This window comes from Leuciscus leuciscus (genome assembly GCF_965113295.1).
Source record: "Leuciscus leuciscus genome assembly, chromosome: 2".
Classification (NCBI taxonomy): domain Eukaryota; kingdom Metazoa; phylum Chordata; class Actinopteri; order Cypriniformes; family Leuciscidae; genus Leuciscus; species Leuciscus leuciscus.
Genome location: NC_138726.1, coordinates 37,417,694 through 37,706,051, shown reverse-complemented (window position 1 = coordinate 37,706,051; position 288,358 = coordinate 37,417,694). Strand labels below are relative to the sequence as shown.

At 40.2% G+C, this 288,358-nt stretch overlaps 6 protein-coding genes across 15 annotated transcripts; 4 read left to right on the top strand and 2 right to left on the bottom strand.

The window, feature by feature from the left end:
- The first annotated feature begins 88,279 nt into the window (after positions 1–88,279).
- zdhhc1 (zDHHC palmitoyltransferase 1) lies at positions 88,280–109,297 on the top strand. 4 transcript variants are annotated; one of them, XM_082161158.1, is made up of 11 exons: positions 88,280–88,876; positions 89,278–89,522; positions 89,706–89,881; positions 90,837–90,938; positions 92,235–92,362; positions 92,564–92,671; positions 93,847–93,968; positions 96,734–96,825; positions 102,302–102,416; positions 102,574–102,676; positions 106,929–109,297. In XM_082161158.1, the coding sequence occupies exons 2-11, from the start codon at positions 89,304–89,306 to the stop codon at positions 107,474–107,476; spliced, it is 1,713 nt and encodes a 570-aa protein (XP_082017284.1). In that variant the 5' UTR covers positions 88,280–88,876; positions 89,278–89,303; the 3' UTR covers positions 107,477–109,297. The 4 variants fall into 4 exon arrangements, with proteins under 4 accessions (XP_082017284.1, XP_082017283.1, XP_082017281.1 ...); XM_082161157.1 differs by having other exon boundaries at positions 92,516–92,671; positions 96,737–96,825; XM_082161155.1 differs by having other exon boundaries at positions 92,516–92,671.
- An 8,678-nt stretch (positions 109,298–117,975) lies between these two features.
- On the top strand, positions 117,976–124,752 carry tppp3 (tubulin polymerization-promoting protein family member 3). 2 transcript variants are annotated; one of them, XM_082158092.1, is made up of 4 exons: positions 117,976–118,130; positions 121,605–121,802; positions 122,159–122,312; positions 123,588–124,752. In XM_082158092.1, exons 2-4 carry the CDS (start codon positions 121,615–121,617, stop codon positions 123,777–123,779), a joined length of 534 nt encoding a protein of 177 aa, XP_082014218.1. In that variant the 5' UTR covers positions 117,976–118,130; positions 121,605–121,614; the 3' UTR covers positions 123,780–124,752. The 2 variants fall into 2 exon arrangements, with proteins under 2 accessions (XP_082014218.1, XP_082014217.1); XM_082158091.1 differs by having other exon boundaries at positions 117,981–118,130; positions 121,602–121,802.
- A 3,445-nt stretch (positions 124,753–128,197) lies between these two features.
- On the top strand, positions 128,198–141,674 carry amfrb (autocrine motility factor receptor b). 2 transcript variants are annotated; one of them, XM_082157109.1, is made up of 12 exons: positions 128,198–128,579; positions 134,605–134,697; positions 134,863–135,027; positions 135,445–135,597; positions 135,732–135,772; positions 139,496–139,628; positions 139,781–139,914; positions 140,195–140,305; positions 140,506–140,696; positions 141,006–141,094; positions 141,186–141,215; positions 141,312–141,674. In XM_082157109.1, the coding sequence occupies exons 1-12, from the start codon at positions 128,340–128,342 to the stop codon at positions 141,315–141,317; spliced, it is 1,386 nt and encodes a 461-aa protein (XP_082013235.1). In that variant the 5' UTR covers positions 128,198–128,339; the 3' UTR covers positions 141,318–141,674. The 2 variants fall into 2 exon arrangements, with proteins under 2 accessions (XP_082013235.1, XP_082013234.1); XM_082157108.1 differs by having other exon boundaries at positions 141,186–141,674.
- A 4,009-nt stretch (positions 141,675–145,683) lies between these two features.
- Positions 145,684–180,396, top strand: dpep2 (dipeptidase 2). Its single transcript, XM_082161170.1, has 11 exons — positions 145,684–145,891; positions 146,868–147,016; positions 162,081–162,207; positions 163,236–163,365; positions 165,318–165,459; positions 165,668–165,737; positions 166,487–166,663; positions 168,111–168,195; positions 168,283–168,358; positions 168,731–168,866; positions 179,008–180,396. The coding sequence occupies exons 1-11, from the start codon at positions 145,856–145,858 to the stop codon at positions 179,194–179,196; spliced, it is 1,317 nt and encodes a 438-aa protein (XP_082017296.1). The 5' UTR covers positions 145,684–145,855; the 3' UTR covers positions 179,197–180,396.
- slc12a4 (solute carrier family 12 member 4) lies at positions 180,091–211,414 on the bottom strand. 3 transcript variants are annotated; one of them, XM_082161131.1, is made up of 24 exons: positions 211,150–211,414; positions 198,132–198,229; positions 197,841–197,972; positions 197,597–197,743; positions 195,895–195,949; positions 195,671–195,801; positions 195,214–195,455; positions 194,888–195,102; positions 194,547–194,711; positions 193,643–193,741; positions 193,413–193,470; positions 193,149–193,323; positions 192,666–192,784; positions 191,673–191,771; positions 191,296–191,415; positions 191,078–191,182; positions 190,433–190,601; positions 189,845–190,040; positions 189,574–189,743; positions 188,771–188,902; positions 188,568–188,675; positions 186,481–186,668; positions 186,006–186,139; positions 180,091–181,384 (listed from the first exon to the last, which is right to left on the bottom strand). In XM_082161131.1, exons 1-24 carry the CDS (start codon positions 211,286–211,288, stop codon positions 181,293–181,295), a joined length of 3,288 nt encoding a protein of 1,095 aa, XP_082017257.1. In that variant the 5' UTR covers positions 211,289–211,414; the 3' UTR covers positions 180,091–181,292. The 3 variants fall into 3 exon arrangements, with proteins under 3 accessions (XP_082017257.1, XP_082017255.1, XP_082017256.1); XM_082161129.1 differs by having other exon boundaries at positions 195,671–195,949; XM_082161130.1 differs by lacking the exon at positions 211,150–211,414 and adding an exon at positions 199,595–199,797 and having other exon boundaries at positions 195,671–195,949.
- Positions 211,415–261,648: 50,234 nt separating this feature from the next.
- slc6a2 (solute carrier family 6 member 2) lies at positions 261,649–283,209 on the bottom strand. 3 transcript variants are annotated; one of them, XM_082161152.1, is made up of 15 exons: positions 282,784–283,209; positions 282,024–282,509; positions 280,455–280,586; positions 279,855–280,092; positions 272,823–272,961; positions 272,511–272,645; positions 272,277–272,380; positions 267,898–268,022; positions 267,587–267,699; positions 267,196–267,324; positions 266,624–266,723; positions 265,225–265,325; positions 264,576–264,743; positions 263,800–263,871; positions 261,649–263,663 (listed from the first exon to the last, which is right to left on the bottom strand). In XM_082161152.1, the coding sequence occupies exons 2-15, from the start codon at positions 282,319–282,321 to the stop codon at positions 263,640–263,642; spliced, it is 1,878 nt and encodes a 625-aa protein (XP_082017278.1). In that variant the 5' UTR covers positions 282,322–282,509; positions 282,784–283,209; the 3' UTR covers positions 261,649–263,639. The 3 variants fall into 3 exon arrangements, with proteins under 3 accessions (XP_082017278.1, XP_082017280.1, XP_082017279.1); XM_082161154.1 differs by lacking the exon at positions 282,784–283,209 and adding an exon at positions 282,705–282,722; XM_082161153.1 differs by lacking the exon at positions 282,784–283,209 and having other exon boundaries at positions 282,024–282,593.
- Between the last annotated feature and the right edge of the window lie 5,149 nt (positions 283,210–288,358).

Below are 288,358 nucleotides of genomic sequence, written 5' to 3'. Positions count from 1 at the left end.
ATGCTTTCCCTAGTGCACAAAAAAGGGTATTAATTCCACCTTCATAATCTAATGTTTGACCTAACAATAACCCCAAAATCATTTATCTGTTGTCTTTATATCATGTTAATCCTCGAGTCCAGCGAACAGTACCATGGAACAAAACTAAACACAAAGATATTTTAATACAGCAATGACAGACAAACCTGGTTCCTCAATCAACAGTAATTTGCAATGTAGGTGAAAATACAGATTAATCTCTTGAAAATCTTGTCTACTACATGCAAATAGTTTTGCCCTAGTCAAGACCTGCCAGTTCTGATTAAATAGATAAGAGCTATTTTTGGGACTATTTCTCAGAGTTTAACTGGAAACACAAGCCGTGCACTCTTATCTCAAACAAACCTGGAAAAGTCCTTTCAGTTTTAAAGTGTCTAATATATCCATTCTTGGCACAGACAAACTGGTCTCCCTCACGAGTCCTGCCAAGACAGAGAGATTAAAAGGGCTGCAAGGGGAGGGTGCGGCATACATGTGAAAACAGCCATGGATGACGGATTTGGTTTTTGTACCTTTTAAGCAGAACACCAAACCCCCTTTAACCCAAAAACAACAGTACATGAAGAATGGTATTATGGAAAGTGTTGAGATGAAGTTGTTTAAGGTTAGTTTTGGAGTGAATAATTTGATTTATTGATTTACCTATGTGCGACTCCTTCAACTCAACTTGTTCAAGAAGCCCAAATGAACTTCAAAGCATATAAGGCACAATTCACTCTTGCTGTATATTACTCACTGTATTGTTGTGAAATAGAGAAAATAAGGTGCCCATTAATACTGCATTGATCGTGCTTTGGCTAATTGATCTTGCTGCCGTGTGGTTTGCGTCTGTAAGCTGCTCTGCATAGCTTTCCGTTTTGAATCTCTATTTACTATCATTCCTTGTTGTTTATATCGCTAAATATATTGTACTCATCAACCAGATATATGATATTATCTAATTTTGTCTGTCACATTGATCTGACTTCGCTATCTTTAATCTAAATCATTATCGCTCGCAAAATGCGCTAGCTTTCTGCTAGCCTGTTAATCTGCCATCAGTGTTTGCCATCTTTTTTTTCTCTCACGCGCTCGTGCCTTTTCGAGTCCATCAAACAACTGTGGTGAGTAGGATCAGTCAACAAACACGGTGAGTAATGTCTTCCCCTGTTATTGTCTCTTGCACTTCATGTCACATGTATAGTATAGCCTTCTCTGTCAGCTCCGAGGGCTTTTCATGTGATAAATGTAGGGAGATAGTCAGGCTGACGGAGAAGATTTCAGAACTAGAGACACGCATCCAAACTTTAATCAAGGATAGTAAGAGTGCAAAAGCCTTTAGATACTGCTTTGGATGCGACTAGCTTAGTGAACTCTGTACATTGTTCGGTTCCGGCTGTAGAGCCCGTGCAGCAGGGCAATTGGGTGACCGTGAGACGCTGTAGTCGTGGGACAAAACACCGCTCTTCCGTTCAGATAACAACATTAAACAGGTTCTCTCCACTCAGTGAAGCACCCACTGAGAATCCTGTTGAAAGTGTCCTAGTTATTGGCGATTCTATTACACGGAATGTGAAAATAGAGCCACCAGCCACCATAGTAACATGTTTGCCGGGAGCCAGACCACCTGACATCAAAGCAAATTCAAAAGTGCTGGCTAATGTTAATCGTAAATTCTCTAAGATTATTATTCACGTCGGCACTAATGATGTTCGACTTCGCCAGTCGGAGATCACTAAAATTTGTGCTTTGGGTGCTCGAGCCCCTGCCCTATTTAAAAATGAATCAAAAGTGCCCTTCTCAAATATCAATGATAATATTGTGGTCAATAAGACAAAATGCATTTGATTATAATTAACATGACAATGTGTATAAAACTAAAGCAGCCTAAATTCACGTTTATTTTTATGTTTCTGTCAGTCTGAGGTGTCGTTGCTATGGGTTAATAAAAGGGTATAAATTGCATCAAGTTGCGTGTGTATTGCTTCGGTCTTGACTGAAGAGGTCAGTCTCCGTTTACGAGGGAGTAGTGTGTGTGGACGGCAGGTGTAACCGTAGCAAAAGTTATGTGTTTTAAAAAGAAAATGCACTAGTGTAAACGTAGGTATCCCCCAGTCTGCTCGGGAACCGATGCTCTCGAGCCAATTATGGTTCTTTCAGTGAGTTATGGCTTGACGATTTTTCAACCAAACAATTTTTATTTTTTTTTTTATAATAAAAGGTAGTGTGTCGATTTAATAAAAAATCCACATATCACATATTTAAAAATATTACATAATTCATTGAAGCCTGTTTGTCATGTATAATACACCAATCGTCATCTGGCACAACAAGTTAAAATTTCATTGGACAATGTGAAGTGGAGCTGTTCTTTTCCGGTCATTTATAAATAAATCGCTTGAAAATTACATGGACAGACGAATTTACATTTATGAAGCAATCTGAATCTGCGTCGTTAAACTAATTAATGTTAATGGACTACAAAGCACTGCACAAAACCAGCACCAAAAGTAGCATTAATGGTAAGTATAGTATTCAAGTCACTTGTATTTAGTCTATATTGATACACTGTTTGCCATTTGATGAAACTATCATAGTTTGTTAAATGAAGCCCAGGCCTACAGGCCTATTATGTGAAGTGTAGGCTGACAACAACACGTGAAATGGTGACTTTATTATTTTAATTTTTTTTTAAAATTTTGCAGCAATAGTATAATAGCACAGTAACGTTACTACTGGTCGAAAAATTTTAACACACATTACTATCTTTTTTTAAAGAAGTCCCTTATCCACATCAAGCCTGCATTTATTTGATAAAAAATACACAAAAAAAACCCCACACAAAAAAACAATTTAAAATGGTTTTCTTTTTTAATACTTTTTTAATATAATTTATTTCTGTGATGCAAAGCATATATATATATATATATATATATATATATGAAGAGTTCAGATGCAAAAGCCTCTAAGGGCGCTTTCACACTAGCACTTTTGGTGCGCACTCGGGTTCGAATGACGTCAGAGTTCGGTTCGTTTGGATGATGTGAACGCTGTTTTCCGAACTCGGGTGCGCACCCGCGAACCGTACTCGAGTCCGCTTAAAAAGGTGGTCTGGGGTACGGTTCATGTGAACTCGGGTACGGTTCGCTGCTAATATGAACGCAATTGTACCAATTCGCAATCGAACTCGGGTTCGGAACAGGCAATCGAACCAAGTGTGAAAGCACCCTATGTGTCATCTGAAATGTTCTTCTAGAATGATCATTTTTATCAAGCTCGTATATTTAAGTTCAGTAGTTTCATTTAAATGACAATTAATTGGTCATTTTCATTGCTATTTAAGTGAAATTACTGAACTTAAATATATAAGCTTGATAAAAATGATCATTCAAGAAGAAAATTTCAGATGGCACTTAGAGGCTTTTGCATCTGAACTCTTTATATATATATATATATATATATATATATATATATAGTGAGGAAAATAAGTATTTGAACACCCTGCTATTTTGCAAGTTCTCCCACTTGGAAATCATGGAGTGGTCTGAAATTGTCATCGTAGGTGCATGTCCACTGTGAGAGACATAATTAAAAAAAAAATAATCCAGAAATCACAATATATGATTTTTTAACTATTTATTTGTATGATACAGCTGCAAATAAGTATTTGAACACCTGTCTATCAGCTAGAATTCTGACCCTCAAAGACCTGTTAGTCTGCCTTTAAAATGTCCACCTCCACTCCATTTATTATCCTAAATTAGATGCACCTGTTTGAGGTCGTTAGCTGCATAAAGACACCTGTCCACCCCATACAATCCAACTACTAACATGGCCAAGACCAAAGAGCTGTCCAAAGACACTAGAGACAAAATTGTACACCTCCACAAGGCTGGAAAGGGCTACGGGGAAATTGCCAAGCAGCTTGGTGAAAAAAGGTCCACTGTTGGAGCAATCATTAGAAAATGGAAGAAGCTAAACATGACTGTCAATCTCCCTCGGACTGGGACTCCATGCAAGATCTCACCTCGTGGGGTCTCAATGATCCTAAGAAAGGTGAGAAATCAGCCCAGAACTACACGGGAGGAGCTGGTCAATGACCTGAAAAGAGCTGGAACCACCGTTTCCAAGGTTACTGTTGGTAATACACTAAGACTTTTCATGGTTTGAAATCATGCATGGCACGGAAGGTTCCCCTGCTTAAACCAGCACATGTCAAGGCCCGTCTTAAGTTTGCCAATGACCATTTGGATGATACAGAGGAGTCATGGGCAGGGCCTGAAATTAACACCCGACCACACGCCAAATGCGGGTGAATTCTGCAATTGGCGGGTAACACTGTCAATCTACCTGCCACATTGGCAGGTAGCCACTGATAATCGACCCTTCGCGGGGAGTTTGATTGACAGGCGATCTGGCCAATCATAATCCGCCTTTTTTTGTCCGACAAAGCAGTCAGGAGCAGGAGAGTTCAACGTTGGAGGATTTGAACTTGAAAAAACGGAGTGTACTGAGTAGGCCTACTGACATCTTTCCGCAGTTAAAACTAACTACATTCCTTCTTCTGTTCATTCATGTTTATTTGATGCTATAAATTAACTAGAAGGAAGAGATGATCGGTTCACGAGCAGCTTTAACTGAGGCACCACAGCGATCTGTCAAGACACATTACAGAGCCTCAAAATGGAATTCTTTAAAAATTACCAAATTTTAACGTTGAGACTTTGTTTAATATCAAAAGTAACCTGGACTGTCTTGTCTGTCAGCGTGTTGTCAGTGTCCGCTCTGCTGCGCTATGTGTTTTTCATTGCGTGAGATCATGGTTTGGCGTGAGCGCGGTGTAGCTTGTCGGACATAGCAACAGTAACTAAAGGGGCCGGGTCTTTGCAAAGGTTTTTTTTTTTTAATCTAGACTAAAAACGCATCTCTTTTACCTGACATTCATATAGAACATAATACATTTCTATTATTCAAATCAGTTAAATGATTAGTAGGCTGCATAGATAAGGTCAGCCAGAACTGGGGACACTTCCTATAACACCCAATGTACTCGTGACATCATAAGAATAATGGCATCTACACTAATGTTAGTCTTTCTGTTTATTTCGAGGTTTACTGAAGTCAGCCGGATCTGGGCCATATCCAGATCAGATGGTGGACCTTCACCTGGACCCATCCATGACACATCCCTAAGGTGCCAGCCTCATCAGCCCTGTGAAGGCGTCATCGACACAACAGCCATCAGCACTGATCCTCAACAAATTCGTCTCCATACCGGCTTGATGACTCTGACTTCCAACCAGATGGAACTGGATAAATATTCTGAATGTTCTGATCCAATCTGACTTCTGACCTGTAATGCTGCCTGAATCATAATCATACACTGCTCACTCGTTGGCCAGAGGAGAACTGAGCGACGGAGCCTGGTTTCTCCCAAGGTTTTTTTCTCCATTCTGTCACCTGATGGAGTTTTGGTTCCTTGCCACTGTTGCCTTGGCTTTTGGCTTGCTTAGTTGGGGACATTATTATTTATAGTTATTACAAACCCGAACCCGACCTGAACCCGAGGCTATTCATTAAACATTATCCCGAACCCGGGTTGTGATCAGGTCAGGTTCGGGTTTGTAACTAAGAAAAACTATATAGGCTATACATATATATAGTTTACGTGCCGTGTGCTTGCCTGCTTGCTGTGTTGTGACCAAAAGAGCACACGGGGAGCAGAACTCTACCCCAGACATCAGCAAGTCAGCCGGTATTCAAGATGTCCATCTCTCAATCTGCACTTCCAAGTGTTCATCCGTCTGGCACTTCAGACCTTCTCAAGCCAGCCGCCCTTCCAGATGTTCACAACCAGCCAATCCTCCTGATGTTCTCAAGCCAGCCTCCCTTCCAGGCGTTAGTCTAATCAGCTCGAATGTGGTGATCTTCTGCTCTGCCCTGGGAGTCTTCAGTTCTGCCCTGCATCCTGGACCGTCTACTGGGGATTCTATTAAGGCTCATCCTGTCCGCTTCTCTGCCCTGGCTTCTTCCTCCTTTCACTCCCTGGTTGGACTTATTTTGGCAGCGAGGTCACCAGCCCAGTCACCACAGCACTACATCTCCCAGCATCCCTCCTGGCTCCAACCTGCACACACTCAATCATATCATCATTCACCCAGCAGCAGCACCACATTGAAGCACGCCATCCACACTCTCACAGTGTCTGGTCTCGTCACTCTCTATCTTGTGTATAGACTTACCTATCTGCCTACCTGCCTTGTGGGTACTTACCTTTTGCGATCATCATCCTCTTCCTTGTATTGTCAATCCTCACTCATCCATACCTGCTAAGGACAAAGAGACTTTACATTACCAGCTAAGTGGTGACTCTGTGACTTTCACTGATACTGTTGGCTTACCTGGTTTATTCCTGGTGTTTGCACGTTTCAATAAAGAACTTATATCTTTGAATCAGCTGTCTCCTCTTCTGGTTGTGACAGGAATATACTGTATATACCATATTGATATAAAAATACAAAGAGAAAGAAAATACTATTCAAATGAATGTGATAAATGAGTTAGGTCAAAAGTAATCAAAAAGTAGTCAGATTATATTAACTTAAAGTGCCCCTGTTATGCTATTTTAAAGGTTCCTAATTTTTTTTTGGAGGACTTCCTCAGTCCTCAGCGATTGTACACACTGTAAAGACAATGACGTATATTTTACCATATCAATCCGAGCGAGAGTCCAATGATGAAACATTGGAAAAACTATTTATTCAACCCAAACCTCCATCACAAGGATGACTTGAGCAGGACATTTCTCAGTGATAGCCAAAAAATACTGAGTTAAAGCAAATATTAAAAAGATCCCCATTCTCAAAATCGGGGGGTCATGATTTAAATACACGGCTCCACGTTACATTACATTTGAAAAAAAAAGAGAAAAAAAAGTCACAAATCTTCAACTCACAGATCATTGCAATCACACACACTTTAGCTGAAGCTTGACACATGGTGTAACTAGAATCAGATGTTAGTCCATTACCCAAGATCCTTACATCTGTCTAATATTAACCTTCACTTAAATCCAAAACTGTCCGTTTGAACACATTGATAGATAGATAGATAGATAGATAGATAGATAGATAGATAGATAGATAGATACATACACACACACACACACACACACACACACACACACACACACACACACACACACACGCGCATACAAAGCTGTGATAGAATTAAGGTTACGTTATATTTATTGAAATTTGTCTTCGGCTCAAAAATACAACCACTGCATCACATAAAATGTGATGCTGATGACTAATGCTGATGACACACAGCTCTTCCTCTCCTTTCAACCAGATGATCCCACAGTAGCTGCACGGGTCTCAAGCTGTCTGGCGGACATCTCCACATGGATGAAGGAACATCACCTGCAGCTCAACCTGGCAAAGACTGAGCTTCTCGTCCTCCCTGCCAATCCATCTCTACAGCACGACTTCACCATCCAGCTAGAGTCATCATTAATCACCCCATCAAGATCGGTCAGAAATCTTGGAGTAACGTTTGATGACCAGCTGACCTTCACAGATCACATTTCAAAGACAGCTCGATCATGCAGGTTTGCACTGCACAACATCAGGAAGATCAGGCCTTTCCTAACTGAGCATGCAACACAACTTATCGTCCAGGGCCTGGTCATCTCTAGGCTTGACTACTGCAATGCCCTTCTGGCTGGACTCCCAGCATGTGCGACCAAACCCCTACAGATGATCCAGAATGCTGCAGCTCGTCTTGTCTTCAACGAGCCCAAGAGGGCCCACGTCACTCCTCTGTTCATCTCTCTGCACTGGCTACCTCTAGCTGCTCGCATCAAGTTCAAGGCACTGACGCTTGCTTACAGAACTATCACAGGCTCAGCTCCCTCCTACTTTCACTCACTCCTACGAGTCTACATCCCTACCAGACACCTACGATCGGTCAACGAGCGACGTCTCGTGGTTCCATCACAGAAAGCCACAAAATCACTTTCCAGAACATTCTCATTCCAATGCTGGTGGAACGCTCTCCCCACCCTCATCCGGAATGCAGAATCCCTGACAACATTCAAAAAACAGCTGAAAACCAATCTCTTCCGTGAGCACTTAACCTTATAAAAAAATAAATAAATAAAAAAAAACACCACACATCGAAACACCACTTATCAGGCTTATGCTACTCTGAATAATACCTGAACTTCGTATTTTGAGCACTTCCTGCGTTGTTGTTGCTCTTGCCTCTTTATGATGACTCGCTGAATTTAGTCCTAATTTGTAAGTCGCCTTGGATAAAGGCGTCTGCTAAATGACTAAATGTAAATAAAACATATAGTAAAATAACAAAATAACACAACACAATAACACAATTACACATAAATTAGAAAGATAAAAAGGACAACGAAAAAAAAGGAGCGAAATATGTCACAATCACAAATGCATATGCCATAATTCACAACTATAAATCCAAGAACATAAACCTAAAAAAATATATATATATATATATATATATATATATATATTTTATTTTTTTTTGTGTTATTAATTGCAGAAGGAATGAACAAATTCTTAAACTGGTTTAATCTACAACTTGCCATTCGCAATCTCCTACCCAATGGCAACATTTCAAACTCACAGTTGTGTGTGTTGTATCATACAGAATATTACGCCAGGCCTGGCCTCGCTCGATAGGCTGCTGCAGTTGCCGCAGAGCAGCCAATAGGCGCGCGAGCTGTCTCGCCTATGTCTGCATTGCTGCTGCAACGCGTTTTGCATTATTACAAAATTAAGGATAATTTTTGGCTTCAATATCTCGCGGAAAAGGATTTTCCCCTAGCGTAAGATATCTTACGCAGTACGAGAGACCTCTCGTAAGAGAACTACAGGGTTATGATCTCCAATTGACTTTGGATCGAATATCATCTCCTCAGTTTTCTTCACATTCACAATTAGGTGCTGTGCATCACATCAGTCTACAAACTACAAACAAGATGTCTTGATCTTTATAAGCTAATGATTTGATGTTTTGATTGGTGTGTGCAGATGAACTTGTGATCATTCAATAACCACACAAACACAATGTTAAGTCAAAGTACTTGCTGTTCCTTCCCCAACATTTCCCATTATCCCCTTAGTATTTGGTTGCATTTTCCTCCCTTGCTTCTACTGTCAAATTCTAATTTAAGCTGAAACTGGACTGGTAAGGTTTCATTTGTTTCTATGAAACACCAGGTTGTTGTCACGGCTCTCAGGGTGGAGGAAGAAGGAGATGGACTCGAGGATGAGGAATTACGAGGTTTTAATTCTCAATAGAGCAGATACAATCAAAAAGAGAGCGTGTGCTCAGACAAAAATAACCATAACAATAAACATTGACCGACACAGAACAAGGCAAAACTCAGGGCTAAATACAAGGGAGAACAGATCAGGAAAACAAGACACAGCTGACGAAACTAACGAGGGCAGAACAGGTGATACAAATGAACTCATTAAACTGACCGGGAAAACCAGGACTAAGGGCGTTTTTCCACTGGGTTCGTTTGCTGCGGTCCGAACCCGAGTGCGCTAGTTCCCGGCGCCCCCCGCAGCATTGGTCTGGTTTCACACTCAATTAGTTGTATCGAACCCAGGTGCGTTTGCAGTGATCTTATGTCATCGCAAACGCACACGGAAAATGCATGGATAATACAACTCGACTGAGCATAGCTGTAATTTGTCTGTTTTTTTGGTGCTATTATGCACAACATAGTGAGAGACATCACCCCTTCAGTGTCACACAACGTTCCCCTGCCACTCATGTTTGTCGTGTGTGAGGAAACAATGATATCGACAGTGATACGCATGCGCGGGATACTATACTTCCTGAACAAGCGCGCACCCGAGTCCGTGTTGCTTGCACATTAACGCGAACCGCGCCACGGTTCGGGAGCAACCGAGCTCAGACCACCTCCTCCAGGTAGTCTCGGGTTCGGTACTCTAGTGCGCACCCGGGTCCGATGACAGCGTTCACATTAGCGATTTTTCATGCAAACCGTGCCCCGGTCCGCACTAAACTGCCAGTGTGAAAACGCCCTTAATCAAAATCCAACAGCAGACAGGGGAAAACAGATCACAGAAAACTGATAACACAGAAACAGACTCAAAACCAGAACTCAGAACACATAACATGTAACAGTTGTTACTGGCTTTAAATTACACTGAAAGAACAAACTTCAAATGCTCAAACAGCATGGAACCACATGTTTCTAATCGTGGATGGAAATGGCAGTTGAGCATATAGGTTCGTAATTACTGTATGTTTATTATTGCTGTTATACCGCTAAAGGCTTGTTCTCTGCAGCAGTCACAGGTGGCAATTTTAAATGAAGGTGATCCTATACACAGAACCAGATACCTACTGTAGCCTATGCCACTTTTAATTAAGTTTACAAGAAACAATTACGCAAACCTCAGCAAGATCTGGCTTGGCGGGATTCCTAATCAAACATACCTGTTCAAAAGTGTTTGTTAAAGCTGTCCAGATCCCCTTTTTAAATGCATTTAAAAAAACAAACAATAATTGATATGTTAACATGAGGCCATGATGCTAATGTGCTTCTTGCCAGCACACATTTTTATGTTTATGAGTGAAGAGGAGGCCATCTGTGATATATTATTCTGGAAACTGGGATAATGCAACAAACAATGTCGGGAAACATAGATGAAAGAACCCAAGTACGGTTTTATTGCAAAATAAAAAGGTGATTCCCCTGGCGACAGCAGACCCAACACCAGTAGAGGCTCCTGGCTGTAAATTTAGATAGGGCAAATTCTGGGTCTTGGGGCTAGTTTATGATAAACATTTTGTAAGCTTTATATTCTAATTGCTGAACACATCAGTCACAGAAATTCCCAACGCTCTCACGACCAATTCGTACAAGTGAGTAAAAGGTGGCGAATTCGTACGACCTCACTCGTACGAATTCATGCGATTTGTCTAAACCCCAGTGATGGGTAGGTTTAGGGGCGGGGTCAGGGGTCATTCGTACGAATTCATACAAATTGGGCAACTCGTAAAATATGTACGATTTCGCAAAAAATAGCCACCTCGTAAAATTCGTACGAATTGGTTGGAATTCCAGTGAGAAAAACAAATGTCTATTCTTAGGACAAACATAATACAAAGTCAACAAGAACTACTGTATAAAGGCTATTCACATGAGTATGTTTAATCTGAAGGATTTATACTTTCATTAATTTGATATGCTACTCCACACAGGAAGAACAGACATGCCAACTAGTTACTGACCTGATGCACATAGCTGAAGCGGACTGATATCGTCTTGGTCTGGAGAGAGGTTTAAGTGAGGTAACATGAAAAAAAGCAGGGCAGTTTGAAATCGGTCCCAATGGCTCTCAATTAGAGCACGCTGCAGATTAATTTTTCACTACAGATTTATATCGGAAATGTGTGGGGCACGGGAGGGCTCTGAGACCGGCTACTCTGCTTAAGTCAAGTCAAGTCAAGTTTATTTGTATAGCGCTTTTCACAATACAGATTGTATCAAAGCAGCTTCACAGTATTAAATTAAAATAATACAACAAAGTTTGTTTCAACAGGAATTTATTGATTGATAAAATTAAATTAAATATCCCCAAAATATCCCCAACTGAGCAAGCCAAAGGCAACAGTGGCAAGGAACCGAAAAACTCCATCAAGTGACCTAATGGTGTCCTAAAACTCCATCAGATGACCTAATGGAGAAAAAAAAACCTTGGGAGAACCCAGGCTCAGTTGGGGGCCAGTTCTCCTCTGGCATTTATGAGCTAGAGGCCGGATTGTAGTTTGAACTATATGATTATATGAATGCCTGGCTGAAGAAATGCGACTTTAATCTAGTTTTAAACTGGGAGAGCGAGTCTGAGCAACGAACAGTATCAGGAAGACTATTCCAGAGTTTTGGAGCCAAATGTGAAAATGCTCTCCCTCCTTTGGTGGTTCCTGATATCCTAGGTATGACCAAAAGCCTTGAATTTAGTGATCTTAAAGAGTGCGATGGATTATAGGGCGATAGAAGATCCGTTAAATAGACTGGAGCCAAGCCGTTTAGGGCTTTATAAGTCAGTAGCAATACCTTGTAATTAATACGGAACTTTATAGGTAACCAATGCAGTGATGATAAAATCGGTGTTATATGATCATATTTTCTTGATCTCGTAAGAACTCTAGCGGCGGCATTTTGGGCTAACTGTAGTTTGTTTATTGAGGATGCAGGACAACCAGCTAATAAAGCATTACAGTAATCCAGTCTCGAGGTCATGAATGCATGAACTAACTTTTCTGCATCAGAAACTGATAGCATATTACGTAGCTTAGCAATGTTTCTAAGGTGGAAAAAGGCTGTTTTTGTAACATATGAAATATGATTTTCAAAAGACAGGTTGCAATCGAGTATAACACCCAGGTCTTTTACTGTAGAGGATAAAGTAACAGGACATCCTATGATGTTAAAGTTGTATTGTGCGAGGTTTTGTGGGCGGTTTTTTGAACCGATAAGAATTACCTCTGTCTTGTCTGGATTTAATAAAAGAAAATTACGCGTCATCCAATCTTTTATATCTTTAACACACTCTGTCAATTTGGAAAATTTAGCGGTTTCATCCGGCCGTGATGAAATATATATTTGAGTGTCATCAGCATAACAATGGAAACTAATTCCATGTTTCCTTATAATATTTCCAAGTGGCATCATATATATTGAGAATAACAGAGGGCCTAACACAGGTCCCTGCGGCACTCCATAGTTTACTGGAGTTATGATCGATTTTTCTCCATTTAAATAGACAAAATGGTAGCGGTCAGATAGGTATGATTTGAACCAGCTTAATGCTTGTCCTTGAACACCAGTATAATTTTGTAGTCGATCTAAGAGTAATGTGTGATCTATAGTATCGAACGCAGCACTAAGATCAAGTAAAACTAGTATTGAGATACAGCCTTGGTCAGAAGCTAAAAGTAAATCATTTGTGATTTTAACGAGCGCAGTTTCAGTGCTATGATGCGGTCTGAATCCAGACTGAAACTTTTCATAGATATCATTTTGTCGCAAGAAAGAGCCCAGTTGAGCGGACACCACTTTTTCTAATATTTTAGACATAAATGGAAGATTTGAAATGGGTCTATAATTTGCTAGATTATTATGATCTAATTGTGGTTTCTTAATGAGAGGTTTTACAACTGCCAGTTTAAATGTTCTTGGAACATGACCTAAAGATAAAGACGAGTTAATAATATTGAGGAGAGGCTCTTCCACTACAGGTAACACTTCTTTCAGTAGTTTAGTTGGTCTAGGATCTAATAAACATGTTGTTGTTTTAGATGAAGTGATACGTTTATTTAACTCTTTTTGTTCTATAGTTGTAAAGCACTGTAATTGTTCTTGCGGGGTGATAATTGAAGCTGAATTATAAGGCGCGATTGAAGATTGAACGTTTACAATTGTGGTTCTGATGCTTTCTATTTTCTCAGTGAAGAAGTTCATGAAATCATTACTACTGAACTGTAACGGGATATTTTGTTCGGGTGACGTCTGTTTATTTGTTAGTCTAGCCACGGTGTTAAATAAAAACCTTGGATTGTTTTGGTTGTTTTCTATTAGTTTGCGGAGGTGCTCAGCCCTGGCCGCTTTTAGGGCCTTTTTATAACGTGACATACTGTCTTTCCACGCGATTCTAAAGACCTCTAAATTAGTTTGTTTCCATTTACGCTCTAAGTACCGGTTTCTCTCTTTAAAACATGCGTAGTATTGTTGTACCATGGTGCTTTATTTTTCTCTCTGACCTTTTTTAATTTAATAGGTGCAACCACATCCAATGTTCTAGAGAGAATGGTGCTCATAGTGCTAGTTAGTTCTTCTAGTTCATCTGTTTGTTTGGGTTCAGGCAGCAGCTGAGACAGATTAGATAAGCAATTTGAGAAATTATCTATGGTGGATGGGAGGATTGTTCTGCCTGGTTGATAACGCGACGCCGCATGACATATTACAGCAGTACGTAATATGCAAGTTACCATGTAGTGATCAGTGACATCATCACTTTGTGGAATGATATCTATATCGGTTGGATCGGTTCCATGTGATATAATTAAATCGAGTGTATGATTAAGACGATGAGTTGGTCCGGTGACGTTTTGCTTGACCCCAAATTAATTTAATAAATCTGTAAACGCAGCCCCTAACGCATCATTTGGATTATCTACGTGTATGTTAAAATCTCCAACAATTAATGCTTTATTGACATTGACTAATAGGTCTGAGAGAAAATCTGCAAACTCTTTTAGGAAATCAGCGTAAGGCCCTGGCGGTCTATATACGATAGCCAAGGCTAGAGATAATAGGGATGTTTTTCTAACATCTAAGAGCGTAACATTTAGTACAAGTACTTCAAATGAAATAAACTTATAACCCGTTTTCTGAGTAACATTGAGAATATCTCTATAGATGGTTGCAACACCGCCGCCACGACCAATCAGACGGGGCTCATGCTTATAACAGTATCCAGGAGGAGTAGACTCATTAATACCGAAATAATCATTTGGTTTAAGCCAGGTTTCAGTAAGGCAAAGTACATCGAAGCTATTATCTGTGACTATTTCATTTACAATAACTGCCTTAGGTGTGAGTGATCTAATGTTTAGAAGACCTAGCTTTAGAAATAGTTTTTGTTTACTAATAGCAACATTTTCTGTTTTAATAACAATTAGATTTTTCGTAGATCCAGCAGTAGATTTATTATTTGATCTCACTAAACGAGGAATAGACACGGTTTCTATGCAATGTTCTACACTAGTATTTATATCAGTTAAATTGGTGCAGCAGAGACTATGATTTGACCGCATCGATCAGATTCCTGAAGTCTTTTTTCAGAATCTCCGTCTGGCGCAGCCTGATGTCGTTCACTCCCGCGTGCAGGACCACAGTTCCGACGCGCTCGTCACCGTTCAGGATCTCGGGAACGCGAGCAGCGATTTCAGAAACACGAGCACCAGGAAAGCAGTGACTGTGCACCTTACTTTTACCTAACGTAGCGTGTACGTGCCGAACGATGGAATCGCCGATGATCACAGCATCGCATTCTGTTTCGCGAAGAGGGGAGAAGCGGTTTTGTGTGGATAACTCGAAAACCGGGAGGGTCGGAGAAAGTCTTGGTCTAAACCTGACTCGCGTCTTCCGCTGCGGAACCACCCAGGCTTCGTGGTGGCGTGTTGGAGCCGGAGTGAACGAAACCATGGCTGATCGCGACCGATGCTGAGGAACGCACGGAGTAGACGCGGTCGGAGTCAGCGGGTTAGTAACGTTAAACACTGATTTGTGTGCATCGGCGCGTGATGTTTCAAGAGCCAAACACCGGTCTCTCAGCTCGGCCTGTCTCAATAAAAGGTCGTGGATCTGTTTCTCAACAGCTTCCAGCTCAGACTGCAGTGCGTGCAGCTCAAATGTGTCCTCACCTGCACCAAAAGGTAGACTACTTACATCTGATATATTCGCCATTTTAACAGATGGACAGTGAGTTAGCAACGAAGCTACCAGTGATGCTATCAATATTAATACTAATTTATGACTGAAGTCTTGGTTATAATCCGTTTTTTTTTTTGTGGTAGGGGTGTAGAGTAGACGCACGATAGGCGAAAAAAAAATGTTTGTTTGTAAATGAGTGTGGAGAAGACGCGTTCAGCCGTGATCCACGGACGTAACATTTAAGAGTATGCAGCGTTGGATCACTAATAGGCTTGAGACGCGTCTGCTCAACAGTCCGCGTTGTAACTATGAGGTTTGAGCAGTAACGTTAGTGCTTCTCAGCGAGGAAAAGTAGAAAATGTTCGTTGTAAGTGCTTAGTTGCTTAGTATCATGATTTATGCCCGCCGAATCCATGCGCAAAATTTTAATATATCCTTAATAGACCAGCAAATGTAGGAACAATATTGAATGATAAGGTTCTTTGGCGCGTGTCTCATCCGTAGCTCGTATTCAGAGGGTAGCGGACAATGCATTTCCTGCCCGGAGGCAGGGGTGCAGCTGACCCCCAAAATTGGTATGGAAACTATTCTGCCGGGATGGGGCCTACCCCCAAAGAATTGTAAAAGGGAACATACCCACCAGTAGTGTATCTTGCGGTTCCTAAAAAGAAAAATTTTATTTAGTTAAACATAAAATGAGCATGACAAAACGTAAATCACGGAACCAGGATAAAGGTCATAGAGGCCACATAGAGACAAGGCCGCTGTGGGCCATATAGAGACGAGGCCACCGTGGGCAAACAAGGCCACCGTTGGCCACATAGAGACAAGGCCACAGAGGGCCACATGGAGACAAGAGACACATCGTCTCTATGTGGCCCACGGTGGCCTTGTCTCTATGTGGTCCACGGTGGCCTTGGCCCACATAGAGACATAGAGATGAGTGCTTAAGAAAAAGAGTAAAGAATTTTGGTGAGAAGCGTAAATCTGAAAAAGAAAGACTGCGAGCGGGATCGAAATGTTTAGATTCTGAAGTAAATTTCCCCTGGACGCATGAAGCCATAAAACGCTGATAAAAACACGGCTTCTAGCAGAATATTAATATAAAAGGAAAATAGACCATTGCGGACGGAGGTGATTAATCTTTGCAATATAGACAATGTGATTGTCAGGCGTTTGTCTGGGGGTTTACTAGAGGATTTGGCCATGCCTTTAAGTAGTAAGCGAACAGAAGGTACGGTGAAAGGGCTTGGATAATTAGGATTAAAATACCTTGCATAAAATTGGATGTGTAACGATTCTACTCAATTCTAGCTCAAAAATATTAAAACCACTGAAATTCAAAACCTAGGCTCTAGGAGGAAGTATTTGTGAGTCACAACAACAACAACACTTAAATCAGATTTAAACAACTGCACAGTTTTATTGCACAATATCTTATAGAATACGAAAGTGCAATTTTGTTAAGTAAAAGGAAATTACAATTCAACAATAGTAAATAACCAAAATAAACCATGGGCCCATAAAAGAAAACTAGGAAAAGAAAATTGTCTTTCCTTTAGTATCTACCCGGGTAGTATAAATGATCAAAAGTTCTTATCTGATCCTTTTGCAGGTTCACTCAGGGAAAAGTTCAATAACTGAAGATCCTTAAAGTCCCAGAAACGATAGAACATAGAAAACGTCACTGGCTCGCGATATTTCTTCTCCGGAGTTTCACTGGCTCGCCATCTTTGATCCAATAACCTTGTGGCGTCGAAAACCACAGGGAACGGGAAAGAAAAAACAACAATCTGCACATACATATTGTAATCAGTTTCAAGCAATAAACTCTTACAACATTATGAGACTTCATTTTAACAGATTTGAATCTATTCAAATCATTTTCACTCTGTTATACCATGAATAATGTTCATAGGATATTCTTTTCTCCCTGTATTAACATATACAGGTCAGTGTCATCTAAAACTTAATTTTTACATGTGCAATGTCTCATAAACTCAGTTTCTTGCATAAATACTAATGAATAAAGCAGTTTAAACATGTATTTCGCGATATTTTATCAGTTTAACTAAGCAGGAAGCACTTACTAAAATAATTGAATGACGCAATTCCACATCACATATACACAGTATCGGCATTTACAACACACATTCAATAAAATAACACATCACAACATCATTGAAAATCACTCTGATTGGTTTTAAGAGTAAATCTACTAATGATGATCCCATCAACACTGAAATAATATAGAAATGCCTAAAACTGTAACCCACCAGAGTTCGTGACTAGGAAGGAAAATGAATGAAAATGAAGAACTCTGTTTCCTCAGAGCATATCATGCATCACGTAGCCTTTTTAAATACAACGTAAATTAGATTAATTCAACAGAAAAACACAATATTTTGTGAAATACTCAACAGAAATAACCTTTTCCACAGGAGAATTCGAAGCAATCTCATAACATGGTCTCTGTTTCTCTCAAGACTGCTCATCTGCGTACCTACAGGCCGCATCCAAAACCACGTCCACCACTTACGTTAACCCTTTCTTGGTACTTTGGGTGGGTTACAGATGTCTGCGAGGAATCTACGATTGGAAGACATTTTTTTATTACGATTTTCGTAATTATAGACCAGGAAGGAACAAACGGTTGAGATCAGTATGGGAAATAGAGGAATTTGAAAAGAAAAACAGAACATAATAAACGAGGACCAAGCAGAAGTATAAGCATTAAGAGTGGAAGGATCCACTCCTTTGGATATGTACTGTATAGCTGAATTGAGCAGATCGATGTACAGGGTGATGGATCTGGGTTGGCTGAAGAGCAAAAACGAAACCGTGAAAGAGCGTCAGCTATGGCATTGCATTGGCCGGGAATATGCGCGGCCTTAATTATAAAATTAAAGACGACTGATTGCCTGATTAAACATCTCAGGAATGGCATGATCGCCTGGAAAGAGGATCTGCCTTTGTTAATGATGGCAACCGTGGCTTTGTTATCACAAAACAGCAAAATACGTTTTCGCGACCACGTCAAACCCCAAAAGGCGCTAGCGACCGCTATAGGATAAATTTTGTGAAACACGGACGAAACGAAGCCTGAAGCAGGCTTGGGAAATTAATTTGGCCATTTTTCGGTGAACCATTGCCCTTGAAGGAATCCCCCGAAGCCGATATAAGGGGCTGTGTCAGTGAAAAGTTGTAATTCTACAGATGATTTGAAAACATCATTGTAGAAAAAAGAAATGCCATTGCACGTACTGTATTTAGCAAGCAGTTCCAAAATCTGAAATTGGACATGCACCCTTCATCAAGCTGAATCGGATCGCTTAAATTAGGCACAGAGTGAGCCAGTGTTAACAGGCGAGAGATAAAAGCCCTGCCTTGAGGAATGATACTCATAGCGAAATTAAGGTGACAGAGCAGAGAGAGCATATCACGTTTAGATTCGACGCGTAAAGAGAAATGGCTATATAAAGGACCTGATTCTTTGCAGCGTTTCGTTTGGACGGGATGCTTGCATGTTGGCCGAGTCTAGTAAAATGCCTAAGAATTCTAGCGAAGTAGAGGGACCCAGGATTTTCTCTTCGGAGAGGGGAACACCGATGTCGCTGAAGAGGGAAAATCAATCAGTAAAAATCATCGAGCAAATCAGATGGATCCAGCATAATGCTTTGGAAAGGCAATTAAAAATATGCGGACTGCTTCTGCACCCGAACGTGAGCCTCACTGCAAAGTAGAATTTTGAGTTCCATTTAACACCGAAAAGTGGCCAATCTGAGGGGTGTATTGGCATAATCTTGAAAGCGTCTGTAATGTCAGCTTTAGCTAACCAGGCACCTTGGCCAGCTAACTTAATTATGGCTTAGAAAAAGAGGCTAAGGAAATGCATTCGTTAACGCTTGCTGTGATGTTTGAATGTAGAGAAGACGTCAAAAATGAGACCTTTTTTTTTACCAGAATATTTACGGGTTGCGACGCCGAGGGAATTAATGCGATAAGGAGAGAAAGGAGGAGAAGCAAAAGGGCCAATGAGATATGCTTTATATACTTCTTTTTCTATCAAGGCTGAAACCACATCTGGCTCTGATAGGGCTGATTGCAATTTTTTTGCAACATAGGAAGTAGTGAGATGGGAAAGAATGCCCACCTGAAACCCTTGAGACAGGCTGGTGAATAAGTAATTGATGAAGGACGGATCGGGGTGAGAAGAAAGGTAGCATGAAAGAACTGAAACATTAATCTGGGTTGAGGGGTGTCTATTCAGAATTTTTTCTGAGTTGGGGCCTTCCCTCGGGTTGCAAGTCTGTACCGGCGTGGGCAGACTGATTTCGAGTGTGGATCCTTGCAAAAGCCACAAATATGAGCAAATTTACATCGTGAACAAGAACAAACTGATTCGTTGAAATTATTACACAGAGAAACACCGTTAATTTTGGAAACAGGACGACCTCTGGCGTCGAAAATGGGTCTTGGGTCTTAAACCTAATGGGTCTTAAAACTAACGTTAGCTGGACAATAACTTTATTCTTGAGTTGCTGTAAAAAACAATCTCTGTTACTTTAATTTCCTATTATCAATGTAAAGCCGCTTTGGAACAATCTAAATTGTTAAAAGTGCTATATAAATGAAGATGACTTGACTTGACTTGACTCTTACGTTTTCAGCACCAAGAACAGCAGGTGGATCCTGGCTAGCGAATGCTTTAGGGCAGAACGATGCCGAGTGTCCATGAGCACTACATATAACACAAGCCAGGGTTTTTTGACCACCAAAATGACGGACAAGCAGTTCGGTGTTAGTAACTGACTAGTCTAATCTTGAAATGAAGAGTGAGATGATGGAGGCTGATTTTGCTGAGAATGATTTGTGATATTCGTAAAATAAAGTGCCCCCGTATCTTTGATTAAAGTCCACCATCATTGCTAAAAAGAGATCTAACTCTTCCCTTCGGTCTGTAAAAACTTGACACAGAATGTCTCTGTAAATGCTGAAAGCAATTACAAACTCGGGAAAAGAGAGGTTACGTTGCAATCTGGAATCGGATGTTTTGAGGAAAACTGCCACGTTGCCAGAGTCCACCATTTTCCTGTTGGTTGCAGGCGAAGGAAGCGGTAAAGTAGCCAAGTTCATGTCCTTGATATTATTCTTAGATAAGGAGACACCGTAGCAGGTTAGGAGTGGCGAAGGATTTTTCCAACTTCGCCATTTTTGACTCTAAACCTTTGACAGATCCTGCGAGGCTTTGGTCTACCTGGAGTAGTTGTGAATTAACATCACCGAATCCGGAGATGTCCGGAGGAGATGATACCCGTGCAGGCTACGTGGATCTTTTGGTTGGACGAGGTGAAGAAGACTTAGCAGTCCTTTTCCTGCCGGCTTGATTGGTCTGGCCTGAATTCGCTGTAGTTTGCGGGGTGGTAGGCCTATCTGTAGTAGCGGGAGGTGTTTTGGGCCAGGAGAAGCAGATCTTCTCTAGATAATCCTTGGCTGATAGGTATACCAGCAGCCTCGAGTGTTGATATTTTTTTCTGAAGACCACTGAGCCCATAGGGAATGACTGGATGCGAGTGCTACGTCGCACAGTGAGAGGAGATGGTGGGACGAAATCGTTGTCAGAGTCTGAGTAGTCACAAACAGCGTATCTATCCTGTGACATTTTGGTTGCAACTGAGCGCTAGCAAGTGAATGTTTGCATCATCATCTGCGAACTCAAACATGTGTAAGTACCGACCTTTTATACTCCCAGTCTTAGATAATGATTGATTAGACCAAGGGCCCTATTTTAACGATCTGAAACGCAAGTAACTTTGTGGGCGGGTCTTGGGCGCTGTTGCTATTATACCGGCGGGATAAATTACTCTTGCGCCCGACGCAAATCTAAAATGGGTTGGTCTGAAGTAGGTTCATTATTCATAGGTGTGGTTTGGGCGTAACGTGAAATAAACCAATCAGAGCGACACCTCACATTCCCTTTAAGAGCAGGCACGCTTGTTCCATGGCGGATTGATGTTATAACGGCGGATTTGCCAGGCGCGCGCCAGGAGCGGTTCACAGCCGAGGAGACCGTCAGGGCCGTAAAACACAGAGAAGTGACATTGGGGATGGAGAAACACACCCAAATTAGCTTCGGTTAAACAGGTGTATAATAATTTGGGTAAATGTGTAAGCTAGATTTATGCCTATTTTTTCCACATCTTAATGGACACAACAATGATTTCCCTCATGTGTTAATATTTTTCCTTGTAATAATGTATGGTTTTCTAAAAATGAGAACTGCTGCGTCTGTGTGTAGATGAGATAATCAAAGTGTATGCGCGTTGGCGTTGTGCACACGCTACATTGGTTATGGCCAAGCGTGCGCCCTTAAAATAGCATATGAATAACATGAGCAACGTGCCACTGACTTTAGACAAGGTTTTTCCTGGTCAGTGGCGGAATTGTTTTCTAAACCTGCAAAATACGTTTGCGCCGGAACACGCCTCCTCTTTGCGCTGAACCGCCCCCGGGAGCGCAAATGCATTTGCTAGTTTACCGACGTGTGTCTGTGGAGGGAAAAGACCGCTGTGCGCAGGTGCAAAATAGGAATGATACATGCGTCGGTGTACAAAGTCAATTGCGCTGGGTGCAAGATAGGGCCCCAAATATGTAATGGGTGACGTAACATTTGAGTCTTCCTGGCAGAACTTTACGCTGAAGCTTTAATTTCTCCAAACCTATTCCACTTCCACTTTCCTCTCAGTATCTGTTCATATTAGTATAAATTAACATAAAATAAAAATGATAAAAAAAAAAAAAACTGAGTGAAATAAATAGCAGTCTGTGTGTAAATGCAGAAAAAGCTGTTTGTCATTTCATGTCAGAGGGAGTAAAAATAAATAAATAAAATAAAATAATATATTTATATATAATTTATTTATTTATTATTATATACTGTATAATATAATATATATATATATATATAGAGAGAGAGAGAGAGAGAGAGAGAGAGAGAGAGATGAAAAAGAAAAGAAAAAATACTTCTGATTCCATGTTGTGCTCAAAAACGAATGTAAAAAAATAATTTAAAAATCTCAGTATAAGCCTTTTTACATTTTTAAGGATTCTCATAAGTGGAAGTCCTCATAGTTGAGTAAACTTAACAGGATATTACTAATATTACTGTAACGATATTATCTCAAAGGGGAAATATTAATAATAATCCATAATTACCAATTATGATTAATTATTCATATTTGGGTCAGTTAATTAGATTAACTTTGAGGTAAGCTAAATTAATATTACAATCAATTAATCAGTTCCAACGAACTCTTTGATTATTCGTTTACTCTAAGAAAAGTGTATCTTTCGTGGTCACTGAAAAATTATTATTCCTTAGCATGTACAGCACATAGAGCATGTAACAAGATCAAGATCGTAAAAGGGACTTTGTATGCAAGCAGAGAATCAGAAACCAAATGCGTAATTGTGCACAAGTTTTATTATCTAAATCACAAACATAACTAAACTAAACAAACAAACACACATAAGCCCCTTTCACACAGAGATTCCGGAAAATACACGGATAAAGTGACCCGGGATTTGACCCGGGTTCGTTTGATTTTGGTTCATTCACACTGCCAGTGATTTTCCGGCATCAGAGAGTGCGTTCACACACAACCCGTAAAAATGCCGTAAAGACACGTGACATCGATGTGACTTGTAATCTCAGCAGCGTCTTAAGTTTGCTTATGAGCTGCGATCTCTCTCTCGAGAAACCACGCTTGTGCATTTTTTTCTCTGATTCGATCATAAAATTGCGCTTTACGTACCGTTTCACAGCTGGCGAACGATCCCGTGCTTCAGCGTCATCACTACGACACGCCATTATTACGGCTTTTGTTCACACAGCGCGCGTTCCGGGACTGAACACGGCAATGTTACTAGGTCCCCAACACGGCATCGATCCCGGCATAAATCCCGGGTCGAGTTTGCGTTCACACAGAAGGCGCTCAGGCAATTTGCCGGGTTCAAAGCGCCGTGTGAAAGGGGCTACACATACATTCATCCACACATATATGCATAGGTAAAGTGGTGAGTGTTATGGAACCGGAAGCAGGTAATAGAACTATGGAAAAGATCTATTTCAGTATGAAAAGAACCATCAGCTGATCATTTTCAGAGCACCTCATTAAATTGATACTTGTATGGATACAATTCTTGAAGTGGTCGAAAATGTAGTCCGTTGGTGGGTCCGTGAGGGTCAAAAGTCATGGTGCAAGTTGCCATTGTGTGGTTCCGACGCTGTTATGGGTCGGAGCTTGCATGGTGGCTTCGAGCACATGGCTGTGGTGAGTCGAAGCCTGCTGTCCTGGCCTGCTGAGTGCACGCTGGACGGTGCAGCCTCCTGAAGTGCCGAGAAGGCAAGGAGTTCATCGTTGGACGGTGCAGTGATGGTAGGTTTGCAGTTTTGCAGTCTCCCTTTTTGGAGCATGAAAGCAGGGCAGGCGTTGCTCAGGCCTGTTGGATTACGACGCTGTCTCAAGCCCTCTTTTCTGTTCATTAATACTCAGATAGATATAACAAATCCACACTGAATTCAAAGAGAAGGTGATGTACATCAAAGCGTGAGTCATCAAATGAGGATTAATTAGATAGGAGACATGATACAGGTAAGGTTACATTGACCGTTGGTTGTATAATAAAATACATACCATGGTGTATACCTAATAAGACACAAAACATCACAATCATTCACACAGTTTCTGGGATGCACGTTTATTTCTAGATCAGTTCGTTTCTGATTAATGCAGCGAAGTCTGCATGGAAGATTGTTTCTGTCTCCCCATTGTCTCTCTCTTGCACATGCGGCCAAATTCTTTTTGATCGTAAAACTCTCTGTGTTTCCTGTAACAAGACACCGTCCTGCCAGTGTGTTAGCTTCACTTGGGATGTTAGCTTTTGGTGAAAGTTTCACAGTGAGTTTGCTGGATTATTCATTAAATAAATGAATTGTGTTTGTCCGATTGGTCCAGACGCTACATTACGTTCCCATTTTCTCTAGTAGCTAAAGATAAATTAAAAAAATTAAATCTACAATATAGTTTCCATGACTTTCCAAAAGAACAAAATATTGAAAGCTATAAATGTAAATAGTTAAGTACAAAAAAAACTTACAGTTATTAGCATCGTAAATCAAGCTAAATCTAAGTACTTCAAGTACTGCTCCCTTAAAGCTACTATGTTACCATTTATTTTGAAGCAATGCACATTATATGCTGTTTACACATATCATTAATGAGTTAACGCTTGATCTGCTCACAATACATTATTTAACACACCATATTGTACATTTGATTTTTAGATATATATAATCAAATGTACAATATGATCCCTTTAACAAAAACTTAGACTCATGGCTGAGAGATGCTCAATATTCAGACAGCTTGTAAATATGCCACACACTGTATACATTACTATACATTTTCACCACACTCTCCACAGAGAAAAAAAATATATCTTCAGTTATCCTCAGCAATAACAGCCTTGTGTCTGCCCATTAAACTCAATGACTCAGTAAACCAGACTATTATGCTGGCGTAAGAAATACTTTTGTCATTGCCCAATGTAGTCACAAATTTAAAGCAGGCTCTTGACTGCCAGTGGTTTCTTTAAAGGCTAAAAAAAAAAAAAAAAACAGCTACACCATCAAACAGTGGGAAATAATCTAATTTAGATCTTACATAAGAAATCAAACAAATGCAAATTTTGTGGTGTTGTATTGGGTAACTTAACTGCTCTTACTCAAGCAAAGAAAAAATACTTCTGATTCCATGTTGTGCTCAAAAACGTATGCAAAAAAATAAAAATATCTCAGTATAAGCCTTTTTACATTTTTAAGGATTCTCATAAGTGGAAGTCATCATAGTTTGGTAAACTTAACAGGATTCTACTAATATTACATTCCCATTTTCTCTAGTGGGAATTATTTTTTATTAAAAAAATAAAAATCTGCAATATAATTTCCATGACTTTCCAAAAGAACAAAATATGGAAAGATATAAATGTAAATAGTTAAGTAAAAAAAAACTAAAAAACTTAGATTTAGCTTGATTTACGATGTTAATAACTGTAGAAGTACATCATTACATACAGTGAAAAGGGTTCAAGTACTGCTCCCTGTCACACCTTTTATTTTGAAGAAATGTGCATTAATATGCTGTTTGCACATATCATTAATGAGTTAACGCTTGATCTGCTCACAATACATTATTTAACACGCCTCTGTAAAATTCTACGACCGAATAAACACAAACATGAGTTGGGAATGACCTTTTTAACCATAAGTGCGGAAAGTAACATTATGTTTTTTTTTAATCAGGTTTTGAAGAAGGAAAAAAATTAAATCAAAGTTCACGAGTTCACACTTACATACAATTAGAGGGAGTAAAAGTTTAAAGCGTATTTGGCGTGCTGTCCGGGGGGAGGGCTCCAAGCTTGGAGTTCGGCCCGAACCCAGAGTACTCACACAAAAGACCAGGTTTGAGTTTTGCTTTGTGGTACATGATCTAGGGAATATCTCTATGTTCAAAAGGCACAAAAGCAGCACCTAGAGCCCTCACATTAGAATCATAAGAACTAGACAGCAATTAGAGGTCTTTAGAATCGCGTGGAAAGACAGTATGTCACGTTATAAAAAGGCCTAAAAGCGGCCAGGGCTGAGCACCTCCGCAAACTAATAGAAAACAACCAAACAATCCAAGGTTTTTATTTAACACCGTGGCTAGACTAACAAATAAACAGACGTCACCCGAACAAAATATCCCGTTACAGTTCAGTAGTAATGATTTCATGAACTTCTTCACTGAGAAAATAGAAAGCATCAGAACCACAATTGTAAACGTTCAATCTTTAATTGTGCCTTATAATTCAGCTTCAATTATCACCCCGCAAGAACAATTACAGTGCTTTACAACTATAGAACAAAAAGAGTTAAATAAACTTATCACTTCATCTAAAACAACAACATGTTTATTAGATCCTAGACCAACTAAACTACTGAAAGAAGTGTTACCTGTAGTGGAAAAGCCTCTCCTCAATATTATTAACTCGTCTTTATCTTTAGGTCATGTTCCAAGAACATTTAAACTGGCAGTTATAAAACCTCTCATTAAGAAACCACAATTAGATCATAATAATCTAGCAAATTATAGATCCATTTCAAATCTTCCATTTATGTCTAAAATATTCGAAAAAGTGGTGTCCGCTCAACTGGGCTCTTTCTTGCAACAAAAGGATATCTATGAAAAGTTTCAGTCTGGATTCAGACCGCATCATAGCACTGAAACTGTGCTCGTTAAAATCACAAATGATTTACTTTTAGCTTCTGACCAAGGCTGTATCTCAATACTAGTTTTACTTGATCTTAGTGCTGCGTTCGATACTATAGATCATACATTACTCTTAGATCGACTACAAAATTATACTGGTGTTCAAGGACAAGCACTAGGCTGGTTCAAATCATACCTATCTGGTCAGATACCATTTTGTCTATTTAAATGGAGAAAAATCGATCATAACTCCAGTAAACTATGGAGTGCCGCAGGGATCTGTATTAGGCCCTCTGTTATTTTCCATATATATGATGCCACTTGGAAATATTATAAGGAAACATGAAATTAGTTTCCATTGTTATGCTGATGACACTCAAATATATATTTCATCACGGCCGGATGAAAACGCTAAATTTTCCAAATTGACAGAGTGTGTTAAAGATATAAAAGATTGGATGACGCGTAATTTTCTTTTATTAAATCCAGACAAGACAGAGGAAATACTTATCGGTTCACAAAACCGCCCACAAAACCTCGCACAATACAACTTTAACATCATAGGATGTCCTGTTACTTTATCCTCTACAGTTAAAGACCTGGGTGTTATACCCGATTGCAACCTGTCTTATGAAAATCATATTTCATATGTTACAAAAACAGCCTTTTTCCACCTTAGAAACATTGCTAAGCTACATAATATGCTATCAGTTTCTGATGCAGAAAAGTTAGTTCATGCATTCATGACCTCGAGACTGGATTACTGTAATGCTTTATTAGCTGGTTGTCCTGCATCCTCAATAAACAAGCTACAGTTAGTCCAAAATGCCGCCGCTAGAGTTCTTACGAGATCAAGAAAATATGATCATATAACACCGATTTTATCATCACTGCATTGGTTACCTATAAAGTTCCGTATTAATTACAAGGTATTGCTACTGACTTATAAAGCCCTAAACGGCTTAGCTCCAGTCTATTTAACGGATCTTCTATCGCCCTATAATCCATCGCGCTCTTTAAGATCACTAAATTAGTCGCAACAGAGTCAGCTTCTGATAGCTCGAAGCAAGTCGTTCTCAGGAGCGCAGGAAGTGTGGCCAAGGGACACAGCACGAGTTCCCTCGAAAGGGAACGTCTCGGGTTACGACTGTAACCCTTGTTCCCTGAGAAGGGAACGAGACGCTGTGTCCCTTGGCCACACTTCCTGCGCTCCTGAGAACGACTTGCTTCGAGCTATCAGAAGCTGACTCTGTTGCGATCCGGCGTCCTTTTATAGCTTACACATCACTGTCACATGCGACGTCACGAGTGACGTAATGATGCAACACCAATCGAGATTGGACTAGTTCCATACAGGCTTCAGACGCATCACGCTGAAGGCGTTCCCCAATGTGTCGATTCTTGAGAATCGACACATTGGGGAATGAAATGCACACTGCGCCACACTGACTAGTACCCACCCTGGTGTGAAGCAATCTGCCACACTCAAGACGAGATAACTTGTGAACCCGGTGTAGAGGGCAGATCCAGACTTTAATGTTTTATGAAGGTGTGTGGGGAGGCCCAGCCGGTGGCACCACAGACCTCTAGTTGAGTGGGCTCTTATCAGGAGAGGTGAAGGCAAATTGTGCGCCTCGTAAGCTGAAGAAATGGTCTCTACTGTCCATCTGCTAATAGTTTGTTTAGAGGCAAGGGAACCCTTCTTAGGTGACCCAAAACACACAAGCAGCTGGTCCGACTTCCTCCAGCCCGAGGACCTGTGTCATCTGTGTATCTCAGGCCCCCCTGTCAGTCGTCGACGTAATTGAGAATACGAATGCCCTGAAGTCTCAGTGGAGCTAGAGAAGCATCCATGCATTTCGTGAAGGTGCGAGGTGACAATGCTAGGCCGAATGGAAGAACTGAAAGCGAAAATAGGACACAAAGAAGCGAAAGCGAAAGCCCAGAAAGCGAAAGCCCAGAAAGCGAAAGCCCAGAAAGCGAAAGCTGGGCATCGAGAAGGAAGGCCCTGTCCTTCTCCCCAATGCCGACAGGTTCAGCCACAGGTGTCTCTCCGTAGCTACTAATGCTGCCATAGAGCGGCCGATGGCACTGGCCGTCTCCTTAGTAGCATGGAGAGACAAGTCAACTGCTCTACGAAGTTCAGTAATATCATCGAGGGCGACCTCCCTGCTGTCATCCACCTCTTTGAGGAGGTCGGCCTGTTATGCCTGCAATAACCCCATTGTATGCAGGCATGCACCAGCCCGACCCGCCGCCATATATGCAGTTCATCGAGTTTGCTTTTTCTGGCCACTTCCTGCTTTTCTGATGGCCATTCGATATTTAATTTGGCCACTGCCCTGGTCACAACCTCCAGCAGCTCCTCGAAGGTAGGAGAAAGAGGTGGCGAATCCTCTCCTGCCTCGATGCCCAAAATATCTAACTCCTCAGAGCCAGATAGTTCAAGCATCGGGTCCTCGTCCTGGGCGGAAGAAGCAACAGAGCGGGCTTCCGACTCCTGAACGGGACCGATGGAGCTGGCTACTGATTGTTGAGAAAGGGCCGAAGCCGTCTCAACATCATCCACCAGCTCCATTTGCGAGCCCCATGTGTGGAGACGCAGCACCGCCTCGGGAGACTCAAAGTAAATGTACTTTGTTACTACCCACATCTGCCGCTATGTCCTTAAATCGCATATGAATAAAGCTGAAATACAGTGCATTCTTTCCTTTATGTCAACAGATCAACTTCTGAACTGGAGTCATTTCACAATCACATACTTATTTATGCAAGCAAGCGCTTCTGTTTCTCCCCTCACTGTACTGTAAAGTTTTCTCAACATTGAATCACACATAATGTAATCTGTAAAGACCACCCATTGGCTCAACGACGGAAATCCAACCGTATGGGCGAAGGGATGTCTTTTCAGCACTCCAGTGAAGTTCACTTAATTGATTAGAATTTTGTTTCAATATTACTTTAGCTCTATGCTTAATCTGACTCCAATTGCAAATGATAATCAAATTTAGATTGTGTATCTTATTAGAAAATAATCATAAATATTGATTATGACTTAATTTAGATATTTAATTATTCTGAGTATCCATATTTTCAATTATTCTTTCATTAAGGGACCCGATGCCGCACAGAGTCACACGCCCCGGGTTTTCGTGGATCTCACGGACACAAACTTGTCAGTTCTGAAATAGTCAGAGGATGCAAGGTTTGCTAATACCTCTTAAGTCGGTTGCCTACAGCTCACTCGTACAAAAAAGTGTAGTTTTATTTTAGCCACTTCCATACAACTTGCCAAATCAGTGATAGACAGAAATCATAAGGTCTTCAGATGACGTGCCTACTGCTCCGTTCATACATGCGCCTTTAGTTTGACCTACCCTAACTAAGATTTGCGGTAGCACCAGCCTCCTCATAATCTACTAAAATAATGATTTCAGAATACTTAAGAATAAATCAAAATGTAACATTTATTTGTCAGGTAAAAATGTATCATGCCAATTACACAAGTAAATGATTAAAAGCCAATTCAGAAATAATAAATACATGACATAAATTACTCAAAGATGACTCTAAAAGTATAGCAATGCATTCCTGACAGAGACACACAGTGGTGTGTGAGTGTTTTCCAATGGGAAAACACTGAAACAGCACTGTATCGGGGGTTTTCCTGGTTACAGGTTCCCCCAGACTGCTCTGTCACCTACCCTTAAACACCCAGACCAGAACAAAGGGGTTATACCAATACCCCAGGGGGTAGCACCTGGTTTTGGGGGAGAGGGGAGATATCTTGAAGAGACATCACCCAAAGAGGAGAACAGGTCTCCTGAGTTCATGACTGCAATGAAACTAAGACCATTTTACCAATCACAATTTCAGACATTTAAAATGATACCAAACATGAAAAGGAAAAACAATAGATTTTCAAGATACCTCATATGTGATATATAGGCATTTTCAGTGAACTTTTGGTGACTTGAGGAGGGAGAGGGGGGATGCATATATAAACAAGGAGGTAAGTTTGGACAAGACAATGTCCTGTGCTCTTTCTTTGTGATCTTCTGTCCAGGTTGCGTTTTATTGCTTTATTGCAGGGTGAGTTTTGTCTTAGCAGGAAAATCAGTTCTTACAAATCCAATAACGTTGTCTCTAGTCGCTCGCTTCTGGTCTGTTTGCGTTCATGTGTTTTGGAGGAGCCTTGGCTTTGGATGGCGATTTGCAGGGAGGGTGGAATCGTATGCTTTCAATGCTAGCAGGCTAAAGTTAGCATTTCCCAGATCACCTATTGCACCTTTAAAATCGGTATCGTATTTTCCGGTATCGGTTCGCCTAAAAAATGCATGTGGAGAAACATTTTCAGTGTTCTCAAATAATGGTCAAGATACAAGGTCTGTATCATCCTGACATGAACCTTTAAAACATCAAAAGAAAAATTCACTGTGCAATTCTTGGATGTAGTTCAATACTCCTCAATTCCCTAGGAGCATATCATTCTCACCCATATGATTTTCTCTCAGGTTATGCATCAACAACGATCTGTTCTATTCATAACATCCTCTCTAATGTCAGATATAATCTAAGGTAAATTCCAAGACTTACCCAAATGGCATCCTGTATTCCCATAAGCCCTTGTGTGTGTGTGTGTGTGTGTGTGTGTGTGTGTGTGTGTGTGTGTGTGTGTGTGTGTGTGTGTGTGTGTGTGTGGGTGCGTGGGTGTGTGTGTGTGTCCTCGATTTCCCCAGGTCAGGCTCTCACGCTGAAACAAATATGAACCACAGCTGGTTTGTCACACAGTTGAGAATTTTGAGAGATTAAGTAAAGCCTGTGAGGCCAACAATTCAAATTCAACAGTATCTAGACTAGTTGTTTAAATTACATTTTGAAAAATGAAAATGTGTTGCTTGTTGTTTCTAAAGGATCCGGTAACGCTTTAGATTACAGCCCGGAAAGTACTGCGTAATTAAAATGAAAGTAGAGTGTAACTTTCGGTAATTACAGTGTACCTATAAAGTACATACGTGTAAGTATAGGGGAACAATACGTAAAGTCTTGGGAATAAAGGTGTAACAACCAGGAAAATACTGCGTAATTAAAACGAAATTACAGTGTAACTTTCGGTAATTACAGTGTACCTATAAAGTACTTAAGTGTAAGTATAGGGGAATAATATGTAAAGTTTTTTGAATAATTGGGTAACAACCAGGAAAATAACAAATTATTTAGGCAAATTATTTAGACTGTAAGTATTCCATGTAGTTACAGGGTAAGTATAACATTGCGGGCTGTAAATTAAAGTGGTGCTTCTTACCCTCTTGTTTCATGTAATTACAGGGTAAGTATGACATTGCGGGCTGTAAATTAAAGTGGTGCTTCTTACCCTCTTGTTTCATGTAGTTACAGGGTAAGTACAATAAAAACACATGTACACACATACAATCTGATATCACTCTGAAAACTTTATTTGAAAAACAACTTATTTCAAAACGGATTTACAGCACTTTGTTTCTCTTGCTTGGTTTCCTCCTCCTCTTGTTCCTCTTCTTCTTTTTATTTCTTTCCACTGATGAATCTTAAGAAGGAATCCCATGGCATGTCTCTTGCTATTCTGTATTATGTGTTAAAAGAAAATACAGTACAGAAATGTCCTCCCCATTTACTCATCTTTTACCCTCATGTCATCTGAGATGTATACAAATTTCCTTCTTCAGATTAACATAAACAAAAGTTTTTAGAAAAATAAATAATCTCTGTAAATGCATATAATGCAAGCTCATGTGTTCCTAAAAGTTGTTCCTAAAACAGCACATACAACAATAACTACAGTAATCCATACGACCCCAATGGATGAATCAATGTCTTCTGAAGTGAAACGATAAGCGTTTGTAAGAAAAATACCAAATATAAAAAAAAATTAAACTGTAGACTATCGCTTCCGACCAACTGTCACCTGCGCGTTCATGAGAGGGTTGAGTAAGTTTACGCTTGAAAATGTAAAGCTTGACGTAAGTGCACCGAAAAACCGAATGTCGAATTATTATTATTTTTTTTATGTTTTTATTATTGCTCACAACAAAATACAAACAATAACAAATAATACTAATGAAAAACAAACCATGCAGAAGAACAGAGACACCAGTTCTCGCGCGAGTTTCACATCAAACTCGAATGCAATGAACGCTTAAAGCTTCACCAAACGCGAAGCCATTCAAGCCGACTCTCATGCACTCGCTGGTGACAGTTGGTCGGTAGCGAAAAGATGAGTAAATTATGAGAACATTTCTGGGTGTACTGTATTTTCTTTTAATACATAATACAGAATAGAAAAATACTCCTTCTTATGATTAGGCAAATCAGTGGAACGATAGAAAAAGAAGAGGAGGACCAAGAGGAGGAGGAAGCCATGCAAGAGAAACAAAAAAGGACAAAACATGCTACTTTCTGTCAGGACTTTAGTATTTGAAATGAAAAGTTGATTTAAAAAAAATAATAAAGAATAAGAAGTGTAATATGTTGTAAATCTGTTTTGAAATAAGTTGTTTTTCAAATAAAGGTTTTCCAAGTGATGTCAGATTGTGTGTGTGTAGGCCTGCATGTGTTTTTATTGTACTTACCCTGTAACTACATGAAACAAGAGGGTAAGATGCACCACTTTAATTTACAGCCCGCAATGTCATACTTACCCTGTAACTACATGAAACAAGAGGGTAAGAAGCACCACTTTAATTTACAGCCCGCAATGTCATACTTACCCTGTAACTACATGAAACAAGAGGGTAAGAAGCACCACTTTAATTTACAGCCCGCAATGTTATACTTACCCTGTAACTACATGGAATACTTACAGTCTAAATAATTTGCCTAAATAATTTGTTATTTTCCTGGTTGTTACCCCTTTATTCCCAAAACTTTACATATTATTCCCCTATACTTACACTTATGTACTTTATAGGTACACTGTAATTACCAAAAGCTACACTGTAATTTCATTTTAATTACGCAGTATTTTCCTGGTTGTTACACCTTTATTCACAAGACTTTACGTATTGTTCCCCTATACTTACACGTAAGTACTTTATAGGTACACTGTAATTACCGAAAGTTACACTGTACTTTCATTTTAATTACGCAGTACTTTCCGGGCTGTAATCTAAAGCGTTACCAAGGATCCTGGTTAGAGTTTCAGAGTTTTTAGACCATAACATCAGGGACTAATGAAATAAATAATACTCAAACACTGTGAACTGTTGGACATTGTTTGTGGCCCTATTAGATTTTTTTAAAAACAAAAGCAATTGCAATCTTTGTGGATCCCTAATGTGATTTGTGATTCTTGTTAAATGTGTTTAAATGCATTTTGAATTGATGGTTTACCCAAAAATTATAATTCTTTCCTCTGTCCAACGGTTCTCTGTTCACAAATCAAAACAATGTTTTGTCCAAAAATAATGATTAATTCTCAATTCAGATTTTGTTATTCATATGGTCTAATTACTCTAGCATATACCTTTCATACAGAACACTTATTTAATGCCTGAAATACAGGACAATTCTGTATTATATGGAACTGGGGTTGTAGATATTTTTATGGCATGATTACAGTCTCAGAAAATATCACCATATTAAACAATAAATTATTATTATTATTGTATTCTTGTTATATTAATTCAGAGTATGAAGGGACACAAAATACCAGGCCACTCTAATATGCAAAACACCATGCTCAATGACAAAGGGTCGTACATTTTCCCACCGAAAGTTTAAGTTTCCATTGGCTCACTGATATGAATGAATGAATGAATGAATGAATGAATGAATGAATGAATGAGGCATTTATATAGCGCTTTCATATGTACTACTGTACACCCAAAGCGCTTTACAATCATATCAGGGGATCTCTCCCCAACTACCACCAGGTAATGATTAATTCATTACCAGATATGAAGGTAAAAGAGTAGCAAAACTTGAGAGCACGTAGATGTGAATTTGAGAACTTGTACAATAAATATTCGTACTTGTACGTGAACATTTACTTTCACAGCTCCATTGTGAAAACCTGTAAAATAAGAATCTGAAGTTGAATGTTGAAATTTGCCTTTGCAGACACTAGTTACAAACCTGTATTCTGAATTTGAAGCTGCAGACAAGTAGTCACAAATGTGTAAAATGCCATTCACAGAAATACAATGACAGACACAACCTTTTTATATATATTTGCATTTAATCTTACATTCACATTCGCAGTACAACCTCAATTAGGCATTTGCAACTTCTCAAATCTGTCACTGCAATTTCCAATTTCGCGCCTTGACTTTTGTTACTCTATTCTCAATATATTAGGTGCAAAACTAACTTGTGCACTTGCAACTCAGTGACGGCAAAAGAGAAAGGGGGGCGGGAGCGGGGGTGTTCAAAGGAGCCGTTCTATTGGCTGGCGCCTAGCCAACGAAATGGGACTTCTGTTGTACACGATGATGTCACGAAACCCGCTTCCTTGGAGACGCTCTGAAACTCTAAAATGGCTTAATGCATTAGACTGATATTAAAATAAATAAATGATATTATCAAAGTCAGTAAACACCATACTAATAATGCATACTACAGAAAAGCAGATGAGCACAGAATATGATAAAAGAAAGCAAATTTGTGTTCAGTGCAAATAAACTAGCTGCCTGTGTTTTATTAATAATGTATAACGAATTGTGTGTTTTTTTATTTTTATAACTGTTGATCCATTATGCCTCATTAAGCGTTTTCTTGGTTTTCTATGGGAGGAAAATGCTTAACGTACAATTAAATGCGTTGCGTTCATATTCTGTGCTGATTGCTTTTCTGTAACTTATGCTTTATTTGTATGGTGTTTCCTGAGTTTGGTCTTTTAATACCACCGTTTATTCTGTGCTCATCTGCTTTTCTGTAGTATGCATTATTAGTATGGTGTTTACCGAGTTTGATAATATTATTTATTTATTTTAATATCAGTCTAATGCATTAAGCCATGTTAGAGTTTCAGAGCGTCCCCCAGGACGCGGGTTTCGTGACATCATCGCGTACAATAGAAGTCCCATTTCATTGGCTAGGCGCCAACCAATAAAGCGGCTCCTTTCAACATCCCCCGCTCCCGCCCCCTTTTCTCTCTCGCCGCCACTGAGTTGCAAATGCACAAGTTAGTTTTGCACCTAATATATCGCGAAAAGAGTAGGAAAAGTCAAGGCACGAAATTTGAAATTGCAGTGACAGATTTGAGAAGTTGCAAGTGCCTAATTGAGGTTGTACTGCGAATGTGAATGTAAGATTAAATGCAAATATATATTACAAGTTTGTGTCTGTCATTGTATTTCTGTGAATGGCATTTTACTCATTTGTGACTACTTGTCTGCAGCTTCAAATTCAGAATACAGGTTTGTGACTATTGTTGTGCGAGTGTAAATTTCAACATTCAACTTCAGATTTTTATTTTACAGGTTTTCACATTGGAGCTGTGAGTGTAAATGTTCACGTACAAGTATACGAATATTTATTGTACAAGTTCTCAAATTCACATCTACGTGCTCTCGAGTTTTGCTACTCTTTTATCTTCATACACAGACCCCCTGGAGGAGTGACCCCCACATAAGTTAAAGGCCACTGTTCCAGTGACATCTCTCTTTTCCTCTTATCTCTTGTGTTCGTATTTGGGTTGCTGTTCGTGTGAAAAGCCACGTGACCTTTGTCCTGGGTCTCAAGTTTCAACCATTGTAACTTCCTCGACCATAACAGAGTCAAACTAACATCACAAGTTCATCATCATTTCTTCGTTCAACGCAGAAAAAATTGATTGAAACCTCAACACCATCGACTTACTGAGGCATCAAGACTTTCTCCTGAGACAGCATCCGTACACCCGTTCAATGGCTAAGGCATTGCAAGTATCGTACTGTAGCAATGTTCGTTGTTATGGGAAGAAGGAGGCGGGAACCAGCGAACATTCAACAACTTTTATAAATAAATAAATAAACAAATACAAAAACAAAAGTAAAGGCAGCTGCCACATATAATAAAACAGAAACAAAACACAACGTAAAATCCAGGCCTGGCCTCTCTCATCCTTCACTGTCGTTGCTCCTCCTTTTATGCTTCCGCTCCTCCGTAAGAGACACGAGACCGGTGTGTCACGCAGGTATCGCTCATTGTCAATCACACCACCGGCCTCACGCCCCTCAGTCTCGTCCTGCTCGCCACATACCCCCATCGCTCCTCGCAGGCCTCGCAGGGGGTACTCACAAGACTGCTCTACTCCCCCCCTCTTCCGGGGGGGGCAGTCACGGAGGCCGCAGCACCTGGGGGTAAGGACAGATGAGGTGAGAGAAAAGGAGACGGAAGCATGAGGAGCGAGAGAGGGGAGAGAGGAAAAAAATTCTTAGTCTGGTTCCCCGGAAAAACACTGCTGCTCGGTCCTCAACTACGGTGCGATGCGATGGGGGACGGCTCAACGCTTCTCCGCCTCCTGGCGGACGGCTATGGCTCCTCTCGTTAAGGAAGTTCTCAGCCCCCATCATGGCTGACGGCAGCAGGCTCCAGTCCACGGCGAACGGGAGCGGCGACTCTGCTCCCTCTCGGACGTCAGCCACCCCTCCTCAACCCAGGAGCACGGCAGTGAGCTCTCCGCCCCACCTGCTGTTCAAACGCTCCAATACCACAGCCTCGGGCAGCCATTGGCGGTCACTGCTCCTTTGCTGTCCGACCTCCTCAGCACAGTGATGCCCCCTCAGCAGCGAGCATGCTCTGTCAGGGCATGTCCCACCTTCCTCCCGGGCTTCGGCACCAATATTCGTTGTTATGGGAAGAAGGAGGCAGGAACCAGCGAACATTCTATAACTTTAATAAATAAATAAATAAACAAATACAAAAATTAAAGGCAGCAGTCCCTCACAGATGACTGCTGCCACATATAATAAAACAGAAACAAAACACAACGTAAAATCCAGGCCTGGCCTCTCTCGTCCTTCACTGTCGTCGCTCCTCCTTTTATGCTTCCGCTCCTCCGTGAGCGATACGAGACCGGTGCGTCTCGCAGGTGTCGCTCATTATCAATCACACCACCAGCCTCGCGCCATTCTCTCATGGCCCTTTGGCCTCGTCCTGCTTGCCTCACGTACATTTAAATAACTAAACAGAGGTTTAGTATAAGCTGCAGACCCTTTGTTAAATAGGTGCTTTAAACTAAGAAACTGATGGTTCTGTTCAGATAGTTAAATGACTCTTTTCCATAGCTTAATTTTCTGTTTCTGCTTCCAGATTCATTAACTTTCTCTTTCCATTTTACTCATGTATGGGGGATTGTGTGTATCTGTTTATTTAGATTAGTTATGTGTTTGTGATAGAGTTAAATAAAACTTTTGTGCACATTTCACACAAGATTCTCATCCCTGCTTGTAAATCAACATCCCTTTAATGATGCAATCACAGCTACATGCTAAGAAAGAGTTATTTTTCTATGGCCACGAAAAAAAAACCTTTCTGAGAGTTGATAGACAATCAATACTCAGTGTTGATGAACAGGATGAACAGATGAATTGATGGTAATATTAATTCAGCTTCATTAAGTTAATTAACTTATCCAAATATTTATAATTAATTGTAAAAAGTTATAATTAATTATTCATATTTCCCTTTTGGGATAATTTGATACAGTTTATTCAAATTTCAATAATCAAAAACATGCCTAATTAAATGTAATAATTGATTATGGATTAGATTAGCAACTTATTTTTGCCATTAATAATTTATTAGGTTTTTATTTTATTTTAAGAATTGTGGTTAGGGTTAGTTTCGGACAGTTCCGCTCGGACAGTTCCATGTGTGATTTCAACATATAGCCTACTGTTGCTATTTCGGGGTCTATAACAGGAATAAAAGCTGTTTCTTGAAAATGGCTTAAGACTCAGCAGCTCTGGTTGAGTTAGGCAGGTCATTCCACCAGCAGGGAACAGTCCTTGTAAAGGTCTGTGAAAGTGTTTTTGTGCGTCTTTGTGATGGCACCACAAGGTGCCGTTCATTAGCAGTACGCAATATTCTGGATGGCACATAGGTCTGGAGTTATGAGTTTTGGTATAGGTGTGCCGAGCAAGTGGTAGTTCTTTAGGCAAACATCAGTGTCTTGAATTTGATGCGAGCGAGCAGAGTTGTGACATTAACTCTCTTCGACTCATTATAGATCACTCTTCCTGCAGAATTCTGGATCAGTTGCAGAGGTCTGACAGTGCATGCTGGAAGGCCTTCCAAGAGAGCATTACAATGGTCCAGTCTGGATAGAACAAGAGCTTGGGCAAGGAGTTGTGTAGCATGCTCTGATAGGAAGGGCCTGATCCTCCTAATGTTGTATAAGGCAAATCTGCAGGACCGGGTAGTTCTATCAATGTGGTCTGTGAAGTTCAACTGATCATCAATCACAACTCCAAGGTTTCTGGCTGGCCTGGATTGAGTTGACGAACCTAGCTGAATGGAGAAGTTGTGATGGAGTGTTGGGTTGGCTGGAACCACAAGCAGCTCTGTCTTCGCAAGGTTAAGTTGAAGGTGGTGGTCCTTCATCCAGGAAGAAATGTCTGTCAGGCAGGCTGAAATGCGAGCAGCTACCTTAGGATCCTCTGGTTGGAATGAGAGCTAGAGTTGTGTGTCATCAGCATAGCAGTGATAGGAAAAAACATGTTTCTGAATGACAGATCCAAGTGATGACATGTAGATGGAGAAGAGAAGTTGTCCAAGTACTGAGACCCATTCCTATATTTTGCCTGGGGCCCCCAAATCACTAAATGATTCTGGATGGCACATAGCAGATTCAACTTCTCCTGATCCAACATCCGAATAGGAGGAGGACAGAAGGCCTGCAACACGATATATCTTGCCACACTAGTGGGGACCTTGGGAACATAACCTGGTCTAGGGTGAAGGAAGGCCTTTATCATGCCAGGTGCAAATTCCAAACACGAAGGGGAAACCAACAGAGCTTGCAAGTCTACTATTCTTTTTAGAGATGTGATGGCCAGAAGAAACAAAGCTTTTAAGGTCATAAACTTTTCTGGAACCTCCTCAATAGACTCAAATGAAGCAGCCGAAAGGCCCTATAAAACCACGGCCAAATCCCAGGCCGGTATCCTTGTGTGAGTTGCAGACCTCAGCCTCAAAGCACCATGGAGGAAACGAGATACCAATGGGTCTTTCCCCAAAGACACATCACCTAAAGGAGTGTGGTAAGCAGCTATGGCTGCCACATACACCTTTAAAGTGGAGGGGGATAACCCTACAGAGAACCGCTCCTGCAGGAATTCCAGCACTGTACCAACTGGGCAGTTAACTGGCTCCAGCTGACGATTCCCACACCATGAAGTTAATACTCTTCACTTCAAGGCATAAAGGCAATACTCTCCAATTAAAGGCTCAAGAGGCAATGCTCTGTTTTTTGCTGTGCCAATTTGAGGAGCTGGTTTCCAGCTGGGGTTGCTCCTGCCCAGCAGCCCCTAAAACCTGAGAGAGGTGAGGAAAGAATAGCTCTGGACATCTCCTTACTAGGCTGGAGAGACAGATCTGTGGCCTGACGCATTTCTCGAACTGCATCGGGATTAGCTCCCTCGCCCTCATCCAGATCTTTTCGCAGGTCGGCCTGCAGTATCCCCATAGTGTGCAGACATGCACCAGCCTGACCTGCAGCCGTATAGAAATTGAAATTGAATAAAGTAATCAAATGTAAAATAACACTGCATAGTCTTCACTGTATAAAATAAATATAGATTAATCATTATTAAAGTTACAAATGATATTCAGTCAAGAGCAGTGGGTGATTTTATCTTTGTCTTTTGTTGTTAGATTAACATGTGTCCAAAATACAGTTACACACGCATTTTCTTTCCCAACTGCTTATGTTCACTTAAGACATCCGTTTCACAAGGATACTTGCCTATACAGGCAGTTTGACATCATTTTGTGTGAATTTGTCCGTTCAAACCCAAGAAGACATGAAAGAGAACTATATTTAATAGGCTATTCATACGCTGTCTGAGGGGCAGCTTTCTGGATGCACGCTTCAGATGTTTGCATACAGAAAACTTCTTGAAATCGTCATGTGAATACTGTAACACCTTCGTGTAATAATGTAGGGAGCAACTCGTTATAGATTACATAAATCATGTAACAGTTCATGTTTTTACTTGCACATACAATTTACTTTTAATCCAAATGATGCATGTGTGCTGTGAACGATCGGCAATCAGAATCATGCAACAGAAGTGTGCGCGCTCTCTCTCTCTTTACAGTCATTTAACGTAATTTTAATGAGTACGAGTAAGAGCGCAGTATCGGGCCCGAGTATGTCTGATTTTCTGTTACAGAAGCTGAATAAGAAACATGTTGGGAGAAGAGAGATAAAAAGAATGGGTCACAGAAATAAAAACAACACGGAACAGAGAGTGCAGAGCATGGTGGTGAAGGACGGCTGATCATTGTGGTTATGTTGCTGTATGGTGGCACTCGTGACAGCAGGCTCAGAATGTGCCCAGCAGGACACGAAGGCAGTCGCGCACTGATAAACATCCAGGGACACTTACAAAACCACCATTGTTCCTGTGCCTGCCTGAACTTTGTCAGCTTGACAAACATTTTATGACATGCACATCAGAGTGAAGATAGGGCCAAAACAGAAAAAGATTATGCAAGGTCTCCATTTAATTCTCATTCTGAATTATGGTCCCTGAGAATGAGAGATAAAAGCCTGGCTTGATGTTTTAAGGCACTGTCTGTCATGCAGTGCTGACTGTTGGTGCATTAAGCATGTTCCTCATGCAGTTATAATTTGCTGTGACTTGGATTTCACAGTAAACATTCTGTACAGAACTTCTAATTGAATGCTTATTTGATCATTGGTTAAATTGCCAAAAACTTTGATTCCCGACAAAACACTGTGCCCACACAATGTCCACATTTGTCTAGTTTACCCTAGCTTGCCCTACTTTTCTTTACAGAACACATTTTTCCCAGGCCTCAGTAATGTTGTCAAAACAGACCTGTTGTCCTACTTGATATCCTGCTGTCAACATGCAAGCAATATTTCAGAATTCTCTCCCAGTGGAGCATGCTCATCTTGTCTCTGATATGACTATCAGTGGAAGTCTGAGGCTATATCAGATGTCAAAGTGCACAAGTAAATATAAAAAGAGAAACCGAAACTGATTGTAGACTGTTCTACAAGACATGATGACAATACTTTATAATATAATCTTCCAGGTGGGGATCAGCATTTTGAAAAACTTCAAACATGTTGGAATGAAATGGTTACGGTTTGCTGCATTACGGTTTCATATTTTAATTATTATTAAAATCACTTTTGATTACCACAATTTGAAATACTGTTGATTAATACTGTCCAGCATTAAGCAAAGTTAGCAACAGTCTCATGCAGGTGCAGCATGCAACATATAAGTTTTGTTTTGTGTGAAAACATCGTGGAACGGAAGGCAGTGAGAGGTTTTACAACTTCAACAGAATTTACAACTGAATGCTGAGGGAAATTGATAACTGTTGGTCACTGCAGTAATTTGGAAATGTGATATTCCAAATGAATGATTAATTTTGTTTTAATTCAAGAATAACCCAACGAAATGTTTAAGTAGTTATAGGGCCCTATTTTAACGTCGAAGCGCATGGTCTAAAGCGCACGGCGCAAGTTCACTTAGGGCATGTCCGAATCCATTTTTGCTAGTTTAACGATTGGAAAAATGGTCTAAAAGGGTAGTCCCTGTTCTCATAATGAGTAATGGGTGTGTTTTGGGATTTACGTGCGTTAAACCAAACAGTCTCATCTCCCATTCCCTTTAAATGCCAGTTGCGCTCGCGCCATGGCAGATTCGCTATTTACATGACGGAATTTGATAGTTGAAACAGAACTGCTCGTGCGCGAGGTAAAAGTGCGCAAGCAGACCATCTACGGGACAAGCCGGATTCCACCATATCATTATGTACACCATAATAATCTTTTACATTGTAATCCTTTTATTTTAAATATTTGGCATGTTTGTGTGCTGCTGTGCGTCCCTGTGTGTTTAATAAGTAGAGTGTACGCGCATTGTGGACCTGCCTATAGGTGCACATTACTAACACGCTCATTAAATAACAAAAAAAAAAATAGTATTCTAGTATTTTTGGGCTACGGTTAGACGTCTATTAAATTTTCACTGACAGCCCAAATTTTGCCTTGTTTTAGCCTAGACGTCAGTGTTACAAGTTTCAAATTTGTTTTCTTTTTACCTCCAGTCATCCACCATCATACTAATGTAATAATGTGAATCATAAACACTCTTTGGCTGTAAATGAATATTTAAATGACTTTAGAGTCAAAACTTGAATCATCATACACATAGGGAAAACTGTTCAACTTAAGATACATTTTTAAACACAGACCAGACACCTAACTGCTTCTGTATAACTTTAGGAATAACTCCCGTTTAATTTTTAAAAAAACATACCCCTCTTCTCATTTATAGCCTGTCAGGATACCTTAAAAACCCGAAATAAAGCATTACCAGAGTGTGAGGACACCAGCACACAGATTCACACATACAACCACAATACACACCTGTTATGCAGCCGCTAGCGCCATTGTTTACAAAACCCGTTTCCCGTGGTTATAAATGTGGCTCTTTAACTCAGCTTCACACATCAAAAATTCCATAACCAACTCATCAGTTTCAATGCACCACATACACTTCAGGAGGAAACTCAAACTTGTCATTTTTACAGAGTACCAACCTACAAAATGACATTGGTATTCAGGGACAGGCATTAAGGTGGTTTAGATTGTACCTACCATACCGCTACCATTTTGTCTATTTAAATGGGGAAAAATCTAAGATAACGCCAGTGAATTATGGAGAGTCGCAAGGATCTGTCTTAGGCCCTCTATTTTCAATATAAGCTGCCTGCCACTTGGTATTATTATAAGAAAACATGGAGTTTCCACTGCTATGCCGATGATACTCAGTTATATATTTCATCACAACCAAATTAATTCTCTAAATTATTCAAGTTGAGTTAATATTAAATAAAATAAAATATTGGATGACCTATCATTTTCTTCTATTAAATGCAGCTAAAACTGAGGTATTACTTATTGGACCAAAAACCTGTACACAGAAGCTATTAGAATACAATTTGCATTTAGAAGGATGTACTGTTACTTCATCCTCTACAGTTAAAGACCTGGGTCTTATATTTGACACTGTAGACTTGGAATAAAGCCTTTTCCCCGTTATTATTTGATTCACAGGACCGGACACCAGTTATCTTGCCAAGAAAAATCTTTATTCTTATATGTCAGGAGAGAAACTCTGAGAAGATGTTTTATTCATGCCAGGTCTATGCGTTTCCGTGTTTCTCTGCTGTAGTACAGTAAGATTGAGCTTAAATACACAAATGAGCGACTTTCAACTTCCTTTTAAGGTAGAAAAAAACATTGTTTAAAGATGGAATGTACAGTATATGCTAATGGTACAATCCACTTTCCACCTTTAGAAACTATTTCTCAGTGTATATTAGTGGTATACAAATGGTACATTTGCATCAGTTGAAACATTCATTTTCTTGCAAAGAGCATACCAACTGTACACATTTGAAGTATCATCATCATTGGAACTCTCTGCTAAGTGAACATTGCATTTTACACATACCTTTAAGCAGAATACATAATCCTCCCAGCCACCCTCCTTGTGTCTAAAATATGTTCCTTAAACACGTGTCCATGCAATCTATAGTCTAACTCGTGCATTTTAAACTTCATAAGATAATAATACTAATAAAGAATAATAATACAGATACATAATATTAAATAATTAAATTATATTCAAAGATGAAATTTTAGTCTTCAGACACCAACTTGTCTTTCAAAAATCATATTTCATGTTACAAAAACAGCCTTCTACCACCTCAGAAACATTGCTAAGCTCCGGAACATGCTATCAGTTTCTGATGCAGAAAAATTTGGAAAAGGAGGGAGAGCATTTTCGCATTTGGCTCCTAAACTCTGGTATTGCCTACCTGATTTGGGGCTATGACTCACTCTCCCAGTTTAAATCTAGATTAAAGACAACATCTCTTTAGCCAAGCATTCACAATGCATGTCATAACCTTGTACTCCATTTACATTGGATCAAATGCACATGATTATCTGCTTAATGTTATGAATCAGAATCAGAATCAGAATCAGAATCAGAAAGAGCTTTATTGCCAAGTGTGCTTGCACCCACAAGGAATTTTTCTTGGTACTGAAGCTTCCAGTGCACATATACAAATACAAATACAACAAGAAACATAGTAATACAAATTCTAAGAATAAAATATATAAAAAAAATAAAAAATAAAAATAGTATAGAAAGTCAAAAAAGGGGTCACAGTTGGGTTTAGTCTGAATAAACATTTACAGATTATGAACATATTTACAGTATGTTGAGTAATATGAATTATAATATAAATATCACCTGAGTTAGAGAATATTACACTAGACAGTGGGAGTCTAGTGCATGTTACAGATTATGAACATATTTACAGTATTTTGAGTAGTATGAATAATATAAATATAAATATCACCTGACTTAGAGAATAGAATATTGCACTAGACAGTGGGAGTATTGCACTTACAGGCATATGCATTGGGGGGCATGTTAAGTGTTCAGAAGGGAAATGGCCTGTGGAAAGAAACTGTTCCTGTGCCTGGATGTTCTTGTGGCCAGTGATCTGTGTCGCCGTCCTGACGGTAACAGTTCAAACAGGGGGTGTCCAGGGTGAGTGGAGTCTGTGATGATTTTACCTGCTCTCTTCCTCACTCTGGAAGAGTACAGGTCCTGGGGGGTTGGCAAGGGGGCACCAATAATCCTCTCTGCAGTCCGGACTGTCCGTTGTAGTCTCCTGATGTCCGATTTGGTAGCTGAACCAAACCAGACAGTGATGGAAGTGCTTAAAACAGACTCAATGACAGCTGAGTAGAACTGGATCAGCAGCTCCTGTGGCAGATTGAACTTCTTCAGCTGGCGAAGGAAGTACAGTCTCTGCTGGGCCTTTTTCACAATGGAGTCAATGTGATTTGCCCACTTCAGGTCCTGAGAGATGGTAGAGCCCAGGAACCTGAATGACTCCACTGCTTCCACAGTGCTGTTCATGATGGTAAGAGGGGGGAGTGCTGGGGATTTTCTCCTGAAATCCACAATCATCTCCACTGTTTTGAGCGTGTTCAGCTCAAGGTTGTTATAGCTGCACCAGACAGCCAGCTGTTCAACCCCCAGTCTGTAAGCAGACTCGTCACCATTTTGGATGAGACCGATGACGGTGGTGTCGTCTGCAAATTTCAGGAGCTTGACAGAGGGGTCTTTAGAAGTGCAGTCATTAGTGTACAGGGAGAAGAGCAGTGGGGAGAGAACGCACCCTTGGGGGGCGCCAGTGCTGATGGTGAGGGTCCTGGATGTGAGCTTCCCCAGTCTCACTCGCTGCTGCCGGTCCGTCAGGAAGCTGGAGATCCACTGACAGATTGAGGATGGCATGGAGAGCTGAGTCAGTTTGGCTGTGAGAAGATCAGGGATGATGGTATTGAAGGCCGAACTGAAGTCCACAAATAAGATCCGTGCATAAGTCCCAGGTCTGTCAAGATGTTGCAGGATATAGTGCAGTCCCATGTTGACTGCATCATCCACAGACCTGTTTGCTCTGTAAGCAAACTGAAAGGGATCCAGCAGGGGTCCAGTGATGTCCTTCAGATAGGCCAGCACCAGTCTTTCAAACGACTTCATGACCACAGACGTGAGAGCGACAGGTCTGTAGTCATTAAGTCCAGTGATTTTAGTTTTTTTGGGAACCGGAATGATAGTGGAGCGTTTGAAGCAGCAGGGAACTTCACACTGCTCCAATGATCTGTTGAAGATCTGCGTGAAGACTGGGGCCAGTTGGTCAGCGCAGGCTTTTAGACAAGCAGATGAGATGCCGTCTGGGCCTGAAGCTTTCCTAGTCTTCTGTTTTTTGAAGACTCGGCTCACGTCCTCCACACAGACCTTAAGCTCAGGTTGGATGGCAGAAGGGGGGAGGAGAGGGGTTGCAGGAGGTGATGGTGGATGTGTGAAGTGCACATCAGAGCGGGTGTGAGGTGTGAGTCTGGGCTTCTCAAACCTGCAATAAAATGCATTGAGAGTGTCGGCCAGTTGTTGATTCTCCACAGATGGGGGGGATGGTGATTTGTAGTTGGTGATGTTCCTCAGGCCTCTCCAGACTGATGCCGGGTCGTTGGCTGAAAACTGGGTTTTCAGCTTTTCAGAGTAGCTTCTTTTAGCAACTCTGATCTCCTTTGTCAGTCTGTTTCTGGCCTGGTTATACAAGATTTTATCCCCACTTCTGTAAGCATCCTCTTTGGCATGACGAAGCTGTTTGAGTTTCCCAGTAAACCATGGTTTATCATTAGTGAATGATAAGAATGTCCTGGTAGGAATGCATGTATCCTCACAGAAACTGATATATGATGTTACAGTATCTGTGAGCTCATCCAGATCGGTGGCTGCAGCTTCAAAAACAGTCCAATCAGTGCAATCGAAGCAGGCCTGTAGATCCTGCTCTGCTTCATTGGTCCATCTTTTTACAGTCCTTATTACAGGTTTAGCTGATTTCAGTTTCTGCCTGTAGGTCGGTATAAGATGAACCAAACAGTGATCAGAGAGCCCCAAAGCTGCCCGTGGGACGGAGTGATACGCATTCTTTATCGTGGTGTAACAGTGGTCCAATATATTACTGTCTCTGGTAGGACATGTAACATGCTGTCTGTATTTTGGCAGTTCACGGGAGAGATTTGCTTTGTTAAAATCCCCAAGAATGATTAAAAGAGAGTCTGGGTACCTTTGTTCCATTTCAGCTATATGTTCAGCCAGCTGTTGTATCGCCGCGCTCACACACGCGTCTGGAGGAATGTAAACATTCGCGAGAATGAATGAGGAAAACTCCCGTGGCGAGTAGAAAGGTTTACAGTTCATGAAATGCACCTCTAAGTTAGGAGAGCACATCTTCTTCAGTGTTGTTACATCTGAACACCAACTTTCGTTAATGTAGAAACACAATCCACCACCTCTCGTTTTCCCCGTTAGTTCCGCGATGCGATCCGCTCGGAACAGCTGAAAGCCCGGCAGATGTAGTGCGTTGTCCGGTATGGCTTCACTCAGCCAGGTTTCAGTGAAGCACAGAGCAGCGGAGTTTAAAAAATCCTTGTTAGTGCGGGTGAGGAGAAGAAGTTCGTCCATTTTGTTAGGAAGAGATCGGAGATTTGCAAGATGAATACTAGGGAGTGCAGTGCGGAGGCCGCGCTCGCGGAGTTTCACCAGCGCGCCAGCGCGCTTCCCGCGTTTGCGTCTGACCGCGCGTTTGAACAACACCGCTGCCCCTCCGACGAGAATGTCCAGTAAAACGTCTGAGTAATCAAAATCTGTAGAAAAGTTGTCTGGTGTGTGTTTCCTAATGTCCAGTAGTTCGTCTTTGGTGAAACTGATAGGAAAAGAATGACTAAACGCAGAACAAACCAACAAAAACAACACAATAACTGGAGAGCTCCACACCGAGGCAGCCATCCGCGGCGCCATCTTGTTCAAAACCTGCAGCTACGCTAGTTATTTTCCATTTTCCATCCTAAGGCAACTAGAGAGATTATCTCTAGTTTGGATCCAGCCTCTTATGAAGAGTTCAGATGCCCAAAACCTGTTAACAGATGACTCCAACTCCTGCAAGGACTTCAGATGAAGCAAACTCTGAATCAACATGCACCAATGCTAAATTTTCTATATATTGTGATAATTTGTTAACAACATGTATTCATTACTTCAATGAGCTCATTGTTTTCTGCCTTTAATACATTGTTAGCTAACGGCACGATTTGTAAATACTAGGGATGGCGAAAACTAAAAAATTTATTGACCGACCACGGAGCCTCATTAGCCGGTTGAAACCGGTTAACCGATTAGTTTAAAATATGCTACGCTATTTGAAATAACAGCCATTTCGAGCCGCGCCTGCAATTTCGCAACTCTGTCGCATCTCTCTGCCGCTCTGCCGCTCTGCCTCCCGCTCACACACACTCACGTCACTTTTTTAAAATCCCCTACAGCGCGAAACATGAGTCCCGCAAACGCGGCGCCGAGGAGCTTGTATGTAATCGGAGGACAAATGGCTCCTTAGTTTCGAAATGGTTTGGGTACAAGGTGATCGCTTTGAAAATAAAGGCGTTTGTCTAGCGTTAGAAGCTCATTTGAAACTTTTTTTACTTTTCTTTGCACGCTTCATCCTGTCGTCTGCCCTGGCTCTAACCTCGAGTGTTTTAGCCTGTAGCCTTTACTTTTCGCAAACCTTGTAAGCGCGAACCCAAACACTGTGACCTCGTGCCAAGTGTTTTTATTGGTTTATTAAGTACAAACAGGCGAGTTATGAAAAATTGAGTGTGAGGGATTTGTTTACTTCACACAAAAAGATCTTGGAATGAGATGGCTGGAACTGTAGTAGCGTTTAGTCCATTGTCTATAATAGCCTAATTTAGAGATCACTTTTCTTTTTTTTTTAACCGACTACCCACAACTTTGGTCAGTTAACGTTGATACGGTCAAACATCGGTCAAACGGTCATCGGTTAACATCCCTAGTAAATACATTTCTGAAATGCATAACTCAGACACAGTCACCTCTGATAGCAGATCACTCTAAATTGTAATGTAGACACATGGATTTTATGTAAAAGTGCTTTCAAACGATATTTCTTGTGAAAAGCTCTATACAAACAATGTAAATGGATTTGAATTTAATATATATTTGTATTTTTTTTTATTCAGTATCATTAAAATTATTGAATTTAATTAAAAAGTCTAATAATAGGCTAATGCTATTATACAAAAATTCCCTGGTGCAAAAAAAAGAAAGAAAAGCTAAGTATACTTGCAGCCAGACTAATTTAGTACACTTTAAGTGTGTTGATTAGTTAACTTGAAGTGTGCTATTTTGGAACAACTATTTTCTTTTACTAATTATATTTTAGTTATTGTAGTGTATTTAGTGTACTTTTGTGTGCTAAATTGAAACAACTTCAAGTGTAGTATACTTTAAGTATATACCTGTGTAGGGACTAATTACATGCTTGATAAGTGATATTAAAGTGTACTTTGTTTGTGTTACAAGTACATTACAAATCCGTTACGATTGTCTTTTAAACATACAAGCAATATACCATAAGTATATACTGCTCAGTAAAACCTTTGGCTTATTCAAAATACTACAAATTGCACTCTTTGTCTTCAATAACAAATGCACATTAATAAAAAAAAATTTACTTTAAATAATAAAAATAAAAACTTTTTACAATATACTATAATGTAGCCTACTTTGAAAGTATTCTTTCAATGCATTGTTACAGTGATCATTTTCAGCAGTTAAAAATATACCTAAAATGGATTTTAAGAAGAGTGCTGTAATGATTTAGTCCACTGGAGGCAAGTTGAAGTGAGAACCCAAATTCTTGGGTGAAGGCTCGTGTGCTGCCCACACACACAAAATAGCTGTGGCCACTATCATAAGAGCTGTATCATCCAGAGCTGAATCAGCCGCAGCGGCCATCTTGTCCGAAGACACAGGCACGGCTGACCTGTGCTGCGTTCCAGTCCAAAATTGTAATGCCCTTCACTCGCTAACTTCCCTCCGCCTCGTTCACTCGGATGTACGTCACTGCTTACGTTGCACGAGTGCCCACTACTGGCGGAAACTGCAATGGGCTGAATTGGAACGTCCTAAGCCCTTGATCACTTGGAATCAGTTTTTTATTTTTTATTTTATTTTTTTTATTCCTTTAAGAATTTGTTTAATGCAGCCTCCAAATGTTTATATGTGTGTTTGGGTTGTTAAAAAAAAAAAAAAAAAAAATTTCATAGAGTTGTCTGTTGTGGTGGTGATTAGATGAGATCTGTGGTGATGTCACAATCGTACTGCATTGTGGGACATATAGGTGCCTGAAGTGTACATCCCTCTGTCAAAATCGAGGGAACTAGGGTCTGTCCACTAGAACTAGGGTTTTATAACACATCCGTTTAGTTGATTAATATTTAAAGTTCTGCATAATTAAGGGTGTGTCCACTTGAGTAACAGGTGGGCCGCTGATGTCAATGCAAACCGTTTGTCTGCGTTTTTTTAGCCGTCACTTCACCTCAGCAAATTTTAGCTGCTGAACTTGCCATCTCTGCAGTGTTTGTGCTTTTTGGGGGATTATTTCATACAATTTAATACACCCATTACTTCGCCCATGGCTTTGGATTCCGTCGTTGTCGTCAAGTATCGTTCGAGAGAACAACCAGCAGCGCTGTATTTCAGTTGTTTTCCTCTGTGAACATGCACTAATGGACGTCTGACAATTTCGTTGCTTTTTGGAGTTTTCAGATTTAAAAACGTCAATAGATATAAAGGCTCGTTCGTTCTGCTCTCACGGAACAGATAGATTATAATATTCTTATGTACCATCAGATGAAATCCTGCAGGTGTCAGTGCTTTCTCCGTCCATGCAACAAATGCGTATCCTTGAATGAATATATATATGGTTTAACCCATAGATATCATATAAAGGCTAGATGTCTCGTCCGCGCTGCTGGCCAATGGAGCTCGACATCCGCACACGGCGGCCATCTTAAGACAGGGTGCTCGCTCACTCATAACATGGTGCATGTACTTTTAAATAACCATAACTTGCTCAATTTTCTACCGATTTTCAAACGGTTTGGTTTGTTATAAACGTCAGAGATGTAGCTATTATACTGCATACATATGAATAATTATGTTCAAAATGTTTAAGCATTCAGAATATTAGCCACGTTAATAACGTTTGTAAGAAACCAAACCGTTTGTAAATCCATCCAGATTTCAGCGAGATAAGAGGATTTGTGTGCGTGCTGCTCACTCACCTTAATTCACAGAGCCCTGTCCTAAGATGGCCGCCGGTGATGCCAGAAGTGACTCCGCCTTAAGACATCTAGCCTTTATATGATATCTATGGTTTAACCCATTTGAGAGGCGGCCAAAATCAGAATTTAAAATGGACTGAATAAGCTCTCTACGAACTTGACGAGCGATGCCGTGCTGACGGACCATAGACTATAAAAAAAGAGTGACTGACATGTATGCACATAAATCACTCACACACACTCTCTCAGAGTAAATTACTGCATAATACATTTTCAACTAGCAGAGTACAGAATCACAATACACAGTCTCACTTGTAGCCATGTCTTTTAACTATTATAATATTTCGAAGGGCAAAAACAGGAACTTTGAATTGGCTTTACATCATCAACTGTCACTTTAGCGCGAGGCCCTGTGCAGTCGCAGACTTGGTACTGTCAGTAGCATAACGTTATAGCATTACCTCCCAAGCCTGAGCTAACTCGATCACGTCGATCTAGGTGGGAGTGATTTCAGATAGCCAGGCTCCTCAGCTCCACTCACGCCCCGCCTCTTTGCCCATTTTCTGTTATCCGGGAAGACGCGAGGCCAAGATGGCGATGGCCGGCTCCGCCCACTTTAGGCTTTTTTACAGTCTATGTTTCTGGCTCGGCAGGCATGACGTGAACAGTCGCTGGCTCGGCAGGATTGACGTAAAGCTCATGCTGAGGGCATACTGTGGGTTTGCGGGGCTCCTCATTCGCGAAGCCCACAGTAAGTGACAAGCAGCTTGACAAAAGGACAAAGTCCATATTCTGCACCATAGTGCAGTGAGTGGTATTGACAGACATGAGGTAGTACAGACACTCATTCAGTCCATGGCGAAACATGTCCTTCAAGACACCATCACCAAAATCCACCCCATGGCAAAGCTCACAGAATTCCCTCACGTAATCCTCAATTGGACCGTAGTGATGTTACATTTGACATTGAAGCTTCAAAGCGCGTATCGAGGATGCAGCGCAATTTCTCATGAAGCTCCGTGCCGGAGCGCATATTGTTTTCAGAGAAACACGTGATCAACGAAAAACGAAGCCTCACTTTCTTTCCAGCACGTGAATGCTTCACTTTGTTTTTTTTTAAGTTTAAGTCCATTTACTAACACATATATATATGCCTATATATACTGCTACAGTATATAGCCTATGTTACATGATCATATATTCTGACATATAAGCATAGAAACCATAAATTAATTAGACCACCATTTCCTTGCATCAAGCAACTCTGTTGATATTTTTATAATTAGTATTAATATAATTGTTACATTTAATTTATTGCCACACTTTAATATGTGAATATTATTATCAGAAAACTGAACATTTAGCATAGTCAGGCTTTTGTTTGTGTTTAATGGAAAAAACAACGGAGGTGAAATACTCGGGTTTATGGCTGCTATAATTTGACCTGCCACAAGATGGTGCTGTTTTCGACACTCTTGATGCTTCAAATCTTTTCCCGGAACAATTAGGGGAAAGCCTCAGTGCTTCATGAGGCTTCATTTGCCCATCCCTAACAAAATGTGATCAAACATAAAACAAAGGCATGAAACTGGAAACCCAGAACAGGAACAGGAAACAATCAAAACCCGACCAAGACACTGGGCAAACATGAGGGCTTAAATACACATAATAATTACAAGACAAGGAACACCTGTGAACAATGATCATACAATTAACCAATGACAAGACACATGGCAGGATCACATGACAAACAGGGAATCACATGAAAAGACACAGAAACATGACAATGACAAGAATAAGAAACAAAACGTGACAAGTGCAAATAAATACAGAAAAGTATATTTTTCTAAAATATATTTTTCTAAAATATACTGAGGTACAATTATTTTAAAGTGTCTTAAAAGTTGTATTGTGAAAATAGCTAAAAGCATGATTTCAATCTAATTTTTATATATTTAAATATATTAAAACATTTTGTTAGTATATTTGCAATGTAGGCCTACTATTGAAAAAGGGAACATATTTTAAATACAATAAAGTATACTTTTTCACTAGGGTAGGCTAATTTAAAATAAGAAACAAATCATTTTTAAAAAGCAATTTTAGTTTCGTTTTTCGGCCAAGAGCTTCCAGAATTTTTGGTTTCGGCTCAGATTTTTCATTTCGGTGCATCCTTAGTAATGTCATTGCTTCATATTAATTAACAGTACAGTTATCTGATCATCTGGTTTCTGCTTTTTACTAGACAAGTGGTGTCCAAATGTAGAAGCATAAGTCTCTAAAATCTGATAGAAGCTTCCAAGACATAGGGGAGATTGGCCCAGACAAGGTCTGGATTGAATCAATGCTTACTAAATTATTGCGCCACACCATTTTTCAACAGTTGTTCACTAAAAGCCTTTTAGTCACAAGACCCACTGCCTGGCACATAGCCTATACTACATATATTACAAAACAGTTCAGCACGTTTTATCAAAGCATAACTGAACAGTTAACTTTTTTTTTAATTGGTCTTGGCCACTAGCTGTCATGACTATGTTCTCCCTATATCAGGAGTTTACAAACTTTTTTTTAAAGGGGGCCAATTTTTATGTTTTTTGGGTACAGGGATGATGGTAGAGCATTTGAAGCAGGAGGGTAGTGATTCTGTTTCTGTTATTAAAAAGAGAAGTGTGCAGATCTGAGAAAACAAAAGCACTGAGATGCCGAAAGGAACTTTCTGAGCCCTATCTTGCACCCAGCGCAATTGACTTTGTACACCGACGCATGTATCATTCCTATTTTGCACCCGACGCACAGCGGACTTTTCCCTCCACAGACGCATGTCGGTAAATTAGGGAATGAACTTGCGCTCCCGGGGGCGGTTCAGCGAAAAGCGGTGGCGTGTTCCGGCGCAAACGTTCCATGGTGCTATTTTGCAGTTCCAGAAAACATTTCCACCACAGACCAGGAAAAACCTAGTCTAAAGTCAGTGGCGTGTTTTTAGTGGCGCGTTCAGATGCTATTTTGAGGGCGCATGCTTGGCCATAGCGTGTGCACAACGCGCATACACTTTGCTTCTCTCATCTACACACAGACGCAGCAGTTGCCATTTTTGCAAACCATACATAATTACAAGGAAAAATATTCCACATGAGGGAAATCATTGTGGTGTCCATGAAGATGTGAAAAAATAGGCATAAATCTAGCTTACACATTTACCAAAATGATTATCCGCCTGTTTAACCTAAGCTTATTTGGGTGGGTTTCTCCCATCCCCATACAATGTCACTTCTCTGTCTTTTACGGCTCTGACGAGAACTTAGGTCTCCTCAGTTGTGAACCGCTCCTGTCATGCGCCTGGCAAATCCGCCGTTATAATAACAATCCGCCATGGAATAAGCGCGCCTGCTTTTAAAGGGAATGTGAGATGATGCTCTGATTGGTTTATTTCACATTACGCCCAAACCACACCAATGAGTAATGTAGCTACTTCAGACCAACCCATTTTTAGATTTGAGATCCGGCCACAAAGTTACTTGCGTTTTGCGTTTGATACTTGTGTTTCAGATCGTTAAAATAGGGCCCTCTGTCTCTTGGTTTTCTGTGCAAACCACAGACTGTACAATGTGTTTTCATATCTTTCTGAATCTTGCCAATCTGTAAAAAAACACACAAAAAAAACACTATTCACTATTTACACTTTGGAACAGTGTAACATAAATATGTAAATAATTTTTCTCATTGTGCTCTGTGGCATACATGGGGAATTGTGTGAATCATATTTCCCCTTGACAAACCAGTGACTGAAATTCCTTGACTGACTCTGTTTTGCTTGCATAGGGACAAGCAGCCTATCACGTATTCTGTGTCTGGATTATGTTTAATGGTTTCCTTCCTTCCGTGTCACATTTTTTCAGCACTAACAAACATATTGCAGAGTGCCTGAGACTATGAGATCAGCTACCTCATTTTGGAATGGGACTGCAATATGAATGGCTGATATTTATATAATTATCACAAAAACTTAAAGGACGCTGATCTGGGGTCTGCTTTACACAGTCTGTGGGAGCTATCTGTAATTCCACCAGCACCTGCCTCTGTAAATCAAAGAGATGTGTTTCATTTTGGTTGTTCTGGTTTTTGGCCATGTCTTTGAAGATGTTCTTGAACTTTTAGAGGCCAATGTTAATGCAGTTATATCACAGATACGATGATTAATGTCATTTGGGATTTCATTAGTTATCTTAGCCATAAAATGTGTCCTTGGCATGTTTAATGATGAAGGTTGAAATGAACTACTGCAATCAAAACTAGTGCTATATCTTTGCATCTTTGCATTTTTTGTGTTGATGTACTGATGAAGAATGATATTTGGAAAAAGAAGAGGGTTTTCTATTGCTGTGAATAAGATGTACCTCTTCATCGATCATATTTCTGCTCTGCTCATATTCAGCTGAAACTGTGAGACCACTGCAGGCAGTATTGCTAGGGCTCAATTCCCTCTGTCACATTGCCATAAAATGTAGTTCCAAGTATTGAGTGTGTCCTCTGTTTCAAAGAAACAACAAAGCTAGATAGCCTCTAATGTGATGGCTGCTCAGACTCATGGTTCTGAAAGCTGCTACCACTTAGTCATTTCCCAATCCTTGCAGCTTCCCTTGTTTTTGCCTTTGTGTTCTAGTTTACTTCTCAGTTTGTTCATTGGTTCAGTCATCCTTGTTTCCTCCCTGTTTTTCTCCATGTTTTCAAATTGATTAGGTTCCTTGTTTCAGGTGTGTCTTGTTTATCATCTCATTAGTTCTCTTTGTTTGCCATGTGCTTATATATCCTGTGTTCTCACCCATTCTCTGTTCGTCCTCATTTATATTTGGTTTTGGTTGTGCTATTCCTTTTGTAACGGAGGCCAGTTAGTAGTCACTGTGCGAGTAAACCTCACTCCTCTGATTTCAATAGACACTCTAGCGACAGACACGAGAGGATGCAGTCTTTAGCCTCCTTGTTAGAGTGCCTGACTTCCACGCCGGAGAGCTGGGCGAGTAGGACCTGGGTGAGGGGTTACATTGGTGCCGTGACTCAGGACTGCAGTCAAGGCGTCAAGGCGGTCGAAGATCATCTGAACATTGATGCAATTGAGAGAAACTAATGGTTTCAGGAGGCTCATGTCTAAGTCAAGTAACAATGAGAGTGATGAGTGCTGTATGTTTCTATCTCTTTTCTCAAATGCAGAAAAGTGGAGAGGTGAATCCATACCTGAGAAAGTCAGTACCGTAAAGTTACAAAGGAGTGTGACGTAAGAGTCACAAACTGAACATCTAGTTTGGGGTAAGCTACCACAGTCTTCTGTCTTGTCAGTTGGCAGCACTGTTATTGTGGAACCAACCGAGTCCAGATCAAGACCAAGGTAAATATTGGTCCGGTGGGTCATAACATCTCTATGGGGAGATGGTTCTATCCCCTTAAAAGTCATCAACCCCACGAATCACAGAGTTGTGTTGAAGAGAAATGCAAAAATTGCTGAGTTATCACCTTGCACTGCTGTGCAAGATTTGCCACTCTCGAAAATAATTCAGTCTAATCTGCAGTGTACTGAGGAATACTTGCCACCTAGATCCAGTGAAGAGATGAAGCCTGTCTTGAGTGAATTGAACCTTGGTGAACTTGATTTGGAGTCATGTGAAGTGTCAGCCCACTGGAAAGACAAGTTGTTGCACATTATTGAGAAGTATGAGTCAGTTTTCTCAAGAGACAAAATGGACTGTGGTGAGGCCAAAGGCATTGTCCATTGGATTAACCTCATGACAGACCCTTCCATTTTCCATACAGGGTCATTGAGCCAGCATGCTAAACTGAAGACAGCATTAAATTAGATGGAGGAAAAAAAAGGAATCATCCGCAAGTCACATAGTGGCTATGCGTCCCATCGTGTACTAGTTTGTAAGAAGAATAGCGATCTCAGGATCTGCACTGACTTTAGGTGGTTAAAGGCACTGTTTTTAAGGTGGCCCTTGAGGTGTTCTGACATGCTCTGACATTTGTGCTTATTTCTGTTACTTGTGACATTTTCATGGCTAAAGTCTGATTACACCGTATTTAGCATAAACTCTGCTACAATAATATGTCAGCAGCATGTATGTAAAAGTTTGTAGTTTTGAGATAATGACATTTATGCGTGGTTTGTGAAAAAACAAAAAAAAATTGTCACTGAAATAAGGTCATGAAACCCATACTGATTATTTTTTGAAAATTGTATCACGTAGCCTAGAATATTTGCTTCAAAACTATGTGAAAATCATCCTGACAACTCATTCAGATAAGACAATATATTGATTTAAAATTTGTAAGACGTGTTTTGGGTAAGAAAGCTTTATGCGAGTAGGCGTAAACACATCCTGAATATGTATGGCTTTTCACACCTGAGAAAGACAAAGATCCTCCCCTAAAGGCCCTATTAGGAGCTATCAGGCCCTATCATTCTGAGCAACCTTGCACAAAGAATGAGGAGATTTAAAAAAGAATGGCTTTTTGATTGTTTGGATTTATTTACAACACAATATAATCCAAAGATACACAACAAAGGACAAAAAACACATTATTGAACACAATGATCCAAAGACAGAGACCTTTGTGCCATTCCTAAAAACATTGTATACATACCTTTCATTTCCAAGGTGTTTGATTTTCACTTTACCATGTTCAGTTACAGAGACTCATGTTAATGTTGAAGTCAGTAGGACTCATCAGTGGGGCATCTGAAGTTTATGCAACAATAACATTAATATAATTAAGAATTTCTTACCTTACATCTTTCTTGTCTTCAAGTCGCGTTCTTCTTCTGAGTTAAATCCAATGTTCACAGCGTGTCTTCCAAACTCGATGAAAAGCAGAGAACTGCTGAAGTTTGGTGCTTTGTTTTTGAGGTAACAAGCGCGTTCGTGTGACGCGTGGACGATTTGCATGTCAATCTCGTTTGTGTGCGTGGGCGTGGTCAAATTAAAACTAATGAGCAAGGGTTTGAGAAACTGGACATCTTGTTGGTTTTATACAAATTACTTAAACAGAGAATATTTGTTTTCAGTTTGAATCCCATCATTTAAAAGTACACACTTAAATGTTTATAAAGATATATGGCTCATAAATGTGTGACAAGTATTCGCTGAGTTTTGTTTCAGTTTATAGACATGCTCAAGAAACATGCTTCTGTATGACCATAATGACGGAGTATTTTAAGTTTATTTGGCTACAATGTGAAGAAAATCCAGCAAAACGCGCCAGCGCATTTGCCGACCTCAGGGGGTTAAATGCGAGGACTGTCAGAGATGCCTAGCCATTACCACACCAGTCCGATGTGTTGGCTGCATTGGGTGGCAACATGTTCTTCTCAACCATGGATCTTACCTCAGGGCATTATAATGTCCCCTAGAGGAAGAACACAAAAAGTACACTGCATTCTCTTCCCCATTTGGTCTACATGAGTATAATAGGCTTCCTCAGGGTCTCTTGAATAGCCCAGCCACTTTCATGAGAATGATGATGTCTATTTTTGGAGATGAGAATTTCAGCAGCGTTCTCTGTTACCTTGATGATGTTTGCCCTTTCTGAGTCAGTAGCCCTTCAACGTCTTGAAATGGTCCTCTTGCGGTTGGCACATCACAATCTAAAGTTGGCTCAAAAGAAATGTTTCTTGAGACGATCTGTGAAATACCTTGGACACATTGTATGTGAAGAAGGGATTAAGACTGATCCTGGTAAAGTTGAGGCAATTAACAATATTCAAGCTTCTGATTTGATGGAACCTGATGGAAAAACACCATGTCAGAAAAAGATCAGGTCCTTTAATGGAATGGTTCTATATTATCCAATTTTTTTAAAGGATGTTCAGCAAAAGCTAAGCCTATATTCAAGTTAACATCAGGTTCAGTCAAACAGACTCCTGCCATGAAAGGACTCAAACCAAGAAAGAAAGTTAGTTACCTCAAACTTTCTCCAGCTGATTGGACGACTGATTGTGAAGAAGCTTTGCACACCCTAAAAGTAGAAATAACAAGAAATGTCACATTGGCTCACCCAGACTTTGACCAACATTTCATTCTGGCTGTAGATGCATCTTTTGATGGAGTGGGAGCTGTATTGTCGCAAGTTCTGCCAGGTGAAGAGATTGCCAGACCCGTAGCCTTTGCAAGTAGAACTCTGTCTCGCTCACAAATGAACTATCCAGCTCACAGATTAGAGTTATTTGCCTTAAAGTGGGCTATCTGTGAAAAGTTTAGCCATTGGCTGAGAGGACGGCACTTTACGGCATAGACCGACAATAATCCTCTAACATATTCATGGGTTTCATCAGGTCCCTTTCCACAGGTGTATAAAATCAAGCACCTAGATTATGAATGCAGACTGCATTGTGCTTGATTAATCCAGGTGTATTAATCCACGGCTTGATGCATGTGAGCAGCGATGGGTGGCAAAACTTGCTTCTTACAGTTTTGATCTGAAGTATGTCCCGGGATGTCAGTGGTGTTGTTGACAATTCTGTCCAAGATGCTTTCAAGTGCACAAGTAATCATCAGGTGGTGCAGAAGGATGGCAAAGTTTCTTGTGACCCAACCAGTTATGGACTCTTGCCTTCAGGTTCTTCCGGGAGCCAGGAAGTTTCTGCTGTGTTGGCAGAACACTCTACTGGCGGCTTGAGTGGAGAAATGGGGACAGTATCAGCCATCTGACAACCGCAACAGTTAAGCCCTCCTTTGCAGCACAGCAACATTGTTAATGAGCAGGAGCAGGACAGCACCTTGAAATTGATGTTCAAGGAAACGAAGTTGACCATGATGATGAAATTGTTCAAGGAGATGAAGTTGACCATGATGACAGAACTGCAGATTGGATATTAAGTAATCCTGATGGTTTTGTTGAGGAAGATGGTCATACAAACTGTACAGACTTACCTGATGTGTCAGATTGTGTGTCAGGGAGGCTGGACTCCATGAGTGTTGACGCTGGGAACCTAAATGAAAGAAGGGATGTAACCTGAACGAAAGAAGTGATGTCAAAGTGCAAAGTGATGTCGAAAGGAGTAATGAAAATGTAACAAGTGATGTCGATTTACCTGAATTTATGAAATTAACAAACAAAACATAGACAGATTAGGCTCTACAGCGAGTTCTTTCGTTTATTTATTTAAAGGGGTGGTATAATGCCCTTTTTTCCAATATGTCTCTGTTGTCCCCAGAGTGTGTGTGTGAAGTTTTAGCTCAAAATACCCCACAGATAATTTTTTACAGCATGTTAAAATTGTCCTTATTTGAGGGTCAGTAAAAACGCGTCGCTTCGAGTGTGTCCCTTTAAAGGTGCACTGTGTAATTTTTAGCGGCATCTAGTGGTGAGGTTACAAATTGCAACCAACAGAAGTTACGGTGGCCGACAGGAAAATATATTGTCGTCTGAGACAGCAGAGTGTAGCCAGTTAAGCAATGAGGTTTCTTTACAAAGATAAATTAAGAACGTCTCAGTTACGTACAGTGTGGGGACTAACGCGTTACAAAAGTAATGCATTACAGTACCATATTCGTTTTTGCTGTAACGCAGTAGTGTAAGGCATTACTAATACATTTTCAGTGATATTTTACTCGGTACATGTTCAGTAACGCACTTTTAGTACCATAGTACCACGTACCATACTGATTGGGATTGCTTTGAGAGACCAATCTTCTTCGAGTGTAATAAAATGAGCCAATGCAAATTGGCATGTGATAATTGCATCAGCTGCTCTGCCTCGCAGCGCAAGCATATAATGAGCAGAAGGTGCGTCACATCTTTGTTTTTCCACTGAGGAGCCGAGCGGAGCCCGTAGTCAGCGGTGGTCCAGCAGTAATGTTGACAGGACTATGTCTCCATTCCCTCCTTCAGGGAACGAGGGTTACATACATAACCGAGACGTTCCCTTTCAGTGGTTCACGTTCGACGTAGAAAGGGAGACGCTGCGGAAGCCACATCCTGCCCCTAGGGAGGTATCATGTGGAGGTTACACATATAGACTGGGCGTCTCCGGGCAGTACATGTCACTGAGGTGGCTTCGGCCTATAGCAGGGGGGAGACAACACCGGTCAGAGACGGCAGAGCGGGCTCTGCGCCAAGGGAAAGACACGGCTAGCCGCAGGGAACCGTACCGTGGAAGAATACACATATGGGATCTCCGTAGGGATCACAACATATGGGACCCAGCCAAGCACAGGTTCCACCAGTGCATACAAGTGTTAGGCCTGGCATCGGACGATTCGCCACGTCCGTTGCCGAGGGGTGTGGAAGAACTTAACAGGGTACGGCTAAGGAGGAACTCTACTGGAGCAAGAATGGCGCACGTATCCAGTCCATAGGAGGGGAATGGCGCAGCAAGCCGACACTTCGAGTGGGGCTTACGGTGTTGACTGGCTTCTATGCGAAGAGAGCACACGGGAAGCTACCGGCTCGACACGTAGGCTATAGAATCTAGCGAACATGTTTGGTGTTCGCCCAGCCTGCAGCTCTACAAATATCTGTCAGTGAGGCACCCTGTGCCAGTGCCCAGGAAGAAGCTAGTGGGCCAACCTCTACTTGGAGACAGCCTTTCCCTTCTGCTGGCCTCCGTAACAGACGAAGAGCTGATCTGAGGTCCTGAGGCTTTGCGTTTTGTCCACGTACAGGCGCAGAGCACGGACGGGACAGAGAAAAGCCAAGGCTGGGTCTGCCTCCTTCGGGGGCAGCACTTGCAGGTTCACCACCTGGTCCCAAAAGGGAGTGGTAGGAACCTTGGGCACACATCGAGGCCGGGGTCTCAGCATGACGTGAGAGTCGGCCGGCCTGAATTCCAGGCACGATTTGTTGACCGAAAATGCGTGCAAGTCCCCTACCCTCTTGATAGAGGCCGAAGCAAGCAGGAGAACTGTTTTTATAGACAGGACTTTTAACACTGCTGCCTGCAATGGCTCAAAGGGAGGTCTCTACAGTGCCGTCAGCACCAGCAGGGGCGTAGCACCAAATTTTGGGCCCTGGGTACACACCATCTTGCTGGGCCCCCGTACCAAATACCATAGTGATACCAATGGGTGGGGTATTGCATTTTTATCATAAAAACACTTAAAATGTAAACAAAATAAGCCACACTCTGATTAATGTATTTTTGTTTTATTGTCAAAAGTACAAGTAAATTGATGATTATTTAAAATAAATGCAGACTATAGAATCACATGGTACACTAACCGCCAAACTAGACATTCAGTCTTTGAATTACGTTTTTAAAATAAGTCATTTTCAATCATTAAGATGTGCATTAAACTGAGAACAATCCTGTACTTAATGTAAGAGCGTGCGCGAGCTAATTTGCATAACAATGCGGTAAAATCGGCGCTAACGATCTGTGTTGTCGCGGGTGTTAGATTTTGACAATGGAGGGAAATATACAGTGTTTTCATGTAAACTTCTGACTCTGGGGAGAACTGCAGCAGAAGAGGAGACAAGCTGCGCAGCTGCCTGGAGTGGCAGTGTGTTGAGCTCCCAGCTCCGCCTCCGTCTGCTTCTCACTCCCTGTTATTTACCCAGAAACATTGTTTGCTCGCTATGTAGGGTGTGATACTATAATGTATTGGTATATTATTCAAATAGAGTACGAACATAAATGTAGGCTATTCTACCTGGAGTAGATATTTATGTTAAAACAATGTCAATGCTCGATGATGCATTTGGAGCTCACCTTTCTTTTCAAAAAACTGAGTGAGCAACTGCTTGCCCTCATTTGCCTTTCTCTATTTAATCTTCTTTTCTTTTCGTTTTTGAGGCCCTGATTTTCCTTTCTTAAGGAAAGACATGACTCTTCCCCTGTCTTCCTAGTTCCTATCACGGCTCACTCCAGCTCCTGTCTCATCAACTGATTCACCGCAGGTCCACAGCAGAAGCACCTGACCTGCGGGTCGTACCATTTACATTGATTCGAGAGGGGTGGTGGGGCCCTGCACAGCATGAAAATGACTTTTTTTTTATACCAAACCAGTGCCTTACTACAAGTTTAGTTTTGCACAGGAACTTTTTTATTTGTATATAAATGCTATACAAATGTTAGTGCATGTATATGTATGTATAAAACTGACTTCTAAGGGCCCTCCCCCTGCCTCGGGCCCTGGGTACTCGGTACCCTTTACCCCCCCAGTCCGACGCCCCTGAGCACCAGAGATAAGTCCCGAGAGGGTATAGAGGGGGAGCGAGGCGGATTCAGTCTCCTCGTGCCCCTCAGGAACCTGACGATTAGGTCATGCTTCCCCACGGACTTATCAACTGCACTGTGATGTGTGGCAATAGAGGTAACATACACTTTGAGGGTGGAGGGAGACAGCCCTCACTCCAAACCATCTTGCAGGAAGGAAAGCACAGTATCGATCGAACATCTTCGGAGGTCTTCTCTGTGAGAAGAACACCACTCAACGAATAGGTTCCAATTCAGGGCATAAGCATGCCTCATAGAGGGTGCTCTCGCAGAAGTGATGGTGTCTACGACAGCTTGTGGTAGATCACCTAGAACGTCTGCATCCCGTGCAGGGACCAGACATGGAGTTTCCAGAGGTCTGGATGCGGGTGCCATACAGTGCCCCATCTCTGAGAGAGGAGGTCCTCTCTGAGAGGAATGGGCTTTCGAGAGGAGCATCATTTCGGGGAACCAGGTCCAGTTGGGCCAGTAAGGGGCAAGTAGCAATACCTGCTCCTCTTCCTCCCTGACTTTGCACAGTGTCTCTGCGAGAAGGCTCACTGGGGGACATGCATACTTGAGGAGGCCCTGGGGCTAGCTGTGTGCCAGTGCATGCGTGCCTAGGGTCCCCTCGGTCAAGGAGTAAAACAACTGGCAATGGGATAAGTCCGGAGAGGCAAACAGATCTATATGTGTGGCCCCAAAGTGGTCCCAAATCAGCTGGACCGCCTGGGGATGGAGTCTTCACTCTACCTGGGCTACAGGCTGTCGTGAGAGCTCGTCAGCGGCACGATTAAGCAGGCCAGGGATATAAGTGGCATGAAGTGACCAAAGTGCAGTGAACGCCCATGTACCTGGACGGGTGCCAGAGCTGAATCGTATAGCCGAGTCTGATAGTAGGGAGGAGCCAGCTGGACAGACTGGGAAGCGCTTTCCAGGCTTCCAGAAACTGAGCCAGTGGGGCCACAGGCACCACAGACGTACCCGGGGCAGCGAGGTGGAAGACAGGGACCCGACTCAGAAAGCCCGGGGGCAGCCCGAAGTAGGGTCTGAGTGTGCGGTGCAACACTTACCTGTCTCCACAGGTCAGCAGGGGGTGCGTGAGAAGGCGTAGTCGGGTCCTTGAACCACACCTGGCTGCTGGCTGGCAATTCAAGAGGGGGCTGAGGGGGGCAAGGCTTTGCAGGGTTGCACACCACCACTCTGGCCCTCTTGGGACCCAGAGATAGAGAAGCTGCTCTTACTGAGAATTTGGGTACCAGCGGCGGAACAGAATAGATTCAACAAAGGTTTGAAGGCTCAACATCACAGTAGAGCTGGCTGTGGCAGAGTTTTTTTTTTTTTTTTTTTTTTTTTTGCAGGGGACTGACACCCCAAGTGACTCTGGTAGCACATCTGGGAAAGCTCTTGGATACCTCAGCCTACTTCTGAACTGCGGAGAACCGCTGGGCACAGTCTCCAACAGTGTCGCCGAAAAAGGCCACCTTGTGAGATGGGAGCATCGAGAAAGCGAACTTTGGCGATGTCTCGCACCTCTGCAAGGTTTATCCAGGGGGCACTCCTGGACCATCAGGGTGGACATCGTCTGGCCGAGGGCCAGCGCTATGACTTTGATCATGATTAGTCACCATGTGCAGCTCAACCCCGACTCAGAACTACCCTTGTGCATTATGAGTGTTTTAGCCTTCCACTGTACTTGCAGGGTGGCCATCACATGCAGGGAAGAGGCAGTCTGCACCCGCCCCATCATTGAGGGTAGTGAGAGAGGAAACACTTATTCTGCAGATTTAGGCATGGTTGGCTTGCCATATTGGCACCAATATGCTTCCATACAGCCAAAGTTTTTCACACACATCCGGGAAGCCCTTATGCCTTTTTGAGAAAGGCAAGACGAACAATGTGTCGATGTGGTCATGCTCTCGTGAGAGAACATGAACCACCCCAAACACAGTCTCAGCATGTTTGCGATGCGATATAGGAGTGAGGGGCCCACAGGGATTGGTTTCCGGGTGGGGAAGCCCTCACTGTAATCCTCAGGTCACCATGTCTATTTGGTGAAATAGCCCATTTCTGGTGCACCAGAAGAGGAACTAGATCGGGGTATAAATGAGGGGACTCCACCTCATTTGAGGCACTTGAGTCTAGAGCGGCATCTGTAGCGGTTTAATAGACACACCCCAGGATCAACCCCAAATAAAGAATAACACCAGTAGTGCCTTTCCTTGGGTGTTTATGGGACATTGTTACAGCATTTCACAATGTGTTCTTGTTTCACAATCTCTCTTCAGAATGCTTCCCGCAGACTAAACAGTGAAACACTTATGGAATATACCATTAATCAAAGAGAGAGAGAGGGGTATACCAATTTGTTCAAACGAAAGAACATAAAAAATCCCTCTAAACAAACACATGCAGTACAGGGCTGTGGTGCAGTTTTAATGTTCGATAAGCACCAAGATTAAATGCTGTGTTAAATACTCACAATATTGTGTAAATTTAATATATACTCCCAAACCCCTTGGTCCGTCTCTCTGCATCTGGTTAAGAACCAACTGATCATTTGATTAAAGTCTGATGAATTATAACGCTTTTACACTATTACACATCTAGAGCGCCGAATGACACGCGCTGGGTTGCCGTGACCCGCGCTGTCAGCCGGCAGCTCGACGGCACACGGCACGCTGAACGGCTCAAGCCTTTATGAGAAAGGTGAGACGAACAACGTGCCGACGTGGTCATGCTCTCATGAGAGAACATGAACCACCCACGAACACAGTCTCAGCATGATTTAAGACAGGCCAGCGCTGTCTTTCGCTGTTTCAATCCAACACCAGCTTTTAAGAGGCGTTGTCCCGAAGAAGCAGACTCGTTTTCTTCTTTTTGAAGTTAAAACACTCTCAGATAAGATTGCAGAGCAGGAACAGTACAACCGCTCGGCTCCGAAGCGAAAAGCAAAGATGCGACGCACCTGCTTTGGGCCCTATTTTAACGATCTGAAACGCAAGTGTCAAGCGCAAAGCGCAAGTAACTTTGTGGGCGGGTCTTGGGCGCTGTTGCTATTTTCCCGGTGGGTTAAATGACTCTTGCACCAGGCGCAAATCTAAAATGGGTTGGTCTGAAGTAGCTTCATTATTCATAGGTGTGGTTTGAGCGTAACGTGAAATAAACCAATCAGAGCGTCATCTCACATCCCCTTTAAGAGCAGACGCGCTTTTTCCATAGCAGATTGCTATTGTAACGGCGGATTTGCCAGGCGCGCGCCAGGAGCGGTTCACAGCCAAGGAGAGCAACGCTCTCGTCACGGCCGTAAAAGAGAGAAGTTACATTGAAATGGAGAAACCCACCCAAATTAACTTCGGTTAAACAGGCGTATGATAATTTGGGTAAATGTGTAAGCTAGATGGATGCTTTTATAATAAATTGTCTATCTATCTATCTATCTATCTATCTATCTATCTATCTATCTATCTATCTATCTATCTATCGTAATAATGTATGATTTGCAAAAATGAAAACTGCTACTTCTGTGTAGATGAGAGAATCAAAGTGTATGTGCGTTGTGCACACGCTACATTGATTATGGCCAAACATGCGCCCTTAAAATACCATATGAATAACATGCGCAACGCGCCACTGACTTTAAACAATTTTTTCCTGGTTAGTGGCGCAATTGTTTTCTAAACCATCAAAATAGCATGAAGGAACGTTTGCGCCGGAACACGCCTCCTTTTTTGCGCTGAACTGCACAGGGAGCGCAAGTTCATTCCCTAGTTTAGCGACGTGCTTCTGTGGAGGGAAAAGCGCGCTTTGCGCGGGTGCAAAATAGGAATGATACATGCGTCGGTGTACAAAGTCAATTGCGCTGGGTGGAAGATAGGACCCTTTATGTTTTATGTTGCTGATGTGAAGTTAACTATCTTCAAGTCTTTGATTAGCATATTCTGTTATGATAAACTATAAAATCGCTTGTGTGGGAACTGTTGTAAGATGCCTACAGAGTGACATGCTATTGCATTTGTGTTACGTACTGTATTGCTTGTGAAAAGACGGATGCGACAGCTTGAGCAGACTCAGACAAATGTGCTCTACTACAACAACTCTTCCTCTTCTCAACATGGACTGCATGTTCCCGGGGGCAGGGTTTATGTAAATTTTAGGGTAAGTGATGTCACTAACCCAGGAGGAATGTCGTGTAGTCCCTACCAGCCGTTTGTTGTAGTCCTTAAAAAACGATTTATTTAAAAGCAAATATCTTCCTTTGCTTTGAACTTTGAGTGTTGTTACTTTGCAGATGTTGTTTATGCTCAAACAGTAAAATTACACACTAACCAAAGTTAGAAAAGTGAAATCATAATCAACCACCCCTTTAAAAGCATTTTCACATAGAGGGCCCTATTTTAACGATCTAAGCTCATAGTCTAAAGTGCACGGCGCAAGTTCATTTAGGGCATGTCCAAATCCACTTTTGCTAGTTTAACGACGGGAAAAATGGTTGCAATTGCCGCCAGGCGCATGGTCTAAAAGGGTTGTCCCTATTCTCATAATGAGTAATGGGTGTGTTTTGGGATTTACGTGCGTTAAACCAATCAGAGTCTCATCTCCCATTCCCTTTTAATGCCAGTTGCTCTTGTGCCATGGCAGATTCGCTATTTACATGATGGAATTTGATAGTGGAAAGACCGAAGCCGTCTCCAGAGCGCAAACGGAACTGCTCGTGTGTGAGGTAAAAGTGCGCAAGCAGACCATCTACGGGACAAGTCGGATTCCACCATATCTTTATGGACACAATAATAATCTTTTACATTGTTATCCTTTTATTTTAAATATTTGGCATGTTTGTGTGCTGCTGTGCGTCCCTGTGTGTTTAATAAGCAGAGTGTACGCGCGTTGTGGACCCGCCTATAGGCGCACATTACTAACGTGCTCATTAAAAAAAAAAAATATTGTGCAATTGACTTTAGACCAGGTTTCAGTTGGTCAGTGGCACAGTCTATTTCTGTTGCCTCAAAATTGCAACGTGCCAACAATGCGCCAGAACACACCTCGTTTTCAGACCAGCACGCACACAAATGGGCGCAAATGCATTTGCTATTTAAACAACGTGGCGCAGGATGTGAAAATGATAACTGCGTCAGACTGAAACTAGCAAAAAACACTTGCGTCGCGCTTTACGCTGCATGCGCCGGGTGTAAGATAGGGCCCAAAGAGTGACATTTGATTTCATGCAAAGTTGAGAACACAAAGGGAACAGATTTATACAGAGATTAGAAATCAAATTGGGAGTTAGTACATAATGTAACTGAGGTGTAACAGGCATCTCTTTAATCTACTGTAAGATTGGGATAAGGTGCCTTCCTTGTCTTTATGTACTCTTTATGAGAGAATTAACTGATTGACAGCTCCATGTGCATTTTTTTCTCTTCTCTTCATTAATTGAAAACATAAAGTGGGAGTTGTTGGTTTTTCTTGTAATGGTATGTCCCCATTAAGCAGGATTCAAGGGGGGTGTATGTAACGAGATAAATATTATAGTTTGAGGGTTCTTTAAAGAAATCCTGCAATAATGGGATTGCGCTTCTTATTGGCTGCGCTGGCGGCGCTATAGCCTACTTTGTTCGAACGATCTGCAGCAGAGCTAGAGAGAACGGCTGTGGGTGAGTAGTTTCTGTAGTTGCTCCAAGCTAAAAGTTAAAAATATATCTTTTTCATATCAAAGTTATACACTGTATGAAAAGGATTGCTCACAGTAGACACTGGTTGATTTATAGAAGAGTTGAGAGTGTTTTCTGTTGATATATATATGGGTATTTTTTTTGTCCGTTTGGATGCACTCTACGATCTTTCAATGTGCTTTCTAACGAGGTATATTGTATTTTGAATAGGTGGAGCTGTAACATCATTACTATGACTTACTATTTTCTCTTTCACTGCTCTGTGTGCAGGTAAATGTTTTTATCATATAGTGTTAAAGAATTTACGTAGTTATATTTTCTGTATTGTTAATACATGTTTGGTACGAACTGTGTTTTATAAAGCACTTAATTCATGGTTTTACTAAAAATACCAGATGTCATTTCTGTGTAATCTGTTTTATACGATCACAAACCAAGAAGTTTAAGAAGTAAAAGACAACATCGAATTGTTTAAAAAATCTGTAATTTTCCTGGAGATATTATTACATTTAAGATTTGTTTTATTTTTGTTTACTGTTTTAAGTACAATATAATGTGAATGAGTAATGTTTATTTTTACATTGAGAGCAGCAGAGCTAGAGAGAACTGCTGTGAGTGGAGCTGTAACATCATTACTACAACTTACTATCTTCTATCTACTATCTGTGCAGGCAAAATCAATTCTGATATCATCCATGTTTCGAGTGTGTGTGCTGATGAAGGGTGGGACAAACCGGGTCAGATAAAAGCAAAGGTCACATTGGTGCCGTGACCCGGGTGGGAGTGAGGTTTAGGGGGGTGAGTGTAATGGAGGCCAGCTAGTAGTCGCTGTGCGAGTGAACCTCACTCCTCTGATCTCAATACGTGCTCTAGCAACAGATGCTAGAGGCTGCAGTCTTTAGCCTCCATGTTAGAGTGCCTGACTCACACGCCGGAGTCCCGGGTTCGAGGCCCGCGCAGAGCGGGGCGAGTAGGACCTGGGTTGAGGGGTTACACTTGTACTTCTCCAAGTTGATTATTAAATATTGTTCCAAGTAATTCTTCCTCGTCGTGCACTCTCTTTTCACCCCACAAAACCGTAACAGAAGGACGAAACAACCAAAATGAACTGGGCTGAAGACAAACTCCTCACAATCCAGCAGAACGGACTGCCTTTGGAGCGGTATGTGGAGGAGTTCCTGTATGTTTCCCATGTAGTGAGTTGGTGATACTATGATTAATGCCTGCTTCCGGATGGGACTGGATGGTGATCATTTATTTAGATTCCTTTCTCCCGGCGATTGTTATTGGTCCGTAACGGATTTTATTAACAATGTCCTCGATTTAAATGGTTCGTATTTCTTTGTTGATATAGCTAATGAGGAAAATCAAAATCATCATTCAGTCCCTATCCGGAAGCATGTAGGCGCCCCAGTTCACCCTAAGCCAGCACCCTCCACATGCCTCTCCAAGGGTTCCATGCCCACCTGTCTACTCGTGTTTCCCAGAGCCCGGAAGAAGATATCCAACAGTGCTGACCTGGCATCCAAAGTAGTGGATCCTCCCATCATGTCCGTCAGAGGGGCTCTGAAGAAATATTTCCCTTGCCAGCCCCCACATCACAAGCCCGTTCCAGTGTTTGTAATCGCCAAATCCATTCCCGAGTCTCGTCCCAAGTTGGCCGCCATTCCAGAGTCTCGTCCCGTCATGGTCCCAAGATGGCAGCCGCCACACCTGAGTCTCCAATCCCCGTCCCTGTCCAGAGTCCAGAGGTGACTCCCGTCCCCGTCCAGAGGTGACTCCCGTCCAGAGTCCAGAGACGACTCCCGTCCCCGTCCAGAGTCCCGAGATGGCTCCTGTCTCCGACGAGCGTCCTGAGATGGCTTCAGCCCCCGACCAGTGTCCAGTCAATCAACGCCTAGCTCCCCCCAAGAAGGGAGGGGCATATACCCGTAATCATGGTGGAAGATGTCATCAGCAAGGCCACGAAGGCCGATCCGCCATAGTCTCCCGAGTTGCCGGCGCCGCCCTGGTCCCCCGAGTTGCCGGCTCCACCCTGGTCTCCCGAACTGCCGGCTTCGCCCTGGTCTCCCGAGTTGCCGGCTCCACCCTGGCCGCCCGAACTGCCGGATACGCCAAGGTCCCCTGAACTGAATCCCATATTCAAAACAATAACAAGGCGTAGATTGATCACACTGTGAAGGAGTGTGGAATGATGGGAGTTGGCGTCTTCACATCCACAGCCAATGGAAATCAATTTGATGGGGTAATGAAATACATTTTTATAATCATTAATCGTTCAATCACATGATTTTATTTCATACTAATGAATTAGCTGCAAGTAATGTAATGTTTAATGCTAAATTATTACTCATACATGTCACTTTATCTGCCGAATTAAATGGTGGAGTACCGCAGCACAGTTGTATGTGTAAAAAAAAATAAAAAATAAAAAATAAACAATCACACTTATAGTACATTTGAACATTTTTATTTCTCTGCTTGTCCAAAACTCTTCTTAGGTAATTTGATTCACCGGTACATTTACATTTCTTGGAGTTATCTTTGGCAGCAGAACCTGCTGCAAATGATAACGAATAACTGTGGTCCATGATGACTGTACGAAACAGTGGTGTGCTACAACTACTACTTCCGTATTTTTTCATGAGACTCCTCTGCTGAAAAATCCAGCATGGATTCCATGTTGGTCCAAGTTGGGTTATGCTGGTTAGAGCTGGTATAGAGTTGGTCAAGCTGGTGGACTATAGTAGTCATGCTGTTCTCATGCAAAACTGAGCTGGTTTGCTGGTCCACCAGCTCTTCCGCTTCCCATGCTGGTCCCAGCATGCAAAACATACCTTATGCTGGTGACCAGGAATGCTGGATTCTGGAGGGTCACTCTGTTGCCATGGTTTTTATGGCAGTAAAAGCAGAAACTAATGATAATGTGGACATGATGCCATTGACAAGTGATGCAATGAAGAGGGATATTACACTGGTTAAAATTGTTTAAACACAATTTAAACATTGTTGGAAACATTTGGGATAATGTAAGTAAACAAGTGAACAAAATATATAACACTGTGCTAGTGGGTTTTGGATATTTTAATGCAAAAATCCATCAATATTAAAAAATAAAAAAACGTTTCATTGTAGGTAAGTATTAGACACTGGCTTCATAACAAAAAAATGCTGCCGCTTCTGATATGTTGTTCTATACTCCCAGTATGTCAACAAATGTCATAGTCCTGGGTGGCCAGGCACACACAATGCTGAACATACTTGAGGGCTGGGGGGTTGGTGGGTTGCAAGGAGCTTTCTGCAAAGATTAAACATTAGGCTGTGACTGTTCTTTTTTGTGATGCTATTGTTTCTTTGCTCTAGATTCCTTTTTCTGGTGCACCACCTCCCTCTGAGTCCACTTCCCTAAACACAGCAAGGGCTAAATATCCCTTTGTGGAGAAGAGGAAGAGCGTGCTACACCAACAGCAATCCCAGGAGATTCATGTTGAGGGCCTGGCAACAGAATTAAGGATCCCCCTGACTGTCCCCATGTACCCCCCCCCCCCCCCAAAAAAAAAAAATTAAACATCCACTACGCTCAACCCCTGCTGCCATAATCATTGTTTCTGGCATGCGAGGTACAGAGGGAGCCGGGAAGTGGCAAGAGGTGGAATGAAGAGGCACAATCACCCTTTCTGTATGGAAACTGTTGTTACAGAGAGGACGAAGGGGGGGTCAGGAAAGTATGCCCCAACACCAATTATAAAGATAAACTGATAATTGCTTGTCAAAGCACAGACAGAGAAGATTTCAAGGTCAGATTCCAAGAGAGCATGCCTCGGAGCTTTTTAGTAAGTCCAAGCGCAGACGTTGCCAATATATCCCAATTTCTCTCTCTATATATGGCCAACATTGGAGAAATTAGAGCAAATGCTCCAACAAAGAGACCGGAAAAAGTGGGAGTCAAACTTTGGGAAAATAATGAAGGTGTGACTCATTCTGTGTGATAATAAGGACCAAACGAACACAGCAAATGATTGCAGAATAGGTTTCAGCTTCATTCATAACAGCAGTTAGGTCTATAATCTGAGGTATCTGACATCTGTAGCTTTATACACATTTGCTTTTAATAAACAACATTTTCCATTTAGCAGACACTTTCAAACTACACATTTTTGCAGAATGTGTGATTCATGGGAACCAAACCCATGAGCTTGGTGTTCAGCACCATGCTTTCCTAGCTGAGCTACGGGCGCCAATGATGGGAATTATGCTACTAAACTGGCATACACAAGCATTAACCACTCACTCAAAGGAAGATTAGCACAAATGCTACAGATTGGCTCAATTCAAGATGAGCAGCCAAAGTCAGGCCAGTCTTCACATTAACCCCTGAAAACCAATCTCCAGGTGAGGCTCAAACTAACACACCCTTATGAAAAAAAAGTATACTTCAAGTTAATTTTATGAAGTATACTTGAGTAATGTTCAAGTATATTTTTAAGTATACTTTATGTAGTAAGTATACTAATGTCAATTTGTAGTAGTAAACTTGTAAGTGTACTATTTTAATACCGCTTGGGACTAAATTGGCCCACTTGAAGTATATAAAAGTATATGTTTAAGTGTACTATAAGTGTAACAGTAGTAAACTTTAAGTGCACAACTAGTTCATAATTATGTTTCTCATTTGTACTGCAAGTGAACTTATGAGTATACTATTAGTTTACTATTTTAATACTTGTAGCAACTTTGAAGTATACTCTCAGTAAACTACTAGTTTAGTAGTTTTATACTACAAGTTTTCTTTAAGTGAACTTAACATCATACTTATAGTTTACCATTTATATATTATTTTTACTCTTTTAGTGTACTCTCAGTAAACTACTAGTTTAGTAGTTTTATACTACAAGTTTTCTTTAAGTGAACTTAACATCATACTTATAGTTCTCTTACGAGAGTACTCTCGTGTTGCGTAAGCTAGCTTACGCTACGGGAAAAACCCTTTTCTCGAGAATACTGAAGCCAAAAATTATCCTTAATTTTGCATTAATTTAAAACGCATTGCTGCATAAGCAGACCTAGGCAGAGCGACTCGCGCGCCTTTTGGTTGCTCAGCAGCAACTGCTGCAACCTATCCAGGGCCTGCTCGTGACGAAGCATGAGGGCGCGGGCGCCCGTGCGCGTCACGTCCCGCCAGAATGGGCATGGCTACAGGCTATAAAAGCAGGCCCGTGAGGTTGTTCTCTGATTTTTCAACTCTTCAGCGGAGTGGACACTCACCTCGCTGTTCTCCGGAGAAGCTGCGCCGTCGAAGAGCCTTCAGCGGGACGAGCTTCAAGCCGGCCATCTCGCCGCTTCCTCTGCCGTTCCTGCTGCGCTATCCGGTGCCGATATCCTTTTCATTCCGCGTGTTACGTTACACACGCTTGCAGCTAAAAGAGCGAGGAGTTGTTTCAAATGCCTCTTTTCAAGAAGTGCGGCTCTTGCCGAGCCGATCTCAGCGACGGGGACCGCCACATCCTGTGCGTTTCCTGCCTGGGACACACACACGCGGACCACGCGCTTTCCCTGGGCGGCTGCCCGGAATGTGAAGGGATGTCTATGGCGACCCTGCGGGCTCGCCTAGCATCTTTCAGCGTGGATCCCGCCCCTCCGCTTCTCTCCTCTGGGCCGCGCCGTAAAAAGCGCCATTCACAGAGAACGCCGGAGGCATCTGCCGCGAGCGCTTGCATGCCGGATCTCTCCCCGTGTGCATCGCTCCCTGAATCCCCCACCTCTATCACGGCCGGCCAGCCGCCCGCTGTGCATATCGAGTCGGGGGGAGATGACGAAGAAGGGGACAGCTGCTCTATTCTGGCTTCTGACTGCGAAGAATGGTCGGGCTCCATTCCGGACCCTGCCCCTTCTCTTCAGGAATCGAGCGGTGTGCGGTCTACGGTCTACGTTCGACGCCGAGCTTCTTCGCCTGCTTACTAAGGCCGTGGAGGACCTCGGGCTCGATTGGTCGCTTCCCGACGAGCCTGCACCCAGCAGGCTGGACGGTTGCTTTCTGCCAGGCCGCCGCTCGACGCCTCACACCAGGCCTGCCCCCTTTCTTCCGGAGCTCCACGAGGAGCTCACTAAGAGCTGGAAGGCGCCATTTTCTGCCAGGCTGCGCTCTTCTGTCTCTTCGACGCTCTCTCTAGTAGACGAAAGACAAAGGCTATCTCTGCATTCCTCCGGTCGAGGAACCCGTAGCCGCGCACCTCTGCCCGCCTTCCGCCGGATGGCAGTCTCATCCTTCACTGCCTTCCAAAGCCTGCAGGACTACTTCGGCTTTGATCGGTTGCGCCTACACCGCCGCCGGTCAAGCCGCGTCTGCACTTCATACGATGGCCGTGCTTCAGGTGTATCAGGCCGACCTTCTCCGTAAAATGGACGAGGCGGGCCCGAACCCTGAGAATTTCTCTGACCTCAGGAGCGCGACCGACTTAGCGCTACGAGCCACCAAGTCCGCTGCTCAGGCCATCGGGAGGAATATGGCGTCTCTCACTGTCACTGAGAGGCACTTGTGGTTGACACTGTCCGACATGAAGGAGTCCGACAGAGCCACTTTCCTCGACGCGCCCGTGGCGCCATCCGGTCTCTTCGGCCCGGCTGTCAAGGGGTTTTCGGAGCGGTACTCCGAGGTACAGAAAACCTCCCAGGCTATGCGGCACTTCTTGCCGAAGCGCTCCAGTTCCGCTATGGGCCGCTCTAAGCAGCCGTCCAATCGGAAGTCAGCGCCACAGCCTCCCCCGCCGTCAGCCTCACAGCGCCGTCAGCCGAGGGACTCCCAGCAGCGCTCACGCTCTTCCAGCCGCCACAGACCGCCTCCCCCTCGGGGACCCCGGTCCAAGATTGTGCTGAAGGCAGAGCCCTCAAAGTCTTCCTGACCGTGCTAGGAAGACGAAAATGGTCGAGTCCCGCTGCGGCCGGACCGCCATCGAAATCAGCGCGCCTCGCTCTCACAGTTCCCTCAGCAGAGGTGACTGGAGATGTGTATTTCACAGCCAACGAGCCCGTTACACAACACGCTCGCCTGTACCCAAAGGCCGTTTTTACGGCCGCCCAAATATATCACAGAAAGAGCATTCTGTCTGTTTATCCGGCTCATGCCGATGGTGTTATAAATGCAGGTCATGTGCCCACTCTACAGTGTTCGCGCCTACATACAAACACGGCCGATTCAGTGATTCACACTCATTCACGGCCCATATCCATAAACTCGGCTCACGCCGTGTGTGTTTCAAATGTGGAAGAGGTGCCCGCTGTACAGCGCTCATCCCTTCACACAAACACGGGCTGCTCTGTGATAAGCACTCATTCAGAGCCCCCGTCAATAAACACAAATACGTGTCCCGTGTGTAAATCAGCCTCCATGAGCGCACGCTCTCTCTCAGGCGCTGTGAGATATGTGCCACACACACACAGCGACAACAGCCCACGCGTTATTCTCCCTCTAGCCTTTCACATAAAGGCATGGAGGGAGCTGCCGGGCATGTCAGAATGGGTACTGAACACGGTAGAACGAGGCTATTCACTACAGTTCGCTCGCAGACCCCCTCGCTTCCGAGCCAGGGTCGAAACCACGGTGAACAGCGAAGTAGCACACCTACTTCGCGCCGAGATTGCGAAACTGTTAGAGAAACGAGCTGTAGAAACCGTCCCTCACACACTGAGCGAGTCAGGTTTTTACAGCAGATATTTCCTCGTTCCAAAGAAGGATGGCGGTCTCAGACCCATCCTAGATCTCAGACGGCTGAACAAAGCCCTTATGCAGAGATCGTTCAAAATGCTCACGACCAGTCAGATTCTCGCGCAAATTCGCCCGAGGGACTGGTTTATCTCTGTGGATCTGAAAGACGCATATTTTCAGATCCAAATAGCGCCCCATCACAGGCCTTTCTTGCGATTCGCCTTCGAGGGTCTGATCTATCAGTATACCGTCCTGCCGTTCGGTCTGTCCTTAGCACCCCGTACATTCACGAAGTGCATGGATGCAGCGCTCGCTCCCCTGAGACAACGGGGAATGCGAATACTGAACTATCTGGACGACTGGCTTATTCTAGCCCAGTCAGAGTCAGAGTTAATAGCGCACAGGGCTCTATTACTCGACCATTTACGGGATTTGGGTCTCCAAATCAACTGGACCAAGAGTTTACTGTCTCCCAGCCAGAGAATCTCTTTTCTAGGAACAGACTTAGACTCTGTGTCAATGACAGCGCGGCTGACGTCACAGCGCGCGCTGCAGATTCAGCGCTCAGCTGCAGCTTTCAGGACCGGCAGCATTTTTCCTCTCAAACGTTTTCAGAGGATGCTGGGTCTTATGGCTTCGGCCTCGGCAGTGCTTCAACTGGGCTTGCTTTTCATGCGCCCGCTGCAGCACTGGCTGAAAACGCGGGTCCCGTTGCGAGCATGGTCCGCTGGCCGCGTTCGCCTCAGGGTAACTCAGAACTGTGTCACAGCACTGAATCCCTGGAAGGCAGCAGACTGGTATCTGTCAGGAGTGGATCTGGGCATGACTTCGAGACGAAAAGTAATCTCGACAGACGCATCCAACTCAGTACGAGGGTAGACCAGTGTTTGGTCTGTGGGCAGCTTCAGAAAGGCGCCTACACATAAACTGTCTGGAGATGAAAGCGGTCGAAAATGCCTTGAGATACTTTCTCCCCCTCCTCAAAGGCCACAACGTTTTAGTCCGCACGGACAACATGTCAGTGGTATCATACATCAACCGCCAGGGCGGTCTCAGGTCACGGAGCCTTCACAAGCTGGCGGAACGCCTCCTCTTGTGGGCCCATCACAACCTGCGCAACCTGTGCTCACTGAGAGCATCGCATGTCCCGGGCTGCCAAAATGTGGGACCAGACATGCTGTCCAGGGACAACGTTCCCCCCGGGGAATGGTCCCTGCACCCTCAGATAGCCCAGTTACTATGGGACATCTTCGGCAGAGCGGATGTCGACCTCTTTGCGTCGACGGAGAACGCGCACTGCCCAGTATTCTTCACGAAACAGAGAGATGCACTGGCCCACGACTGGCCCAGCCGTCCGCTCTATGCGTTTCCCCCGATCGCGATGTTACCACAGGTAATCAAGCGCATCAGGGAGAACAAATGCTCTGTGCTCCTCGTTGCGCCGCTCTGGAGGAATCAAGTGTGGTTCTCAGAGCTGATGCAACTGACGAGCACGACCCCGTGGCCGATTCCGGTGAGGGAAGATCTCCTCTCCCAGGCCAGGGGCGCGATCTGGCACCCGCGCCCCGACTTATGGGCCCTGCATGCATGGGCCATCAACGGGTACCCGCTGACCTCCCAGCGGCAGTGTTGAACACAATTACTCAGGCTAGAGCACCCTCTACGAGAAGGCTCTACGCCTCTAAATGGTCAGTGTTTTCCGGCTGGTGCTCAGCCCGAAACTTAGACCCACAGCGCTGTAGCGTTACAGAGGTTCTCTCCTTTCTGCAAGAGCTTTTGGACGAGGGCAGGTCCCCCTCCACGCTCAAAGTGTATGTGGCGGCCATCGCTGCGTTTACAAAACCCTTGCATGGCCGGTCACTGGGTAGAGATGACTTCATTGTTAGGTTCCTAAGAGGAGCTAGAAGGTTAAATCCTCCCCAGCCCCCTCTGGTTACAGCCTGGGACCTCTCCTTGGTCCTGGATGCCATGAAGGGCGAACCCTTCGAACCCCTTCAGTCCGTGGATTTGCGGGATCTTTCCCTGAAGACCGCTTTTCTCATGGCTCTCGCTTCAGTTAAGCGAGTGGGTGACCTTCACGTGCTCTCTGTGAGTGCTTCGTGCTTGGAGTTTGGGCCTAATGACTCTAAAGTCATCCTTAAACCGAGGCACGGTTATGTCCCCAAAGTGTTTTCCACTCGTTCAGATCACAGATCATTTCACTGTCAGCTCTTCCGAGATCTGAGGGTGAGGACGATGTGAATTTTCTCTGCCCTGTCAGGGCGCTGAGAATATATGTCGAACGGTCTGATGCTTTCAGGCAGTCAGAGCAGCTCTTCGTTTCGTTTGGTGGCCGCGCTAAGGGCTTAGCCACATCGAAACAGAGCCTGTCCAGATGGATAGTTGACGCTATCGCTATGGCTTATAGGTCTAAGAACCTTCATTGCCCTCTGGGCGTCAGAGCGCACTCCACCAGAGGCATGGCCTCATCATGGGCGTGGTCTCGCGGAGTCTCTCTCCATGATATTTGTATGTCGGCGGGCTGGGCCTCCGGAGGTGCCTGCCCTACAGGCTAAACTGTTGTCAGTCTAACATACTAGCTCTGTTCGCTCTCGCTGCAGATCGACACAGACTGTGTGTGGTTCGTGTTATACACAGGCTCCAGATCGACAGACCAGGTCTTCCTGTCTGTGATCGATTTTCACCTGTCCTTCGGGTTCAGGTGGCTGACAGACAGTGTTATCATTCTTAGTTCAGCCCACGGATGTCCCTGGCTGTTCTACTGTATTAAGCACCCATTCCCACACTCTGGAATGGTTATCACTCCCTGGGCCCACCCCTCGTCGGCCCAGATATTACCACTTACGTTTGTCCCCGGGCACATGCCCTTGGGAACGTGCATGTGGACCTTCTCTAGCACGCACGGCGTTTTACATTGGGTTCCCGTAGCGTAAGCTAGCTTACGCAACACGAGAGTACTCTCGTAAGAGAACGCTCTCGGTTACTAACGTAACCTCGGTTCTCTCTAGATGAGGGAACGAGTGTTGCGTAACCCTGCCGTGCTTGTGCTACTTCTGGTTCGCTTCAGATTGAAAAACCAGAGAACAACCTCACGGGCCTGCTTTTATAGCCTGTAGCCACGGCCATTCTGGCGGGACGTGACGCGCACGGGCGCCCGCGCCCTCATTGGTGCTTCGTCACGAGCAGGCCCTGGATAGGTTGCAGCAGTTGCTGTTGAGCAACCAATAGGCGCGCGAGTCGCTCTGCCTAGGTCTGCTTATGCAGCAATGCGTTTTAAATTAATGCAAAATTAAGGATAATTTTTGGCTTCAGTATTCTCGAGAAAAGGGTTTTTCCCGTAGCGTAAGCTAGCTTACGCAACACTCGTTCCCTCATCTAGAGAGAACCGAGGTTACGTTAGTAACCGAGAGCGTTTACCATTTATATATTATTTTTACTCTTTTAGTGTACTCTCAGTAAACTACTAGTTTAGTAGTTTTATACTACAAGTTTACTGAGAGTACACTAAAAGAGTAAAAATAATATATAAATGGTAAACTATAAGTATGATGTTAAGTTCACTTAAAGAAAACTTGTAGTATAAAACTACTAAACTAGTAGTTTTCTTTAAGTGAACTTAACATCATACTTATAGTTTACCATTTATATATTATTTTTACTCTTTTAGTGTACTCTCAGTACTAGTTTAGTAGTTTTATTCTACAAGTTTTCTTTAAGTGAACTTAACATTATACTTATAGTTTACTATTTATATAACATTTTTGCAGTTGCAGTAGGCCTACAGTATACTACTATGTTCAAATGTTATTTTTTATACTTGAAAAATACCTTTAACTCTACTTCAATTTTAAAAACATTTTATTAGCTTCATGCATCCTTTTTTATCAACACTTGAATGTCAGTAAGTTTCATAAAGAAAGGCAACATTTTGTTAAAATGTTGAGAAAATAGTTGAGAAAATCGCATTTTTGTCAAAGACTACGCCTTGATCAGATCCAGAACGATGATCAAAACACAGGTGGAGTAGATTGAGTCCAACACCCCCAAAGCTTCACAGTCATTTTCTCTTCATGGGTTAGGCCTACGCTTCATTTCATTTGGAAACATTAAGCAGTTTTGATTTACAAGCTGTTTAATGTTTGATGATCACGTTATTTTACATTTGAGTGAGCAATCTTCTATCACTTGTTTCAGCTTCTTCTCCTGTGTTTTGATCCGGAGATTCTGTACTAGAAGATGTGTCATAGCGCCCCCTACCGTATACCAGTGAAAACATGGATAGCTGGAAAATTCAGTCAATGGTCGGAAAAAGAGTTAGAGTAAATTCCTATGTAAACCAGGGGACTAGCCTACACAAAAATTCAGATACGCAGAATTAGAAACATATCTGTTTTATATCAACATTTTAATCAATATTTTCAAACAAAGTTTCATAAGACTATATGAAAAACGATGTAAAAAAAAGTTTATTTAATAGGCTACTCGATCAAAAGAGTTAACACAACTACAAGCCAAGTATACTTTGAATGATAAAAATTTTAAGTATATCTCGATCAAAAGATTGAGTACAAGTATAGGCCAAATATACTTGGACTTTTCTCTCAGTATAAGTCAAGTACACTTAAGTGTAATTAAGTATATTTTTGAAAAGTATATAAAATGTAGACTGAAAGTATGCTTTCTTCTTTTTAGTTGAAAAGAAGTATACTAATATAACACTTGAATAAACTTATTTTCCATGCTTATTTTATTTACTCTATAAGCTATTCCACCCGAAAGTTTGTTACTATATAAAGCTGAACATGTTAGTTTATAAGACGGTGTGTAATATTATGTTTTTTAAAAAGTATTTAATAAGCTACTCAATCAAAATAGTAAACACAAGTACAAGCCAAGAATACTTACAATACTTAATTATACTTTTAAGTATATCTCGATCAACAAGTATAGGTCAAATATACTTAGACTTTTCTGTCAGTATATAAGTAAAGTATAATTAAGTGCAATTTTAAGTATATTTCTGAGAAGTATATAAAAAGTAGACTGAAAGTATACTTTCTTATTTTTAGTTTAAAAGAAGTATACTAATAGAACAGTTGAATAAACTTCTTTTTCGTAAGGGCACTCAGCACTGCCCTGCTGTGTGCTGCCTTGTAAGCACCATATACAAACCACTGGAGCTGCTTAATGAAAATAATATTAGCATAATGGAGCATCACACTTCTACGACTGCATCAAGTCTTCTAAATAAATGTAAAATGTTGATTCAAAGTGTTAGGGGTATCTTTTCTACACATTATTACAAAATAAGATGCTTCAATATTGAGTTAGACAAATAGACCAAAAAAATCATGTGTAATTAAATTCATGTTTCAAAAGAAAATCTCTGTTCCTTTAATTGATTCTGTTGTTTCTATTATGATGAAATAATTTACTCTCCCTAAAAACAGCTTTATACAGAGAAGAATATGCAATTACATAAACCATCATGTGAACTGAAAGAGACCATGTGTCATGAGCAGTGAGGCAGACTAAATGCTTAAAAAGGTGGCCCTCAAGCTACTCTATCAAAGAGCTCAGTAAATTCACATGGTGTGCGATTACAGGCCAAACACAGTCAGTCAAAGTTCAGGGGTCCCCTTTTCTTTTGATTAACAAGACCATAAACCTGTCTGTCACATTCAATTTCTGAGAAACTTAATATGTTCTTGTGCAGAGCACTTAACGATTTATTCTGCTTTCGGATTCTAATTTTATCAGGCAAGGGGTGCAGTGTGCCAAGGCCAGAGCATGGGTGGGGGGTGGGTGGGGTCTCTCTCTCTCTCTCTCTCTCTGTGTGTGTGTGTGTGTGTGTGTGTGTGTGTGTGTGTGTGTGTGTGTGTGTGTGTGCGTGCGTGCGTGCGTGCGTGCGTGCGTGCGTGCGTGCGTGCGTGCGTGCGTGCGTGCGTGCGTGCGTGCGTGCGTGCGTGTGCGTGTGTGTGTGTGTGTATGTTTGTTGTTACTGCCAGATTCTCTCTCCACTTCGCTCTCTTCCACTTGGCCTGGGCCTCTCAAAGACGACGCTGTAGAAAGCAAAGTGAGGCACAGTAAGGCACACATAGTCCACATAGCCAGTGAGGCACACATAGTCCACATGTTTATACCCTGGCTACAGCCAGAGGTGTATAGTCCAGGGGCCAGAAAGTAGAAGTCCTGCCATATGTTTATTCCACCCATGAACTCAGCCAGCTGATTTCACTAATTAGTTCTCTCTCCTGAAAAACTGCTAATTATTAAATCCAGGTTATTGGAACAAAATACTGAGGAGGACTTTTACTTTCTGAACCTGGACTTTACACCTCTGGCTATAGCTCCTATTGATATAATGTTCACTATAACATTATAACATTACAAATGTTCTGTTTTTGGATGTACAAATGAACATAAGAGTCTCCATAGACTCTTGGCATCTGATGACACAGTGGATGAATTTAATTTATGAAGGAAATTTACCGAAGAAATAAGGTTAAGTCTTAGCCTGGGAAAACCCAGACAACTTCCGGCAAATTTAGATTTGCTCTGCAAGTAGTCTGGCAAAGAGCTCATTCAAGCCCATTTCTAATCCGTCGAAATCGCGGCACCAATCAGAAACGTTGGGGCGGGCTTTACACAATGACGATCGCTCTGATTGGTTTTAGGTCTATACAATTCCGCCCAGAGGCATTTGAGCGACGTCCGTTGGTGAAGCGCAGCAACTTTTAAATGCATTATTATATTAAAATTGAAAACACATGAGGACAGTCTCCATGAAAGACCCACTGGCAGATGAACATGCTACTACATTTCTCTCCGAAACGGTAGGAAATGAAATTAGATTTAATAGAGGATTTTAACTGTGACAAGATGATTGACAGGGCAGTTTACGTGACAGGATGCACGCGACAGATCCGTCCGATAAAGATGACGAAGTAGTATGTCCCAAAGCTTGCCTACTTTTTTGCTACACATTCAAAAGTAAATACCTTTTCTTCACAAAAAGAGTACATACTTTTATGGTGTAGTGTAACTTAGGCGAATTGGGACGCAGCATATGGCTTTACACGATGACGATCGCTCTGATTGGTTTTAGGTCTATCCAATGGCGCCCAGAGGCATTTGAGCGACAATCGTTGGTGACGCCCCTTTGGAAATGAGTTCTTAATGACGCTTTGCCAGACCATAACTCAGTTACTACTGAGAATGGTCTGGTTTTAACCAGGCTAGTAAAGTCATATATATTTGTGCAAATCATATTACACCGAACTGCTTCGCAAACGAGGGTTTAGTTCATCGCTGGATTTGCACAAAAGTTGATTCTGAAAGATGGGTCGATACCAACTGTTAGTGCTCAAATTTCATATCCAGAACAAGTATTGCACTTTATATTTTGTTAAAGTTTCCATATTGCTTTTGGATGTGCTTTATGGCATGCTATCTGGCTAATGTGGGTAAAGATTATATATATATATATATATATATATATATATATATATATATATATATATATATATATATATATATATATATCTGGCTCTGTAGGCATCCTACTACATTTCCCACATGAGCACCTGTACAACAATTTATAGATGATCATGACACAACATGCTAATTGAAAGTTGAATAAAGTTAACTCCATAAAAACTCCATAAATTCATCAACTAAACATTCAGAAACGTCCTGTTGTATTCTAAAAGTGACTTCTTCTTGAGTCTCTCCATCAGAGTCATCATATAAGGCTGAACACTGCTACTGACAATTTCTGATATTTTGGCTATGTGAGATTCTCCAGTTTTGTTGTTGTTGGAGTATCTGAAGCAGGAGCTGTAAAGACCCCTCCCTCTTCTGGAAAGCGGGCGGTGAGCAGCAGCTCATTTGCATTTAAAGGTACGCACACACACAAAGAGACACAAAACAGTGTGTGTTTTAGCTAACACCCAAATATTGGGCAAATTGGACATGCCATAATAAATGATCTGTAGGGTATTTTGAGCTGAAACTTCACAGACACATTCTGGGGACACCCAGACATTGTGCATGCACAGTACTGTATGTTGTTTGTGTTAAAGCGAAAGCGAATCTTTCTCACCTGCCGTCTCGCATTAATAATAATAATAATAATAATTCATTACATTTAAAAAGCGCTTTACATAGAAGGGAGGAATCTTCTCAACCACCACCAATGTGCAGCATCCATCTGGATGAAGCGACGGCAGCCATACTGCGTCAGAACGTCCAAAGCTTATTGGTGGAGAGGAGACAGAGTGATGAAGCCAATTAGTTACACACACACACACACACACACACACACACACACACACACACACACACACACACACACACACACACACACACACACACACACACACACACACACACACACACACACACACACATATTATATATATATATATATGGGGATGATTAGGAAGTCATGATGGACAGAGGCCACTGGGCAAATTTGGCCTACTGTAGGTCTTAAAGTCCCCTGTAGCCAATAATTGTATCCCTTAAAACTCATCTTTGATCACCAAAATGACATATTTAAATGTTTTTTTCCTTGAAAAAAAATTATTCATGCCTTAAAATAGCTTATATGTAACTACACCCTTGCCTCATTTACATGGTTCTATGACTATTCAAATTAGCCCTGTCTCCACTCACTCTGTACGTGGATGATCACACGTTGTCGTGATTGGTTACAAGGTAGTTTGTGAAATCAGAAACACCAGCGATTTCAAACTGCGTTTCTGAGGTGCTGACTAATGAATTTATACATGGTTTGTCTAAAAGCATATTAAAAACACTGCATTCTAATTTTATTACTGACTGTTTACTTGATTAGGCTACTTAATTACTTATATTACACAATTGCTAATTGCTGGTTTACTTGTAAGATTTTGGTCATATTTCCCACCCTAAGTGATCATGTTATTAAAGCTAGATAGTACACCTGTAACATGACGTCCACATGAACATGAACATGAACATGAACATGAACATGAACATGACACTTAGGGAAACAATACTTGACAAAGACACATGGCAAACATGAGGGCTTAAATACACACAAGACTAATGACTGAACAAGACAAGAGTTGTGCACAATGAAACAATGAACCAATGACAACACGACAACACAGAACGCATTGCAGGATTACATTATATAGTTTATTATATAGAATAGTTTGTTCTATTGTCATGTACTATTGTGCATCTAACACATCACATAACACATGGTAAATGTGGTATCCTAATTATTATTTTTTTTTTATTAATTTTTTTATGCACATTTTTCACAAATTTCTGGAAATTACCACCACAAAGTCAGACATTTTGATCGCAAAAATGAAAATCACAAAAAAATATTGCAGAATCCTGGAGAGACTGACTTACATCTTGTATAAAGGGGTGTTTATATTTAAGTTTTATATTTGGGAAAGTGACAGGGTCATCCCCACCCCAACTAAACTTACTGGCCCCTACAGACACACACTGCCAAGAGAGAGAGACCGCCCAAACTTTCTCTTCAAAAGCATTTTAGCTTTTACAGCCTGGGCCACATCAGCTCCATGCTCAGCCAAAACTATAGCTAAACCTTGTGACGTGCACCACGTCCCCTTGAATGGTGGACTGGGACAGAAATAGAGCTCATTGTTCAACATATCCCACAAGGGAAGTTCAAATTATCATGGAGCGTGCTCCTTGCAGCATTCCAATGTTACTTAACATATTCATAGAATATCATGGCTATTATGTAGACGTGCTCAGAATGCCGTCACCCTTCCAGTCTCATCTCGTTTGACCCCCTCTGGGGGACCATGGGGGTTGGAACAGGTGCATCACTAAATAATGCAGTAGACCCATTGCATTGACACACCAAAACATTTTCCTTGAGGAATTGAATTGCTTAGCCAGAATTTTCCAGAGCTCCAGATGTGCTCATTCTCTTACAGGAGCCATCCCACCACAGGTCAAGCTGGGGGTGTTTATTGGTTAGTCTTTTCACACACCACACAGTATGGTATTTCACTGTAAGGAGAATTAAGACTTTTGGACTCTTGTACAGTAAAATCAACCATTAAGGAAATTTTTAAGCAAACCATGTAATTAAAATAGTAAAAGTCTATGTTGGAAAGTCAACTGGCATGCATCAGTTAAAACATGTTATGATTTGTGCCGGCTAAGACATTTTATCTGGAATATCTTTAGAAATTTGTCATGAATATTACTGTTATGAAATGGCAATTTTTTTTATTTTTTTTTATACAACAATTTTTTGTAAAATTTTTGATGTCCAGTATACTAGAGTTGTTTGAACTGTGTAAGTAGCACTAACCAAAACTTCTCCAGGAAATAATAATATTTAAATGAATAATTCTGTCATAATTTACCCTCATATTATTCTAAAACTGTATGCCTTTCTTCTGTGGAACACAAAAGAAGATTTTTGAAGAAAATAAGTTATATATAATATTAGACAGAAGAAAGAATACATGTTTTGAATGACACGAATGACGAAAGAATTTTAAATTTGTATGAACTAGTTGTGAGATATAATGGTAATAAAAAAAATACTTAAAAAAAAGGAAAAAGATTTCATTTTGTTTTAAAGCATGGCATTGCTGTCATCTAGTGTAAAACTGCCTACAGTGCAGCACTGAAAAGCTTGTGACGCTATAAAAACAGACAAATTATATCAGCACAAAGTAACTGCATCTAACGAAATAACTATAAAAAAAAGAGCTTAGTATTTTCCTCTCTCAATTTAATTTTATGAATAAAAAAATCTATTTAGAATCATAATAGTACTTTACAATACAAGTAAATAATATTTACATTTACCTTAGTGGTAAGGACTTTTAATTTGAAATAAAACGTATAACGGTTTTCCCGGATGTAAGTTCGTCGGTCAGCTATTAAACACACAAAACTGTCATTATATGTCGACTGTATTGGATTCAGTGCTTCTGCTCTATTTTAAAACCTTTACTTGTTGGTATTTGTGCAGTCTTTTAAGCAGCCTGGATTGATTCGATGGATAAAATTCTCTGGATATTTATCAAGATATGTGCGTTTCTGTAAAATGTGATTTGTTTGCAGAATGATTAACGTTAGTTAACGGTACAGGGAGTCGTGCTCTCCACTCACAACAAGCGGTTAACATTAGGTCGGTTTAAGTCTCTTATTGGTTTGGTGCACTATTGCAAGATAATTACTACATCTAGACGAGATTAGTTTACCCACAGCACGAGAGCGTGATGAGAGATTTGGTTACTGAGACTCCGCTCAGGCTACAGATACATTAAATGAGTAAAGATAGAGCTAGCCGTCACTCAAAGCTGTTGTGTTGCTGTGGATGAGTAAGGCTCAAAGATGTGTCAGGTTAGTGGTAGTTTCCGTGTAAAGAAAAAACAGTGCAGGTAATGCTGGCTGATTCAGATGTGGTGGAGCAGCCCGGAGTCCTGTCACCAGTAACTGAGCAAGTGAGTTTTATGGTTTACTTGAGCTATATAAGGTCAATGACCAGTACAGATATCCAAGTTAATAAAAAGGACACGCGTTTCTTTACATATAAATGCATTGCAATAGTGTAAATTGTGATCACTGTTTTAAGCGTCATTTTGATATTATTTTAAAGGGATAACGTTAGTTCACCCAAAAATGAAAATTCTGTCTTCATCTACTCATCCTCATGTCGTTTTGTATGTATGACTGACAGTATGACTGACTTCCTTCTGTGAAGCATAAAATAAGATAAAAATAAATAAAAATTACATGGAAAATCATGTATAAAAAATGTTGCAATATTCCATAAATAATAAGAATTGTCAATTTTGATTTCATGTTGACTCATGTAAAACCTACTGCAATATTTTAATGACAGGAGTGACAGAAGTAGGCTCCCCTCTCATGGATGTCTGCAGCAAGAACTCCAATCGCACCGCCCCAGTGAGTGAGGGGGGACCCAGGAGAGCTGATGTGCCCCTATGCTCTCGGACCAATGGTTGGAGTTGGCCCCCGCACCCTTTCCAGCTCCTGGCCTGGCTGCTTTATCTCTACTTTGCTGTCACTGGCTTTGGCGTATTTGTGCCTCTGCTCCCCACACACTGGATCCCAGCCGGATATATTGTATCCTTGTTTTAGCCTAGTGTTTATTATGTGGCCTGCAAAGAAGCTCTTCCTGTTCACATCTGTGTGTTGTTGTTAATATACAGGTCTGTAAACCTGTACCCTCCCTTATAAGTTGGAACCTTGTACAGCTCTATGTACATTACAGTCTTATCAAGTTATCAGTCTTAACGTAGAGCTCAGTGTACAGGGATTACATTTGTCTGTCACCTCTTCATGCACCTGATGGCTGTCTCCATCGACCCAGCAGATTATAATGTCCGAGCTAAGAGTTATAAAGGACCCATGCCGGTGTTTGACCACACCAAACATGCACACGTCATCGAGAACTGTCACTGCTACCTCTGTGAAGTAGATGTGTAAGTACAGACAAGCTGGTTTCTATTTCTCTGTTGTTATGCGGGTATGTATGTGTACAGACAATGAGAAAAAAGCTTCCTGGATCAGATTCAATGCATTTTGCATTCCATCAACAAGCTACAATGGGCTGTATTGCTTACCACAGGATGACGTTTGGCATAATAAAGCCCTCTTAACCGTAGTAAAATTATTGTAGTGTACACCCTCTGTTTTATTCAATAATATGGCTGCAGTAGGAATATGATAAGAACAAGACTGAAAATAATAATCCTTGACGACTTGCAAGTTTTAAATTGGAAATGACTAAACTACTGATTGTAGCTCTTTCTAATGCTGACTAATATACAAAAAGTGGTTAATTTGACAACTGCGGTTTCTTTAAGTTTCAAGTGCATCTTGATGATAACTGACAGATAGCCTAACTACTTTGGAACTGACAGACTGTCTGAGTAATGGTTCTCTTTAGGGATGTAGATATACCGGCCACCATATCGTTATCAGCCGATATATGATCATTTATAATGTTATCGTTATCGGCCCAATAAGAAAATTTGGCTGATATATTAAAACCGATAAATAATGGATTATTTTCTTCAGCTGAGACACTTCAGATGCGCACTGTTTTCCATTATGCTTTTGAATTGCTTGAAATATGATTGGAATCACTTTTAAAAAGGAAAATACAGTTAAGTGCAACGTGCAGCGCAAGTCTGTCATATAGGCTACATAAAATTATAATGAGAACATTATAATTGTGTGCTTGGGACAGGACATGGATATTAATGGTGAGACTTTTGTTTTTGAAATCAGGCTTTCAAAATTATTTAGATTTATCGGTTAATATATCGGTGATCGGTATCTGCCAAAATGCAACAATGAATTTTCTTCAAGCGTGCAAATTTTTCAAGCAACTCTTCTATTCTGTCCCACAACCTGTACATTTTTACTTTCCAGGGGCCCTAAATCAAAACACTGTAGTGCGTGTAATAAGTGTGTGGCAAGCTTTGACCACCACTGTCGATGGTTGAATAATTGTGTGGGCAGCAGAAACTACTGGTGAGTCCTTTTCACGTCCTCTTCTTTTTTCGTCATTGTGAGTGATTGTTTTCTACGTTCTGCCGTTTCCATGGATAGATATTTTAACTGTGTGAGTCTTCAAGGCAGATCCTGTGTCAAACTATTCAGAAAAATGTAACATTCAGATATAGCATTTTATAGTGTATGTAACTATATCCATTTCATAATTTTGTGACATACAGTGCTGGTCAGAATTAGGGCTGCACAATATATCGAAAAATTATCGTTATCGCGATAATAGTATATGCGATATCTGTATCACAGAGAGGTGCGATAAATTGCATTTATTTTATGTGCCAAGCATTTGTGTGATGCATGCATTCATAGGTTGTTTATCCAAATTCGACCAATCAAATGGGGCCTTACTATCTTTATACCCACCTCCCCAGTAGGTGCTATTATGCTATTGGCTAGATTGGGCCCAAAGGGGAACCTAGTGGCTCAGAGCAGAGAGTGGAAAATAAAAACTAATGGCGGGAGTAGAGACAAGCGAGGAAAATGACAACAGCGAAGAACCTGTGCCTAAAAAGAACTGTACGTCTGAAATATGGCAATATTTTGGCTTCAATAGAGAAGACGTGTCATAAATGCAGGTACTGTGTAAGGGGCTGTTCACATATCGAGTCTAAAAACGCATGGAAAGCGCGGCCACGCCGCTATCTCCTTCTTTCCACAAGCGTTTGCGTCTGTCGTTGCTATGCAACCATGAGAAGAAGTGCCAAAATGGATCTGGGAATCTGGAGAGATTCTGTATGGAGGAATGGTCTCTGATCTCTTGTAGAGTGTTCTCCAAACTCATCAGGCATTATAGGAGAAAACTCAGAGCTGTTATCTTGGAAAAAGGAGGTTGCAAAAAGTATTTAATAAAAGGGGGAAAATAATTGTTCCCAACTTGTTTTGGAGAAAAACATTTGTTTCATAATGTGATTTTCCCCCCACTTTCAATTATTTTACTTCAATGAAAGGTTAGATTTTTGCTAATTTTTAAAATAAAATATCAAAAGGATTAACAATTCAGATTTATTTTTTTACAGCCATCTTTGATCATATTTACCAAGGGGGCAAATAATTCTGATCAGCACTGTATGTAATGTTTTCTCAAATGGAAGTCATAAGGTAATCATGAGATCAAGTGCTGTTGCTTAGCATCATATACAAACATTCTTTTCGTTTGTGAGTTTTATTTGCAATGGCAGACCTTTGGGATGCTTGCGGCCCTGAAGATGAATGTATTTGTTAATTATTTCTCTTTCTTTCTTTTTCTATTCGCGACAGGCTTTTTCTCAATAGTGTGATTTCTGCTCTCCTGGGAATTGTTTTAGTTGTAGTTATTGCTAGTTATGTATTTATAGAGTTCTTTTTGGACCCATCAAAACTTCGATCTGACAAGCACTTTCAACAGGGTAAGAAGTGTTTTGTGTGTTTGAATGTACTAAAGTTGGTCCCATTACACACCACAACATATAATACAGTACATTTTCTCAGATAATGTGATATTTCTGTCCATGTGTCAATGTTGTCATCCTCTTTATTTGTCTTTGTCTTTTTGTCTGTAGTAAGGAATGAATCTGTGGTGTGGTTTGTGTTTCTGCCGGTGGCTCCAGTCACTACAGCAGGTCCAGCCATTCCCGCTCTTGCAGGAGTCACCATTGCTCTGGGCCTACTGTCTGCACTTTTACTGGGCCACTTACTCTGTTTCCACATATACCTCAGTGAGTACACTCATCTACCTAACCTACCATTCAAAAGTTTGAGGTTTTTATTTTTTTTTAAAGAAGGCCTTTTAAAACGGTAATATTGTGAAATATTAATGACCGAAAACGAAGTGGCGTTTCCATTCTAATTGTGCTTTTACACAAATGTTTGACTCGGGTAGATTAACAAAAATAGCCTAGGTTGCAATTTGGCGAGAGTTACCCTTTAAATTGAAATAGATTTTTTTGTAACAATGTAAAAGTCATTACTGTCACTTTTGATCAACAATCAATTCATCCTTACTGAATAAAAGCATTGATTTCTCTAAAAACAAATCTTACTGACCCCAAACTTTTGAAGAGTAGTGTGAGAGATCACTCCCAGCAGTGCACATTTCTTCCCTCAATAATAACCAAAGATTAAACTGCTACTAGACTTTTAGTGCACTTACATTCTTAATAAGCAACTGAATGCATTAAAAGTCAATGCAGCACACTTTAAAAGAAATATGCATATAATTGCATATGTCATTACAAATATATCTTTAAAGTGTTGTTTACTGCAACCAAATAATAACTACCTGCAGCTTTTGAACTGCACCTAGAGGTGCAGGTGTATTCCCCTGATGTCTGGAATAAGCAGGTTGATATCTGCCCCATGCCAACAGTTTGGTTTGGGCTCAGGCTTTGGTGTCTCAAGTCTTAATCCACAAAACAGTTTGGGCTACTCACTGCCTTATGTTGCCTACCTTCATCGCAGATCTATGTAGCTTAGTGCCAGCCTTGGTAACCATAAAATCAAAACACCACAGGCAAGATCAGTTATTTTTCTGAAGCCTCACCGACAAAGACAGTCACCCTGTAGTCAGTCTTTGGTTCTGAGGTTATTTGATGTCTTGTTGCTGTGATTGTGATTATGTTTTCCTCTGTGGGTTTGCCACAAGGGGGCATTCCTAGGAAATCCAGTGGCAGTAGAACTTGGTTCATATCTTTCTATCCAACCTATTTGTGAGATCAAATCAGAAATAAACATCCACATCTGCACTTAGTAAATTTCGGTTTTTGCCTAACTATATGATAAATATGTAGATATATGGTTCCTATCCTGAATGATATTATGAATGATGTGATATGACAGTAGACATTTTGTGTCAGATTCTGTCTCTTTCTCTCCATCTCATTCTCTTCTTCAGTGTGGAACAGACTTAGCACATATGAGTATATTGTGCGACAGCGACATCGGCAAGAGGCCAAAGATTCTAGAAAGCCTCCTCCAGAAAATGAATCTGGGATTCCCAAGATTAATCTGATCAAGGTACAACACAGACAACTATAAGCATATTTTTAGAACAGCTAACGGTGGTTAATTACATTTTGATATACTAGCCTACATCATGTTTTATTTTTGTGTAAAATTAATCAATTCATATTTGTTTCCACCCACATAAAACCAAGTGTATCAATTTCCTTCTCTATTTAGCTTATTAATTAATAATCAGATGTCACCATTTTGTTGCTAGGCCACTGAAAACAATGCTGGCTCTACACAAATCTGTATTATAATTGTGATTCTATATTAATATTTGGGGAATGCATCAAATGCACAGGTTTAGGGAACAGAATTATTATTCTGAAGCATTTTCTGGGTACACCTGTTAGTTTTATTGTTTTAACATAAATTATACATTCAAAAGTTTAAGGTCAGTTAGTACGTTTATTCAGGAAGGATGCATTAAATTGTCATTTTAATAGACATTTAATTTGTTACAAAAAGAAATCCTAAAAAAAAATTGAATCACGGTTAAAATTTTTTTTGAAACAGCACAACTGCTTTAAACATTGCTAATAATAAGAAATGTTTCTTGAGCACCAAATCAGCATACTAATATAACAGTAGTTCACTATTGCATTTAAAAATATATTCAACTAGAAAACAGTGCAATAATAATTAGTTTTTTACTTGTATTTTTTATCAAATAAAGCAAATACTATTGGTGAGTATAAGAGATGAGTATTAATGTTCTTTCTAAAACATTAAAAATCTTACTGACCCCAAACTTTTGAACGGTAGTTTATGTATTAAGTTATTGCCTCGACTCCACACTTCCTAAACAACATTCCATAGTGGTTCAGTTTTTTGAGCCTTTGAATTAAAAAATATGTAGGCTTGTGTACTGTATTAGAATTCTGAAAACAGAGCTGCGTTGCCCACATATGTAATCATCAGGGTGGATAGCTCATGGCAACCTAATTGTTGTAACAACCAGGTTGTTAAAACAACCTAGTGTGGGGACGAAATCATCTGCACAGTTGCTTCTCAGAGCAATTAACACATTCCCAGGAAAACTACTCCACCATGCTACTGCCAAATCCTCACAGGGGCGGCACATTGAGCTCACGCTGAACTATAGGAAATGAGCGCACACCATGAGTTCACTTCCTGCCACAGATCGCATGATGTGTGTTCTGAGGACAGTTTGACTCTGCCTTGATAGACATTAGCACTGTAGCACTTTGAATATAATGCTGTAAGCAGGCATGACAGGAACATGGTGCTAATACTTTATAAATAATTTGGTAACACTTTACAATAAGTTTAACTAACATGAACTAACCATGAGCAATACATTTGTTACTGTATTTGTTAATCTTGTTAACATTAATAAATAAAAACAGCGGTTCATTGTTTGTTCATGTTACTTCAGTGCAATAACTAATGTTAACAAATACGACTTGATTTTAATAATGTATTATTACATGTTAAAATTACACATACACATTAACATTAACAAAGATGAATAAATGCTTTAGAAGTATTGTTAATTATTAGTTCATGTTAACTAATGCAGTTGATTAATATTAACTAATGAAACCTTATTGTAAAGTTTTACCAATAATTTTATTTTATGCATGTACATTACCATTCAAAAGTTAGATAATTTTTTAATTTTTTAAATTAAGACTTTTATTCAATAAGGATGCATTAAATGTATTAAAAGTGACAGTAAATATGTCACTTTTGATAAATGTTTACCAAAAAAATCTATTTTAAATAAGTTATTTTGAACTTTTTATTCTTATTTATAATAATTTATAATGAGAAGAAGAAATGTTACTTGAACACTGAATGATTTATTAGAATGTTTATTAGAAATTAGAATGATTTCTGAAGTTATGATGTGACACTGAAGACTGGAGTAATGATACTGAAAATACGGCTTTGCATTACAGGAATAAATTACATTTTTAAATATATTCAAATAGAAACAGTTATTTGTAATTGTGATAACATTTCACTGTATTACTGTTTTTACTGTAATTCTGATTAAAAAAAATTTAACTTGCCAACCCCAAACTTTTGATTAGTACTCAATATATTAAAATTAAGTAGGCTATGCAACAAACAGTATTAGCTTTTTACATTTCTGTATGCCATTTTGCAAGAATCTCGTACCTAAACAGGCTGGGTTTGTCGTATGTGTGCTTTTCCAGAAGGGTTATGTAAGTCGACCCCAGCCTAAACTGAGAAGTGTGCATGTGACTTCACTGTTCCTTAAGAACTGTTTGCTTTGGCTCCTTATGTAAATTGTTGTGTTGGGCAGGGCCGCCAGTTCTGTAATCATATACATGTTGCCACATACACAAGCACACATGTGCTATCGGTATCCCATACCCATAAGACACACAAACTTGCACACACATATTCTTAGATTCTACACTCCTGTTCTCAAAATAAAAAATAAAAAAATACAAAATCATCCGAATGTATACTTCTGCTAATGTACCTATTATTGTGGATTTTTATTGGACGAGAGGTTGTGTTGCTTTAATAAAATAGGTGGCATTAGATTCAGCTAGTTTGAGCAAATATGGCTAAATGGGGTTCATCTTTTTTTCCCTCAAGGTTGTGCATCACATTCATTATAATGTGGATCTTAATCATATGATGCTTTTTCAGTTGACCAACTAATGTTTCATGTGGGACAACTGCTCATTTTCAAAGCAATAACAATGTATATCTGTCTCTATGCCTGTTTTCTCTCTCATCATGATTTTATTTCCATCATTGTTTTGCTGCAGCAGCAGGTCAGTTATAGCGGGACGCTCGGCTACACCAACCCTGAGATGGAGGTACAGGATCCAACCGCCATGGGCTCTCAAGAAGGAACAGCGTAAGTTTTGCCAGCTAGATTAATAAAAATGTGATAACCTACTTAAAAATATCACCTAAAAGTTTAACATAAAAATCTAGCTTTGTGAAATACTCTAACTTCAGATGGCCACACTGTGATGCTTTACATTAATTGCATTTAATAGTACACCAAAATAAAATTAATAACACGGCCAGTGGCAGTGACTAAGAGCTAATGTTATGTACACTATCATTCAAAAGTTTAGGATCATTTTTAGTTTATGTAGTTTTTAAAGTGTTTCCATATGGTGTTTAATTAAAGTATTTATTTGCTTAAATTAATACTTTTATTCAGAAAGGACACATTGATCAAAAGTGACAGTAAAGACTTTAACAACAGTAAAGTTTACATTTACAAAAAAAAATGATCTTCCAAATAAATGCTGTTCTTTTGAACTTTCTAATCAACAGAGAAACATGAAAAAATGTATCACGGTTTCGACAAAAATTAAACCGCACAATAATTTATAACTATGATAATAAGATTAAATGTTACTTGATCACTGAATCAGTATATTAGAATGAGTAAATTACATTTTAAAATTTATTAAAATTGAAAACATTTATTGTATTGTAATACTATTTCACAACATTACTGTTTTTTACTGTATTTTTGATCAAATAAATACAGCATTGGTCAGCATTAGAGAAGTCTTTCAAAAAAGAACTTCCAAACTTTTGAACAGATGTGTATATTATGAGACAGGTGTTAAAATGTGGCCAAACAGCTCTTTGTTAAAGCAAGTGAGTAAATGTCACTGACTTAGCTAAACACAGTGAAGAAATAATTGAATAGAAAAACAGTCTCCCGTTCACACAAGACTTGGCTTTCTATCCCTTTAGTTTTGCCCGCATTAATGTACTCTGCACATTGTATTCTAATAGGCTTAAAGGGATGATTGATTCCTTTAACAGTGAAAATAGAAATGATCTAATTTCTTTTATTGGCCAATTATGGTGTCATGTCAGTCTTCTGAGAACTCTGGAAGGGAATGAAGGATATTAATGCTTTTGTGGAGCAGTTTAAATGTGAGGTAGAGCATCAGTTGCAGATTAAATAAGTTTTACTAATTTGTTCTTTATATCTGGATGGACTAATCCATTAGCTCCTTATACATCAGTATGCTTTTTACAATAATCCTTATTTTGCTAAGCTTTTTGTTTAATTGAGAAAGCCCGGTGAACTGAGTGTTTGTTAGATATTAAACTTCTCAGGCTACTAACTGGACCAGTTCTGCAGAAGCAGTTACTCAGGGTCTGTTTTACTCATGTGTCATATTGCGTAATAAGAAACAGTCACCAATAACAGTATTTCATAATGCTAATAACATTGTTGTCATAGTGGCAAAATTGTTTCCCATGACATTGTAAATTCCAGGTTGTTATACATTAAAGGCTTCACAGATAAATTGTAATTTCTATTCAGTAACAATTATTGAGACTATAACAGTCTGTTTAAAAAAGTCACAAAAATTGCTAAAATAGCTCAGAGCTGTAACTGTAAATATTGAATGAATGAATGAATGAATGAATGAGGTATTTATATAGCACTTTCATATGTACTACTGTACACCCAAAGCGCTTTACAATCATATCAGGGAATCTCTCCTCAACCACCACCAGTGTGCAGCATCCACTTGGATGATGCGACGGCAGCCACAGTACAACGGCGCCAGTGCGCTCACCACACACCAGCTATAGGTGGAGAGAGGAGAGAGAGTGATAGAGCCAATTCAATGTAAGGGGATTATTAGGAGGCCATGATTGGTAAGGGCCAATGGGTGGAATGTGGCCAGGACACCGGGGTTACACCCCTACTCTTTACGAGAAGTGCCATGGGATTTTTAATGACCACAGAGAGTCAGGACCTTGGTTTTACGTCTCATCCGAAGGACGGCTTATAAATATTATAAAATATTACTGTTGGACATTTAATGGTGCTCCTGAGCCATGAAGTTATTGATATATCTATGATGCTCAAACCTTCTTGTTAGCTGGAGTGTCTGGAACAGGTAGCAGGAACAATGACATAGAGCTGCATGGGCGTAAATTTCATCTAACAGTAGGGGGGGACGATGAACATAAAAATTTCTCGAGAGCAAGTTTTAAAGGGGACACAAATAATACAGCCAAAATTGTACTTGTAAGGATATGCGTACACAGAGGAAAGCCTTACATATTATTATTAAATTATCTTGCGTCCTCCACATAGTATCTTAGGTTTTGTCTGGAATAGAGGACGTCTCTTACTTAGATATTCAACTGCAGCAAGCCCACTGATCTGCCACTTAACATCATGAGCAAAACCCAACACAAATATCTACAATATTAGTACTACAATATTCACACGTCTTATCGCCGTTATAAGCGCTAACATAGCGGACTCATGAAAAAAATACATTGGTTATCATAATTTTTATATTATGACTAATAAAGAAAAAAGAATCACTTCATCCTATGTTTAAAGTGAATAAAATAGCCATGACAGCCTATTTATTGGAAGACTACTGAAGAAATTTGTTCTCTCCCACTGGACTTGTGTGTATAGGTGTGGTAAAGGGGCAGGGTTGTCAGATTTTCACTACAAAACCCGCCCAATTGCTCTGCAAAATTATCCCAATTGTTTTCTGGTGGAAAATGTCCCCCTTTTTTTTTTTTTTGACAGGGTTTCCCTGGTAAAAATGGTATTCCGGGGGGTAAATAATATTGCGTTTTGGTGTCGCTTCAACCCGTGGACTCTAAACATTGTAAACGTAGCCCAATTCCGCGGGAAAACCGCAGACTTGGCAACACTGTTAAGGGGGAAAGCAGGCAGTGGACCAAAGCACTGTGAGGGCACGTTTTGCCCCGTTTGCGTTTGTATTGTTTTACTACTTACACAATTTATATATCATTATATTATTTACAATCCACAGCGTGGTTTTTTATTATGTTTTTATCATTTATCATTGCCCCCAACCCCCGAACGGTTCTAAGAATGTTAAGTTGTATTCCACTTGAGCCTGGTACGACATGGCACAGTACGATTACAAACCGTTCTCGGCCTGGAATTCTCTGCACGATTGGCTAACCGTGCTGAACCGTGCTGCTAGAATGTGTGTAAAGGCGCTTTTCCACTGCATGGTACTACTCGGCTCGGCTCGCTTTACTTTGGCTCGGTTTGCTTTTCCACTGCAGTTTAGTACTGCTTCAAAGTGGGTGGGATTATAGACTGATCGTTATAGTTGCGCCGCTACCTCATCTACTAACCACGATAAAGCCTTTTTTTTTTAAGTTGTGAGTGATTGTCGTTTAAAAAAAGTTGTTTAAAAAAGTTGTGTGGACAAATGATACTGCAGTGGCTATTGCTGATTATTAAAATCTAGCGGGTTTGATGTCTCGTGTTGCAAATCCAATGACGCTGATAGTGACGATTCTCTCTGACCAATCAGTGATCTGCAGTGTTTACACGTCACATTTTAGTATTGGTATGGCTCGCTTGGATCCGCAACTGAGGTGGTACTAAAAAAAAGTTCTCGGTGCTAGGTACTGTACACAGTGGAAAACCCCTCAAAAGTTAGCCGTACCATACAGTGGAAAAGCTCCATAAGTGACTTCTCCACTCACGATGGATTACTTTTCTGTTGCCTGGCTACCAGTTTCTCTGTAGCTGGTTAAGCGCTATATGAGCAAAGTATAATGAATACAAAAATTTAAAGAAACATCTGATCATCCTCCGTAACGCAGTCGCTATTTACATCGCATATCATCAGAAAACAGTGTCACTACCAAGGCAATGACTGACACTTTTGTATTACATTCACTGATCTATATAGAGAACTGGATTGCTCATGATGTCATAAAAAGGGGAGCCACTGCGCCGCCATGTTGGTATTCCCTATAAGCTCACAAGTTCTATTAAATAACTAGGAAATTAAAATTTTCTTACAATGAGGAATCTCCTCAACCACCACCAATGTGCAGCATCCACTTGGATGATGCGACGGCAGCCATATTGCGCCAGAACGCCCACCACACACCAGCTTACTGGTGGAGAGAAGACAGCGATGAAGCCAATCAGTATATGAGGATGATTAGGAGGCCGTGATGGACAGAGGCCAAGGGGCAAATTTGGCCAGGATGCCGGGGTTACAGCCCTACTCTTTCGAAAGACATCCTGGGATTTTTAATGACCACAGAGAGTCAGGACCTCAGTTTTTTACGTCTCTTCCGAAGGACGGTGCTCTTTGACAGTATAGTGTCCCCATCACTATACTGGGGCGTTAGGACCCACACAGACCACAGGGTGAGCACCCCCTGCTGGCCTCACTAACACCTCTTCCAGCAGCAACCTGGTTTTCTCAGGAGGTCTCCCATCCAGGTACTAACCAGGCTCAGCCCTGCTTAGCTTCAGTGGGCAACCGGTCTTGGGCTACAGGGTGATATGGCTGCTAATATGCCTTGTAACCTGAAATCGCCTTGTACTGTTGTGTTGTAGTATTGTTTTTATTCGCAGTAGGCTAATGGCAAATGTTTCAACAAAGATTTCGTTAACAGCATGCATTTCGAAGCAGTTAATGATCTAAACGATGGTTAAATTAATAATTAGTTTAACATCATCAACAACAGCCTACATAACACTACTCATATGGAAACTATATGTTCTAGTAAAACGCTATAGAATTTGCTCTGTCTTTAAGAGTCTAAAATAGATGTTGCTCAAATAGGAAATGAAATACCCTCCTCATAACTTATTCAGAAAAATAATGCTATGATGTACTGCTTTATTTCCAAGATGATGCATGGTGAACTTTGAATTTTAATACAATATAGTTACAGAGGCTTGTATTAATATTTATTGTATACACAGGATATTCAAATCAATTTCAGCAACTAAAGATTATGTTTATGTATATTATATCCTCCATAATTGCATACATAAAGAATTATATTTTTGTGTTTGGTCTGTTACCTGTGTCATAAGTGTGCAGTAGACACACCCATATTAACGAAAAGAGCATAAACATTACAGATATCATCTGAAGTAACAATTAATTTACATGCATATATTGTAAAACTAATCCTGTGAGACTGAGACGCTGAAAAATCGGGTGATTTTAGGTCAGTGTTTTGGCTGTAAATCAGTGATGCCCTTTGTCGGTAGGTAATAGTAAGATGGCTGCTCGAACACTTCCGGAGGCTTCACCGCCTGCTGACAGTTTAGAACGCAATGCGCAATCCAGTCATTTATATAGATCAGTGATTACATTCCAAACAGAGGCTGTTATCAGCCCCAAAGTGGAAAATTAAACCATATCAGCACGGAATGGAACAGTTAAGCAAAGAGACCAGTTCGGCCCGACAGTAGAAAAGTGGCTATTGTCTGTGGTCTAACATTTGAAGTAATAAAAGTCACTGAGTCTGTAAAATGTTTTGTTTGTGTACAATAGATTTGAGTAATGCATGTCTCTCTGCAGGCATTACGGCAACGGCCGGGTCAGAGGCTCATCTGAGCATATGGGTGAAGAAGAGCTCCTCCCTGCTGTCTTAACCGAGCACAAAGCATCATCTCACCCGCACAAACACACACAGGTAGGACACGACACGCCACAACCAACAGACATATGAAATCGATTTTATATTAATTTCAGGGTCTAATTACACAACCAATGGCCTGTACACTCTACTGATGTGTTGTAACCTCTTTCTGCCTCAATATGTACTAAAACCGTTTAATTTTCTTTCTTAGAAAAAAAAGAGGAAAGTGCGTGAACTTGCAGCTGAGGTAAACAGTGACAGATCCATTGACACCAGCACCAACAGAGGCATGCCAAAAACTCCTGCGGAGCAGGGTAAGACAAACATACACAATCAGCTGGCGAATATAATATCTCATTGTTTTGAATGACCATCCTTGCTGAATAAAAGTATTAATTTCTTTAAAATTTTCTTTAATCTTTTAAATCTTACTCACCCTAAACTTTTGAACAATAGTGTACTTTTATTCATTTAGCAAACAGTTCTCTCCAACTAAGGAATACAGCAAAGTGATTAATTCTAGGAATTTTAGGAGATGAGAGTAAAAAATAGTGAAAGTAAATAACGAAAAATATATATTAAGATTTTATAGTCACATGCTTATATTCACAAATACAGGTAAAATGTACAGTGCTGCAACATTAGCAGCATTGATTAATCCTAACAGTGTGTCACTGGTTTAGGAGATTAGTATGTTATGGCAAACGTTGCTATGTTATAATATTAAATAGCGTGGTAGAGATCGTCATCACTGAACAACACCCTGTTTGCTTTAGACTGGAGTATTGTACTAAGAAGATAAAACTATAAAATGAAAGTTGAAACCTGCTAATAGAGCAGTTGTCTTTACCTGATGTATAACTTTATTTTAGCTTCCAGTGCATTGTTCAGTTGTATTTAGTGTTTGAATTGTTATGTGGTCTTAAACGGCCTGTGTACCTTTTGCTCTAGTGTTTATTGAAGCCTAGTTCTGCCACATAAGAAAAAAAATAAATCATATTTATGACTTAAGTCAATGCTATGACATACTCCCCTGGTTTCACAGACAAGGCTTAAGCCTAGTCCCAGACTAAAATGCATGTTTGAGCTGTTTTAACTGAAAGCAACTTACAGGGTTCCCACGGGTCCTTGAAATCCTTGAAAGTTTGTGAATCTGAAAAAATGTTTTCAAGGCCCTGGAAAGTTTTTGAAAATAAACATACATAGAGACAGGTCCTTGAAAGTGCTTGAATTTATTTTGTGCAATACGTTTTCTGGAAAAAATTCCATATTCACTCCGGTCCCCTAATGTGTTATTTCGCCAACACTCCATGCCCTATGCATACTAGCTTGCTTGATTTACACTGGTTAAGCGCATTTACGCGTTACGTTATCAGGGTTTTTCCTGCATAGAGAATTATGAGGCGGCCGCCTCCGTCAAATTCCGTGCCGCCTCCGGCTCTCGACAATAAAAAATAACTAGAGAATCACCGAAACCGTGAGGATGATTCTGTTTTATTTAATTTAATGTAAGTGGTGATTGATAGCCTATAGATTGATAATAATATAGGCCTACCTAATGTACTGACGGTAACAATGTTGCGCTGTTGAGGCTTGCGCAGTTATTTATAACATAATATAGTTAAGAAACAATATATAGCCTAGGCTACACACGACCAGAGAGCTGTTTTCCTGAATGCCATCAAGATTGAAACCGAGACTGATTTCATAACAGTTCAATAAACAAATAGTTCAAATTAAGTAACTTACATTTTAGACTGTTTTTGTTCTGTTTCAGCAGCGAAAATAGTTCCAAACAAAGATCACAGCAGCATTCAACGTTTTGAACGAATCGGTTGAGTCAAAGATTCAATTACCCATTCATAACCTGCCTCATTCTGAATAAATCAGCCGTTTGAACGAATCGTTTGAATGAATGACTCAATGACTCGCTCATTAAGACGGTCGTCTGCCGCCTCCTACTGGCGGTTTAGTTTCATAAAGTATCATTCTTATCAACATTCCTTATTTGTATATTCAAAAATATTTAAATTAATCTAATTTAATAGTTATAATTTTTCAATGTAAATGATTTAATTTGATTGGTAACAGCCTAGTGTCTTATTATTCTAATTGAATATATTGATCAAATTTAAGAATTTGAAATGAAAGATGGAGCATACATAATAAAATTAGGGGAAAAATGCCCTTATAAAAGGTACAAAAAAATTAGTGTAATGAAACATTGACAACTTAAGTTTGAAGGGAGTAAAGCCTCTGTTTAGGCCATTAAGGAAATGTAATTTTGCCAAAAGAAGAACTTTTATTTGAAATAAATGTTCATTTTAAATCAGCCTACTTCAGTGTGATATGTTACCATATTATCATGCTTAACACTAATTTGAATAATTGTAATGTGATGATCAGATGCAGATATCTAAATCATAGAATATGGGCGGTTTTGCGGGTGGATTATTTATTTTTAACAGTGGCTCAAAGTGCACCAGATTAATGAATTTATCTTTAAAATGTAAAAAAAAATCTTACGGGGGAGGATGCCCCCGGACCCCCCTAGAGGTACCAAGCTCCACCCACAAAAACAATGTGGGAAACACATTAGGCTATATGATGATCTACAAAAAATACACATTTTATTATCTTAATATTAAAATACATTATTAGGATTTTACCACATCCGCCTCATTTTGAGCCAGGAAAAACCCTGGTTACGTTAAGTGTTTCCTTTGAGGTACTTTGTGTTGTACGTTGCCATGACGTTCACGTGCGCATGAAACTACCATGGTACCTCATCGTTTGTTGTTGGACACAACAAATGTGTCCCCACATTAAGTCCTTGAATTTGAGGGTATTGGACCTGGAAAGTCCTTGAAAGGTCCTTGAATTTGAAGTTAACCAAGGTGTGGGAACCCTGAACTTAAACTGTCATATCTTAAAATATGTCAGTGCCATTGTTTTGTCTCAAGATGCACACCAGTAATGTTTTTTTTCTAAGGCAGGTTTATAAAAGCTACTTAAATGTCCTAATTGAACTAAGGTCTAGGCTAATCCTGGCTTAATCTAAACTCTGTCTGTGAAACCGAGCCAATAAGTAAAAAACAAAACAAAAAAGCAAACATAATTGGCATAACATAACATAAAAACAACGACAAAGTAAAAATTATGACAGCCGAGATGGTAATTATTTGATAATGTCACCATTATGACAAATAGTTATAATTACCACATGGAAAGTTAACATATAGTCAAATTTTTATCATTCATATGATTGATTTCAACTTATGTCATTTTATATAATTTAATCATCATGGTTTGTCATAATAATGACTTTTTATCTCATAAGTTATTTTTATTTCATAATTATGATTTACCATAGCCTGTTTTTATTTCTTATGTGGTGGAATTGGGCTTCCATAAATAAGATGTTTTTATTCACACAAGTTTAGCCGCTTGGGGAGGGGTGCTGCACCAATAAGGATTAATCTTAAATCTAGATTAAATTAACGTTCCAAACCTTGTTTAAAAATAAGCAGGTTTACATTTATAAATGTTATAAACAATTGTTATAAACAATAATAATCTTTAATCCTGTTGCACCATAACTTTAAACTCCGTTTTAAATCTCAATTAGGAATTAACTTTAAATTTGCAGGGGAGGAGGTTTAAAAGTGCATCTGAATTAAAATATGTGGCTGATTGAACAAAGACAGAAAAAGTAGGTGTGTCGTCAGGTCTCAGAGAGGAGTTTATTACAAATAAAAATAAAGCACATTGAGAGGGTCGTGGCTGGGTCGTGACGGGCCATAAACTTACGCCTGCTATCGAGTTTGGGATGTGACTCCGTCACTCATCTCTGTGCACCACCTCGGTGTTGGATAAAGAAAAGAAGAGAAGAATATGTTTAGCATTTAACAGCAGTGGTGATGATGAGGTAAGCGCCATCTGATCACTGCCGCGCCTCTACTTTCTCATGCCCTCTCCACGCGTGGCTGCTGGGCTCAACTGGACAATCATGCCAGTGGTTTTTTTTCTTATCTCGGTTGTTTTGTCATACGTTATGCTGCCATATTACTCCATTATTTGATACTGTAAATATATATCTAGGCTTATGAATTCTGCTTGCACTGCCACAATGTTTTCATTGCTTGCTTGATCATTAACGGTCTCTCTATGTAGCAGTTTATACAGTTTATTTCCTTTATTGTCAAGAGCTGCTTATGTCAGAGATGGAGTTTCTGGTGGTCAGTAAAGAAAGAAATAGTTTCTGTTTAATAACTTACAATGGTGAATCTATCATGGCAGAGAAAATGAATCGTAAATGAAGGTTTTAATCACTGGTTATAATTCTAATCCCTGATTGGTTAATATGTGTTTAAAATTAAGTGGTGCAACACAACTCGATTTAAAATAAAACCCAGATCAACAAATCCTTGATTAGCTGTAAACGTTGCTTAATTTTAATCCTTATTGGTGCAACCCACCCTTAGTGTAGCAAAGTGGTCTTAATATTGGCGAAACAGTGTGTGAGTAGTTACCTTTGTGATCTGTGTCTGTGCTTTACACAAATAGAGTCCTCTGTAGCTGCCGCCACCGTGTCCTCTTCTCTTGGTCAACGCTTACCCTTCCCAGCATTTCCCCTGCGGGCCTCCCTCCCCCCTCTTGCACCCGTACAAGCCGCTGGCCCCCCTGCTGAGTATCATTCTGACTCCGCAGAATCTCTGGAGGAGATCCCTGTAGCAATGGCACGGCTTGGCAGCGCAGCCCTGGCCGGAGCTCCGAACCCCACCTGCGCTACTACTGCTGCTGTTTCTGCCACTAGCTATTCCTCTTCTCTCCAGTGTGCTTTGCCTTCCTCAGCAGCAGGACAAGCTTTACCCTCCCCTCAGCCCAGGACCAAGAGGAAAGCGGCCGTTCGTAAAGCTGCAGAGCAGAGGTTTGAGATGGTGTCCTATAATCCTTCTGTGTTCACGAGTCGAGAAAGCGGGGAGCCTGCCATGTCCCAAGAGGGCATTATCACAGCAGAAAGTCCCCGTGTGGCGAAACGCAAACAGACAGGTAAAAAGAGAAATATGGAGGACACAAAGCCCAGCTCCAGATTAGGAACCCCGATGGTGTAGAGGTTACTACATTACAGAGACGCATCACTACTAGTCAGGACTCATCAGCACTTGGTCTGTCTTGTTTTTCTATTTAAAAAAACTGGCTTATTTGGTACAATCACATGAAAACTGATGTAGCACTCAGAACCTGATGCAACCTATGCAATCACCACTGAATGTCAGCAATGTGGATTTTGTTGTCTGACCTTTTGCTGGACTAAACATCTAATTCTGGTTGTCATTGGTCAGTGTCATTTGATCATTCTAAACACCTCATATTGAATAATATTGCAATATGATCAAAATCACTTATATAAATATTTATTCATGAAATTGTGGTAAAAGTTGATCATGGATTGAAGCCTTGGACTTGGGCCCTTCACATATTAATGAATCTTGTGAGGAAACCAATACACTATATACATTTATTTAGCCTTTTATTTTATTTCACTATGACTTTGCTGCAGCATTGCACAATTATGTTTTTTTATTTTTTTATACTTCATGCAGTGCTGCCATTTTTAACTATTTATTTATATATGTTAAATGCCAAAGTTTGTTTAGTTTTCTATGATGAAACGCATGTGACCAGGGTTTTTTAGTCCATGTGTACATTGTTGCACATTAAGTTACCTTATTTTTAAATTATTGTTGTTGTTATTATTAATTGTTGCATTTCCTTTTTGTTGTTTTTATAAGCTTTTTATATGTCTGGTTGTTTGAATCCGATCCAGTTGTGTTTGAGTGAACTTGAGTTATGTACTATAGAGTGTGCTTCTAGTGGGATTTGAATTTAATGTTTTCTGTTATCACACCATTAGTACTTACTCAAGTGCTTTAGTAACTTTCTAAATGAACATCTTATATAAAACAGTGCCACATGATGTCGGCCCTTATGCGTGTAATCCACTCCCATCTCAAATGCTGCTCAAACAACCCACTTACACATTATTGTTCAAACTGTGAATGGAAACATTCTTGGTACATAATGTTTTGGGTAGAGGGAGTGGCTGAATGATGGCATGATGGGTAAGCAATATAATTTTTTAGTTGTTGCTTAATTTAAAACAAATAAAATCCAGTTATCTGTTTTCCTATACACTTTTTGTTTATCAATGGTTATTTATCAATGGTTTTAATATCATCTGTTTTCATTTATTTACACATTTTACATTTATATCAAATTTAAGAATAAGTGATGAATTTTCATAAATTTTAATCAAAACCTTTTTTTTTTTTTTTTGCAGTTTTTACCTTTATTTCGATCAGATAGTATAGAATAGCGGGGGGTGGGGAAGAGAAAGGGGGGACTGGGATCGGGAAAGGTTTACGAGATGGAACTTGAACTCGGGACACCCGAAGCCTCCTGATGATATATTCTAAAGACTCCTGCAATATTAGGATTAATAAAAGGGTTTAAATCTAGTCACACTCATTTAAGTAAGACAATAAAAAATAAACAGGTAATGAACTCAAACTCAAGCTATGTTTGTTTGGAAAATAATTCTACTTTACTACATTCAATTTAAATATGTGAAATAGAAGTATGATCAAAGAGATGTTAAAAATTACAGCTGATACTGTTTTCTGGAAGGTCAAGAAGTCAAGTGGGTAGCTGTATCCCACAGTGCATTCCACACACTTAGCCCTGTTTTGCACATTTAGAAGATCATCTGGATATTCCAGGCATGTGGAACATTTGCAAATTATGTGCAGTATATATACTGCAGAAGTATGATGATGGTATGCTATTCTGAACGTTATCATTGTTATTCCTGTACCTTTGACCTTTTTGACCTCAATTTCTACTCCTCAATAAAAACTGCACATGTAGCCTTGCATGGTTGTTGTCCTGTTTTTATGTCCTGAATCGGTAATAGACAGTTCAGTGTAGATGTCCATACATTCAGAATAAACCCATAGCCACAATTTTAGTCACATGATCTTTTTTCCTACTCCCATTGTAGTATAAGAGTGTCTCTCTTTAGGTTCAGGTTCTATATAGAACCAAAAGGTTCTTGGCTTTATTTTAAATATTTTAAAAATATTATTGCTTAATACTTTCATACAGGTTATTTACATTTTCTAGGGATAAAGTATGTTTACGAGCTGTTTAGTTGATAAAATGTAATTAAAATTTAGAATAAAAAAATTGTTAAGCAAAATGAATGAATTAAAACTAAATCCATAAAAAGATGCCAAAAGGTTCTGTATGAAGCGCCTGACTAATCCATTTAAGGTTTGATGTATAATCTTTTTTTCTAGTGACATAGCAATATCAGCTAACACAAATACATGCAGACTTTGTTGAGAAAGGATCCAAAAATATCTAAATATCCAGAATTAACAGCAAACTACACTGATTTAAAACTGAGAATTATTTCTGACATTGTAATTGTGTAAAACTGTAGTGAGAAAGAGCATTCTGTTTATGTAGCATAGACCTCAACAAGACCTGCACACAATCATGTCCAAACACCTGCTGTAGCTCCTGGTATATTTTAATACTACATTTTCATAGGCTTATCTGTTGAGAACACTATACTGTTCACTCTGCCAGGTCAGAAAGTTGTCAGACAGCCTGTTGTCAAGGCCATAATATAGGTAAATAGATAAGCTAATGGACACACATGGAGTTGGAGAAAAATCTTTTTATACTTCAAATTGAGCTTAGAGACGTAATTTAATTTGTCAGAGTCATGACATCCACTGAATAAGAGTGTGGTTAACCAACAGCTGAAGTATGATATCATTGGCAGCTACGCTTGTGATTTCCTTGCCTTGAGAATGGGACTATTGTTATTTTGGTTTAGAAAATAGCACCGGCAAGAAGATGGATCCTGTTCCCGGACCGGCTGTATAAAATCATGTAGACTCTCCTTCCTCTACTGCTTGAAGCTCAGTATCATGTTCTGCACCAACATCCATTTAATGTCAAACTACTATAAAAAGGGGCTGCTCATTCTGCGTTTAAAGATTAGGTAGGCCTATATTATATTTTTTATAAGCCTTTAAATTATGTTTTAAAATTCCTCTCTAAAAAAGCCAATTGCACAGTGTCAGACAGTGTCCTTCTGAAAGCCAGGTGCACTGTTTTTGCAGTAGTGTGTACCCAGTGTAACCATGGCATCAGGATCCTATAACACTGTAACACTGACAGTCAGAGTTCCTCTGGTGAAGAGAGGCATGCAGCAGAACTTGTGACAGGACTCAGTGACAGCAGAAGCCTTACTGGCAGAAACCTTTTGGCTGGAGCCAGCAGTACACTGCACGCAATTATTCACCAGAGATAAAGAGCTCAGTTTTCACAATTCACCTTGGTTGATTTATTATGTGGTCAAATAATTGTCACTGGAACAGATTTACAGACTCTGCTGATCATCATAGTCAAACAAAGGCCTTATTATGACTTGCATTATGACTTCTCATGAATTACAGTGTGCACTGAAGGTCATTTAGCATTGTCATGTATGTGATAGTGAGATTAAGGGATTTTATGTCCAAAGCTCCACCCATGTTAGTTTTTCTTTTTTAGTTTTTTTACCACGTTTTCTTTTTAAAGTCTAAATTCTGTTCAGTGTAGAGATCTAAATACAATTTTGTATTACTATTTTGTAAGATGACTTATTGTCTGGACAATTAAGTAATAATTTGTCATTTTTTTTCTTTCTTTTGGAAAACACCATGTGATTGTATGTGATTCAATACAATTTGTGTTCATTAAAAAAATTTTATTGAACACAAATTTTATTGAACAAACCTTACAGGTTTCATAATCTTCAATATCACCACATAAATTAATAACTCCAACCTACAACTTTACCCACCCATTTACAGTACACTCTTGTAATACTGTATATAGCATTATCGCCTAGCTATATCAAGTAGGATTTGGATATATATAGTAAATCCAACTGTATACTCATGTAAAGTGATAAAAATATGTAGATGTATACCATATATTGCTGCAAATTTCAGTTTCACCCCTACCTTTGTTCTGAACAGGTTTACTTCAATTCAGTTAATATAGCAGATAAATAATAAGCAACATCCTCTACATGCAGTTGAGGTAGGGTTGACAGGGAAAGAGTGGTTAAACAGAACAGTGTGTCCTTTCACTTATCAATGTCTCTCAATCTGTTTCATTCATTTCCAACAGTGACCTCATCATCTGTAGTCCTTAACCAGAAAAAAAAAGGAAAGAAAATAAGCCATTCTAGCAGCAATCGTCTCTATGACAACAGTTAAAACAAAAGCTGAAATATGAAGTGAGTGCTGTTTGATGCCATTAGTTTGACCCTCCAGGGCTTCCCCACATCTCTCCGATTTTCCCACTGTTTGTGTTCATTCACCAGTGGTCATTGTAAAAGAGGCTACTTTATTTTCTAATGGTCACACATACATGCAGGTTTCAAAAACACAGTACACACTTCATATTCTGTAATGCAAAAAAAAAGCTACCTTAATGAATGGTGGTTGGTGGAATAAGAGTTGATTCTTTTCATCATACATCAAACACGCAAAGACACACATGCCGAAACCCACAGCCACAGACCTTTTGTTCTGAGGTGCACATCTGTTTCCTGTTGGCTATGGGTTTCTCTGCTTTCACAGCACTAAATGAGCTGAAAATGAAGAAACATTAGTTTACATAGAAAAGCAGCTAAGTAAATAAAGCAAATGAGAATAGGAAGAGAAGGAAGAGTAGGTTACATTATATTTTTGCACTGCAGCAGCCCAGCAATCCTCCATCTGCTGACCATTTCCTTGCATGCACACTGATTCATGCAAAATGATCAAATATTTCAAATGGATGATACGTACTTAAAACCAACAGTGACGAGACAGACTTGAGAAAAGTTGTTAGAAAAACAAAAACTTTCCTGTTTTCAATTTGTATGTGTGGATAAAATGTATTTGTTGCGTGTATAAATAATAACTTTTTATGGGTGATAAAGAGGTGCTGAAAATGAGAGTAAAACAGTAAAACAACAATGTGGTAAACGCATGTCACGTCCCATCTGATGCGTTGAAATGCTGTAGTGCAAGTGTTCAGTTTGTTTGGCATGTTGTGCACAGTAAATGTCACACTATGAAAGCTACTGCCGTTCACTTTCTGCACACCATTTTGCTATGTGAAGTTTGATATCACAACAAAGTGTTTCCATGACAACTCGCATACACCCACTAAATGTGTCAATCATCAAAAGGTCATACAGATTTTGAGATTTACAGTGTGTGCCTTAGCCGCTCAATGTGTAACAGACATCACTCAACACTTTATTGAAACATAAAAGTTCAGTTAATAGGGCCATAAGTGCATGTTACACATCTGTAGGTTCGAAATCATTGTTTTTACAGAAAGAAATAATACAATCCAGCATGTTTCCATATTAAATGATAATGTCTATAACAGAGTGTGCATCTGAGATTTTTTATTTATATATTTCAGGATGTTAACGGTTTTCTTGGCCAGGAAAACGTAGGATGGTCAGGTGTTTATTGGCTAGGCATTTTAAAGGGATACTCCACCGTTTTTTCATATTAAACTATGTTATTCCCTTAACTAAGACGAGTTGATACATACCTCTCTCGTCTCAGTGCGTGCACTCAATCGCTCTGGGGCGCGGCGACACTTTGATAGCACTTAGCTTAGCCCAGTTCATTCAATAGGGGCCAAGCAGAGAAGCTACCAAACACCTCCACGTTTTCCCTATTTAAATACAGTTACTCGCGTAGTGTAACTCGACCTAGGACGGTGACACAAAACAAAACGTTGCGCTTTTCTAAGCGTGTAAAATGGATAACTATATTGTATGGCGGAATACCATAGCAAGTGCTTGGGAGCACTTCGACTTTGCGCAGTAATATCTTCACTCGTGAAAAATCCTCTCACCGGCCCCCGCTCGCTCTCCTCCTCCCTCTCATTTCCGTCAATAGAACCAACGTGACTTTTACCACCTGTGCTATTAGCAAACTGCAAGAGATCATTTGCAATGGCGGACTTTGTAGATGATTATGACTTGTTTGTAGCAGACCCAGAGCCATATCTGTTTGAACCCGAGTACACGGAGGAGGAATTAGCTCTTATGGACCGTGAGAGGGAAGAAAGATATGAACCAGAACAGACCGGAGCCGGCGAAAGAACACGGGCAAACACGCCACTTCTTCAGAGTCATCAACGGTGTTTTTGGATTCTTGTTCAAAGCAGCTAACCAAGCTCTCCGCTGTATGTGGTGAGTTGGAATTCTGTGAAACATGACGGCACTATATAGGCCTTCTCCTTGTTATCACAACCCTTTACGATGCACGGTATAACCATGATTGTCCACAAACTATCTTCCTACAACCTGATACTTCGTCAACTCTGCTCAAACTACTACTAACGTTACTGGTGCAGGTCACGTTGGTTCTATTGACGGAAATGAGAGGGAGGAGGAGAGGGAGCGGGGGCCGGTGAGAGGATTTTTCACGAGTGAAGATATTACTGCGCGAAGTCGAAGTGCTCCCAAGCACTTGCTATGGTATTCCGCCATACAATATAGTTATCCATTTTACACGCTTAGAAAAGCGCAACGTTTTGTTTTGTGTCACCGTCCTGGGTCGAGTTACACTACTCGAGTAACTGTATTTAAATAGGGAAAACGTGGAGGTGTTTGGTAGCTTCTCTGCTTGGCCCCTATTGAATGAATTGGGCTAAGCTAAGTGCTAACAAAGTTTCGCCGCAAGACAGAGCGATTTAGTGCACGCACTGAGACGAGAGAGGTATGTATCAACTCGTCTTAGTTAAGGGAATAACAGTTTAAATTGAAAAAACGGTGGAGTATCCCTTTAAGCTCATGCTGTGGATGAGCTATTGTTCTCAAAGCCAAAATACAAGCATAATGTGTGCCACTCTCATAAATGTGGCGTGAATGCAGTGGCTTTCCACTTTCAAAGGGGGGCACCACCAAAAAAGCATTTTCTAAATCAGCGTTTATCAGCTTTATTGACTTGATAAGAGTGCTTTGTTTGCGCAAAAAAACACCACAATTTACCACTTTATTTACAAAATATTCATCTCCAACGCATTCACGAAAACACCACAACGCAGGTGTGTTGTGTTGACTTGAGAGCAGACGTTGTTGCGTGACCATGCGTTGGAAATTAATATTTTGTAAATAAACTGGTAAATTATGTTTTATGTTTACGCTTCACTTTATAAAATTGAGGTTTAACCACTGGAGTCACATGGATTACAGTCTTTTATAATGTCTTTACTGCCTTTATGGGGCTTTAAAGTGGTAGTTGCGTAGGCTGTCAATGGAGGAACAGGAAGCTCTCAGATTTAATTAAAGAAATCTTAATTTGTGTTCCGAAGATGAACAAAAGTTTTACGGCTTTAGAACATGAAGGCAAGTAATTCATGACAGAATTTTCATTTTTTGAAAAAATTAACCCTTTAAAATAATTACCTGTCATTTTGTGATTACAGAAGATTCAGGATTCTGAATCTGTTTGTTTTCCTTCATAAAGGAGACTATAAAATGAAAATAAAGACGACTGGAGACTCTTGCAATTTCTATATTTTAACGCTGACAAAGATATTCTTAGTTTTTAATGGCTTTAATCCCAGTTATATGGACACATCTAAATCCCTTTCTCTTAAATACACACCACACATATGTATTGCCATGGTATGCAGTTTTCCTTTCTCGTAGCAAACCTCAATGCTGTTTCTGGTGGAGGCAACTGTAATGTAATCTGGCCGAGTGAGTGATGAAAGATCATCAGATCACTATTTGGAATGGCAATGCTCCAAAGTTCCTTTAGAAATGTTCTTAGTATACACACACATAAACTCTCAAAATATTTGCATTATCACACATTATACCCACAATGTATTTGATGAACCTAGGACATTTTAAGAAAGAAATCATTTACCTGTTGAGAGTATATTGACAGTCTGTGTAGTAACTGTAGTTAGCTGAGCTCCAGAAAATCAGTAATGAGGAGGCTTTGAAAGTTACAGATAAAAAAAAAAATAAAAAACAATAAAAAACGGGAATAAAGAACCCTAAACTCAAACACAAAGAACCATTTCAGCATATAAAGGGTTCTTCAGGACGATACGGTACTAAATATAACTGCTACTACGTGTAAAGAACCTTCAAAGAACCATCTTTTTTAGCAGTGTAGCTTTCGAGGCTAATCGAATTGTCACGATGAAAAATAAAACACCCAAAATAAAAAATTACAATAACAAAATGATAAATATTTAAATGACTAATTTATAAGAAATATTTTTTAAATATACATGTTTTTTTAAAAATATTTTTCTTTTTTCTATATTTCTTTTTTTTTAAATCAGTAGGCCTAAACCTAGCATATTTATTGAGATGATTGTATTACACGGTAAAAAAACAAAAACAAAAAACAGCTGTGTGCAGCGATGAGAATGCCAGGGCTTCAAAAACACAGTGGCACAGCTGTGGAAAGATGAATGCAAAGCAGTTTAAACAAACTTCTCTGTCCAAAAATCTGAATGTAAAGCTAATCATAGAGCGTAACTGTAAATCTTTCCACACCATGATTCAGCAAATGAACAAAAGTGCTCTTTGTATGTATAAGGAGTTAAAGTCAGCGTTTGGCAAACAGTTTGGTTTACTATAATAGAACTGGAAAGGCATATTATCCATCACACTCCTATATGAGCCTGAATTATTCAGTTCATTTAAACTGATGCTGTATGTTATTGCCATGAAATTTTACATGCTCCAAATATTTGTCATGTATTTATGTTGATCAATGGTTCAACCATAATGTACTGGTACAAACTGTTTTAAAGGCTCAAATATATTCTGGTCATGCATTATGTATCACTCATAAAAAGTGATTCCAAATGGCAAACATCGTTTAAATTATAAAAATAAAAATTGTAAAAAAAAATTTTTAAAACAATTTCTCAGTGAAATTTGCCTCCACTGTAACACCTTTGGCTCCAGGCTGTTGCTGAATTGTGATTCTGGTTTTGTATGTCCTGTTCTTCGGACAAAAAGAGGAAAGAGACCTTGGAACCATGGAAAATATTAACTCAGTGGATGAAGGAGAGGAGCCAAACGAGAAAGAAAGACAGAAAGAGAAGAGCAGGGAGAGAGAGAGAGACAGACAAAAAAAAAAAAAAAAAAAAAAAACCTGTCTGGCCATCTTCAGAATGTCCTTCTGTGAGATTCAGCTGCACCCGAGATAAACTACATGGAAGGGATAATGTATAGTCAGTTATTGTAAATTAATCCCAACAGGCCAATCAGGGTCTCAAATCATCATTTTATTATGAAATAATGGCCTTCTGATTGTACATTATTATACTTATTACATGGCTGCCTAAATAAATAAATACTTGGACATAACATATTGATTTGAGCTGAAATTATTTTTATGATTTTAATTAAAATGGTAATGGTTTGAATGATGAATGCTCCTATTGACCAGTCAGAATAAATTATTCCAGAGTATTGTGTAGGCTTGAAATGAAAATGCACCTATATTTTCTAAATGCATGTTATTGATCTTACTGTAAAAAATAAATAAAAATAATTCTGTGCATCCCTGGTGAAATGACAGACTTCCCTCTGGTGACAAATGCCAGATTTCTCCAATCATTAAGTCCTCTTACAACATTAAGTCCTTCTTACAATCAACTTCAAGCATTGCAAATATGCCTCCATCCAATTAACAGCTGGTGGATAGAACCAGGTCCCCACCCGATATTATTATTTTATTTTTTTTCACTAATATTGAAGACTGAGATATGTCACAAATTCACAATACAAAAGAAAAGACATAGATAAAAAATAAATAAAAAAAGATACAATATATGCCACTACACCTATTCCATTGCAACTTTTAAAAGATTTACTTCTTTTAAATATTTTTTACAACTGAAGATTTTCCTGAATGTCCCCAAATAGAGGTTTTGTCAGATTTGGCTTGACCACTTCTGGGGACGAATCTCGTTCAAAAGTGTAGCTATATGGACACACACACACACACACACACACACACACACACACACACACACACACACACACACACACACAGGCAGTATTGGATGAACATTCTCACATACGGACACTAACGCATGTCGTTCTGGATGAATCGCATTCCTCGCTCTCTTCTTTCACTTTTACATACAAGCACAGCGTGGCAAAACAGAGGATAAACACAAACCACAAATAAAACACAAGTGCTTAAGTGTTTTCCTGGTTTCTCTATGTTGCAATGCTCAAGCTTCCAGTTCACCCCGACTGATAAATGACACTGGTCACTACAACTTGAGTAGGCTCTCTTTCTCTCCCTCTCCCCTCTCCCCTCTCTCTCTCTCTCTCTCTCTCTCTCTATATTCCCCCCCCCCCCCCCCCCCCCCACCCCCCCACCCCCCCACCACACAACTGCGCTCTCTCTCTCTCTCTCTCTCTCTCTCTCTTTTATAGCCGTCCCTTGATGTTAAACAGGACGTCTCCATGGATACAGGAATAAACAGATGATAACAAGCCCTCAGCCTTTTAAAGCCCATTTCAGAAGGGAGTAACATGACAGACAGAGAAAGAGAAAGAGAGGACAGAAGTTGTGAAGACCAGGGAGTGTGTGTGCATGTGTGTGGATTGCCAGCAGCTGGAAGTCAGTAGCACAGGTAAGAGTGATTTCACTGCTACTAATGTGATTGAATGCTCTTCATAAGCAAATTCACTCCACACCTGTGAACATGCATACAGTACATGCACTCATCTTATTCGCTATATGCTTGCACTCATTACATCATCCAGACCCATAATATTCCATGCATTGGTACACAGCATCTGTGGTTTACATACTGAAACTGTTAATGGCATGCTGCAAATGGGTATTGCTGCACTGTGGAGTGACTTCAGTGAGTAAATTGACAAATTCAAAGTGGTGGTATTTCAAGAATTTTTTATTTATTTTGAACCCCTGAACAAACATACATAGCCTACATTTGAAGTTGCAACACTTGCATTCGTTGCTATAATGAATTTTTTAAATGTTGCAATTTTTTCTCCTTCTACTGGTCATAAATATATAACACACAAGTGAAATGGACAGAAAATAACATGTTTTAATTGCAATAAATAAATAAAATGTTTTAAATTAACAGTAAGTAACATGTTAAACTGCAACATCTGCAGTGTGACTAAGGGCCATCATGTGCCAGAAGATGAAATCATGTTTGGATAATTACAATTGTCACTGACTAAAATGATTTAGATTGCAATTATATATAGGCTGTATTTACTGCATGAAGTTTTCCCGGTGGCAAATTGGCACAAACTGATGCTATTCATATAATTGTTGAACAAAACACTGCTGACATCATCAGGTTAATTATAGGGTTGCTGTCTGTCTGATCAAAAAGTAAACACTCATTAAGTTGTCTATATCAGTTATATTTAATATATATCAGCTGGTTTATGAAGTGCGTATCACATATTATGTCTATTATATGCCAGTATGAAATACAGAATAAGTGTGAAAAAACATGTTGTGTGGGGAATACAGGTATCTTGCAGGCAGGACCACAAAGAAGGATTAGCTATAAGGGCTGAAGCAGAGAAAGATTGAGATCTGCTCAGAAAGTCTTCAGGAAATGCCTTTGTTATTTTGATGAGTCTACTGTATGTTTGTGTGTTTTGTCTGGATGGGTGGGTAAGTGTCTCTGTTTCCCTCAAAAATGGTAATTTTACAATGGTAATTTTCCATAGACAGAAGTCTTGTCCTGTGTGAGGGGATCTCTTGGGAGGAGGGCAATGTGTGTTTATGTGGACGGCTGCCTTTGCATGTGTGTTACAAGGGTGAGGCTCATACAATGATGTCTTTATTCAGCCGCCTGTGTGGGAATAACATCAGCAGCAGCTTGCACATGATCCCTCACACACTGTATATAGGGAAAAACACAGCACGCACATGCAACATGTTAAGCATGACGACATATCAAATGCGATGACTTCGATGGTTCAGTGACTGAAGAACTGTCAGTAAGTTTTTTTTTGTGATAGAAATTTATATTTTATTCAGCAAGGACACATTAAATTGATCGAAATTGACATTAAAGACATTTGTAATATTACCAAAGATTTCTTATTAAACTTTCTATCCATCAAAGAATCCTGAACATTTTTATCCCACCAAAAATATTAAGCATCATAACTGTTTTCACCATTAAGAACAATAAGAAATATTTCTTACCAAATCAGCATATTTGGGATATGCTGGATCATGTGATGAGACTGGAGTAATGGCTGCTAAAAAAAAATCAGCTTTGTCATCACAGGAATAAATCACATTTTAAAATCTATTAAAGGGTTAGTTTACCCAAAAATGAAAATTCTGTCATTAATTACTCACGCTTATGTCGTTCCAAACCCGTAAGACTTTTGTTTGTCTTCGGAACACAAATGAAGATCTTTTTTATTAAATTTGAGTGATTTCTGTGCCTCCATTGACAGTCTACACAACTACCACTTTGACGCAGCAAAAGGTTCATAAAGAGATGGTAAAACTAATCCATATGAATTGAGTGTTTTAGTCCAAATTTTCTTAAGAGACGCAATATGTAGTATGATGAACAAATTTAATTTAGGCTTGTATTTACATATAAACATTCATCAACTCACACATCAGTTATAATGATAAACGGAAGCTCAAGCCAGTTTGCTTGACGTGCGAGAAACCAATGAGGTTCATTATCATGTTAGCACGTTTGAGCTTCAGCAAGAGGTTTGTTCTTATGCGTCCAGCAGGTTCGGTTGAGCTTCTGTTTATGTTCGCTGATCAATCTTTAAATGTGAATAAAAGCCTAAATTAAATGTGTTCATCATATAAAGCAATCATGTCTCTTAAAAAAATTTGGTCTAAACCGCTCAATTCATATGGATTCGTTTTACGATCTCTTTATGAACTTTTTGAAGCTTAGTGGTAGTTGTGTACCTGTCAATGGAGAGCTCTCAGATTTCATCAAAAAGAACTTTGTGTGTGCCGAAGATGAACGAGGATGAGTAATTAATGACATAATTAAATTTTTTGGGAGAACTAACCCTTTAATATAAAAAAAACTCTTATTTTAAATTATAGTATTTCACAATATTACTGTTTTTACTGTATTTTTGGCCAAATAAATCTAGCCTTGGTGAGCATAAGAGACTATTTTATGTAACACTTAAGTCATTGTGTGTGAGCTGTGAGGAGACTAAGGCTGAAGGAGTTGGAGTTGAAGCCAGGGCAAGCCCACCCACCGCTGCTGTACACTCATCACCTCTCCATGAGGCCATCAGTTGCCAAACTTCTGACATCCATCTGAAACATTCCACAATAACTCCAAGACACATCAGACCATCCACATACCTACTCTCGCCTCCATTGACAATGGCTGGGCTGTGCAGACACACCAAGAAATTCTGGAATCGGCCTCACTCATGCACTCGAAAGAAAGAAAATAGAAAATTACAGATTTATGAAGGAAGGAAAGAGGGAAGCAAAGAGGCTGTCTGAAAATGTCTAGGAAATTCTAACATCCATGTTATTTGTGTTGAATGAATAATTAGCAGTCTACCGAGTGCTGATAATCACTTCATTAGCTCAATCCTTATGGCCCTTAAATTTTACATCAGGCTCTATCGTTCCACATACACCTAATGTGTTACTTTTGGCTGGTGCTTTAGTTGGTATTTTATTCATTCAGGCCATTCAAAACGCAATGGAAAAGAGGGTGACCTGCTGAAGAAGTTTGCCAAAACTCTGCAACAAGAAGACAGTTAGTAAAATATCTCAAAAGCTATAATGACAGGACAAATTAGATAATGCAGACAACTTGGATCATTTAGACAGGCTGAATCTGAGTTTAAGGTACTTAATTGTCTGGGCTCAACCTCATCTGTACAGACCGAGACTATATATAATACACATCTGAGATTCTGAAGATTATAATACAGTGCAATAATTATTTTTAGTGTACCACATTAATCTGCCTTCTCTTTCATCTTTTTTGTCTGTTTATCATGTCTATTGCAGATGACTTATATGGTCAGTTAAAACACCTCTTTTTCTAGAGAAATTGTTCCATTAGGTCATAGTCTTACTATTTGTTTAGCAGAATACCCAATATGGCAGAAAGCACAGACATGGACCAGCTTCTGAGCTCCTTTAAGAAGTTTGCTGTTCATGGTGACACCAAAGCCACTGGGAAGGAGCTGAATGGGAAAAACTGGGCTAAGCTGTGCAAAGACTGCAAAGTCACTGATGGCAAGAATGTCACCAGCACCGATGTAGATATTGTCTTCACTAAAGTCAAGTGAGTTTTTCATAAAAAAAATTTGTAAAATTTTAACAAATTGTAATATATATTTTTGTTATTGTGCACACAATATAACCACATAAAATGTATAAATACACATTTTATGTATGTATATATATATATATATATATATATATATATATATATATATATATACACACACACATTTTATGTATATAAATATATTATATATATATATATATATATATATATATATATATATATATATATATATATATATATATATATATATAGTAAATATTAAAAATATCTTCAGAGATGAAGTTTTAAAAAACTGCACTGTCCGGGCAATGTAAATATTGAAAATGCTATATGTTTACCATATGATTCAGAGCAAAGACATCTCGGGTTATTACATATGAGGAGTTCCAGAAAGCTCTAGAAGAATTGGCCCCAAAGAGGTTCAAAGGTCAGAGCAAAGAGGAGGCATTGCAGTCTATATATAAGCTAATTGAAGGCAAAGATCCTACCAACGTTGGTGTAACGGTAAGGCAAGCATTTAAAAACAATCATTAAAGGTATTTTTGTATGAAAACTTGGAAATTAATTTTGAAATAAATTAGCGTGACTAAACTGTACACAAGGCGGCATCAAAATCAATGTTATCAATTCAATACATTACTGTTATACACAATCATTCTTTTTTCATACTTTTCATACTTTCATATTTCATACTTTTATTCAACAGATTTCTAATTCAAATAAATGTTCTTTCTATTCATCAAAGCATCCTGGAAAAATGTATCAGGGTTTCCAAAAAATGTTAAGCAGCACAACTGTTTTCAACATTGCTAATAATAATAAATGTTTCTTGAGGAGCAAATCAGCATATTACAATGATTTCTGAAGGATCATGTGAGATTTGAGCTGCTGAATAGTTAGCGTTGGCATCACAGGAATAAATTACATTTTAACATATATTCAAATAAAAACCATTTAATTTAAATTGTAAAAATATTTCACAATAATTATTATTGTTTTTATCAAATAAATGCAGCCAATTTTTCCCCCACAAAATCTTACAGACCCCAAACTTTTGAATGGTAGTGTACATAAAACAAGAAAAAAAGCAAGAAAGAAAGAACAGTTATTGGTTTGCCATTTCATCACACTGCAAATCGATTCTAATTCAACTAGTTATTAGGCTACCTCAACTTTTTTGTGACAGAAATGTGTGAGTGTATTACCTGAAATTTAAAAATGTTAGATAAACCAAGAAATGCCAAGCAGTTGTTGCTCAAGAAGGTCCCTCAACACTGCCCATTTTGAATGTCTCCTGCATCTAACACATAATGCAACTCATCATCTCATTTGTAGAGCGCCCCATGAACTCGACTGGGCATCAAATTAGTGAGACACCTAAAATGAGTAGTGTTGGTGGGCCTCCAAGAGCAAGATTGAGAAACACACAAAAAAGGTACTACCACATCATTCCTCAGTCGGTTCAGCACTAGAGGACAGTAACAAATCAAACAGCAATACATCAATTCTGGCAACTAGTTAAAAGTTCAAAAGGAGTTGCAAGAATATGTGATGCATATGCTATTGACAGAAAAGGTTCTGCTGGGGCAGGCTGAAACAGATTGATACAGATCATCTGATGAAACAACAATGCTAGCTTGATGAAGCACATTTTATGGGTAATTTCTGGTTTCCATTTTTAAAATGGATTTTCTATATATGATATTACTTTCTAACGAATATGATATTATTATTTCTCTCTCTCTCTCTCTCTCTCTCTCTTTTTTTTAACCATTCTAGAAAGTGGCAAAAACTGCTGCAGTGGATAGGTTAACCGACACATCTAAATATACGGGCTCACACAAGGGGCGCTTTGATGAGAGTGGGAAAGGCAGAGGAAAAGGTGGGCGGGAGGAGATTGTGGAGCACACAGGCTATGTAGGGGCCTACAAGAACGCTGGGACTTACGAGGAGAAGACAAAGGCCAAGTAAGGCCCCACTGTCTCCATGTCAACATGTTCTAAGCTCTGAGCTCCATCTTCATCAGCACTTATCTGGACCAAAGCCAAACTTGAACTTTGACCTGTAAAATCACACAGCCACTATGCAGTGTAACACAGGAAGTGTTGTAAATGTTCGTCTTTAAGGATAAAGAACATAGTATTACAGTCAGTTTTCGTTAGAAAGTTGACAGAAGGGTAAGAAGGGAATATGATTTCAGGTGAAAATCTCAAAGAACAAGTATAAAGACTCTATAAAGAAGTAGGCTCTGTTGAAGGGAAACAGATAAGTAGTGCACTTGTTTGAATTATGTTGCTGTTTAATAGCTATGAGAAATGTGCATCTGAACATCACTATTCTTTAGAGAGAGATAAGTGAACAAGAACCTTTTTAAGAGATTTATTTCTTCTAACATAGCCTACTATGTATAGACCTTAGTTAGGGTAGTGCCACATTTAATTTTTGATTGGAATGAAAACGAGGCTGTGAGGGATAGAAAAGTTAAATGTTGTCTAACAACATACTGATTGTTCAGCTGATGAAACATCTTAAAATAATAATAATAATAATAATAATAATTGCAGTAGACAAAAACAGTTTTAAAAATTGTGAGTTGTGAAAAAAATTACGTGATCCAGAACCTTTACAGTGCATGCCATTGTAAAGTCTGTATACGTCTATCCCTTACAGCCTCGTTTTCATCCGCATTATATTGAGTATGTCTATCCTGACTAAGGTCTGCTGATATTCTTACTTAACTGCAGTCATCTAAATTCTAACATTATTCATTGCTAAAAGTTAAATGTCAATCTTCAAATGAAATGGTGAACCAGCTTTATGTGTATATTACCCTTCTGTTGTTTGCTAAAATTATTTCCAAAAATTCAATGTCATATCTTTGTTTTAGTTAGCTTACTGTGTTGGAAACTGGAAACTGCCTTTGTATAAACCATTACTAAATATCTTTTGGTGTGTTTTATTTTAAGTTTTATTTGTGTACTTACTTTGGTCTAAAAAACAAATAAAATACACAAACTTGATTGCAGCAAAACCTTACAGCCGATGTACACGACTGAAACAGACAACACACAAAATATTGTGTCGATATAATTACTATTATGCATCATTACTAGTACAGAAATAAAGATATAAATTATTGTTTCACATTCATGCTTAAACACATCCATCATGTTATCGTGTAAACATGAATCCCATGAAGTTGTTAATGAAATTATGTTTAATTAAAATTAAGCTATTGTAGGCTACATTGGTCAAATAAATCCATCATACTGGAGCCTGCTGGCACTCAGCATTCGGGGGTAAAATTAAGTTCTCAGTACCTGCAGGTATATAAAAAAAAGTTGTACGATACGTTTCAGTTCACATTACTTAATGTTATTATAAGAGTTATATTTATATCATAAAACGATATTACAATACCTTTCATAATCAGGCTGCAGCTGATGTCCAACTGCTGGGTTATAAACTAAAAATAACTCAACGACGTAAAAAAAAAAAAAAATGACCCAACAAATTTTAAGATAACCCAACCTAGTGACCCATATGTTTAACCCGGTGGGGTTTTTTTTCTTTCTTTCTTTTTTCTGTGTTATTTCGCTTCCAAAAAAGTGCCACTGTAACCATGGTAACGTCCAAAAATAACATAGACTGTAGTATAAAACAAGAAAAATAACCGTAGTTACTGCAATTCTTATTGTTGTAAACGGTGGTACAAAATAAAATAAAACCAAATACTTAATAACAGGGACAAAACACGACCTTTTGCTGAACGCTGTTTACAGTCATATTCCGCATTAGATAAGCGTGTGTACAGAACAGCGGTCCATTTGTCCGAAGTCACCCCTAGGGGACAGGCAGGACGCCGACGCCGGTCCCTCTGTTGCCGTGGCAACCGTCCCATACACAAACACAACAGCCCGGCCCGGCACCTGGCTCCGGCAGCCTTCCCCTGCCCTCTGTGTGTTTGTAACCAAACACACTCGTTCATGGCAACGTTTGTTTGGTTCATCTCCTTGGAAGCGTTTAATCAAAAACATCTCGCTTCATTCCAGCTCGAGCCTTTGTTGCTGCTGTCACTCGTTGATGAATGGCATCGCACAGCAGCGTCGCAATCGCCTTTAGTCAACTTCTGTGCTCGCCGCGCGCTGTAATCAACCGGCTGATTAATTGCCTGTTAGCATGAATTGCAGACACCGACAGGTTTGGCTGGCGTTGTCGATATAATATGCCGCACATGCAGGCAGATGACTGCCGCGCACACTTATGAATAAACTCGAGTCCCATCAGCGCGCACGGACTGCCTAGAGCTACGAGACACAGTTCTGTAGCCTTATGTGAAAATACTAAAATATTTGGTGAATGTAAAATTATACTATATAAACGGCAATTTTAATGGCAACATGTTTTCTCATGTCTCATTCATTTCTCATGGTTTGGTTGCACTTCGAATACAGCTTTGAGTGTCTAACGCGTGCAGCTGACGTTCATACGTCGCTTGATGTAGTAGCCTACTTTAGAAGCCCGGTTTACTACCTTGCTCTGAATCGTTTGAGAACCACTGAACATTGCTCTGGAAATCGCTAATGCACCGAGTGGAACGATAGAATACATAATTTAATAATAATTAGTCCACTAGCCTATCTGATTAGTCCAACGTGACTTTTTTTAAAGTTAACTTCTTGCAATTTCAATCCACCTGTTAAATATTTAGCATGTTCAGGCTGCATATGTCACATTTTTACATTTATATGTAAATATGTCTTGTCACATAGGCTATATTCTTTTTAAATTAGCTTAGCATACAACAATTAGCAAGAAACAACATGCTGCAATGATCATCACGTGTCATTACGCTTGCTGTATACTTGAGTGAAATATTAAAAGATGTGAAAATAAAAGCAAATATATAGGCTACACAAGATTTAAAGTGAGGATATTACAAACAGTCAATTTTCAATGCATCCAGGAAACCTCTCTACATAAGTCTCTGAATGAGACTAATTGTTGACTCGATTGTACCACCTTGTGGCGCTTTGCAGAACATTCTCTAATAAATGTAAACACTTTATTTCACATGGTTTATAGAATATATTTCACGAAGAGTTATGCTACACTACTGTTCAAAGTGTCACTAAGAATGTCATTTTTAAAGAAGTCAATACATTAAATTGATCAAAGTTGACAGTAAAACTTTTACATTGTTACAAATTCTGTTTCGAATGTTGTTCTTTTTTAACTTTCTGTTCATCAAAGAATCCTAAAAAAAAAAAAAAATCCACAAAAATATTAAGCAGCACAACTGTTTCAACCCTGATAATAAAAACATGTTTCTTGAGCAGCAAATCAGCATGATTTATGAATGATCATGTGACATGGAGTAATGAAGCTGAAAATTCAGCTTTACCATCACAGGAATAAATTACAATTTCAAATATATTAAAATAGAAAACCATTATTTCAAATTGTAATACTATTTACAGTATTACTGTTTTGCTATAATTTGTTTCAGTAAATAAATGCAGCCTTGGTGAGCATAAGAGACATCTTTTAAAAACATTAAAAACGTCTTACCAACCACAAACTTTTGTATATAATACTCAGACAGTGCATGTGCATGGGAAAAAAACAATGAAAAAATACTCACTTTAAAAAATATCCTGTTAAATTTACAGTAAAAAATGGCAGCTGTAGCAGCAAAAAAAAATCACTGTAAAAAAAACAAAACAAAAAAACATACTGTAGCAGGATGTCTGTATATTTTGTAAATACTAGTTTGATCCTCTGTCATAACTATCATATTTCTTCTATTTTGGTGGCTCTGCTGGACCTTGCAGACCAGCACAGGAATAGACACTATATTCACTCCATCTAAACTATAGGTTTATTTATTGGTATTACTTGGATTATGTTGTTTGGATTCAAGTGAACTGTAAAAAGTACATTAGTAGAAAGAGCAGAAAAACATAAAATGCACAATACAAATGTTTATAGTAGGCCTATACAAATTAATGCTTTAATAAAAGCAGTTGACAATGTTAATTATTTCCTGCTCATATTATGTTAACAGCCTGATGTTTCTCTTTACTCACAGAAAATGCCATCAAACTTTTGTCATGGCTGTCGATTCCCAGTCCTTTCTCAAAGTAGATCAATGACTTGAGAGTCAAGATATTGGAAAACAAAACGAATTACTATAACTCCTCAAAACTTAATTAGCCAACTTAATTACAATATTTGTTGGCAAAAACAATAATTTGATATTTTTTGCACATATATCCGTAAATGTTTATAAACTGATGAAAGCAGTTACGACCATAGATATATGGTTACGACCATCTGTCCCCTACTCCCTCATTTACGCCCTCTTCAGTGCAAGTGTGCAACATGAAATAAAGTGACACACCACTGAAGGCTTGCCTTAAGACAGATTCGTTTATCCTGTTTATGACGGCCTAAGTAAATATTTTTGTCTTTAAGTATCCGACTACTGACAGTGACTTATTTAGTGTATTGTTGTGTATCGGTGATCGAATGGCGCTCGGTGTTGAGAATGTTTTGTCCTGGCCGTGGACTAAAGTGTACACAGCATCCAGTGTGTGTTTACTGACAAGATGCATCTACAAAATGTATGAAGAGGCGAAAGATCCACTCATACAGACCGCTCTAGTGAACAAACTCTCTCAGAACTCACCCGATGGCAGGACAGGCGATGACAATGAAGAATTACATTCTGTTTTGTGGTATCAGGACACGGATAGCTTCTGTTTATGGGTAAGTGGTCCAAATCCTAACAAGACATTATAGCCTATGAGTCAGTGAATGACTGTTACACTTTTTCCCCCGGTTTCAAATATTAAAACATGCAATTCATGTAGGCTAAAACTATCTTGAACTAGCCTACTATGAAGAACGTTTTCCATTTCTGAATTTAAAATAATTTAGTTTTTTATAATATAGGCCTATAATATAATTTATAAGTAAAAATGGCTGTGCAAACTGGATTCGTTTGGCATAATATTTTGTTATTAGGCTAAAATTATTTTATATTCACAAATATCTTAATAGGCTATATTTTGAAAACGGTTTCGTATAATGAAAATTGTGTGTATTCATGTATTATTATTTTTTTTCAAGGTTCAACGGCATTTTTAGTACTTTTTAACTCTTTCCCCGCCAGCGTTTTTTTTTTTTTTTTATGAAGTTGCCAGCCACCGTCAATATCTGAACATGCAATAGGCCTAATCAAAAGAAAGAAAGACCCTCTCTCTAAAAACCCCGTCAAAAAAAACAAACAAAAAAAAACACGTTGTATTCTAGCGTCATTCATTATTATTTTTTTAGCAACATGAATATGGGTAAGTTTCATAAAAAACAACAACAACAACAATCTGAGAAAAAAGCTGAGAAAATCACGTTTTGTCTGGGTGGGATGATCTAAACATAGATGGAGTAAATCAAGTCCATCAACACCTAATGCTTGCACAAGTCCTGTAACTCATCCTGGTCGACATTTAATTCAACAACATTAGGCAGTTTTGATTTATGCTGTTTAATGTTGCATCGTTGAAGAAATCAACTAACGTTAGTTACTGTTTCCCGACACCGTAGGCTATTATCGCAAAGTGGTCGTTCAACCACGTTGGTTTATGACGTCACGCACGTGGTAGAGTAATAACTTATTTTAATGAATCTGTGGAGATCGAATTAACGCTAGATGTTTTGCTATAAATTACAGACGGCATCTGAGGACTATTTCTAATTTTTCTCAGTTATTTAGCTTTATTTCCAGATTCAGTCATAGGCTCGTTCTTACATATACATAGTTCCCACAGGCCAATTAATGTCACGTGACCTCCCCTCAGACGCCATCTTTGAGGGCATAAGCTGCTTTGTTTACCATATACTGTCTATGGTGTTTACGCAAATTTTAAGCAAATTTATTTCTGTTAAATGTTACGAAAACATGAAGAGACAAAATGACCGAGATTATAAAGAGACTCTATTAATACAAGACAGAGAGAGGTATAATGCGAAAATTTCACTCATAAATCAGAATCAGAATCAGAAAGAGCTTTATTGCCAAGTGTGCTTGCACCCACAAGGAATTTTTCTTGGTACTGAAGCTTCCAGTGCACATATACAAATACAAATACAACAAGAAACATAGTAATACAAATTCTAAGAATAAAATATATATAAAAAAAAAAAAAATAGTATAAAAAGTAAAAAAAGGGGTCACAGTTGGGTTTAGTCTGAATAAACATTTACAGATTATGAACATATTTACAGTATGTTGAGTAGTATGAATTATAATATAAATATAAATATCACCTGAGTTAGAGAATATTACACTAGACAGTGGGAGTCTCATTCGATCGGTTTCGCCGGCGCTACCAGTCAGTCTGGCTACAACAAACCCTCGCGACACACGACAAACAAATCACACAATATATGACACATAAACAAGATAAAAGAGTGTGGTGTACTATGTATGACCGGAAATATTATAACAGCAAGGGATTGCAGTGTGTGAAACTGTCCATGGGCTATCGGGCTGCGTGTGCACCCGCACCGCCGACAACAGAGAAACAGAGAGGAGGGGAAAAGCAGTGTGGTGAGTATGTGTGTGCGGTGCGGTAAGGGAGCGTGTGTGTGTGTTGTACCCAGCGGGATCTCTACTTCATCACATCACCTCCCCCTTCTCTTGGCCGCGTACTGTCCGGGTACCGTGACAGGTAGTCGGCAACCACATTCTGTCTTCCTGGTCTGTGCCGTACCTGGAACTTATAGGGTTGGAGGCTTAGGTACCACCTCATCACTCTGGAGTTGTGGTCCTTCATGGTCTGGATCCACGTTAGTGCTCTATGGTCGGTCTCTAGATCAAACTCCCTCCCCAGGAGATAATACCTTAAACTTTCGAGGGACCACTTGATGGCAAGACACTCTTTCTCCACAGTTGAGTACCTGGTCTCCCTGGGTAACAGCTTCCTGCTTATGTAGACCACTGGATTTCCTCCCTGGACCAGGATAGCCCCAACTCCTGTGGCTGAGGCGTCTACCTGGACCAAGAATCTCTGGTTGAAATCAGGGTTTTGTAAGACCGGGCTGGAGCACATCTTCTCTTTGAGAGATCTGAAGGCTGCGTCACAGTTCTCGGTCCACTCAATCGGGCTCCTTGCGGCTTTCGCCAGCAAGTTAGTAAGTGGGGTAGCGATGGATGCAAAGTTAGGGATGAACCTTCTATACCAGCCCACCAGGCCTAGAAACGATCGCATCTCCTTCTTTGTCTTAGGCCTTGGGCTTCTTCGGATAGCTTCCACTTTGTCCACCTGGGGTCTCAGTTTGCCATTGCCCAGGTGATACCCCAGGTAACTGGTCTCCTGCCTTGCCCACTCACATTTCCTGACATTGAGGGTGAGTCCTGCCTCTTGGATTCGCCTCAGGGTATCTTCCAGGTGTTCCAGATGTTCCTCCCAGGAGTAACTGAATATCACAACGTCATCCAAGTAAGCAGCTGCCCACCCGTCACATCCCTGAAGCACTTGATCCATTAGTCTTTGAAATGTGGCAGGTGCCCCATGTAAGCCAAAGGGAAGAACCGTAAAATGGTATAGCCCCATCGGTGTTCTGAACGCTGTGTATTGTCTGGATTCGTTGTCAAGGGGCACCTGCCAGTACCCCTTGCACAGGTCCAGCGTGGTAATGTATCGGGCCTGTCCGATTCTCTCCAGCAAGTCATCTATTCGCGGCATGGGATAAGCATCGAAACGGGACTGGGCATTTAGCTTGCGGAAGTCTATGCAGACCCGTAGCGTTCCGTCTTTCTTTGGGACAATGACTACGGGACTGCTCCACTCGCTTCTTGATGGCTCAATCACTCCCATTTCGAGCATAGTCTTTACTTCCTCCTTCAATGAATCCACTAGCCTTTCCGGTACTCTGTATGGTCGCTGTCTTGAAGGCATTGGATCAGTGAGGTGGATTGTGTGGCGAATTAGCTCTGTTCTCCCCGGCCGCTGATGAAACAAAGCAGGGAACTGTTCCAGAAGGCATTGCAACTGAACCCTGTTGGGGTCCTTCAGGTGCTCCAGGTTCACCTCAGCTGGTTCTCTCTGTGCTTTTGCTTCAGATTCTGGTTCCTCATCAGTCACCTCCGTTACTTCCCTCACCATCATCGCCGTCCCTTGCTTTACAGATGGCTCCTTCCAATCTTTGAGCAGGTTGATGTGATATGTCTGCTTGGCTTTACCCTTATCTGGATGGTGGATCTCGTAGGTCACTGGTCCCATCTTCCTCACTACAGTGCACGGCCCTTGCCATTTGGCCAGCAGCTTGTTGGTCGACGTTGGCAGCAGTAGTAGTACCTTCTGCCCTGGCTGTAGCTGTCTCTCTCTCGCATTCTGGTCGTACCACGTTTTCTGAGCTACCTGAGCTTCTTTCAGGTTCTCTCTTGCCTGTTCTTGATAACGTTCAAGCCGGTCCCTCATCTCCAGCACATACTGAACGATACCCTTCTCCTCTTCTCTGCAAGCAGGATGTTCCCAGCTCTTCCGTAACAGGTCCAGGGGTCCTTGAACTTGCCAGCCGTATAGGAGTTCGAAAGGGGAGAACCCGGTTGAAGCTTGAGGTACTTCTCGGTAAGCAAACAGCAGCAAATTTGTGAAACTGTCCATGGGCTATCGGGCTGCGTGTGCACCCGCACCGCCGACAACAGAGAAACAGAGAGGAGGGGAAAAGCAGTGTGGTGAGTATGTGTGTGCGGTGCGGTAAGGGAGCGTGTGTGTGTGTTGTACCCAGCGGGATCTCTACTTCATCACACGCTGTATGGGACTGCTTCCTCAGTCAGCTCGATCTTAACAGGCTCACAGTTCAGTAGTCCTATTTCCCCAAACACATCGCTTGTTAAGTCACTAGTGATAGCATTGACACGGCCTCGAAATATCCGATTTTATTGCACTTTCTGCACCTTTTGTTACGGGCTGGACAGCTTTCCTTTTTATCATGCATCCTGTTGCATCTCTGACAGTTCAGTTTGTTCTCACTGTATTTCTGTCCTTGTCCCTGCCGTGGTTTATCATAGCTCCTCCTTGTGCTATTGTACTGTTTCTGTCTCACCTCATTCACTGTAGTTTCCACACGCTCTGCACTTTGTTGTTTCACTTGTTCACTTTGCCGTGCAAGCTGGATGGCTCTCTCCAGAGTCAGGTCCGCCTCTAGCTGGAGTTTTTGCAAAACCTCTTTGTCCATTATTCCGATGACGATCCGGTCCCGGATCTGCTCGTCCTTCCCCGTACCGAACTCGCAGTGCTGCGCGAGCTCGTACAGGCTCCGCACGAAAGCTTCAACTGTCTCACCGGCCCTTTGGCTCCGCTTATGAAAACAGGCGCGATTGTGGATGACGTTTCTTTTCAGGACAAAGTGTTCATCAAACTTCTGCATCACTAGATTAAACTCATACTCTGGATGTGGCATGGCCTCGGTTGCCGCAGGAAACACAAACGAGCCGTAAATAGGTTTGGCATCTCTCCCCATCGAGTACAAGAGCGAGTTCACCTGCACTTCGCTGCTCTCTTTGTCAAGTTTCGATGCGACTCTAAACCGGGAGAATCTCTGCCGCCATGTAAGCCACTCCGCTGGCTGCGAGAAATCGAACGGCTCGGGAGGTCCAAACTTTGCCATCTTGCTCTTAATGTCGGCGTGAAGTCCTTAATTCTGACACCATGTCATGTTATGAGGCAAGACACGGGTCGTGGTCTTCATTAAAGAGGGTTTATTTGGCTACAGCACGGAGTAGCGTAAGCCATGCGTTGGACTCAATCAATAACAGTAATACAGTGCCCTCTAGTGGTTAGCATACCCAAACTACGGTAGCTTAACATGGACAAAAGACAATCTCACAACAGTTTCATACTTAAAAACTGAGGAAAACAAACATGACGACTTAAGGCGTCTGGTGATAAGTTATCTGTATGCCTTATCACTAGGTGGCGATAATGAAGCTTTAAACTGAAGAAAGTGAAGCAGAGGAAGAGCAGTACTAGTGACGCAATCAGCGAATCCAGAGGGAGGGGCTCTGATGACATCGCGAATGGCTGTTTTATTACGTTCATTACATTATTCGTAACTTGAGGTAGGGGGTGTGATTTTAAGGGGCGTGGTTTCTAGTACTGCGGGACGCAGTCGGACACACTTGGAGAATTCCGTGTGTTGGCGGGGAAGTGTTTGCCTGATTTCCCCCCAAACCAGTTCAGCAGAAATCCCACCCTGCAGCCAATTCTAAAGATTTCATTGGTGACTGTACTGATTGGCTACACCAAACACTCATACCTAAACTCATACCTATCACGCAAAGCGTTTTCTCACAAATAACGGAAAATTCCGTGTTTGGCGGGGAAAGAGTTAAATGGTTACACCACTTGACATTTTTAGCATGATTAATTGCTATTGCTGAAAATTTTCTTTTTTTGATGTATGAAACCAGCATGAATACAAAATCTATATTTCTAAGAACTTGCCACTTTAAACTTGATTTTTCTAAATTATTTTTTAAACTATATTTTTTCTAAATTATTATATTATTATTTTCATTCAAACAATTAACATGGTCATGCCCATTCTTCAGACCTGATGTTTTAATATTTTATATAGACTATACTGTATTAGGTTTTAGGTTTTTTGGAATTAGTGTAATTAGAGAAAATGTACATTAGTGCAGCTCATAGGTCTGTCCCTGTATCTTGACCAAAAGATACACGGACCCTAGTAGTATCCTATATTACATTATTCATTTCCTCAGGTCCTTGTGAACACACTGTGCTGTTTTCTCCTGCTGATGGCAAAATGTATCCAGTTTATTGTGTTCGGTGATCTCAGAATGAATGAAAAACAGGTAATCCACGTGGCACGTGTCCAGCCAGAGATTAAGCATAACAGTGAAGTAACTATGTTTGTTTAATTAGTGTGTTTCTCCATATCCATACATTGTACTGTATGACTAATGAACCCTTCTGCTTGTTCTGTTACATTTTTGTGTCCTTGACATTCCTGCTATAAGAACCTCAAGGGCAAAATCTGGAACTTTCTACTCTACAAGTTCATCTTTCTCTTTGGTGTGCTGAATGTGCAGACAGAGAGGGAGCTGGCCATGTGGTTTCTTTGGTGCTCTGCACTTCTCTTTCTCCAGCTCTTGGCCCAGCTCTGCAAAGTTCGTTTTGAGTATGTAAGTAAATATATTTTCAGTTGATATCCAGAAACCCAATACTCAGAGAGAGAAATCCAGTGCCTGGAAACTGGAAAACAAAGATGACCGACCATGTGACTACCCAAGTCCATATCAATTTCAGGTTGAACATTATAAATAGCATTAGAGTCCTTGAATCCTAGTGTGTTTACTAAGATAATTTTTAGTTTAGTCTTAGCATTAGAGAAGATTATGCTTTTAAATCAGTATCATTCCCCCATGTAAGTGCTCTCACCTGCACAGCAACAGTGAGGCTAATGAGGTCACCATAACACAAGATTTTGTTGAGCATCTATATTATTTTGTCATAACCATCTCCATGCTACAGTATGTATTCAATGTAACTTTGTATTCAATGTGACTTGAGAATGATATTGTGTGTTTTGTATTTCATAGCTCTCTTCATCCTCCATCACGACTCTGGGCAGCCATATGCGCGTGTTGTCAGTGTTGATGTGTTTGTTTGTGTTCTCTGGGGGGCTCACTGTCATATGTGGCCTGGTGGGGTTTTCCCATGAAATGCACTCTCTCTCCTTTATGGCAGTTGAAGTAAGTTTCTATTTGTGTGCATGTGAACCTGTTTGTATGTGTATCTGAGTCTGTATGCATGTGGAAGCAAGTACTGTATTCATTTGTTTTTAAGTGTACATTTAAGATCCTTAAAAATCATTGTTTTTCTACAGTGCCTTATGGTAACTATATATATGAGCCATGCAATTCTACGGTAAGTATTTGTAAAAGTGAGCTTCACCATCCACATTCAAACAAACAAACATGTATCAGCATTAACTAATTACACCACAGGATGTCCTGCTAAAAGCTATCAGGTCCATGGAGCTATATATATACAATAATTTTTTTCAGTTTAACACTTTAAAAATATTTAATGCAATTAACGCAGGTTTTTTTTTGTTTTTTTTTTGTCCTTTGGCTAGCATTACAATATATGATCACGCTCTTATTCAAGAAAATGCTTTTAAACCATTCACACGCGATAAGACAAAAAAGAGAATGCAGTGCGTTACTACTGCCGCACGTGTCTGTGAATCTCCTGTCTGTGTGACACACACACACCCGTGCGCACAGAAAGCTGCTACAGGCAGCGCTTGCACGGACAAAATCACACGAAATTATGGCAAAAATGCCGCTTTGTTGAGTATCCTCACAAGCACAGTTAAATAAAGTCTTAAATGAACACAAAGAGTTATGACAGAATAGGATGTGTGTCAGATCGGCGTGTGCGTCAGGTCTTAAAGTGACAGCAGCCTATGAAACCTGCTGCTGTGAAGTCGGTCATTAATGTTAATCAAAGAACAAATGACAGAAAAAATCACTCACTGCTCTTGACTGAAGGATTAATTTATGTTTAATTTATAATTTATGCAGTGAAGACTGTGATGCTTGATAACTTTATTGAATTTCTGTATATATCCTACCTGTTAGACTTACCTAAAAAATTTAAAGCACTGTTTACAAGGTTACATGGGTCAGAAACAATGAAAACAATACATTTTTGTGCATTTTGACAGGGCAAGTAAAAATCTGAACTTTTCTGACAGGGCCAATAGAAAAAATTGAGCCCTGATATATTAAAGGAGAACTCGGTAACTCTAGCGAACTCTAGTCACTTCTTCGCTGATTTTCCCTTTTGTTGTCGCATGTTTTCCCCACGAGCTCCCCCTACAGCTGTGGGGGGGGGGGGGGCGTATATTTCACAACAAGGTCGTAAAAACTCACTTGCGGCGGCCTCCTCCCCCTCTCTACCGCTTCTCATGTGCGTTTGTTTTGATCGGAGCAAGCCAACTGTATCGCGTGGAGCTATGTCTACCGAGGTGGGTAATCTGGTAATACATCATACATGCGTGTGTGTTTATGTCGAATTGCCGTAAAGCAATTTGTGTTTCGCGCTCGTTCTCGTTCTAGTTCTCGCTTCTCACGAGACTTCCAATTTCTAACTTGCCGGGACGGTAGTGTTGCAAGTTGCAAGGTTGGTTTTCCGCCTGGGAACGCTGGGGGGAGCGGGGAAAGTCACCAATATCACCAGAACAGGTTGTTTAACCATCCAAATGATTTCTAGACAGTTTTATTAAGTTAAAAAAGTTACCAAGTTCTCCTTTAAAGAGCAGGCAAATGTGGCATTTATTATAATGGGTTTATGTGAAGATTGTTTTAAGTTCACTTAAGTTAAAAGTTGTTATATTGTTTAAGGCCTAATACATGTTACAAAATGATAGCTTTCAATTATACTGTAATGCTGAATGCCTATAATTAATGGCTAAAATTGAGAAAAAAAAAGTCAATTTCATAGAGACATCAGTAGCAGTATTGGTATTGGTGATACCTTCTTTCATAAAAAGATGCCATTAAACAAATATTTAAAATATAGGCTACTGTCTTTATGTTGTTTCTATGTTCATTTGGAGATTAAATGTGAAATTATTACTATATCAAAATATATAAAAAACTTGAATATTAGGTTTTATTAATCGTGATTAATCGAGATTAATTACAGAAAAAATGTGCGATTAATTACAGAAAAAAATGTGATTAAAGGTGTTTGAAAAACACTTTTGAAAACTGTGTCGGACAGAGTACCAAAACACACTTGTAACCAATCAGCAGTATGGCAACATTCCGACCTCAGCCTCTACCTCTACCTCCTCATGTGCCGGGTGTTGAGCGCCGTCTTCCACGTGAAACTGAGCTGAACCATTGATGCGTTAAAACACACATTACTACCAAAACACATTCGACATGGATTACCATAGTAACACATTGTTTTATTGATGACATCATACCCTCTGCCGGCAGGTACAGCAGATTCCGCCATAGCCGTTGCCTGGGTTACGGTCGCGTACATAAGTGTGGGGCGGAGCTATCAAAATAGGGGTGAGATTTTTTTGGGGTAGTTTGTTTTGGTGATTTCAAATATCAACATTGGCCAAAAGTGTTTTTCAAAAACTACTGATCCCACCTTTAATTAGTTTATTACAGTCATCTGTCTCTTTATTAGGTACACCTGTTGTACTGCTTGTGAACGCAAATATCTAATCATTCAATCGCAATCAATGAATTTAGGCATGTAGACATGGTCAAGATGATCTGCTGAAGTTCAAACTGAGCATCAAAATGGGGAAGAAATGTGATTTAAGTGACTTTGAGCTTGGCATGTTTGTTGGTGCCATACGGGCTGGTCTGAGTATTTAAGAAACCACTGATCTACTGGAATTTTCATGCTCAACCATCTCTAGGGTTTACAGAGAATGGTCCGAAAATTTCCAGTGAGCTGCAGTTCTGTAGGCGACTATGCCTTGTTGATGCCAGTGGTCAGAGGAGAACGGCCAGACTGGTTCACGCTGATAGAAAGGCAACAGTTACTTAAATAACCACTTGTTAAAACCAAGGTCTGCTGAAGAGCATCTCTGAACGCACAACACGTCAAACCTTGAAGCAAATGGGCTACAGCAGCAGAAGAGCACAATGTGGCACTTCTGTTAGCTAAGAACAGGAAACAGCCTACAATTCACACAGGCTCACCAAAATTGGGCAATAGAAGTTTGGAAAAACGTTACCTCATCTGATGAGTCTCAATTTCTGCTGCAACATTCAGATAGGGTCAGAATTTGGAACTGGCTTAGTGAACATGACAATGAGTTCACTATACTCACATGGCCTCCACAGTCCCCAGATCTAAATCCAATACAGCACGTTTGGGATGTGGTGGAACAGGAACAAGATATTCGCATCATGGATGTGCAGCCAACAAATCTACTGCATCTACGTAATGCTATCATGTCAATATGGACCAAAATCTCTGAGAGATGTTTTCAGTACCTTGTTGAATCTATGGCACAAAGAAGTTCAGAAGGCAAAAAACAAAAACAAATGGTATTCAGAAGGCAAAAGTTAGTCCAACCGGTACTAGCAAGGTGTACCTAATAAAGTGGCCAGTGCTTGTATTATATATTACTCATACACATATGTACACACATACACATCTGTGAACTTCATTTACATGGTGGTCGGGAAAAGCATGAACCTTATTCAGAACTTTTCCTATTGGGATCCACTGTCAGGTTTTTATATAATGATGGTGGGAAAATTATGACATTTATTTTTTGGTGCACTATTCTTCTGAAAATAAAAATGATGTTTAAATTAAAGGAATGTTAAACTTGAATGATTGTTTGGCTAAAGGATAAAGAATAATAGGTCAAAAAAAAAAAAAAAAAAAGTATTCGGTTTTATCAGACCTCAAGTAAAGTAAAAATTCCCCAAAATAATACTAATGTATAATAGTGGAGAATTACACGAGTACTTTACTCCTCTGGTAAATACTGACCCATAAGATGTGATTTTGAATTCTCTTGTTATATGCATTTATAGGAGATAAATCCTTATATGTCCTAGGCTGTGTGCCTGCTAATTTAATTCTCATTTTGTTCAGGTACACAATTCACCTGTATGACCTGATCTGTGAAGATTCCTGGGAAGATAAAGAGGTCTGTATTTATTACACAGACTTTGTCATGGAGATGGGTATTCTTTTCCTAGATATGATGCATCATATCCACATGCTGGTGAGATAATCTTTTTTTTTCCCTTTCATGTTAAAAACAATTAATTTAACGAACCATTTAAACAGTTTTTATTTATTATAATTATTTTATTTTATTATTACTATTAAATAATAGAATCATTCGCATATTTTCTTGTCGTTTGCCTTTTCCAGCTCTATGGGAATATTTGGTTCTCTGTGGCTGATTTGATTATATTGACAGACTTACGGTTCTTGTCTCAGGAAATGCAACACAAGTTACTTCAACACAAAAACTACCTGCATATTTATGATGTTATGGACATGAGGTAGGTGTTATTTTTTTAATTATTAAAAACATTGTTAGATTTACTATGTTAATTACTGTGGGAATGTTGTCACAGTCTGTGAAAAGGTTTGAATAATAGTTAATATTTCTACTAGTTTTTCAAACTCTGTTTTTCCCTGTAATGTATTATTATGCTGCATTCTGGTTTAATTTATGTACATACGTAAGGTAACAGCTGTTGTATGTGCACTCTGTTTTGGTAATTTGCTGTAATGAAGTGAGAAAAGACAGTCCTCCTAAATCATAATATTTCTTGGAAGGTTTTCTATGGCTACAATGGAAGAGCTGGCATCTCATGATGACAGATGTGCTGTTTGCTGGGAAAAGATGTACACAGCATACAAACTGCCCTGCAGGCACCTTTTCCACAAGTATGAAAATTACCACAATTCAGATAGAGAAGGGTTTATTATTCATCCACCCTGGGTACTGAATGTGAATGTAATCTCCCATGCAGTACTAAGTTGAATGGGTGACTATAAAGTATTCAGTATTTGGAAATAAATTGACAATTTGCTAGGAAACCTTCTTACATGGTCTCTAAGATACTGGTGTCTGTGTGTGTTCTCAGGTCGTGCTTGCGTTCCTGGCTAGAGCAGGATATGTCATGTCCCACATGTAGGATGTCTGTAAATATGAGTGGCAGTGATACCAGAAATGAACAGGAGGGGGCATCATTGTCAGTCAGTTTGGGCCCAGCTGCTATGGCAAATCCAAACAGAGCTCCAATCAATTACCAAAGTCACTTCTTACATTTTGATGGTACAGCTAATAATTGTTTTACACATTGAAAAAATATACACTTCTCAAAGTAATTGCTCATATTGCCCTAATATGTGAAGACTTAAAAGTGAACCCTCCAAAATGCATTGTCAGCTTTAAACTCCTAACTGCTGACTCAATGGGTTGTTAAATGTACACAGTATAAGCACATTTGCTTTTTATTATGATTTTTAACGTAGTTTGATCATTGGACTCTAAAATCTTAGACTTTTCCTCTGCAGTCACTCTTAAATAATATTTTAGGATTGTTTTGGGTATTTATTGAAATATCCCTTTATCTTCTTACAGGTTCCCAAATTGCTAATTGGCTGCCTGGCATTTCAGTTGAATTTGTGCACTCTCCTAATATGATTGTTCTATTGCAGACAGACTCACAGGTGTGAGAATCTACATTGTCCTTATAAGTTGTTTTTTGTTTAAATAGTTGCATTTTTATCCCATAACCGTTGTTCATTTACTGCTTTGCAGGCACACCAGGAGGAATCAATGTTTCCTCAGGTAGACCTACCTGAGTGACCATTTATAGAGGTTTCGAAACCAACAAATTAAGAAGAATGTGCCACTGACTGCATTTCTCTGTGCCTCTCTTGACAGATGTAAATTGCTCTCCTGAGCAGATGTAAAAAGAATGAAACATTGAGTTGATTGATGACATCTATATTAGGCAAGGCAACACTGTAAAAAAAAATTACATCCCCAAGTAAAAAAATCCAAGTGACCGATAACATCTAAAATTTTCAATTAGTCTGACGTATTATTTCTCATTGAGCCAATGTTAACAGACTATTTCAACAAGAATTTCACTTGGGCCAATTGAAAAATTTTGATGTTATCGGTCTACATCAAAGAGAAATTTTTGATTTGGGAGGGTTAGACATTTTTTACAGTGAAGTTTATTTGTATAGCACATTTCATACACAATAGTAATTCAAAGTGCTTTACATAAAAAGGATTTTTTTTTAAATAATCACGACAAATGTGTAAGAAATAAAAGCAAAGAATAAAAAAATATTAAAAATGTATATATTAGAAGGAAGTCAGTGAAACTGTGGAAGTGTGCATATAGACGTAGAAATAAGTGTGTTTGTTCAACACTAATGGGCATATTCTGCCTATCCCTTCAAATTTCTTGATGATACTGTCAAAAACAAGTGAAAGGTTAACAGTTCCAAGTGCTAAGAAGAGGATGCTACTCTGAAAGTAAAATAAAACACATGGTTTATTATATTTCTTTATATAAATAAGGTGTGTGTTTATTTATATATATATATATATATATATATATGGGTCATTCCTGGGATTCGGTAATATTTCAGTCCCCTAGATTTTAAAAAGTGGTGGTTCACCAAAATGAAATGTTAAAAGCTTTTCACAATACTTTGTTATGTCCTTTATAATGAATACAAATAATTATTGCATTTAAATAATTTTTATCATTAAAAAAAATCTTATTTCTGTCTTAAAGCAAGCATTTTGTCATGTCCCTGAGGTTCTTCGCTGAATTTGTACTTGGAAAATAATTAATAAAATGTGCACAGTGTCTATAATTTTCGGCAATAATGCAAGTATTTATTTGTGTTCTTTGCTTTTGAAAAGAAACATTTAAAAAAAATTCAAGATATTTGATAAAAAACAACTTATAAAGTTACGTCCCTCAGTCTGAACTCAACCCCGTCACGCCAACCATTCTCCGCCCATAATAATATAGACTCCACCCATATGTGACATAATTCACAGGAAGTTGCATCATTCAGCTCTCTTCAACAGCATGGTGCAGAAGAAGATGAGTGATATCACACTTTTTATAATTTTTTTGAGGTGTATTATAGTCAGGGAGGGTACTGTCAAGCTTAACAACTCAACTCCATCACATACAATTAAGATGGAAAATTATGACTTTTCAAAATTTTATTTTAATCCATAAAAATCTAAAATATACTTATTTCATTGGCTGCCATGTTGCCCACTCTTCTACACCACATTAAGAGCAGTGGCCATTTTGAGCAAAAAAACTCAACCCCATCACACTCAACCCCGTCACATATGTCATTGTTTCGGGGTTGTAAACTTTGTGACAGGGTTGAGTTATTCACTTAATTTAATCAATGATTTCAATTTAAACATTTTATTATTATTTTTTATTTCAGTAAATATATTATTACCAAAATCATAACTCATAATTTTGTTATAGATAAAATATTTGATGTAATGTGTCCACTTAAACTTCAACAGTCATTGAGATGATTCCAGCTCCACAACATGTGACATCTCGCCATGTAGAGGTTCTGAAGGAGGTTTGGGCCAGACTCTCAAGATAAAAGCCTGAATAAAGTGCCTCAGCCACACACAGACACACAGACACACAGACACAGACACAGAGACAGAGACACAGAGACACAGAGACAAACACAGACACACAGACACACACAGACACAGAGACACAGACACAGAGACACAGACACACACAGAGACACAGACCCACAGAGACACAGACACAGACACAGACACACAGACACACAGACACACACAGAAACACAGACACAGAGACACAGAGACAGACACACAGACACAGACACACACAGACACAGAGACACAGACACACACAGAAACACAGACACAGAGACACAGAGACAGACACACAGACACAGACACACACAGACACAGAGACACAGACACACACAGAAACACAGAGACACAGACACACATACACATACACATACACAGACCCACAGACACACGGACACACGGACACACACACGGACACAGAGACACAGACACACAGACACACAGACACACAGACACAGAAACAAAGAGACACAGAAACAAAGAGACACACAGACACAGAGACACACAGACATACAGAGACACACAGACACAGAGACACACAGACACACAGACACACGCAGACACAGACACACAGACACACAGACACAGAGACACAGACACAGAGACACACAGACACAGAGACACAGACACAGAGACACAGACACAGAGACACACAGACAAACAGACACAGACACAGAGACACATACACAGAGATAGACACAGACACAGAGACACAGACACACAGACACAGAGACACAGAGACAGAGACACAGAGACACAGACACACAGACACACAGACACAGAAACAAAGAGACACAGAAACAAAGAGACACACAGACACAGAGACACACAGACACAGATACACACAGACACAGACACACACAGACACAGAGACAAAGACACAGAGACAGAGACACAGAGACACACACACAGACACAGAGACAGACACAGACACAGAGACACAGACACAGAGACACAGACACAGAGACACACAGACACAGAGACAAAGACACAGAGACAAAGACACAGAGACACAGAGACAGACCCACAGACACAGAGACACAGAGACAGACACAGACACAGACACAGAGACACAGACACAGAGACACAGACACAGAGACACACAGACACAGAGACAAAGACACAGAGACAAAGACACAGAGACACAGAGACAGACCCACAGACACAGAGACAGACACAGACACACAGACAGACACAGACACACACACAGACAGACACACACACTGTGGTGCCTCTATGAATAAATATGGATTAGACCCTTTTTTTCTTTACATTTGTTCAGGTATTTTATGCAAATGTTCATAAAGTAACTATTTTAAAATGTTGGAATTGTTGAGTGCGTGCAAGAGTCCTGCTTATGTTGAGTTTTTTGTGTTAACATGGCATTTTCTTTTGTAAATGACCCACTGATTGTTACTTATGTTATTATGAACTTTTATCTGCTGCAGTTTTGTTTTATGTTCCAGCACTGAGGAATGTTTTAGACACTAGTGAATTTACCTATTGTGCCCATTTGATAAAAGGTTCTGTTTGGTAATCTATTTTTGTTTTTTGTTTCCAAAAATATTTGAAAGTTACTAATGGCCGTACTGTCTGCAGTAGTTTTCTTTGTTTAAATTCTCACTGCAGTTCAGATAATAAAGTAAAAACGAAAACAACTAAATATGACTATGTCTTTATTACATGGTTGCCTAAAATAAAATAGTGTTTTGTTTGAGTCTCAAAGAGGGATTTCCGTATTAAACAAATACAAATTAAAAGTAGGCCAATGTGTCCTTTCAACCCTGTTACAGTATTCAACCCCATCACAGTATTCTCAACCCTGTCACATTAATATTTTTGGAAAATAAAATAAGGAAGACAATTAAAAATTAAAGCATTTCTTGCTGATTACCACCCGACATGTTAAGGGCTAACACAGTAAAATTGTGGTTTTAGTGAAACATCTAAATTAAAAATGTTCTTACTAAAATAAAGAGACCACGGACAGACAATTTGGATATTTGTAACTTCCATCACATACAAATGTGAAAATTATCATAAATGTTACATTTGAAGTCATTGAATTGGTACGAGGGACACATGAGCAGTATGTAGATGTTTGTTTTATAACAAGTTTTGTGTAAAATCCTGTTTAAACTAATTCAGTTTTGTCCGTTACGGGGTTGAGAATAAAAGGTGTACAAATCTGAAAAAAAATGAAAATAATAAAAAGTCTTTAATGCCTGAGATGGGAAAATATGATTTTTTGAAGGTTTGATATGTGCCTAATAATGTGGGGTATTTAGAAATGTAATCATATGTAGTTCAAAAATTAAAAAAGTCCAAGTTGAAATATTACCGAATCCCAGGAATGACCCATATATATATATATATATATATATATATATATATATATATATATATATATATACATATACATATACACACATATATATATATATATATATATATATATATATATATATATATATATATATATATATATATATATATATATATATATATATATATAATGCGTGTGTGTGTAATGACAGTAATGACATCTTTTCAGAAATACGCGGAAGGGGCGACATTGCACAATGACCAAAGCACAAAGATGTTTACTAATTTTTTTTCGGGGTACCCCCGGAACGCGATTTGGCTTGTTTGGGTCGTGATTGGGAGGGTTTTTAAAATTGGGCTGGTTTTGTTACGCAAACCTGGCAACCCTGCATATAGGGAAACACGTGCAAAGTTCCGCACAAAAAAAACATATTACACCACTCAGCATTTAACATCTCTTCACGTCTATGAGTAGCCTACATTTAAGCAAGCCTCCTGACTCGGTGAGTAGCTAGTGGTATTTATAATAAACTGTATTATACGAATGGTCATTTCAGGCGTGTTTAATTCAGTTTGACATAACGGAGTGGGGAGATCTGAGCCGTTTCACATTTTAGCGTTCACTGTTTTTTACTTGAACTTAAAATTACAGACCTGTTGAACATCTTCACTGCAGGTAAAACTATAGTTCATTAGCCTACTCGTAGCGTGGCGTGTTATCACACTACATTAGGATATATGGCTAATGTTTTGACACAAAGGTTTGACATACAGTAGCCTACTATCTAGTTTTTGTAAGCTGTATATGTTTCATAACATGTTTCAATGCTAGTGAAACATGAAAAGCACATAACGTTGTTCGGGCCAACAGTCTCAGACATCAGTGAATTATTCAAAATGACAATTCCTAATTGAATTTTACATTACATTCGACCCTGTCTCTCACCTTTTAAATCATTGTTTTCATTATTACTATGATTTCGTTTTTTTATTTTTTTTATTATGGATTTATATGTAAATGGGTATTGTGTATTTGGCCTGCGGGCTTGCTGGGGAAAGTTGAGTCATTTTTGATTGTAGCCTAATTATATGATCCGGGGAGGAGTCTAATGCTAACGTTTATAGATTTCTGGAGTCTGAAAGTTACAGTATGTTTACATAACGATAAAACTATTTAAAAAATAAAATAAATAAATAAAACAATGGAAATAAATAAAGGACACTTTTGAAATTAGCACGAGCAACCAGGAAAAAAAAGCTTTAAAAATGGATTTTATAATCGAGCTGAAATATAGCACTTGTGACAAACTCCCTATGTGACAACTAGCCCAGGTCTCCCCTTTATCTATTTCTTTTTTGAATTGTTATAAATGCATGCTCTTTTGAACAGTTTTGACACTTGTTACTGTGCATGTCAGTTTGTTGCAAATTCTGAATTATTTTTATTGTAGCAAATCCTTTATGACTTTTTATTATCAGCACCATAGGATGTTACTATATAAAGAAGCAGGCATCAGAGGCGCATGGAAACAGTGGTTTATATGCAGCCTTCTCTCACTTCTTCATGGAGTAATATCTGAAACCACTAGAGCACTGGATATAATGACAAAATATCCACTAATTGATGGGTAGGACTCACTTTTCACTTTTTCACTCACTTGAATTTTTAATCTGCACTTTAAACATAGCTGGTTTATGATAACTGAGAATTCTGAATGGCATGGGCGATTCAATATTAGGGGGGGCTCAGCCCCCATTGAGGTTATGATTTAAAAAATCAAATATGTGTGTGTGTGTGTGTGTGTGTGTGTGTGTGTGTGTGTGTGTGTGTGTGTGTGTGTGTGTGTGTGTGTGTGTGTGTGTGTGTGTGTGTGTGTGTGTGTGTGTTTGTTTGTAGGGTAGACATGAACAATACAATACGGTAACAATACATCATGATTTCATTAACTTTTTTATTTTTTTTAATAACCAGCTAGTAGCCTATTCATTTATATTTATTAAGAATATAGACAAACCTTATTTAATGTAATAGTCTAGATTGGCCATATTAAATCATTTCCTTTTTGTTTTCTATTTATATATATATAAAAAAACATGAATCTATAATTCAAAGTTTTATCAGAAACCACAAATGCGTTTACTCTAATGCTAATAAATGTGTGTCACAATCAGCTGCTGGGTCATGATGTTTCTCTGTCTCTGTCATTCACTTAATCAGTTAAAATGCAGAGATGCAAAAGCATCGGATGAAAAAGGTAAAATATTGTAAAAACACATGTAGTTTTAAACACTATTTTAACTACATTTGTGCAGTATAATTAACTTAAAAGAAGAAATACATTTCTCATTTTCATTCATGTAGATAACATGCAAAATGTGTCATACTTTATTACACGACACTGTTTTCGACTAAAAACGGAAGACTTTTGAAAACGACACACTTATCCCATTGTAAACTAAAAAAACGCGAGTCTGTGAAAACGGTGATGTCATGCGCATGCGTAAGCTATTATTTGTTTAGTTTATAGTTTTTTTTTTAAATTTTTTTTACATTTTTTTGGCAAATGAAAGGATACTACGGAACTCGGGAAGTCACCCGAAAAAAAAATAAATAAATCCGTGGCAACGGTTTTGCAATCCGTCCCCTCAGTTTATAAACCGTAGGCTACTCACAAATTCTTAAACTGTTCCCTCGATTTAACAAATCGTGCCCACGAGCTCCTAATCCGCGCCCTTATATTTGTAAACCGTGCCTTCAGTTTTGGCAATCTGTACCCACGCTTTCGCAGTCCGTTCCCACAGGTTTGTAAACTGTACTCACGGATTTGTGGTCCCTCCCCCAGTCTGTGTCGGCTGATTCAACCAGGCCACCTGTTTAGGTGCGGGATGCATTGCATTGTGTTTAAAATTTATTTTTCAAAATGGATAATTTCCTGAATTTTTGACATACGGACATCATCACAATAAGAATGAATCAACACAATATAACATTTTGTCATCATGAGAAATTAAAGGTTCCTTACAACAGACTCAAGGATGATATATGTTTTTGGAGCCTTTGTGTTCAAAGGTTTTGATATTTTCTTAAAGGAAGTAAAAAGGGACTTTATATCAGAGGAGAACATTCTAAAATTGGCATTACAGTGTGGTGTGTATTTATGAAATAAATAAATAATGAGGGTTTCCTTATACCCTTCGATGTAAACACTGTAGTGTTTGAGTGTATCATTCGTTGAAATAAAACGGCAAGCACTGGTTTATGCTTACTCCTGCCTCTCGTGTATTTATCTACAAAATATAGGAAACGTATTTTGTACATGAGGACCCTTCGTACCACGTTAAGTTTTGTTGTTTTTGAACGTTAGTCGAAATTTCAAGGCTAAAGATGTTCGCGGCGTGGATTCCACACCCCGACCACGCCATTCTCCATGAGGGAGAGTGAGTGTAGATGCACGCCAAATCCGAAAACAGCCGTGACTGTCGGAACAGAACGAGTTGTCTTCAGAGTGACAGACAGAAAAAGAAGTTGACGGAACACGGATCAAGAAAAAGGGGGAGGAATCACAACAGCTGACAAACTGAAACAAAGAGGGGAGTGAGCAAAAAAACAACAACAAAAAAAACAAAACATTTGGCTGGATTAATTGGTTGCAGTGGTGGTTGGTGCTAAAAAAATTTGGGGGGGCGCAACAAACTGAATTATTAATCCAGGACTGAATGTAGGCTAATTGTTAAATAACAATTTAACAGTGATAATAATGTAGCTATCATTAGCCTAAAGTTTAGCTAAAACTTCAGCTGGTACTAGGGTTGCGAAATAGCCAATCGCCAAATAAATATGAGTTTTTGGGCTAGATGGCGATGTATGGTATAATCTGAGTAGGGGAGAACGGGGTAATGTGAGACACCCCCTATATCTAGGCAACGGAACACAATTGTGGTCATATGACCATTATGTTTTCAAGCCCCTTCCATTTCCCCTTGTCCATGAAGGAGAGGACCTCATGGTGCTGTAGTAAGCATGTTTTTTTCACAAAAATATTTTTTTTGCATGTAAAAGTAAATTTTCTTGCTGTCAACTTAACCAACTGTTGTGCCAAAGCAAATTGATTCAGGTAGAAACACTTATATCATACATGTTGATGAACTACCAACATATAAAACCATGTGATGATGCTAGCTGAAGATAAGCCTGAATTGCTAAGAGAGATCGTTTTTTTCTAAAATGTGGAGGTGGGGTAAAGTGAGACATGAGGCACAAGTTAAGTTTAGTCTTAAACATATTTTAATGTAATATTACATGACATATGTTTTATTTTTAATGTCATAAACATAGTAGAAAAGCCATCATGCCAAGGCAATACACCAGGAAGAAAACCTGGGGCAAAACACCCCTCGAGGAGATGGAGAGTGCAGCCGCTGAGGTCAAGGAAGGAAAGAAGTCTATAAGAGCAGCTGCAAGGGAGAGAAATAAGAAATAATAATATTAGCCTCCTAAGATTCATAAAGAAAAAAAAGAAGGGGGAAGTCTAATCAGTAGCCTGGGGTGCAGTAGCTTAGGCAAAGAGGTGGAGCACCTTCTCCGTCTCACTTAGTCCGAATGCAGCGTTTGTCCCCTCCTTGACAAAACCCCCAAGGTCCGTTTTAGGACCGAGGTCGCTCCGACAGGAGCTCCGCACTCTCCCTGGGAGCCTGCTAGGGAGTGAAGTCAGCATGGGAATCTCGTCCATTTGCAACCTCACGGACGCTGTCCGTTTTTGTTTTCGGAGGAGGACCTTCCTCCACCGCTTTTTCTCCAGAGGTGTCTCAAGCCCCTGGAGTCGCTTCGCCGTTTACCCAGACCGACTGTTCGACAAGCATACGTTTTATCTTTGGGATCAACCGAGAAGCCCCGGCTCCCTACACAGGGGTCTCGCTGCACTCGGGCCTAGGCTCGAGACGGCATGGCCACTCATAGGGCGCATGAGGAACCATCCGCCGGGGGCAGGGGGCAGGAGGCATCTGGATCGAGGCCGTAACCGGGAAGGGTGCTTTCAAAGCGGGGGGAGGCGCAGGGCAAAGTTCGGCTCTTAAGACGTGCCAGGGGGGCCCCAATTAATCCAAGCCTCCCGACGCGCCCGCGGCCACCTTTGCGGACATCCGTTTCAGACGGGCCATCTGAGTCTCCCGAGGTCAACACGCAAATCGGGGAGGAGCAAGCTGCTCCATCCCCAGGCACGTCCGAAACTCAAATCGACCGGGCACCCCGACTTGACGGCCCGAAGGAGAGGGTGCGCTCCTCTGGGCCCCAGGCAACCCAGAGGCGCCTGTTTTCCATTACCTAGTCCGATAAGAGTGTCGTCTCCCTCCTCTACAACACCCCAAGCGTCCGTGTTTGGACCGTCGTTGCTCCAGCAGGTGTACGGATCTGACTTTGACCGGAGATGACCCACCCTCCCTGGGGCCGACCCGGGAGTTCTGCGAGCATGGAGCTCTTCTTCAAATACAATATATTTTTGGAAATTTTTACAAGGAGGAATATCCTCCAGTGTGTCTTTCACCCCTAGCTCACCCAGGACGGTGCACGTTCACCGGTGTGCACGCCCTGGCACCGAGGGACTGGGTGTCCAAACCAGACCCTATTTACTGGAAGTCTCGCCCGCACAAAGTGCACTTTCTCTGGGCTGGGTCAGGCTGTTTCCCCACCCGGTCTGACCACCACGGTTCTCTGGTCCATGTTCCTTGTCCGAGCGGAGCATTGTCCCTCCTCCACAAAGACCCAAAGATCCGTTTTAGGACCGACTTTGCTCCAGACGGAGCTCCAGCGGTGGCGGACAAATCCGAATCTGGCTCAGGACGGGCCACCCTCCCTGGGCTGGCCAGGGGAGGTCTGACTGCATTGAGTTTTCCAAATGTATCACAATAATTTGGACATAGTTCTTTTTTTTTTAGGAGGAATTTCCTCCAGTGTGCCATTCACCCTTAGCACGCCAAGGGCATTGCACCTTCACTTGGATGCGCACCGGTGGGTCATCAAAAAAATTTGCTTAATTGACCAATCTCCATGATTCTGTTACTAGTGCGACATTAGTTCTGGAATGTGTGGTTGTCAAGCTAGCTGTCAAGATTCTTACTGTTACAACGTGTTGTTATGGAAGTTTCAGAGTGGAAAAAGTAAGTGGATCAGTTTACCCCCAGCTGGTTCACTTTACTCCCTTGATTTCTCTGGTCTGTCTCAGTTTACCCCTAAGCTGGGGTAAAGTGAGACACAAGACCACTTTTTTAAAAACAATCATATTTTCACTGCCCTTCGTCCTGAATACATTCTAATAATTTCCATTGCTAGGAAACATCCTGAATTAATGGGAAATGTGTAAATTTGACTGATATATCATTTTAGCTCGCTTAGAGGGGAACAAATGTAAAAAAAAAATCTCACTTTACCCCACTCTCCCCTATTTAATTATTATTTTTCTACAGTATTTGAATAAAAAATAAAACTGTATTTAATAGTAAAAAAAATATATATATATATATATCCTGATCAATAATTGTCCTACAAACAATGTTTATATTGAAGGTTATAAAAACAAACATAGTGTAACCTTGCTGTCTATCTGCAGTCTATCCAAAAAAGGGGTCAAATCACATTACATTCTAACATTGCAACATTACAATCTAAAAACAAAATAATGCTTTTTAAAGAAGTAGTTAAATTTACTAAACTTAAAATAAAAAAATACAAATAAAAACAAAGCTAATATCATAAAAAATACACATGTAGGTTTGAAATTCTCTAGCACATTTATGTTCACCAACAAGAACAAATATTCAACTACAAATATTTTAGCTAAATATATTTATAATTTAGTGCTAATGTATATTTTAGTCAGAATAATTGCTTTCCTATTCTATTGCGCTCTGTCTGTTCGGCGCGCATGCACGCGGTGGAGAATATGTCCGTGAAATGTAAGTTATGCACTGAGGATGTCACTTCAGCTTATGGCTAAATATTATTAGAGGTATATTTGTTTCCACCAATCGCTGCACAAGTGAAGTTTACGTATGATGACGAAAGCACGTTAGTGTGAGCCCTCCCGGAACCCATAGAGAATGCATTGCAGTGCCTGCAGTTCGAAAAAACAAATCTTTGAATGTAAGTCTATGGGAACACTCTGGGCGATTTTCGGCCATAGTGAAATCGCCCAAAAAGAGGCGGTACTCCACAGAACGTGACTTGGCGCTTATTGGACTATATCCAGAGGCAGAACAACAGTGAGTGACTGCTAGCGTAACTCTGTGGTTGAATGAGATTGTGATTGAAAAAGTCCCTTTCACACTTTGGTGATGCGTCGACCGATCGCCCTAATGAAGAAACCGCCGCTGATTGGTTGTATTGGACCGTTTGATTAATCAGTAAAGCAGTGGAGTGCTTGCACCGAACGTTTTGACTACTTTGTGTTGGCAAACAAAATGAGATGAAACAAATGTGCCAACATTTCTAAGTGTCATGGGTGTGAAAACGTTTAATCTGCTGCGCAGTTTAACTCAGCCACAGAAACCAGGTGACAAATCATATGAGGAAATTGTGGGCTTACTCAAAGACCACTATTCACACAAACCATTGATTATCGTAGAGAGATTTCATTTCCATAAAAGAAATCAGCAAGATGTACCGACCACTGTACATTTATTGAAGGCAATCACCCAGCTTTGCCAGGACTTGGCTGGAGAGGATTAAGTTGGATTGGCAAGTGGTCCATCTGGTCAGTGAAAACACAAAACTCCAAGGGATTCTAAATAAGTATTTGGATGTGTTCAGTGACGAACTAGGAAGTATGAAGGACATTTCAGTAAAACTGACGGTAAAACCAGACAGTCACCCAAAGTGTTTAAAAGCCAGACTGTTGGCCTATGCAATTAAACCCTAGGTTGAAGCTGATTAGAGAGACTTGTAAAGGCTAGAGTTCTGCGACCAGTGCACATGAGTGAGAGGGCCACGGCAATTGTGCCAGTCATAAAAAAAAAAGACGGGTCCCTTCGACTATGTGGAGATTTTAAGGTGACCGTGAATCCAGTTCTGACCTCAGAGCAGTATCCCCTGCCGGGGTTCAACGGTTCAGTAAAATTGACTTGTGCCAGGCATACTTGCAGATGCACATGGACCCGAACTCACAAGAACTTCTTACCATTGTGACCCATAAGGGGATGTACCAATATCAGCGGTTTCCCTTTGGGATTACCTCGGCGCCGGCAATGTTTCAAAGAGCAATGGACCAGATTATCAGTGGGCTGACTGGGGTGCAGTGTTACCTTGATGATTTGCTTATCACCGGAAAGGATGAGGCAGAGCATATAAGCAGAGTAATCTATAAGCTACCTTGCAAAGACTGCAAAGTTTTGGACTGAAAGTCAGGAAGGACAAGTGTGAGTTTTTCTGCCCTTCTGTTGAGTATTTGGGCCATGTGATTGATAGTTTGGGACTTCATAAGGCACCCTCGAAAGTGAAGGCAATAGTGGAGCTGCCAGCTCTTCAAAACTTCAGTCAGCTTCTGTCTTTTTTGGGGTTGTTGACTTTATGCGGAATTTGATCTAGCTAACTGGCTGAAACCGTTGCACAAGCTACTGAACAAATCCAAAAAGTGGGAATGGACTAAACAATGTGAAGAATCTTTTAATGATGTGAACACAGCCTTAGCCCAGTCTGAAGCTCTCACTCTCCCTATGGCGTCGGGGCTGTGGTGTCACGCATCATGCCATCGGATGAGGGAAAAACCCATCGCTTTTTTGCATCACAAACTTCACAAACATCACAAGCAAGGCAGAATGTAACGATGCCCAAATTGAACGTGAGGCACTTGCTATTGTCTTGTGGGTGAAGCAATTTCATCAATTCTTGTTTGGTAGAAGATTTACGCTCCTAACTGATCACAGACCTCTCACCTCCATCTTTGGCCCACATTCAGGTATTCCTTCACTTGTTGCCACTAGAATGCAGTGTTGGGCCCTTCTTCTGTCTGCGCGTCAGTATGATATCAAGTACAGAAGATCGGAACATCATGCTAATGCTGACTGGCTCTCCCGACTGCCATTGCCCACTACACATCCAGAACCAGCAAAGGCAGCAATTTTCTACTTCAAAGAGGTAGACAATTCCCCTGTAACGGCAGCTCAGGTAAAAAAGCCCACACGTACTGCCCAGTGATGTCCAAGGTTTTGGATCTCGTGCTCAGAGGGGAAGTGGGAGAAATGTTTCCATTCCTAAGGCCTTATGTGATCAGGAGAAATGAGCTTACAGTTGAATCTGGATGTCTACTGAGGGGCTCAATGGTCATTATTCCACCACCATTGAGATAATGATTACTGGAGGAACTTCATTCTGGACACTGTGGAGTTGTTCGTATGAAGGAGATTCCCCGTAGCTACCTTTGGAAAAGAAAAAGCAAAAATGTGCAGTGCATGTCAAAAGCTGAGAAATACCCCTCAACCAGCCCCGTTACACCCCTGGCAATGGCCCGAGGAACCGTGGATGAGAGTCCATATTGATTTTGCAGGGCCATTGGAATACCATATATTTTTAGTTCTTCTTGATGCCCACAGCAAATGGCCAGAAGTTGAGGTAATGAAATGCACGTAATCAATGAAAACTGTGGAACCCCTTCGTTAAATTTTTGGTTGGTTTGGCTTGCCACAGCAACTTGTCAGTGACAATGGGCCTCAGCTGGTCTCGGAGGAGTTCGAGGCTTTTATGATCAGTACCTTATCACCCGTCCACTAATGGTCTTGTTGATTGGTTTGTCCAGACAATGAAGCAAGCTCTTAAGTCGACACAGGGTAAAGGATCACTGAATCAACGCCTCAACACTTTTCTACTTTCTTACAGAAACACCCCCCATGCCACCACCAAAGTGTCTCCTGCCGCGTCTATGTTCAAAAGACAACTTTGCACACGTCTGGATTTGTTGAAACCCCTGAAAACAAAACAGACTGTTCAAGCACAACAACACCTTCAGATGGAACGACATCTAAAAGCAAAACGTTGTTTCAGACCTGGAGACAAAGTGCTAGCTCGTGACTATGGGAAAGGTATCAAATGGCTACCAGCAGTAGTGATTGCACAAACAGGGCCAGTGTCTTACACGGTTGAGCTGGCTGATGGTCATTTCATCTGGAAAAGGCATGTTGACAAGTTATTAGCTGCAAATGCATGTGACAACTCGGGAGAACAGGTGACGATAGATCCTTACCTGGAAATTGCTCCAGAATACCATGATCTGTCTGAGAATTCTTCCACACCAACCCTCTAGAATGCACAGATTGAGACTCTACCAAGTCAGGCGAAAGAGACTGTTCCAGGTACAAGTCAGTCAGTGCCCTTGTCAACCCAAACCCCTGCGAAAGAGTCTGTAACTGTAAATGTACCTACTGTTCGGCCATATCCTAAAAGAGAACGTCGACCTCCAAATAGACTGACACTCTAGTTAGTGACAAACCCACAACTATGAGGCAGAATAATCCCCAGGGTTATGTCTGGGAATAGAGGTAGTCTACCCTCTTTCCCTAGTTAGTAAAAAAAAAAAAAAAAATTATCTTCTGGATATTGTATGCATCTGAAGCAAGAAAGAAAATGTTACTGTTGAATAGGGGTTGCACGACTACTGATTTCTGCTAGTCGATTTCTTATCAAAACAATACTCGAGTTACTCGACTACTCGTGGTTCATGCTACTGTAAATCAGTGGTTCTCAAACTTTTTAGCCAGCGACCCCTAAACTAACATTGACGAGAACTCACGACCCACTACCACAGAATACACAAACAATAAACAAAAAAAGTTGTTTTAAATCCACATCCACTTCCTATGGAAGCTTGTTTCCACCACAGAATAAAAAATTAAAAAGGGAATTGCGACTTTATATCATTTATAACTTTATAACTCGCACTGCAAGTTTATATTTCACAATTATGAGAAAACAAGTCAGAATAGCGAGATGTAAACTCGCAATTTTTAGATAAAAAAAAAAAAAATCGCAATTATCTTTTTCAAATATTTTCTTACGTGGCGGAAACAAACTTCCATAATATTTACTGTATATAAATTTAGGCTTACCTTTCAGTGGGATGGGTGCACTTGTTTTTCGGTGCACAAAAGCGTAATCTGTGGCCTGATGTTGGATACGGCTACTCACAGATCATCCTCAACATCAAGACGTGATCTGTATTTGTTTTTCATGTATGTAACAGCGGAAAAAGTCTGCTCGCACAAATAAGTAGAGCCAAACGGAAGCAGTACATCCATTGCCACACAGGATAACTCTCTGTATTCTTCTGCTACTGCGATCCAAAATTCAGGCAGTGTGGAACTGGAAAATAAAGTTTTTAATGTCCGATCACTGGACAGCTCCAGCAAAGCATCTTCCAGTTTTGTGGGGAGATTAGTCCTAGTTTCAGTGAATGGTTGCCGTATCCAGTCATACAGTTCTGGTTGCGTCTCTTTTGGAAAATACTTATGGAATTGTTCCAAAAGGCCGTGGAGATGACCAGTGATGTGTGTTTTCAGGTTGCCGAGACTCAGTCCATTCTCCTCCAGATGTTCATCCAGTTCAGGAAACATCTCCACATTACCTTGTTCAACTCGCTCAGCCCATCTTTCCAGCTTTTTTACAAATGCATCAATTTTCTCATTCATTGTCAAGATGTTTGTGTTTGGACCTTGTAATGAAAGATTAAGCATGTTAAGCCTTTCGAATATACAGGCCAAATAAGCAAGTTTTGATAACCAATCTGGATCTGTCAGGTGGTGCGCGAATTCAGATTTAGATTCTTTCAACAACGAGTGCACTTCCTCACGCAGTTCGTAAAGCCGGCCGAGTGCCTTCCCGCGAGATAACCACCGGACTTCGGTATGATACAGCAGCGCTTCGTGCTGCGAGCCCATCTCGTTGCAAAGGGTGGCTAGCAGTCTACTGGTTACTGGACGTGATTTTATGTGATTTACAATTTTGATTGCACCTTTGAGAACACTGTTAAGCTCACTATCAAGTGCTTTGCTAGCAAGAGACTCACGGTGAATTATGCAGTGCGTAAACTTAACATGAGGAGCCACTTCTAAAACCTTTGCCTTGAGTCCCTTGTTTTTACCTACCATTGCACCTGCACCATCAGTACATACCCCAACACAGCTATTCCATGAAAGTCGCATCTCTTTTAGTCTGGTGTCCAGCTTGTTGAAAATGTCACTGCCGGTACAAGTCCCCTCCAGCACTGAGCATTTCCTCGTGCATTTTTCCATCAAATGTGTATCTGATGAATGCCAGCAACTGAGAAGAATTAGACACATCGGTAGATTCGTCGACCTGTAACGCATATTTCTTTCCATTTAACCTGTTAATCAATTGACTCTTAATGTCTTTTGAAATATCATGAATACGGCGAGCTATCGTGTCATTCGACAATGGGACAGTCATAAGCTCACTTGCAATTTTCTCACCATGCATGGCCCGACACATAGCCACAGCTGCGGGCTTAATCAAGGTTTCCCCAATTGTGTGTGGCTTTTTGGACTGTGCTATCAGGTATGCCACCTCATAAGATGCCTTCAGAGCATTAGCAGTAATTTGGGTTTGTTGTGTGAGTGTGCGTTTTTGAATCTGTAATTCCTTCTCTTTTCTGCGAAAAAAGTCTATAGGTTTTTCAACACAAGCAGGGTGTCTTGTCTCCAAATGTCTCTGCATTTTTCCAGGCTTCATACTTTCATGGGCAAGCACTTCTGAACAGATTACACACTGAGGATGGTCCACATCGTTGACAGTAGAGCAAGTGAATCCATACTTTATGAATTCCTCTTGATATTTCCGACGTTTCCTACATTGGTCAGAAGGGGTCTTGCTCTTGTGTTTTGTAGAGGTACACGGTTCAGATGATTCAGGCAGACTGTCCACAATTTCCTCAACATTTTTAACCTTGCGAATTACAAATTTATCCATTCTTGCAGTTGCAGTTTCCACGTGCAGTTGCGTGCTGTATTGATAACTAGCGATCAGTCGCCGCACGGTGACGTCATATCTTAGAGTCACGAAATATTATTTAACATTTTTTTTAAACCTTCTAATCACTTCTGTCTTTAGAAATCAAAAAATATTTATTTGTAATCTTAATTTTTTAGTACTGAAATATATTTATTGTAATCAGAAAATACAGAATTTTTTCAAACCAACTCGCGACCCCCTGAAATCATTCCGCGACCCCCCGAGGGGTCGCGACCCCCAGTTTGAGAACCACTGCTGTAAATGAAAAGACATGAAATAGTTCTTATCAATAAATGTTTATTAATTCATAGCCTAATGCAACAATTACATAAGAAAACTCTCAAAACATTATAATTATGACTTTTACATATTTTAATTTTCATGTAACGGAGTGAAGCCAAATAAATAACCGTTTTTGCCTTTAATTTCAGATGCAATGTCCGCTTTTAGGGTTCCCATATCGCGTCTGTTGTGCGCTCAAGTTTGTTATTTCAAATGTAAGCTCGGCCGAACAGCTGATCATAGCTGTACAGGGTTTTTATTTCTCATCTCTATAAATGTATCTAGTAGTAAAGCTAATGCAAGGGCTGGAAATCATTAATCCTTTGCTGATACTTCCTCATCATCGCAGTTCATGGTTGCATAGCAACGACAGACGCCATGGGAGCGCAAGCACTTGTGGAAAGAAGGAGAGCGTTTTTAGACATGATATGTGAACGGCCCCTTACAGAGTTGGCAAATTACGATATTTTTGTCATCCTTGATGAAATACTTCCACACAACTGATGTGTGGTGTCTGTTGGTGACGTACGCAATTTTTAATTAATTTATGGTTAATGGGCGCTCGACTTGGCGCAGTAATATCTTCACTAGAGGGAGCGGGGGCCGGTGAGAGGATTTTTCACGAGTGAAGATATTACTGCGCCAAGTCGAAGTGCTCACAAGCACTTGCTATGGTATTCCGCCATACAATATAGTTATCCATTTTACACGCTTAGAAAAGCGCAACGTTTTGTTTTGTGTCACAGTCCTAGGTCGAGTTACACTACGCGAGTAACTGTATTTAAATAGGGAAAACGTGGAGGTGTTTGGTAGCTTCTCTGCTTGGCCCATATTGAATGAACTGGGCTAAGCTAAGTGCTAACAAAGTTTCGCCGCAAGACAGAGCGATTTAGTGCACGCACTGAGACGAGAGAGGTATGTATCAACTTGTCTTAGTTAAGGGAATAACATAGTTTAATATGAAAAATCGGTGGAGTATCCCTTTAAAACATATAGGTGTTTGTACTGATGTATTTGGTAGTTTTAGAAAGCACCTAACCTGGTTTAAAATTCTTACTGACTGCTTTACCACAAAGCATAAATTCTTATAGGACTCTGGCTTTTCGAACTTGGAAAATAACATAGCTGGCAATGAAGAATTATTCACAGAGTTGGCCTCCATCTTAAAGGGGTGGTTCGGGATTTTTGACATCGGACCTCATTTTTAAGTCAGCCTGGTTGTTATTCATCAGTGGAGACATTTTTTTATTTTTTATTATCCAGTCCTTATATTTGGATAGTTAGCCGATGCTAGGCTAGCGCGAATCAATGGTAGATGTGTTAGCCAGCCATTAAAAAACGTTTTACCCACTCCACAGTGCACCAAACGCAAATCAATTATAACACTAGACTATCGATGTATATGTCCGTTGAGAGAATAATGTTAGAAATCAAACTTACCTTTCATCACATTGCATTAGTTATAATTTGTTCCCTGTAATCATAAGCCTTGTCTACAGCAGCAGCGGAGTGATATTGATTACCTAGGCAACGGAGTGATATTGATTACCTAGGCAACCGAGTGAGCCGGTACACACATGACGCAAGTGCGCTTCTGTTCTGTGTTTACTTTTTGCCGCATTACTAACCGGAGCAAAGTAAAATTCCGCAGCTGCTGAGAAACTAGTTCATTTGGGATCATTGAGATGAAAGGTAAGTTTGATTTCTAACATTATTCTCTCAACGGACATATACATCGATAGTCTAGTGTTATAATTGATTTGCGTTTGGTGCACTGTGGAGTGGGTAAAACGGTTTTTAATGGCTGGCTAACACATATACCATTGACTCGCGCTAGCCTAGCATCGGCTAACTATCCAAATATAAGTACTGGATAATAAAAAAAAATTAATGTCTCCACTGATGAATAACAACCAGGCTGACTTAAAAATGAGGTCCGATGTCAAAAATCTCGAACCACCCCTTTAAGCCACAAAGGGGTTGTAAGCGTCTGATTATCCAGGGATCCCTGTTGCCAGAACATTAATGCCCTAACATTGGCAGCCCAGTAATAGTGTTTAAATACAGGCAAGTCCAACCCTCCCTCTAATCTAGACTTCTGCAAGTGTGCCTTCGAAATTCTGGCATTTTTGCCATTCCAAATATAAGACAAGATAATTGAGTCCAAGTCTTTAAAGTCGGCATGAAATCAAATTTGACAAATCTTCTTTTTATATGTAATATTGTAGTGTTTATTATAAATGATTTATCTGTGCACTTCATTATTTTTTTTTAATTCATTTACCCTTATAATCTTTAATCAAATACATTACCCTTCCCTCCCCCCTCGAAACGACCTCTCTTCTCTTTCGGTCACGTGCCATGGCGAAAGGGTGCGGCCAGAGCCGATGAGGGTGCGGCTATCGGTGTCTGTCTCGTTTTGAGTCAAGTCAAGTTATCAGTCAAGTTCACCCTCGAGAGCATCTCGAAGTGTCCGAATGGTAGGCTATCTATCTTATCTAAATCTAGTTATTTACTTATCGGACACGTCGAGATGCTCTCGATGGTGAACTTGACTGATAACTTGACTTGACTCATCTTGGTTCGCGGGAGGCTCATATAAATATGGGCTGATTCCTGCCTGCAAATTTAGCTGCTCGTCCTCGTCGCCGGGCTCCTCAATAAAAAATCCTTCAAGGGAGGGTAACGGTGGGGAGTCCGGTGGAGAGAAATCCTACACAACTGAATGTAAACTGGCATTCAAATCTGCCTCCATTTTGTTTGCAACGCCCAACCTCCAACGATCCAATCAATTCCCGAAGGACGAAATCAAGCCCCGCCCTACATTTTTTTTCTAATTTCAGAAGCCGTTTCACGCGGATATACGTCACAACAAGGAAAAAATGACAATCTCAACTTCCGTTTCATGCCGACTTTAAAAAAGGCTGCAGTGAGATAAATGGGGAGATTTTGACATAAGTATAAAAATTTGGGAAGGGAGATCATTTTAATTGAGTTTATGCGTCTTTATTTTATTTTTAAATTGCCAATTAAAAAACGTGAACTTAATTTTCAAATGAAAATAGCATCATGATACATTTTTAAAGTATGCCTTCATGGGTGTGAAGTGCTCCATTTTTGCTGGAGAAAAACAGCAGTGTGATGTGGGGTTAACGCAGTGGATAGGAAATCATCTTTTTTCATATTAGTTTAAAGGGGGCTGAGGCTATCACAAATTAATGTACAGATTACGGAGTTAATAGCAAATTCTTATTGCTAAAACCCTCCCAAAATGGGCCTGGTGACGCCCTTAGGGTTATCACAGTTAGGGTTGTAGTTATCAAACAAATAAGTACACCCCCTGCTATTAAAATGGTGCTGTGGTGTATTTTGATTTCACACTGCTTCTCTTTCTTTTTACTCAGACACAATGACCTTGCACTACGTCTAAGAATAATTTATAACAACAAACTGAGCCGGATCAATATGCACAACATTCCTCATGTGGCTACAGATATCAGTCGCCTCACTGCTGGTCATGTTGGAGGGCAGGTAATTTCTGTTCCCGACTTTAATTTATATCTTTAAATATCCTTTACTTAGATTTGCTACTTGCAATTTGTAAATTTAAAGTCACAAACCTATATTTGTGTGTACTGCCTTGTTATAGACACAGATCAAGTGCTGGGCCTGATGCTCAAAGTTGTTCTACCACAAACTCCCCAAATTCACACACATCTTCTAAATTTTACAGTTTCATAAGAAATATATAATTATTAGGCTTGTAGAATTTCACACTAACTGTATACTAAATAATTTGTTATTGAACAACTCCTTATCTAGAGTTTAGTTCTCACACTAATAAAGATTATATTGTCTTAAAACTCCACTCTCCTCTGAAACACATCTAAATCAACAAAAGAATGGCTTCAGCAAAGAATTATTAATGTTTTGGAATGGCCCAGCCAGAGCCCAGACCTGAGTCCTATAGAATCTCTGTGGGGGGACCTGAAGAGGGCTGTGCACAGGAGATGCCCTCACAATTTAACAGATCTGGAAAATTTTTGCAAAGTAGAGTATGAAAATAGTTCAAAGTCAAGATGAGCCAAGCTGATAGACACCTATCCTAACAGAATAAGTGTAATAGTCAAAGGTTTCTTCAACTAAGTATTTGTTCAGGGGTGTGCACACTTATGCAGTTAGTTATTCCAAGTTTTTTTTTTTTTTTTTTTTTTTACTCTGAAATGTGCCACATTGGCATTCCAGATGTTGTAATTTTTATATTAAAGGAACGAAAGTTCTGATATGATGTCTTTGATTGTTTTTTGTTTTTTTACATCACAAAAATCAGCTGTTTTTAATAGGGGTGCGTAGATGTACACTGTACAATCTCTTTAATATGTTATTATTTTCACTGAACCACCAATTGTTAAAAAAAGTGTTGTTATACTACTCTTCCTTAAAATGAATGATTCCTTGAACAGTTTGGGCCCACAAGTGAGTGTCAAGATTGCCTTTTTTTATTTTATTTAATTTTTTTTAACTTTGTTCCAGAGAAATAAGCCCTTGATATTTGTCAGGTTTTTGCAGCGTACGTGTTGTGTACGGCTCAGGATAAGGATGCTGTCAGGCTGACCTTGGAACAGATTGATGTAATTCGTCGTGTATGTACTGAAAACCCAGAGCTGGAACTGGTCACTACAGCTGAAGGTACTACAACCCTCAACCTGACAAAAAAATATTTTCACTTTGCTGTGACTGAACAGTCTGAAGTTTTCAACTTTATACTAAACAGTTTAGATAATTTAAGTAATATTCTATTAGAAATGCTTACTGTAATATTAACGTTTATAGATTGGTATGTCATCTAAAAAAAAAGATTTGAGGGAGATCTACAGCTGGTAGAAAATTATTTGACACAGTCTTGTCTCCCATGACTGATATTGCTTCTAGTTTAAACATGTCTTCTCCATTCATTGTGGAATAATCAATAAAAAAGTAAAAAGCATCTGTGGCCACTGAACACAGGCTTCACCATATCATTATGTCATGTATCTTTTATCGGACTTTTTATCTTACAATTCTGACTTTTGTTCTCGCAATTCTGACTTTTTCTCTCAGTATTGTGATATAAACTCACAGTTGCGAGTTATAAAATCAGAATTGCAAGTTTATATCTCACAATTCTTACTATAACACGCATTTGTGAGTTATAAAGTCAGAATTGTGAGATATAAAGTATTTTTCTTCCTCAGAAAGTCTTAGTTCAACCCCTTGGGTGAACTATGCCTTTAACTTTCTTTGAATAGAAATCTTAATGAGATAAAAGTCCTTTCATTGTTACAAAAGACAACGGAAGTCCAGAGAGGATGTTGCAAATTATCTCTGGCGCATTCCAATTAACAATAATCTTTCCTATACTTGCAGTGTAAGTGAAATGAGAAGAGACTCTATGCAATCTCACAGCTATTACTGCCTGAGGATATCCTCACTCAACATGTTTGGACCAATGCATGCCATATGTAACACTGTATAACATCTGGACTGCATTTCACATATACTACTGTTCAAAGGTTTGTGGTCAGTAAATTATTAAAACTGATTTTTTGAAATAAGTCTCTTATGCTCACAAATGCTGCATTAATTTGATCAAATGCAGTAAAAACAGTAATATTAGGATGTATTATTAGTTAAACAACTGTTTTCTATTTAAATATTTTTTCAAATGTAATTTATTAATTTGATGGCAAAGCTGAATTTTCAGCAGGAATTACTCAATTAAAAAAAAATTGTTACAAAAGATTGACTGTCCCTTTTGATCAGTTCAATGCATAATTTCTGAATAAAAGTATTAATTTCTACTGACTCTAAACTTTTGAACGGTAGTATATACAGTAGAAGTGTCTGCAAGAGTTCTGTGTGAAATATGTGTAATACTCGGAGTGTCAGATAGTTGTAGAAAATGTATATTCTTAATGTTTATACACGATGAGGTTAAATTGAGGAGTAAGAAGTAACTCATTCTTAATGTCTGATTATAGTCAAAATATACTGTAACAAAATGGACTCTGAGGTTCACCTTTCAAACAACCAGCAATTCAAGACACACACATTTTGTTTTTATGAAAACTTGTTTTATCCATAGACATGATTTTTATACTCTACAAACTTTACATTCTATCCCCTAACCCTTACAGAAATTTGCACACACAAAAAAGTACTTTTTTAGTATGGTGTGTCAATTTCAGGTTTTACTATCCTTGTGAGGACTTTTGTTCTCCACAATGTAGGGAATACTTGGGCCACACACACCAAAACTAATACTTTATTAACAAGCCATATGGATTAATAGATGTTGTTTAATATAATGTAGTAAGACCTTATACCATGACAACATGATAATGGACATAGTTTTTTGCAGACTGAACAGCATCAGATGACTTGAGCTAAATGGCAAGTGCTTGGTTTAGCAACAGCTATAGCTGTACTCAGCCATGATCGCAGCACATAATCTGTTCACCTCATTTTACAATGGACACTCCTGTCCATTGAGCTCAGATTATTATTGATGTGGAGAGAAGATAAAAATAAAAGGATTACACATAGTTCAAAATATTTGTCTTTCAATTGTTCAGTATTTAAGTATTTTTGTATGTTTTAAGGAATGAGGAATAGTACAAAAATCACATGTCTCATCGGTGTGGAGGGGGGCCACTCCATCGACAGCAGTTTACCAGCACTACGCATGTTCTACCAGCTTGGAGTAAGATCCATGGCCCTCACACACACCTGCAACACGCCATGGTAAATACTCACCATACATGTACAACACATGCTAATAATAATAATGACGTTTACAGTCATAAAAACAAGTTTATTTATAGTGAATTGAGAGAGGAACACAAATGTAACACATTCTGCATACTGTCCCAGACATACTGTCCCAGAATTTTATTTTATTTATTTTTGGTCTGTTTAATTATTCAACTTTCTTCTATAATGTCACTTGTAGGGCTGAGAGCTCATCTAGTTTTTACTCATTTTACCAGCGGAAGAGCAACAGCTTGACCGAATTTGGCAAGGTAAGGTTTCTTATTGATGGATATGAGTCAATGAATCAATATAAAATGAAATCGATGTGGATCAAGGTAAAATTAGAAGATGAAGTTTAATTTGAGATAGTTACAGTTGAAAGTTAGATAGAAAATAGAAGTTACAGTTGTATTTAGTAGGGAATATGAAACCGTATTAAAGGCCTCTTTTGACTTCTATATTTGGAAATCCCTTTCTTGTGTCCTCTTTTTGAACCCAAAGACTAGAGACAGTTCAAATATTTTTTTTATTTTTTTTCTTGTTTTGCTAAAAAATGCCTTAGATCTTGGAGAAAATATTCATGATCATGATTTTTATATCCTGTTTGTACAGTAGGTCATTGTTCTTAAAAAAATATTGTGAGCATATGTGTATATATATATTAATATTAATTTTTTTACCTAGGAGAAATGAAAGACTAAACATCATTATGTTGTTGTGGACAATTAACCTATTATGTGATATGAATCAAGTACATTAGAAAAACTTCAGCATGCTCTTCAAAATCTGAATCTACTGTTTTCATAATTATGATGCATAATTGTTCTTGAAGTGTAACAACAATTATCAGCACATATTTTGCAGTGGAATTCACTGATTATGTTTGATGTACATCATACAAATTTACCCTAACTAACCTGACTTGAATTGAACTTAATGGATCAGAACTAACTGCTTTGCTTTAGTAATTAATGAATTTAACCATTTCCTAATGTCTATCTTTACCTGCTCACCCCAGGCAGTGGTGAATGAGATGAACAGGTTGGGAATGCTGGTTGATCTGTCCCATAGCTCCTGGGAGACAGCCAGAGCAGTGTTAAACCATTCTACCGCTCCAGTTATTTTCAGCCACTCATCTGCCTATGCTATCTGTAACAATACTCGCAATGTACCTGACGACCTGCTACTGCGTCTGGTGAGACTGTTGTTTGGTTTGCTACATTAAAGGAGTCGTTCACTTTAAAATGAAAATTACCCCATGATTTACTTACCCTCAAGCCATCCTAAGTGTATATGACTTTCTTCTTTCAGACGAATACAGTCGGAGTTATATAAAAAAATATGAATTGCTTGAAGCTCAAAAAAGTTAATCCATCCATCATAAATTAACTCCACATGGCTCCGGGGGGCCAAATCAATGAGCTTGTGTAAGAAAAATATTCATATTTAACATGTTACAAAGTAAAATTCTTGCTTCTGGCCATACGCAGTCTACTTTCGTCCAAAGCGCAACTTACGCAACGTGTGACGTCGGAAGTAGCGTAGTGCGTCATGGCGTAGCGTAAATATCAGCAGTACGTCGCATTACTCGCATAAGTTGTGCTTTACACTTAAGTCGAATCCGTATGTTTGTTTGGCCGGAGGATATTTATTTAGAAAAATGCTTCAGATGGGCTTTATTAACCCCCCGGAGCCGTGTGGAGTTCGTTTATGATGCATGGATTCACTTTTTTGAGCTTCAAGCAATTCACTGCCATTATCAAGCTTGGAAGAGCCAGGATATTTTTTTAAATGATTCCGATTGTATTCGTCTGAAAGAAGAAAGTCATATACACCTAGGATGGCTTGAGGGTGAATAAATCATGGGGTAGTTTTCATTTTAAAGTGAACTAATGTAATGTACTAATGAACTAACTAATTTAAGCCCTATGTGGACAGGACTTGATTTCCTGGAGGACGTTAGATTATTTTGTGTTTTACAGGCATACTTTGTATAGTTTTAATACCCTCTGAAACGGCAATGTCTGTGTTCCTGTCCGAATGCGAATGTCTGTGATTGCAGATTTTGTTCTATCCCAGCGATTCTCCTTATGTTTTTTACCTACCTGAGAAAATGTTTACGCACCAGTCTTCTGCATGCTTTCATTTCAATATATTCCAACAACAACAAAAATTACAAAATTGATAAATCGAGATCTCCCTGCTCACTTACAGGTATGTGTGTTTATTATAAACAGCCACTTCTATATTTATGCAGGGTTTTTATAATAAATTAAAATAATATCAATAAATAATTAATTATAAGACAAATATGTCATACGTGATACATCCAATCACAGCAGATGAACTTATGTAATGCCCACATCTAAAAATAAACAGAGATGTTAGTTCCGCCGAATCGGTACATGAATTCCAACATCGGGTGATAAGAATTGTAACTCAAATGTAATTTAGAAAACTAGTCCTGTCCGAATAGGGCTTTAGACATAGTTTTCAAAAAAAACAAACTGCCAGTTTCCAAATCTGTAAAATGCAGATTTTACTCACTAAAAAAGACAATAGTGTAAATTGTACTCTTTTCTACTTTTACCTACATAACATGTACGATATTATGAAAAGACCAAACTTTGCTTTCTTTCTAGAAAGAGAATGGTGGGCTTATCATGGTGAATTTCTACAGAAGTTTTGTAGCATGTTCAAATACCACAAACGTGTCTGTTGTGGCTGGTAAGACAACAGACACAATTTTATTTAATTTTCTTTATTTTTAATTCTGTTTTCATTAGAAACTCTTTTTTTATTATTATTTTTTAGATCATTTTGATCATATAAAACATGTGATTGGCACTGAAAGCATTGGGATTGGAGCAGACTTTGATGGAGCACAAGGGCAAGTAAACTTTTTATCTATGTTTACGTTACAGAAATCTCATGCGTTAAGTGCACACTTCTTGGCTAACGTGCCTCTACGGAGTCCATGCTTGCAGTATTCTGCAGAAAATTTCATTTAAACAAAACTGTTTTACATAATGCTACACCCCTTGCGTGCCCATTTATAGATATTTGACTGATTCGATAATGTTTTCATCTACCAATAAGACTGTAGTACTCTCAGCCCCATTAAACACATTTTACAATATTTAAATTCATTCCAAAGATTTTCACACATATCCCTAAGAATCGAAAAGCATACAGATTCTGCATAGCTTGTGCCCCTTAACTAAATGTTTGTTTGTGTTAAAGTGTGCCTGTGTTTTCACAGATTCCCTCAAGGCCTTGAGGATGTCTCCAAATATCCAGCACTAATTGAGGAGCTGATATCAAGGAACTGGAGTGAGGAAGAGCTGGCAGGAGTGCTTAGACTGAACTTCCTTAGAGTGTTCCAAAAGGTTGAGAAGGTCAGGAAATAAATTCTTGAAATAAATCCATTTCAATTAGGTCAGTAAAAGTAGCAATCAATCATGGCATCTTTAGGGTTAGTACAAATATATACTGTAGCGCACACATAGAAAACGATTCACCCTTGCAATCAACATTAGTGAACATAACATACACTCTTAAAAATAAAGGTTCCACTTCCAAAAGGTCTTGTTGTGTTAGTGTTTTTTTGTGTTTTTTTTTTTTTTTTTTTTTTTTGATTCCATAGAATAACCACTTTTTGGTCCGCTTAAGAACCTTTTAGTGAACAGTTCTTAAAAAATATATATTTTTTTTTTCCTTAGTGTGAAGAACATTTAAATTATCTGAAGAACCCTTTTCCACTATAAAGAACCTTTTGTGAAATGGAAAGTTTTCCATGAATGTAAAAGGTTGTTCATGGAACCATCAATGCCAGTAAAGAAACGTACTCGGTTACTAACGTAACCTCGGTTCTCTCTAGAAGAGGGAACGAGTACTGCGTAAGATATCTTACGCTAGGGGAAAATCCTTTTCCGCGAGATATTGAAGCCAAAAATTATCCTTAATTTTGTAATAATGCAAAACGCGTTGCAGCAGCAATGCAGACATAGGCGAGACAGCTCGCGCGCCTATTGGCTGCTCTGCGGCAACTGCAGCAGCCTATCGAGCGAGGCCTGGCGTGACGTCAGACCCAATCAGGGCACTTCGCGCCCACTGCGTCACGTCCCGCCGAAATGGGCGTGGTCTAGGCCTATAAATATCGCTCGCAGGCAGCTATTATCTGATTTTTCATCCTTCAAGCGAAGCACACGCAATGATGGAGCTGGATAAGAAGCCGCGCCGTCTGAAAGAGAGCACCTTCAGCGGGACGAGTCACTGAAGTTGCTGGCCGCGCCGCCTTCCTTGCCTTCCTGCTGCGCTTTCCGGCATTATATCCTTTCTCTGCTACTGTGTTTATGTATGTGTGTGTGCTCGCCGCCGCGACACACACTCCCATTGCACTAAAAGAGCTGGGCGTCTTTTTCAAGACGCCCCTTTTCCTGATCACGCAGCTCTCGCACTCGCTGACGGCGACTGCCCTCACTGCGAGTTAGTTACTGCCTATGGTGACTCTGAGGACTCACCTGGCATCCTTCTCCGAGACTGCTACCCCCCCCCCCCCCCCCCCCCCCAACCCCCCAACCCGCAAAGCTTGCCGGTTCGCCCGCTTGCCTTGCCTGCTTGGGGGACGATACCTGTTCTCCCTCTGTTCGAGCCGCGCACACCGCGCCGCTCACAGAGGATGTCAGGAGCGGGCGGTCACGGGGCTAGCTTTCTCTCTCCCTCTGTTCAAGCCGCGCAAACTGCGCCGCTCACAAGGGAGGCTGGAAGCGGACGGTCGGGGTTAGTTTTTCTTTACGTTATAAGAAAGCTACCCTGCCTTCTGCGCCCCATTCATGCGTCACTCACCGGCGAAAGGAGAAAGGTGTGTTTTTAGTCCCTCCGAGGATGGACTGACCTTCAATTTCTCATACATATTCCCAGTTCCCTGATCATGCGACTGGAAATATCAATATTGCAGCAGGCAGCTATTATCTGGTTTTTCATCATCGAAGCAACCAGAGCGTGTGCATGCACGGCAAGATACGCAGTACTCGTTCCCTCTTCTAGAGAGAACCGAGGTTACGTTAGTAACCGAGTACGTTCTCTTACGAGAGGTCTCTCGTACTGCGTAAGATATCTTACGCTAGGGGACCCAATGTAAAACGCCGTGCATGCTGAGATCTGACACCAAAGACCCAAGGGCGAAAGCCCGGGGTACATATAGTGCACAATCACTCAGGGAACTCACAGGGAGTCCGGGAAGAGGGAGGGGTGCAGCCTCACTCTTCCACATATAGCAGCGTCGATGGGACGCGAATTTCATCATACAGACAGGGCGGGGTACGGCCTGAACTGATGGGGAAATGTGGGTCTTACACAGTTTGCCCAGCTTTATACTGTCGAACATTGAGCTGTGCTCAGCAGACGCAGCATTCTGAGCTGATCGCATCAGGTCAGATAATACTGGTAAATTTAGACCGACAGCAGCCTGGCCTGCAGGGCGGGAACCTCTAGGTTATAAAACCTTATAAATGTAGACGGGGAGGCCCAGCCTGTCGCCATACAAATATCTTGCAAGGCAATCCCACTTGACCAGGCCCACGAAGAGGCCATGCCTCTCGTGGAGTGCGCTCTGACACCCAATGGGCACTGCATGCCCTTGGAAGCGTATGCCAGCGCTATAGCATCAACTATCCATCTGGATAGGCTCTGTTTCGACGCGGCTAGTCCCTTAGAACGTCCGCTAAACGAAACAAAAAGCTGCTCCGTCTGTCTGAAAACAGACGAGCGAGACACATAAGCTCGTAATGCCCTGACTGGGCAAAGGAGGCTCGCGTCTTTTTCCTCATCAGGGACCGGTAGGGCTGACAGGGAGATAACCTGCGCCCTAAACGGTGTGTTGAGGGATTTTGGAACATAACCGTGCTTAGGTTTGAGTATAACTTTTGAGTCATTGAGCCCAAACTCCATGCACGCCGCGTTCACAGAGAGCGCGTGCAGATCCCCTATGCGCTTCACTGAAGCGAGAGCCAGCAAAAACACCGTCTTGAAAGACAGGTGTTTCAAATCGATTGACTGTAAAAGCTCAAATGGCGCACCTTTCATGGCTTCCAGAACCGTAGAAAGGTCCCATACGGGGACTGAGGGAGGTCTGGGAGGATTCAGTCTCTTAGCCCCTCTAAGGAAGCGGATGACTAAATCGTTCCTTCCTATTGACTGACCAAGCGTTGTTTCTGAGAACGCTGCTATAGCCGCCACATAAACTTTGAGCGTGGAGGGGGCCCTGCCCCCATCCAACAGCTCTTGTAGGAAGGAAAGCACCTCCGTCACACCACAGTTTGTGGGTGACACACCACGGGCTGTGCACCAGCCCGAAAACACCGACCATTTCGAAGAATAGAGTCGTCTTGTAGACGGAGCTCTAGCCTGCGTGATCGTGTTTAATACTCCTTTAGGGAGTCCAACATGTACCCGTTGATGGCCCAGACATGAAGGGACCATAGTTCCGGGTGAGGATGCCAGATCGAGCCGCGGGCCTGTGGGAGGAGATCTCTCCTCATTGGTACTGGCCACGGGGCAGTACTTGCTAACTGCATCACGACTGGGAACCAAGGTTGGTTTTTCCTGAACGGTGCTACCAGCAGTACTGAGCATCCTTCTTCCCTGATCCGTTCTATCACCTGAGGCAGGAGAGAGACGGGGGGAAAAACATAGAGCGGGCGGCGGGGCCACACATGGGCCAGCGCGCTCCTGCTCTTGGAGAAAAATTCTTGACAGTGAGCGTTTTCTTGAGACGCAAACAGGTCCACTTCCGCTCTGCCAAAATTCTTCCACAGCAGATGGACTGTCTGTGGGTGTAGAGACCACTCGCCTGCCGGAGCATTGTTCCTGGACAGTCTGTCCGGTCCTATATTCAAGATCCCTGGCACGTGCGCTGCTCTGAGCGAGCGCAGGTTGCACTGAGCCCATACCAGGAGGCGTTCTGCCAGCCTGTACAGTTTCTCGGATCTGATGCCGCCCTGGCGATTTATGTAGGACACCACAGACATGTTGTCCGAACGGACCAAGACGTGGTGACCTTTTATTTGGGGACAAAAAACGCGTCAGCGCGTTGTCTACTGCCAGCATTTCGAGGCAGTTTATGTGCAGGAGCTTCTCCCGTTCTGACCATTGGCCGAAGAACGGTCTGCCCTCGAGCAGCGCTCCCCATCCCGAGGTGGACGCGTCCGTGGACACCACTTTCACCCTCGAGGAAGTCCCCAGGCTTACACCTGATTGGTACCAGTCGTTCGCTTTCCAGGGTTTCAGAGCTGTGACGCACTTCTGATTGACCCTGAGGCGAAGCAAACCGGGTGCCCACGCTTCGCGTGGGACTCGCGCTTTCAGCCAAAAACTGCAGCGGGCGCATGCGGAGCAGGCCCAGCTGGAGCACTGACGATGCAGAGGCCATGAGACCTAGCATCTTCTGAAATCTCTTGAGCGGGACAGACGCGCCGCAGCGAAAAGAGTTCGCTGTGCGTCGAATGTCTACCGCGCGCTGTTGTGATAGTCGCGCTATCATGGATAGTGAGTCCAGTTCTGTGCCCAGGAAAGATATTTTCTGACTGGGTGACAGGGAGCTCTTCGCCCAATTGACACTCAGACCCAAATCCTCGAGGTGATCGAGTAAAATGGTCGTGTGTTCTATGAGCACTGCGCGAGATTGCGCTAGAATCAGCCAATCGTCCAAATAGTTCAGCACTCGCATGCCTCTCATTCTGAGGGGTGCGAGCGCCGCATCCATGCACTTCGTAAATGTACGGGGTGCCAGGGACAAGCCGAACGGCAGGACTGTGTACTGATATGCCTGGTCCTCGAAGGCGAATCTCAAATATCGCCTGTGACGTGACGCTATCTGTATTTGAAAATACGCGTCTTTCAGATCTATTGACACAAACCAATCTCCTTGGCGAATCTGCACAAGGATTTGCCTGGTCGTGAGCATCCTGAACTGTCGCTTCACAAGCACTTTGTTCAGTTGCCTTAGATCTAGTATGGGTCTGAGACCCCCGTCTTTTTTCGGTACCAGGAAGTATCTGCTGTATAGCCCTCCTTCGCTCTGAACTTGAGAGAGAGGCTCTATGGCCCCTTTGCTCAATAGCTTCGCCACTTCGGCTCGAAGTAAATGTGCTACTTCTGTTTTTACCGTGGTCTCGACGCGCGCCACATAGCGGCGAGGGCGTCGGCGAAACTGTAGCGAATAGCCTCCTTTTATAATGTTCAGCACCCACTTCGAAACCCCGGGCAGCTTTGCCCATGCGTCCGCATGAATAGCTAGGGGTTGAATACGAAGCGCGCTCCGCTCGCTCAGCGATGGAGAGGCTTCGGAGTGCTGTAACACAAGCGTCGCGCTCGTGACATTTGAGGCATGGGGCGCGCTGATAACAGCGGGCAGATTGCCCGCGCTCGACTCCTCTGCGGTGGTCAACCGCGAGGGGGAGGGCTGGGCGGTTCCCGTAGGAACTGTCATGTCTATGTGTGGATGTGGGCGCGGGACAGCGGGCACATTTACCACACTGAAAGCATCGTTCGCTTGAGTGAAGCGAATGCACGTTGGTTTCGTTTTTACAGAAACCGTGAGACATGCATAACGTGGTGTTAGTGGGCACATTCACCATGTTTGAAGCGCAATCGATCTGAGTCGATTCATGTGCGCGAGCCCTGTGTGACGGGCTGTGCTTGTGTGTAGAGATGGGCACTGGGCAGTGGGCATTCTTCTTACACATAAAGCACCATCGGCCGTGGCCGGGACACCAGAAAAATTCACACTTATGGGATTTATCTGGGTAGCCGTAAAAACGCCGTTTGCGTGCAGGCAAGCGGGTGACAGAACCGACTTGTTTACTGCAGGATACACTGGAACAGTCACATTTACTGGAACTGAACGAGCGAGAAGTTGCCATAGAAACAGAGAGCGTCAACATGCTGGCGTTTATTGCAGGCCTGCGTGCATTACAACAGGCTTGTTCACTGCAATATTGACATTTCCAGTCGCCTGAATTCCAGAGGGGAATGGGAAATGTATAGGAAAAAGGAGGTTGGTCCGTCCGCAGCGGGACCAGAAAAACTCCCTTTTTTCCTTACGCCAGTGACGCACGGAACACCATAGAAACGGTGTTTGGGTGCAGGCGAGCGGGTTGTACAACGCGCTCGTTGGCTGCAAAATACACATCTGCAGTCGCCTTTTCAGGGAACTGACAGAGCGAGCATTGACGGCATAATTTTATCTGCCGGTAGACCCGGGGATCGAACGCGGGTCTCTCGCGTGCAAAAACCTGAGAGTCTGCCACTGGGCCACAGGGGGAGACACATTGTAACTCAGTTAGCGCGAGTATTATAAGAGAGCGTCAATGTGCTGGCGTTTGTTTGCAGGCATGCGTGTATTACAACAGGCTTGCTCACTGCAATACTGACATTTCCAGTCGCCCGAACTTCAGAGGGGAATGAGAAATGTACGAGAAAGAGGAGGTCGGTCCGTCCGCGGGGGGACCAGAAAACGCTCTTTTCTCCTTTCGCCAGTGACGCACGGAAACCATAGAAACGGTGTTTGGGTGCAGGCGAGCGGGTTGTGCAACGCGCTCGTTGGCTGCAAAATGCACATCTGCAGTCGCTTTTCAGGGAACTGACAGAGCGAAGCATTGGCGGCATAATTTTAACTGCCGCTAGACCGGGATTCGAACTCCGGTCTCTCGTGAGAAAAACCAATGATTCCGCCACTGAGCCACAGGGGGGGAACGCAAAGGTTTTCGGATGCACGAGCATATAAGAGCGTCACATGCTTTCTTCGGCGTATGCTTGCAGGCGCGCTTGTATTAAAACAGGCTCGCCTGCTGCAATATTGATATTTCCAGTCGCATGATCAGGGAACTGGGAATATGTATGAGAAATTGAAGGTCAGTCCATCCTCGGAGGGACTAAAAACACACCTTTCTCCTTTCGCCGGTGAGTGACGCATGAATGGGGCGCAGAAGGCAGGGTAGCTTTCTTATAACGTAAAGAAAAACTAACCCCGACCGTCCGCTTCCAGCCTCCCTTGTGAGCGGCGCAGTTTGCGCGGCTTGAACAGAGGGAGAGAGAAAGCTAGCCCCGTGACCGCCCGCTCCTGACATCCTCTGTGAGCGGCGCGGTGTGCGCGGCTCGAACAGAGGGAGAACAGGTATCGTCCCCCAAGCAGGCAAGGCAAGCGGGCGAACCGGCAAGCTTTGCGGGTTGGGGGGTTGGGGGTTGGGGGGGGGGGGGGGGGGGGGGGGGTAGCAGTCTCGGAGAAGGATGCCAGGTGAGTCCTCAGAGTCACCATAGGCAGTAACTAACTCGCAGTGAGGGCAGTCGCCGTCAGCGAGTGCGAGAGCTGCGTGATCAGGAAAAGGGGCGTCTTGAAAAAGACGCCCAGCTCTTTTAGTGCAATGGGAGTGTGTGTCGCGGCGGCGAGCACACACACATACATAAACACAGTAGCAGAGAAAGGATATAATGCCGGAAAGCGCAGCAGGAAGGCAAGGAAGGCGGCGCGGCCAGCAACTTCAGTGACTCGTCCCGCTGAAGGTGCTCTCTTTCAGACGGCGCGGCTTCTTATCCAGCTCCATCATTGCGTGTGCTTCGCTTGAAGGATGAAAAATCAGATAATAGCTGCCTGCGAGCGATATTTATAGGCCTAGACCACGCCCATTTCGGCGGGACGTGACGCAGTGGGCGCGAAGTGCCCTGATTGGGTCTGACGTCACGCCAGGCCTCGCTCGATAGGCTGCTGCAGTTGCCGCAGAGCAGCCAATAGGCGCGCGAGCTGTCTCGCCTATGTCTGCATTGCTGCTGCAACGCGTTTTGCATTATTACAAAATTAAGGATAATTTTTGGCTTCAATATCTCGCGGAAAAGGATTTTCCCCTAGCGTAAGATATCTTACGCAGTACGAGAGACCTCTCGTAAGAGAACTTTATTTTTAAGAGCGTAGTATACTTATGTACTTAAAAATATACTTAATGTCCATATGTTTGTTGTAGACTGTTCTCTGATGTAACAGGCCTTCCTGACTACTGATTATTTTATCTTTGGTCACAGTCAGCACTTGTGAATCTCCTTTTGGTTTTCTGTGAATATAGTTTAAAGTTTAACTCTTTAAAGGTCTTCTCTTCTTGAACTCTTTCTTTTTGGCACTGGGCAACTTCAAAAGACAGTCCTGCCAAATCACTGCCTAAGCTTTTTTTTGTACACATTCTTAGATTATCTTATTCCTCTGCCTCTTCCTTTCTTCTACTACAATGGTGATCTGTACACTCCTAGTGTAACTCATTGTACCTCTCTGTCCTGCACACAATGATCCCCATTAATTTATCTAAACACTTTAAACTTAAAGTCCCCGTGAACCGGAAGTTGCAAACGACTTTTCTCCTGCAAACGACGTATTTCCAAGTGAAACAGAATATTGAACAGAGGGCAGGGTTTTACTTAGCGCTCCTCTTCTCCATCTCTGCTCATAGCAGACTAACGGTTTGAGGGGAGTGGTTAAGCGTTTTCAACCCAAGCCGTCAAACCTACGTCATCAGAAAAAGACGCCATTCCAGACCGGAAGTAACTTTTCAGATTCTGATTAAAGATTACCATGGTGGTAAAAATGTTTTTCAATATTTACTTGCACGGATTAATTGTTCACCACAAGACTAGTAATATGCGCTAACAAAGTAAATGGGGTCAATTTTGATTTCACGGGGACTTTAAGACCTACACTCATTACAGCCACGTAAAAAAAAAACAAAAAAAAACAACAACTTTATATTTTCTCATCGTCCACCGTCAGCTGACCCCTTCTGTGAAATTACAGTTGTTATTACAACTCCCTCTTCAAAAGAGCATTACATCTCAAATCTGTCTCTCCGATTACCCTTTATCCCTGGTTATCAGTGAACCAGTGGCGTCATGCCCATTCAAAGTGATTTTTCCTCCCTGATAATTTTTTTGTCACAACTTTATTCCTATTATGCTCCATAATATACCAGAGCCTATAACGACTCAAATGTATTCTTCTGGATGTGTAATAAATCGGTCAGCATCAGCCCGCCCCTTTTTCCTAATATGGTGTCTGTGTACATCAAATCTAGAGTGCTACGCGCGTAGCGTTCTAGAATCTTTGCTGTGTATGTTCAAGCAACTCACTCGTCTCGCACGTTGAGCTGGCAATGTTTTACAGATGGTCTTGAAGTGGTAAGTGGGCAAAGCAACAAATCGGCATTGAATTAGTTATCGGATGATATTAAAAGGTAGTGGGATTATTTGTGGTTGACCTGGAAATTTTAACTTGATCAAAAAGTTATGGATTTGATATTAGCTGCGAATTCAGAGCATTAACTTAAGTTGTGTCAGTGTAACGTTATCGATAGCTAGCCTAGTCTAACCGTAAACTAGTTGGCTAACGTACTGCCATACAAAGCCATAGTAACGTTATCTGATCGGTTTTGATTACTTTTTTACATTTCTGTCAAATATTAACCATTTTCAAATAAACGGGGTAGTGTTAACCTTATTCAGCACTGAAATCTGTCAAACTTCTTTCAAAGTCCTTTATCACATATTAATATTAAAATAACTTAATTTCAGAGCACCACAAAGTCAGACCTCAGCACCTTTATATACCTTTAATGTAAGATTGTTCTTAGGTCACATACCAATTATCATAACATAAAAACTGCAATACTGTTTTTAAAATCATGTGTAGTAGGCCTAAGTGTACAGTAAGTGTGTGTGTAAACATGCTTTAATGAAGTAGACTTCAAAAGCTTTTGAATTTGAGCTTACAGTTCTTTCATCAACCTGTCTTTTACATAAACTTACAAAATAGATACTTTAACTTAGTCCTCAGATAGAGGAGGGTTGCTGCTAGCTCTGTTAAGGTATTTCTGTCCCTCCCAAACTGCATTGAAATGGTATGTTTAGCAGCCAGAATTAAAACATTTTCAGGGGGAGAAACCCCCTGACCCCTCCTAACATGATCCATATCACCCGTCAGAAAACAATTGCAACGTCTCAGATTGTGCCCCCCCAGAATTTTGGCTTGCATGACGCCCCTGCAGTGAACCGCTCCAAAACCAAACAGACCATATACCATGATGGAAATAATATACATATACATATCACACCTTACCATGCTCTTCTAGATAAGGTGTGATAAGCTTCCACCAAATGTCACATTCAGTCTGAAAAGATGTAATCTAGCTGCACTTAGTTTGGACCGCAACCAATGCAAACAGTTTTCTCCATTAGGCTTATGTATCACTTCCACAAGCTGCAGAAAACCCTGTTCTTGTGACTTAAATTTGCTTTGTTGTAGATTGGCATCTTTTTATATATTTGGAAATTTCAAAACACCTTTTAAATCAACATTATTTTAATCCACTTTAAGGATGTGTGTACCAAAATAAAATACACATTCTTATAGTTTCAAGTATTAAAACTATGTCATTCAGTTTGGTCATAGCACATCTCTCTCTCTCTCTCTCTCTCTCTCTCTCTCTCTCTCCATATGTTCAGGTACGTGATGATATGCAATACACTTTACCCAGCGAAGTTGAAATCCCATTTTTGGAAGCAAACAACAGCTGTCGTGTGATACTGACTAATCCAGCCAGGGTCGACAGTAGCTATCGAAATGGAAAAGCTTCATTGATGCCTGTAAGAGCTAACGCCTGGTTTATCATACTTTTGGTCCAGTTACTGTAATATACATTAAGACAGTGAATCTTCCAGAGACAGTATACAAATCAAATGTTCTACGACACACTGCCTTGAGATTGTCTTGCCAACACCTGATTGAAATCTTAAGACAAGAAGTTGAAGTAAATTTTCTGACTGAAACTGACACTTTGGAATTTTTGAAACTTAGGTTAAGTAACAGTTTCTGAAGAAGACCATACTTTAGCTATGCATATTAATAAACCATTATAGTGTACAGATGACATTTTCTGTAAATGAATGAAAAATAGAGTTTTGTGTTCAGCTCATGAGATAACAAAATTAACAAACAAACTGCATTGTTGCATTATCTCGTACTGCCATAGCATATCAGTAACATGCATCTGTTTCTTTCGTTCTGTTTCTTTTTTGTGGCAGTAGTAGCGTTAAATATAAGAAATGATTGTTTTTTATTTATTATTATTATAACATTAATTATTGTTATTATTTGTTTCCAAACACATTTCTCAAACACTCCTTTTACCCCTTACCTTGGACCAATAAGTAAACACACACCACTGAGCAAGTAGACATGTTGAACTGTTCAAACTTAGAAATTAATCTTTTGGAAGCACCAGAGAGCCCATAGTGTATGCTTATATTTGTCTGCATATGATAAATAATACTTAATATGATACGATAATACTATATTAAATGTAAACGTCAAATAAAAATTATTAAATGAGGAAAAAAATACTCATCACCTTTACGATGCAATACCACCTGTTTTTAGCTAACTTCTTTTAGTTAAACCATGAGGTTTGCAGTTAAAGGTTGTTTCACTTGTTTCACTTGTTTCACTTGTTTCACTTGTTTCAAAGGTTGTTTCACTGCATGTTTCACTTTTTTCCCAGGCAAAAATAAGATTATACAATACAAATATCATATTCTGCAATTCATAGTGCACTTTATTGTAACTTTCATATTTTTATAGTTTTTAAAATATTTATCTTAATACTATACAGTACATAAGTCAACTGCATGTTTCACTGAAGTGTTTAATCTTTCTCTTCAACATGGAACACTATACAGATGTAACACTATACAACCAGTAAAAGATCATTGCCTTTATATTTCAGATATAAATGTTGTTAGTCAAGTCTTTCATATTTTCTATTTGTATAACAAATGTATATTGTCTGTACAGTTATCATGCCCTAAAAAAAGAATAAAGACTTTGTATCAGTATCCAAAATGTCTCCTCCTCAATTACTAAAATTCATTACATTGAAAATAACAAAACTGTTAATTTACATTCTCTTAAAAATAAGTGATAAAATGCAGTTATAAATTACAAAATCTACAGAGCTACTCATATCCAATATTTATCCCATTCCAGCTCCTTTGGTTATTTTCTAAAGCTAATACATCCAATACAATGGGGAGTTTCTACAAATAAATAATAAAGACAACATAAATAAAAAAATAGAAGCACTCAAATGGAAATTTAAGTACATCACTTGCTATATTTTAAGTTCAGCAATAGAATAGCAGTCTTGAATGTACTAGGAAGCACTAGATCTGTTACATGGCCAGTGAAAGTCATGATAATAATTGCGTGTATTTCGTCCTATTAAAAAAAATTTATGCGTGTTATTTTATATATTAAAAGGATATGTACATTTATTTTTTATTTATTTTTTTATTAGTCACTGTTAACGGTTGTGAAATATTTTTCTTGGTTCTTGCCCAAACCACAATTTTCTCTAATTGATTGTTAGCATGCTTGAAAGTGCATGTTGCTACACCAGAGATATGTAGTGTAGTGGCGGAAAAAGCTCAAATGTTTTAAAGGGATTGTCTATTTAATGTTTTATGCCTACATTCCAATGTGATTCCAAAAGTTATGTCATGATTGTGGAATGAGTTCAGTTGAAAAGGTACATATCTAAAAACCATTCTAACATGCTATTGAAATATTTTAAGTGAAATGAATGTATTGAATAGTTCCATTCAGTTTATAATTGATTATAAATTTAGGCTGGCATTTGATGTTCAGTATGCATATACCACTTTTTTGACTTGCACTAAATATAGTTTACAGTAACACAGTAACAGTGGTCTATGAATTGATCTTTGGCCTTTCACGAATAGATGGTGATGACCTCACGACCTCCACCTCTCACAAGCAACACTCTTTCTAGACCCTCAGTCAACACCTCAAGAAATTCCATATCTGAAACCTACGAGTTAAAGAAACAGCCTGAGAAATATTGATAAATTAATACAATAGATAATAAATGAGCAATTATTTTATGGCCAGTTTATCCATATTCTGCTAAAACTAAGCACACAAGCAATAGAAAGCTTTACAGTTTTTTTTGAACCATCACTAGGACACATTTCTCAATATGTAGGTCACTTTTTCATAACTCTTCACACAGTTGTGTGTGTGGGCTAAACTCTGGATCATTTATCATTGCTTTGGCACACGTTTAACATACACAGGATAAGATGTTGCTATCCTTTGTGCTAGCATGTTCCTGATATCTGCTGTTGGTGGTTGAAACAGCTCCACGGAGACCAGTTAGTGAGGAAAGGATGACAGAGGAGTTCTCCTCCTCCTTCAACGTTTCATTGATAAGCCCACAACGCCTTCAGAGGGCTCAATGGCGAGTTCTGGCATCTCAGAATCACCCCCCTCTTGTCTCCTTCCTTGCCACTAAATTATTTTGGGGCCCAGCTAGGATCTTGCTTTTTCATCCATAGCCATTGGCTACTTCTTTCTGCTACCTCTGACAAGGCTTTGATGACAAGGATTTGATGACAAGGCGTAAACTCTGGCCTCTAATCTCCATGTCCCTGAGGAGTCTTGTAGTTGACGCTGCCACAAAAGCCTCTACATCCCACTTTCACAGGGTACACTTTGGTGCTCCAGCTGCCATGCTGTGCCTGAGCTGTTAGCTCTGCATAGCGCAAATGTTTGTGTTCAAATGACTCCTCCACCCCATCCCCCCAGGGCAAAATAAGTTCGACAATGTAAACCTTCTTGGGTGATGAGGACCAAAGTACCAAACTAGGTCTTAAGGTGGTATCAGCAATCTCTAAAGGTCAGCAGTCTCAGTCACTTGCTGAGTAGAGATGGCTTTGTTCTGATGGTGGGGAGACACTTTTGGTTGCCTTGACCCCCTCTCGGACAAAAGCAATTGCCTGTGCTGGTTTTATTATATGTGGTGGAAGGGAATTTGCAGCAGTTCATTTAGTTTCCAGGATGGAGGCGAGCCTCTTAAGGACTTGGTTGTGCTGCCAGGTATATCGTCCCTGAGTGAGACTCGCCTTACAGGCTATAAGTATATGTTTAAGGGAAGCTGGCAAGGAACAAAGGGCAAACTCTGGATCGTCACCCAGCCACTGATGAAGATTGACGGGTGTTGGAAGGACGTCATATGTAGCTCTGATTGTAAAACTCAACCGACTTGCTTCCATCACCCACAGATCCTTCCAGGTAAACTTCCTCTTCTCAACTCTTTCCCACTCCCTCCACTGGCCCTGCTTGCCAAGAGAGACTGACTTGGCCCATCGTACAGCCTCTTCCTGATGGCGTACTTCTTTCACCACCATTTTCCTTCGCCCCAAGGCTGTGGACTTACTCCAGCTGGTTAAGCTGTTACAAGCCCAAAGCTTCCCCTCCCTTATCGGACATGTCCCACAATGTCTGCATGTCTTAAGGATGCCATTGCCCCTTCTATTGCTTTCGCTGGACCCCACTTGTGCCCAGATCTCAAGGTTGGTACGTTGCTGCTTACCACCCCATCTCTGGATTCCTTCAACATCATTTGTAATCTTACTTTCACACACTTGAATTCCTCATTTAGACTGGTAAAGAGCAGTTTGAGGACCCCATCCCCATTCAGACCAATGCTGGTGAGACACTGTTGGACTCCAATCCACTTCTTAATATAACGTGTAACCCTTCTTTCCATCTTCTCCACCGCTGAGCTTGGAACCTCATAGATTGAAAGGGGCCATAGCACTCGGGGTAGCAGCCCAAACTGTACACACCAGCTCTTTCGTTTTCCAGGCAATTGAGTTATCAATTGCTTGTAAACCACTGCTGATCTCCTTCTGCAGTTGTTAAACCTCGGCTTTGTCCTCCAGGCTTGCGTCATGCTACCTTCCAAGACTTTTAACTGGTTGCTCAGAAACTGTTGGGTCACCCCTGATGAAGAACCTAAGGTCCATAAGCACCCCCTTGACAATAGAGATGCTACTTAATTTGTATGGTTTTATCCTCATACAAGCCCACTTGATGGTCTCTTGCAATTTTCCAAGTAATCTCCTAGTACATGGAACAGTGGTTGTCAGGAGTTGAGATGACATCCATGAAAGCTCTGAGAAGAGGAAGGCGCTGCCTATCATCTACTCTCTGGCCTCCCACAACCCATTTTGAGGCTCGAATTATGAACTCCATGGCTATGGTGAATGCCAGAGGTGAGATCATACATCCTGCCATTATACATACTTCCAGGTGCTGCCAAGTGGTAGTAAAATCTTTAGTGGTAAAACAGAACTGCACATTTTGGAAAGTATGCTTTTACCAGGCCTGTGATGGTATCTGGAATGTGGAAGAAGCTGAAGGCAGCCCAGAGAAGATTGTGAGGTGCTGAACTAAAGGCGAGATCCAAAAAACCTACATAAAGATCCCTCTTCCCTGCTTTCGCCATTTGGATCTGGTGCCAAATCATGCTTGTCTGTTCTAGGCATCCTGGGAAGCCTGATATCTCTGCCTTCTGTACAGATGTATTAATGTACCAATTCCTCTGCATCTACTCAGACACCCTCCTTGCAATAACGCCAAAGAAGATTTTACCTTCCACATTCAGCAGAGAGATTGGTATGAACTGACTAGGGGTTGCACGACTACTGATTTCTGCTAGTCGATTCCTTATCAAAACAATACTCGAGTTACTCGACTACTCGTGGTTCATGCTACTTTAAATGAAAAGACATGAAATAGCTAGATCTTATCAATAAACATTTATTAATTCATAGCCTAATGCAACAATTACATAAGTAAACTCTCAAAACATTATAATTATGACATTTCATTTTTAAATTTTCATGTAACAGTCTAAAGCCAAATAAATAGCCGTTCTTGCCTTTCATTTCAGACGTCTGCTTCTAGGGGCCGTTCACATATCGCGTCTTTTTCGCGCTCAAGGTCGTTATTTCAAATGTAGGCGCGGCGAGCGCGCTCATATGGAAACAACGTGGTGCGCTAGTTTTTCCAGGCGGGTTTTTCCTTCTCATCTCCAGAAATATATCTAGTAGTAAAGCTAATGCAAGGGCTAGAAATCAATTAATCCTTTGCTGATACTTCTTCATCGTCATCATGGAGAGCGCAGTTCACGGTTGCATAGCACCGACAGACGCCATGGGAGCGCGAGCGCTTGTAGGAGACAGCGGCCGCGCTTTCCACACGTTTTTAGACGCAATATGTGAACGGCCTCTTGCAGAGTTGGCCAATTACAATATTTTTGTCATCCTTGATGAAATACTTCCACACATCTGACGTGTTGCGTCTGTTGGTGACGTTCGCCATTTTTAATTCATTTATGGTTAATGGACGCTCGAGTAGTCGATTGTTTCCGACAGCGTCGACTAGTGGTTGAAGTAGTCGATCTATCGACTACTCGACTAGTCTATGCAAGCCCTAGAACTGACTGATGTTTACATTTCCCTTTGGTATTAGGACCCCACCTGCCCTGTGCCATGCTTTGGGTACTATTCTCTTCTGCCATGCTGTTCTCATGAGTCTTCATAAAAGCCTTAAGACATCTGCTGCTCTACCTAAGAAAAACCACAAAGTGCTTTCTGGAAGTACTAAAAATGGAGCGTCTAAAGCATCTTCCACATTTCCTTCTCTCAATCAACGACCATCAGACACAGTGTGTGTGTCCACGGTTTTCAGTCTGTGTGTGTGTGTGTTCACTACTCCTCCTAATGTGTGTGCACTAACTTGGATGGGTTCAATTCAGAGGACATATTCCAAGTGTGGGTTACCATACTTGACCTTTACATGTCACTTTCACTTCACATTCCCAGAAAGAGGTACTTCTATGGCGATAAAAAACATTCCTTTCTCCAAATGCTCCATTACTGAAAGACTTGCTAGTGGTCTTTCATTTCTATGGTTCCAGCAAGGAGACGTTGGATTACCGCTGGCCAAAGTATTGGCAGAGAAGAGAGTTGGTCACAATGGCGACGATGTCCACATTCTACCACTATGTCCACACTATCAGCCCCGTTCCGGCATGGTCATAATCTTTTAAAAGATTGGCCTGGTAGACCTGCAGCACCACCATGGTATCACAGTGAGCATAGCCCCTCCACTTCTAAACAGATGACACACAAATCATGTGTATCATCTGGTGTGACAAACCACACACAGCGTTACACATGTCATAAATCTACCAGTTATGGTTTATTTTATTCTGACAACAGACATATTCACAAGCACACACAAACTGCAACCTGAAGTCAATGAAACTGACGTTTTCTCTAGTCTTGAGAATGCATAATTGCATTTCCTTTTGTAGCTGATCTGTGACGTCATCTGACTGCGGTAACCAATTAAAATTGGCATATTCACAAGCGCTTCAGACACCGGATCATGCAAAGTGTTCCCATAGTTTCAACTCAAAGAAGTAGCGTTGAGTTCCACTTTGAAAGATAAGTTTGTGTGTTTAAAAAAAGTGACCCAAGTATTAAGAAATGTGTCCAAGCTATTATAAAAAAAAAACTAAAAAAAAACTGTAATATAGTACTTAGAGCATATAACTCTCTGTGAAGGATACAGTTTTCATCTCCCTCTGTGTTGCGTGGAGGTCCTGGCATGTTCAATAGCACGAGTCTAGCATCATGGGATTTATTAACAATAACTTCATTCAGCTTCACAGCTGTGTGCATCCGCCGAACATTTGATTGGTCACTGTAACAAACAAACACACACACAAACATACACAAAGTTTTGATTTAAACTAAGGTAGATCAATATATTTAGTAAATGTGTAAAATTAAATAGAAGTACTATGGCTCTAATTTACTTTTGGGGAAAATAGGCAGTGCTACATTGAAAGTAAGCAAGCATGCACACCTGCATAGTTTGTTTATGTAAAAAAGGAAGAAAAACAAGGAACACATTTCAGTGATCCTCTTTATGCTTACTAATAAAAAACAAATAGGTCTATAGTTCAAAGATACAAAGTAAAATGTATAAACTTGATTTCAGATACTGTGCATTCCAGTTCTTGTTCCTGCTTGCCTACTCACGGTTTAATGCTGATTAGTTCTCTGAAGTTTTCTGGTGCATTGCTTCGGTTTCGTCTTTCTGCTTCTATTTTTTCACTAGTCCAGGTCATCTGGTTTTTCTCTGGTAATACTTCAATGGTTTCCTCTTCTTCATCCGAGTATAAACTGCCCATTCTGATCAGCGAGTGTCTATCCTTCACTAGTTGGGCCTACATTGAAGAGTAATGAAACCACATTTTAAAGAGCTGCCACTGCATATATTTGGCTTTTACAGCAAACAAGACATTAAATGTGTCAGTACTAGTATGGGTCACCAAGTATGACCTGCCCTATTTTGTGACATGAAATGCTGCATTTCATGAAATTTGGTTACACTTCAATGCATTATGTACACAAAAACAAAAGCCATTTGTTGTTGTTTTTTCAGTCGAAATGTAGTCATCACATTTGGTGAACAAAATTCTAAATGACAAAATTGATTTCCATGGACATAATTGTGAATGCACTTTGAATTTTGTGGATAACAGAAAACAAAATATACCCAACATGTCACAAAATGCCTTTTGTCCACAAATTAGTCATTTTATACTGTATTAAATATGCATTGTGTCCACAAAACAATATGGAATTTTTTTTTAGGACAGAGGCATGTTTACCACTGTGTCACATCACCTTTCCTTTTAATTACACTTTTTAAATGTTTTTTTGAATTGAGGATACTAATGGTTGAAGTTTTGCTAGAGGAATTTTTGCCCAATCTCGCCTGATAAAAGACAGCTGATAAACAGTCTGTGGTCATTGTTGTCTGATTCTCCTTTTTGTGATGGGCCACACATTTTCAATAAGAGACAGATCTGGACTGCTGGCAGTCAAGCACATCCCTACTACAGTGTAGAGTGTCTAGAAACCATTCTGTTTTAGCATGTGCAGATTCTGCAGAATGAGGCCTGGCATTGTCTCTGTACAATCCTAATATATGCCTCCAAGTCGGTGGTACCTTCACACACATGCAAGTCACCCGTTTGTACTGATGCACACCCATACCATGGCAGATGTTTGCTTTTTGTTCCTGTCGCTGATAAAGGTCTGTATGGTTCCTTTAGTCTTTGGGACTGAGAACTCGATGTCTGTTTTTCTCAAAAACAAGCTGAAATGTGGACCATCTGACCACAATACAGATTTCCACTGTCATTTGAGATGAGTTCGGGCCCAGAGAACTCAGCTATAAATCTGTTCTATGCAGAGATGGCGCTTTCTCCTCGCATAATAGAGATATAGAGATTCAAGTGGCATTCCTTGATGCAGCAGCAGACTGTGTTAAGTGAAATCTGTTTTCCAAAGAACTCCCGAGACAATGTGGCTGTATTTAACACAGTAGCATGACAGTTTCTCATGCAATGCCATCTTAGGGCTCAAAGGTCATACACATTCAAAAGAGGTATCCTGCCTTGCCCTACACAGAATGAGATTTCTCTGGATTCCCTGAATCTTTTCACAATACTATGTATGGTAGAAGGTGAAAGACCTAAATTCATTGCAACCTTGCATTTAGAAATGTGATTATTTAATTGTTTGTCAATTCTCTCATGATATTTGGCACAAAGTGATGAGCCATGACCCATCTTTGCTGGCAAAGACTGAGAAGCTCTTTTACACCCAAACATGATACCCTCACCTATTACCAATTCACCTTCTTATTGTGGACGGTTTCAAAAGAGTTTAACTTGGAAATTCTAGAAGCTTGCTTTTCTTTTCTTTTTTTACCTTTATTATAATAAAAAAAATTCACCTCTCACAAATCTTTTGGAGTGTGTTGCAGCCATCAAAATTTGTTTATATTTACAAAATACACTTAAGCTGGTCAGTGAAAACTTTGAAAATCTTTTCTTTGTATACTCTTTTCAGTTAAATAAAGGTTAAAGAGAATTACAGATTCTTGTTTTACTACAGATTTTATTGCATTTTATAAAATGTCCCAAATTTTCTGGATTTGGGATCATATTGTTTGTCAATTCATAATATACTTTAATGAATTCTGTATTATTCTTCTGTTGGTAAAAGACAATGTTAGTGCAGAACAGACATAATGAATGTGAGGGTTGCAGTACCTCTCTGTCTCTCTCTGCACAGGAGAGCCTCATTTGTTTTAGCATCTGTGACCTCTGTTCCATCATCAGTGTCCGTTCATACGTATATGCTGAGATGTCACTGTCGTGCTGCAAATAAGAACATTTGACAGCATGAAATTATAATTGCATAAATGTTTTTGATGTGTGGGATTTATTAATAGTGAAGAAAGTGTTATGTATACCATCTCAACCACTTCCACCTCTGCTTCTAATCTCAGCTGGTACAGGAAGGTTGCCAGGTCCTTTTTCATCTGAATACTGTTATCGTCCATTTGAGCCACAGTGAAGATTCGCATCTTACATTTACGCCAGACCTGAAGTACAAGAAGAAAACCAAATATATATAAACATAGCAAAACCACAAAGTACTTATAAACACTCCCACAATAATTGTCCAACAATAATACAATGAGGGGATAACTGCATAATTGCATAATTACAATTATGCAGTTATGCACTTTCAAGAGCTTGTACAACATACAAGGTTGAATATGTAAACTTCACATTCCAAAATCTATCTATCTTTACAGAAGGCAAAATACATTGCAGGTTCATTATAGAATTAAGTATTTTTGTATATCAAAAATGGTTGGTGGATCCTGTTATAGAACAAGAAAACCCTAATGAAGGCCTGTTTGGGCTGATACTGTACACGTTAGTGTTTTTTAAGATGTAGCCCTGTCTTACAATAAAGGCTTTTTACCTTTTTAACTATGTGAGTGCCTGGACGTGGATTTCCTTGTTCTACAACAGGATCCACCTAGCATTTTTTATATTTTGTTCCCCTTCTGGAGCACCCTTTTGTTTGTGTGTACCAGATGCGCCCCTGGTTGAAATATTCTCTTTTTGTATTTTTAATGTTGGTACAGATATAATGCTTAAAAAAATCTAAATATTACTCTTATCAACAGTATGTTTTTAAATACAAACTGTGAGCAATTTTATGTTACAGTTAATGGATTATTTTAAATTGCTAATTGTTCACCTTATGTTGTTTGAGAAGGAAAGGCAGGAGCATGAGCATTCCACCATCATGGACAATCCACCAGACGTCAATATATCCATCAGTAAAGCGCTCATGGTTGCTGGGATAGAATGACACATTTTTTGGGACCATCAGAGCCAGGTGGGCAGCTGTAGTACAGCGGACTGTATCTACAGGTGAGAGAATATGAAAGGGGAGTAGATTAACAGCCTGTTGTGTTTCAGTGCAGACAATTATAAGTGCACATCATTCATATAAATCTTGTTCTTACTAATAAAGGTTTTCCAAGCCCGTGGATCTTCACTTTGTCTCCAGCCATATGGCCAACCCATAACAACTGTGTTGTGCTTCATGCCTCCCAGACCGCAGGACTGGATCAAATGTGCAATCCCCTCTCTCACTTTGGAGGCTACCACCACCTGACAGAAGCCCTTCACCCGCTCAATCTCCATCATGTTCTTTATTGCCTGGTGAAGGGTACAAACACAGCACAACCATGGAAACCTACTTTAAAATCAATATCCATTGCTTCTACTTTAATAAATAAATGTTGCCTCTTGTTATTTGCTGCAAAGTTATTAAGTAAATATCGACTACAGTTAATTTATCTGGATGAAGATCATTGTGCAGTAGTGGCCAAAAGTGATGCCTGGAAGGGATAATTGTTTGTAATGACTCTACAAGTTTGATTAAACCATCAAAATATGAGGAAAATATTTAAAATATTAGGGAAGAACAAAATGTCAATTCTCCTAAGCTGGACATCACTTTTGGACACTATTATATTTGCATCTGTAATTTAAGAGCACAGTGCACAAGGTGATGATAAAAGTGCATGTAAATCTGGAAACTTCCTCACCTGTTCTGACGCTTGTGTTTCCCCATAGCATTCCAGGAAGTTTCCCTGTATCACAGAACCTACAATGGTTAGGCCTTTTCCTGCCTTCAGCTGTGAGGCAAAGGTAAGCATTCTGGGATACTTTACATGTAGATCCTCATCCAACTTCAGCAGAACCAGCAGCTGTGGCCTATCAAAATTATTTTATTTTAATGTGATTGTAGTGTAATTAGTTATATAAAAAAGTGACTGTGATGATGTTTATATTGTTATAAAATATTTCTAATTAAAATAAAGGCTGTTTTTCTTTTGAACATTCTATTCATCAAAGAATTCTGAAAAAGTGCATCATGGTTTCCACAAAAATATTAAGCAGCACAACCTTTTTCAGAATAAATAAGAAAAAAAATTCAGCTTTGCAATCACAGGAATAATTTACATTTTTGGTAATAGCCTTGTTGAACACAAGAAACCTCTTTCAAAAATGTTAAAAACATCTGACCAACCCCAAACTGTTGAACTGCAGTGTTAATGTCAGTACAAACACTGTTTGAAGTATGCAGAAGTATATTATTCAAACAATATCTTCCTGCTTCTTAAACATTATTTAAATATATTATTTGAAAGTGTTCCCAAATATCAGCTGATAATATTTAGCTTCACAACCTCCAGTTTTTGGTGTGGGGAGGTCCAGCTTCCAGGCGAAGAAGTGAGTAACGGGCGGCACTAAGAGACAACCCACGGATCCCATCCCCCCATTCCTTCTCTGCTCTAAAAGAGACAAAAATATACAAGACTGAGATTTGTAAAGTAAAGACCGATAATTGATGATTTCAGTTTAATTTCAGATGTCAGGTTAATGGATGTAATTAGGAATCACTTACCCCTGATACTCAATGTACTTGTAGATCATACCAGCAATGCCCATTGCTACAATGGCATAGTACCAAGAGGAGATAAACATAAGGGCCAAACACATACTCATGCCCAGAAAAGACAGAGCCCTGAAAGAAAGAGATAACAGAGAGCACATCATAAAAATATCTATTATTTTACTCCACACTTCAAAAGCGTGACCTGTTTTATTAAAGGTCATTTAATTGCAGGAAGTGAATAACAGATATCAAGGGCTGAGTTCCAGTGAGTTTCGTGATCACAGTTTGAGCTGAATTTAAATGTCACTACAAAAGAAGTTCTCAGAACATGCACAAATATGATCATCACATAAATGAATGCACACACAATCGAAATGCAAACTTACCAGTGGTAGTATCTAAACCGCGGTCTCCAGTTTGGCGTTCTTAAAAGTGTTTGTACTGCACATGCCAAGTTTACAAAAAGATAACACATCAGGAAAAACCTGTCAAGTGAACAAGCATTTATACATATTAGAATTAGTAACGTTAGAATTAGTAATGTAATACATGTAATGGCAATCCAGGTAAAAAAAAAACATTATGGTATGAAATGAAACAGGGAAAAAAAGTTTTTATTTCTCAGAAGAACATGTAGCATCTGTGCTGAGCCCATACTTTACTTTAAAAGACACTTAATATTCATTAAAATTATCGATTTGACTGCACTGACGCTATTGGATAAGAACAAAACTTTAACTGAATTGAGCTGGATGATGACACAACTCTCCTGATTCAACTTTGTTTTAAATTTACATATTTGCAACATCAACACTGTGACTTAACAGAATTGAATAAACACAACGGACTCGAGCTGAATAACTACACAATTGACTTTCATAGAACTGCTTATAGCTGAATTAAACTCATTTAATTATTAATGAACTTTACACAGCTATTGAACTGAACTGACACAAGCAGAATGATTACACTATTGTCTTCTGTAGAGCACTGTTACAGCATAATTTGAATTAGTCTCATATTTGATGAAGTTTGCATCAGTAATCGGTCGTTTTCTGTTTATTACTGTGAAGTTGCTTTGAAACAATCTGTATTATATAAAGTGCTACATAAATAAAAAGGTGACAACTTGATAAGAATCATCTATAAATTGATATCTAGCCTTCATTTTACCAATAAGATCTATTTGCAGAATTCAATTCAATATACATTTCAAAATATGCTTTTTATGTATCAAAAAAGACAACAATAATAAATAAATAAATAAAAACCCATTAACATTTGATGTTCAATATAAAAAGGACATCTTAAAACGTAGTTTAATTCATTTATTTTGTGTGAATTGAATCTGTATGTGTATATTTGTGGTGTGTTCTCACATGGAGAGAATAGGAGCGACCATATCCAGTGATGCAATGAGGATGCCGAGCTCTGCTATGAGTCCTGTCAGCAGCAGAGCCCACGTGGGCTCTCCGTTAGCTTTTCCGTGTCCAAAGACCTGTGCATGTGCAAACACATGAACACACAGTCAGCTGTTAGTATCACATATTTACATTTTAGGAACAACATTTTACATATGACATGCAAATGTTTGCTTTTATGGCATTTGTGGTTTGGCACAAAAAAGGAAGTAACTATAATCCAGAAACTCACAATACGCACATTTACATTTCACTGGAATTCATGTCAACTTTATCAGTCTTGTTATAAGTTTTAAGACACAGTATATCTACATGTTTTGAACCACATAAAAAATGCTGCTATTTCATTCTGTGTACTTGTTATTGTTATGAATAACATCAACATGATGAAAAAGTGTGTTATTTAGATATTTTGTGATCATAAATCAGAAGATCTCTCACTCTAAGGAAAGGGATGATGTTATCTTTAGCAATGGCTTGCAGGAGGCGAGGAGCTCCGGTCAGGGACTGAAGTCCTGCACCCACTGTGGAGAAGAATGAGCCAATCACAATGACCCAAGGAGAGGGCCAAGACAGTGTGCCAACCACCAAGTTTTTTCTGACTGCATCTCCAAATCTAAAAGACATACACAAGAATGCATAAGACACAACATGCTCGTTTCCATCTAAAAGTTTGTATTTGTACCCTCTAGATAGATAACTTACTTATCTCTCAGCACCGCACCTTCAATACAGGCCCCAAACAGAACCACAGAGCTGAAATCTGTCAAATGAGTCATGGAATTCTACGTAACTCTGAATGCAAAATAGGACTGCACACACTTTGTATAACAGAAAAAAAAAAAACAAAAAAAAACATACAGTTGATAAGAGTTTTAAGAGTTGAAATGGGTTATTTTAAACATAATATCAGTACCAACAGCAATAAAGGATACAGACAAGAGAGGTAGTTGTAATGGCCAGAATCGTCCCTATTGGTATAGACTTCTGTGCGTCTCTTAGATCTCCAGATCTGTTAGATCCTGCCATAATGCCTGTCGCAGAGACAGAGAGGGACAAAAATAGTGAAATTAAAGTAATTTTCCATTAAGTCATAATACTTAGATACTTAAAGGATAGTGCAGTCAGCTGACTATATATTATCCAGCGTATTACACAAGTACTTGCCAAATAAATATATTAGTGGACATTAAATAATGATTGGACTTAGTTTCGGCTAAGCTTTTAAAACTTTCACTTAGGAAAAAATTGTGCATTATAACATGTAACAGAGGGGATTGACAGGTTACAGCGTTGTCACTGACACTATGAAATAGCTGTTTACATCAACTGCGCCTTTACAGATAGGCAAAATGTTGCGGCTTGCAGTCCAGCTAGAAAGGCGTATTTTTTCTTTAATTGCCAATTTAAAAATGTACAAAAAATACATTTTCAAATTAAAATAGCATCATAATTGTTAATCGCAAATTTTTAGGGGGGCTGGGTGGAAATTTAGGGGGGTAAAGCCTTTCTAAAATGGGTCTAGTGACGTCCCTGATATGGGTGCCAACCAAAACAAGACAAATACGCAATTGTATTCTGGAAATAAGCCCAAAAAAGGAAACACAACCCGCCACTGACCAAATCTATAAACAAGTTATACTATATCTGGATTGGCAACTCTGCCTCCTTCCCATAGTGGCCCTCACATTCAGAATTTAAAATTATTTTACATGTAGCAAACACTAATAATATTACACAGCTTGATCCCTCGATTGACCAATCAGAATTAAGTATTTGAGGGTGTAATAAATAATGAATACATATGTTTCTTAACCAAAGAGGACATATAAGTTTTACCTGTGGCAGAAGGAAAAAAGATTCCCACCAAGAGGGTGAAGGAAGTGGCAATGTCAGCCGACACATAGAAGCCAAAGGTCTCCATGGAGCCATGGACATCGACAGAGGACAGACTTGCCTTTTCGAGAATCTGCCCTTTCTCCATGTAATCCCCCCACATGTTTTCTGCACATACATGCATAAAAATTTAATAAATAATACATATACAAAGCCACATATACAGTAATACATGTCAAAGAGCAAGTGCCTGGAAAAGAAGAGCCTTTTTTCAAATCTGTGTTTGCTTTCTTTTTTTTTTTTACCAGGATGACATGCTGTGGACCAGACAAGTGTGTCCTTACCTTTAATGATCCCACTGGCCAGCCCAGGAATGCCTGGAATCTCTGTAACATTGTTCTGAAAGAAGTACTCATCACAATGAGCACTGCTGGAATTCTCAGAGCTGCAGAAGTTCTTCCAAAGCTTGCTGGTAACTGTCTCATTACCGACAACTACTGTCTTTCCACAAACATCAAACAAATCACGAACCAATGTCCGGTTTCCTAACATACAGATCCTACACATGGTATAAAAAAAATAAATTAGGAATCAATTAATTGATCTAATTACATTTTCATTTAAATTTTACATTTTGTGTTTTGTTTTGTCTAGCAATATAAAGACTTACGGAAACTCAGGAGGGTGGAAGATGGATTTGACAGCTCCAGCGTAGATAGAAACAATGGAGATTATGACACAGGCCAGGAACAGGGAGGCTAATTTGTTGACATACTTGACCCCCACAAAGACAACTACAGCCATAAGGCTCAAACATATAGTGCCATACACTCGCATGTTATTCAGCATTGCACCACTCCCTGCATGAATATCTGCGGGATGGAATATGGCAGCCTGAGGAATCAGATATTTCTGTAGACAAAAAGAGTTGATGAATGATTATTTTCAGAGCTGGATCATTTTAGGTTTTGGATCATTGTGTGTGTGTGTGTGTGTGTGTGTGTGTGTGTGTGTGTGTGTGTGTGTGTGTGTGTGTGTGTGTGTGTGTGTGTGTGTGTGTGTGTGTGTGTGTGTGTGTGTGTGTGTGTGTGTGTGTGTGTGTGTTGTCATAATATAAGGAAACTGACCAGAAATATTTCAATTGCTCCCAGTATGTACATGGCAGCAGCGAAGGTTGTGCCTAAATAAAAACAGAGACCAACTGCACCACCGAACTCAGGGCCCAGAGACCGAGATATCATGAAATAGGCCCCACCAGCTGCCAATTCAAAATAAATAGATAAATACATTTGTGTGTGTTTGTACTGTGAAATATTATATAATACAAAGGAGTATAAACACTTCAAATTACCTGGAACTACACCATTGGTGGCTATGGCACTCATCGAGATTGCTGTTAACATTGTCTGTTAAAAATAAGATTAAATCATACATTTAAGCATAACCCTAAAGGGCTATCTTCTGCTTTCTGTATATCAAACTCACTGTGCAATGATTGCAGAGTTACAGAGCTCACATACTATACTGCCTGTCTGACTCATCAATAACAGCTGCATTTGAGGGGTAGATATTTTTCTGCAGTGAAAATAGCAACTTAATCTAATAATGTAATCCGGTTGATTCATGAATCCTCAAATTAATTTTAACTCAAATTAACCTACCCAGCTAACAGGGAACGTTCTCAGAACTTAGGATAACATTCACTTATTCTCATATCTAATTATCTTATCTAAGTTATGAACAAATTTTCTTCCAGTAACATTAACAGAACTTTCTTTTAAAGTTAACTGGTATTTAATAATGTTCTCAAAAACTTTTTTGAGACATTTTAGTTGGATCTTTATATGTTTGTTTTTTTTATGAAAATGTTATACTTAAAACTTTTTAATGTTCTCTAAACATTCTGATACGTTCCCATAGTGTTTGCAAAATGATCAAATGGAATGTTCCCTTAATGTCTGCATAACCAAGAAAAAACATTGAAAAAACTGGACGTTTTAAACGTTCAGAGAACATTCAAAAATGATGTTTTTATAACTTAATGAGAACGTTTTCTAATTTTTAGAACCTTCTTAGAACATATTTTTGTTAGCTGAGTAACATCTGCTATACATTTTGTTCCAGGTGTCAAAATGTAGCATTTAAACGTACTATTTTGAAACTTGAATGCTTTAAAATGCTACTTATCAGACACGCTGTCATAGAAAAGCATACAGATAAAGGACTGTACTCAACCTGTGATGTGACCTGTGAGTTACCAAAGTATTCAGTCATGCACAACCAGACTCGTCTATGCGAAATCTTGCATATGTGAATTTATTCAAATATATTTTTTTTATGAATGTTCTTTTTGTTCAATATATCTTTTGATATCAGATACTCATAGTTAATTTATCCTATTCAGACATAGTTAACCTTTGTTCTGAGGATGTAAGCCAACATGTCTAAATTTTGTTGCCACATCTCCAAAAGTTGAGACATAGTATCTTATATCTTTCTTATCGCCGTCTGGTATCCTGTCTCAACTCAAATGTGTTCGCATAAACTCATTGTCTTACTTGGAATCAAAGTACAAAGAGTAATATTATAAGGTCTTTAGACATGAATAAAGTGTTAAAACCACTCTTGCAGGATGTAGAACCAAGCGGTCAAAGCTTAGAGTGGTACATTTGACCATTTCTTTATCTGACCTGAATATATGTATTTGATAGTGTTTGCGAAGTTGTCTTTCTTAGAAATCAAATCAAGGTACAACGAGAAATACCAAGAATTGTATTAAGTTATTTCCCTAGTAGTCCCTTCCTGTTATGTAAGCACAGCATATCATTTTTTTTTGTTTCAGAAGACATTTTATTTGACATACTGACATACTTTTATATTATTTACTGTCTGTGTCTTGTTTTGTACAATTGTCCATTGCCAGTGACGAACTGCTTAAATGCAATGCAAGCTGTTTTTTTACAGGACAGATACACAGGCAAAAGTGTGGCAGAAAAGCCATGATAAACACAGCCTGATAGTGTACTTATGAGGGTGTGTCTGCAGTAACTCACGCATGAACAACACATGAGAACGATGAGAAAGGACTGGACGACACCTGCTGTTCCCACAATCCAGGTGAGACGCAGAAAAAGAATCACACCAAATATGTTCTGCAGACATGGGAGGTACACTCCCATCAGCGTGCCCATATTAGGAGACTACAGAGAAAAAAGCAGGAAAGAGAAAAGTCTCTCAGAATGTTTTTTTTCTTTTTTTTGGTTAAAGTGAAAATATCATTTTCACTTTTTAAATAACCTTGGGCACTTGTCTTCTGGATGCATCAGCACTTTCTGCCTCTTCATGTTCTTTGGCTCCCTGAGTAACATTTGTGTAATTGACCAGCCGGCTGAGGAGAGACGAGACCTTCGGCCGGATGTCCAGCTCTTCCTAAGGAAACATACCCCTCAGTACCACATATACGTATAGCGGAATTCTACAACAAAGCATTTTTCCCACTATTCATGTGTTGTTATTTTAGATTTTAGATTATACATTTAGTGGGAACTAAGTACAGCAAAGTGAAGAAAATGAAAATGAAAAATTAACCTCAAACAGAGCCAGGTTTCTGTCGTAGTAGTCATTCCTCTTAGATGCTGAATCTGAACTGCTGAGAAAGGGACTGTCTTCTTTATGATTGCCATGACCTGGAGGGGGAGGGCATTTACAATGTATTTACTGGATTTAACAGACATACAGTATCCTTGATATGAAGTTTGAGTTATTGAAAATAATCTTCTTTGTGTATATGTGAATGGTGTCCATTAGCGTTTAGATTTCTTTTTTCCCCCTCCATCCTTAATTTGCTTTACTGTTTTTATTATCCTGTTCCATTGTATCATCTTTTTTTTTAAATGTAACATTTATTTCCCCTCAACTGATGAAGGATTCCCCCCCCCCACACACACTTTTTTATATCCAGACACTTTTAGGGTGGAGTTTATTTTCTCAGAATAACTTTTTTCGCCCACAATTATGTAATTTCCTGTCCCGCCTACTGAGTTAATGTCACTATGTCCCATTCTTTACCCTCTTACATTGTGCCATTGTGTAACAATTGAGTCAAATGAAATCATTGTAATTATATATTTTTGGAATCATCTTCATATGTACAAACTTTGTGGAGTGTGTGGAGATCTTGATTTTGTTTAGATTTATTAGGCTGATATTCCCAACCTTCAAAGACATTCAATGAGAAAATGGCATTTTGAATCATACGGTAAAGATACAGAGAAAACCACATAAAAACTCTTCAAAGGAAAAAGCAGTTTAACCTTTTTTTTGCACCAAATATTTTACACAGCCTTATACATTTCATGATTTCTTAACAGTAGTCAAATAATGAAGCTAAATTCATAGTCTTTTTTAATGATTTAGTTTAATAAGAACTGAATGAATCTAGATAAATAATGCTTTGCAGCTCCTCAAGAACTCTTTTCTAAGATTGGCATCAAGCACTAAACGCATTTTGTATATCTGCTTCCCTGAATCTTTCTCCCTCTCCATTTCTTTCGTTATGTCCTTTAATCAGGTCACTGAATCAGAACACTTAATCAGTTTGATTGTTTTTGTGTCCTCACACTCTCTGCTTTCACAACAAATGTCAATACAAACACAAGCGAGGCACCCAAATACAGTGCCAGTCTTAATACACTTTCTGTGATAGATACAGTATCACTGCTAAATTTGTCAGGTTCATAACAATTAAGCAGTTTGGTCTGTATCGCCCTATAGACTTTTTTTGTTTTTTGTTTGCACGACAACCACATTAAATGCATTAGCCTGTCCATCTAACTGTTTTAAGTGGTTTGGACATGAGCCTCATTTAAGAGAGGGGAAAGAAGAATTTATATATTTTAACATGTGCAATTAATCAGTTCATAAGCTCAGAAAAGATGGTCACCAAATATACTTTCTCAAAAATATCTAAACTTGAGACAAATTATAAGAAAAAATCGTATGGTCTGAGGACAAGATTGTGTCTCTGTTTGTTTCCTATAAGTCTCACTCACCTGTGTCCAGGGTTAATGTGCCATTATAGGTAGAGTTTGCATTAGCATTGTTGTGGTGGATCAGCATGTTTGTCTATGTACAACAAGGCAGGCAGCACTCTGAGCAGTGGTCATAGTCTATATCCAGGTCAATGTGATCTATTAACTGTTACTGAGAGACGAGGGGGATCAGTATTCACACACACACACACACACACACACACACACACACACACACACACACACACACACACACACACACACACACACACACACCGCTCAGATTCAGAGAACATCGACTGATCACAAACTTTATGCTACAGTCTCACACACCAGATTCAGTGTGCAAGCAGAATCACACACTAAGTGTTTAGGGTCAAGAACACAAAAAAATATCACTATCTACCTTCCATAAAACTTCTAATCCAGAATATTAACACATTTTAAACAGTCGTTTAATTAATAAAATGCCTGAAAATTCAGAAAATGGAACAGCCATTCTGCAGTGGTGAAATCTTATATTGGAATATGTTCTTTATTATATTGCAACATGTTCTTTATTGTATTGTAACATGTTCTTTATTAAATGAGAAAATGAGAATAGTAAAATGCTGCCATCTAGGGTTATACATTGACAACTGTTCTTTCCTTAGTCTGTATTACAGTAATGATAAAATGTGGAGCGATTTTAAACACTACAAAGATGTTTACAATTTGTATCCTAAGCGTTTTACCAAATTATTTATAAGAAAAGCCCAACAGAAATGATTTGACAGCCCCACACCCAGCATGTCTCTTGCTGTGTCTGCAGGAGGGGGAAGCAAGAGCTTTATGGTGGCGGGTCTGAACACGTTAACAGGAATATGCCAAAAGCTGTTGTTCAAAGCCAAAGCTATAACCACACAAATGTAGAGTTTAGTGTGAGGTGAAGTCTCAACAACATTTATCCAATCTAGAGAACAAGAACATTATTTGTTCACATTGAAGATTGTATAGTTACTTTTTACATGCTACACTGTCAGCAACAGTCTTTAAACATCACACAAACAAGCTGTTGTTCCACATGTACGTGGGAAGACTCAGGCACATTTGGTAACCAGCTGCAGATTTAGTTCAAACATCTGCAAATTGTTGCTCAGACAATAGCCTAAAGGTAGACCAGCTTCAGTGCAAACAGCCTCCAAAGTGGAACATATTAAAGAGATAAAATGCATTTTATTTAATTTTATTTTAATGCTGGAAAATGCAAAAGCTGATTAACCTCAGGAAGAAATTAACCAGCTGGTAAGGAGCTTATGTATGAAATAATCATACTGTAACGATCACCAACTGGAGTGCCCTTGAGAGCCACCAGAGGGCACTCCACATAAGACTCTCCTATTCACTCACAAACTACAATTCCCATAACTCACTGCCTGGACTCATCATCACTTATCACTGATCACATTCACCTGTACCTCATTCACTGATTGTATTCACCTGTCTCATCCTGTTAGTCTGTCTATTTATACCATGTTCATTCATTCACTCACTGCGAAGTCTTGTTGTACTGTCAGTCTGCATTTCTGAGCGTTTGTTCCGTGTTTGTTTTCTGTTTTGACCCTGGACTGTTTATGGGACTCTGTTTATTGCCGCCTTCCTTGACCACTGCCTGTTTACTGGTTTACGAATTTGGATTTCCCTTATTTAATAAAGCTGCATTTGGATCGATCCTCTTGTCTCTGAGCATTCATGACAGAAGACTTCGCCACTTCAGATCCAGCAGCCGAGAAAGAACCGAGACCCACCATGGACCCACTAATCAGTCTCTTCCGCCTCAGCCAAGGTAACCGATCCATTGAGGAATATGTTGATGAATTTTGTGAGCTCTGCCATGGGGTAGACTTGGACGAGGCAGTCTTAAAGGATAGTTTCCGATATGGGCTTGAGGACATGTTAAATTATCTCATGCCTGACAACACCCCTCAATGGACTTTAGGTCAATATATTGAATTCGCCCTGAGGATAAGCGGCTCATCCTCTTCTGTGGGCCCTGTGGATGAGGGTTCCCATGAACTTACCACACCCGTTGAACCAGAATTCTGCTATACCTCCCCGTACTCTCGTTATGTCTAAGCAGAATTTCCAGAGCCCTGTCGCTTCTCAGCAGATCTTCCAGAGCCCTGTCACTTCTCAGCAGATCTTCCAGAGCCCTGTCACTTCTCAGCAGATCTTCCAGAGCCCCGTCACTTCTCAGCAGATCTTCCAGAGCCCCGTCACGTCTCAGCAGATCGTCCAGAGCCCCGTTACGTCTCAGCAGATCGTCCAGAGCCCCGTCACGTCTCAGCAGACCACCCAGAGCCTCGTTACGTCTTAGCAGAATTCCCCGAGTCCTCTACTGTTGAGGGGGCGTTTCCAGAGACTGTCCCCGTCACGCCAGCCATCAAGCCAGTCACCGGATCGGTCTATTATCGTCCAGGACTGGTATCCAGTGTGGCCGATACCCCGCTGAGGTCAGTACGTGTTGCCATAAAGGCCATCGTGCAGGAGTCTCGTCCCGCTGAGACTATCCTGCATAAATCATGTTTCACCGAGACCTTCCTGCCTGAGCATCTTCCTGCCGAGCCTGCACTTCACGCCAGTCCAGCCGAGCCTGCACTTCACGCCAGTCCAGTCGAGCCTGCACTTCACGCCAGTCCAGAGCTGTGTTCACCGCTGGTCCTGCCCAGCACAAAGCCTTCACCGCTGGTCCTGCCCAGCACAAAGCCTTCACCGCTGGTCCTGCCGCCCAGCTCAGAGCCCTCTTTTCCGCTGGTCCTGCCGCCCAGCTCAGAGCCCTCTTCTCCGCTGGTCCTGCCGCCCAGCTCAGAGCCCTCTTCGCCGCTGGTCCTGCCCAGCTCAGAGCCCTCTTCGCCGCTGGTCCTGCCCAGCTCAGAGCCCTCTTCGCCGCTGGTCCTGCCCAGCTCAGAGCCCTCTTCGCCGCTGGTCCTGCCCAGCTCAGAGCCCTCTTCGCCGCTGGTCCTGCCCAGCTCAGAGCCCTCTTCGCCGCTGGTCCTGCCCAGCTCAGAGCCCTCTTCGCCGCTGGTCCTGTCCAGTTCAAAGCCCTCTTCGCCGCTGGTCCTACCCAGTTCAAAGCCCTCGCTGCCGCTGGTCCCGTCAAGCTCAGAGCGCACTGATCCTGATCCAGAGCCAGAGCTTCACGTCAGTCCTGCAGAGCCAGAGCTTCACGTCAGTCCTGCCGAGCCAGAGCCAGAGCTTCACGTCAGTCCTGCCGAGCCAGAGCCAGAGCTTCACGTCAGTCCTGCCGAGCCAGAGCCAGAGCTTCACGTCAGTCCTGCCGAGCCAGAGCCAGAGCTTCACGTCAGTCCTGCCGAGCCAGAGCCAGAGCTTCACGTCAGTCCTGCCGAGCCAGAGCCAGAGCTTCACGTCAGTCCTGCCGAGCCAGAGCCAGAGCTTCACGTCAGTCCTGCCGAGCCAGAGCCAGAGCTTCACGTCAGTCCTGCCGAGCCAGAGCCAGAGCTTCACGTCAGTCCTGCCGAGCCAGAGCCAGAGCTTCACGTCAGTCCTGCCGAGCCAGAGCCAGAGCTTCACGTCAGTCCTGCCGAGCCAGAGCCAGAGCTTCACGTCAGTCCTGCCGAGCCAGAGCCAGAGCTTCACGTCAGTCCTGCCGAGCCAGAGCCAGAGCTTCACGTCAGTCCTGCCGAGCCAGAGCCAGAGCTTCACGTCAGTCCTGCCGAGCCAGAGCCAGAGCTTCACGTCAGTCCTGCCGAGCCAGAGCCAGAGCTTCACGTCAGTCCTGCCGAGCCAGAGCCAGAGCTTCACGTCAGTCCTGCCGAGCCAGAGCCAGAGCTTCACGTCAGTCCTGCCGAGCCAGAGCCAGAGCTTCACGTCACGTCCGCCCGTCCAGAGTCTCGTCCCGCCGAGACTGAATCTGTTCCTGAGCCTGAATCTGTTCCTTTTTCTACACCTGTGTCTTCGGACAAGATGGCCGACTCCACGCCTGTGTCTTCGGACAAGATGGCCGACTCCACGCCTGTGTCTTCGGACAAGATGGCCGACTCCACGCCTGTGTCTTCGGACAAGATGGCCGACTCCACGCCTGTGTCTTCGGACAAGATGGCCGACTCCACGCCTGTGTCTTCGGACAAGATGGCCGACTCCACGCCTGTGTCTTCGGACAAGATGGCCGACTCCACGCCTGTGTCTTCGGACAAGATGGCCGACTCCACGCCTGTGTCTTCGGACAAGATGGCCGACTCCACGCCTGTGTCTTCGGACAAGATGGCCGACTCCACGCCTGTGTCTTCGGACAAGATGGCCGACTCCACGCCTGTGTCTTCGGACAAGATGGCCGACTCCACGCCTGTGTCTTCGGACAAGATGGCCGACTCCACGCCTGTGTCTTCGGACAAGATGGCCGACTCCACGCCTGTGTCTTCGGACAAGATGGCCGACTCCACGCCTGTGTCTTCGGACAAGATGGCCGACTCCACGCCTGTGTCTTCGGACAAGATGGCCGACTCCACGCCTGTGTCTTCGGACAAGATGGCCGACTCCACGCCTGTGTCTTCGGACAAGATGGCCGACTCCACGCCTGTGTCTTCGGACAAGATGGCCGACTCCACGCCTGTGTCTTCGGACAAGATGGCCGACTCCACGCCTGTGTCTTCGGACAAGATGGCCACCGCCGAGCCAGTGTCTCGGGACAAGATGGTCTCCGCCGAACCAGTGTCTCGGGACAAGATGGTCTCCGCCGAGCCAGTGTCCTCAGCAGAGTTACCCTCAGCAGAGATGGCTGCCGACATGCCTTTCCCTGAGCCGGTGTCTGTTCCAGATCCAGAGCCGGAGCCAGTGTCTGTGTCTGTTCCAGTTCCTGAGCCGGAGCCAGTGTCTGTGTCTGTGTCTGTTCCTGTTCCTGAGCCAGTGGTGCCAGTTCCAGTGCCAGTTCCGGTGGTACCAGTTCCAGTGCCAGTTCCGTTGGTGCCAGTTCCAGTTCCCGAGCCGTTGGTGTCTGTTCCAGTTCCTCCGCCGTGGCCGCCCGAGGGGTCTTCTCCGCCGTGGCCGCCCGAGGGGTCTTCTCCGCCGTGGCCGCCCGAGGGGTCTTCACCGCCGTGGCCGCCCGAGGGGTCTTCACCGCCGTGGCCGCCCGAGGGGTCTTCACCGCCGTGGCCGCCCGAGGGGTCTTCACCGCCGTGGCCGCCCGAGGGGTCTTCACCGCCGTGGCCGCCCGAGGGGTCTTCACCGCCGTGGCCGCCCGAGGGGTCTTCACCGCCGTGGCCGCCCGAGGGGTCTTCACCGCCGTGGCCGCCCGAGGGAAAGTCTCCGCCCAGGCCGCCTGAAGGTTCGTCTCCGCCCAGGCCGCCTGAAGGTTCGTCTCCGCCCAGGCCGCCTGAAGGTTCGTCTCCTCCCTGGCCGCCTGAAGGTTCGTCTCCTCCCTGGCCGCCTGAAGGTTCGTCTCCGCCCTGGCCGCCTGAAGGTTCGTCTCCTCCCTGGCCGCCTGAAGGTTCGTCTCCTCCCTGGCCGCCTGAAGGTTCGTCTCCTCCCTGGCCGCCTGAAGGTTCGTCTCCTCCCTGGCCGCCTGAAGGTTCGTCTCCTCCCTGGCCGCCTGAAGGTTCGTCTCCTCCCTGGCCGCCTGAAGGTTCGTCTCCTCCCTGGCCGCCTGAAGGTTCGTCTCCTCCCTGGCCGCCTGAAGGTTCGTCTCCTCCCTGGCCGCCTGAAGGTTCGTCTCCTCCCTGGCCGCCTGAAGGTTCGTCTCCTCCCTGGCCGCCTGAAGGTTCGTCTCCTCCCTGGCCGCCTGAAGGTTCGTCTCCTCCCTGGCCGCCTGAAGGTTCGTCTCCTCCCTGGCCGCCTGAAGGTTCGTCTCCTCCCTGGCCGCCTGAAGGTTCGTCTCCTCCCTGGCCGCCTGAAGGTTCGTCTCCTCCCTGGCCGCCTGAAGGTTCGTCTCCTCCCTGGCCGCCTGAAGGTTCGTCTCCTCCCTGGCCGCCTGAAGGTTCGTCTCCTCCCTGGCCGCCTGAAGGTTCGTCTCCTCCCTGGCCGCCTGAAGGTTCGTCTCCTCCCTGGCCGCCTGAAGGTTCGTCTCCTCCCTGGCCGCCTGAAGGTTCGTCTCCTCCCTGGCCGCCTGAAGGTTCGTCTCCTCCCTGGCCGCCTGAAGGTTCGTCTCCTCCCTGGCCGCCTGAAGGTTCGTCTCCTCCCTGGCCGCCTGAAGGTTCGTCTCCTCCCTGGCCGCCTGAAGGTTCGTCTCCTCCCTGGCCGCCTGAAGGTTCGTCTCCTCCCTGGCCGCCTGAAGGTTCGTCTCCTCCCTGGCCGCCTGAAGGTTCGTCTCCTCCCTGGCCGCCTGAAGGTTCGTCTCCTCCCTGGCCGCCTGAAGGTTCGTCTCCTCCCTGGCCGCCTGAAGGTTCGTCTCCTCCCTGGCCGCCTGAAGGTTCGTCTCCTCCCTGGCCGCCTGAAGGTTCGTCTCCTCCCTGGCCGCCTGAAGGTTCGTCTCCTCCCTGGCCGCCTGAAGGTTCGTCTCCTCCCTGGCCGCCTGAAGGTTCGTCTCCTCCCTGGCCGCCTGAAGGTTCGTCTCCTCCCTGGCCGCCTGAAGGTTCGTCTCCTCCCTGGCCGCCTGAAGGTTCGTCTCCTCCCTGGCCGCCTGAAGGTTCGTCTCCTCCCTGGCCGCCTGAAGGTTCGTCTCCTCCCTGGCCGCCTGAAGGTTCGTCTCCTCCCTGGCCGCCTGAAGGTTCGTCTCCTCCCTGGCCGCCTGAAGGTTCGTCTCCTCCCTGGCCGCCTGAAGGTTCGTCTCCTCCCTGGCCGCCTGAAGGTTCGTCTCCTCCCTGGCCGCCTGAAGGTTCGTCTCCTCCCTGGCCGCCTGAAGGTTCGTCTCCTCCCTGGCCGCCTGAAGGTTCGTCTCCTCCCTGGCCGCCTGAAGGTTCGTCTCCTCCCTGGCCGCCTGAAGGTTCGTCTCCTCCCTGGCCGCCTGAAGGTTCGTCTCCTCCCTGGCCGCCTGAAGGTTCGTCTCCTCCCTGGCCGCCTGAAGGTTCGTCTCCTCCCTGGCCGCCTGAAGGTTCGTCTCCCCCCTGGCCGCCTGAAGGTTCGTCTCCCCCCTGGCCGCCTGAAGGTTCGTCTCCCCCCTGGCCGCCTGAAGGTTCGTCTCCCCCCTGGCCGCCTGAAGGTTCGTCTCCCCCCTGGCCGCCTGAAGGTTCGTCTCCCCCCTGGCCGCCTGAAGGTTCGTCTCCCCCCTGGCCGCCTGAAGGTTCGTCTCCCCCCTGAAGGGTTGTCTCCCCCCTGGTCGCCTGCACAGCCTGCGCCGCCCTGGTCGCCTGCACACCCTGCTCCACCCTGGTCACCTGCACAGCCTGATCCGCCCTGGCCTCCCATCCTGCTGCAGTATCCAGGTCCTCTGCCGCTCCACGGGCCTGGCCCTCCATCCCGCCCCCGGGTCCGCCTCCGCTCCACCTCCCTCCTGGACAGTTTAGGAGCGTCTGGAATCCGCTCCTTAAAGGGGGGGCTATGTAACGATCACCAACTGGAGTGCCCTTGAGAGCCACCAGAGGGCACTCCACATAAGACTCTCCTATTCACTCACAAACTACAATTCCCATAACTCACTGCCTGGACTCATCACTTATCACTGATCACATTCACCTGTACCTCATTCACTGATTGTATTCACCTGTCTCATCCTTTTAGTCTGTCTATTTATACCATGTTCATTCATTCACTCACTGCGAAGTCTTGTTGTACTGTCAGTCTGCATTTCCGAGCGTTTATTCCGTGTTTGTTTTCTGTTTTGACCCTGGACTGTTTATTGGACTCTGTTTATTGCCGCCTTCCTTGACCACTGCCTGTTTACTGGTTTACGAATTTGGATTTCCCTTATTTAATAAAGCTGCATTTGGATCGATCCTCTTGTCTCTGAGCATTCATGACACATACATTATTTCATACATAATAATCATATTAATATAATAATTAATATATAAATAATAATTATTAAGTCCTGTTAATAAATATTTAACGGTTTACAGATGATGTCAATTACACAGCCAAACTTTTACAATAGTGTTTCTTTTAACCTTAACAAACAATAGGGATGGATTGCCTTTTTTAAAGTGTTTTTCCTGAGAAGAGAAGTTTGTTACACAATTAGCCCATCACTGGTAGACTGAATTAGATGAGTACAGTTGAATAAGCCTGTGGAATTGGACCCTGCTGGGAGAGCAGAACATACGAAGGCTTTGATGTGCGTTAATGAGGGAGAAGAAGCTGTACTGTATGACGCTCCAGTAATTAAAAACATTAGCAAAAGGCAAAAATATATACTATACTCAAAAGTACTATGAAAACAACACTGTAAAAAAAACAACAAGCAAATAATGCCAATAAAACCCTGCAAATAATTAATTGATTATTATCAGATTTTAGCTTTTATATTACAATATACTTTAAGGTCTACACTGAAAAAAAACCATTTTGTGTTTTCCTAGCATGCACTTGGACATGCTTAATTAATAGTATTGCATTGTTTTTCCATTTGACAGTTTTTATTTACATTGCTGAATTTGTTGTTGTGTTTAGTAACCTGTTACCTCTTGGGATGTCAGGATGAATTTGCTCCTCTACCTAAAATTATTATTTAGCTGATTGTTACCCTTGTCATGTTTCATGTTCCAACTATTGAGGTGTGTGTGTGTGTGTGGTGATTTAAATGATTCCCTTAGTGTTTTTCCCCCTTTTTTGTTGCTTGTGATTGTTAATGTGATGAGAGTTTATGTTATGGAGTCAATAGTTTCAGAGAAAACTGACACTTTGCTCTCCACAACATGTATATTTCTCTTTGTAAACATGAGATGATTGCATTCAATATTGCACAATTTAAAACAAAATAAAGGGAACAATTCTCTATGTAAACAACTCTTTTATGTACATACAGCTTCATCATCTAGTTACTTGATATAAACAGGTACGCTACCGTTTAAAAGGTTTGGGTTTGGTACGTTTTTTCAAAAATGTTTTTGACAGAAGTGTCTTTATAAAAAAAATACACTAAATACAGAAATATTTTTCTATTTTGACACCTAAACATGACACCTTTTTTCAAGATTCTTTGATGAATAGAAAGTATAAACGAACAAAATTTGTTGTAAATAGAAATATTAACATTGTAAATGCCTTTACTGTCACTTTTGATCAATTGAATGCTTTCTTGCAAAAAAAAAGTATTAATTTTGAGAGCTTGATATATGCCCCTATTTAGCACAAGCTTTAGATGACCCAGTACGATTCAAAGCAGATCAATGTCTGCTTTTATACCTTTTATTTTTTTTTTTTTTTTTTTTAGCTCTGTTCCTGATCTTGATGAAGTCAACAAAACAATTTCATATGTGAGATTAGCCAGAGAAGTCAGTTTAAGACATTCTGTGCTGCAGGTACAGCCGTCTCTCAACAAGAAGTAATATGTAATGTGGAAGAGGATCTATTGTTACCTTGAGAAGTCAGAGACATTCTTTGGGGTTAAGGACTGCCAGGCAGCTCCCACTCGAAAATAACCGATGTTGCTTTTTCTGTGTCAAATAACTACTCCTTCAGGTTATAAAGAAGTATTGGTTGTCAGGAGCCAGTTGAGGAACAGTAGAACACACCAGGTCTGTGCTAATACCACTCATGAAAAAAAAATTAAAAAAAAACTTTGCCAAAGACAACCAGCTAGAATAACATCTCTGTTAGATTATAGTTGTCTTTCTTTAGCTTACGCTGTTGCTAATGAACTCTGAAAGCTTGTTGGCCACACAAAACAGAACTGTGCACTATTTATGTCATATATTTAGGAAAAAATACTCTTTATCCATCTTCTTCCCTCTCTTCATCTCTTTTCCTCTTAGTAACATGGAAGTAAGGCATGACTGGGTGTATGGGTTTGACTGAGAGCTGATGCTTTTCCATTACAGGCCTGTTTCAGCACAATGACCGCAGTGTGTACTGCTTTAAACATGGCTGAGCTGACACACACACACAAAAAAGAAAAAGTTAGCAGTGTGAACACCCTCCTTCTGCTCTGCCCCTCCTAAATTGAAATGCCCCACCAGTGCGACTGCCACACAAGACTCTTCTTCATCAATCTATGCTTATGCATTGAAAATCATATTGGTACTCATTTGGTATTTAGAGATCTATACAACCTCAATGACCACCCAAAATATATTTTCTCATGTCTATGTGGTGATCAAAAGGCTGAAGTGATGCTGAATGTTAAATTACTCCACAAACTTGCAAAAAGGCATGCAGATACATCAAGTTTTGTTTTATTCAGACCTGCCCTGTCATGGACAAACACATCTTCTGCTAGGAAATTTGAATCTAAGGAATTGGATTATAATTATACTTCTGCAAGTTTTCCAGCCTGTTATTTCCATACTCAGAGAGAAAGTGAGCGAGAGAGAATATAAAGAGCCAGTGATAACATTAGATTATCGAAAATACATGGGAAATATATGACGTGAAAACCAGTTTTTGTATATATAGTATATTTGCTTTTTTCTATAAAAAAATATAGAGATAAAATGTTCTTTTGGGGTATGTATTTAATTTGGATTGCACACCATTAATTCTTTGCTGTCCATTTGATATCATGTATGACATTATTATATTTTTTACTGCTGTTGCAATGATTCATTTATAATAAGCTGTGTGCTGTAAGGGAAGAATCTGCATATACAATTTTTTCCCCCTGCAGTGATTCATTCAATGATTCACTTTGTTCATTCATTTCAACATAAAAGTACAGCCTATAGGCAAAAACATGAAAAGACCAGCTTGAGCAATGCTATCATCCCTTCACCTTACTAACAGTGAAATATTAGTATACAGTACATGGGCTATATATCTGTATGTATGATGGTGTACATATCCCATTTACAAAAGCCTCACTCGACTATTATATATCCCAAATTTGAGCCCTTTTACCCAGACACAGACCTGGTGGTCTCTCAATATGACATTACAGCTGCAGTAAACAGATGCTTATGTCTCTTAATCATGGGCTGCACGTCTTACAATTCGTTTCTCTCTTTTAAAATGTGCTAGAGAATGAAATGGAAAATATGGAGGAAATAAATGCCAGTTAAACCCTCAGCTGCTGTCTTGGAACAAAGAGGTCTACATCTTTTGTGTCCATGAATACTTGAGGCCTGTCCCATTATTGCAGACCCCCCGGTCCCGCCTCTGCTTTGGCTCTATATTGTTTTCCTTTGTCGCCACAGTGGTGTCTGGCATGTCAGCACTGTGCCAAGAGTCTCAGCGTGAGTTACTTTTATATCCCTCCCCTTACATCACATATACGTCATTTATAGAGATGCAATTTTTCCAACATGATAAAGGTCCCTCAAAACTTTCCAACAACTGGGATGTAAGTAATCAGTGGGTTCTATGAAGTTAGTGACTAAACAATTGTCATGATAACTAAATAGCTGATGCTTGAGGATGTCTGTCACGAATACTAGGGTTAAATCTAACTTTTAAACTGAATAAACTTTCAATCTTAGCTCCTGATGTAGTTAAACCAAAAGTTTTATGCTTAGAGGGATGTTTTTCACAAAGTGATACATGAAAAGAAAACTTACCATCTGAGCTAACTGTGTCTCCATGTCCAGGGTATCCTCCCTGTCCTGTGTCTCTGTAATCCACCCAGTTTATACCCTCCAGACTGTCATAGTTGGACGGTGAGTTATCCTGCACTGGTACCACAGTGAAATGGGGCATGTTTTCACCCGTTCAGTGTGAGTATCTGTCCCTCTCTTTCTCTTCTTTTGGCAGATATCACGTTCCCGGCCAGCTGAACTCTCCCTGAAATCTCCAACACATTCCTCTAGTCTTCCCTCACTTCCTCTCAATCTATTAGCATAGTCCCCACCTTCTACTCCTAGTCCCTCCTCCTGTTCGGACAAATAGAGAGGCTCTGACACTTTGGCCCGTCTCACAGTTTCCCCATGCTCTTGCTCTCACTAATGTTTCCCGGTTTAATATGTGAATCACAATCTTCATGAGGAAAAGAACTGTTGTTAAAATCCAGACCCATTACAGTCTTTGCATAAAAACAGCTTAAAGTAAAACATTATACCATTTATATGCTAAAATCTCTCAGTTTTCAGTTTCACAGGGGAAAACCTTTCATGGATTTTGTCTGCAGGTCAAAAGGAAATGGTAAATACCTTGGCAAGACATGAGTGTACAAACTGCAGCCTGTTCCATCAAGTTAATAGGTAACAGCTCAATCCCACCTCAAACAAGAGTAGTTTTGACCTAGACCAAATATATACTGGAGGTGCACCAAAATGTACAAATCCCATTTTAAGCATTGTCAGCATACGTGCAAACTATAAGTCTTTTCCCGCAAGATTCTCATCTATAACAGGGTGTTGGTGTCTGTCTGTCAGTTTAAACATTTCCTTTCAAGGAACTGCATGCAACAAGACCACGAAAGATGTGGGACCGTTGAGTAGTCTGTAATTACTGTAAGCTTTCCATTTTTTTCCATTTTAAGGTCAGGTCGTTTTGTAGCCCTGCCTAAAGCGACATTCTAAATGCAATTGGATTTTTTTTATTATTTTGCTCTTACAGTCTACAAACACTTATAAGGGGTATACTGAATAATAATGATACACTAGTTCAAAAGGTTGTTTTTGAAAGAAGTCTCTTATGCTGACCAAGGCTGCATTTATTTGATACAAAATACAGTAAAACTAACATTGTGAAATATTATAATTTAAAATAACTGTTTTGAAATATTTTTTAAATGTCTATCTATTCCAGTGATGGCAAAGCTGAAGTTTCATCAGACATTTCTCTTCTCATCAGTCCTTAGTCTTCTTCAGTGCCACATGATCCTTGAGAAATCATCATAATATGCTGAATTGGTGCTCAAAAATGTTTCTTATTATAAGCAGTGCTGAAAACAGTGTGATCAATTTTTAATAGAAAGTAAAAAAGTTTTTTTTTTTTTTTTTACAATGTTAATGTCTTTACAGTCACTTTTGATTTTGCAAAAAATAAAATTAAAATAAAAATCACTTTTGAATAGTAGTGTCAATTATGGAAAACAATTATATTATAAATGATAATTTTATCATATAAAATGATAAAACTGTAACATATAAAATTTACTACAGCGTACAGTACGTTGTTTTATCAAAACTATATTCAGTAGCCAAACACTTTATTTGTGTCAGTTTAAAACATTACACATTAGTAGGAGTTTCCACTTAAATTAATGTTGAAGATAATGTTGGGTTTCCATATTTTATGGGGACATAATGATTTATTACTGTACAAACTGAAGAACAAATGGATTTGCAACAGTCGCTTTGTTGCGTCCAATGTTGACAGCCTCAAGCTGTTGCGGTGCGGCGTGGCACAATCTGACAACTGTCGTTCCCGGTGCAGACACGGTCAGACACTCAGTTTCATTCCTTTTAGGGAGAGGCACAGAAGGTCATAAACATGAACAGTGTTGGGGTAAGATATTACAAGTAACGCAAGTTACGTAATCAGATTACCTTTTTTAAAACAACTAGTAAAGTAAAGCATTACTTTTACATTTACAACAAAATAGCTGAGTTATTTTTTTTAATTTACTTTGTTTTCCAATTTATTGACCAACGCCTCTCCTGCCCCCATGTTGAGATAAATCGTGAGTGAGGTGCACAGGCATTGTGTGCGCTGTGTAAACATGATGGTTATTGTAATTCTAGGGCCCTATTTGAAAGATCTAAGCGCATGGTCTAAAGCGCAAGTGCACTTAGTCCGAATCCACTTTTGCTAGTTTAACGAGAGGAAAAATGGACGGCGCGCACGGTGCATGGTCTAAAAGGGTTGTCCCTATTCTCTTAATGAGTAAATGGAGTGTTTGAACAGCACTCTGTGTTTTGGCCGTGACGTGAAATAAACCAACCAGAGTCTCATCTCCCATTCCCTTTAAAAGCCAGTTGCGCTCGTGCCAAGGTGGATTTGCTATTTACATGACGGAATATGCAAGCGAAAAGACTAAACGCATCTCCAGAGCGCAAACGGATCTGCTCGTGCGCGATGTTAAAGCGTGCAAGCAGACATCTACGAGACAAGACGGGTTCCACCATATCTTTATGTACACAATATTAATCTTTTACATTGTAATCCTTTTATTTGTAATATTTGGCTATTTGTGTGCTGCTGCGCGTCCCTGTGTGTGTAATAAGCAGAGTGTACGTGCGTTGTAGACCTGCCTATAGGTGCACATTACTAACGCGCTCTTTAAAAAAAAAAAAAAAAAATACTGTGCATATTTCAGTAGCCTCAAAATAGCAATGCACCAACAATATGCCTGAACACACCTCATTTTCAGACCAGCACATCCATGGGCCCACAAATAGGCGCAAATGGATTTGCTATTTAAACAACGTGGCGCAGGACGTGAAAACGATAACTGCGCCGGGCTGAAACTAGCAAAAAACACTTGCGTCACGCTTGGTGCTGCATTGTGCCGGGTGTATGATAGGGCCCCTAGACTTAATGTAAGCATGCATTTAATTAAAACGTAAAACGTTAACCTGTAAAGGTACTAAATGGAGCCATGGAATAATTATTACCAGTTTCACTCCTAAGGACACACAGAGACAAGGCCTCATTGGATCACACAGAGCAGAGCCACATTGGGCCATACATAGACAGGCCTCATTGGACCACACAGAGCAGAGCCACATTGGGCCATACATAGACAGGCCACATTGGACCAGACAGACAGTGCCACATTAGGCCATACATAGACCGGCCACATTGGGCCATACATAGACCGGCCACATTGGACCACACAGACAGTGCCACATTAGGCCATACATAGACGGGCCACATTGGACCATACATAGACCGGCCACATTGGGCCATACATAGACCGGCCACATTGGACCACACAGTGCCACATTGGGCCATACATAGACAGGCCTCATTGGATCACACAGACAGTGCCACATTCACTGTAAAAAAATTCTAACCTCTCCAAGTCAAAATTTTCTAGTGACTGGTCACATCTAAATTTTTTAATTGGCCCAAGTGCAATTCTTGTTGCAATAGTCTGTTAACATTGGCTCAATGAGAAATAATACGTCAGACTAATTGAAAAATGTAGATGTTATCAGTCACTCGAAATTTTTGACTTGGGGATGTAATTTTTTTTTACAGTGTTGGGTTATAAATAGACAGGCCACATTGGACCACACAGACAGTGCCACATTGGGCCATACATAGACAGGCCACATTGGACCACACAGACAGTGCCACATTGGGCCATACATAGACAGGCCTCATTGGACCACACAGACAGTGCCACATTGAGTTATACATAGACAGGCCTCATTGGACCACACAGACAGTGCCACATTCACTGTAAAAAAATTCTAACCTCTCCAAGTCAAAATTTTCTAGTGACTGGTCACATCTACATTTTTTAATTGGCCCAAGTGCAATTCTTGTTGCAATAGTCTGTTAACATTGGCTCAATGAGAAATAATACGTCAGACTAATTGAAAAATGTAGATGTTATCAGTCACTCGAAATTTTTGACTTGGGGATGTAATTTTTTTTTACAGTGTTGGGTTATAAATAGACAGGCCACATTGGACCACACAGACAGTGCCACATTGGGCCATACATAGACAGGCCACATTGGACCACACAGACAGTGCCACATTGGGCCATACATAGACAGGCCTCATTGGACCACACAGACAGTGCCACATTGAGTTATACATAGACAGGCCTCATTGGACCACACAGACAGTGCCACATTGGGCCATACATAGACAGGCCTCATTGGACCACACAGACAGTGCCACATTGGGTTATACATAGACAGGCCACATTGGACCACACAGACAGTGCCACATTGGGCCATACATAGACCGGCCACATTGGACCACACAGACAGTGCCACATTGGGCCATACATAGACAGGCCTCATTGGACCACACAGACAGTGCCACATTGGGCCATACATAGACAGGCCTCATTGGACCACACAGATCTGGCTACATTGGACCACACGGTCAAAATTGACCACACAGAACCTATGCCCCGAAGGGCCACTGGCCAACCATAGGCATCTTTTAACCCTCTGGGGTCTGAGGTGTTTTCTGGGCCCTTGAGGTGTTCTGACATGCACTGACATTTGTTCTTATTTCTGTTACTTGTGACATTTTCATGGCTAAAATCTGATTACACTGTATTTAGCACAAACTCTGCTACAATAATATATCAGCAGCATGTATGTAAAAGTTTGTAGTTTTGAGATAATGACATTTATGCGTGGTTTGTGAAAAAAACAAAAACAATTTTCACTGAAATAAGGCCATGAAACCCATACTGATTATTTCTTCACACGACTTTTGAAAATTGTATCATGTAGCCTAGAATATTTGCTTCAAAACTTTGTGAAAATCATCCTGACAACTCATTCAGATAAAACAATATATCGATTTAAAATTTGTAAGACATGTTTTATGTAAGAAAGCTTTATGCGAGGAGGCGTGAACACATTAATATTGATGGCTTTCACGCCTGAGAAAGACAAAGACCCTCCCCTAATTGCCCTATCAGGTGCTATCAGGCCCTATCATTATGAGGAACCTTGCACAAAGAATGAGGAGATTTAAAAAAAAAAGGCTTTTTGATTGTTTGGATTTATTTACAACACAACATAATCCAAAGATACACAACAAATGACAAAAAAGCACATTATTTAACACACTGATCTAAAGACAGACTTGAACAGTCACACACCTTTGTGCCATTCCTGAAACGTACATACCTGTCATTTCCAAGGTGTTTGATTTTTCACTTTACCATGTTCATGTGCAGAGACTCATGTGAATGTTGAAGTCAGCAGGACTCATCAGTGGCATCTGGTCCCTGTAAAAACAACAACAACAACAAAACAGCTGTGAACATGCTGATATCAAGAGAAACTATAGGGCTGCACGATTTGGGGAATACATTTTTCACAAAATACACACACACACACACACACACACACACACACACACACACACACACACACACATATACATATATATTATATATATATAATGAACACCAGGTTTGTTGTGCCTTGTAGGCATAGGCTATGTGCTGTGCTGCATAAAATAATAATAACAATAACCTATAGCAGGCAGCCTATAAATCGAGTTATGACTTTATGAAATGAGATTGGAGTAAAAACATGAGGCCTAATGTTTGGTGCGATTTGCTTTTCAAACGCACAGCGCGTTATTTACTGAAGCGATCGAACCGCTCAAAACTATGAAACATTATTGTTACCATATACATATCTACGTTTGAGCAGATATCCACAAACACAGTATTTAACAGTGAACACGGTCTAAACATTATAATATTCAGCATATATCTAGCAACAGTTCAACTGCAATGTGAAGTTTATGCAACTATAACATTAACTAATATAATTCAGAATACATTTCTTACCTTACATCTTTTTTGTCTTCAAATCGCGTTCTTCTTCTGAAGTAAATCCAATGTAAGCTGACTAAGTTCACAGCGTGTCACAGTGTGTCCAAACTTGACGAAAAGAAGAGACTGATGAAGTTTGGTGCTTTGTTTTTGAGGTAATGAGATTTGCATGTCAATCTCTTTTGCACGCGTGGGCGTGGTCAAATTAAAAATAATGAGCAAGGGTTTGAGAAACTGGACATCGTGTTGGTTTTATACAAATTACTTAAACAGAGAATATTTGTTTTCATTTTGAATCCGATCATTTAAAAGTACACACTTAAATATTTATAAAGATATGTGGCTCATAAATGTGTGACAAGTATTCGCTGAGTTTTGTTTCAGTTTATAGACGTGCTCAAGAAAAAAAAGTTCTCAGAGACGGAGAGGCAGAAAGCACACCCTGTTTATTTTCTTTATTTTTCAAAAGCACAATGTTTTGTTTTGATTCTAAGTGGGCACATACAAAAGTAGACATCTCACAGATTCTTTTTTCATATTTCTTTTTTCTTTATGACCATAAATGACGGAGTAATTTAAGTTTATTGTGCTACTATGTGAAGAAAATCCAGCAAAACGCGCCGGCGCTTTTGCCGACCCCAGAGGGTTAAAGGACAAGACCAAGCCGCTAAGGCCACACATAGACAAACCACGCAGAGACAACAGCTACTAAGCCACACTGAACCTATGCCCCGAACGGCCACGCAGCCAACCATAGGCATCTTTTTAAAGGACAAGGCAACAATATGCCACTAGGCCTAAAAGACCTACACAGAGACAAGGCCCGATGGGCCACAAGGCCGCTAATGCCACACAAAGACAAACCACTCATAGACAAGGCCGCTAGGCCACATAGAACGAATGCCATAACTGGCCACAAGACCATGGGACAAGGCCACATTAGGCTACACATTCACAGTAGACCACACAGAACATAGAATGAGGCCGCAAGGGCCACAATACCATAAGCCCACACTGAGACGAGGTCGCACAGAGACAACAGCCACTAGGCCACACAGAACCGAGGCTGTTAAGGGCCACAGGCCACACACAGGACAAGGCAACATTGTACCACGAGGCCTAGAGACCCACACAGAGACAAGGCCTGCTGGGCCACAAGGCTTCTAAAGCCACACAGATACAAGGCCAACGATACAGAGCCACTAGGCCACACAGAACCAATGCCATAACTGCTATTGCCACATAGAGATAACCAATGCCATAACAGAACTATTGCCACATAGAGACGAGGCCACACTGAGACAAGGCCACTAGGCCACACATAGAAGATGACTCAATAGCCATTTATAGAATGCAGGCTAGAGACTATTGACAGGATAATGAGAAAAGAAAAGAGCATAACACCACCACCAGTAGTTGCATAGGTATTTAACTGATTTGTTAACGGAGAGCTTGCTGAGCTTCGAGAATGGTTTTTGAATCAGGTCTTGTATTTGACTGAAATGCCGAGGAAGACCATCTGCCCATGATCTTAATAGCTGATGTAGAGATTCCTCGTTCAGCTGCTGTAGCGCTACCCCAATTCTGAAGGAATGGCTGGTATAGAGAGAGGGGGATAGACTGCAGCTTTTGATTACAGTAGTTAAATGAGTCCTGAACCAGGCCTTAGAAAGAGGAGCTAAGTTAGGTAATATGAATAGAGGGGCGTGATTTGAAGTTCTAGAAATTTAATCATAGATGTGAAGGGACAAAAATTGTTATTGATTTTTGAAGTGTTAGGGTGACGCCGGAGCCTTGAGCGTCATTCTTGGAGTGCTTAAGAAACAGAGTGAAGAAATTAGGTGAAAAGCATAGATTGGGAAATTAAATGCCACGGGCAGAATCAAATTTATTCGTTTCTGAGGTGAATTCCCCTGGACGCATGAAACCGTAAAATGCAGATAAGAACATTGCTTCTAGTAGAATGTTAATATAAGTGGAAAAGAGGCCATTGCGGACGGAAATGATTAATCTTTGCAAAAGAGGCAAGGTAATAGGCAGGCGTTTATCTGGAGGTGCTAGAGGATTTAGCTATGCCTTTGAGTAATAAGCGAACGAAAGTTTGCAGTGAAAAGACTTGGGAAATTAGGATTGATAACTTTGCGTAAAATTTAATACATGCGAGCAATATACGAATGAAAGAATATTTAATTACGATTTCCGTAATTATAGATGAGGAAGGAACCGCCGGCCATGATCAGGATGGAAATAGAGGAATCTGGAAAGAAAACCAAAACGTTATAAACGGAGACCAAGCAGAAGTATGAGCTTTTAAGGTGGAGGGAGCCGCACCTTCATGAAGTACGGTCTAGCTGGATTGAGCAGATCATCTAATTGAACCTTTCTCTGATAGGTGAGGGCAGGGTGATGGATCTGGGTTGGCTAAAGGGCAAAACTGACTAAAGCCTGAAAACTAAAGCGCGTAGCTATGGCATTGCAGTGGCCTGGAATGTGCAGAACCTTAATTATAAAATTAAGACTACTGATTGCTAGATAACCGTCTCAGAAATGCATAATCGTCTGACAAGAAGATCTGCCTTGATGGCAACCTTGCATCTGAAGCGCAGATGAAACGAAGCCTGAGCGAGCTTGTTAAATTCATCTGGCCTTTGCTGACCCAAGTATCCAAAACTGAGATTGGACACGCACCCTTCGTCTAGCTGGATCGGGTCGCTTAAATTATGCACTGAGTGGGCCAGCGTTAACAGACGAGATATACTGTAAATGCCCTATGGCGAAAAATCAATGACAAAATTAACGGAGCGCACAACTGATGCTGGCACGCGCAGTAAATGACTTTCGCGAGAGGATAACAGATCTACACGCGAGGAAACGGGAATGATCATTCCCCACGCTCTCGCGCTTGATCTCCTCACGCCTGCTGCTTTTGCTCGCTCGAACACTTTTATTTTTGGCAGTCGAGGGGCGGGACTTACTGTTTTAATAACCTCAAATGTCATTGGTTACTTCCCCTTTTCCAGAATTCAGTTGTGACTGGACACCTGTCCAATGACCCGTAATTCACTTGACTTCAGACATGAATTGTATTTGTTTTATTTAGTTATTTATTTATATTAATGTGTAATGTGATTTAATGCATTGGTAATATAGAATAGATTCTTACCAGATATTTTATTAACAGAAAGTCGTACTAGTGATTGCATTGTGTTGTTTAGAGATATTTACTGACTGTAATGATGCATTTCCATGGTTATTAGCATTGTAAATCTACCAAAAAAAAGACCCAAATATAGCCTATTCATACGCCTATTAATTCTTTTTCTTGCGTGAATAGAGTAAAAACTTTAACCTTTAGATATCACCATGAAAATGTCTGAGTTGATTACTTACATCAAGACAAACAAATGTCTTATTACAAGTACAAGTCTTGTATTACAAGTTTTTTTTTAATTGTTTGTTAACATGGACAAACGGTGCATAATCTAATTACGTATGTGCTAATTTGCATACATACCACAACAGGTCTAAACATTGGGTATAGCCAGGTGAAAATGTCTTGTTGAATCTTGTTGACAAATAACAGTAAAATACTAAATGTTAAGGTCTGAATGGAACCCATTTAGGCGACCCATGAACATTAATACATAGAGACAGGAAGAAGTACTTTAGAAACCAGCCTTTATTAATTTAAGAGATGGGGTTTGGGGCTGGGTCCAGGGGACTGTTTCTGGGGGACGAGTCTGAGGGAAGAACAGGAGACAATGGTAAGGAGAATGCAGAAGACAAAAGGTAGGCAAAATAAAAAGTGAATCCCCAGAAACAGTCCCACGGACCCAGTGTAGCCTCCAATGTGGCTTTCTCCACAGCTCCTGCTCTTGCCGCTGCATTACTGGCCAAATATGGGACTCTACCTTGGACTCTACCTTGAAGAGGTGTTCTTAGAGCTTTCCCAAATTTGCTGGATTTATCCTCCATATCTCTTGATCCTTGCTTTTCAGTAGCTTCCTGATAGCTTTTCAGTAAACTGTCCTCCCTTCATGTATAATCTTTGCGAAGTTAAGCCTTACATTATAGTTAAGAAATGCAAGTTTAAGTTCCAGCATTTATTATATCTTGTTGACAACTCTATGATGGATCTGAGCAATGTTCCTTCTTAGCTGTGCAGAAAGAATAAAATAGGTTTAAGCAACAGCCTCTGGTGGAACGGCAATGGCATTCTGGAGTTCTATAGAGGCTATGCATGTGATGTCATCGTCAGCTGGAGTGACTGCGGTCATGCCCACTGAGTGACAGAAAGACTGGCAGCATTGGTTTTCAGCGTGAATGCCACAAAAAACACACAAAACACATCTAAACCGGGAAAGAGCTTTGAGATTGACTGTGCATGAAACTACATTTGACAAGAAATGACTATTAATAAATCAGGCCATGCCCTCGTGACGACAAAACAATAGTTTGCGACTTTGCGTCATTTGTTATGTCGGTTGTGATGTTAAATAAAGCTTGCAACGTGTCAGTGGGAAACTTACAGCTATTATCCTCTTGTGCAGTTACAGATGCATCATTTTGACTGAACCACTTCTACTTCAGCTACACGAGATAAGAGCAAATTTTTATCATTTTCTGGGTTATGAAAGGGTCTGCATTTGATATATTTCCTTCTTACTTTCCTGCAAAACGCTCACTCTGTCTGAATGTGTTTAAATCTGCACTAAGGATGCATTCCTGTCACATTTCACACATGAGCAATTCAATTACAGAAAGAAAAGCAACAGAAAGCAGGTTAATGCGACAGAAAGCAGGTTAATGCGTTTACATGGCGCACGAAATCTGAGTAAAAGGCAAAAAACGACCTGTGTCGACAGATTTATGCTTAAGCCGTTTAAGACCTTACTCCGAAAAAAGAAAACGGGTTTCCACATTTACATGACCACGTGCAAATTTAGTGCATGCCAACCGTCTACTACGGTAGAACAGTTGGTTTGCCATAGTCGTTACTAACGTGACAGATTTAGAAAGTTAATGGTATGTTTAATGGTATGTGGCATTGTAATCGTTTTTTGTATCATTAAATATCCAAAGCAACCCTTCTCTTGCTTTTTAAAATCACTCTTTTTTTGTATTTTGTCAAATGATTAATACAAGATCAAATGAATAAAAACATGCAATTATACAATGAAGCTACTAGATGAAAAACAAACCCTACTTGTTTCTATTTATAAGTATAAAATGCATATTGATATTGGTTTTGTACAGAAGCTACTGTAAGAAAAACTAAAATGCTCCTAGACCAGTTTAAACAAGTTACAATGTTCTTATTGGCATTATTTTGTACTAGCAGCTATGCATGTAATTGCATGAAAAAAGTCAGAAGGGTTAGGTTGACTTTCAGTACAAAATGATTTTACAGCCAACACCCTTTACTTTTTTTTTTTTTATTCTCAGCCATCAGGTCCCAGTAGTGGAGGTCTAGAAAGATTTTTTTGAAGGCAATAACATTTTTTTTTCTTCTTTCATCTTTCTCAACACTACTGTTAGCAGTTGCTGCTCCTCGTTCCCTTAGAAAGAGCTGCTGAACATGATATGTTGCTTCAGGGCTTCTGTCCAAGAACATAACTGCTGAAAATTGTGCAGCTTAACTGTTATGAAATGTGTTATTGCCATTCAGTACAAATGAAATCACACATACAGACTGAGATATATTATATATATATTATATATATAGCATAGGAAGAGACAGAAATAATTGCGAACCCTTTATGGTACGGAGTTGCTTCAAATTAATTTCAAATAATGTTATTCAGAAAAAAATACAATATATTGCACTATGGGAATTAAAAGGGCAGGTCTTAAGGTAGCAAATGATGTGCTGTTTTTAAGTCAAATGACATTTGAATGTCCCTCCAAAACTCTCTTTCCCACTGTCACCCTCACACGGAAGACACCTGTTGAAATGCTCCAGAAATTGCTCTATTAACCTCATTTCTAAACATCTCTTCTCAAGAGGGATTTTTTCCCCCCAAAATCAACTTTGTCAAGTCAAGTCACCTTTATTTATATAGCGCTTTTTACAATATAGATTGCTTCAAAGCATGCTTTACAGTGATAACAGGAAAATAATGCAAAAAAGTTTGCTGTACAGCAGGTCTAGAAGAAAATAGCGTCATAGTCCAGCTTAAGTAAGTTCAGTGATGGTTCATTTTTGTTGTAAAAAAGTTATTAATTTAGTTCATTATTACATATAGTCGCTGCAGGCAGATCAATAATATTGTTGAATAAATGTTAAATGTCCCCAACTAAGCAAGCCAAAAGCCAAAGGCGACAGTGGCAATGAACCAAAACTCCATCAGGTGACAGAATGGAGAAAAAAAACCTTGAGAGAAACCAGGTTCAGCCAGGGGGCCAGTTCTCCTCTGGCCAACGAACGAACAGTGTTTGATTATGATTCAGGCAGCATTACAGGTCAGAAGTCAGATTGGATCAGAACATTCAGAATATTTATCTAGTTCCATCTGGTTGAAGATCGGAGTCATCACACCGGTATGGAGATGGGTTTGTTGAGGATCAGTGCTGATGGCTGTTGTGTCGATGAGGCCTTCACAGGGAAGAGTCTAGTTGACATAATCTCTGCTGACACTTCAGGGGTGCGTTGTGGTCGTGTCTAGACGCAGGTCCTCCATCTGATCTGGATACAGCTCGGATCCGGCTGACTACATCATCATCATAATAATAATAATAATAATAATAATAATAATAATTCATTACATTTTATATAGCGCTTTTTCTCTGCACTCGAATCGCTTTACATAGAAGGGGATTCTCCTCAACCACCACCAATGTGCAGCATCCACCTGGATGATGCGACGGCAGCCATATTATGCCAGAGCGCCAACCACACACCAGCTTATTGGCGGAGAGGAGACAGTAATGAAGCCAATTAGTATATATGGGAATGATTAGGAGGCCATGATGGACAGAGGCCAATGGGCAAAATTTTAATGACCACAGAGAGTCAAGACCTCGGTTTAACATCTCATCCGAAGGATGCACAATCACGCGTTGTGGTCGTGTCTAGGCGCAGGTCCACCATCTGATCTGGATACGGCCCTGATCCGGCTGACTACATCATGTGTTATGGTCGTGTCTAGGCGCAGGTACACCGTCTGATATGGATATGGCCCAGATCCGGCTGACTACAGTAAACCTCAGAATAAGCTTAGACTAATATTAGCATATATGCTATTCTGTACCACAGTGGAATTGCAGTAATGTATTTCCCCATTGGGATTTTTTATAGATAGTAGCATCAACAATATAATTGCAGTTATTTATTTATTTGACGTGTTTATTGTAGTAAAGTTGTAGTTATGTATAAATAACAAAATTATTTATTTTCATAAAATGAATACAGCAATATTTTATGGAAAGGGCAATAGGAAGAGTGCAGCATAGATATCTATATAAGGCTAGATGTCTTAAGGCGGAGTCTCGAACGGCATCACCGGAGGCCATCTTGTCACAGGGAAGCTTTCTAAGCTCTGTGGTATCTGAAGTAAGGTGAGTGATCAGCACAAACACAAATCCTCTTATCTCGCTGAAATCTTGACGGATTTACAAACGGTTTGGTTTCTTACAAACGTTATTAACGTGGCTATAATTCTGAACGCTGGAACATGTTGAAATTGCAGATTTTCTTAAAGGGGTGGTTCGGGATTTTTGACATCGGACCTCATTTTTAAGTCAGCCTGGTTGTTATTCATCAGTGGAGACATTTTTTTTTTTTAATTATCCAGTCCTTATATTTTGATAGTTAGCCGATGCTAGGCTAGCGCGAGTCAATGGTATATGTTAGCCAGCCATTAAAAACCATTTTACCCACTCCACAGTGCACCAAACGCAAATCAATTATAACACTAGACTATCGATGTATATGTCCGTTGAGAGAATAATGTTAGAAATCAAACTTACCTTTTCATCACATTGCATTAGTTATAATTTGTTCCCTGTAATCATAAGCCTTGTCTACAGCAGCAGCGGAGTGATATTGATTACCTAGGCAACCGAGTGAGCCGGTACACACATGACGCAACATGGTGCACTGTGGAGTGGGTAAAACGGTTTTTAATGGCTGGCTAACATATACCATTGACTCGCGCTAGCCTAGCATCGGCTAACTATCCAAATATAAGGACTGGATAATTTTGAAAAAAAAAATGTCTCCACTGATGAATAACAACCAGGCTGACTTAAAAATGAGGTCCGATGTCAAAAATCCCCAACCACCCCTTTAATTATTCATATGTATGCAGTGTCATAACTACATCTCTGACGTTTATAACAAACCAAACCGTTTGAAAATCGGTAGAAAATTGAGCAAGTTATGGTTATTTAAAAGTACATGCACCATCAAAACACAATGTTACGAGTGAGCGAGCTCCCTGTGGCAAGATGGCCGCCGTGTGCGGACGTCGACCTCCATTGGCCAGCAGCGCGGACGAGACATCTAGCCTTTATTATATGATATCTATGGAGTGCAGAGTTAGCTCTTCCATGCGATTAGAGTGAGGATGAGTTAGCCAAATGATAGGGAATTATAGGGATCTACTTATTTTTGGTTTGCATGAGTTCCAAGTATATATCTATCAATTTCTAAGATAAATATGAATTTAGAAAAGAAAATCATAACTTTAAAGAAAAACTACTTTTTTGACCATTTTCCATTGTGGTACAGCGTTGCCATACCAACGTTTCCCGAACTCTTTAAAAGTAACAAAATGTAAAGGATTAAATTTGTATAAAATAAAATGTTTAATTACTTCAAATAAACAATTGATCAGTATGTGATTAATTCACAGTCACATTTCATTTAGGCTAAATCACAAACGGGACAATATCACATTGTAAATATCACAATAAATCAGATGACAAAATTACTGAATTTGTACCAAATTTGTCAAATATCAAAATCTGATCAAAAGAATCACTCTGAAAAAAGAAAAAATGAAAATCACAGTTTTTAAGTGCACGGAATAACACCATGGACCAACATGAAAAGCTATGGGCCCACACACACCAGTTATTCACAACACACACCGTTGCAGGCCTGAGACTTTGCTTGGGTAGTGGCCTGGGAAACAGTAAACTGGCCTCTTCAGTCACTCTTCTGAGCGAGAAAAATAAACTCAAATGAAGGTACCTGCACAATGAAAACACTCTGCAGCAGTAGGTCTTCCTCCAGCGCGCTCTCTGAAGACGGGCCACAGACTCGTCTCTTGCAGATAGCAAACTCCCGATACCCACGGTCCTCACACAGATCAACACCGCCAATAAAGTGAGTTTCTTCAGTATTTGAGTCTGTCACCAGTTATCTTTAGAAGAACTTGAAACACTGTCTGTATTTGCGATCTGTAGCCTACCGCAAAAAAAATGAAGAAAGGCAGCGATGTCGAGCGAACATAGGCTACACATATAACTCAGTTACAAAACAAATTAACACTCGTTCAAACCCCTTATACACGTTACTGTGCACAATACAGTGTTTTGATAATATGAATTATCGATTAAACAACTTTTCCGCAATTTTGGATCATTACCGCAATCTTGCAGCGTCTCTTTCCGATCAGCTGCACTTGTAAATCTCTCCTCCAGAACAACCACTTACTTTACACAAAATCCCAGTGACTTACCAATAAAATAAAGAAACACCTAACTTGTTTGTTAATACCACGTTGTTCACATGTGTATGCCTATATCAATCAAACTTGATCGACATTCTTAAAGGAACACACACACCTTTATACATCAATATATTGATGTATATTTCATTCACATTTTAGCTCTGTATTAGAACCAAACAAAAACAAATAAATTGAAATAATCTCATTACCTGAAGAATTGTATTTTACTGGGTTACATTGTCTATTAATAATATTACATCTAAATGTAATGCAGCATTGTCAAAGGTAGATCAATTCGTAATTTAAACTAATGCACTGTAGATGTCGCTAATGTTCTTCTATAGTTAACACTTGACTATTGCTTACTTCTTCCAGCAACCCCAAGAGGGCGTTGTTTGCTCAGTGGTGTATACCGGTCCATACCGTAAACTTTGAAGCATTGACGCAAATGAAGTGTGACACTCATATTATTACATAATAGATCAAATCATATGTCTTGACATTTTTTAATGGTACATTTTGTTAGTCTCCTACTGGACCTAATTCATTTTTGAGGCTGATTTTATAAAGTGCATATTCCCAGGAAGAACAGATGGTTCTAGGCTGTTAATTGTCTGGCGTTTTCAGACTAGTAGATCGTTTGCTTTGTTCCGAAACAGGGATGTTACAATGTTGCATTTTCTTCTTGGTTTGGTTTGGTTTCACAAGGCAACATTTCAAAGCGTATTTTGATACGCTTTGAAATATTGCCTTGTGAAACCAAATTTAACTGTTTATGCAAGCGGGCCGAAGCGGCTTACTGTGGATATATCTGGAGCTGTCGTGACAGACGCAAACACTCGATTCACGCTCTGACTAATTAATGATATATATTTAATTATATTTAAAATGATATATAATTTATAATGTAGTAATAGCCAAGTCAAGTCACATTTATTTATATAGTGCTTTTACAGATTGTTTCAAAGCAGCTTTACAGAGATAACAGGAAAATAATGCAAAAAAAGTTTGTTTCCAGAAGAAAATAGCGTCACAGTCCAGCTTAAGTTCAGTGATGTTTCATTTTTGTTGAAAAAAAAGTTATTTAGTTCTTGTATGATACACCGTGTCAATGCAGGCAGATCAATATTATTGTTGAATATTAAATTTAATGTTAAATTGAATGTCCCCAACTAAGCAAGCCAAGCCAATGGCAACAAAGGTGGAAAAAGGCGACAATGGCAAGGAACCAAAACTCCATCAGGTGGCAGAATGGAGAAAAAAAAAAAACTTGGGAGAACCCAGGCTCAGTCGGGGGCCAGTTTTCCTCTGGCCAATGAACAAACAGTTTATGATTATGATTCAGGCAGCATTATAGGTCAGAAGTCAGATTGGTTTGGAACAATCAGAATATTATCCAGTTCCATCTGGTTTAAGATCAGAGTCATCACACCGGGATGGAGACGGATTTGTTGAGGATCAGTGCTGATGGCTGTCGTGTCGATGAGGCCTTCGATGAGAGTCTACTTGACACAATCATGCGTTGTGGTCATGTCCAGGTGCAAGTCCTCCATCTGGTCTGGATACGGCCTGGATCCAGCTGATTACAGTAAACCTCTGAATAATACAAAGTTAAGAAAATTATTAGGAAGATATTGGTGAATGAGGCCCAATGTCTCTAAATGCCAATCCCAATGTGTCTTTTTCGTTATCTATATGTATATTAAAATCACCAACTATTAGGACTTTATCTGCAGCCAGTACTAACTCAAAATCAGCAAATTCTTTGATAAAGTCTGCATGGTGCCCTGGTGGCCTGTATACAGTAGCTAGCACAAATGCCAAGCGTGATTTATCATTTACACTAAATAGTGTTACATTAAGCACCAACACTTCAAAATAATTATATTTGAAACTAGACTTCTCAGTAATTCTGAAGATATTACTTTAGATTACAGCAACACCACCCCCTTTTCCTTTCAGACGTAGCTTGTTTTTATAACAGTAATCTTTGGGGGTGGACTCATTTAAAGTAATGTAATTGTCTGGTTTTAGCCAGGTTTCTGTCAGACACAACATGTCTAGGTTATAATCTGTAATCATATCATTAACAATAAGTGCTTTTGAAGTAAGGGATCGAATATTCAGCAACCCAAGCTTTATCATTTGTTCATCTGTATTTTATCTATTTTTTATTTGTTGAACATCGATTACATTTTTACCCTTAAAGGTGCATTGCGCAACATTTCATGTTAAAAATACCCGTTTTTCTAACCCATGCTTAAACAATTGCCTGATTGGCTGAATGAGCCCTTCTCTGATCACTGCGATTGCCTCTATAATCCTGTACAGTAAAATAAATAAGAGGGATTCGGGACGGAATTTGAGACTGGGCGTGACGTCATGCGCGTTCACGCTCACCTGGCTATGTCTGGGCCTGGCAGGTTTGTGTATTTGCCGCCATTCTCCGTATCAGTGAAGACAACTCGAGCGACAAAACTTTAGTCAACTTTCGACAAAAGTAGAAGATGGATTCAAAGAGACCGGCTTGTAGTTCATTCCAAACCCCAACGCAAACTCCACGTAAGACAAAGAAAAGAAAACGTTTGTCTAGTGCCACCAAAAGGGCCAAATTGGAGTCAGACAGGCATCGGAATAAGACGAGAGTCAACATCAGGAAGGCTTTCAACAAATGGAGAGATCTCCGGTCTGCTCTAAGGCTCAAACGGGATCCTCAGTTGGCTTTTAGTTGGCTAAATGTATTTTTGCTAGGTATTGTGTTGTATTATTGGGTGAAGTGCGATACGGGGCGAATCCAATGTAAAAAAGAGTTATCAGCTGGGGAGCACGTGGTTTGCGCGCAAATCGTTCATGTGTGTATGTAACGGTAGGGTGATTAAATGTATACGGTTGAATTTATATAAATTGCCCTGTTTAGTTAAATGTCGATGTATGATCTGTGTTGTCACATGTGTTTTATGTGAGATTGGGGCTTGTGAATATAGAGAGTGTCGCTGTTTTAGGATGCGCACTACTTTAAGTGCACTCATTTATTCACGGTGAACTTGGGATGCGTTGATTTAAAGGGGAAGTACATACGAGCTCATGCACTTGTGTATAACATTATATAAATAAGAGAGCTCATGCATTGTTGAGTGTAATAATTGTTAATTTATTGTCACAATTCAATCTAAGTAAAAACTCTGGATATGAAGCATCTCGTCTGACTGTTTATTGATAAATGTGCTCCCTTACAGGAGTGCTACATAAAAAGTTTATCAGTTGCTCGTGCAAGCGTGCGTGTGCGTGTGGGCCATGAGCGTGCACACCTCTGGTTGCAGTTTCGCTTGTCGCCAGAGGGGGCATAGTTCTGCAAAAACTCAGAGACTTGCGCATTGCACCTTTAACTGGGTTTGGGAGTTTTTATGTACTTCCTAATTCGGGGAACAGACACAGTCTCTATGATCTCTTGGTGAAAGCAGTGGCAGCTCCAGACAATTTTGATTGGGGGGGGCAATGGGGGGTCCTGGTCATTTCAAGAGGGGGTCTCATGAAAACCAACAAAAAATACAGTCGACACGGCTAATAACTGCATATTACTGCTACTAAACAACAAAAACAACAGAGCATATAAACTACTTTGTTTTTAATTAATTAATATGCTCGAACTTTAATTGCCATAGCCACACCCATGACAGAAAACATATTTACAAAATAGTAGGCCTTTCTATTCTCTATGGAAGCTTGCTTCCGCCACTGAATAATAAATAAATAATAACAATTGCGACTTTTTCTCTCACAATTCTGACTTTTTTTCTCACAATTGCGATATATCATTATATGTTTTAAAGTCAGAATTGCGTGATATAAAGTCGCAATTGCGAGAAAAAAATCGGAATTCTGACTTTAAGACGCAATTGCGACTTTTGACTTTTGAATATCACGCAATTCTGACTTTATATCTCGCAATTCTGATTTTTCAACACGCAACTGCGACTTTATTTCATGCAATTCTGACTTTATATCTCGCAATTCTGAGAAATAAAGACAGAATTGCGAGATGTAAACTCGCAATTGTGAGATAAAAAGTCGCAATTATCTTTTAAAATGTTTTATTCTGTGGCGGAAACAAGCTTCCATAATTCTCATACTCTCACCACCTTTTGATTGCCCTACTTCTGTCCAGTTTCCCCCTGTCATCTTCTCTGCTCCTCTTTTGTCCAGCAAAGCGATCCATTTTTAGCTTCAAGCTATAGCTGTAGCAGCTCTCGGGCTCGCGGCAGCGCCTTGAACGCAATGACACAAGGCGCAACGACGTTCATGAGGCGTCGCAGTGATTCTTATGTTTATATTTTTTTATGTCGAATACATTATTAATTATTATTGTTCTGCGTGGTTTGAAGAGAAACATTTTTAAATCTTTATCCCGGGTATATATATTTTTTAATCAGGAAGGGGGTGGGGGGTCAAATGGGGGGGCAAGGCGTTTTTTGGGAGGGTCTTGAGACCCCCCAAGACCCCCCCCTGGCGCCGCCGGTGGGTGAAAGAGTCTCTATGTGATGGGATTTATCTGTCCTCAGTGATGTGAGACAGCTAGCAGACGGTTGGTTTAGCCAGTCTGTCTGCTTTAGGGCTGGGCGATATGGATTTTTTTTTTATCACGATATGTTTTTCCATATTGATCGATCTCGATTCTTATCACGATATGTAGTTTTTGCAGATGCTGCCAGTGCAAGGGACATCCTGAAGCTTGAAGAAACAAGAGATTCACTGAAACTTTAGAATAAAGATTAATAACATGAAAAATTAAACAATATGCCTTCCAATAATGAGCACAAAATATTTTTGTTAAGGTCTTCATGCAGCCAAAGGATTCACATTACACTCCCACATTGTATGAATCTTTCCATTGGTCAAGAGAGCAGCAGGGCCCACAACTGGCAAAAGAAAATTCAGCGCTCATACAGAGTTTTATATGCTTTCAAACAAGTGCAAACTAGTAAGTGACTGGTCAGTGGTCACTTTTCAATATATGTTACATTTTTTGATTTTGTAAACAACAACTTATTTAAACAACTTAAAACACAATTATTAAATAATAATAATCTCAAATATTTCTAGAGGCAGCACAAAACCAAACCAAGTAAACATGTGGGTCACACCCTCTGACACATTCAAGTGCTAAACAAAGACAAAATAAATGCAAAAAGTAAACCACTATAATACTATTATACTGGTTTACCTCCCAGAGATTTTTTGGAGGTATTGAAAAATGCAAAAAAAAAAAAAGGTTGTGCACATCATTTATAATTGCAAACATAAGTCATCTCCATAGGGTCATCTCCCTTTATACAATAATACAAACTTTTACTTACTGAAACATTGTATATAAACTAACAGCTGTGACAACTATCACATAAAATTGCTTTGGCTGGACAGTGAACATCTCAAGTACAAAAAGAGTAAACATGGCCCTGGTACAAATACTACCTGAAAGATTAAGGTAGATCTCTAGAATTGTTTTATAAGTAGAATGAAATCTGAGCCAAAATTGCACAAATATGTAAACATAGTAAACCAAGGGCTGGGCGATATATCACATGACATTGTTAGGCGCATCTCGTCAGTAAAGCCGGTTCCTTGATTAGTAGTAAATCGCCATCACCTGCTTTCAGATGGAGCGGCATTTACAACACAGAGCCATAGTTTCCGCTAGAAAAAAATGGTGCCGGTCAAAGTGACCGGCAGAGGTTTCGTTTTCCGGACATTTTGATGATTTGCCGCCAAATTGCCGGTCAAATATCGCCTCTTAATTAGTCAAGTTGAGGAAAACTGGAGGCAGGCTATGTAACTTAAAAAATGACATAATCAGGCCGTATAGAATGCAACATGTTTATTAGCCTAACTTTCAAATAGATGGAAAAAAACATGAACGTCCGATTGGCGTCAATCAACGGCAATTGTTTTTACTATGGTTTCACATTCATAGTTTAACAAACAAATCCCCCTTCCCCACATAAAATATCCTATTGTTTTTACTCAAGCGAACTTAATTATACTCTCTCAGTATGTCTCATTTAGCTGGTAACATTTAAATTGGCCACCGTGAAATGACTCCTTGTCAAATGAACTGGAACAAACAAATGACTAGGCCTATAACATTGTCTTGCGTCATTTTAGGCTACTGTTTACGCTGTTTTGCAGTGCTGAATTGTGCAGCTGCCGACTTAAAATCAAAACTTCCCTGTAGCCGCGTTTCCATTACAGATTTGCGCAAATGTTTTGCGCTATTATCTAAATATCGATAAAAAAAACTATTGCGAAATGACGGCGTTTCCATTAATGCTACTTAATGCATTACTTGTTATGCGACTAAAACGTCCTTTTTTCTCTGACGTGGCATGTTATCCGAGCATTAATGGCAGGGAAAGACCCTTATACTGCGAACGACACATATAAGGAGTTTCTGGGTGTTTCGCCCTCATTTCTGCTCCGAGGTTTTGATTGTGGCATTTATTTGAGATTTAGAATCCAGTATTCCTATAGGCTAATTATTGTTTCTTTTATGAATTTAATAAAGAACTCTGTCTCGTATTCTGTCCAAACGATCCATGTAGGCTACTTTTGTGTCCATTCGTTTTTCCTTTTTTAACCCGTAATTGAAAAACGAAAAATGAACGGTTGTTGTCTTTTTAAAACGCAAAGTTGAACACCAAAATTTTAATTTGAACTGGCTACACAAACTGCTGCGCAAAAAAGTAAATACTGACGAATTTTCAGATTTTTGTTTATGACTTTTTGCCCCTTTATTAAACATTTAAAATATTCACAAATTAATATGGAAAACATGTCGATTTTACTGGTTTTCTAAGGCCAAATTAGAACCTGGAATTTATGTTTTTCCCGCAGTGCTGAATGAGAAGAGCCATTAATATTATTAATAAACTATTGTTTTCTAAGTGTCGGCTAAAATCACTTTTCCATCTCCGCTGTTAAGCAGATGCGCTTTTAGAGAGAAATGCACCTTTCATATGGATTGCATAATCAGAAGGTATTAGCTTTCGATTCGAATTTGTTCGTTTTAAAGTGGACATTTCAAGCTCGCGCTCCAGTTTACGGAGATCATGAAAGTGTGTCTGATTTTTATTTTTTATTTTACAAAAGCACAACGTTTTCTTGTTATTGTGAGTTTACACAAATAAAAGTAGTTGAGAATAATGTATTATTATTTTCTGTATGACCAGAAATGATAGAGTATTTTAAGTTGTTTCCACTGTTATTGCAAGTGTTCACGCCCGCGCCTCCGTGCCATGCAGTGCGCGCTCCACACTCAGCTTTGTTCCTTTTTTGCATAAAAGCGTCTTCTAAATATAGCCTATTAAATGTTATAATATTATAAAATTATATAAAAGTATTATTATTTGCGTAGCTATACATGGACCTCAAACACACCGCGTCTTCTAAGTCAGGTGACTGTAAATGCGCAAAAAACTGTTTCCATATCAGTTTTGCGAAATATTCCTTTTTCGAATTGCCTGAAAAACCTCCTCATGCGAGCATAAAAACTTTTTTGCAATAAACGGGAGTTTTTGCGAAATTGACGTGGTTCCATTGTGCGTATTTTTAATTCGCAATTTCAATTTGTGCAATTTGAAGGGTAGCCTAATGGAAACGCGGCTAGTGTCTCTCCACAACTTGCAATGCGCATAAGCCGCGTAACCTTGTTCTCCGCAAGGCGACTTCGCTGCTTCGTCTTGATCCGATTCTGCTTTTTCTCCGGTGGTGGTGGAGCTGTCTGGACATCTGAGGCTTCAGGCGTTCCTGATTCACCATCGTCCGTCGCGTCTGGCCTCTGAAAAAAGCTTTTACGGGTGGCTAGTCTGCCTGGGTCTGGCCATATTTAAACGTCTCACTCATTCGTTCGTTGTTTAGGTCTATATTACAGCCGTTTTAGGCATGCGCTTTATTTGAAATGCAGCATGCGATGTTGTTTAATAACTTTCAAATGGTAGAGCCTGTTCCTTTTTAACATAGCCAAAGGTCGGTGTATTTTTGCTTTATACATTTTAGGCTTATTCTCAAATTCAGATTGTGTTAGGGGGGACGGGATTATTAGGCAATTTTTTAATTTTGTCGGACATTTCTTTTTTTTTTCGGCCAATGGAAACCTGAGCCATATCGCATTAATTATATACGGCAGCCGGCAGACTGATACTGTTGTTGTTGCGCTTACTTTTTCATGTGATATCGAATAATATGTCCCAAGCATATTATCGAAATCGTTCAAATTTTTATCGCGATCCCGTATCGAGATCGAATTATCGCCCAGCCCTAGTCTGCTTCCTGACCTGATCCCCAATTCATGTTTGAACTCTAAGACTACGTGCCATATTACTAGAGAGAAGAGCGGCACCATCCCAGAAGGGATGAATACCATTTTTTTTCAACAGGTCAGGTCTGCCCCAAGAACTTCTCCAGTTGTATATGAACCCTATATTATTCTCCGGACACCACTTAGACAGCCAGCCTTTGAGTGAGGAAAGTCTACTATGTATCTCATCACTCTAGCAAACAGGAAGGGGGCCAAAGCAAATTACAGTGTCTGACATCATACTTGCGAGTTCACACACCTCTTTAACTTTAATTTTTGTGATCTTCGACTGGCGAAATCGAACATCATTAGTGCCGACGTGAATAATAATCTTAGAGAATTTACGATTGGCATTAGCCAGCACTTTTAAATATCAAGCGTAGCGTTAGTTCTGGCAGGTCACGTTAGTCAAGCTCGCATCAGCTGACTATCAGCTGATCCGCATCTACCTATAGGAATACGACGCCTATCACCATATATAAGCTGCTTCAGTATTATCAGCAACTATCGCGTTTCTCAGGAGCGAATTAAATGGCGAAATTCGGCAGGCAAACAACATCATCTCACAAGGAATCGTGCAATCGGGAATTTAGCTAGAGGAATTCGTTCCCCACAAGGATTTCACCTCAGATTCATCTTAAACTTGAACACGAGATTTGCCGCATTGATCATAAGTTGCCTGATTTGGAAGTGACCTGCTCGCATCGCTGCATTATTGACACAGGACTCACTCGACGTGATTCATTCTCCATTCATCTCTGAAAGTCTTCACAAAGCTAAGCTAAGTCCTTTTTTGCTCATTGCTAAAATCTATCAGGGTTTTGGCAGCATGCTTGTCGGTCGCTAATGCTATACGTGTGGCTTGGGCTAATCTAACTGCTAGTCGTTTTCATTAAAATGCTCTTGCTAGGCTTATGCGATCATATTGGCTATGTGCGTTACTATGTGTTGTCATTGGCAACTGATCGCGTTGCACAGGCTGTGCTTTTAGCACTATGCAGCACAGATTCAAGCAGCTGCTTGATATGAATTAACAATAGGGGTTATGCGCAACTTACTTCCGGGTTCTACAAAACAGATATAACTACTTCCGGTCGTCAGCTACTGAGGTAAACACAGCGTAGGAATGGCGACCTTTTATAGCCGGTGTTTACACAGGAGCTACCCATTCTATCCATTTCAGATGTACATCGTATTGCTAAACGGACTTCCAGAGCCCCGAGTACTCCGTTAGATAAAGGATTTAAGTTTTACACCTCCTCATTTATTCATGATTATGAAGGTATGTAAGTTAGTATGTAGCTTTTGCTAATGGCACCCGATGTAGAGTTAGCTAACTATCAGCAAGTTAGTTTAGACTTGTATGCTATCATAGTAGTTTAACCTTTTATATTTGCTTGCAGACGATTAAAACAATCAAATGAAGACTGCATTTTATTTTTTTTATAAAAATTTTTTTTCTGATAGGCTACTTAAGCATTCGTGACATTTTAATTAAAACAGAAATAAGATTTGTTTTCTAAAAAAGCGAAAAATAAGTTACCTCAGAGATCACCTACCACTGCAGATGCGTACGGTCAGAGCCCGTCTACGGAGAGCCTGTCCACTCCCTATTAAGCCCTATTGTACCGAATTTTGGTTGTAGTACCACCAGAGTTCCACTGGGGGCGCTTGCCATGAGTGCAAAATGAATGGGAGTCAATGGGGCTAGACGGCTAAATTTGTCTCTTTCACCCGATTGCCGTTGAGAAATCTCAGATGTGATTGTAGATTTTGCAAGTTCAACATGGGTTTTAGGTCGAAAGTTGAATGAACGAGTACTTATGTCGTTTTGATTTCTTACAGGTTGAGTTGTTGTTGCCCATAACACGCTAGCATTCTGCTAATGACGTCAGCATTCTGACGTCACTGACATTTTGAAAGACTTTTTTAAAGCAAATAAGTGACTCTAAAAAATCTAACACCCAGCAATGTGTAATTTCTTTGCATCTCCTTTCGAATACAACATTCAAATTACTAGACAAAAAATTATATCCTGAGAAAAGTGGATTTTGAGGGGTATACCGCCATTGACCTCCATTCATTCTGCACTCGTCCTGTGAGCGCCCTCATATGGAATCAGAGTGGAACTGCAACCAGTTCAAAAGCCGGAAGTGTAGTGAGAGTGAAACTTCTCGCCATATTAGACATTCTCTGGTACGGTAGTGCAAACCGGAAATGCTTATACCCGTTTTCCGGTTCGAACGTTGGACGTTCCGCATAACCCCTATTCATGGTGCAAACGGAAATATTCTGCTGTGGCACAGCTTTAAAAAAAAAGACAGTAAACAGTCACAAATCAGTTGAGTCACTTCGGACACGCTTGGTCTATCTAGTTCTTGGAAACGCGTCGTTCTTAAAGCTACAGTGTATTGTATACCGTGCTTGCATTTGAATGCATTCTTATATATTTTTTTATTTTTAAGAGCTTGCATTTTTATAGGCTGACATTCAACATGGTTCTATATTTAAGCTGTCTATATTAAGTAAAAAAATAATAAATAAATAAAGTTATTGAAACACTGCTTGTTCTAAGGCTAGGCCTATCTAGTGGCTATTTGAAAACTGCTTGCATTAAAAGCTGTTACTTGCTATTGGGAACATGGTTGTTGAACTTTTAAGGTTATTTAGCCCAGTCGTTATTTGGAACATGGCGTGTTTTAGGCTTATATCTGGTGTCATTGTGTCACATGCTGTGCTAAGCTTATCAGGTATCAGCAATATGCTGTCTTTTCAGCAACACTGCTATAGTGCATACTCAGCCGTAGTGCTCAAGCGTTGTTTTATGCTTATCTGGTTGTATTGGAAAATGCTTGTTCTTTATTCTATTCGATTATTGCAACGTGCTGCTTTAAAGTTACCACATGCTTGTGGCTAAAGCTATCTAGATATCAGTAACATACTTGGTACACAGTACATTCACCGCAGGGGTCTGGTATTCAACACTAACAACACCATAGTTTGATGGTCCTGTAAAGGAGTGTGAAATCATGGGAGTCATCATCTTCACCTCTAGCCTGGATGCCAGCCGAACTTAGCCCCGCCCACAACATTTTTTGGTCGGGAAGTTCGGTCTGGACTCGTTCCGTTGAGGAGCTATTATGCCCGAACAAAAATTGTTCGGACCAATCAAATTGTCAGGGCGGGCTTTATACGATGATGGACAGATGAGCAACGTAACGTAATCATCCACGTCACCAACGAGCGCTTGGGTTGAATTCGTTTACAACACAGATGACTGCCGCTGGAGAATTGTTATTTCACGAGTTCACACTTACAAATAAGTCAGATAGAATAAATGCGTAGTTGGCGTGCTGTCCGAGGAGAGGGCGGGCTCGGTATTCAGCTCGAACCCAAAGTGCTCCCCCCGTATTCCAGGCTGTGGAAGAACAGGCCGAGAGTGAGTGGAGGGATGCTGAAAACTGTCATGGAATGTTAGGTGAGTTGACAAAGTGAATAAATATATGCTTCCTCTCATGCTGATAGTGTAGACCAGACGGTCATTGTTTGATGACAAGTTGATTGGATTGATTATTTGAACGTGCTCCTCTCGAACTTTGTTTATAAAACATTATGTGTAGATTCCGCCATCGCGTCTGTTATAGAAGATATCGACACCGCATTCATTTTAAAAGAGGAACAGAGAACCACGATCAAGGCATTTGTCGATCGGAAACATGAATGAAAAACATACATCACTTACTCCGTTGCTCTGATTGGTTATAGGTCTATCCAATTGAGTGCAGAGGCATTTTCCTTCCTGGTTCGGTTGAAACACGCCCCATAATCAAAGCTCAATGGAGCAGTATCAGACTCACATTCTGACTAGAATCTGAGTATGACGACGTCAGGCTACTTCACTTCCACAGCCGATGGAATCCGTAGGACGGGAGCAGGAATCATGTTCATGAATGAAGCACACTGTATTCGTAGCTTAGCTGCGCACTGCATATGACTCGAGCTAGAGGATGTATGCTTCTCCGATCGGACTACACTAGGTTTAATACTAGTCCTATGGTTATACAACATGCTAGTTGTATCAGTTTGGTTGCTGCTATTCTGAGCTATTGCTGTAGGGTGTATGCTTCCCCTGCCAAACTACACTAGTGTTAGCAATGGTTCTGTGATTATACAACATGCTTTTTGTACCAGTTGTTGCTGCTAGTCTGAGCCATTGCTGTAGGGTGTATGCTTCCCCTGCCAAATTACACCAGTTTTAGCAATGGTTCTGCGATTTTACACAATATGCTTGTTGTATCAGTTGTTGCTGCTGCTAGGGGTGTAAGCTTCCCCCAATAGATCCCATACAATGGTTAAATTGGCTACAGCAACACGCTTGTTGCAATGCGTCTTGCTTGCTCCAGTGTGGGGAGATGTTAAAAATCAAATAACAAAAACATTTTTTTTTTTCTTGTTTTCTACAGAAGTAAACTACATCCAAGTATAACAAGGTCGTGATGTCATTTACAGTCGTCACTCAACGAAACTGGAACTGGACTGCGGATATACAACAAGCAGCAGCTGATACATTTTTGATATCACAAATTTCACTTTTTAATTTCAGGTGGTGTGTCATTCATTGCAATATGCATGTTTACTGCTAAGCATTTCGGGTATTGACAACATGCTTGTTGCTATGGCTTATGCGGGTATTGGCAACCTACTCGTTTAGGTCATCCAGGTAAGGGCAACATACTTGTTGCTTAAGGCTTTCCGGTATTGTTGGTAACATGCTGTTGCTCAAGCTTTTCAGGTATTGGCAACATGCTTGTTGCCCTGGCTCACTCACGTAACTATAAAGCATCCAGATTGCGCTGTCAGTTGGTTTTGGGGGATATTGGCATATGGTTGTGTTTTGGGGGGTTATTGCTGCTCTCCCTGCTCTTATCCATGCTAGGCTGCATGGATGCGCAGGGAGTTCTCGCCCAGAATGGAACCATACCGCCAATCCAAATTGTATGCTAATTGTCAATCATATATGACGATAGTGGTCCTGACAGAAATCAAGCGTAGCGTTAGTTCTGGCAGGTCACGTTAGTCAAGCTCGCATCAGCTGACTATCAGCTGATCCGCATCTACCTATAGGAATACGACGCCTATCACCGTATACATATATAAGCTGCTTCAGTATTATCAGCAACTATCGCGTTTCTCAGGAGCGAATTACCCTCCTCCATCCCCAGCTCCTCCTCTCGTCAGTCAGGATTTGGCATTCTGATTCCCTTCAAATCAGAATAAATTCTCGAATTATGTCGTACTTTAAAATCTTGAATTAATGATATCTGCAATACATTCATGTTGGTTCTGTTCTGTTTACCCCAAGGGGGGTTATTGCTGCTCTCCCTGCTCTTATCCATGCTAGGCTGCATGGATGTGCAGGGAGTTCTCGCCCAGAACGGAACCATACCGCCAATCCAAATTGTATGCTAATTGTCAATCATATATGACGATCGTGGTCCTGACAGAATTGCTTTGATGTCAGACACTCTGGCTCCCGGAAAACATGTGACTGTGGTGGCTGGTGTCTCTATTTTCACGTTCCGTGTAATAGAATCGAAAATAACTAGGGCACATTCAGCAGGATTCACAGTGGGTTTTTCACTGAGTGGGGAGAATCTATTTGTTATGGTAATCGGAACATAAGAGCGGTGTTTTGTCCCGCGACTACAGCGAGTCACGGTCACCCAGTTGCCCTGCTGCACAGGTTCTACAGCCGTAACCGAACAATGTAGTTCACTAAGCTAGTCGCATCCAAAGCAGTATCTAAAGCCCTTGCATTCTTACTATCCTCGATTAAAGTTTGGATGCGTGTCTCTAGTTCTGAAATCTTCTCCGTCAGCCTGACTATCTCCCTGCTTTTATCACATGTGTAGTCCTCACCGCTGACTGAGAAGGTTATACTATACATGTACATGTGACACGAAGTGCAAGTGACAATAACAGAAGACATTACTCACCATGTTTGTTGACTCGTAAAAGGCGCGAGCGCGCACAAGTCGGCAAGCACGGATGGCTAGCGAGATACTAGCGTGTTGTTCTAGCGATAACGATTTAGATAAAAGCTAGCAATGTCAGATAATGTGATAGGCAATATTAGACAATATCTAATATATGTTGATGAGTAAGTTATATTTAGCAATATAAACAACAAGGAATGATAGTAAATAGAGATTCAAAGCAGAAAGCTATACGGAGCATACAGACGCAAACCAGCAGCAAGGCAGACAGTAGCAGAGAAGAGCAATTACACAACATTTTAAGATGAAGATGAACTCTTTGGCTCTCAACCACAAAAACTAACAGAATCAGACACTGCTGCTTTTTTATATGGCATGTTGATCTGACAATGAAGAACTGTCTGGCCAAAAGGACATGCTTGTTCATCAGTTACTCTTACAAAAGTGACAAACATTTCCCATATATCAGATTCCAATATCACTCTGTCACCTGATGCCCTTTTACATCCAGCCCTGCTGCACCTGCAGCTTTATGTCTCCTAAAGTAATTCAAAGTCAAGAAATACTTTTCAATGGCACCCAAGGCCCTAGGAATTTCCAGCCCTATAATTGATTCCCATCTGAACGGCCACTTTCACTGACAGAGTGTTTTTGACTGAGAGCCAAATAAAACTAAAATAAATCTAGTAGCTGCAGAGTTCCCTTTCAAGCAGACTTCCAGACCACCGTAAGCGTGAGAGCAGAGTCTCAGAGTTTCTTAAATGACCGTCCAGCAGGAATAAACTTATAATGAAGGACTAAAGAGGACTAGGGTCTCTCAGATGCTGTATTAACTACTTGATGTGCTTGCGTGTATGTATGCCTAGACACACAGACCGTGTGTTTACATTATAATGTCTGGGTAAATATTAGGTTGAAATGTTTCATTTTAATGGTTAATTTTTTTAGAAATAAATAAATAAGCTACAAACGATAAGAAATTCACAAATAATTTCAAGGTATTGTCCTTGTGAAACAGTCAGTCTGTGTATTTTCTCTGCACTAGGACCTACTTTAGTGTCAAGAGAGCTGTAAGCTCTCAAGAAATAAAAACTTTTAGAAAAAGAGAGAGGAGTGACTCACACAAAGGCTATGTTTACATCTGGTATTAGGATTCGCCCCATGTTAATCTAATTACAAGTGGACACATCACCCTTAAAGAAAGCATGAACATTTTTTGTTCCTTGAGGTTAACTTATAATGCTAATAAATTTTTTTTTTTTTGTGTGTGACATAATCACATTATGAAAACACATTGGGAACAATTATGTGCCCCCTTTTATCAAATACTTTTCCCAAGATAACAGCTGTGAGTCTTCTCCTATTATGCCTGATGAGTTTGGAGAACACCTGACAAGAGATCAGAGACCATTCCTCCATACAGAATATCTCCAGATCCTTCAGATTCCCAGATCCATGTTGGTGCTTCTTCTCTTCAGTTCAGCCCACTCATTTTCTATAGGGTTCAGGTCAGGGACTGGGATGGCCATTGCAGATGCTTGGTTTTGTGCTCAGTGACCCTTTTTTGTTTTGATTTTGATGTTTGTTTTTGGATCACTGTCCTGTTGGAAGATCCAAACATGGCCCATTATAAGATTGTGTCAGGTTTTGAAGTTGTCAGGTTTCAGTTTTTTATCTGTTGGTATTTGATCGAATCCATGATGCCATGTAGCCTATCTGAACAAGATGTCCAGGGCCTCTGGCAGAAAATTAGGCCCACAGCATTAAAGATAGGAGAGTATTTCATTTTACACATGGGGTACTTTTTTTTTTATCCCTGTATGCACCAAACCCATCTTAAGTGTTTGCTTAACCCTTCATTCTGCCCCTCTGTCTGAAATTATCAATTTTTAAGGGACATTTATCAGTAAACTGCCACTGTTATGATTGGCTACCTTCAATGCATAGGAAACACCCACCCGCTATTGCACGTTAGAGCTTTGAAAACATTATATAGGCCAATGTAAAACCGTCATTTACAGACAAACAATTATGAAATATGTCAGAGAGATCCAATACAGCTGAATGCTTCATCTGTCAATATGCCAGATATGCCAATATGCGGTCAAATTCTATGAACAAACATATAATCCTCCAACGTGATCCAGGACACCATTAAAAATAAACCATCCATTTGTTTCTGATGCAGTATCCTTCTGAAGTCTGTTCAGAGACCAGCCATTTAAACAGGACGCGTCAAAGCGTACGTTCATTTATACTTCTATTTACTCTGCCAGTTGTCCTCGTTTTGGCAGACTGAAACACATGGAGTAAAGTGAACAGCATCTGTATCCACTCATCACTCATTCTTGTTAGTGCTCGGCTAACGATGCACCGTTATTGATACAGTTCCCGCATGTGCACTGCAATAAATTAGAAACATGGGTTTGTTGATGGACATAGTCTTGTTAAATGCTGATGGTGAGGAATTAGAGTTGCAGTATCTCATAATGTACCTCAAACTGAGTAGTGCATCACTGAGAAACGTCCTGTTCAAGTCATCGTTGCGATGGAGATTCGGATTGAATAATTAGTTCTTCCAATATTTCATCATCGGACTCGCGCTCAGATTGATATGGTAAAATCGACACCATTGTTACTGTCTTTACAGTGTGTACCATCGCGGAGCTTTAGGAAGCCTCCTGAGCTGACGTTCAGTTATGGTAATGGCCGTTTAGCTTCCGACAAGCGCTGTAAGCGGTTGACCAATCGTAACTGACTGGGCCATCTGGCCAATCAGAGCAGAATAGGCTTGTGGAAAGGAGGGATTTAGAGAGACTGATTAATCCGACGAGTCGTTTGAGAATCATTGAAAAAATGTGGTGATGTGCAATGTACTGTATATTATGAGAAAATGAAAGTGCTTTTTGACCTTTGATGCATGTAAACCTGTTCTAGGAGACCTCCAAAACAATATTAGGAACCTTTAAAAATAGCATAATAGGGACACTTCAACAGAACACTCATTTCCCATTGCTTAATCTGGAAATCAGTGGATCTACAATTACTAGAGTTTACTCTGTGCTATAATTAGTTTACTTTGACATTCTCTTTGCTGTTACTACTAAATGCATAAGCTGGACAATCAGAGGAGATATGACACAACCTTTTAAATCAGGGGAGATTGGCATCATTTTAGTTTTCACAATTAAAATGAATATTTACAGAAACATTTATAAAACATTGTTGATTCTAAGTGTATCAACAAGTTGATGCTTCCCCTTTAAATTGACTTGTCTTTTTTTTGAAGGACAATCACACAGGTTTTGGAGGAGATCTCTGTTATTTGGGCAACACCCTCCACACTGTCAGTCTCTGTGTTTGTTTTGGCTCCTAGGAGCTTCCTGTGTCCAATGTGTCTCAGGTTTGGAACAAGATCAAAAGTCTGTAAGTTCTGCCTTGAAACTGTGTTTGTCTCTTCTTAAAGTATTATAATGGAAAAAGTATCTTTCAAATACAATGGATGTTATGTGTTTAGTTTAAATCACTTCCAGTGAGCTTGACTTATACTGTGATCTTTTGACTTATACCGATACCACACTGCAAGGCCATAATAGTTTTTGTTAATGTTGGAAAGTGTGTTGTTAATAGATAAATTGATATTTCATAAACATTTCTGACCAAGTGGACTTTCACCCATCGTTTTTTCTTGATTGTGTGCACTTACGTGAGACACACGTGTCATGCCTGACAGCAAATTTTTACAATAACCTTGGGAAAATGCTGTTTATTTCTCATTTCCTCTTGAGTTGCACCTCCGTAAATGTTCTAAAAGCCAATGTCATGCACTCCTTGATACCAAACACATTTCAAAGCCATTCTTTTTCCACTTGTTCGATTTGTAATACAACTTTGGATAGTAAAACATGCTAAAACTGCACAGGACTGTGCTTGAGAGTTAAAACAGTGATGACATGTCCTTGACACTTAAGACATGTCAACAAGCCCTCATTGCAGACAAAACATTAAACATCTGTGCCGGAAGCATGCGTGCTATGTAGTGTTAAACAAACCTATGCAGTTTTGTAGCTGCTGTCTTGTGCTGGCAAACAGCAAGTGTGCTTCCATGCCAAACACTGGTTTGGTCTAAGAATGACTAACTGTTGTACTCCCCCACTGCTGTGACCTTGCGGATTTCCTTCTGCATTTGTGAGGTAGTTTTATTGCATCAAAATAACCACTACCAGAAAGACTGAGATAGAACATGTTATCAGACTAAACAGCTGATAAGAAGCTGTGATTGTTGCCTTTGGACAGTCTGAACTACCAGAACGTCTTCATGAAAAGTTTTACATAAGGTTTTCTGATGTAATGGACCGCTATTCAATTAATATCTTTTAGATTAAGCTGCTTGCAATCACATCATTCTAGGGCACAGCTGATTGATTCTTGCTGTATCAGTAGCCAAAGAACTTGTGTGCTCAACCCTCAAATACTTGGTTAGCATTTGTCTTAGCAGTGCAGCGCACTTCAGAAACCCTCCTCTTCCCCCACCTCCACCTGTATAGATCTGCTATGGTTAATTCATGAATGCTATATTGTACAGCAGCAGCATGTCGTGCATATATTGGCAGTAGCAAGTCCTGTACTTGCTCTGCAGCAGCAGCAGCAGCAGCAGCAGCAGCATTATAGCAGATCTATTCCGGCAAGACCAAATATATCAGCATGATCATATCCATTACAGTGTTGTCATGGCAGAACTACATTCTTTGTGTTTTTTTTGTTTGTGGTTAGCCCAATATCATAGCATACTGCTTAAGTCAGCCTGCTAGCCTATCATACTCTATGCCATGGCAGTGATGTTCAACCTGGGCGCCTTCCAAAGGGGCCACAGGATGACTTAAAATTATTTAGAACAACATATTGCTATTACACAACCGATTTTTGGTTAAGCTTTAGAAAAAGCTACTGCTGGTGGTCCAAGGATCCAAGGAAGTGCAAGATTTTGTTAAAAGACATGCAAGTTATCTTCTCAACCACTGGTGGTGGTTAAGGAGAGATTCCCTGATATGATTGTAAAGTGCTTTGGGTGTACAGTAGTACATATGAAAGCACTATATAAATGCCTCATTCATTCAAGTTGTGACAGATTTTTTTCATTTTCTTTTAATTTTTATTGCACGTCACAGTTGGCATCTTTCTTATAGTTTAATTTATATAAAGTATTAAGTTGCAGTTCCTAATGATGTTATTGGCCAACTGGTGAGTTTATTTATTTGACAAAGCCCTTTTTTCTTGCATTTGGTTCTTGGTAGACCATTCTTTTAATAAAATATGCAAGGGAAGATTGGAAGGTCATTGGGAAGATAATTCCCCATTCCTTTTATAGCATACCATTCTGCTTAAAATCTGATTTAATCCACTGTAGTGTACTTCAGTATGATTAGGGAAGACTGAACTGACAGAAAGTTTGTTTTTTGTACAAGCTTGAGATGTGTCACTAAAAAGGAGCACTTATGATTGCCACTGTGTATCTCCTTTGGCTGGAGACACCAAATTCTATTTGGAACCGGATGGATTGAATGTATTAAAGTGATTTATGTCCAGACATTCTCAGGCAGATGTTTGCAATCTCTCAAAAATTATAATAAAGACTAGAACCCAAGGCTTTACTCTGTCAAAATCAGATATCCTGATGCACAGTGACAGTGCATTGTTTTCCACTGAATATTATGTCTGTCACGGTGTGGTGCAGAAGAAGAGTCTAAAGTTCCAATGCAAACTTTCTCACAATATAAATCAAACTGGTACATAGAAGACAGGCAGAGGGTTCACTCAAACTGGTACATAGAAGACAGGCAGAGGGTTCACACACACACACACACACACACACACACACACACACACACACACACACACACACACACACACACACACACACACACACACACACACACACACACACACACACACACACACACACACACACACACACACACACACACACACACACACACACACCACACACACCACACCACACACACCACACACACCACACCACACACACCACACACACACACACACACACACACACACACACACACACACACACAAAATACAACGTAGATCAGACAAAGACTGACTGAACAGATGGAACTTAAATACAAACACAGATGAACACTAATTAACAGAACACAAATGACGTGATACAAATGACGATGATGACTAAACAGGTGACAACTGAACTGATGATGACAGTTACCATGGATACAAAGGAGTGGCGGGAAAACAAAACAAAGGAAGACATGTGACTAATGAAAACAAGACTCAGACAGAAACACAACTGTGACAATGTCAAACTGTAAGTTAAATTGTAAGTTATTTTGTTATTTTGGCTACCTACTATAGGTCTTGGTAACTAAAATATGAGAAATAGGCTTATGATTAAGCCTATTTTCTCCAAATAACTCTGAATGCTTCATTGCTTCTACAATGTTATTTATAGTCCAATGTTATGAGAGTCCAATTAGTTGTAGATTTTGGTTTAGTCCACAAAGTCTGTACTCAGTGCCAGTCTCTCTTCATGTCTCCTTTTTAAGCCTCAGTGGGAGTCTATTGACAAGTGTGCTTCTGTGCTGTTGTGTGTTATTAGGATAGAAAAACAACTTTGATTGAGTGTGCTTCTCCATTAATGTAACGAAAACACCCACCTTATATGTTCACTACTTCATTTAGGCCTGTGTGTGCATGAACATGGGTGTCTCAATTTTGAACATCAAGATATGACAATTCGCTGTGTCTCTCTTTCTGCTGTCTCTTTTTATTATTGCTAAATTTAATCCTTTTTTCTACCAGTTTACAACTGCCAATTACTTACACACCAGGGAGTCCTTGTGATAGGAAATTTCCCACAGCAGTACAGGGTTTTTGATGTTATCAGTCGGAGCTTACATCTTTGTTGTGAAAAATCTGTCTTCTGTCTCTGCTTTTTAACTTTCATTATCTCTTCTGTGCCTCTGCTCTGATCCCCTAAACTCTCCAGGAACCACGGATTGCATCCTTATACGGAGAGAGTAATATTCTAATATTACTGCAGCTTTCTTTGCAGCAGATATTCAAACTTTACAACTTTGCAAATGTATTACAACAATAAAACTTCTCCAAATGTGTCTACTGTAGATATATATTTAATTTGCACAGGGTTATTATTACAGTTTTTGCCCGTTGCTTGAACACATTTTGAAAAACTTCGCTCATTGTGCCAAAACTCTACACACAAGTAAACATGACATAACACTGGGAAATATACCATTCACATCTGTGTCAAATTGAAACTCTACTATCAAAACCTAAACTCTGCTATCAAAACCTTACATTCCTTTGTCAAAATGCAGCTCTGACTACGTTTACATGCAGCCAATAACCCGTTCAAAACCGGGATATTAGCAATAACCCGGTCGCGCACGGCCATGTAAACACCGGCAAAAACCCGGATATGCTCATATCCCGGTTTTTAAAAACCCGGATATTATCCCTGGGGTACCCCTTTTCTAACCCAAATATTTGGTCATGTAAACGCGTATCGGCATATCCCCATCAAAAGGAACATTGATTTGTGTTCTGCGCATGTTCTATTCGCAAGGAATCTTGGTCTTTTGAGTAGAGACGGCGCATACAAAAACCCGCTTGCAGTATACCGGAAGTAAACAAGAAGTAGAGGTAAACATGTCGAGACGCAGCACAGCACCACACTTTTGGAGCGAGGAGGAAAGCGCAAACAAAGGCAATCGCTATCTGCCCCGAACTATTCATTATCCGCGTGCTGCTGCTGTTGTTGTTGCCTTTGGATACAGGAAGAAGAATCGGAAATGACGCACATTGCGTCTTAACGTTGTCCGTACGTCCAGACGCTAACCGTGCGTCACCGTTTACATCGGGATATTGCCAATTGATTACAAATTCCATGTATACAGGAGTAACTCTCTCTACTCACGCATGTAAACGGGTTATTCTGAATGTTTCAGAAACCCAAATAGTGACCTTAACCCGACCATAACCCGAATTTTAACAGCTTGTAAACGTAGTCTCTGATGACAAAATGACACATACTTGCATCATATGCATACACTTTCAGATCAGGGGGAACACACTAGTCTACTTTATATAAAACACTGCAGTCTTTGATTTTCACTGTTTATTCAGAAGGCATTTTCAGGAGGCACATTTTCAAACAACCAAAAAAGCAAATAGTCCTACTCAATACTGTACATTGCAGCACTGTACATTGCAGTAACATGAATTCAGATAAAGCACAAAAATAATAATAATAGAAAAAAACACTATACTGTAAACACAGAAAATCATGGCAATTGTGCATACGTGGGCTCATGGATCCCACCGTCTGTTGGGGTCTGGCCACAGGACCTCATCGACATCGCAAGCAATGTCTTCTCCCGCTAGGCACCGGGGAAAATATCCCCTTGCATGTCGAAACCATCCATGGATTGCTGTCACCTGAATGTCGCCGCCGGCCTGTTCCATTGCCTGCAGAAGAGGCATGTGGGCATGTGGTTGGCGGTCATATACACGCCATATAGCTCGAAGTCCTTTGACCCTGACACTGTTCCTCTCAAATGGGACTCTGTAGAGCTGCTTCATGGTGATGTTGTGTTTTCCCAAGATGCGTCTGATGGTGGTGATGCTCACATGGTTTATGTTGTTGAACACTTGCCTGTCTGCAAGTATTTTCTGTCGTACCTGGTGGAGACGGATGGCATTGTCTGCCCTCACTAGGTCCACAACGGCAAGTTCCTACTGTTGTGTGAAAAGGCGTTGGCGTCCTCCCCCAGAAGGTCTTCTAGTCATTCTAGAGAAATACAACCACAAATTGTCATCGGTTTGCTTCTTTTTCTTACAGTACTTTACTGTATACTGTATCATCCACTGTAGTGAAACATCTCAATATACTGTCATGGTATGTTTCACAAAAACTACCACTTTGGCTGCAAAAGGAGCATTAGCACCCTGCAATACCCTGTACACGTGATGTGGTAATGTGATATACTGTTGTACAGTGCTGTAAATACCATCTGAGTAGAGTAGAAGGTAGAGAGGTGAAGACATACCTGTCTCCTCTCCACCAGTAAGCTGGTGTGTGGTGGGCGTTCTGGCGCAATATGGCTGCCGTCGCATCATCCAAGTGGATGCTGCACATTGGTGGTGGTTGAGGAGATTCCCCCTTTCTATGTAAAGCGCTTTGAGTGCCGAGAAAAGCGCTATATAAATGTAATGAATTATTATTATTATTATTATTATTATACCTGTTTTCTAGTCGGAATGTTCTTATTACAGATACCACTGTGAAGCGGCTTAGATGTGGGTGGACTCTCTGCCCAGCTTCCCTCATAGTCAGGCCATGGTTGATGACATGGTCCACTAAAGTTGCTCTTATATCATCAGAAATAGGGGTCCGTGCATGGCCTCTTCGACCTTGACCTCCTCCACTTTTTGTAGCTGGCTGATTGGTGTTCAGTTTTGCAAGTAAGTGCCTTCAGGTGTGTATTTGAGTGGTTGCAATTACCCGATGTGTTTTGTATTTTGGATACATGTGTTTTCCAAATGGCACCCTGAGATTTCATTTTTGAACGAAGTGTCTTATGTATGAAATAGAGTGTAGTATGCAGGACCAAGTGTGTTGCATAAAGGAGTAAGTGTGTCGCAGAATTGCAACTAGAGTGCAAAGCAGCGCTTTTGTTTAAGGCATGGGTACATGTGTTTGAGGTATGGTAACAAAAGCTTCAAGTTGTGTTACTTTAGTCTAAGCATGGGTCTATAGTGTTCAAGCAACAGGCAAAAACTGTATTAACTAAAACTAAAATGAAAACCATAAAAAAACGTTTTCATTACTTGAAATAAAATAAACATTAACTAAAAAACAACATCAAAAAAACAACAACCTTAAACTTATTTCAGCTAACAAGACAACATTTCTCATTTTTGTTTAAGTTGAAGTACTAAAGTGTCTCAGGTGACGTTTGTAGGGGAATGAGACACTGTGTCATGGCTTTGATGCTATGGAACTCTTTCTGTCTAAATTAAGTTAATTTACAATGTGGAATAAATAAAATAAATGTTTTTCTCCAAAATATGCTTGCCAAAATTATTGGGACCCCAACAACTTCTAATGAGTACAAATCTAACTGAAGTATATTCTCATTCATATAGTATGTTTTTAAGTTCACCTTAGTGATTAAGTAATAAGTCACGACTTCCTGGTCCACTGGACTCTAAATATGATATGACACACAGGCCACTTTCATATAGTCATCCATCACTATGGGAAAGACCTGAGAATATGTGACAAAAGGTTGTTGAGCTGCACAAATCATGAAATGGCGATAAGAAAATTGTTTGGAATACTCATTTCAGATAATTGAATAAGTTGAATAAGGGCAATAATGAAGAAGTTTAAAACAACTAGAGATGGTAACAATCTGCCTGGAGGAGGACGTGTGTCTATATTGGACCCACACACACTGAGGAGGATGCTTTGATTTGCCAAACAAACTGTAAGGATCAAACTCGGAGAATTGCAAATGGGTCTTGTTGGTCAGAAAGTCTCCAAAACTATGATTAAACCTCACCCATATAACCACAACTTCTTTGGCAAGGTTGCAATAAAAAAGCCTTTGGTGACATTAAATAAAAATCTCATGCTCCTACAAAAAACATCAGAGGTAGACAGAAACATGGCAATGTAGAAAAGTACCTCATCCCTGCTGTGAAGTATGGTGGTGGGTATTTAATGATGTGGGGCTAATTGTCTTCCAAAGACCCTGGGCAATTTGTTGGGATACACTGTATCATAAACTCAATCAAGTACCAGCAGATATTAAATCAACACCTGACTGACCCTGTCAGGAAGCTTAAACTGGGCCATAGCCCTTCTAGAAAGACAATGATCCAAAGCAAATCTAAAAATAAACAACATAGTTGTTTACTGACCACAGAATGAAAGTTTTGCCATGGACATAGCAGACCCCTGAGCCTAACCCCATAAGAAAACTCAGGGATTAGCTGAAGAAAAGAGTCCACAAGCATGGCCCTCTGAATCTGAAGGATCTGGAGAGAATCCTTCAGATTGGGTCCTGAATACTATTTATAAATATCTGGTAGCTATATATCTGGAACCTGCTCTGCCGAAGCACCCGTCTGCTTATCTGTATCCAACCCCTCAGACTCCCTAATTCTGGTCTGAAGACTTCACAGAGCTAGCTTCAGGCTCCAGAATGGAGTCCTCTGAGTCAGGGGAGAGTCTCATCCATCTCAAACCCCGCCTCCACTTACATTTATTCAATTAGCAGACACTTTTATCCAAAGCGACTTACAAATGAGAACAATAGAGGCAGTTAAACTAACAGTAGGACAACAATATGCAAATGCTATGACCCTTCTCAATTTAATCTAACGCAGTACATGTAATTTTTTATTTATTTTAATAAATAGATATAGAATAGAAGAGAAAGTGTTAGTATTAATGGATCAAGTGCTGCCGAAAAAGATGTGTCTTTCTTGAAAATGGCTACAGACTCAGCAGCTCTGGTTGAGTTCGGCAGATCATTCCACCAGCAGGGAACAGTCAAGGTAAAGGTCAGAGGAAGAGATTTTGTGCCTCTTTGAGATGGCACCACAAGACGACGTTCACTTGCAGAGAGCAAGTTTCTGGATAGCACATAAGTCTGAAGTAATGAGTTTAGGTAAAAGGGAGCAGAGCCAGTGGTTGTTCTGTAGGCAAAGTCAGTGACTTGAATTTGATGTGAGCAGCAACCTGTGCAATTTTGTGAGGAGAGGAGTGACGTGTGCTCTCTTCGGCTCGTTAAAGACCACTCTAGCTGCAGCATTCTGGATCAGTTGCAGAGGTTTGACAGTGCAAGCTGGAGGACCAGCCAGGAGAGCATTACAATAGAACAAGCGCTTGGACAAGGAGTTGTGTAGCATGCTCTGATAGGAAGGGCCTGATCCTCCTAATGTTGTACAAGGCAAATCTGCAGGACCGGGCAGTTCTAGCAATGTGGTCTGTGAAGTTCAATTGATAATCAATTACAACTCCTAGGTTCCTGGCTGACCTTGATGGAGTTATGGATGACGAACCTAGCTGAATGGAGAAGTTGTGATGAAGGGTTGGGTTGGCCGGGACCACAAGCAGCTCTGTCTTTGCAAGGTGTAGTTGAAGGTGGTGGTCCTTCATCCAGCCAGAAATTTCTGTCAGGCAGGCTGAGATGCGAGAAGCTTCCGTCGGATCATCAGGCCTCCACCAACTCAGCCTGCGAGCCCTATGACCAAAGTCATCATGCTGCCTCAGCAGCTGTAGGACCCGAACCACAGGGTGCAGGGGCTCGACCCTTATCTCTCGAGAAGAGGACCAAGCGGGATTGGAGCTTATGAATATTAAATATTTTACAATTCTGACAGCCAGCCCAATCGAGAACTGACCTAGCATGCTCCTCTCCCATATACATTGCACATATCAGGGAGAGTCATCCGCGGTAATATAGCGGGGACAAGGTGACACACAACTTAAATCTTGACCCTGACATGTTGACAGCTATAACTCCTGACTTATTTTTCACAAACAAACAAGACAAAGTATTGGGCTTCTGAAGACAAAAAAGCGGTCTGCGCATTTCGGTCTACGCTACATCCTCACCCATACGTTCATCCAATCAGAATGTCACGTTTAGACACCGGCTTACACAGAAGTGTTCCCATAGTGTCAATGCCATGATGCAGCATCGAGTTCCAGTCTAAAGGAAACTGATTGTCACACTTGAAACATAAATATGGTCCACATAACAGCTTACTCTAGCCATGAACTGCCCACAACTGCATGGATTCAACATTTGCATGGATAGAGACCAATCACAATTTATTTTCTTTTTACATGTCATTTAAGTATTATCAGAAATTATGATTCCATAACTTGAGAGTAGACCTATAGTATGTGGAAATACTATTTTTCAAATAATTGTACAGTAAAACAATTGTAAATTGTATGTAGAGTTGATAATTATAATTTCTGTCCATCAAAAAGGTGGAAAAGATTATTTAGATTATCAGACATAGAAAATGATTCAGAATATACAGTTCTACTTACATAGTTTACTTATAATTGCCTCAAACACACCATGGGTATCTCCTGTTTGCTTGGTGAGAAGTCTACATGGTCTACGCAGGTGCCATCTGAGGCTGAAACTAAGCTATAGCTAGCAAGTCAAGTCAAGTCAAGTTTATTTGTATAGCGCTTTTCACAATACAGATTGTATCAAAGCAGCTTCACAGTATTAAATTTAAATAATACAACAAAGTTTATTTCAAGAGGAATTTATTGATTGATAAAATTAAATTAAATATCCCCAAAATATCCCCAACTGAGCAAGCCAAAGGCAACAGTGGCAAGGAACCGAAAAACTCCATCAAGTGACCTAATGGTGTCCTAAAACTCCATCAGGTGACCTAATGGAGAAAAAAAACCTTGGGAGAACCCAGGCTCAGTCGGGGGCCAGTTCTCCTCTGGCACCTATGAGCCAGAGGCCGGATTGTAGTTTGAACTGTGGGATTATATGAATGCCTGGCTGAAGAGATGCGACTTTAATCTAGTTTTAAACTGGGAGAGCGAGTCTGAGCAACGAACAGTATCAGGAAGACTATTCCAGAGTTTTGGAGCCAAATGTGAAAATGCTCTCCCTCCTTTGGTGGTTCTGGATATCCTAGGTATGACCAAAAGCCTTGAATTTAGTGATCTTAAAGAGCGCGATGGATTATAGGGCGATAGAAGATCCGTTAAATAGACTGGAGCTAAGCCGTTTAGGGCTTTATAAGTCAGTAGCAATACCTTGTAATTAATACGGAACTTTATAGGTAACCAATGCAGTGATGATAAAATCGGTGTTATATGATCATATGTAGCAGTGAATGAAGCAGATGATTTGTTTGTATGCTATAACTGAATGCCTATTATCTCCTTTATTATTATTTTTATTATTATTATTATTTTATGATGTGCAAAATATATATATATGGAAAATATAGCACATAAAGAACCTAAAACCACACTTATGCCCTTCTAACTGGAAGTTTGAGCACTTCCAGGGATGGCTGTCTGAAGTCATAAAAGTTATGGTGTTTGAGGGAGTAAACAGGAAACACAGTTGAACATCACCACCAATCTTTGTTCAAGAGAGCGGAACAGAATCATGGCAGAAAGGAATGGTTGGTAATTAAAAGCACCCTCAGTGGCCACAATCGCTATTACTGTAAATTCCTCAGTGCGCAGCGGCCACAGCATGTGCTGATCCAGTCAGAATGTTTTCTTCTGGCCAGCTGAAGCCCCATCAACCCTGCATTAGCTGCTCATTTTCAATAATCAGATATAATGCTACGGCTCTCAAGCATATCTGTATCACTGAAATGAACCATACAATATTTATTCAAGTCTGAGCAGCATTTTATGTATCCTAAATAAATAAGTGATTTAAACTTTTTTTTAATTTTTATAGATGAATGAAAAATAACTTTTTTTGTATTAATTATTATTAATAAAAAAATATATATATATTTTATTAGTAATTCTATTTAATAATACTAATAATAATAATTAAAAATTATCTTCATCATTTGTATTAATAAAAATCAACCCCTGGCACATAAAAGTTAGTAAAAGCTGAATAATTGTATGAATTTACAATTTTCCAGGAGTCAAAATGTATCACATTCAGACTGTAAAGTGCTTCATACATGTTTAGCTTTTTCTTTTTTTTTCTTTCTTTCTTTTTTTAAATGCAGGCTTCATGGAAAAAGTAATAGTGCATCCATTGTTTTGAATTTCTCCAGACAACAACGTGGCTTATTTGGGAGCTGCAGTACTGCTACAAATGCAACATGTTTGGCCCACCTCACTGGAAACTAAATGGAATATTAGCATCTACCGGAAAACAAAATTCCATTTCCCTCATGTTCGCCAAAATCTGTTATCTGCCCTCAACCTTGCAAAGGTAACTGACTGATCCACCCCAGGACTTTGGGTCCATACTTTTACTTTCAGGCACAGCCTAACAAAAATAACCACCGGAATTATTTACTCTACTGAAGAAGACCATTGATTCCTGGCTTCCTCTGTTACACCCAAATAGTCCCCTTTAAGGGAGGAAATGCCCTTCAGTGACCCTGTTTTCTAACTTTTAGAGATGCAGCCCTCTTACGAAAGGCCATAGCATTGGCAGATGAAGTGCCACTGAACCTTATTTCACCAAGTGTAACATGTTCCTGGATCAACATTTTTGTTGATCCTAGAGCAACATTCCAATCAACCAATCAGATTTGAGGGACATGTGGTAACACTTTATTTGACAGTGTCCTTGTTAAGCCGCGTTTCCACCGCAGGAACTTTCCCCAGGAACTAGGGACTTTGGGCTGGTACTCGATGTGTTTACACCGCAGGAACCAGGGTCTAAATGAAGTTCCGGGTAAATATTTCCCCCTCCGATAGTCCCTGCTCATGAGGTAGTACTTTTTCAAAGTTCAGGAACTTTCAGGGGTGGGACTTGTGCGCTGCACAAGCTGATTGGTTGCGTTCACGCCGCATTTTGGTTGGATGATTCCACGCAGCATTTTATTTATTTTTAACCTCACTTTTTAAAAAATCTATTGCGGTTCGTGTCGTGGCTTCATGCAGTAAGAGTTGTCTGTCTGCAAATATGGAATTTAATAAAAAAAACTGGTGGACTGGCGACGAGTTTCAGGCTTTATTAAGGGTATTTGTGGAAGAGGAAACTTTCTGCGCGTTCGTCCCAGCCATCTCACGGTCAATGTCCGCAATAGCTGATAACATAAAAATTTTATATCTAACGTTAGCATTACGAGCTTAGTGAACACGCTTTATCAGTGCTCGTCTCTTTTCTGCCACAGCTTTTATTATTAAGTCATTATGTTTACACATTGTCATCTATTGCAAGGCACTCCAAACCATGTTACAAATTTACTATAACAGGATTGAAATAGCGCTTTGAGGTTAGTAACAAACAACTATTTACAAGACTATTCACTATTTATGATTGATAGACGGGGTTCGGGCTTTTTTTAAGCTTATTTGCGAAAGAGGAATTTTTTTTGCGCGTTCGTCCCAGGCATCTCACATGATAACACTGATAACATACGTTGTCTAATTTTATACGCATACGAGCTTTCTGAACACGCTTTAGTATCAGTGCTCGTCTATTTTGTTTTGTGAATTACCTAAACCAATACATAACTGCAGCACAGTTTGAATCTCCTCCATACTTATTATAAATGTGGCGCTCAAAACTGATTACTGTCCGTCGCAGACTGGGAGGAGCAGTTGCGCGCAGTTTACCTTCCCGGTACTTTAGACCGCGGTGTAAACGCAGAAAGCAACCGGTCTGGGGCGAAAAAAGTTCCTGGGAAAAAAGTTCCTGGTACAAATTGTTCCGGGTAATTTCGGTGGAAACGCGGCTTTACATATGTTACATGTACTTACCATAGTATTAACAGTAAATTATGCATAACTACTAACAACTAACCCTCAACCAAATCCTAATCCTACCCTAACCCTATAGTAAGTACATGTAGTTGCTTAATATTACTCAGTACTTAAATAGATAATTACACTGTAACAATGACACCTTAAAATAAAGTGTAACCGGACATGTTTACAGATTATGTCAAGTTTAGGCTTACAACCAGGGTTAGGTGCTTCCACATCTGTGTTATTCACCTATCAGTTCCCTCTGATAGGGTTAGGGTTAAGTTGAGGGGTTGGTTAGGATTACATTTTCAGACAGGAATGTCGTTCCAGAATCAACTAAATATTTTGACCCAGGAAAGCGTATAGCTCACCAATATCAGGACGTGCAAAGTAGACTGTGCTAATACTAAGCTCAGCTGAACCTGTGGCCTACTATATGATGATAGAAATGAAGGAAATGTATCACTTATCAGTAAGGTGAACCTGGATTATCATACAGCATCTTATTATTATTTTTCATTTTTTTATTTATTAAATTGAATAAACCTCAGTTTCTTGCAGTATCAGATGCTCATACTCAATGGCATTTTTTTTTTTTCATTCAGAGGTTAGAGGTTCTGAGTGCTGCATGTTAAGTTGATCATTTGTTAGTGGTGCTTAAATCGGAAATTTATTTACAGTCTTTGTGGGAAATTGGAATCTGTGTAATTAGAAATAATGAAAGGAATTATCGGGAGATGATTTACCGCTATGGAACGTTTCTTGTCAGTATAGGGTTTTTCATTTTGGCTTTTGCTAAATGTTGAATTAATCTTCTTCGGACAACAACACACTCTCTGTCTCATTTGGCGGATTTAGGTCTTCTCTGGCTGTCGACAGAAAGTATAGATTTTATCAATGCGGTCACATGGATTAATCTTCAGCAATTGGATTACAAGGAGAGAACAAGGCCCTCAACATGAAGACAACCAAAAAAAAAAAAAAAAACTCTTTAATTGCATTACTGCTGCAGAGAGTCTGCAATTAGACGGCTGTCTGTGGAGAGCCGGCTTGACTTTTATTGGCTAAGCAAATCTGATGAAAGTTTGTGGTTTTGACCTTTTTGGTGCATTAAGCAAGAACACAGGGCAGACCACAGCAGATAAGATGAAAAAGAGTGGGGTAGAGAAGAGAGAGAAAGACATAAGCATAAAGAAAGAGGCAGGAGAAAGTGTTATCAGCACTGAATATCTATCTGTATCAGGAGCGCTGGGAGAACAGAGTGCGGAAATTCAGAACAGGTCATCTCTCTCTCATCAGTGGAGGATACACAGACTGGAATAACTGAGTTTAGGAGGATGTCCAAAACACAAATAAAATAAAATATAAGATATCCTGCAGCTGAATTCATATAATTCATCCTCAGTTTAAATAGTCTTATCTTGGGAAACACAAGACATTCTAAAGATCTGCAATTGGCTATCTAGTCTCCACTATTAAAGTTTCTTTATACAGCTTTATTCAAATGAATTATAGTTAACAGAAATTCATCAAATACATTTGTTTGCTTTTTGGTCTTACCATTCACGTCTCCTTCAACCATCAGCATAATCCTAAAAAATGTACAGGGAAAGATGGGCTTTATTTTATTTAACAGAAATACTGACAATTAATGCAATCCAAACATTAAGGGCGGCAGTGGCTCAGTGGTTCATGTAGATTGTCTACAAACCGGAAGGTTGGTGGTTCAATCCCCGGTTCCACCTGACCAAGTGTCGAGGTGTCCTTGAGCAAGACACCTAACCCCAGCTGCTCCCGACGAGCTGGATCGCCTTGCATGGCTGACACCGCCGTCGGTGTATGAATGAGTGAGTGAATGGGTGAATGTGAGGCAATATTGTAAAGCGCTTTGGTGGCCATTGGGTCTGTGAAAGCGCTATATAAATGCAGTCCATTTACCATTTACCATTCTAAAAATTTACTTTCTAGGCCTGATTATACTCATAGCAAACAAATTCAAAGTGATTGTTAATTAAGAGGATTTCATATAATTACTAAAGACAAATGATAATTAATAATAGGCCTAAATGTATTTAGCCCAAAAGTCAATAACCTTAAGAGCATAATACTTCTTTTCTCAAATGTAGTCAGCATGTTGCAGGAATTCTTAACTAGAAATCATTCTTGAGGAATGTTAATCTTTTTTTTGCAATTACCACATACATTTTCAATTACTGCTCCACTTATGCAATTCTGACTCACACAGTTCAACTTATAAATCAGTGTAAGTCTTGCTACTGTTTGCCTAATGTGTTTTTGAAAATCTGTCTTGAAAAGCAATTATACAATCTGACTCCAGCGCCTCATTTACGCACACAGACCCTCTGCAGGAGAAAGTTAAAGCATTGGTGACCCACTACCTTTGCTTGTTGAGGACACATTTACTGTAAGCAGAGATGGAGAGATCTTTCACCTCCAAGCTCCCTGATTTGTGGCATTTCAGTACAGTTTACAGTTCATTTGTATTAGTAATAGTACATGCTGGAGTTTCTACTTTAAACACATTCCTCGCATGCACCACCGGACCCTCTCATGTTGGTTGTCTTTGAGTTTTCTTCATGTTTTTCTTTATGTAATGTTCTCCCTGTCTCTTCCAGTCTGCGTTCATCTCTCAGTTGCAGAAGCTTGTCATTTTCTCTCCTTCATTCATTATTTTCTGTCCCAAGATTAGACAAACTGAAGCAGAATAAAGCCTCTAATCTCCTTTCAGGCACTTAATTCCTGCTGTCTCCTGCTCATGTCTGTTTGTCTTTCAGACTAATTGGTGTCGTTCCCACTTTTTTTCTTTATAAACAAATCATTAAAACCTTGTATTTTCTCAATACAAGGTCAAGGGGACATTGTTTCATTTGTCCTGTAAGATTACATACTGTGTGAGAAAAGAGAGAAAGAATCAGGACCCTTCAGTCATTCGAGAAACTCTGCTTCCTAAACCTCCCTAACATACATTTTGCACAGTGTATCCCAAATGTCATGGTGAAAATAGAAACTAGATGAAATTAAATTATTTTGTTATCTTTTTTTTGTTGTCATTTAAAATTCTGAAATGACTGTCTGCATGTTTATTTCTGATCTCAAGATTCAGATCCAGTTTGTGGGGATTCGTTTTATTTTTAATTTATTTGTATATGTACTCTAGAATGTAGTTAACCCTGTAAAGCCTAAGTCAGTGACAGAAAAAAAATCTTCTTCTTTTAAATGATGGGGAACCGTGGAAAAAATGTAACCGTTAATTGAACCTTTAGACAAAATATAAAAGACATTTATTTTTTCTTCTTCTTTTTTTTAAAGTTTGCAAATATGTTTTTTTTTTGTTTTTTTTTGTTGAGCATCATACATCAGGCTTTTATGGCTCCTATGATATAGGATAATATGAAGCTCATACTCGAGGAAAAAACACCTACGTTTTATTTCGAGGCCCAAATGGAGCAAAAATATGCAATTTGGCGCAGTTGCTGATATTTTTATTGCGAAAAATGATGACATTCTGATAGCTTGTAATGTAAATCAATGAAATCTTCAGCAGATTACTTACATAAAATGCATAATATCTGAGTAATATGTCTTAGTAAGATTATATTTAAATTCTTAGTAATATGATCAAAGCTCTGTAGTTTTTGTTAGTTCATAAAAATCCTTATAGTGTATGTATTGCAAAAACGAATTGTTCAAAACAGTTTGACTGCATTACACTGTTCAGTGGATATTATGAGTACCACAATGGATCAGTCAATCCATCTGGCACTAACCTTCATTGAAGAGGAAAATCTTCCAGGTTATGAATTACAGTGAAGGCTCAGGGGCATTGTGTGGCACACGCTCGGCCTCTGTCTAGCTGAGGTTCGGCTTACATCCGGCAAAAGACGGGTAAACAGAACACACACAAAAAGCAGAATGCTATTGAGAGACAGAAAACAGTGCTGTAAGCCTGTGCTCAGCAGGACATAACACTGTTGTAATCTCTCATCAATATAACCAAGGGCCACAAAAGATGAGCACTGTCAAGTGTGTGTGGTAAAAACAAAACAACAACAGGAAATGCTCCATTAAGAAGACAAAACACTTATTTTTACTTTATTTGTGTACTGGAAAGGACTTTATTGTTATAATGTGCATATTTTGACTTCTTCATATATATTTGTCACTCACAATCAAAAGTATAAGTTTGTAGTTGTACACATTATTTTGTAAGCATCACTCAGAAACGCCAGAGCTGCTCCGTTTACATTCATGTGGCTATGTCACCCCCGGTTACACGGAATAATACATTTCTGAATATTTATATCTTTACCAACATCACACAGCATGATATAACAGTAGACACTTTGCTTAAAATGTTTTACATTCACATTTTATAAAGAATTTGATACATACAATATTAGATATATGACAAAAGAATATATTTTTATCTCTTTATATTTCATAATCCACATATGTTGCTTGCTTCCTACCAGAGATCATGTTTTCTGTCTCTCTTTTTTTTTTTTTTTTTTTGCAAAATTATCCTACACAAATAAATAAAACAGAAACAAACATGACGGGAGTTAATTTTGGCACTTAAAAATGTTAAAACATTGCAAACCTAAGAAACCTAATCTGTTATCTATACTCGCACACTGACACACACACAACCCATAAAAGGCTTGAAATGTTCAAAGGGACCACTTGATAATGGGACTGTACCACAAAAGCTCAATTAATAGAATTGTCAGTGTTAATAGATTTTCAATTAAACTTTTGTCAAATCAAACACAATTCGAACTAAATGAGCTAAACCACTGCCAAGCATATCCAAACATTAGTAAGCTTTACATGGTCAGCTGGACTTCAACTAGTCCTTAAGCTCAAATTATAATGTTCTATGTGTTTTTTGTTATATGTTTCAAAAAAAGTTCTTGACATACAATAAGTTAGCTAATTGGTCCTAATGATAATTGTTGCTCTAATCCAAAGCCATAATTAAAGCTTAAAATATTGATCCAAAAAACTAAAAATCCCTTTTCCTTTATATATAAATATAACAAAAGAAGAGCTCTACTTGAGGCATATCATTGGATCTCAGTTTACTTTGAAAACTATAATTATAAATTTCCCTTGGCATGGAGTTAATTGAGACTCTTTCTCAATGAGATGTTTTAGTTATAAAGAAAGTCCCGGCACTCTCTTCACGAGGATGAGAGGCTTAATGACAGGAAGTTTATGGCTAGATAAGGCACTGACACAGTGGTGTATGTCTGCTTCGTGAGGTGTGTCGAAAAGGGAAAAGATGTGCTTGAGATAATTCTTGTTGGACCCTTGATGTAAGCCAGATGTTGCAAAATCAAACCATTCTTGGGAAACAAGGTCAAATGTGAGAAACTCACAGCTGCATGCTAACATATACTGTACTGTAGCAATGACTCAGAATGATCCAAGCCTGTTATACGGCGTGAAAGATTTCCTGGAAAATCAAGGAGGTTTCTTTTTCTCAGTGTGTCACCTACAGTAAACCTTAAATCTGGGGTGTAAGTTAACCTGTCACACCCACTTATTCCATATAAACACACATTCAACTGCCCAGCCATAGAGGATAATAAAGCTTCAGTGTGTTTTACATTTTCACCAACATTGACCTATAACCATCACAGAAATGCAATTCTAGAACCCAAAAATGATTTATAAAAAGAAAGACATCTTAAAATGTTTTGAAACGCAAAAAATAACTGTTTTGAAGGTTTTTGAGGTCTTTTGAGAGGTGTTTGGAATAAAACATAAGGGTATGATTTAAAAAAATAAACTAAATGATTACATGCACAACATTTATTTTGCCCAACAATATAAAAAAGCGAAGTCAACCACTGAACACAAATGGAGCAGACTGGACAGTAACTGTACTGGATGGGAAACGCACAAAGCAATGGCTTCATTCTGTCCTTTTCTTAGGCGACACTTTTCATTCAGTAAGAGACCTTTGCAGAAACCTTTCTCTCTCACACACACCATTTCTTCTCCAGCATTAAAGTAGCATTTGAGAGGGAACTCCCACCTGACCCCTTCATCAGATGGATAACCAATGTCTGAGCTGGAAAAACAAGACAAAAAGGAAAATAGAAAAAAATTAAGGATGTTTGTTTTGCAAAAGGGCTAGGCTCTCTTTGTTAAATATTGGTAAACTGTTCATTGTAAATGGTAACTTTAGCACTGTGCCCAGGTCTTACCTTGAACTGTCTGACATTACCCTCAGCCACCATGTGATGTTCATGTTCTGGAGTAATGCAGTACGCTATCCTCTGCAATGGAAGACAGTCAAAGCATAAAGTGAACTAGCAGGCATAAACGCACAGCAATAATGAACCACAAATCTAAACAAAAACTCAATTATCTGCTTCGAAACGTATGGCAATGTAGCATTTTATTCTTCATGTGTTAGATGATCTCTGAAACCATTTAAGGTAGAAAGCCGCTTGTGGAAAATATGAGTGAAAGCACTGAGCCAGATGCCAGTAGCATGTTTGTGGCTTTGGGAAGTGACGCATTTACAGATGAAAATATCTCACAGTTCTAGGACCACACAAAGTCATGAAGCAGATGTAAGTCAAGGACGGATTTAGTGAGGACATTGAACACATGATGGCAATCAAACAAGGAATCTACTGGAGGCTCTGCTGGAAGTTTGTGTATCCAGCGTTCTTACAAGTGAGTGAAATTAAAGGGGTGTACTAATGTAAAACCTACTGTAATCTGATTTGATGAGTGTGTGTGTGTGTGTGTGTGTGTGTGTGTGTGTGTGTGTGTGTGTGTGTGTGTGTGTGTGTGTGTGTGTGTGTGTGTGTGTGTGTGTGTGTGTTTACATAACTTTTAAAATTGTAAAAATGTATAAAGTTTTCTGTTATGATTAGGATGTGGTTTCTATAACTTGCTGTATGCAAAAACAATAGAAGTTTATGTCCCCATTTAGATAGCTAAGTAAACATGAGTGTATGTGTTTGCTTACCTCTTTTAATGTGCCTGGCATACTAAGGAATTTGTAGATGGCGTAGATGGGTACAAACAGCATGGAGGACAAGGCTATGGACCAGCCCACAATATTGGACCAGTAAGGGAAAGTATATTCATCATATTTCAGGTCGCCGGAGGTAACAATGCTGGCGATCACCACAAACTGCACCGAAAATAGAAGTTAGGAAGTACAGAAACATTCAAAAGTAATTCACTATTCTGTACAAAAGAATCAGATTTTTCAGCACAAGAAAATAAATCAAGTTATTTTTTGGTTGAAACTATTTGATTGTATCAGCTGTATTTCAAGTCCAAATGAGGTGCCTGTTTTATCTGAACAATGACCAAAAATTTTCCCATCTAGCCTGTAAGAACTGCTTTGGTAGGTTAGGGTACATCCCAGAATGAATACGTCACCTCTACTCATATCAGAAAATATTACAGACATGCACCTAAGAAATGCCAAGTTTATGTAGAATGATTTGCTTTACTTGTGTAAAACCACATAATTGATGTTACCACATCAAGTACAGTTTTAGGTTATCTGACAAAACTGGTTTAGAGTGTAATCTAACAGGGGCAGAGGTAGGACATTATAACCATAAAACTCACATCAGGTCTTATGTTCGTTCTTTTTCACTCACCAATAAGAATACTGGACTGACAAACTTCCAGCAGAGCCTCCAGTAGATCCCTGGTTTGAAGCCCATCATGCGTTCAATGTCCTCACTAAATCTGTCCACGCCTAAGAGGCAAACACACAAAGAAATTAGCAGCATCTGGACATCATTTTAAGATAAAGGAATCCGAGAACTTTCTCTGAATTGTGGCTTCTCTTCTTACAATATCAATGATGATCTGAACTCTCTGTACTGTAATCTTAGACGAACTGTGTTCAAAAGTTATGTAACGTAATTTAAAGGAGATATGAGAAGCGTTCGATGTCAGGAAGCAATGTCACGGAAGGCAGTGCTGATAATCTTTACATTTTTTAATCCTGAGGCTCTGAACTATTTGTACATGTTTGCTCTGGGGGGAGTTACTGATCCTTATATTTCTGAAGTAGCCAAGGATCTTTCATGAGTTATTGTCAAAATAATATTACAGATAATGCATCTGAAAGTAAACAAACAATTAAAAAAATTCAAACATACTAGGACTAAAATAAATGTCCTCCCATTCCTTACATGGGTTGTCTGCCGCAACTAGAACTACATATGCTTTGGAATAATAATAATATACTGTATAAATACACACATTGATGAGATAAATGCTTGTGTTTCTCAATCCTGCTGGAAGATGCAAAAACTACACTCATCTGAGGGCAGACTAGGGGTGGGAGATATGGCAAAAATATCATTTTCAGGATAATCACGATTCACGATTTTATCATGATTTATGTTTATGTAAACTTCACTTCACTGTTTATGTAAACCTTCCGTGTATTTGACAGTTTAAGCGCAATAAGACGCAAAAGATAACTTAGTTTAGTACTCGCGCTGGTTGTCAGGCTTTTAGTGTGCGCTTCGGATGTATGCACTCAGAAAAGCACGTCAGAACAGTGTGCGAATAAAACGTTTAACCGGCAAGGCTTTAAAATGCATGCAAATAATCAACTTTTGTGGTTGTGAATAACTGCAAATAAACATAATAGTGGATATATTTGTCTACATATACAGCTACTTTTGAATGGTTGTCTGGAGAAAGATGCCCCCAGAATCCTAAACCAGCCATCTAGCTAAACTGCCAAAATCTAGAATGTATGATGCTGAGGAATCCCTGGGAGTAAGACTGAGAAACAGATACAGGAAGGCTATAGCACACAACCCCAGTGTGCTGTGAAACAGACTGCAAACCACAATAATTTTACTAGATGTAAGAAATGATGTTATCAATTTGGGAAAACATGAATGAACATACAGATTACAGATTACATGGAAGGATCATCATATGGTTTATGCAACGTCCATGTAAATGTGAATTAGTTTGGGTCAGTAGTGGAAGATGGTCTATAAACATTAATGTATGTGTGTATCTGCTCACCATAGAACCAAGATACTCCAATGGCCTCAATCAGCACCCCAAATAGAATGGATGTCCCTGCAGCATACTTGTCCAACAAGGTCAACACATAGATCCCTCCCTGTCATGACCGAGATACAAGACAAATGCTGCTGAATAAAGGACTTTTATTGATTAATTCATTATCATATTGTTTGCATGTAATTATGTATTGTGGATTTTGCCTGCTCATGATATAATCATATAAAATATTTGCCTGCTCATGATGTAAATAATCATATTAAAATGTATTCACAAAAACACTATGCTAATTTCTTATTTTGACTATAAGCCAATGCATGGTGAAATCATCCACAGTGTGGCTTCAATTGATGCAATCACATGGATGACGTCACTGAATCTAAAGACAATGAATAAATATTATGCAGTAAAAACAGCACAATATTTACAATCCAAATGTACAATTTTGCAAAATTTAATAAATCAAATATCAACAAGTGTATTTTCATATTGTGATACTGCCTAAACACTTGGCAATTGACTAAAGCAATTGTTAGACTCAAAGTTAAATGACACAAACCCAACAGACTTACATTTGTGACACACAGAAGGGCTACTAGGAATGTCCCAAATGCTGTAGCAAACGTAAATATCTTTCTATTCCTCTTGAGGATTTTGAAGTCATCTGAGAGCCCAGTGATTACTGCTTCCATGCCACCCATCTAAACAGTACATTACATCAAATAAAATGAAAATATTGTACTCTTAAAGAAAGGCAATATATTTTAAAGCAACACCTTTTTAGTTGTAGTATTACTTATTAGTGTATTTGTATTTATTTATTTTTTGTCTATTCAATTTCATGTGAGATGGCGCTGGCAAGTAAAAAGGTGTGTTTAACAAAAAGAACTCTATGCATGCTCTTTACCATACAAATACAAAATCATCTGAACCTAGACAATAACCAGATTCATTTAAACTTACAGAGCTGTCAATTCCAAGAGTCAGAAGCATAATGAAAAAGACTATTGCGAAGAATGTAGACCCAGGTAGAGTTGAAATCGCTTCTGGATAGATAATAAACACCAGTCCAGCTCCTGCACACAGATATAAACAATTGAAAACACAGATCAGCAGAAGGACACTGCACTACTCCCCCCAAAAAAGTTTGTTTAGGGTCACTCTGGTTAACCCCAAAAGAAGAAAGAGAAGTACACAGTGTAAAACTGAGAAACATGAAAAGGTTGAGCAATGCATAAAAAAGACAGGACAGTGAAGATGTGGGAGTAACAGACCCTCAGTGGCCACATCCTTTATGTTGACACCATGCTGTTCAGCCATATACCCCAGGACTGAGAAGATGGCAAACCCTGAGAAGAAACTGGTTATGCAGTTTATTGTGCTGGTCAGAAGAGCATCCCTGCAACAAAGCACAAAATGAAAGTTTACATTACACCTTAAGTCTCAAAACTGCTGAGAAGGATCTATGACATAAACACTTAAAACCCTCAGTGAGCCGATCCCAAAGCTGTGGTTAAACCCCATTGTGGATCCGCTCAAATCTCTATCAAGACTCATTTAGATGGTTCCTGTGCAAAGCACAAACTATGAAGTTTCAGGTTTGCCATTGTATTTTGAAACCTTGTTTCATGTTCCCACAATGTTTGCCAGTTGCAACGACTAGACATTACAATAGCCCAATTCATAACCAAACAAAAGGTCTAAGAAGGAGTATTATAACAAATCATGTCTGATTTTAAACATTTCAAAGTGTGTGAACTAGGGTGGAACCATTTAGTGTAGTCTGTGAAGAAGCACATAAATCTGAGCTGCACATCTGCTTGCAACATTATGTCCTATTTTGAATAACTGTAGATTTTGGGTCTTAGTAAAACATCTGTACCCCGGAGAGCAAAAATCTGTTGGATCTGAGTTCAGCTTTATACATCAACATATTGGGATGTGAAATCAATACTGCTTACTGTAAGTCATTAAAGGGATAGTTCACTTTGAAATTAATTTTTGGTATGTTTTAGCTTACCTCAAGGGCATCCAAGATGTAGGTGTCTTTTTTTCCGCAGTAGTTTCAATTTTGATATTTTTAGGTCAAACCGTTCTTGTCTGTCAGTCATATAATGCAGGTCGATGGTCACTTGTCTCAAACAGCATGCACAGAGTCCAAATTAAAACAATTCCCCGTCGTCCAAATTAAACAATTCCCCATCGTAAGTACACATTGATGGCCTAAGACACGAAACGAGCGGTTTGTGTGAGAAAACGAACAGTATTTATATCGTTTTTACCACTTATACGCAGACATGTCCGAGTGATCTGATCTGACGTGTGCGCAGACTGGTGCATAGATATACACACTAGATGTCACCTTGTCTACGGCAGTTCATTGGAACGAATGTCTTTAAGGCGACATCTAGTGTATATATCTATGCACCAGTCTGCGTACACGTCAGATCAGATCACTATGACATGGCTGCGTATAAGTGGTAAAAACGATATAAATACTGTTCGTTTTCTCACACAAACCGCTCGTTTCGTGTCTTAGGCCATCAATGTGTACTTACGATGGGGAATTGTTTAATTTGGACGACAGGGAATTGTTTTAATTTGGACTCTGTGCTTGTGTTTTGAGATAATGACCATAGACCTGCATTATATGACTGACAGACAAGAACGGTTTGACCTAAAAATATCAAAATTGAAACTACTGCGGAAAAAAAGACACCTACATCTTGGATGCCCTTGAGGTAAGCTAAAACATACCAAAAATGTATTTCAAAGTGAACTATCCCTTTAACATTCTTCAGATGTATGCATTGACTAGACATCATGATTTCAAGCAATTTAACACAAGCTAACCAAAGTGGGCACTGACTTTTAAATGAATAAATCAATTAATCTGTTTTGCCTCTTCACACTTTCAAAACACTTCATTCATGAAAGGAAATCACCTCATCCACAAGCCTTTTGTGACCAATTAAACTGTTTACCAATTTAAACTTTAACAGTTCCTGACAAATTGATTATTAATTGACAAACTTATTTACAACACCATTCTTTCATCCTTACCCAGACAATTATCACCTCTTGTAATTGTAATTTCCACCGCTGCAATAAAAACTTTAAAATGAATTAGTCTTTTGATGTAATTGAGTATTATGAGGTTAAATCCTAAGTGCACAACCGATTGAGTGGTGAAACATCTTTTCCCTGACGCCAGCAGACGGCCACAATAGTTGTCTCTCATGTTTGGGCATTCAGCATGCTGAGCCAGCTTTTGTGAATAGTTCATGTTCCCACTGCGGGAATATGACTATGGCCGTGTTGCCCGAGGCCGATTCAGAGTGGGCAGCGTCCACTTCCTCTTGGTGGGGGAATCCACACCTCCCGTCCAAAGCTTGTAAGTTTTCGTCCAGTCTCACGACGAAGGCTTACAAAGCCTGTGGAGAGGCTGCTTCCGCCCTACATGCCATGGCGCTCTTGCAGGTCCACCAGGCCCAGGCGCTCATGGACATGCACGAGGGTGGTGCTGACCCAGAGCTCCCGTCACATGTCACAACTCGCCTGCCATCTCCTCCTCTGGAGTCAGAAGCATCTTAGGTCGCTTCGTGCCGTTTACATTGCGTTTCCCCCAGTGAGCCTTCTTGCACAGACCCTGTGCAAAGTCAGGGAGGATGAGGAACACTCCCTCAAAGTGTATGTTGCCGCGAGTGCCGCACATCACGATGCAGTTGAATGTAAGTCATTGGGAAAGCACAACCTGATCATCAGGTTCCTAAGAGGGGCGAAGAGACTAAATTCGCCTCGCCCGCTCTCTATAACCTCTTGGAATTTGTCTCTGGTCCTTTCGCCACTTCAGAGACCACCCTTTGGGCCCTTGCAATCAGCTGAGTTAAAAATCCTGTCCTGTAAGACACTTATCCTGGTTGCATTGGCCTCCATCAAGAGGGTAGGGGACCTGCATGCATTTTCGGTCGACGAATCGTGCCTAGAATTCGGCCCGGATAACTCTCACGTGATCCTGAGACCCCGGCCCAGATACGTGCCCAAGGTTCCTACCACTCCCTTCCGGGACCAGGTGGTGAACCTGCCAGCCCTGGCTTTTCTCTGTCCCGTTCGCACTCTGCGCCTGTACGTGGACAGAACGCAAAGCCTTCAGGACCTCAGATCAGTTCTTCGTCTGTTACGGAGGCCAGCAGAAGGGAAAGACTGTCTCCAAGCAAAGGATGGCCCACTGGATAGTGGATGCCATCGCCTTGGCTTACGAAGCCCAAGGCGTGCCCTGCCCACCCGGGTTGAAAGCCCACTCCACTCACTGACAGACATCTGTAGAGCTGCGGGCTGGGTGACACCTAACACGTTCGGTAGATTTTATAGCCTACGTGTTGAGCCAGTTTCTTTCTGTGTGCTCACTTCAACCAGCCGGTAACACCAAAGTTCCCGCCCTAGTGTCGGCTTGCTGCGCCACTCCCTTCCACATGGAACGGATACGTGCGCTTTTTGCTCCAGTCGAGTTCCCCACTCAGGCGAACCCTGTAGAGTTCCTCCGCACTCCTTCGGCAGTCAGACGTTGCGGAGCATCCGACACCAGGCTTAGTGCTCGTATGCTTGTGTAACTTGTGCTAAGCTGGGTTCCATATGTGGTGATCCCTGCGGCGATCCCATGCGTATTCTTCCACGATCAGCTTCCTGCGGTGAGCCTGTGTCTTTCCCTTGGCAGAGTACGCTCTACCGTCACTGTCCGGTGTAGCCTCCCCCTTCCCAGGCTGGAGCCACCCCAGTGACATTACATATGTTGCACTGCCCCTAACCGGCCAGTCCACATGTGTTTTCTCCACATGGTACCTCCCTTCGGGCAGCGTCCCTCTCCCCTGGAAAGGCACGCTTTCCCAGTGTTATCCAAGAGTTCCACTGTGTGGGGTATAACGGAACAACAGTTTGAACTCCCTCTACACGGGCCTTCCGCCCCTGTTAGTTGGGGGTCTGAGAGTCTTACGTAGGGCGCTGGATGTGGCAGCAACTGTGGCGTTTTCCAAGGGATCCCAATTACGTTGTCAAGTCAACGTTACGTTGAACGTGAGCGACTGAAAGGGAACGTCTCGGTTCCCTGAAGGAGGGAATGGGAGACGTAACGTCCCGTCGCCACTGTTGCTGACCATCGCTGTACGGCCGTCACTATCTCGGCTCCTCAGCGAAAAACAATGTGTTCGTGCGCCCGCTTCCTGTTTATACCCGCACTGCTGACACGATTCACGCACGCCAACAGTCATTGGTTCGTTCTGTAGACACTCGAAGATGATAGGGCTCCCTGAAGTGATCCCAATTATGTCGTCACGTCGACATTACATCTCCCGTTCCCTCCTTCAGGGAACGAGGGTTACATTAGTAACCGAGACATTTCCATGAGAACTTCAACACAATAAGCAAGCAAAGCCAGAGCTTCACAGTCTCAGTGGACTACCCATTGTTGGGCTGCAGTGTGGAATGGACATGGGATAACAGATCAAGCAATAAATCAACATAAGCCTTTATGTAAGAATATTTTGCTTACGTTGGAACCTGTTTTTAGCAACCACTAAGGAAGAATTGGGAAATTCTGTAATTCTGAAGAGAAGTTATTTTTAGAGAACTTACCACTTGAATTAAAGACTTGTCGTACCTGTAGCAGTTGTTGTCGAATTTATTGTAGCTAGCGAAGGCAATAAGGACTCCAAACCCAGCTCCTAAAGAATAGAAAATCTGAGTAGCTGCATCAATCCATACCTGCAGCAAACAAAAATGAGTGACAATCCATCTAAGAGAAGTATGTCGTTGTGACAATTTTTTTGAGGTCCATGATATATATCTGGAATTAGTTCATCACATAAGTTGAGCCCTATTGGTATGAACTTACTTGAGGGTTATTGAGCTTCTTTAGGTCAATGTGGAGATATGCCCTAATTCCATTCATTGCACCAGGGAGAGTTATGCCTCGAATCAGCAACACCAACAACACTATGTAGGGCATAGTAGCTGTAATATACACCACCTAAACACACACAAATAAAGCTCTGTCCATTTTTGCCCATTGATTTAAGATCACTTTACAATGAACAGTGATATATAAATTGAAAATGTTATTATTAAATAGAGAGAGAAATTATTAGACACATGACTGACAGGAACAGACGAAATCAAGCTATAAACTCTTTGAGAGTTTTTATACCTTTCCAGAGGATTTGACTCCCTTCCACAGGCTGAAGTAGAGGATAAAGACGACCACAATAAGGCAGAGGCAAAGCTCCCAGCGAGGAGGACCCAGGTCATTGATGCCTTTACTCTCATGAATGTGCAGCACTCCCCGTCTGGAGGATGAGAAATGGTATGGAAAATGGAAAAGTTTTTATTTTTAATAATTTTTATTAATTTTATATTTTGCAATACATGCATTTTTACTGTATATGGCAAAAAAATAAATAAACATATTTTAAATAAAAAATATTTTGGAATAATATAACATTCTTTCTAGAGAAATGTAGTGTTGTGTGCCTTGTTCATAGGCTCTCCAGTAGTAAAGGAAGTGTCCTGGGCCACAATCCTTTTGAATCCTTTTGATTGTTTTCCTCATCAAATTATGGATAAATCTTATCAATGTATCTCCAACAAATAAAACATCCATTATTTTAACGTGCTCTATTTCAAGTCATGCTCCAAGAGAATAGCGTAAAAATATTCATCTTCACACAAAAATTGGTTTAGAAAATATACTGTACAGGTCCAATTGTGTAAGGAACGCCCTCCACACAGGGATGTGGGGGGGCTCACTCAGTTACAAACCACTGAAATTCTGGGAGGATGTAGGAGTAGCTTGTCACTTGATACTTAAGATACTTGGAAAAGGGGGTTTTAAGTATCCCTGTTGCATGTATCAAATAGAAAGGGATGTTCTCCCAAGTCAATGTATGATAAAACCTTGTCCTGATAACTGAATAACCTATAAAGAATATACAACTACAAAGAATTTAGTCCACGTCAACTCTGTCTAGGGAACTATATCTTGTTTTTATAGCACATTCCTACACCCTTTTATGTGCTTTATGTTATGCTTAAGTTTCCTCAAGACAGTCTTCTCTGTCCTGATGTTTATTTTATACTAACATCAACCTAATCTTCACATAAGTTTTTATAGATTTGATGAAAAACATGATTTAGCCAAATTAGGAGATTTTCAATTATATTATATAAAAAAAATTGGCTCTCACTCGAGCAACAATGATATCTCAGAAAATATGTAGCACTGGATCCATATGCAGTGTCTGAAATTATATAATATAGAAGGAACAGAGAAACAGAATTAAGCTCATCAAACAATACACCCGTGAGACCTGACAAAGAACACTGGAAACGCAAAGGCTTACAGCATATACACAAGGGCTAATTGGTAACAAGACACAGGTAAAAACAATCAGGGAATAACAAGAGGAGACAAGAAACCAGGTAAAACTACAAACTACACGTCCACACAACAAAAACACTCAGACATACAACCATTACAATTAATATAACTAGACTAGTACAAACACACGCATTTTCAGTCTGTCACACACTGTGTTGTGTCAATCGTTTCAAAAGTTTTCCCAGATCGTAAATTACCCATACACCCCTTTATCCCTCAGGTTCTACTTCCCCTGGAGGGATGACCTATTTTTCTAACATTTTTATGGCTGCATAAATAAAAAAAAAAATTAAAAATGAATATTATTGCTGGTTTCTAAAAAGAATATCTGGATACACCCTATAAAAAGAGTCTCTATAGAATGTGATCTGAATGATTCCTGTGCTGCGCCTCCCAGTGAGGTTCAAAGAGGAGAAACAGTACAGGCCATTGTTCTTATATTATAAACAAACCCCTATAGCACTGCCAGAGAATTTTTTGTAGCTTTTCCTTCTGAAAGAGGTATCTTGTCAAGGAAAAATTAATTCTGCTCTGTTTGAATACACTTTGTTTCTGATTTCCAACTTTAGTAGCCACGATGAGAATGGAAGCAGACTTGATCCATCTCTATTTTACCTTTAAAACTAGCCTTAGGACAGTTGTCAAGTGGCAAAGTTGTCTTTAAGAGCAACACTTTAAACTTTAAGTTTAATTTGGTCATGCACTGGGAATAAGGGGATAAACATAAGTGTGATGTCTACAGAAACACAGATGACGAAGCCATCAAGACTGAGTTAATGAGGAAAAGGAAAGCCAGACAAACCCTCAAGGCTCGTTTGTAAATGGATATTTCAAAATAGTAAAGCAGCTGCTGATATTTATCTTTGAAAGGTGTGACATCATCTTGCAACACAAGATTTCTTTTTCAAATCACCTAATGATGCACAGACATCAATACTCGACATACAAAACACAACAATGTGACACTCAACAAATAATAATAATAAAATCAATTCTGAACAAGATAAACTAACAACACAAACTGCTAAAAGTGAAACAAAAATAAGTTCAGCAGCACAGATAAAATCAACAAGAATCCAGAAACTACACAGCATAATCTGTTCATGCCACACTGCTTGCTGGATACCTTCAGAGTACATAATATATGCACTGTAGAAATACAGTATGATATTCCAAGAGTCCAGTTAGATACAAGAGAAGTCCTACTGTGAAAGTCAATTATTAAATGCAATTATTAACCTGGAATATACTGTAATTTCACACTAAAAAGTTTAAGTGTATAACAAAACATTGCATGTGACATCAGTGCATATAAATAACTTTTCAACAAGCACAAGCAAAAAAACAAACAAACAGTAATAAGGCTAAATCATCATGGTCACCTTTTGTTCATTCTTTGACCCTGGACTTTTGTATGCACTTTTAAGCTGCCTTTTAAAGGATCCCATGATTTGTTATTTATAGCAAATGACAATGACAAATCATTGTGTTACACTATGAAAAAAATCAACTGTCATAATTTAAAGTCCAAGGCACACACAAATAGAAAAAAACGTCCTGAATAATCTTCCACACTTCAATAACACACAGGCTGTGTGACAGCAGTTTGGTCAGACGCAGGACAGATGTGAACCTCCCCTAATTGAATAATTACATTAGATTGTTGAGTATCTTGGCAAGCATTCCCTCTAGAGCTCTTCATTCATCTGATGTCCTGTCCTTGCCAAGCTAAATCCAAACACCTATGATTTCAACATATCCTTCAACATGTACTCTAAGCCAGAAAATGGCCACAGATGAGATTTCTGATGGCATGTGGGGTCTCATCACAGCTTGCTTAACTCGAGCAAATTATATTTGTTTTCATAACAGGCAACAGAATGTCCTAAGATGTGCTTGTGAAACTGCACATTCGTTGTGGTTATGGACCCCTCGGGCTGACACGAGTTCAGGGCTGTTTATATATTTTTTTATATTTCCTTCCTTTTTATTTTTGTAATTAATTAAATCAAGCATTGCAAATAAATAGCATTTTTGAGACAATAACCTTCATATTACATGTATACGAGTATTTACTGAAACACAACCCATGGCATTTGTTAAACTTCATGATAAAAAAATCAAACAAGCACATTATAATGAATCTAAAAAGGACGCTTATTTTATTTATTTTTATTGATTCTTATTTAAAGGCAGAATAAGTATTTTACAAATCTCTGTCTTGCCTTTCCAAATGATGATATGTTTTCCTCAAAATCCACTATTTCTGTCTTCATGACCTCAGTCATGTGTTAAATCTGACACTGTGTGATAAGACAAGATTTCAGTAATGACGTAATAATTAGATTTAGGACACCCGCCGTGTAAAACAATACAATGGAGCAGTAACGGTTCATTACTCTCAACAAACAGTGATTGACTCGAACATGTCAAGATCGGCAGAGACAGCATAGTGAAAGGATATGTGGGTGGCGCACAAGATGATGAAATTCGCTTTGTTGAGCTTGTCATATTTTGCTTTTGTCTGGTTGTCGGTTGTTTTAGAAAGATGTGTAGCATGAGGGTTTGTGTAAGACCAATGAATTTGACTGGGTTTTATCTGGGGTGTCCAGATTTATAGCTACTGGTTCAACAGCTTTTTCTGTGATTGGTTTGTAGCTATTCTGAACAAAACACTGCTTAATCTAATATTTAGTGTACGGCACACCTGCTGAGCATGTGAGTCTGCTGTATGTGTGATGGTAATGAATATTCTCTAGTGCCCTGTGTGCTGTACCATGATGGCAGGATTACTGGTGGCCGAAAACTATTATAATGGAGCGGCATGAGGGGGAAGAGTGGAGGAAATGACAGCTTTCCACATCCCCTCACATACAGAAGACAGCTGGGGAAATGACACTTCAAAGCACTGCTGGGTGGGAAACCAGTCCAAAAGAGGGTAAGAGCACAGGAGAGGGAGAAAGTGAGAAAAACAGCTAAACAGACTGAGAACAAGGCAAGCAGCAAGTACAAGAAGTGGTAGATCACCAGGAAAGACAGGAAAAGAAGTAGAAGAAACAAGGAAGAAACAAGTTGAGGGTTGGAAGAATTACAATAGATTATATATTAATAATATATAATCATTTAAAATGAATAAATGTTTGCTTTAGCTATAGTTTTTGTCTGTATTTGGAGCTGAAACATCTATATTTCTGTGTATTATACTTTGAAAAATAATTGGTAACAATTTATTTTACAGCGTCTGTCACACACATTACATGTAGTTACTATAGTAATTACTATAAATTGCATGCAACTAACCTAAACCACACCCTAACCCTACAGTACATGTAGTTCATTATTATTACTTAGTATTTAAATGTATAATTACATCATAAAATAAAGTGTAACCTAATTTTCACACTTAATGTGCATCAGAAACAGTCTACCAGTGATGTTAGACTCTTTAAGAATTTCTGAATATACAAACTTGCATCATATTTAAGCAATAAATTGAAGGAATGAACACATAGTGACCCTCACTAGAATCTGATGACATGTCTGTGATTTTGTGCGAGTGATGTGGGTTCTTCATTGTTCCATGCATCCTTCTGGTTTCCCCAACACGAGGAGCCAAATTTTCCCTTAGACACGGAAAAGGACTGCTTTTCTTTGAAGTGCAAGTGCCTGCCTTTCTTTCAGTCTACATCAAGAGTGTTATAGCCCTATACACGTCATAGATTGTAGACAGGAATTTCAGAGTTTCGAGAGCTGCATAAAAGTTTCAGTGATACTGACCTAATTTTGAGCACTTTTAGGCAATAGTTTTCACATCTGATCAGACAATCTTTTGCCTTTTGGCCTTTTGCCATCAGAACAATGCCTGTGTGTGTTCTACTCATGAGCAGCAGCAGGGTTCAATATACCTGGATGATTTAAAGGAATGGTTTACCCCAAAATTAAAATTCAGTCATCATTTACTCACCCTCATGTCGATTTAAATCTATATGACTTTCTTTCCACTGTGGAATGGCAAAAGAAGATATTATTAAGAACTTTGGTAGCCAAACAGTTTTGGTGAACATTGACGTCCATTCTATAATCTATTAAAATCTCTTCTGTTATAAGAAACAAAGTCATACAGGTTTGTAATGAGAGTGAGTAAATTATGACAATTTTCATTTGTAGTTGAACTTTCCATCTAAAGATGAAAGATCTCATGAATTTTCCGTCAGCAAGGATAATAATTCTCATCTAGCCACAAAATTATGATAGCTGCTAGAATGGCCGGAAATCAACCTGTCTTCTAATAGTAAACAATGATACACCTCACCGGTTTAGTCTCTTTCATAGCTGACTCCTCATTCAACTACGTAGTAGAAGGGCTGGATTTATGCATTCTAGGCACATGACTATGTGGAGATATAATATTTTTTTAAATAATTATTTCACTCTAATGCTAAAACTCTATAAGACAACATCTATTCTAGATAATTTTAAATATCAGGTAGAAACCTTGTATCTCCATATTTCGTAATTGTTTTAGTTTTTTTGCCTAAATCATTACTATTGGTAATGTCACATTTTACGTCTGTCTGTGGATTTTGAAAATATTTAATTTAGTGAAAAGTATTAAAAAGAGCTTCAGACTAAACCTCGTATCCCCTTGAATCCTCAAACTGTCAGTGAAACCACATAACTCCACCCCGCCTCTATCGTGAATGCAGTGCTGCACGCAGTTTGAACCGTCTCTGCTTGTTTGCAATGCAAGGGTAAATAAAGAACGGATTCTTTGAATAAGTACATAGTTTTCTTTACTCAAGAAACACTATATATATATATATATATATATATATATATACAGTATATATTTATATATATATTATAAATTATTAAGTTGTAAGTTGATGAAAACGCAGGTCTAATGATGGACAAAACATTCGCTGGTCAGAAACTTTGAAACTCTTTGAGACTTTGAAACATTGAAGCTTGATTTTGGTCAAATGTTTATAATATAATAACAAATGCAAATGTTTGACTAAATATAAAGCCACAATATCAACTTTTAATACAGTGACCCAAAATGTATTTTGCCTATGTATGCCACAATTTGAGGTAAATCAGGCACTGACTAGCAGTAATAATTAATTACAGCCCAAAACCCTTCAACACCTGACAGAGACAGAGACACAGGCACAGCACAGGTTTGAAATGTGTTTTTCATCTTTTCCTGTCTGATCTAAAAGATATCAATGGATTGGCTATGCAGCCAATACTGTGCATATGTGTCATGCTTGTGTCAGCCCTGCAAAACATTCCATGCTTAACGGAATGAAAGAATGGATAGAAAATAAATCCTGAACAGAGATAGGTGAGTTATAGCTCCATTTCAAGCTTTATAAGCAAGACTCCATAGGAAGCGGCAAGCAACTGGTACAACATGACAAATTGGAACAATGTCGGAAAACATCACAGATATTGTGAAACATAAGGAAACACCTGACTAGTGAAACAGGTATATCACTCATAACTGATTTTGTTAGTGGAGATGTTTCATGTACTTGTTTTAATGTGTTTGGAACACCTGACAAAATAAAATAAAAGAGTTTGTTTAATAAGCATGGCACTTGTACTTTTGAACAAATCTCAAGCTAACTGCTGTCGTTTAAATAGTGAGCCTATCAACTGCCTGAATTCTTTTAACTGACATTGCTTCACACCTAAAACTTTGTTTGCTTTCATGTTACTGTAAATAAGCTTGTGCAATAATACACAACTCAATTACAACTGCAAAGCTACAGAGCAAAAGATTTTTGGACTCACTCGTAGAACTCTGCAGCCGGTGTGTTCTTGTACTTGGCATAGGAGGTTCCATTACCCAAGAAGGTGCCATTGATGTCCTTTGGATTTGTGCAGTTGGGGCTGTTCCACGAGTTACCACAATTGAGCCAGGGCAGCTCACTCGTCAATGAAGCAAATAAGTAATACAGAGACCAGGCTATGATGACGTTGTAGTAAAAGCCCACATACAATGCAATGACGATCACAGTGTAGCCCACGCCTGAGGAGGAAAGTCACAAATATTTTGTTAGTAAATGGGCAAAAGTTTTGTTTTATCTGTTTCAGGCCTCTGTTTGCTTTAATACATTAAGTTGAAAGTGTTTGCACTGACTTCAAAGTCACATCAGAGCCACTGCATAACCTAGTTCACTGCCCCAACAAACACAGTTGTTGGTTTTTGTTGGATCAGTGATTTGTGTTCGCCAGGTCAGTGTGAAAATGAAACATCCAAAAAGCTATTTTAGAACATTTGTTTTGCCGTTCATTGGGTCGTGAACTAGCTATGTGTGTTGCAACTCACAGTGTTTTGAGAACATGGTACATTTCATCTCAACATCTTTTGTTTACAAATTTTCAATGTACCTTTAAATACAGGGCAGATCTTCCAAACAGTGGCTGCTCCCTCTCTGTTATACTGGCCCAGGGCAAGTTCCATGTAAAACAGGGGCATCCCAGCAATAAACAGGAACAGAATGTATGGGATCAAAAAGGCACCTGGGGGACACATTATTGAATTTTACATTTGATCACTGACAGAATTCTACAGATGGCCAAAGAATAAATGACAAATGAACAATAGACATTTGTCATTGTAGCTGCTAATGTAGTGAATGGTCAATCTACAGTGGATTTAGAGCCAGTTTGATATAATCACTTCTTAACTCTGACTTTGCGTAGTTTGCATTATAATATATTCAGATGGGGAAAATGAGTCATGGTGTAGCCATTACATTAGAGGTGAATTACAATGTCACATGTTACCTCCCCATGAAACTGTCTGAACCCTGACCCATGATGTTTTCAAAATCGGAGATGTTAGCAATCTACCCTGCTCTATTTGTCTTTGCTGAAGCCGGTTTTAATATTATAATTGGTGCTTTGTTTATCACGCACAAGGAAATATTTTGATTATTTTACTAAAAGGCCAGTGATTGTCATGATGCATTTAAATGAATGCACTTTTGCAAAAGTCTCAAAACTTACCTACATGCCTAAAGAGTGAGAAAATATATTTAGTTACTCATAAATTATAAAAGATAACAAAACTGTTAAACAACAGCCCACTAGTAGTTAATGAGTTTGCTGACACTGACATCTAGTTCCAGCACAAAGTGCTGGCAGGTTGTTCAGAGAAACAACTGGTTCATAATCTTGAATGATTTGAGTCATAATGATCATGAAATTATCTTTTTTCAAGTATCATTGGTCAAAACCTCTTGTGCCAAGCAAGTTTTTTTAATGTCTAAACAACAAACACACAAAAAAAAACCTCTTCTTTTGTATTTGTTTCACTTAATAAAGGTTACATTTACAGTAAAAACTTGCATCTGTAGTTAACTTCACATTAAAAATTCAGAGATGCTGTTACAAGAATTCTAGGACGATATCTCGGTGACTGCATATGTAACAGTTATTGATGTGTCATTAAATTATATTATGTTGATATACCAACCTAACATATACCTTATAGTTTAAAAGTATATGTAGGCTATTGCTTTGTTAAATGTTAATACAATAAAAAGATATAAAATATATTCTCCATGAATTGTAGTAATGCATACTTTTTCTGAAAATGTAAAAACTTCAAAAAGTAAAATGTTTAATCTTTTAAGAAACATGTTAAGACAACAGTTAACAAATGGACAGATTTGACTAGCATTTTTCATTTATTTTAAGATCCTCTTACTCATCAGAACAGCAATACATTTATTTAACTCAAATCTATTTCTGAAACACAGGATGTGTTTTAGAAACAGTTTGAGACGCAGCGTGTCTGTTATACAAATATGCAATTCAAATGAATTTCAAAGGCAATAGCTAAGAGTTTGTAAGCTGCTCCACAAAATTGTAGTTTATTACGTATAACTCATAATAATTAGCCAGTATGTAAAAGTAAAGTAAAGGGTGACCCTCAAAATAAATAAATCTTACCTCCTCCATTTTTGTAACACAGGTAGGGGAACCTCCAGACATTGGCCAGGTCCACAGCAAAGCCTATGACAGAGAGTAGAAAGTCCAGTTTCTTGCCCCATGTCTCCCTTTCCACATCCTCACCAGAGCCGGGGGTGCAGCCGTGGGAGCTCGGAGAGGCCACGACAGAGGAGTTCGTGTACTGGACCCCGTTCTGCTCCTTCACCAGGATCAGCTCCACTTCCTTTTTCTCCACGTTAAACTGTTTCAACGGGGCCACCGAGGACAGTTTGTGCTCAGGCAGGACTTGGATGTTCATCTTTGCGCCCTAGCGCTCTCGTGGCCCCGAGGATGTGGAGCAAGTGAGATGCGTGCCGCTCGCACTGACGATGATGATGATGATGCTGATGATGCTGCTGCTGCTGAGGATGATGATGATGATGAATAGGAAACGCTACAGCAGTTGCTCTCCCCGTGAGGTAGAGATTCTTGCCCAGCTTTCACCAGCTAAAAGAGAGGAGAAATCAAAGTTCACTGTTACTGTGAGACATTAAAGCAATTCCATGCACCATCAACACTGTTAAACAACCGAGTGCGCAAAACGATTTACAATCAATGAATGTTCGAAAGCGTTGTGTCACGGTTAACGAAGAAAAGAAAACTTTACAGTGACAATCACTCGACATTTCCTGTTGGACGCACCACACTTCATGGAATAACTGTATATGTCTGCATAAAGTGTCTCTTGTGGAGTCTGGAATACTTAAAGATGACTCTGTACTTGTCAACATGAGGGGGTCCCTCCATGATCCGTCTCTCCTGCCTGGTCCAGAAAATAAGAGACTGCTGCCTGCTTCTCATGGAAGTTTTTACTCTCCCCTCCCTTCCAGTTGGAGGCTATAAATTGCGATCATTTAAACAAACATCCAGTTTTTCCACACGTGATATTTTCTGTATGATCATCATCACCGTCGTCAAATTGTTAGTATTTTTGAAGCTTCCCCTCCACCCCCGAATGCCACACTCATCTACAAACATGCGGTGCGCCACCGCTGGACTTAAAAAATAAGCACCTTGCGAGATTTTTTTTCTTTTTCTTCTATAGTCTTCTATAAGAGTTTGAAAACATTTCCTCCAGAAATAGACTTTTGTCCTCTGTATTGGACATTATATTTTAGTGAATTTCTCTGACATCATATATGTCACGATTGTTTTAGTGATACCAAATGTATGGAAAATTATAATATTTTGTAATTATCATTTAAATGACTAATTTTCAAATTGTTTTTCATAAAGCAACATCTCAGGAAAATGTTATGGGGTTTCTAATCAAAATATCACTTTCTGTTACAAAACAGGGCATTGATTACATGTCCACTGTAGAAGACACCAGGACTTAAAACACGTTTATCAGGAATTTTGGGAGACACAAGTGAATAGGTAAAGAAATTATATATCAATATTCCTATGAAATATTAGATATTATTACGAAAATGTTGCCAATTAGTACTCCTATTATTACACATCTTATTTATTACATGTTGCCCCAAGAACACATTAATATGCAAATTAGATACAGTGTATAGAGCCATTGTATTGAATGGACTTCCCATATGGCCATTTTACCCACATAAAGTGAAATGGTAAATCAATGAATTCTGTTATATAACAGTTGAGAATTATATTTATACAAAGTTTATGACATAGCCTATTTCAATGTAATGTCATGAAAAAATACTAAATTCAAAAAACTTTTTTTCTGGTTTTGCAGAATGATATATGGTGTGTTTTGTGTGTGTGTGTGTGTGTGTGTGTGTGTGTGTGTGTGTGTGTGTGTGTGTGTGTGTGTGTGTGTGTGTGTGTGTGTGTGTGTGTGTGTGTGTGTGTGTGTGTGTGTGTGTGTGTGTGTGTGTTGTGTGTGTGTGTGTGTGTGTGTGTGTGTGTGTGTGTGTGTGTGTGTGTGTGTGTGTGTGTGTGTGTGTTTTAATGAAGCCAAGAGTGCAGTATAATATATTTTTTTAAAGTTAGTAAAGAAATATAAAATTAGCATGCAAATCATGACACCCCTAGCACCTTTATAACTAACAGTCAACTTAAAAAAACATTTACTAAAACACTTTTCTTTTGGTATAAATAATATCCTAAATGACAACAGGACTTAGGGGCCATCCAATATTTTCCAACTGCAGAGCCACATCGCTAATTATTACAAAAGGCTGGGTATCGAGACAAGTTTTAAGTTGAACCTCTTTTAATTCATGCACAAGACGCTAAAACAAAACAGTAAGATGCGGCACAAAGGTCAAATGGTCAAAAGAGTGAAGGAGTTTGAACATTGATATTTTGTTTGGCACGAGCTTCAAAGTCAAATGTGACATTACTATTGTGCCATGTGGGACTTGGAAATGCCTCAAAATCAAGCAGCATGTAGCCTACTACCATGCATGTGGGGATCTGCTCCATGTAAAATAAAACAGCTTTATGTTCGATGAATCAAATTTCTGTGCGGATGCATGCCTTTAAACATATGTTCAGAAAATATTGCTCACTTCCCCCTATAGTAAGGTCAAATCCCCCGAAATCCCTCTCTTAATTCACACCTGAGTTATTTGTCAAGAAGATATGTTTAAAAAAAAAAGAATTACAAATGTATTTGATCCATCTCCCATCACTACTACAGTTTTAGTCTGTTTTTATTCCACCCTTGAGTTGCCTGTTTCTTCTCTCTTCTTCTACATAGATTCAATTAGTTGTTTTCTAAGAAGCAGTAAAAGCATTGTGTTCCACATGTAATCTAATTCCACACCCGCTTTAGCCAAAGGCGACAATTTCTATTAGATATGGGCAATCAGTTCATCCCATTAAAGTCAATGAATGTCCCCTTAAAGCTCTCCAGCGTTTCTTTTATGAAACCTTTAGAGGCCTGTTTTTCTGCAGTTTTGTACATATTCTGGTTCAGATTAGATAATAAAAGTAAGAAACAGGGTTTTAGAGGATAATTTATTTTTTCCTTAACACACATTTGTCTTCCAAAGGAGCTGGAACCTCTCATTTCTATTTCAGGATGTTGCCATACATGTGGGAAAGGGTGATGCTAAAGAAGGTCACCTTTAGAGCAAAGCAACCTTTCCCTGAAGCATGATGGATATTTGCATAACATGCATCAATATTGCAATTAGTCTCCATTTGACAGGAGTAAGCACTGGTATTATCAGATATATGAGCCACTACCATAATCTCAGGGCATCTTATAACAAGTCAATCATGTTATAAACACAATCCTTGACCTTTGACGTGTCAGTCTCACATAGACTGTAAAAGTTCAGAACACAAATTACAATCACTGCTATCTATTATTTAGACCCACTAAAGAATGGATTTTGTATAGTAAAGCTTCCAGTTCTAGGTAAAATGTATTTAGATAAAACCCAAACCAATGGTTTCCAGTAGACATTGCCAAGGCTCACAGCAAAATTTCACGTATTGCACCAGATAAGGACCTTGATGTCAAGACATTAGTATTCTTGAATTCCCCTAATTATGCGGTTTCCATTTCTGTGACAGATCAATATCACAAATATGGGGTCATGTGTGTCATTCAAGTCAAGACTGATGAGATAGGATCAGTTTGCCCTTTTTGTTTTCTAATGATTGTATTTCCATGTACTTTGGATATAAACTTGCATCAATAGACTTAATCTGCAGTGTTTTGTAAAGCATATATTAACCATTAAACGCATATTAACATTCACATTAACTGAGAGAGAATTTATCTCAGAATAGTTTATCAAATGGAAAATAGAAACATGGATCATGTCTAGAAGGATTTAGTAATTTTGATTTTGATAAGGTAATACAGTATAGTATGATTTGAGATCACGAGATCAATGTTGATCCCAATGTTGATGTACTGTACATTCCTTCTCATTACAGGTCTATAATTACACAAGTTTATCAGCTGCCAGACTTGTTGACAGTTGTTTGGAAACCAACTTTTCAGCATGACTCTTAAAGGTATAGCGGAGGATCTTTCCAAATTTTAGATAAGACCCGCCCTCTCCACTTTTTGAAAAGTTTGATTGATTCACCAGAATGATTGACAATTAGGAGGACCAATAGTATAGGTTACCCACCAGGAAGTAAAACATCCTCCGCTATACCTTTAAGTTAGGAGTAATATTTTTTTCAGTAAGAGTTTCGGGCAGAATGAACAGTGAACATACACCTACAAAACCCAGCAGCATGCAGCTTTCGATTTAACTATAAACATCAATATTAATGGATCTATATGTCACAACTGTCATTAGTTGTACAAGTAAATAACTTCCTTTTAATTTCCTCATCATCAAAACTGAATTGAAATTAAATTTGCTGCATATCAGCAATAAAGTTGACACATAGTGCAGTCTAAAATCTTATCTAAATAGTGCAGTCTAAAACATAAAATATTTTATACGTTTAATAGTTTATCAAATAAAATATTTTTCTATTAAATGCAGTTCTTCTGTTTATCAAAGAATTGTGGGAAAAAATAGCAGTTTCCACAAAAATATTAAGCAGCACAACTGTTTTCAACCAGCATAAAAAAATCTATCAATAATACATTAAGACAATATACAATAAAATCACAATATTGCTGTTTTTACTCTATTTGTGATGAATGCAGCCTTGGTGAACATAAGAGACTTCTTTTTTAAACGTATGGCTCAGTGTCAACCAGTCACAAGGCATCTACGGGCACTACATTACATCATTGTTTTCTGAACAACACATGCAACATGCAAAAACAAGAGAAAGAGCAGGTGTGGTGATGATATGCATGAAATTGAATGTTGTGCTTTGCTTGTCCTGACTGAGAGTTGAGTACATCAGCATGATTTCATCCAGCGGTTTGCGCAAGGATAATGCATGGTTTCTATGTGCACTCACTGAGAGGAACTTTAAGATGCGCCAAGGTCAGGCCCTCCTGCTTTGTGGGAGAGAGAGAGAGAGAGAGAGAGAGAGCGAGAGAGAGAGAGAGAGAGAGAGAGAGAGAGAGAGAGAGAGAGAGAGAGAGAGAGAGAGAGAGAGATTAAAACAATAAAACACAATGATTTAAAGCCATATTCTGAAAAGGAAAATTGAAGTTAAGGTCTAGGGGAGAGAGAAGAAAAGGGAAATTGAAGTATGCCTTCTAAGGGAAAATAATTTGCTGTATACATTGTCTACACATGCAATGGGAATGAAGGGCTTGTGATTTGCAGCTATTTTTGCAACCCGTCAATGAGCAGTGTTGCCTGTCGGCACTGACCTTTTCAGGCGAGCCCCTGATCAGCCCCCTCATCTGTTCCAGCCAAAGCCCTAACAGCTAACTCTTGTTTGGTGTTGTGCAAATAAAACCCGATTACTTGGGTTGATTGTCCACAATTTGACTAGGCAGACTCACCTCAGGCTGAAATAAAAATGAATGCTGCAATATTGTGGGCAAAGCAAAGGAGAAAGGGAGAGCATGAAAGAGAGAGGAAAAAAAGAGAGAGTGAGAGAAAGAAACAGTAACAAAATTGTGACTTAATTGATTCCATGCAATCTCATCAATTGTGATTAAAATGAAATGCCCCCCTCACGTTTGAAAAGGTTAAAACAAATTGACGGTGGAAATCACAGCTGGTTATCACAGCGTGCGGAACAGCAGGACTTTAATGAAGTGAGTGCAATTCCATCCTTCATCCTGCTGTATCAGACAAGAGAGAGAGAGAGAGAGAGAACATTAGCTTCTCATAAGACATCATTGTCCCTGATCTTCCCTCTGATGATATTATATTGACAAAAGCACTCTGTAAGTCACTCGCCGAGTACGTTTACTGACTGACTTGGTTTTGATATACTGCAGCTCAGCACAACAGAGGTACATTATAGAAACCACTTAATGCTGAACTTTCTCCTTTAACAATCTTCTTCATAATATAAAAAAAAAGGACATATATTTCATCCTATGCTGACGAGAGGCATTGCAGATGTTATGTTTGATTTGCTGTGTTTTTGCATTAGGACAAAGTAACCAATGTACTCCATCAGGCCCTTTTCCAAATGACGGTCTGACGGACTTGCAATGGCCACCACATACATGTGCCCATGAAGTCCATGGGGACATTAGGTCACTCCTACATGTGTATGATCCCTCCCGCCTTTCGATGAACGCGTCTGTTAAATGCATAAATGTAAATGTGGTGTCCAAAAGCTGAAAAATGCTGCATCCACAGGCAGTAAGGAGTTAGGAAGGATTTCCGAATTCTATGATCGTGTCACATTCTGTCCACTGAGATACCTTCATTTGTTCAATATTTGAAGGCAGAATAGATGTATTCTTCACTGCCCAT

Excerpts from the sequence above, each read along its gene's own strand:
- zdhhc1 (XM_082161155.1), top strand. The coding sequence starts at position 89,304 with ATGGATGTCTGCAGCAAGAACTCCAATCGCACCGCCCCAGTGAGTGAG. Across the intron at positions 92,672-93,846 it reads CTGTTTCCACATATACCTCA|TGTGGAACAGACTTAGCACA; the intron begins GTGAGTACACTC and ends TCTCTTCTTCAG. Across the intron at positions 96,826-102,301 it reads GGCTCTCAAGAAGGAACAGC|GCATTACGGCAACGGCCGGG; the intron begins GTAAGTTTTGCC and ends GTCTCTCTGCAG.
- dpep2 (XM_082161170.1), top strand. The coding sequence starts at position 145,856 with ATGAGTAGCCTACATTTAAGCAAGCCTCCTGACTCG. Across the intron at positions 163,366-165,317 it reads ACTGGTCACTACAGCTGAAG|GAATGAGGAATAGTACAAAA; the intron begins GTACTACAACCC and ends GTATGTTTTAAG. Across the intron at positions 165,460-165,667 it reads CACACCTGCAACACGCCATG|GGCTGAGAGCTCATCTAGTT; the intron begins GTAAATACTCAC and ends TGTCACTTGTAG.
- slc6a2 (XM_082161152.1), bottom strand. The coding sequence starts at position 282,321 with ATGAACATCCAAGTCCTGCCTGAGCACAAACTGTCCTCGGTGGCCCCG. Across the intron at positions 263,872-264,575 it reads TGCCAGGCACATTAAAAGAG|AGGATAGCGTACTGCATTAC; the intron begins GTAAGCAAACAC and ends CTTCCATTGCAG. Across the intron at positions 263,664-263,799 it reads GTAATGTCAGACAGTTCAAG|CTCAGACATTGGTTATCCAT; the intron begins GTAAGACCTGGG and ends TTGTTTTTCCAG.
- tppp3 (XM_082158092.1), top strand. The coding sequence starts at position 121,615 with ATGGCAGAAAGCACAGACATGGACCAGCTTCTGAGCTCCTTTAAGAAG. Across the intron at positions 121,803-122,158 it reads ATTGTCTTCACTAAAGTCAA|AGCAAAGACATCTCGGGTTA; the intron begins GTGAGTTTTTCA and ends CATATGATTCAG. Across the intron at positions 122,313-123,587 it reads CTACCAACGTTGGTGTAACG|AAAGTGGCAAAAACTGCTGC; the intron begins GTAAGGCAAGCA and ends TAACCATTCTAG.
- slc12a4 (XM_082161129.1), bottom strand. The coding sequence starts at position 211,288 with ATGCCCCATTTCACTGTGGTACCAGTGCAGGATAACTCACCGTCCAAC. Across the intron at positions 190,602-191,077 it reads CCCCACACCAAAAACTGGAG|GCCACAGCTGCTGGTTCTGC; the intron begins GTTGTGAAGCTA and ends TAATTTTGATAG. Across the intron at positions 186,140-186,480 it reads GAACTAATCAGCATTAAACC|TGACCAATCAAATGTTCGGC; the intron begins GTGAGTAGGCAA and ends TGTTTGTTACAG.
- amfrb (XM_082157108.1), top strand. The coding sequence starts at position 128,340 with ATGGCGCTCGGTGTTGAGAATGTTTTGTCCTGGCCGTGGACTAAAGTG. Across the intron at positions 135,028-135,444 it reads GCAAAGTTCGTTTTGAGTAT|CTCTCTTCATCCTCCATCAC; the intron begins GTAAGTAAATAT and ends TGTATTTCATAG. Across the intron at positions 135,598-135,731 it reads TCTCCTTTATGGCAGTTGAA|TGCCTTATGGTAACTATATA; the intron begins GTAAGTTTCTAT and ends GTTTTTCTACAG.